Consider the following 288358-nt stretch of genomic DNA (forward strand, 5'->3'; position numbering starts at 1 on the left):
TTACTGTTATTTAACGATAGTTTATTTTCTATGAGCCATGAACTGAGGTCATGTACTGCACTATTTGAAACGGAGTCAGTGTTGCACACAACATCCTTTACTACCAACTAGTGTCATCAGCAAACAGAAATATTTTAGAGTTACCCCTAATACTAGAGGGCATATCATTTATATAAATAAGGAACAGGGTTGGCCCCAACACTGATCCCAGGGGCACCCCCCACTTGACAGTACCCCACTCAGATCCCATATCACAGCCGTTATCAACATTGTGAATAATGACCTTTTGCTGCCTGTTGCTAAAGTAAGAGCTGAACCAATTGTGAGCTACTCCCCATATTCCGTAATGGTCCAACTTCTGGAGCAATATTTTGTGACCAACACAATCAAATGCCTTTACTATCTAGGATATAAGTCCTAGGATTCGTTCTTTGCACCTTTGAAACTGTAAATATTTCTGTTGACCAGTTCGGTAGGTATGATTTCTCTAATGCTGTCTTGTGTTTTAAATTTCTGTCTGTGCGTGTCCATCATTGTAATGCGATAGTACACAGTATCATGAACAACGATTGATCTCATTTTTATTGTGCTATGTTCATCTACATCTACATGACTACTCTGCAATTCACATTTAAGTGCTTGGCAGAGGGTTCATCGAACCACAATCATACTATCTCTCTACTATTCCACTCCCGAACAGCGAGCGGGAAAAACGAACACCTAAACCTTTCTGTTCGAGCTCTGATTTCTCTTATTTTATTTTGATGATCATTCCTACCTATGTAGGTTGGGCTCAACAAAATATTTTCGCATTCTGAAGAGAAAGTTGGTGACTGAAATTTCGTAAAAAGGTCTCGCCGCGACGAAAAACGTCTATGCTGTAATGACTTCCATCCCAACTCGTGTATCATATCTGCCACACTCTCTCCCCTATAACGTGATAATACAAAACGAGCTGCCCTTTTTTGCACCCTTTCGATGTCCTCCGTCAATCCCACCTGGTAAGGATCCCACACCGCGCAGCAATATTCTAACAGAGGACGAACGAGTGTAGTGTAAGCTGTCTTTTTAGTGGACTTGTTGCATCTTCTAAGTGTCCTGCCAATGAAACGCAACCTTTGGCTCGCCTTCCCGACAATATTATCTATGTGGTCCTTCCAACTGAAGTTGTTCGTAATTTTAACACCCAGGTACTTAGTTGAATTGACAGCCTTGAGAATTGTACTATTTATCGAGTAATCGAATTCCAACGGATTTCTTTTGGAACTCATGTGGATCATCTCACACTTTTCGTTATTTAGCGTCAACTGCCACCTGACACACCAATCAGCAATATTTTCTAAATCGCTTTGCAACTGATACTGGTCTTCGGATGAACTTACTAGACGGTAAATTACAGCATCATCTGCGAACAGTCTAAGAGAACTGCTCAGATTGTCGCCCAGGTCTTTTATATAGATCAGGAACAGTAGAGGTCCCAGGACGCTTCCCTGAGGAACACCTGATATCACTTCAGTTTTACTAGATGATTTGCCGTCTATTACTACGAACTGCGACCTTCCTGACAGGAAATCACGAATCCAGTCGCACAACTGAGACGATACCCCATAGCTCCGCAGCTTGATTAGAAGTCGCTTGTGAGGAACGGTGTCAAAAGCTTTCCGGAAATCTAGAAATACGGAATCAACTTGAGATCCCCTGTTTGGTTCGATTATACTGAGCAGTTATTTCTGGGAGGATATCTGTCCATTTGCATGAGCCACGAAGGTTAAAACGCATTCACATTCGATCTTTTACTCTTCTGTTCAGACGCTCCACGATACTTGCCTTGAGGTAGGTGAATGTTGAGTAGTGATGTATTCCATAAGGCTGCATCAGGGTCTTCAAATACCTATTGTAAAACTCTCCACAGTGATCGGTTTGGAGGTTGTCTTGACATCGATTCGTCCCTGTCTGAGGCAAACACTCTAACACATCCGCGACATTTCTACCCATTTTTCTTTTAACACATAATGCTCAGGCAAATTTGGAGTGTGCATCAATAACCATTAAAATACATGTAAATCCATTATTCTCATGTGAATATTCCTTTATATGTACAAGATCAGCCTGCCATAAGTCATCCAAACCTTTAATCAGAACATGCTTACGAGGGTATGTTTTGCATGCTGGTTTGTGCAGTTCTCCAACTACTGTCTCCATATTTATTCAATGATGCCTCTCTCTCTAAGCTCGGAGATTATTGAAACAGCCCCATTCGAATGAGCTGTATTATCTGCAGCAGCTGATGCCATGAGCAGCTGTAGTCGATCTATTAGCTCGTCGGGGTTATCATAATAAATATACTGTGGGATTCGATGGTTCACTGATTTATCCTCAATGTCAGTACCATCGCTGCTGCTGCTGATGTTGTTGTTTTCGCCATCAAGTATTGGATTTATAATGGTTTTATATTTCTTGTATCTCAGGCGTTTTGCGATCTTATGTACATCTGTCAAATGCAGTATTTCATGGTACATTTCCCTATCATTAACTGAATAATGTGTAGGTTTTTTGGTAGGTGTTTGGAAAATAAGATTCATTAAGTCAGGTGTTCTCTCAAACCGCCGATCACCAATCTGTATTGTGTCATCAGTTACATTTACAGGATGCATACCCAAAGCGTATGGTCTGCCCCTGCTAACGCCATGGGCGTGACGAATAATAAATTCGTAAATGGCAACACCACCGTTATCGTGTGGTTTTGTTTCTGCTGAGAGCTGCCTTAGAGATTCAGTAAACGGCTTAAAAGCCTCTCTTAGGCTCTGCTGTCGATCCATATGCCCTGACTTTAGCAACTGTAATTTCTCTCGAACGGCTTTCCGGCCTTGAATGACTTTCTGCTTCGTTGACATCTCGGTGTATACTGATCAGACGTTCCGCAGCGTGAAGCTTTATACATCCGCTCTTCTTCTTCCTCTTATTATGTGCCTGCTCCACCTTCTCAACAACAAGGACCTCTACATCTATTTTCTCCTCAACAGCCTCGACATTTTCAGTTAAGTCCGTTACTTTCTTACCGATTTCATTAACTAACTCATTTAACGCATTCACCATTCTCAAAAGAGTCTGGTAATACGTCTCTAGTTCCCTGCACAAACCTCCAACTTTATGCAAAATAGTCTGAAGATTCGCATCCATGTACAGGCGAATGCTCTGTCTGTGTACGCTCATTCTCAGATGTTGACACCTAGACATGAGCGCGAATTTGTCCATGGTGCAGCGTGAATTGATGTACTCAGCTCACTTACCACGCTATGACTGCTTAGCTGGATGGTAATGTGCTTGCCTCCTATGCACTGGTCCTGGGTTCGATTCCCCGCTGGGTTGCAGATTTTCTGGGTCTTGAGTTGTCCTCATCATCATTTCATCCTCATCATCATCGGCTGTAAGTTGCCCAATGTGGCGCCGACTGCAATAAGACTTGTACTTGGCGGCCTAACTCGCCTGGGACCTCCCGGCCAAAAATGCCAGACAATCATTTTATTACCAGGCTATATATACAGAAACTCTTGAAAGTTTCGCCTGTACCTACCATCATTCAGTTTTCTTGTTTTATCAGTAACGAGAAACCCATACTGTGAATGATTCTAGCAATCAGCACATATCTTTACAAAATCATTGAAGCACATGTCAGTTCCTACATGTGCCTGGTAAATGTCTTTTTAAAAAAAATTCAGATTGTCTTGCTTAAAGGCTATAATTAGGTTTGCATTATCCCTGACCAACCGTTTCGGGATTCTGGAATATGATTGTCTTAGATGAAATACATCAGCACTCGCATGACGACCGAGACAGAAATACTTTCGAATTCGTTCTTGGTTTTCCACAGCAATATCGTCAAATATGAAGACAGTGTTGGGCTTTGCTTTTTCAGGTGGAGGGATGTCACCGCTTTCACCAAATTTCGTGCATTTAACACCATCTACACTGCGCAATATCTCCTGTAATAGCTGATATTTGGGTTGAAACAGTGTTTTTGAGAATACACAAACATGTACAAGTCGGACTCCATCTACATGTGTTAGCAGCGTCATGAGGACGTTAGTCTTCCCACAATTGTATGGATCTACAATAATTGATCATACACTCCTGGAAATGGAAAAAAGAACACATTGACACCGGTGTGTCAGACCCACCATACTTGCTCCGGACACTGCGAGCGGGCTGTACAAGCAATGATCAGAAGCACAGCACAGCGGACACACCAGGAACCGCGGTGTTGGCCGTCGAATGACGCTAGCTGCGCAGCATTTGTCCACCGCCGCCGTCAGTGTCAGCCAGTTTGCCGTGGCATACGGAGCTCCATCGCAGTCTTTAACACTGGTAGCATGCCGCGACAGCGTGGATGTGAACCGTATGTGCAGTTGACGGACTTTGAGCGAGGGCGTATAGTGGGCATGCGGCAGGCCGGGTGGACGTACCGCCGAATTGCTCAACACGTGGGGCGTGAGGTCTCCCCAGTACATCGATGTTGTCGCCAGTGGTCGGTGGAAGGTGCACGTGCCCGTCGACCTGGGACCGGACCGCAGCGACGCACGGATGCACGCCAAGACCGTAGGATCCTACGCAGTGCCGTAGGGGACCGCACCGCCACTTCCCAGCAAATTAGGGACACTGTTGCTCCTGGGGTATCGGCGAGGACCATTTGCAACCGTCTCCATGAAGCTGGGCTACGGTCCCGCACACCGTTAGGCCGTCTTCCGCTCACGCCCCATCATCGTGCAGCCCGCCTCCAGTGGTGTCGCGACAGGCGTGAATGGAGGGACGAATGGAGACGTGTCGTCTTCAGCGTTGAGAGTCGCTTCTGCCTTGGTGCCAATGATGGTCGTATGTGTGTTTGGCGCCGTGCAGGTGAGCGCCACAATCAGGACTGCATACGACCGAGGCACACAGGGCCAACACCCGGCATCATGGTGTGGGGAGCGATCTCCTACACTGGCCGTACACCTCTGGTGATCGTCGAGGGGACACTGAATAGTGCACGGTGCATCCAAACCGTCATCGAACCCATCGTTCTACCATTCCTAGACCGGCAAGGGAACTTGCTGTTCCAACAGGGCAATGCACGTCCGCATGTATCCCGTGCCACCCAACGTGCTGTAGAAGGTGTAAGTCAACTACCCTGGCCAGCAAGATCTCCGGATCTGTCCCCCATTGAGGATATTTGGGACTGGATGAAGCGTCGTCTCACGCGGTCTGCACGTCCAGCACGAACGCTGGTCCAACTGAGGCGCCAGGTGGAAATGGCATGGCAAGCCGTTCCACAGGACTACATCCAGCATCTCTACGATCGTCTCCATGGGAGAATAGCAGCCTGCATTGCTGCGAAAGGTGGATATACACTGTACTAGTGCCGACATTGTGCATGCTCTGTTGCCTGTGTCTATGTGCCTGTGGTTCTGTCAGTGTGATCATGTGATGTATCTGAGCCCAGGAATGTGTCAATAAAGTTTCCCCTTCCTGGTACAATGAATTCACGGTGTTCTTATTTCAATTTCCAGGAGTGTATATTATCAGGGTCGAGAATTCCGTTCTTCTTCTTATGCAGGTCTTCTTTTGCATCTTCACAGGACCAGTCACTGACAACAAAGTCCTTATGATGAGGATGTTTCACTCACCCTGCTCTGATGCTGACTACAGCAGGTACTGACATGTAATTGGTATATATAGAACGATACATTTGTAAGGACGGTAATAGTAAGTGTAGCCATTACAGCTCCACCACTTAATCAACTAGGCTATATCGTCTACCCAGGGAAATCGGCTATATATATTTTACCCATAAAGAGTAAATCCATCATTCATTTCGTCAATGACTGGTGAGGAGATGTTTGGGGCAACTGTCTTCTGCTGCTGCACCATTAGTAGCACTGAAAAATATTGATATTAATAAGTGTAATACTTATGCTGTAATGAGAGAGGGATGAAATAAAACTCAAACACAGTTTGACGTTATATGATGTTGATGAGGTCCCTTACACCGAGGAGCATAGGGGACAATGCAGGAGACCTGCACTGCTGACTAGGCAAGGTCCTAGCGTAGATGGTTTGCCATTGCCTTCCTCCGACCGTAATGGGGATGAATGATGATGATGAAGACGACTCAGTACCCAGTCATCTCGAGGCAAGGAAAATCCCTGACCCCACTGGGAATCGAACCCGGGACCCCATGCATGGGAAGCGATAATGCTACCGCAAGACCATGAGCTGTGGTCTGAGATTATATATACATACATTATTCATTTAAATATCACACATCGGATGTAGTATTTCAAATAAATCATCAGACTCTTTCCTTATCTTCTTCTTTGCGCCTATACATTGTTTCCCAAACAAAGCTTTTTGAAATGCAATAAATTCCACATGTATCTCCCTCAAGCCAATGGATGCCTCACAGCACTCAGGCATTTTCACACACACATTTAATCTGTTTCTCGTTTGGTTCTGCATTCATGTGCAAACAAATTTACAGTTCCAAATCATCAACATTCACACTTCGACACGTAACAAGTTTACATCATCATTGTATGCAAACTCAATGCTCAGCAACCAACGATTCAATCTCTCCAATGCAAGGCATAGTGCTGTATCCAGAGCATATAAGTTCATAACTGAAGTCTGTGGGGATATGAGTTGGCTAACACTCTGTAGTCATCTTCTGATTGACGTATTGCTCTGCACAACATATTTCATCCCAGGCGAACTCAGAAATAGACACTTTAACACCCTTCGATGCACTTTCAGTTTCAATTCTCGCATGCAAGCCCCAGTCATGATTGGCTTCTATACCCACATTTATACGTTTCATTCCACTGGGAGTTAAATGGTATGTAGAACTGAAGAGCATAGGTACACTTGATGTCTTCTTACTCACAGCATTTGCACTCTGTGCCTGCACTGGTACAGGGATCTTCTGCTGCATTGGGTCATATGTTGATGACCAGTAATGTCCTCCATCTTGCTGTTGTTTAGGACCACCACCAGCATTCAATGTGTTGGGAGCAGACTGCATGACCTCATCAACAAAATCCATGAGCAGGACAGACATCATCTCCATGTCCTGCTCCCACAAGTGGGCCTTTGCACTTCAGGATCCCACATGGTCACTACAGGTTCAGACATGCTGAAGGTAGTTGTTGCCACAGGTACAGACATCGGTGCAGGTCTCAACAAGATGGCTGCTGCTGGTTCAGAGGTGGCAGGGGTCAACATGTTGGCACTCGACCCTGCAGGCTTCGATACATTGAGGGCTACTGCTGAACAAAGAGGAGGAAGCATTACATATGGACCAAGATGCAAAAACAATCAATAATAATAGTAATATTAACCACAGACAAAGATGTGATGTGCAATACTCACTTTTCTGCTTCTTCCTGTTCTGTGGGGCTGTGTTGGATTGCGACTGCTGTTGACACTTAATGGTTCTACTTCTTCTTCTTCTTCTTCTTCTTCTGCTGCTGCTGCTGGCTGATAGAGCAAGACTGAAGTCACAGAGCTGCTGAGCATGCCCTACACCCTGCTCCAATGACATTACCAAATACCATCATCCTACTGGTTGAAGTCTGTGACCGGATTCAGGGTTCTTATTGGTTCCCACTCTTTTTTCTCCAGACCGCCATCTTGGATTATATCATAGGAGGGACGACAGTGCCCTCTTGTGGTGGTACTGTGTACTAGGTCAGTTGGTCTCCCGACCTTATGGTGAAAACACTGGATGGAGCTACTGCCTAAGACAGCTCAAATTGTTTAAATAAACACTACATGCAAAATAAAGACTTACATCCATCCTATCCAGCAGCCCAGCACAGGCTGGGTCGTTTTTCCACCAATTTCAGGGATGGTGGTTGGATGACTTAGGTTTGTGTAGGTACGCCAAGTGAACTTTTTCCTTGCCATTTTCTTAGGTAAGTGGAGGCAGCCCAAGTGCTCTTTTTCCTGCCAAAATTTGAACTTCCCACCATTTTCTTGGTGAGGGAGGGGTGGGAAGGGGAGGGGAAGGGGGAAGAGAGGGCATTAGGTTAGTGGAGGTAGCCCAATTGACCTATTTTAGTGCCAAAATTTGAACTTCATGCCACGCTGTCATTGTGATGTTTCCACATCTATCGCCGCCATCTTGGATCTTGAATAAATTCAGCAACAATGCAGAGTGAGTCAGAACAAACTTTGTCCCACTACTAGCAAAGTAAAGCTCCATACTTTTTGTGTGTGTATCTGTTGATGACGCAGCTCTTCTGCCTACCTGTGAGCAGTCTCCTGTACTCCTAGGCAATTCATTATTCTCAACCAGAACTTTCTGTACATTATAATCAGAAAGCTGGTTTTGTTTAATGATCCGTGTGTGAAAATACGGAATGGAGAGTGTACATTCCTGAAAGCAAACAAACTCATTAGACATGCTACTCTGAGTTTGGCTCATTATCGTGTAAGTAAGCACATTTCACACTTAGGACAGAGTTATTATTTCGCAAATAATGCGAGAAGGCTCAAGAGGATACTGTAGGCATAATGGTACTGACAAATAGCTAACAAGCGAATGGTTCAGTTCGACATGTCGAAATGTATCCTAAAATTTTTCACAAAGGAAGAATACAGATGCAACCGTCACAAGAAATAGTAGCTCCACATAGCGCGAAGTCCAAAGTGCACACGCGCGAATTTTAAGCACTTAAATCATACCAAAAGTATGTCAAATCATTAATTTTCAGAACACGTTGCAGTTTACATCCACAGCAAAATTGTTGTATATTTGTTACAAGGGGACTAGTAGAAGAAAGAAAATTAAGGCAGTGTGTGATATTAAATTACAGACGACTTTTATCAATCGGGACTTTATCTTGTTGACAATTCCTGTACTGCAGATCGTACTATAATTTTTGAATAATGTATATTTTACTATCAAAGAAGGAGTTCCTTGTTTATTCCCTGTAGTCGTCACAAAAATGTGAAGTGTCTATTGGATGACTTAAACAAACATTTTCCTTATGCTAGACATACCTGATAAAAGAAAAATGAATTCATTCGATTACCTCACAGCAATTATTAGCTATATCTAGACAGAACTGTGATGAAGTAAGAAATGGCTGTGGCTATTGTTCTGCATATTTTACTGCGTACCAGGCATACTGTATCAAATGCATAAAACACAGTGATACAAATCGATGATGCATAAATGACAGGACCTTAACAATATTGTAGCATTGATAAACCTGAAATGACGAAGAGCTATAGGAAATTATACTGTCTGACAATTTTCTCAAAAATGCTTTACACTCTTGAACATTCTTGTCTATTAAGAGGCTGTATCGCACTATTTATTTCAGGTGTAATCCGAATTATATGAACAGCCTTTTAGTTGTTCTCCTAAAGACAGAGGTGTCATTAGGTCCTGGCCAAGAGCACAACAAAATTATTTTCTGCAATTGGCAAGAAGATATTTTGGGTGTAACACTGAAAATTATTATCCCTCATTATTCTAGATTTTGCTACATCGGTTACATTTTTTCAAGTAAACAATACTTTTTTTAATGTTTGGTCCTAATTTGCCTTGATATTCATGAAGGCAGATATAAAGCTGCAGAAACAATAATTTACTAATATTTATCTGTGATATTGTTGACAGGCTTTATACACAGCATTTTAGGGGATAATAAGACGCTTCATCATCATGTCAGTTATAACAAAGGTTTACATTTCTTTTCCTAAATACTATTACCTATTCATCACATGTCTACACATTTACTTGAGGTAAACTTCGTAATTTTGCTGCTTCATTTTCCACATAATTTCCTAAACCTGTTCAACTAGGTCAAAGAAACCTGGAAATTAGTAATATTCATCTCACTTGCAATTCAGACCACCCAGTCCTGTAAATACGCCTCGATAATGGTGCATTGATTCTCATGAGCAGTTCTAAATCTTTCAAATAGTTTTTCTTTCACATTTTTGCGAGTTTCATTTTGGCGCCTATTTATTACTTCGTTTAGATCTTTCTTCCATTTATACAATTAATGGTCAAATTTTACATTTTTTAGTCTTACGTTTTTTTCCCTCCTTTGTTTAACCAAAACATTTATAGCCTTTCCTTTGTCACCGAAAGTTATTACTGTATATGTTTTGTTTGGAATTGGAATGTATAGTGAAACTCTGGAAACTGCACAAAGACAGATGATATTAGGAAGCGTATACAATGAAATGACAAAAAACATTAATTCAGTCTTATCTCCATTGTTAACACTTAGCAATATCATAAAGGAAACTGCTAATTATTATGGAAAAATGAGTTGCAGCTTCGACCTAGCAATAGCTGTGCATAACTGTGTCACAGAAACTATCAAGAGAAACCGAAATTCGCTTGACAAATTACGATTGTGTTATGCCATGGTATCTGTTTACATGCGTGCCGTCAAACAAGGATACGATCTGCCAAGTTGTGAAAGTGGTGTCTGCCACAGCTGCAGCAGGAATATAATTTTTTCAGCTTCCTGATGAGCTACGAATTTGGCAGTATCCAACGTTTTTTGAAGAAGACTTGCAGTGTGACTTAGCAGCTAAAAATCTGACATTGTATTTCTTTCATCGTGTTCTTCCTGTATAAATAACTTCAGGGCGGGCTTCGACATATCGGATTGGACAATTCCCTTGTAAGATGTGATGCTGGCGAATAGATCCATCACTTATAATATTATTCTGTTGCCTGTAAGAGAGATTACAGTTATTGATTCCTTTGGTATTCTTTCCTGCAGCCAAGGCCACACGCACCTGCTTGTGATAGTTGCTATATTTTCGAATTTTATGAAGTTAAGGCCATTGCGACACACAATGGCCAAAGCTACCACGAAGGTATTCGTCGACAGTATATTAATGTTTGTGGCAAGTTGATAGAGTTGACCTGAGACAATGTATCTCATTTCATCTCAATTATATGGTCAGAAACACTTCAATAGAAAAGAATCATTCTAATTTTTATTCCGAGGTATCATCCCCAACACAGCTCTGCCAAGAGAACTATGTGTGCTTCAAACACAATAATCGTTGGCCAGAACAGATACCTTTTGTTGTGCAAGTGATGAGTCAGTTTTAGCGCTCTCCAACTCAATTTGCGCAATGTGAGCTACTTCTCAAAAGAGAACATCGTCAGAGAGACTGTGAAATTCCCACTATGTCAGAAGCAAGGTTAGAGAGGGACACACTAGTCTTCTCTTGAAATTACGAGGAAGGCAGCTACATACCAAAAGAAGAGGCCAGATCTGAAGCGAAAGCCTATGCTCGTAGTATGGCAGGTGGAGGAGTCACTGCTTAGGAGAGCATACGAGAAGTCGAGCAAAATAAGTAAGGAGAGCAAGGAAGGTGAAGCTCCTGTGCAAAGGTCCATGTCACATGATGCAGACAGCACAGCCTAACGTGGTGGAGCCTGCGAATAAAAACGTGGACAGGAGCCTGGTGATGTTGATGGAACAAGCATTAAACCATTTATCGCCAAGGGAGAAAGAGATGGCACCAGTAGTAAGGTGTTTTAAGTATTGTTGCAGAAGCTGAGACGCAACCAGCACAGACAGTCAATTCATACAGAATAGCTGGCTATGCGATGAGTAATGAGACTTGTAGTGGCTGCTGGAAAGGCAAGGGCCAAGTTCCCATCCTGAGTCCAACTCAGGAGTAACATCAAGGCTAAGAAATGAGCTGAAGCATAACAAATGCAGCCAGGCTAGCAAGAGCATGCAGGAGTGTGCACTCCAGACTGCATGCCTGGACATGGTAGCATCATCAGCTGCTGATGGAAGTGTCACTTCAGTGATGCAGGAGCAGACACCAATGGGCCTCTAAACAAACTGCTCAGTTCCCTGGGAACATAATGCATAGCACAGAACATTGGAGATGTTATAAGGAGGAGGAGCTTGAGACAAGCATTCGTGGACTCATGTATGTTGCTACAGCTGAATCTCAGGTGTAAAAGGACATGTTCAAAAGCTATCAGACACATGTGATTCACTGTCTCAGGAGGAAAGCGTAGACAGTAAGTGAAGGAGTTGTGGACAGTAGACTGTGACTTAATAATATAGTCTGCCTCAACAGAGCTTATTCAATATCGATTATGTAAATTTAGGATTTTCTTAAACAATATCCTTTGTTATTGTGCGTGTAAAATATGTGTTATCTATTTTTTCATTTTATTGAGAATGTGTAGGATATTTTTAAAAATCCTTTATAATATAAAACAATTTTTTTTCTGTGGTCTCTGAATAGTATGGTTTCTTTTTTTGACAGCTGTTTAAATATAAGTACAACTAGTTTTTACAGTTGTGCTTGGTAGTGTAGTGAGTGAGCGGGTGAGAGACTGTGGAAATACTTATCATCAAGATGTAAGTAAAGAAACGACCTACCTGGTCCAAAAATCCACAAACAAAGCCAAATTTAATGAAAAAGAAAGTAGTACTCTAACGATGGAATAACAGGAGGAAAGAAGAAACAAATTTAAGTCTAAGTTTATTATAAAGTGTATAAACATTGCCACATAAAAAGAGAGAAAGAATATCAGTGAAGTGCATTACAGATGAAGTGCATTATAGATGGAATCAAAATTGATGCTAAGACCTGTGTTAGCCAGATATTCCTCTCAAAAAAACACCCATATTCAATTTTATGGTCTCAAATTGAGGATGTCATTCTGGAATCCTCGAACTGAAACCAAATTACCAGAGATGGGTAGTGAGAGGACACACAATGCTTGTTTAATTATCACTGAGCAATGAAAAATGGGGAAATGACAAGATGACGGAAAGAAAGAAAATAGGAATGGCGTAAGCCAACTACTAGAGGCCAGTGAGCTTTGAGTCTCGGAGTATTTGTCGTTGTGAAGTTGTATGGATGGAGAAAAAAATCACTTGAAGGTGAGGGGGCTGACTATTTAAACGGCTGAACGTAACGGACCAGTTCGCTGGCGTCAAGCATCCACTTCCAAAAACATGGGGACTGAGACTGGTCAGCCGAGCGGGATTACCCGAGCGGTCTTGGGCGCTGCAGTCGTGGACTGTGCGGCTGGTCCCAGCGGAGGTTCGAGTCCTCCCTCAGGCATAGGTGTGTGTGTTTGTCCTTAGGATCATTTAGATTAAGTAGTGTGTAAGCTTACGGACTGATGACCTTAGCAGTTAAGTCCCACAAGATTTCACACAAGTTTGAACATTTTTTTTGAGACTGGTCACTTTCACGTAACGAAACTCAGCTCTGTTAGGAATTCGAACGTTCGAGCGCCAATTTCTGTACGTATCATAACAGAATCATTCTCAAAATTCAAACAAGCACCAGAAACTGGGCTGGACATTGGTCAGAGTAGTTCACTTTGTACCACAGTTGGACAAGCACAGAGACGACGTGTAACTTGGCCACTTTCTCAAGGGCCGAGATGAGATATAATAGTGCTTCACTAGTTTAGAATAATAAATAGAGTCTCTATTTGTATTCGGCATCTCCCTCTCACTGCCACTGTATATGTATGACTCTCTCTCATTGCCTCCCTTTTCTCCCAAAAGTTTCCAGTATATCCCATTGCCACCGTCTGTTGCCTCAATTACACTGCTTCCTTTTGTCTTTCTTTCCCATTGCCACTGTCTCCACCGTAACTCGGCAGCTCAAAAGAATCTGTGGTTCCAATTTATGTTTCCCTTATTTTCAAGTGATTAAAATATCGGTCCAAAATGCGCCGTCCCCCAATATCTAACTGTTATAGATCGCCAGTCTGAGAGGCTCCATATTTCCAAGCCTATGTATGCTCTCAATCGCCTCTATTTTTAATTTACAATGACTCCTCTCTCATTTGCTCCGACTGCTTCTATCTCTCTTTATCTCTTTTTCTCTTTCACTGCCACTGTCTCTCACTGACCATCAATGTCTCCCCTCCCTTTGGCTCCCAATGCTGTTGTCTTCTTCCATCTCTCTTTCTTTTTCACTGCCACTTTCTCCCTCCCACCACCAAAGTCTCCTCTCTCTTTCCCACTGGCACTATTTTCTCTCTCATCTACAGTTACAGTCTCTTTCAAACTCTCTTACAGCACAAAAAGCGCGAATTTGGTCGCATGTCAAAATTTTTGGCGAGGAAGGCGGAATGAGGAAGTTGAGTCCCCACTTTTCTGCCAGAGTCTTTTAGAGTCTTTTAAAGTGGACCATATTCAACTTTTTTATGCTCCCACAGGTGGATTTTTCAGCTCGTTTACATAATCTTCGCCATTCATTTCGTCTAAATACAGAATGAGACCCACGTTAAATTTAAAAAAATTTTAAAGCCGCCGCCTGAAGAACAAAAACAAAAGTTTTAAATCGGTGCAGGTACTACAAATGTACGGTATAAACTGAACACACCACAAAATAGATGCTTCCGCTAGTTTAAAGAAGCGCAGGGCTACATCCAAAACAAGTTCACTTTACACTCTTTTACATAAAAATGCACAATATTTTAGGCAACATCTAAAGTGCTCAAAAAATGCGGTGCTCGATTTGCAAGTACAAAGAATTTCGTACTACAAAATAATTTTTTACGAGACGAAACGATATTACAGCTCCTGTGTTATTCACAAGTGCAATGCAGTGTACCCTCGGATATGCGTGCACATCCGAACGAACAGGCACTGCAACGGCCACGGCCGTCATGTAATGCATTCATCGTACTTGTGAACAACACTGGCACTCTTTGTCGTTTTCATCCGCCGACACCGCGCAAGCACTTACTTTCAAATATCGCTCCTGTACGGGAATATACATAATGAATGTACGAGTGCGGTTGCAGACACATGGTTGACGATGTATGAAATTATGGTTCTCACCGTGAATCGCGCTCGGATATCTAATGGTAAGGCAACCGCCCGCGACAACTGGAAGATCCGAGTTCGAATCCCGATCAGGCACAAATTTTTATTGCCACTATTCAGTCATACATCTGATGGTTGCCCGTATTTGCAGCTGCGAATGTATTTCATGTGAATATTTTTTTCAAAAAAAAAAAGTTCGAATGTGTGTGAAATCTTATGGAACTTAACTGCTATGGTCAATAGTCCTTAAGCTTACACACTACTTAACCTAAATTATCCTAAGGACAAAGACACACGCCCATGCCCGAGGGAGGACTCGAACCTCCGCCGCGACCAGCCGCACAGTCCATGACTGGAGCGCCCAAGACTGCTCGGCTAACCCCGCGCGGCAATAATTTTTGTAAGGTGCTTAGGTTGCCAGTTGGCACCATCGAATAATTTCCACGTCAGGACATTGTGTATGCGGGAAATACCCGTTATACAGAGACAGTGCATCATAAAGCTTTATTGGTGAAAAATGGCGAAATTGTACCTAAAAATGTAGTTTGGTGACCTCAGAAACCTTTCGCTTACATCAAAACTCTTGTCATGTTTTTAACAGGTCAGTTAAAATTGCAGCTACGCTTCAGACCGGACGTTGCGCACATAAAAAAGTGCAAAAGTACGGTAAATTTTAATCTCTTAATCTCGGTAACGGATAATGATATCGAAAAATGTTTCGGGGGTCCCGAGAACACCATCTTAAGAGCATATAGCAAAAATTTCGATTATTTGCCATGAATAGAAAATATATAAGTGGCATTCCCACAATTGGTACTTTTGGTACCCAGAAATGATGGGTTTTTGGGTGTATTTTGAAAACTGATACAACTGTTTGGAAAACAAGAAAATTGTGTTTCTAGATGAATGTCTAAAGACGTCAGAGTTAAAATTTGAGCCGTTTCCTCCGGTTAGTAATATTGTTAATTTCGGCCCACGCTGCAAAAACGCCTAAAATGATTTTTGCTGGTTTTTGCACAAGTACGGTAATTCTGAAACTCGCTAACGGCTAATGATATCGAAAAGAGTTTCGAAGTTCCCCGAGAATATCACCTTAAGAACATATGGTAAAATATTTAGACTAGCTGCTATAAATAGAAATTATAGAACTGTTCATCTCCACAGTTGGTAATTTTCGTACCCAAAAATCATGGTTTTTCTGTTTTTTTTTTCAGGAACCACCCACGAAAAAATGGTGCTTTTGTAAGTTGCCTAAAGTCCATCCTAGACCATTTGCAACACAAAACAGCCAATCGATTTGTTTAATTTGTCTGGGCTAGAGGAAGTGCATAATATTTAAATTTTGACCAAGTGCTGTAAGGTAGTTACAGTGTGCCTTTCTTCGGATAGGTATACAAATAGTCGCTAGGCCAATGGCTAGCCAAAACATTTGACCTATTATCCCTGTGATCAGTAGAACCTAATATGTGACGCATTGAAAATCGCATTTTCGAGCGCGGATTTTTGGATCATATTGGCATCAAGCACTGTCGTGCACGGGTCGATCATCCCGCCTAACCTTATTAGGGTGAATGCCAGACGAAGTATGGTGGTGACCTTCAACGTTGCCATGTGTTAATGCATTTGACTTTTCACATTACACTGGAACGATCCGTTGTGCACAGCAGAGACCAAAGATAAGAGATGATGAAATTAAGCGGCAGATCCACAACCAGAAAATCCGTCATCAGATACTTAAGTGTCTTCTTGGACGAAAGGAAAAATTATAGTGCATATATTAAAGAAAGGAGCAAGACAGGCAGGAACAAAATGTACAAAATTATTAGTCTAGCCACTTACGATTAAAAGCTATCAATACAAACAATAAGAACACATGATTACGCTGTCCTATCTCCGACCTTAGGATAGTGCGTGAGTGCCTGGGCGTACAAGCTTCTGCTCAGAACACCAGTTTAGCCGTTAACAGGGTGCAACGTGGAATGCTTCTTCAGCTGTCGGGAGCTAGCGCCGTGTCACTTGAGGTGCTGCAAGTAATACTTGGAACATGTCCGATCGATCTCCAGGTACAGAAAACAGAGGCGATATATTGGCTGAAAAAGGGACAGTACCAATAACTGCTGAACTTAATAGGAATACAGGCTACAAGGAAGCAGAAAATTCGCAATTATATCTTCCACCTGTGGCAGAAACGAGGGGATGAGTTCTGAACAGCGAGGTGCATCTAGGTTTTCCGCCAAATATAAAAGAGAGACAGGGAATGTGACCCCTGAGTTCATCAAAAGGCCTGGTGCACTTCTTGTCTGGTTCTCGGGCATACGGAGCCTAATGGCTTCGAGTTGGTAGAAGACCTACCTCCGAGTGTTCCTGAGGTGAAGAAGGTACACCAGAACATACTATTTGCAGATGTCTGTTGAAGGCCGATGTTGGTAATACTGATCGGTAGCAACTGGATTGGTACAGAAGACTCGATTCAAGGAGATTCTGTGTTGCGTAACAGAATGGCAGATCCTGAACGACATCACCGACATTTGGGTAGTGCATTATGCTATCAATCACCTGCCGTCTTGTGCACTGCAGGATGCTGCAGCAGAACATCGACAAGCAACGCAGTGAAGACAGATGAGGTCAACATTTGTGGCAGAACAGCCAGCACCGCATCCACGGCCACCATTAACAAGCCCAGAGAGAAACACAGCCGTGGGCCGTGTCTCGCTACCCAAGGAACCGGTGTGATGTAGGCCGGCGTGCGGGTCTGCTCTTTACCAGCAACAACTACGCTCTCTCGGAGGAGGGAAATCGTCCGGCGCAATCAGGGAGCCGACGAACAACGGAAGAGGCAGAGGCAATCCAAAGAACTGGCAGAGCATGCTTGCGTACAGGAGAGCGACGGAATGCGTTGTGAAATATGGCTGACAACTACTGACGTTATTAAAATAGTAGCAGACATACATAAAAAAGAGATACGGGCAATATCAAGCGTAGGGCATCAGGTGATATACCTCTGATCCAGCCAAGACAACTCACTTCTTCAATCACATACCAGTATGCAAATAAAGATATGCACTGTAAATATTCGGTTCTGTCACGGGTTTGTTTTTCTGGTAGTGTTAGTTATACGTTGTGATATACAGCACTATAGATAGGTTTATTTACGAAGAGTTGGCCAAAATGTGCCTCATGTATGGGCTCAGTTAATGAAACAGAAGAACGGCATAACGACCATACGTGAACTGTTCCCGCAGTGACGGCAACCACACTGCAGTGCTTTTGTGTATGAGGGTAGTTGCATTATTTCGTATTTTGTGTTGTACTTTTCGGCGATGCCGTATTTAAGGGTTTTTCACTGTGTCATTACTTCCACAGAAACAAACTTAACTGCGGTAATAAACCGAAGTAATCATGTTGTTGTTGTTGTGATCTTCAGTCCTGAGACTGGTTTGATGCAGCTCTCCATGCTACTCTATCCTGTACAAGCTTCTTCATCTCCCAGTACCTACTGCAGCCTACATTCTTCTGAATGTGTTTAGTGTATTCATCTCTTGGTCTCCCTCTACGATTTTTACCCTCCACGCTGCCTTCCAATACTAAATTGGTGATCCCTCGATGTCTCAGAACATGTTCTACCAACCGATCCCTTCTTCTAGTCAAGTTGTGCCACAAGCTCCTCTTCTCTCCAATTCTATTCAATACCTCCTCATTAGTTATGTGATCTACCCATCTAATCTTCAGCATTCGTCTGTAACACCACATTTCGAAAGCTTCTATTCTTTTCGTGTCCAAACTACTTATCGTCCATGTTTCACTTCCATACATGGCTACACTCCATACAAAAACTTTCAGAAACGACTTCCTGGCATTTAAATCTATACTCGATGTTAACAAATTTTTCTTCTTTTGAAATGCTTTCCTTGCCATTGCCAGTCTACATTTTATATCCTCTCTACTTCGACCATCATCAGTTATTTTGCTCCCCAAACAGCAAAACTCCTTTGCTACTTTAAGTGTCCCATTTCCTAGTCTAATGCCCTCAGCATCACCCGACATAATTCGACTACATTCCATTATCATAATTGCATTATTACTCATTAACGACCCACAACTGGTCATAGTTCTAAAATAGTCATAAAATATCACTGAACAATTTACGAAATTTTATTAGTTCACCCTATATATTTTCTGCCAATGTAAATAACAGATCACTTATCAGAAGAAAGCACGTAGTGTTTTTAATGGAAACACTCGTCTTCTTATCAGAATAGTTGAACCGATTAATTGAAGTGTTACTTTAATCTAATCAGCAACTTTATATACAGGCTCTTCACAGAGTCGCCGAAGTCTCTCAGTTGGACTCCATAAATATCTAACTGTAGACACAAACATGTGGAAGATCGTAGTGTGTGCATTAACAGTGGCCTCTTGTTGGATAACTGTGCAGAGCGCTCCACGGATAGTGAATGGCACCGGCGTCGACATCGAGGACTACCCGTGGATGGCGTCGATTCAGTTCGAGTACCAACACAAGTGCGGCGGCATCATCATCAGTGAGACTTGGGTCCTGACCTGTGCAGAGTGCGTACAGAAGTTCGACCCCTCCTACTACTTCGTACGCGTCGGAACGTCCATCCGAGAGAGCGATGGGATCATCTACAACGTCACCAAAACCGCCCACAACAGCCACTACAGCTCCACCTCCATGGACTACGACATCGGAGCAGCGCAGATTCTGGGCACCTTCACCTTCAATGAGAAAATTCAGGTAAATTAATAAATGTTTGTTAGCCATTGCCTTTTCACCAAACTTTGAAAAGCACAGTACATGCACTTTAGAACTTCTAAGTGGTTTACTCCCAAGTACTTGTGTAAACTGCGATGACAAATAGATAGAAAAAGATGACAAAGTTAAATTCAAGGGCTTACAATCTATGTCTATACTAATGACGACACTGTAGAAATGTCGCGCCGCGTGGGATTAGCCGAGCGGTCTCAAGCGCTGCAGTCATGGACTGTGCGACTGGTCCCGGCGGAGGTTCGAGTACTCCCTGGGGCATGGGTGTGTGTGTTGGTCTTGAGGATAATTTAGGTTAAGTAGTGTGTAAGCTTAGGGACTGGTGACCTTAGCAGGTAAGTCCCATAAGATCTCACACACATTTTTAGAAACGTCGCGTCTGTCTGTTTTGTTTCGACACGCTAACTTCCAAAACTACTAGACAGATTTTCGTAGATCTTTCACAGGAAACTTGAGCGCAGCTTGCGGCAACGTATATGATTTATTTCAATAAATCGGATCACGAGAAAAAGCTATCGTGGTTGGAAGTTTGTCTAGACCCCTCGCATCGATTTGTCTGTTTGAACACACTAGTCTCTCAAACTACTAGAGAAATTTTCGAGGTGTGTTCACAGGTACTTGGGTGAAGCATGAGGGAGCACACAGACTTTATTTCAGCACAATCAAGATATCGTAATTTAAAGTTTTATCTCATTTGAAGAATATAACTTGCCATAGGAAAACATATTTACTCTTTCAAAACGGCTTTTACTCTTTGACGTTTGAACTAGATCGTATTTGTGAAAACGCTTTGATTGATTGATGCATGTTATGCAAAAGGATTCAAGATAGTGAATACCATGCTCCTACAATCCTCAATATGTTTAATCCAGTCCATACTAGTATTATTAAACGCCCAAGTAACTCTATTCCTTATATTTTCAAGACTAAACTGTTGAAATGATTTCGATGAAATTTGGTAAGGGGGTAGTTCGAACCATGGGTAAGAAAATAGGCTACTTTATAAAGTAAAGAAAGAAAATCTTCCCCAAAGAGTGTGAAGTAGGGGATTCAACATGTGTGCAACTGTGTTAACATTATTAAATTTGCTGCATAATATCCGTGTTGTATGATGCGTAGTTACTTCAGTAGCACGATGCACAGATGCACGCTCCTGCCCCCTTCACTTAGGCCGGTGTTACACTATCAAATTTCTTTGTCAAAGATTTGATCAAAGATGTGATCAAATATTTCGTCAAATATATTTGACAAAGACGTACCGCTAGAAGGGGTATTACACTGTCATCATATTGTTCGTCAAAGTTCAAGATGGCTGATAACAACAACTTGTTATTAACTGTAGCAGTTGCATGTACCACAATTACACAGTGTGCACATGCAGAAGAGAAGCAGAAGAAAAAAAAGGAAACATCCCTGGGTGAAGCCGTGGGTTTTACGACGACACAATAAAAGCATTCAACAGAACTTGGTACTTATAGTGGAGGATGTCAAGTCATACACCAATCACTTAAGAATTGATGATCATACATTTCTGTATGTGCTCAGTGAAGTGCATCATCATATCACAACGCACAATATTCACTTAAGAACTGCTACATCTGCAGAAGACAGACTCATTGTAACACTGATTCCTTGCTACAGGAGGGGGTTAGGTTAGGTTAGATTCAGTCAGGTCAGGTCTCCAATCTTCTTAATCTATTTTTGTATTCAGGGTGCCTCACGCTGTAAAGCGCCTCATCAGTTTCATACATCTCTATTGATTTTGTAGTTGTCGGCACACACCAATAGTATTTATCGGCAATGTTTATAAAAACACTACAGACGACAGAACGCTACAGCGATGCTAGCGCTCCATGTGGTAAAATATCACATTGCACTGAACAGAAGACAAGCGACTTCTTTGATCAAATCTACAGAGAGGCCCTAAATTTGATCTAATATTGGACGACATTTGACAAAGTTCCCTATTACACCAACAAAAAATCTTTGACAAGGTTTTTTTTGTGGGGGTGGGGGGAGTGGGCATTGGGGAGATGGGTGAGGGCTAAAGTGGGGGCGGGGGGGGGGGGGGGAAGAGGCGAAAGTCACTAGCTATACTCATCGGACCAGGCAGACAGCTGACATTATTGTGTGAACAACAGCTTATTTACTCACCATCACTCATTGTGACAAAAATACTGACATGCAACTGCAGCTGCTCGAAGCTGCTAGTAACATAATAAATTTAGATGGAAAGAGCATATCACAGAAATCCCTTAAGCCCCAAAACAAATCTCTATATTCAGTGATATGTACATCCAGATGACACAAAAAATTAAAAAAGCCGATATACTTTGCTTACTCTCATTCAGTTTTCTGTCAATTGTTGTGAACTCAAGAATGTCTTGCAGAGTTCTTTTCAAGGTGATGTGAATAATAACTGTTGCTTCCCAATATATTTATTCCTTAAAGCAATTTATTGTAATTAATATGTCTCTTTTCCAATCAATGGCTCAATTGATAAAATCAAGTGTCCATTATGGAAACTGCATATTTTCATTAACTTGGTAACGACCATATCATGTAAAGGTTTGAAAACGTTTGAAGAATTCATTAGGAACTAATTCCTTCTAGTGCAGTGACGACTTTTCTAGTAGTACCAAAAGATGTGTATATTATTAATAATATCAAACAGTGTGGGTGTTAGTAAAATCAGATCTCTGCACATCTCCAGTGCAGTAACGTCATTATTGTAAAGAAGTGTTATTTTGTTGATTCACAGCTACAACAGTGTTAAGAACTATCACATGCTCATTAATGTATTATGCATAAACGTGTTCTGTGAACAGTTTTATTACCTCACAAATGGAAATATGTTGCAGTCTTGTTTTTTCTTGTTCCACGCCCGTGTGAACCATTTAACTTGGAATTTGTCGATTTTTTTCACTTTGGATCTACGGAATAAAAAGTATTTCTACTCTAACATGTTTCGTATACAACTTTCATATAGATCCGCAAAACTCTGCGCTGTGATGGAAAGTGGAGAACATAAAAAACATTTACAGATTCATACACATTCATACACACTTTGTGAAACACTTAAGTATATGGCAGAGGGTACCCATTTTGCTATTATTTCCCCTTCAAGTAGAATATAGGGTGTGAGAAGAATTATTTCTTAAATGTCCATGAGTGTGATGTAATTATTCTATTCTTGCCTACACGTCGCAACATGGCCGATATGTAGAGATTTGAAGAATATCTCCATATACTTCACTTGATACTGTTCTTGAAATTTGTAGTTACTTTCACAAGGTGACTTGCTCGATATTCAGGTTCTGTTTCTTTTTCTTTCTTTAAAGATTTCGCTGAGGCTCTCCAGTCAGCCAGCCAATTTGTGAGCACTTGTGCCTTTCTCCTTTGTTTACGTTCAGTATTCCCTGGTAGCCCAATTTGATGCAGGTCTCACACAATTAAGCATTGATCTAAGATTGGATGCAGAAATGATTTGTAAGCAGTCTTATTTGTATACTGACAGCATTGAGCTTAAGTGATCGTTCCGTTCATATTCCTACGAACTGTGACACACAGATATAATCTTTCAGAGGCTCTAGCCTTAGTTTGTTTCAGTCTTTGAAGAATACATGCAGTAATTGTAATAGGCTTGCATGAAGACTTTAAACCGTGGGGCACTGCACTTCCATAGCAAACATCTTACCTTTCACATTCTTTATTTTATCGCCTGCGCCACCAACAAACGCAACGCTACAACTTGACATGGCTGCCTTGCTTTGTTTTCAAACTCCCACAGAGTCTTCCGATCAAGAAAGTATGTACAATGATAAGAGTAAAAGAATTTCTTCGTCAGTTACAGTACTTAGGCTGTGGCCAAGCCAAATTCTCCACTTTATCTACTGCATCTGCTAATTGCACAGAATCTCGCTGATTCCTCAGACCATGTTTCAGGAGAAATAGTAAATATTTTAGGAGATGGCCGGCAGTGTATACTAATTCGAATTAATCATTCCATTTAACATGGGTCCAATTTTTAATGGTAAAAGAATTACAGCTGGTTGGAGAGATATGTATTCATTGCGGTGTTGGCGCACTAGTTGCCATGGGTTTATTTATCGATTGTCATTTTTGTTTATTCTTGAAGTTGCGAAGTTGGCTTGAGTTTAAATAATTGAATTTTTAAACTATTATTCTGATTTGTTAGGCCGTTCTCCTGTATCGTTTAAGCATGCCACATGTACTTACAGTTTCTGAGTATGCCGGTATGGTATTTCGTGTACGTGTTTTGTAACGGCAATACTTGTAGGGAACACGGCTGGCGATTTCCAATTCGCACAGTACCAGATTCAGTTTACTCGTTTTTCCAAAAAACCCGCGGCAGTAATATCACGTCTGTTCGAACAAATAAACAGAGTTTGGATGAAGTAGAACACATAATTGAATTTGTAGAATAAAGTCTTTCAACAAAAACACGTACAGTTCGTGCACTTATCGATGTTCCATGCACAAGAATATGTCGCACATTACGTACGCACAACCGCTGTAATTATTTACAGTGGATTAAAATCCTTCGTGAAGAAGATGAAGGCAGGAGTTTGGAATTTGGCGTTGCCTAATTGGAGATCGCGGAGTAATTCCATTAAGACTGTTTAGTGATGAAGCTATTTTCATACCGTCATACCTATAGAAAGACACATTTTCAAGAAAGCTTCCTTGTATGTGTCCTCGGCTCCACCCCTCACATCCCCAGAAGCTTTGGCCGGAGTGCGTTGTCGAATGTTTTGAGGCATTTGTGTCAGTGCCTGTGGAGCCTATAGTCAACGAAATTTTATCTTTGGCCATGAACATTTAACTAGAAGTGGATAACAATGATATCGATGAGTCTATGGAAGATCACAGACAAGAAATGACCACCAAAGAGCTTGTGGAGTTGCAGTGTGTTTCTTAGCAGGAGTTTTTGTGGAGAGGAGTTCTGCAGAGGGTTAGGTGAAAGAGGTTGAGACGGTAATAGCAAAGCATCAATCTTCTCTTGTAGTGAGAGAAATGCTGAAATCCCAGGAATTACCCCAACAAAGCAAAGGCTAGGAGCGATACAAATTTATTTCACGATAATTCTGTGTCTCTTTTCTGCCTGGTATAGAAGCGTCGGCAGAAAGAAATGTCTATAGATATTTTCCTAGTAAAAAGGAATTAGTTATGTGTCGTGAATAATAAAATACATAATAGGTGTATATATAATTTGAATAAATGTCACGAAAAAGATAAAACTTTTAGTACTTTTCTGCATGGAACGCATTGTCGTATTTTACATTAATTTATAAGTAACAGATTGCTTCGCTTAACGAGTGTTTCGCACTACGAGTAAGATTCTGGACCGATTTATGCTCGCTATATGATGTTCCACTGTGTTCGTGATTGCAATCCTTTACAGCCTTTAAATTGATGTGATTTATCATGTAATCGAAATTTAGAGGATTCCTTTTGGTACTCATGTGGATGACTTCAAACGTTTCATCATTACTAGTCAACTACTATTTTTCTCATCATACAGATATCTTGTCTAAATATTTTTTACGATTTGTTTTAAAGGTTTGATGTCTTTATAAGAAGGTAAATAATAACATCACGTGCAAACAATCTACGAGTTCTACTCAGATTGTCTCCTAAATCGTGCATGTAGATCAGAAACAGCAGCGGGAGTAGAACACCTCCTTGGGGAACACCAGATATTACTTCTGTTTTAGTTGATGACTTTCCATCAGTTACTACGAACTGTGACCTTTCTGATAGGAAATCACGAATGCAGTTGCACAGCTGAGACTATAGTCCATAGGTACCCAATTTGATTAGAAGTCGCTTGCGAGGTATCGTATCAAAAGCCTTGTCAATAGCACTCATTACTTGTGAAAATAAAGATCTAGTTGTGTTTCATAAGAACGATATTTTCTGAATCCGTGTTGGCTGTTTGTCAATAAATCGTTTCTTCAGGATAACTCATAATGTTCGAACACATTATATGTTCCACAATCCTACTGCAAATCAACTTTAATGATATGGGTATGTAATTTAGCAGATTACTCCTATTTTTTTATTGGGTATTGGTGGAGCTTGCGCAACTTTCGAATCTTTAGGTACGGACCTTTCGACAACCGGTTGGTTGTATATGTTTGCTAAATATGGGGCTGTTGAATTAGCATAATGTGAAAGGAACCTGCCTGGTATACAGTCAGGACGGCGGACTTGCCTTTATTTTGTATTTCAAGCTCCTTTTCTATAAATCTTTGATGGGTGTGTTTGGACCTGCGACCAAAGCGTACCAACTAGTGACGCTAACCAGTAAAACACACTGCAGGCACCATAGCTTGTAGCAATATGTTTAATATGACTCGCAGTGCATATTCTGGTGTCGTACTGCAACAATAGAAATCATGTTTTTTTTAAGGTTTAATGTGACTTCTGTTGGTAATTAGGCAGATATTCAACCTAAATTCGATTTCTTGCTTAAACTGCTCCAACCAGTTAGTCGCCACTTCTTCAGCTACGGCACAAATTTTCGTTCTGAGCTCAGCGGGGTAGCAAAAAGATTCTCATTGTTGGTATTTCTCTTTAGTAAAGGACGAGAGTTGTCATGTCTGGCGATGAAGGTGCTCACGCAAATGTTATACGTCTGAGAAGATAAACGAAATGGTTACGAGAGTAGGCAAAGCTCTTTGCGTTAGATGCGCCTTCACGCGAGACTGGCGCAGACGAAACAGAGCAACTATCTCGGAATGCTTATCTAATTTGTAACATTACGATCACAAGAAAAACAATGAATTAGGAGCGTTACGAAACTCGTACGTGAGCACAGATGATGACTTTAAGTCAATTTTACTTCTTAGTCATTTGAAGTAATACATCACGAGTTGTGGAAACTAACAAGTTGAAAGCATGCATACTGTGAGGTGACATTGGTTTCAGAAACGTAAATTCAGATCAGACTAAAACTTATGAAATCAATTCAGATCCAAATTTAGTTGGACTCTGCTTTCAACAACTACATAGCATATTCTGACTAGCACAGATTACCAGTACTGCGAGCAGGAGTTGCTAACTGCACACCACTACCTGCGACAAGCTCTGAGGAAAATCCACAGTACACTGATTCGGCCCGACGAGTTCTGTTCACCCCCGTACTCAGCGCGGAAGCCGTCTGACGTCATTTCATGTGACCAATTGCAAAGCAAATTCCACAGAAGTGTTTGGCGATACCAGTGCTCCAATTATCCGAACCGAATGTGAACAAGCTTCGCAAGCACAGAGAGATCCATAGTTTGAGAGGGTGATATGCATACAGCAAGCAGCTGAGAAAAATTCCTGAGAAGGATGAGTTATAGAGTTGGGGAAACAGTCCTTTTCCTAGCTCCCATCCACCCCGCGTCCGTCGATTGTTTACTGGCCGGCCGAAAAATAATGCCTTACCAGTAGATTTCATTGGCATAGTGATTGGGTTTCATAGTTCGCCTTTCATTAATTCTCCCAGTTTCTTTTATCTTTTATGCATTTCACTGGTGACAAGAAAAATCTGGTGAGAATTGCACTAAAACGTCACATCAATATTGCGAGCGAGAAACAGGCTACCACTGATGGTGTTCCAACTGATTAAAACGAAGCTTGTATGGCGACGAAGAAATACGTTTCAATAGCTACATACATAGTGCCAGTATTAATAAGTTATTGATACTGCAGCTACTGGTACCGTGTGTGTAGAAATGGAGAATTTGACCGATATTATTTCGGTAGTGTCACAGCATTGAAGAGATATTTAATACATTTACATCACTTGAGCCTCTTCAAGTGAGTCACAGTTGCTGTATTGATGTAACTAAATTAATGCTAATGTTTTTATAACAGCTTGTGCTACTCTGTCTGGAGCACTTCACAAAACTCGTTGCCACATACCCGTCGCACTCACGCATTTCAGCCGCAGACAGTATTTGACCTGCGATACTTAACTGCAGCAAGGCAGAAAGTCATAGATATGTCTGTGTGTGCAGTAACAGTCGTCCACTACAAGGCAATCATATTCTACAGTCTGAATTTAAAAGATACATCCCTTGAAATGTTGCGGAACTCTTTCTACACAAAAGACAAAAAAGAAAGAAAAATCCTAACATTAAGAAGGTGTTGAGCAACATAAATGCAAGTTAATAGGCGTGTTTATACATCTAAAAGATGATGTCTGTGTGTTTATTCAAATTTCGCGCCAGCTGCATGAGAGTACACTAGTAGCGCCACAATGAGGATGCAAATCAGGTTTCCTTTAAAGGGCAACGGTTGTGAGCGTTAGTTGCCTTTGAGATTCGACGTGACGAGTTGATGTGAGTCAAGAAAGTCTTCAAGGAGACAAACCTCACTGGGTTTCAACGAGCTCGTGTAATAGGGCTACGAAAAGCTCGATGTTCCTTCTGTGATGTTGCTGAAAGACCTGTCAGGGATGTAGCCACTGTACATGACTGCTGGCACCGGAAGTGTCGCAAGAACATCAGGCTCCGGACGGTCATGGCACTACAGAGAAGGAAGACCGTCGTATTCGGCATAGGTTCTGGCGCATCGTTCTGCATCTGCAGAGCCATTTCAGCAGCAGCTGGCACCATAGTGACACAGCGAACTGATACAAATCGGTTACTTCAAGGACAGCTCCGACCAGACACCTCGTAGCGTGCATTACGCTGACCCCAAACCATTGCCGTTTGCAAACTTCAGTGGTGTCCAACACGAGCTCATTGGAGGGTAGGGTGCAGCTTCGGCCTCGGTGCCAGTGATGACCGAGTGTTGGTTAGAAGAGGGCCAGCTGACGGCCTGCAACCAACCTGTTTGTGTGCTGGACACACTGGACATACACCTGGAGTTATGATCTGTGGTGTGATTTCATGTGACAGCAGAAGCACTCTCGTAGTTATCCCAAGAACTCTGGTTCCAAACTGTACGTCAGTCTGGTGATTCGACCTGTTGTGATACCATGCATTAACAGCATTCCAGGCGCTGTTTTCCAACAGGATAATGCTCTCCCACATACCACTGTTGTAACCTAACATGATCTACACAGTGTCGATATGTTGCCTTGGCCTGCCCGGTCATCAGATCTGTCCCCAGTCGAGCATAAATGGGTCATCATCGGACGACAACTCCAGCGTCACTGAGAAACAGCATTAACCGTCCCTGTACCAAGTGCAACAAGCGTGGAATTGCTTCCCACAAAGTGATGCCCAGCAGCTGTACAACACAATGTATGAATGTCCGCAGCTCGTGCGGTCGCGTTCTCGCTTCCCGGGTCAGGAATTTTAACCTGCCTCGAGATGACTGGGTGTTTGTGTTGTCCTCATCATTTCATCATCATTCATGAAAGTGGCGAGATTGGGCTGGGCGAAGATTGGGAAATTGTATGAGCGCTGGTAACTGCACAGTTGAGCGCTCCACAAACCAAACATCATTGGCACAATGCATGAATGTCTGTGTGCTTGCATTCGGCATTCTGGTGGTTACACGTGTTATTAATGTACCAGTATTTCACATTTGTAATGACTTATTTCACACTGACATCAGCCCATGATCTTGCGATGATAATCACTCAAAGCCGGCTCGGTGGCCGAGCGGTTCTAGGCCCTACAGTCTGGAACCGCGCGACCGCTACGGTCGCAGGTTCGATACCTGCCTCGGGCATGGGTGTGTGTGATGTCCTTAGGTTAGTTACGTTTAAGTAGTTCTAAGTCTAGGGGACTGATGACCTCAAGAGTAAAGTCCCATAGTGCTCAGAGCCATTTGAACCATAATCACTTAAATATATTACCTAGACAAATGTATTCCCAGAATTTCATTACACTACATCAAATATTTTTTGGTGTTCCGATTTGCTACTGTCAGTGTATTTTGAAAGTATTCTTGGTTTCTCACATATTCTGGATACTTTGTAAATTTTGTTTTCTTTCTGAAGATACTCTTTTACATACAGTTGTCCATTGTTTCTATAACGTCCTAATATTACATTTAATTTGGTGACGAAAGTCAAATCTAAGGTCAGTGTCTGGCCATATTTCTGAGGCTTGGACGGCACAGTTACCAACACATTGCCGACCGTAGTGGCCGTGCGGTTCTAGGCGCTAATTAGTTCTAAGTTCTAGGCGACTGACGACCCCAGAAGTTAGTCGCATGGTGCTCAGAGCCATCTGAACCATTTGAACCAACTAACACATTCTCTAGTTAGCTTTGGGCGTAGTCTGTGATGACTCCTCTTTTTGCTTGCTGTGTCTGAGCAGCCCATTCCGCTGACGACTGTGGAGCCTGAGGCCGGCACGCTGGTGACCATAACTGGCTGGGGCACGGTCTGGAACGGCGGGTACCTGGCGGACCAGCTGCAGATGGTGCAGCTCTACATCGTGGACCGGGACAACTGCAGCGCCGCTTACGACGGGCTGGGCAAGGTGAGCGTCCGCAAGATCTGCGCCTGGTGGCCGGGCGGCGGCCGAGACCGCTGTGGCCCCGACTACGGGGGCCCCATGGTGTTGGATGGCGTGCTGGTGGGGGTTATCTCCTCCTGGGGCAACGGCTGTGCCCTTCCCGGCTGGCCCAGCGTCTACGCCAACATCGCCAACTCCGAAATCAGGCAGTGGATCAATGACACCACCGGCGTCTAGAGCCTGCAGCTGCTACGCTTTTTCCAGTTGTGACACGCTATCGTCTTGTTTATACTACTTCAGCTTGAGACGAATGTAAATAATATTACGCAAATTAAACAGTAATAAAAGACTGCAAAGAACATACAAAGTTGGTTTTATAACACCCAGTGAAACGTAAACGGCGTTTGATATCCTTTTTCCCGTTCGCATTATTTATGGAGTTGGAACCAAACTAGGTAACAAAATATATTTTTATTCATAGATGTGAAAAAAGTAATTATTCTATATTATCACAAAGACATCAACAGCCATATAAGCGTACTTTAAATCTTCGGTATGTTTTGTGTTTAACAGTTACTATTATGATATCATAAGGTTCTGACTATAATGCGTTCATCATAAGAATGAACCTAATATAAACATTGCACTATGTACTCTTCCGCGTTTGCTGGAACCTCACGCCGGCTGTGGTGGCCGAGAGGTTCTAGGCGCTACAGTCTGGAACCGCACGGCCTCTACGGTCGCAGGATCGAATCCTGCCTCGGGCATGGATGTAATGTCCTTAGGTTAGTTAGGTTTAAGTGGTTCTAAGTTCTAGGGGACTGATGACCTCAGAAGTTAAGTCCCATAGTGCTCAGAGCCATTTGAACCATTTTTTGGAACCTCACTGGATTTCCGTTTCACGTGGGACTGCAGCCAAGCTGTCTCGAGTATTGCCAAGTTCGATAATAAGGGTAATAAGTTTTGTGTTGTGCGTTACGCGCACATCGACTTCTTTAGCCCACCCGGAATACAACAAATCACAATGGGGGATAACTCGCGACGTTCCTTGCAATTCTGTTGAGAAGCTTCCCAATACTTTTCAATAAACTTTGCACGCCAACAATGACTAACCAAAAACGGATCAGTATAATCGAACTTCTTCGTATGTTTGGCCCACCTTCGCAAACGAACATTAAGTGACATATCAGGCTCATTGCAATTTGTAAACGGCTCAGGATCATATTTAGTTATATAAATCAATGCCGTTTTCATACTCCTACGTGACTGAACATCAAATACACCGACAATAAGACCAAGTATCCATTCCAACTTCGTCTGAATGTCGGACAATAAATATATATTTGACGCTTTAAAATACGCATGTATATGCGTTTTCTCACCTGAAGCGAATTTCTCCTCATACACACAATACTCTAGAACGTCAAGGTCCGTTATCAAAGACTGTCCGAACACGGCTTTACCGCCAACAGACTCGGGACAACAGGTTTACCGGCACATTTAACTTGGACAGCACTCGCCGGTCAGCTAGTACAGCTAGCCTGCAGTGACGTGGCCAGCTGCAGTTCACACGTAAAAAGGGACGAGCAGAGGAGCAATACAGTTTCGAATGTCATTTAGTTTTTAAACAGAATGAAACAATACACTGCAAACCTCGCATAATACGCTCCTTAGACGACTAGACGAAAATCGCTACATGTTGTCGTTTTTAGCTAACATACTATTGTAATTAAAACCAAGAATGATGAAAATTCCTGATTGAATCACAGGGTAATTTTTCTGCATAAGCTGTGTGTAACGTAAGAGAGCAGTGATGTATTACACCGTCTAGTTAAATATCATCGTCTGGTAATCTCTTAGCTCCTTCCTTATCCGAACCCGCGAAATACATTTCAGTTATGGAAGTGTCGCCTGCTACGTTGATAACGAGCCTTATCAACAACGGAATCCACGAAGACAACCGGTCGCAGCATTTTCTCTTCGTCTTCTACGACGAGCCGTTCTATATCCTGCCAGCGTTCTGCAGTGACGTGTGAAAAACCTGCGTGCGTTAGTTCCACTACGTTTGGCAGCTCAACAGTCTTGGCACTTCTCGGGCAAAGTCTTGCAGCTTAGCTCCAGATCAGTTCTGTTGAGTCCTTGTTGTAATGGTTCAGTAGTAAATGTAAAAATGCAGCATTTGTATGATGTGCTCGATGTGCTCGATAGTGTGAAAATGATTGTTTTTCGTGTTTTTAAGATACTTATCTACCTTGTGGTAGAAAACGATGGACATAGTCCAAATAAAGAGGATTTGGTTTTTTAGTTTTGCCTTAAAGATTAAATTGTTATTTTTTAAAAATTGGAACAACTTTTATGAACAGTCTTTTATAAAACATCTATAATGAAGAATTTGTATTTGAAATGGAAACAGGAATTTCACGTCCAATATGTAATTAGAAACAAGAAGATGTGCATTACTTATAAAAATTATGATGAGTTTTATAATTATAGATGTAGGTATTTGAAACTGAACGTGAGAATAAAACAATACTGGGGAGATTTGAACCAACTCACAGATAACAGAGTATGTCATATTTCGCAATGCTACAGACTGCGCTAAACGTTCAGTGCGGGTACTTTCATCGACTGTAATACATACATCTACATCTACATCCATACTCCGCAAGCCACCTGACGGTGTATGACGGAGGGTACTTTCAGTACCTCTATCGGTTCTTCCTTCTATTCCAGTCTCGTATTGTTCGTGGAAAGAAAGATTGTCGCTATGCCTCTGTGTGGGCTCTAATCTCTCTGATTTTATCCTCATGGTCTCTTCGCGAGATATACTGCTTGACTCCTCGGTGAAGGCATGTTCTCGAAACTTTAACAAAAGCCCGTACCGAGCTACAGAGCGTCTCTCCTGCAAAGTCTTCCACTAGAGTATCTATCATCTCCGTAACGCTTTCGCGATTACTAAATGTTCCTGTAACGAAGCGCGCTGCTCTCTGTTGGATCTTCTCTATCTCTTCTATCAACCCTATCCGGTACGGATCCCACACTGGTGAGCAGTATTCAAGCAGTGGACGAACAAATGTACTGTAACCTACTTCCTTTGTTTTCGGATTGCATTTCCTTAGGATTCTTCCAATGAACCTCAGTCTGGCATCTGCTCTACCGACAATCAACTTTATACGATCATTCCATTTTAAATCATCCCCAATGCCTACTCCCAGATAATTTATGGAATTAACTGCTTCCAGTTGATGACCTGCTATATTGCAGCTAAAACAACTTCAAAGACGATTATCTCCGTAAATTTATAGTTAAAATGGTTCAAATGGCTCTGAGCACTACGGGACTTAACATCTTAGGTCACTAGTCCCTAGAATTTAGAAATTCTTAAACCTAACTAACCTAAGGACATCACTCACATCCACGCCCGAGGCAGGATTCGAACCTGAGACCGAAGCGGTAGCCCGGTTCCAGACTGTAGCGCCTAGAACCGCTCGGCCGGCCGTAAGTTCATGGAAAACGTTAAGAATAACCTAATTATGGACATGTTACACTACGGAACAGAAAGCAGCCTAAGCCATTTTCATACTGTGCATTAACAGCGCGGCAATCAGAGCACAACGCTGCAGAGGCTGTGACTGTACACGATTTTTGAAAAAAAAAAGCTACGTAGCTAAAGTGTGATTAAGAAAACGTTGATGGATGTTAATACATTTGAATATATTTAAGTTTCATTTAACTTAGTATCACACACATCAAAAAAGTTTTTCATCACCTCGGTTCCGAGAGTTCCCGAACCTGTGCAGAAAACTGGAGTAGAGATGAACATAAACATTATTTCCGCCCTTTTTATTGCCCATGACAACCACACATTGCATGTTGTACCACCATACAGCGAGACCTTCAGCAGTGGTTGTCCAAATTGCTGTACACACCGGTACCTCTAATACCCAACAGCACGTCCTCTGACATTGATGTATGCCTGTTATCGTCGTTGCATATTATCGGCAAGTTATTCAAGCCACTGTTGGTCCAGTTTGTCCCACTCCTCAACGGTGATTTGGCGTATATCCCTCAGAGTGGTTAGTGGGTCACTTCGTCCGTGAACAGCCCTTTTCACTCTATCCCAGACATGTTCGATAGTGTTCATGTCTGGAAAACATGCTGGCCACTCTAGTCGAGCGATGTCGTTATCCTGAAGGAAGTCATTTACAAGATGTGCACGATGGGGGCGCGATTTGTCGTCCATGAAGACGAATGCCTCGCCAATATGCTGCCGATATGGTTGCACTATTGGTCGGAGTATGGCATTCACGTATCGTACAGCCGTTACGGCGCCTTCCATGACCACCAGCGGCGTACGTCGGCGCCACATAATGCCACCCAAAAACAGCAGGGAACCTCCACCTTGCTACACTCGCTGGACAGTATGTATAAGGTGTTCAGTCTGACCGGGTTGCCTCCAAACACGTCTCCGACGATTGTCTGGTTGAAGGCATATGCGACACTCCTTGGTGAACAGAAAGTGTTGCCGATCCTGAGAGGTCCATTCGGCATGTTGTTGGGCCCATCTGTACCTCGCTACGTGGTGTCGTGGTTGCAAAGATGGACGTAGGGGATGAAGTTGCGCATCATGCAGCCTATTGCGCATAGTTTGAGTCGTAACATGACGTCCTGTGGCTGTACGAAAATCATTATTCAACATGGTGGCGTTGCTGTCAGGGTTTCTCTGAGCCATAATCCGTAGGTAGCGGTCATCCACTGCGGTAGTAGCCCTTGGTCACCCTTAGCGAGGCATGTCATCGACAATTCCTGTCTCTCTCTATTATCTCCTCCATGTCCGAACAACATCGCTTTGGTTCACTCCGAGACGCCTGGATACTTCCCTTTTGAGAGCCCTTCCTGACACAAAGTAACAATGTGGACGCGATCGAATCGCGATATTGACCGTCTAGGCATGGTTGAACTGCAGTCAACACGAGCTGTGCACCTCCTTCCTGGTGGTATAACTGTAACTGATCGGCTGTCGGGAACCCCTCCGTCTAATAGGCCCTACTAATGCTTGGTTGTTTACATCCTTGGGCGGGTTAGTGACATCTCTGAACAGTCGAAGGGACTGTGTCTGTGATAAAATATCCACAATCAAAGTCTATCTTCAGGGGTTCTGGGAACCGGGGTGATACAAAACTTTTCCTGATGTGTGTAACATATCTAATACATAAGCAAGACCTACTTCCAAGAGCGTAACAACACCAGTGTACGTGTGCTATGCCTTCTGACCAATCATCGTGTTTGTGTTTGTTTACATCAGGTTTATTCTTGTGATGAACGGATTATAGTCTGACTGACAATGCACCTACACTACACTACTGCCCTTACCCACTTAAACACCCTGAAGTATGCCAGAAAGCCTCCTGTAGCAACTGGCAATGGTAGCTAAGTACACTGCTATTGCTTTGCTTTCTGTAATAAAGAAATTTTTAAAGTATAACGTCATGTTATTAAACGATTCATATACAGGTATCCTGCGACGCTGCAGTAGCACACTCTGAACCAGAAGGTATTTCAAAACAATGCATTTTTACACTTTATTTATTTGTTTATATACTTTACCTCCAGGGCCGTACTACACTGTAGAAAGAGCTACCGTGAGTCTCATTGCGACCACTCCTGATATAAAGTTTTGAGGCTTAAAGGAAACTGTAGTGTAAAAGATCTTTTTGGTACGTCTGATATGTGCCACTCTGTGGTACAGCTCTGATCTGGTTATTGCTAAGTATGAGGAAATCTGATTTCACTTACATCTGCACGTATTTAAAATGACAAGCAATTAAATAACAATTACAGTGTTATATCCTGCAAAAGTTGTGCAGTGTGGTATTTAACGCTTTTTTAAAAAAATCTTTCACTCCATTTCTGAAGGCGATGGCAGGCTGCAGCAGGGCAGAGCCAATTTCAGCCAGTTGTTATTGTACTCTGTTGGCACTTTTTAGATATGGATTCTGTACTTACTTGGTTCGGATGAAATTTGTGATGCAGGTTGAATGGGGGAAGATATTCATATACTTGTTGCCTATTCACAGCATTTGCCTTATGCCCGAGGAAAAAGATCCCTATAGGAAAAAACCTCAGTTAGGACTGATTACCTTGTGTCACGGCTTTTTGTATCTTATTATTTTCTATAGTCTAATGTATTATAAATAATTCCTATTGTCATGAAATCTTCTCCTTCATTTCATTGTATGTACTGAAGGAGAGATTTCGTCAATCCAGTATGCTCCAATTTGCTGAGTCCGTATCTAGGGAATTGTTCTTTCATTGTGACCTGTGTTTACTTTCTGTTGAGAGTTACATAAAATGAGGCAGTATGGAACTCGTGTGCCACTTCTCCAGATGTTTGCAGTATCCTCCTGCATGTAGACATGATCTTAGTTTGACTGGGTGACATTATTCATGCTTGCATTCTACATCAAAGTATAGGGCGACGAAAATTTTGTAGTTGAACAATGACACTGGTGGGTCCATGCCTCACATCCTATATCTCATAAGTGGTACTAGGTTGTCTAGTCTCTGCTTTTCGTATTTTTTTCTGTTTTGTGCTTTTGTCAGTTAAATAGTTGGTCGAAATAAATTCAATTAGTGAGTGTCGGCGTCAGGACAATGTCAACTGGTTTTTGTTGGGGTACGTCTTATCCTCCACTTGCTTAGCCAATATTCCAGTATTTAAAGCAAATTATCATTTATTCCTCAGTCTGAGTTGCGCATTTTTAATTACGTGACATGTTTGGATCACTCTGGGCGATCTCCAGATCTAAATAATTACGTTAGCAACTCGCCTTGTTCAGAACCTCACATCAGAGTAAGAATAAATAAGAACTGTTATGCCAATACAACTGCTGATTCTCTCGGGACGAACATGTCGGTTGTTGGTTATAGTGACGATTCTACTTTCTGTATAAAGTCCTTGATATGTTAGTTTGTTCTGTCACTAGCTGGGGTGTCACAGCAGTATGCAACATCGTTTGTGCATAAGGCTCTACCTTCATTCCAGCATTCAGGTCTAAAAATGTCAGCTACATAGATTGTGTATAATAGTGGAGATGCGACTGATCCCTGAGATCCATGCATTTGGTGTGGAACATGTCGACAGCTGGTGGCCAGCTCGGACTTCTACTTTCCTTTCAAAGGTGAGGCTTACTATTAAATGCATCACTGCATGTGGGAAGTTGAAACGTAACATTTTAAAGAGTGGCCCAGCATTCCACAGTTTATAAAATGTTCAAGAAGGTTAGTACACGGTTGCATCATCCATGTTGAATGGTTCTGTCGCTTTACTGCTAAACATCAGAACAAGATCTGCTGTCTAGACCTGTACGAGTTGGGATTGAGTCTTGGTTTGTCACGTTTCAGGATCATCCTCATTTTAGCTTGCTTCCATTGCTGAGGGACTGTTATTTTTAAGGCCAAGTTGAATAAAGGTTTCAAGTCCCAATGTTTTTACCATCCTCTTAAGTGGCTCAATATCCCGTTCTAGACGTGAGACAGTTTTAAGGTGATAGTAAAATAGTGTTTAAAACAAACTTTATAGTTTCATTAGTTAATGAATTCGACTTAACTGTTCTTAGTATTTTATAAATATACTATGGTAGACTATTACACTGCTGTATTCACGTGATGCAAAAAAAAAAAAAAATACTTGGCGCAGTAAACAAATCGCTAGAGGATTGACTTGTCTCACCTATTGTCGTCGCTGGGTCGGTTAATCTCTTATCCTGGTGCACCACAGTTTTTCGATGATAGCTCTATTAAGACACGTTGGGGGGTAGTATCTTGTCAACGAGAAATTAAGAAATAAAATTGCAGAAACAAGATTTGTGTTGCTGCTCCCTTGTGTAATCTTCTTGTAGAATGCGCAATGATAAATTTTAGAACACGTAGGTACAGTTTTAAACTTTAATCATGGATTACCCCGTAATGATATGTTTGACTGGTGAATCGCTACCTTCGTCAGCATTCACTTTCAAATCACGTTCACTTTCATCTTCACACTAATTAGATTAACTTTTGTAAATCGGTTCACATTTCAGTACACACAATAAGTTTCTAACCGTCCAAAGCACAGCTGTAACCTACAGTTTCTCCTCAGTCGGGAGCAAACAGGTAGTATTCATGACACTGCCACAGCGGAACAACAAAATACCCCTATTCTCTTGGTGCATCAAGATATCCTTGTTGTACTGATCCCATTGATTTCTGCAATGAATCGTGATACATCCCCTGGCTTGAAAATGTTGTTCCTTGCTTTTCTTTCCCATTCTAAAATCTTCACATCTTGAGACTTCTCTTCATCGTCGAATTTCAGAATGAGACCTCTTCTCGAAATCTTGAAGTTCTATTGCAACAATGCTGATGCAATAGTTTTCTAGAAGGTTCGATGTTCTGCTCGTCTTCACATGGTTATTCTGTGTCCACCACAGCAGTACAATACTGCTATGATCTTCTTAATCTCCTCAGATATCTAGCACAAAGAAAATTTCCAGAATGAGATTTTCACTCTGCAGCGGAGTGTGCGCTGATATGAAACTTCCTGACAGATTAAAACTGTGTGCCCGACAGTGACTAACACTATTTTCACACCTGTCTGTCTATACACATCCAAATCCTGGCCTAGACTCCCTGCACTTCAGTATTTCGAAGTCTCTTCACTACATTCCATCATCCTCTTGTTGTTATGAAGAAAACACCTTCTTCCTATAAAATATAACTGATTTTTCTTAGTAACTGTAAGACAAGCTCTTTCAGTCCATCTTTACACTTCTGGGTTCTGACTTAGACTAAGCATATTCATTTATCCTTCCCTTTCTGCAAAATTTCACAAAGGTAATACTTCCTATTAGACCAAAGAATTTTTATGTTACACTGGAATTAATTACAAACACAGTTACAAATAATACAACAAATTAGTATAATATATTACCTTTCAATTATAAATAAACAAAAGGAATTAAAAATGAATGACTAATTAATATACACTCCTGGAAACTGAAATAAGAACACCGTGAATTCATTGTCCCAGGAAGGGGAAATTTTATTGACACATTCCTGGAGTCAGATACATCACATGATCATACTGACAGAACCACAGGCACATAGACACAGGCAACAGAGCATGCACAATATCGGCACTAGTACAGTGTATATCCACCTTTCGCAGCAATGCACGCTGCTATTCTCCCATGGAGACGATCGTAGAGATGCTGGATGTAGTCCTGTGGAACGGCTTGCCATGCCATTTCCACCTGGCGCCTCAGTTGGACCAGCGTTCGTGCTGGACGTGCAGACCGCGTGAGACGACGCTTCATCCAGTCCCAAACATGCTCAATGGGGGACAGATCCGGAGATCTTGCTGGCCATGGTAGTTGACTTACACCTTCTAGAGCACGTTGGGTGGCACGGGATACATGCGGGCGTGCATTGTCCTGTTGGAACAGCAAGTTCCCTTGCCGGTCTAGGAATGGTAGAACGATGGGTTCGATGACGGTTTGGATGTACTGTGCACTATTCAGTGTCCCCTCGACGATCACCAGAGGTGTACGGCCAGTGTAGGAGATCGCTCCCCACACCATGATGCCGGGTGTTGGCCCTGTGTGCCTCGGTCGTATGCAGTCCTGATTGTGGCGCTCACCTGCACGGCGCCAAACACGCATACGACCATCATTGGCACCAAGGCAGAAGCGACTCTCATCGCTGAAGACGACACGTCTCCATTCGTCCCTCCATTCACGCCTGTCGCGACACCACTGGAGGCGGGCTGCACGATGTTGGGGCGTGAGCGGAAGACGGCCTAAGGGTGTGCGGGACCGTAGCCCAGCTTCATGGAGACGGTTGCGAATGGTCCTCGCCGATACCCCAGGAACAACAGTGTCCCTAATTTGTGGGAAGTGGCGGTGCGGTCCCCTACGGCACTGCGTAGGATCCTACGGTCTTGGCGTGCGTCCGTGCGTCGCTGCGGTCCGGTCCCAGGTCGACGGGCACGTGCACCTTCCGCCGACCACTGACGACAACATCGATGTACTGTGGAGACCTCACGCCCCACGTGAGGAGCAATTCGGCGGTACGTCCACCCGGCCTGCCGCATGCCCACTATACGCCCTCGCTCAAAGTCCATCAACTGCACATACGGTTCACGTCCACGCTGTCGCGGCATGCTACCAGTGTTAAAGACTGCGATGGAGCTTCGTATGCCACGGCAAACTGGCTGACACTGACGGCGGCGGTGCACAAATGCTGCGCAGCTAGCGCCATTCGACGGCCAACACCGCGGTTCCTGGTGTGTCCGCTGTGCCGTGCTTGTGATCATTGCTTGTACAGCCCTCTCGCAGTGTCCGGAGCAAGTATGGTGGGTCTGACACACCGGTGTCAATGTGTTCTTTTTTCCATTTCCAGGAGTGTATCTATCAAACATTTTAGCCAAACAATAAAATGGTGTAACATTGTCTTGTGATAAAGGAAGTGCTGAAAATATGCCCATTACAATAACGTATTTGACAATTAAGAAGCCACACAAAAATATATCTTTTTTATCAGATCTTCTGTATTTCTTGTTGGTGCACATACTGATATCATTAAAACTTGCCACAAAATATTTTACCTGTCTATACACATAATTACTATATAAATATTGTATAATATCTATTTATATAATTTTGCAATTGTGGGATGCTGCTGAGAGTGTTTTTTGTTTTGTTTTCTTATAGAAAATGAGTTAGAAGATGTAAATGATGTGTACTCTTTTCTATAAAGATTTATCTTTCCTACCAAAAATAAAAGTGAAATTTCATATAATTTTCGTATCTGAATGCTTGTACAAAATAAGATACCCAGTAATGATTACCCAAAGGTCTACTTTTTCGTTCTAAGGATTCAAACTGTGTACTGATCATTGAACATTTGGCTTGTAAATACAGTTGAATGATGTTAGAAGTTAACGACTATGCTCAAATTTCATATATGTATATTTAAAAATTTCCTAGGACTTGAGTTTCATAGAGACATACATCTTATGCCTTGTGCTAAAAAATGTATGTTACTGTCTAGCCTATTTAAATAAGATTTTTTTCCTGCACTGCTGTGCATGCTATAGTTCTGTGCATAAGTACAGGTATACATGTCCAGCGTACTTGCAGTAATATTTTGGCGGGTAAATAATAGTGATTTGCTTAATATAATGTATTGCAATGTCTTATTTCAGAATATCACAGTGGATAAGCAATTATCATTTGTCTAATATAGTGTACGATAGTGAGTTATTTTAAAATAACGCAGTATATATGACAATTCCTTTTTGGTTACACCGTTGTAGCACCGGATTTGAGTTTTCTATGCTTTCAGTCCAATATTTGTTCTTTGCGTATCACAACAGCCTACACTGTCTGTGACAATCTACAAATAAAGTCTGAAAGATTGATATGATTATATCTTTCTTCGTTTACAAATAATGTAACATCAACAACGTTGTCGCACATTTACCCAAAATCAGCAGTTTTCCGAAGTACACCTATGTGATCTCAAGGAAAGAAATATAAATTCGTTTAATATTTCTGACTCCTCTGCGAATCCGTTCGGAGTCTTGTCCCCATGTCAATTTGCTGTTCTCTGGTAATGAACAGCATCTGATTTTGGACAGTTCACTAACGCCTTGTAATGTGGAGGAATAATTTATCTGCACTCTGAAACACTAAAACTAGCTCGTAATCTTACTGGTGTGCGATCCTCTCGTTAGGGAGGAGCGAGGGGGAGGGAGAGGAAAGAGCCTCCACCTGGTGTGTGTGTCTGTGAGGAAACTGACTCCAATTTCAATCTCATTCTCTGCTGTGGAAGGCTATCTAATTCGTCCATACTTGCAAGCTGGTTTCAAACTGATTAATAACATACCAAGGGGATGGACAGGAGTTATAACATACAAAGAAGAAGGTTATCATTTAAAAGACCATATATTGGAAATTAGGATGTTACACGTTGTCGACAACAACCTTCACATCGTACTGATACACCACAGAATTATTCACAGCAGAAAATGGAATGCAGAACATTGATAAATACTCAGAGTGAGTCATCACTAAAAAGTTGCTACGAAGGAGGTAGTAACGAAGTGGTGGTCAACGTGCCGTTACACTAGAGGCAAATTCTACTTTCGCGCCGACGATACAGTGAGGTAGTCATTTCGAAATACATCAGAAAGATCACAGGGATAACTGAACACATGGCACGAGAGAGAACGATAATGGTGAAGAGGGAAGGAGGGAGGGGAAGAGAAGGTTGGGATGTCTTCTTACCACATGGCGATACCGACGGTACTTTACAACATCCATCTGGGCAAGGTAGTTGCTCTAGTCGCATTAAATCGACGCATATTACTGTCAAAGTCATTTCGTGTCTCTGTACAATATAATGCATAGCAAAACTACGAGACTCTAGGTAGAAAGTGGCAAAATCTGAATACGAAAGTCTTTGGTACGTTCCATGGGAACCATCTAACTACCACTGTTGCTGTCAGAAGAAAAAGTAGAGTTATGCTTGCCATGATCGGGAATTTCACGAGCTCGGAGTGATTGTTCAGCAGTAAGCCTCCGATATAAAAAACCTGTTCTCCTGTTAATCGCTGTTGAGTACCTACAACCAACCCTTATGTGTGCTGGAGTTAAGGTCTGGGGTGTGATTACATAAGATAGCAGGAGCACTTCGTAGTTATCCCACGCAACATGAATGCAAAATTGTACGTCTGTCTGCTGTTGCCACTCGTGAACAGAATTCCAGGGGTCATTTTCCGACGTTAACCCACATAATGCTCTTGTAATTTTACATGAACTACAGTGTCGACATGTTGCCCTCGCATGCTCCATCACCAGGTCTGTCTCCAATAGAGCACACAACGGACATCATCCGCTAACAATTGCAGCGTCATCCGCAACCAGCATTAACCGTCCCTGTATTGACCGACCAAGCGTAACAGGCACGTCCACCAAACTGACAACCGCCACCTGTATGGCACAATGCATGCACGTTTGGATGCTAGCATTCAATATTCTGGCGGTTACACAGGTTATTAATGTGCCAGCATTTGAAGTTTGCAATGGATTATCTCGCGCCTACATTAATCTTTGATCTTGCAATGTTGATCACTTAAATATGTTACCTAGACAAATGTATTCCAGAAATTTCATTACTCTACAATAATTATTTTTCGGTGCTGAAATATTTTTCCATCAATGTAGAAGGAAAATAACTGGTTTGTTCCTCAGAGGTTTTCCATCCTACCTTGTCGCATACGGACACCAATGCGAACGTTCCTCATATGAAAGCGCCTCTTTGAAGAATGAATGGCCGTTCAAATTTTTGGTGTATTCTGACGATTGTTGCAACTTTGTCGTAAAGTTACTCATATCACAATGATCTTCTCAGAGATCAGTTTACTTAAGAAATCTGGCTATCATTGTCTACTTTCTTTCAAAATATTCCTAGAGGGGTCAATCTGATTATAAATCGAAATAAAATTAAAATTTCTGGTCCACTAGCGCATTAATCTCAAAGACAGAATCATATTCTTTAGAAATATGAATATTATTTTAATTTATTGGGGTTCCTGTTGAAAACTTCCTTTTAATTTTATTTTATTTCAACTAACTGAGTTCGTAACTGGTAAGACTTCACTTAAAATGCCTTGAATGTATTCACCTTTTTAATAAAAAAATATTGACCTGTGAAAGAAAAGTAACACGATCTGACTGCTGTTTGTTTGATATACTCAGAAGTAGGAAAGACTCTAATGGTGCAACGAGTAATTTATGGGGAGCTTGAACATTTATTTAAGTGAATGCAACTTTACGATCAACACACTCTAGTCTGCTGACAGGGTCTGCAGATATATCTGTACCCTTTCTTGTTGAGAGGATACGTGCAATGAGTATTTAAGACCTCACTTTGTAAGACCTAACACCTATTCATAGTGGATTAGTTCACTATGAATAGGTGTTAGGTCATACAATGTGAGGTTTTAAATACTCATTGCACGTATCCTAAACTCGGTCCGAACAGACTTCGGGAGCCCCAGTAGTACTGACCCACTGCCGTGTCATCCTCAGTCGATGGACGTCACAGGATGCGGATATGGAGGGGTATGTGGTCAGCACACCGCTCTCCCAGCCGCTATCAGTTTTCGTGACCGGAGTCGCTACTTCTCAATCAAGTAGCTCTTGAATTGGCCTTACAAGGGCTGAGTGAAACCTACTTACCAACAGCGCTCGGCAGACCTGGACGGTTGTCCATCAGAGTGCCAGCCAAGCCCTGTGATTTGACTGGAACTGGGGTTACCACTGCGGTAAGACCGTTGGCATTGACAATGAACATGAAGTACAATAACCACTCCCCACACAAATAGGACCAACAGAATTTCTCGAAGTCCTCAGCAACATAAAACTACTTTACATTTACTTACCGGCAAAGAATTTAAGAATATTTCTGCTGGTAGTAGCTTATCTGAAAAACGATTCTTCTGAAGGCTGAACTGTCTAGTGAATTGTGCTCGGATGAACAGTTGGTTTAAGAATAAAATACTTGAGCACATGGGAACACTCAGGGGAAACATGTTAATTTTATGAAATAGCTCTGGATCATAACAATTAAAGAAAAGTTTAATATAGCTCGTTATTATTGTTCAACAGACAAGAAGAAAATTGTCGTAGCAAGATTACATTTCTCCCCTAATGGATCGCTTGGACAACAGTTCCACTTACCATTTGAATTTGTACAAAAATTACCGCAGCAATAGTGAATAAGTGGGACTACAACGTAAACCGTAGGCTACACTCTAATATGAATAAATGAAATATCCTTACAGGTACTTGCACCTAGAACATAGCCCCTTGCTGTGAACAACGGAATTTAACGTTAGTTAAAAAGAAATTTGAAAACCCGGGGAACAAAATGTAACGCCAATGCATGGAAATTTGTGGTAAGTTCCTATGGGACCAAACTGCGGAGGTCATCGGTCCCTAGGCTTACACACTACTTAATCTAACTTAAACTAACTTACGCTAAGGGCAACACGTATACCCATGCTCGAGGGAGGACTCGAACCTTCGACGGGGGCAGCCGCGCGAACCGTGGCAAGACGCCCTCTACCACGCGGCTACCCACGCGACGCCAATGCATACGTGTAAGCCATGATCTCTACATAAACTCCTGCAAGTTCTAGTATAAAACAATGGTAATCTAAATGAACATTAAAGTCATCGAGATAGTGTAGGCAGCATCCCTGTAATGCACCTAGTCCCAACACTCCCAGAAACACAAGTGCGTTTTGCCCGCCCGTTTACTTGGTTACGCTGCAGAAGCTCTGCCGCACTATATAGCTGTACTTTCGCTGTGCAGCCAAAGGCTCTGGCATTCGTTACAGACGAAGCCCATGCATAGTTTGTGTCTTTGCATCTCGCCTGCGACTAATGTCATGCGTGAAGATAAATGATTTGAATGGCTCTTCTAATGGACGGATTTATCTGACTTGTTAATTGACTTCGCGAGCCTTCGTGTATAAATCTCGACACCTGGTGATCTAGGTTTTAGCTGAAGCGCCACAGCCTGAATTAACAGTTAAGTCTTTCGCCTGTGGGATGCACTCCTTTCAGAAACAACGTTTGAGAATATTATTCAATTATTTTGCCTGTTGGTACTGAGAAACCCTTACACGTTGAGGTATCACATTTTGTGGTAGAGTGGAAAACTGTGTACTGTGGATGGTACATTGTTAACTGCGTGGGAGTAACCTTGTGACTACCAAATTCTTGCCTGTCACAACCACACAGTTAATGGCAGGCTTCATTTCGCTGTTCTAGTGGTCTCCTATAAAAGTAGTTTGTTTGTAAAGCGATTCCCTTGCTGTTGGGATCATGTTAATAACTCAAAGGTACTTACCCATTGCAGAAAAGGCCAGTGTCAACTCGTGTAAAATTATGCCAGTCTGTTAAAATATCACAAAAAACAAACAGAAGATATCACAAAAACAATCAGAAGACAAATTCACAGAAAATATATACAGTATTACCAACTCATTGACTAAAAATGAAGTCTATACGTTTTCTGCTGAAGAATTTATCTATAACTCCGCAGCTGAAACCCTTAACATTGTTTACCACATTATTCTCAATGGGGAGCATTGCAAGGGCATTAAGTCTTTGCTCCGACACTTGGGCTGTTGCAATGGTCTCTTATAAAGATAGTTTGTTACTGTTGTGGATCATATTAGCAAGGCAAAAGTACTTATCCACCTGGTAGAAGGCTCTCTCAAAAAATTCTCAATATCCATGTGGAAATAACACCCGCAAGAAACCACAGAATCCCATTTCATACTGAAATGGCGAGCCTCAGACGACAGGTGAGGGCGAGGGCGGAAGTGGCGAAGAAGGGCCGTGAACAATTCACACTGAAGTGGCGCTGTCACAGGGACGCAGAACGATCGTGTTGCGAATGGATCAGAGAACGTCGTCTTCATCAGACGAAGTTGGCGATGCACTGGGTCTTCTGCAACTCGTAAATTTTCAGCAGCGGGCAAAATATTGGTTACATTCATCACAGTTGAATGGGAAGAAACGTGGCATATTCGACGTAATGAAAGAACTGAACATGTACCCCAATATTTTCAGGTGGACGTTCCTTCAGCAGGGTTCGAGCAGGCACACTGGGGTACGTGTTTACTACTTATTGGGAGCTCACACGTTAGGTGCGTTATGGATCCGCTTAGGCGGATAGCGTCCAGGGCTGGAAAGAAAGCCAATGTGCACTCGCTATTTTTGCCGGCGGGCCTCATCCGATATCTCAAGGCGGCCTTGTATGCGTCTATTGCGCGTGCAGGGTGGTTCAAATGGCTCTGAGCACTATGCGACTTAGCTTCTGAGGTCACCAGTCGCCTAGAACTTAGAACTAATTAAACCTAACTAACGTAAGGACATCACACACATCCATGCCCAAGGCAGGATTCGAAGCTGCGACCGTAGCGGTCGCTCGGTTCCAGACTGTAGCGCCTAGAACCGCACGGCCACTCCGGCCGGCCGTGCAGGGTACAGTCGTTTACAGGTTGTGACCCAAGTCGGCACCACCGACGTCGTCACGTCGGTTCTGAGGCCATCCACAGTACATACAGGCGGCTGACGAAGGTTGCGGGCCTCGTGTTGGAGGCGACTTCAACGTGTCTAGAGATTCATTGTGGAGGATACAGACAGGCAGTCATGCGAAATACACATGAACACGTTTTCTGGAAGTGCTAGCAGCTCACACGTAATGGAAGTATCTTAGATCTTGTAGCTACAAATAGGCCAGACTTATCAACAATGTCAGTACAGAAACGGGGATTAGCGATCATGTTATAATAGCGACTATGATTACGAAAGTTAATAAACGAGCCAAGAAGGCTACGAGAGTGTTTCTGCTAGTAGGGCAGATAAACAGTTATTAGTATCACACATAGAGAGAGAATTGGCACCACTTAGTTCCAGTAAGATGGACGTAGAGGAATTGTGGGTAAAATTTAAGCCGACTGTAAATCATGATCTGGAGAGTTACACTATGTAATCAAAAGTAACCGGACATGCCCCAGAAACACACGATTCTCATATTAGGTGCAATGTGCTGCCACATAATGCCAGGTACTCCGTATCAGCGAACTCAGTAGTCATTAGACATCGCGAGAGAGCAGAATGGAGCGCTCCGCGGAACTTAGGGAGTTCGAACTTGGACAGGTGATTCGGTGTCACCAGTGTCATACGTCTGTACGCGAGATTTCCGTACTCGTAAACATCCTTAGGTCCACTGTTTCCGATGTGATAGTGAAGTGGGAACGTTAAGGGACACGTACAGCACAAAAGCGTACAGGTCGACCTCGTCTGTTGATGAGGGTCGTGGAGTGTAAGAGGCAGACATCTATCCACACCGTCACACAGGAATTCCAAACTGCATCAGGATCCACTGGAAGTACTATGACAGTTAGGCGGGAGGTAAGAAAACTGGATTTCATGGTCGAGCGGCCGCTCGTAAGCGACACATCACGCCGGTAAATGCCAAACGACGCCTCGCTTGGTGTAAGGAGGGTAAACATTGGATGATTGAACTGTGGAAAAACGTTGTGTGGAGTGACGAATCACGGTGCACAATGTGGCGACCGGGTGGCATGGTGTGCGTATGGCGAATGCCCGGTGAACGTCATCTGCCAGCGTGTGTAGTGCCAACAGTAAAATTCGGAGGCGGTGGTGTTATGGTTTGGTCATTTTTTTCCTGGAGGGGCTTGCACCCCTTGTTGTTTTGCGTGGCACTATCACAGCACAGGCCTACATTAATGTTTTAAGCACCGTCTTGCTTCCCACTGTTGAAGAGGAATTCGGGGATGGCGATTGCATCGTTCAACACGATCTTGCACCTGTTCATAATGCATGGCCTGTGGCGGAGTGGTTGCACGACAATAACATCCCTGTAATGAACTGGCCGGCCTTGGTGGCCGAGCGGTTCTAGGCGCTACACTCTGGAGCCGCGCGAACGCTTCGGTCGCAGGTTCGAATCCTGCCTCGGGCATGGATGTGTGTGATGTCCTTAGGTTAGTTAGGTTTAAGTAGTTCTAAGTTCTAGGGGACTGATGACCTCAGAAGTTAAGTCCCATAGTGCTCAGAGCCATTTGAATCATTTTTTGTAATGATCTGGTCTTCACAGAGTCCTGACCTGAATCATATAGAACATCTTTGTGTGTTTTTGGAACGCCGACTTTGTGCCGGGCCTCACCGACCGACATCGATACCTCTCCTCAGTGCAGCACTCCGTGAAGGATGGGCTGCAATTCCCCAAGTCACCTTTCAGCACCTGATTGAACGTATGTCTGCGAGAGTGGAAGCTGTCATCAAGGCTAAGGGTTTGCCAACGCCATATCAAATTCCAGCGTTATCTATGGAGGGTGCCACGAACTTGTAAGTCAATTTCAGCCAGGTGTCCGTATACTTTTGTTCACATATTGCATGTGCCTAGTAAGTGGATAAATGCTGGAAAAGACCCACCATGGTTTAATAACGAAATTCGGAGGATGTTGAGGAAGCAGAGGCTGTTGCACTCTCGGTTCAAAAGAGAAAGCACAAATCACGACAAGCAAAGGTTAGTAGAGATTCGTGCGTCTTTGAAAAGATCTATACACGAAGCGTACAACAGCTACCACCGTAAAACTTGGCAAAGAACCCGAGAAAATTATGCTCCTGTGTAAAATCGCTAAGCGGGTCTAAGGCTTCCTTTCAGTCCTTCGTTGACCAGTCTGATGTGGCAGTTGAAGATAGCAACACGAAGGTAGAAGTTCTAAATTTCACATTCAAGAAATCGTTCACACAAGAGAATAGTATAAACATACCGTCATTTTACCATCGGACAGACTCCCGTATGGACGACATAGTAATAAGCATCTCAGGCGTGGAGAAACAACTGAAATATTTGAAAGCAAATAAATCACCAGGTATGGATGAAATCCTAATTCGGTTTTACAAAGAGTGCTCTATGGCATTGGCCGCTTACCTAGCATGCATTTATCGTGAATCTCTCACCCATCCCAAAGCCCGAAGTGACTGGAAAAAAGCGCAAGTCACTCCAGGACATAAAAAGGGTAAAAGAACGGACCCACAAAATTACAGAACAATATCCCTAACTTCCGTTTGCTGCAGAATCCTTGAACATATTCTCAGTTCGAATATAATAAACTGTCTTGAGATTGAGTAGCTAATGTCCATGAATCAGCTTGGTTTTAGAAAGCATCGGTCTTGGGTAACTCATCTTGCCCTTTTCTCACATTATGTACTGCGAACTATGGATGAAGGGCAACAGGAAGATTCCACAGTTCTAGATTTTTGAAAAACATTTGACGCTATGCCCCACTGCAGGCTACTAATGAAGGTACGGGCATATGGAATAAGTTCACAGATATGCGAGAGGTTCGAAGACTTCTTAAGTAATAGAACCCAGTATGTTGACCTCGATGGCAAATATTCATCAGGGACAAGGTTATCATCGGGAATGACCCAGGGAAGTGTAATAGAACCGCTGTTGTTCTCTATATACATAAATGATTCGACGGACAGGATGAGCAGCAATCTTCGGTTGTTTGCTGATGATGCTGTAGTGTATGGTAAGGTGCTGAAGTTGGTGTGATGAATGGCAGCTAGCTCTAAATGTGGAAAAATGTAAGTTAATGCGAATGAGTAGGATCAAAAAACCTGTAATGTTCGGTTACAGCATTACTATGCCCTCTTGACGCTTTCTAGTCAGATAAACATCTAGGCGTAACGTTGCAAAGCGATATGAAATCGAACGATCTTGTGAGACCTCTGGCAGGGAATGCGAATGGCTGACCTCGGTTTATTGGGAGAATTTTGGGAAAGAATGGTTCACCTGTAGGGGAGACTGCATATAGGACGCTGGAGCGACCTATTCCTGAGTACTGCTCGAGTGTCTGGGATCCGTAGCAGGTCAGGTTGAAAGAACACATCTGAGCATTTCAGAGGCGGGCTGCTAGATTTTTCACCGGTAGGTTCGAATAGTACGTGTTACGGACGTGCTTAGGGAACTAAACGAGAATCGATAGAGGGAAGGCGACATTCATTTCGAGATACGCTGTCGAGGGAAACGGCATTTGAAGGAGACTGCTCAACGATTCTACTGCGCCAACATACATTGCGCTTAAGGACTACGAAGATAAGATTGGAGAAATTAGGGCTCATACGGAGGCATATAGATAGTCGTTTTTCTCTCTCTCTGTTTGCGAGTGGAACAGGAAAGGAAATGACTAGTAGTAGTGCAGGTATCCTCCGCCACGCACCGTTCGCTGGCTTGCTAAGTATCTATGTAGATGTAGTTTCCAGAATTTTGACAGAATATGTCCAAAGTGTTTCTGTCTTGTGTTAGATAAAGCGAAGGACAGCATTCAGAGAAAAGGAAGAAAACTGGAAGGTCTGAAGACACAAAGGGTTCTAGGCGCTTCAGCCTGGAACCGCGAGACCGCAACGGTCGCAGGTTCGAATCCTGCCTCGGGCATGGATGTGTGTGATGTCCTTTGGTTAGTTAGGTTTAAGTAGTTCTAAGTCGTAGGGGCCTGATAACCTCAGATGTTAAGTCCCATAGTGCTCAGAGCCATTAGAACCTTTTTTTTTTTTTTTTTTTTTTTTGAAGACACAAAGGAATTAATGACATTTGCTGCCAGTGGGCACAGATTTAAATCAGTGGGGAAAGTGCTTACTAAAGCTGCGTCATCCAGCACAGTGGTCTTTGTACTGCACGAACGTGTCTGGAAGAACAGACACCACACATATAATTAAATGTTCATAGATCACTTCATTGTGGTTGCACACCACGCTTAATCTCTTATGGGAACCGGCGAAATGTCGCGAGGATAATGGGCAACGAGCACTACATCAGTAGTGTGTGAATGAACTGAGAATTTGTGGCTGATGGAAGGTGTGCTACAGTTGTCCATGCAGATGCCAAGACCTCTGTGTCTGGATGGCGCAGTGGTCAACGCATCTGGTTCGTAAGCATTTCCGAAAGAACAGACACAACATAAACAATTAAGGCAAGGACGACCATTGACCACATCACTGCGGATGCACACCAAGCTCTAAATCTTACAGGAAACAGCGAAATGCCGTGAGTCATGAGGTTAATTAGCAAGGGGCGCTGTGTCAGTAGTGTGTGGATAAGCTGAGAATTTGCGTCCAATGGGAGACGCGCTAGGGTATTCCACACAGTTGCGATGACCACAATGTCCAGATGGAGCAGTGGTCAGCGCATGTGCCTGGTAAGCACGAGACCTGGGTCCAAATCACGGACTGAAACAAATTTTCAACTTTCCCCATTAATTTAAATTAATGTCCACTGGCAGCTAATGTCATCAACTCTCTTGTGTTTTGATTCATAGTGGCTGCAGGATCAAAACGGTCTATTCTTTTGAACATGTCTGAATGAACAACCACCACATATTTGGAATGTTTCAATCATAATTCCTATTTGTCATAAGTTTTTCATTTGAGCGTAAGTCTAAATATTGCTGATTTTATGAGGGATGTTTGAAATATTACGACACTTTTCCAAAATCAGATGATCAGTGAATATTTCACTGCTTTATATCAGAAATTCCTTGTTACAGAGCATAAACAAGATGTCCTTTCACGCCGACGACTGGATTCAAGTCATTGCCAAAGCCGAGGACAACGTATTCCTACTGCACTAGGAGAAGAATAAGGCATAACATCCGGCAACCGAGGATTTGTCAGAGCAGTGCAAGGAAACCGAGGGGTACTGGAAAAAAACCTGTCGCTAGATAACAGTTAAGTTTTCCCTATCTTGTATGATAAACATCTATCAGTAAGAAGTGCCCTCAAGAAATCCATACTTGACATGTGGCAGTAAATCTCAGCTGAAAAACGGAATTTCCGCGAAGAAGTACCAAGTGAATAGCCGATTTTCATGTCTATCTGGCAAAACCCGTTGATTGAGGAAAGCTCTACACGTTTAGTGTAATTGCAACAGGAATAATATTAAATTTTTCCGTAGCTTCCGCTGCAGTTTGTGCAGATTTGTATTGCAGTAAACATTATGAGTTTTGACCTGTGTTTTTGTTTTTACATTTTCTCAGCATAAGCTTTCTATTTTCGAAAAAAATAACACAGTAAAATGGTGTGTCCCATCAGAATAGCATTGTAACGGAATAGGATGATCATTGATCGTCCAGGAAAATAAAAAATAGTGCTATTTTTCCAAAGATAGAGTAAGTAATCATGTAATGACGATTACAGAACTGTACAAATTGGCATTTTACGTCATATACACTGTCTGCATCAAGAAAGCCCAAATAGGTTTTGATAACGAAGATAAACAAATAGGTTCGCATAAAACAGGTAGAACACAGTATACTTTACTTCATTACTCGCTCTAAAATATGCAATTTGTTCAGAAATATGTAAACGAAAACAGTTATTGAATGTTTCATGAAGGAAACTTTTGTGTAGACAAGAAAAATTGATGTACACTACCGCTCACTAATTTCAGTACACCCAGGTATTTCGGACTTACACACAAATAAAACGTTCTTTCTCACAAAATGTAATTATATTAACTTCCACACATTTAATACAATCACAGTCATTATATTTTACTTTCTTCAAAAGTATCCTCCTTTGGATTTAATTACTGCCTTACAAACTCGAGGCATACAGTCAATCAGTGTTTGAAGGTATCGTGAATCTATACGATTCCACACATCCTTAGCAATATTCCAGAGACGTTCCTTGCTGGATATATTAACTTCCCTGATACGTCTGTCCACATCAGACCATTTGAATGGGATTACAATTGGGACTTTGGTACGACCATACCATATGATTCAGTACTTTCTGTTTTTTCCTTTGATGCAATGTAGTTCGTTTAGTATGGCGAACGATGTTTTGGGTCATTATCCTGTTGTAAGGTGAACCCTTTAACTATTAAGCGCAATCCACTCAGTATTACGTGATACTGACGTACGCGGTGGTACTGCTTATGATCCATATATCCCTCTATTTTCACAATGTCGCGAAATCGATCTCCGTTTAAACATCCCCAAACTGTAACAGAACCTCCACCAAGTTTAACTGCAGGTAGAACACACTGCTGGGCTACTCGTTCCCTAGCAATCGGCGAACAAATATTCTCCTGTGATGTTTAAAGTTTTCCCGGCGTACTGATTGTTCCATAAAAACACGGGAGAACTGCCGGATATCAGTAACTTCCTGCCACGATATTTCGGCGCAGAGTCTTCTGGCCATCTTCAGGTGAGTACCACTGCAGTAGTACTGGCGAGTACGCGCTGAGCTCCGCTATTTATAGCCTTCTGAGGTGACATTGCGCATGCGCTGCTCAGCGTGCACGTTCATAACGGCTCCGTGCGCTGCGCCTCGCGCCCTCCACTGTGAAAGCCTGGCGTATCGGTGTCAGGTCGATTTCCACCTTTATGCAAATAACTACGTCGACTACGAAGTTTCTCTATAACAGGATTCCAAGCAGAGTTCAGCTGATAACCGCTATCTCGATTGATGAGAGTCTCGTTGTCAGACAATCTTATTTCCACAGATTCATTGGTAATGGAGCTCTCCCGTGTTTTTGTTGAACAATTCTCCTTCTGGTTCCAAAACCCTCGGTCGATGTCCAATTACGACGTTTTCTAGCCCATTCAGGTTTCCTCTATGTATTTATGGGCCTTATATGGTGTTTTCTGCAAACCGGCTTCAGTCACACTCTCTTTTTTAGTGTTGCAACAGTCCGCCCCTGGTAGCTGAGTGGTCAGCGCGACGGAATGTCATACCTAACGGCCGGGGTTCGAGTCCCGGCTGGGTCGGAGATTTTCTCCGCTCAGGGACTGGGCGTTCTATTGTCCTTACCATCGTCATTTCATCCCCATCGACACGCAAGTCACAGAAGTGGCGTCAAATCGAAAGACTTGCATTAGGTGAACGGTCTACCCGACGGGAGGCCCTAGCCACACGGCATTTCCACTGTTGCAACAGAAATTATTGTCATATTCATTTCTACCAATTCAGCACGAATCTGGAGCGCTGATTTGAATCTATTTCTCTTATTGGTAATTCTGATATATTTTCCATCACCTTTAGTTGTTTCATGAGGTCTTCCTGGTTGTGGTAAGTCCTTATTGCTACCTGTTGTCTTCTGGCGGTGAAGGGTGTATTGCACTCCCCGTATGGACACACTACACTGTTTCGCAATTTGGCCAACAGATAAAACCGCTTGGCTAAGTGCTACAATTCCAGCACGTTTGTCTATGGATATCTCCACTCGTGGAGCCATACTAGCGATGTACACAGTTTAATGTCACGAAGGAACTGACGTTTAGGAACCACATTTTATGTATCGTAGCAATGCTTGCCGTTAGCTGCGGACGTCATATCACTACAGGGAACAACACAGGTGCACCAAATGCGGCGTCCGGTGCAAATAGGTAAACAAACATATGCGATAGGTACATAAACAGAATGAAATTTTCACTCTGTAGCAGAGTGTGTGTTGATTTGAAACTTCCTGGCAGATTAAAACATTGTGTCGGATCGAGACTCGAACTCGGGACCTTTGCCTTTAACAGGCAAGTGCCCTAACAACTTTTTTTTTTGTGGGGATCGAAAGATCAGGGAGAGGATGTAGTGGGTTTGTCGATGTTGTTTTATTTATTTATTTCTTTTTTTTATAACATTATTAATTTTTTTTAAATTTTCATTTTGTATTGTATTTATAGATTTATTTTTGGTTCATTACAAAGAAAGATCCTACAACTGCTGTAGCCGAGCGTCCGAGTCGTCTTCTCGTCTGTTGGGAGGGGTCCCCCCCCCCCCCAATTCCGTCCATAGAGGATCAATATGCTCCAGGATTCTTCTTCATTTTCAGCGTCTCATACCCGGAACGCCCCAGTGAGCAGGAGGATCCGCAAATAATGAACCTAAATAATCTGTGAAACAAGTTCTGTACTTCAGGTGGCGGCTGGAAGCTGCATGTGTCGTCTTCAATAGGGACCAAAAGTCCAGTGTGCCTTTGGGAGCATCGCAAAATATGTAGTAAAGGGCCATGCCTTTTAGCCAGTTAACGGCGTTCGTCCTGTTTGATGGAAAGTATACTCCGTCGGGGCGCAATATGTCATCAGGGGAGATAGACTCCGGCAATCGCCGCAAGAGTAATGCCAGCATGCACTGCGTCAGTAGCCAGCAATCGCTGGTCACAGCACACATCAGACGGTGTGCATCCGTGTCAGCGACTGAGCATGTCGGACACAAGGGGTCGTCTGTCAGATGTGTGGAATGTAGCCTCTGACGAGTAGCGAACTTCCCATTCACAACCACATACCACAATGAACGCACCGTCGTAGGTAGAAAAGGCGCTTGTACCGCTCGCCACACCGTGTTCCAGAGAACTTCAGGATGTCTGTGGGCGACCGTATTTACTGGTTGCTGATGTTGATAGAGGCGACAATAGTCTTTCGTGCTGTAAGTTCTGACCGTAAGTAGCTGAAGTCAATCAAGAACTCTCTGATGTTTGTGAGTGCCGGTGAAATGTGTCCTACAGAAACCGGGGGGATGCAGAGAGTGTGGTGCCACTTCCGCTATCAGGGTGCCCATCAGAGTGGCGTGGGGAGAGGTCCATGTGCGACGCGTAGTGTTGAGATAAAGCGATCCTGCACGGTTATATACATGAATGAAACCGATACCGCCCGCCCGCTGCGGCAGTGTCAGGGTGGCGTATCGGACTTTAAAAACCAGACCGGCGCTTACGAAATGTCCATATGCTGCTTTAAATCTGTCGGCCATCGTAGCCGTCAAGGGAAGGATATGCGCAAAATAGTTCAGTTTTGAGACAAGATAGGTGTTGACATAACGTGTTCTGAGGAGCATATCCAGGTGACGCAGTTTGTTGTCCTGTAGCAGAGCACGTGTCTGGTGTAGGAGCCGGCGGTACGTGGCCGCCGCCGTGCGGCGGACATTGCTATAGAATTGCATTCCTAAACACTTGAGTACGGGCACCTTGTCAAAGGACACCGCCGCTGTGTGGGAAAGCCCCCCTCTGACATCCACGTATTTTGTCTTCTTCACGTTGATGACGCTCCCAGCGATCGCCCCATACTGGCGTAGCCACAGTAGCGCCATATGCATTTCATCCTCTGATCTGGCCAGGAACACCACGTCGTCGGCGAATGCACCACAACGAAGGGTCACGTCCCACAAGGAGATACCAGTTAATCAATGCCATAGACCATGTAATACTGGTTCAAGTGCTGCTGCAAATAATATACCCGACAGGGAGCACCCTTGTCGCACTGACCGTCCAACAACAATGTGACCAGACTGATAACTGTTGACCATCATGCGGGAGCGCGCTCCGTGGAGCAGTCGAAGGACCACCTGTGCAGACTCCGGAGAGAGAGGCCCATGTGTTGCAAAACTGCGCGTAAGAAGCCGTGGGCGACGCGGTCGAATGCGTGTCAAAATCTAAGCCGAAAAAGCAATTACGTCGCGGTATGCTCCTAACGCCGTATGAATGTTGCTGACATCACCTAAACATGTCTGATCGATGTGGATGGCTTTCCCGATAGCGGTATGGAGCCGCGCGGAGGATACGGGCGAAGATCTTGTAGTCGTTGTTGAGGAGTGTGAGTGGGCGAAAGTCCTGCCACCTACAACCACCGTTCGGTTTCGGTACTGGGATCAAGGTGCCTTCTGTGAATTCTGTGGAGACAGTGAAATCAAGGGGGAACAGGTATTGAAACATTTGGAGCCACTTGTCGCCCATAACGTCGTAAAAAGTGCGGTAGAATTCCAGGGGTAAACCAACTGAGCTACCCAAACACGAGTCGCGAGGCCTCCTCACAATCTTACTTCCGCCAGTACCTCATCTCCTACCTTCCAAACTTCAAAAAAGTTCTACGAATTAGCCGGCACGGTAGCTCAGCGTGTTCGGTCAGAGAGTTAGCTGCCCTTACGACGTCCGTGTTAGACCATATCTACATAGAACTATATGTTATTTATTGGATGTACTGAAATTAATGAGTGGTAGTGTGTACAGCACGTAGCCAACTCTGCCGTTGCACCTGCGATTGTATATCTCTAGTTTTAAAATAAGAACATCGCAATATTAACTTAAAATAGGATTGTAGCTGACTTCATTAAGCACATGTGAACGAAAAATCTGAGCCACAAATCGGCATAGCTAACGCGGCCATAAAGCTGATTTTTATCACTTATTTACTCGAGAGTGGACAGGTTAACTGTACTTCGTACGCAGCAATCTATAAATTAAAGCCCACAAAACATTTACTGGCCAGTAACAACATTCTTCACCGCAAACCTTTCAAAATAAGTCCAACGGTTTACATATTTACGAAGTATCAAAATAACAGTGGGTAATAAGTGAAAATAACAGCAGTTCACAATCAAGCTATGTTGTCTGACTATAAGATGGCGAGAAGTTTGTTTTTACCGAATAGTTTCCTCAAAACTGAATGAGAAAGACTGCATAGCGGAGAACACGAGCTGACCGTAGAACACTGTGAAACGTCCCCTTAGAAAAATTATACAGGATTGTGCTTAAAATGACACACAATATTTTTAGCGCAACGCAGTCTGACTTCCAAAAATCCCTATGAAGGAATGGCCCTGACTAACATTAACCTATACGTTTCACAAATCACTTACCTCACAAAAAACTTCGTTACTCAAGTTACTGCAATACAGCGAGCGCCACTAATGCCAGCTAAATAAAAGATTCAAACAACTGAGGGCACTAACTACTGATAGGCATAGTTAGCAAATGAAAGATTTTGATAGAGAACAAACAATGTATTTACCTTAATAGTCAAAATATATATAGCAGTTCATGACATCCAGTCTTACAAATTTCAAAACTCCGCCATCTCTCTCCCCACATCCACCACTGCTGGCGGCTCAGCTCCAACTGCGCAACGCTACGCGCTGTTAGCATCCAGCTGCCGCTACCCAACACTACAATGGCAGACAACAATGCAAACCAGCCACTGACTGCACACAGCACAGCCAGTGATTTTCCTACAGAGCACTACGTGGCGTTACCAATTAAAAAACCTATTCGGCCTACTTACAACTGTTTTTTAATCTTCTACGTGAAAAGTGAGAGTTTTACTGAGATAGGTGAAGCTTTAAATCAACCCGCGGTTTGACAATACAAATTAACGAAAACAACAGCGCACCAGCTGAAATTCTCCGCCACCCTTGGCTTCGGTTTGCCACTTTCGTCTAGAAATGAACGCGGCGTAGTCCACGCAGCGAAACATACCCGACACGCCAGCTCTGTGTGCATTGCTGCGTTTGTTAAACATGAAGCAGGCTTGACACAGCGCCAGCTCTCTCGCCAGATGTCCGCGCCACGCCACTTCCTCATGAACTGTGCCTGAGACCTGCTACATTCAAATGCATTCGTAAGCTAGAGCTCTCTGTTCTGCCGAATGCGGGAAAATGTCAGAGCTAGGGACAAGTCAACTAGACAAAAAATTTAGTGGCTGAGTCAGATGTTCTGATACATCTTGAAGCGGATATTGTGTTTATGGGCCTTTACGATTACAACAGCACAATACTACTGACACGTCCCCTTTGAACAATTATACACGAATGTGCTTAAACTGACACACAATAGTTTTTAGCGCAACGCAATCTGACTTTCAAAAATCCCTTCAAAAGAATGGCCCTGACTAACAATAACCTATACCCTTCACAAATCACTTACCTCACAAAAATCTTCGTTACTCGAACTACTGCAATACAGCGAGCGCCACTACTGCCAGCTAAATAAAATATTCAAACTACTGAAGGCACTAACTACTGACAGGCATAGTTAGCAAATGAAAGATTTTAATACAGAACAGACAATGTATTTACCTTAATAGTCATAATATATAAATCAGTTCGACACCAATTCTTACAAATTTTACAACTCCGCCATCTCTTTCCCCACGTCCACCACTGCTGGCGGCTCACCTACAACTGAGGAACGCTACGCGCTGTTAGCATCCAGCTGCCGCTGCCCAACACTACAATGGCAGACAACAATGCAGACTAAACACAGACTGCGCACAGCACAGCCAGTGATTTTTTCATACCGAACGCTATGTGGCGTTACCAATAAGAAAACCTAAACAGCCTACTTACATAGCCCCCATGCTCCCCACAAAAAATTTTTACAAATTGTTTTGGGCAGTGGCCAATAATGATTTGATAAAAATTTTCATTATATTACTGTAACAAAGATATCAAATACACACACTTATTGATACAATCTTGGTCAGAAGCTAAAATTTTCTCACAGTCCATAAAGACAGTCCTGATCGTTCATCACAGTAAAACTGCAGTGTTTTTTTCAAAGTCTGAGCAATAAAAGAAATTGCATTTGGAAGTAGTGGATTTCTAAGCTGTCTTGAAGAAGTAGTGTTGTCCTTCCAACGAAAGACAGTGCTGACTCTTGACATGCAGACAGGTAATGGGCCACAGCAGAGTCAGTCGACGTTGAAGACTATCGGTAGGTAGGTCATCACAGAGCAGTCCCACTGTAGTCCTCGTAGAGATTACTATTGGTGGGCCACCAGAGGTGCAGACCCATTGCAGTCCTTGTAGAAATGATGGTATTGGTGGGTCATCAAAGGTGTAGACCCACTGTAGTCCCTGTAGAGATGGCCAGCAGCCATCTGTTTGACTGTGCAGGTGCACAATCACCATTGAAGAGTCTTGCGGATAATATAGCAAGTCCATAACCACCACTTGTGCACTTACAAAAAATGTTTTTGAAATGTTCTTACAACCAGCAATGCTGTTATCCAGTCCCTTACTGAATTATTAACACACGTGCAAACACTATCAGTCCCTACTTCTCACATATTGTCCATATACTATGACCAACAGAAATGTGTGCAGTGAAATATAACTTACAAGTTGCTTAATTTGATGAATTGGTGTCAATTAAAATTTTATAACATAAGAATACAATAACAAAGGTACAAAATACAGCTTTAAAGAACATAACAATACAGAGAACATTTGCAGTAGTACAGGCTTTACAAAAGAATCGAAATAGCAAATACATCAGTGTTACAAAAATTACGACATAACTACATACATAAAAGATCAGAATAACTTTTGAAACATCAACTTCACACATGAGCATTAAAATAGAACAGAATAAATAATTTCTAAACATATTTACAAAGAAAATGACATATTATTAATGCAAATTATATTTGAGGATAACAGTATTCCACATCATAGTGAATGTAGCTAAATATTAGAAAATTCTACAACATAAGTCTTATCAGATGAACATATAAAGACAGGAAGAACATAAATACACAAGGGTACACAAACACATAGTGGGATAACACAAGGAAAGGGCAGGGTTTGTTTTACTGCAGTATTTTGCAAACAAAACTTTCTTTACTTCTCGGAGATCTCCCTTCGTTCTTCATTATTTCCAAAAAGTCCTATCTGTACCTGATTTCTGTACTTTTTTCGTATAACTTCTCAATGCATTTCTTCCAATCCATCGCAAATCATTCACTTATATAGGCTACCCCCTCTTAAGCTAACTTAAATCTACTGAGCTCAGATGCTTAACTAAGGGATGAGGCAATGCAGCAGCACAAAACAATTAACACAAACAGCAATGATAAAAAAAATGCAAGTAAGCATAGCAAGCAGCAATAAATGTAATAACTTATACCTAAACATGACAAACCCACAAGCAGAAAAAATAGTACACTAAAGACAACAATGCAGATAAGGGAAAGTCATAATCACATCTTAATGACTATGTAATTAAAGTGGTGCACCACAACTTATTCTATTAAATAAATTACCAAGTACTTGAAAAGAAAATTATGTATGCAGTTCCTGTTACTAGTCCCTTCTTATTGTTCTTTCCTTTCCAAGTGCTCCTTTTTTTTAAGAATGTGGATCATAAAATTATTATTTAACAGATCTGTTGACAGAAAGTTTTCACATTAGCAAATGCATTTACTTTTATTTTATAAAACCAGTGCTGTAACACAGCTGGAAAACAGATATCAAATGAAACAACCAACTATGAAAGGCAAAGCATAAAAATATCATTCAATAGTCATGTGACATTTCATAAGTTAGTACAAATTCTCTCAACTCTCGTGGAAAGACATTTGTTATAATCAGGTTTCAGATGTAAGTATCTTTCTCAGTAATGAGCGTGTCGTATTTGCGGTGCTTTCTACAAAGGAATGTCAATAGAGAGGATAATGGCCCTTTTTTTTTTACCTGTGCCTCTGAAAGGCTCACACTAATGGCTTTCTTTTGTCAGGTGTTTGTCGCGCAGCTGGGTGCCCATGACGCATTACGTGCAGGTGGTCACTTAACTGTCTTAACGAAATATTTACGACACCAGTTTTCGCTACAGTGGTAGTCTCATGTAAAAAATTTCACAGGTCAAGAATTTGCGTTACACATCTGTAGAAACAAAATTCTATTAATATAACAGTGTCCAAAAATTTTTGGCCGCCTTGTGATACATTCACGCATATACACACATTTCATAACTCTTAAAGTACGATTCTTGGTTTCAAACAACCTTTTTCACAAACCAGAGTCCCTAACCACTGCTCATTATTCCTTACCTTATTCGTCGACACTTCTTCAATATTTCATCATAACAGATACGTAGCATAATCAAATAACTCATATAGCATCAGCTTAAACATACCTCAGCAGCATAATTCACTTAGTCATCGTAATAATAACATCATAATACCTCAGTCAAATTCTCAAAAACGTCATAGCTTTCAGCAATAATTTCAAAACCTAAAAAAAATTCTCTGCTCATGTCAAAAGTGTCATCTACCTCAAACGTACTTTAAAAATCATGATCCCATACCAAATACATCATTAAAAGCTCTCATAGTATCACAATGGTTCTGAAAAAATATGAACATTTCACAAAGTGCAGACAAAATGCAATTTCATAAGTGTGAAGTTATCCAACTGTGTAATTGCGTAAACATGACACTGATGTAGTATAATAAATGTTTGTTTCTCTCAGTTAAACGATCAGATAGCTGTGTAATTTATGTGTTAGATAAATATGGTACCGATGTGTAGAGTTGTATAAGCAAATACCATATTAGCTAGGGCTCCTTGTGCTTGCCAAACACATGATACACAAAGTAAGCGTGTACCCCCCTGAGAATTAATGTAATTATATCCTCAGGTGTTGCAGATTACAGCAATGGAATGAAATGTATCACGGAAAACCTTTGTATCATTGTATTTCAAATATCTTTAAAAATAAATGTTTTAGTACAAAATTAATCACTCAAATACGTGTACTGTAGCGCTAAACTGTGCGCTAGTTATCGTCCTCCAAAAGCTAAGTTCTGCAGAAGTCAATGTACTTACCTCATGATAAACAAAAGTGAAATGCTTTGCGTATAGATATCCTAGTTATTACGCTTATTGCCGTGATGAAGTAAGTACTGTACTGTAACGTATTATTGTGCTACAGAAAAGGCTGTCTCATTGTAGCTATGCCACAAAGTTACTACTAAAATATGTTTTACTTTCCAGAAAAATTCAGAAAATCTGTGCAGATATAAAACAGATACACCGCAAAAGCAACAATGTAAATCGTGTCACATATTAGTAGCGTCGTGATATAATCGTGTAGCTATTATAGAAACCAAATGCTAAGTCATCTTTAATCTCACTGAATGAACTTCAAATAAAGATTGTGTTTTCAAGTAAACCAAAATGTTGCATTAAAATCTCATTAACAGTATATGTTCTAAGTATGTAAGCCTTATAGTCGTTATGTAATCGTGCAACTAACGAGCAAGAATGTACAAATAACAACACTGTGTCGTCTGTTCACTATAACAATGCAGTCGTAATTTCTGTTTAAAAATGTTCCCTAGGTTCTAGACTGTATAGTTAACTTCAAAACATTGTTGCATGTTAACTGTTTCTCAGTGTGACAAAACATACTACAAATGTGAAGTGAAATGTTTTATGGCAAAGACAAACTTAAAAAGCAGATTATCTCTTAATAAACGGTTTTACATGTAAAATGAGGTGTAAACCTTTACTCTTCCTAGTACGCAGACTGTCAATTGAAAAGCAATTATCATGTGGTTACGTCGGTAAGGAACACTGGAATTTTGCTCAAGGTTAGCTTATGTAATTTTTCTCTGAGCCGGCGCACGCGGCTGCCTGCGGTGCGAGTCATTGTCTGTTTCTTTGTTGGCGCGCGTCGTTATTGGGATTAGGAGACCTAACTTCTACAAATTCACCTTGTCGAGAGGGCCCTGCTCTGTTTGATTCCCGCCAGTTCTGCTGCAATTCAGGTCTGTCGTTACGATCATGTCGTGTGTCGTCATGTCGGTAGATTCCGTAGTTTCTTTCTTGTCGGTCACGTGGTGGAGAATTTCTCTCTGAATCGTAACTGCGCGCTGGACCATTGCGTCTTAAGTTATTCCGTCTCCCTTGATAATAATTATTTTGGTTTCCATATTGTCTGTTTCTCTGATTGTCTCTGTGATAGTCATTACCGCGGAGAGGTGATATTTCCCTGTAATAATTACTACTCTGCCAACGGTTGTCATACGGGTAGTGTCTGTTTTGGTCACGATTTGTATTGTGAGAATAGCCTTGTCGTGTCCAGTTATTATTTCTTTCATCGCGGAATTGCGACGGATGTGACCTGTAATTGTTGTGTTCCTGTTTTCGCGTTCCGCGATTGTCAGTGTCAATTTCTAATTCTTGTAAGAGTCCCTGAAAAGCTTCAATGTCGTCTTTGCAACGGCCTGCCAAAATAATATGCCGTAAATGTTCAGGCAATTTGATTAAGCAAATGCGGATGAGTTCTGAGGGGTTGTATGGGTTTGAAAGATACTGATTCTTATGTAACATGTCTTCAAAATATTTGACAAGACTGGAAAATTCAGATTGTTCGAAATGTTTCATCATTATGATGCTATGTTTTACTCGGTCTTGTGTGGCTTGGGACCAATATGCTGAGAGGAAGGCTTGGTAAAATTCTCCTTCACTGTGGCAATCGTGAATGACCGATCGCATTCTTACAGCTGGTTCATTCTCTAAGTAGCCACACATAAATTCTAATCTGTGTTCTAATGACCTGTTGGGAGGAAAACAATGAGAGAATTGATGGAGCCACGCTTGTGGATGAATGTCGTTGCCAGAATTCTTAAATGTTTTGAATTTACGTGCAGTAATGAACAGCTTATAGTCAAAATCATCGTGTCGGCGGGTAGCATATCGGTCATTGTTACGTCGTATCGGCGGTTCCATCTCAAAATTCGGTGCACCTTGCCAATTACTTTCATGATTTCCGAAATGCCCTGTGTTATTATTTTGCGGTTGTTCTGTATTGCTATGTCCCTCTTCCCAAACTGGGGCGCGAGTGTCCTCTGAAATATGTAATTCTTGTATTATTTGAGCCAACTGATCTTGTACTTCCCGCATTTCTCTTTTGTACTGTGTGTTGATTTGATTTTGATTCTGTTTGAATTTCCTAATTTGTTCATACTCTTCAGTGTCAGTGAAGGCTACAGGTTTTGTGTCATTCAGATCATCATCTACCTTCGTAGATAAGTTAGTGAACTGATCTGAAAGTTCGGCTACTTTCTCCGATAGTGAACACATTTCCTCAGTGTGTTTTTCTGAACCAAGTTTCAGAGTGTCCATTTGTGTTGAAATCGAATCTACTGTGACCTTTAAGTTTTCCTGAGTTCTTGCAAGTTGCGTAACCGAATCGGTGGATGCAACTGAGTCAATTTTAGCTTGCAAGGTCTCATGATTTTCATGAACAATTGTTTGCAGTTCTTTTATGGCTGCTTCGTGATTCTGTAATGCATTTTCATGCCGCGAAAAAATAGGTTGGAAATGCTCACAAATTTGTGTTTTTACGTCATTACAGACTTTTTGACGTTTCGATTCGATTTTATGTAATTCAGTAGTTAAATCTTCACGTGTTTGTTCAAGCATATGTTCCACTGTGTCTAACTTTTGAAGCTTTTGCTGTGTTTGTCTCTGATTTTGTTCCATTGTGTCCAACTTTTGCTGTGTTTGTCTCTGATTTTGTTCCACTGTGTCTAATTTTTGAAGCTTTTGTTGTGTTTGTCTCTGATTTTGTTCCATTGTGTCTAACTTTTGATGATTTTGTTCCATTGTGTCTAACTGTTGCTGTGTTTGTCTCTGGTTTTGTTTCATTTGTTGCATTAATTGCAATAGTAATGTATTAGTGTCTGGAATCTGATCATCTATGCTTTTCGGCAGTGCATTTGCACCGGCAACATTCACAGTTTGACAAGCAGAAAATGTCTCTCGGCTTATTTGAGAAAACGGTGAGGACGCAAAACCTGAATGTACAGTATTTGCAAGATTGTGTCCTGTCATATCGGATTCCTGACGCGAGCTGTTGCCGACCAATCGATCGATAATGCTTCCCTGTTCACTAATTGTTTCACTGCCTACGCCATTATTTGCAACCCGCTCCATTTCCCTATGCACAATTACCAAATTACTACTTTGAACATTAGTTAATTCATTACATGGTGGCGCTAACACACTGCTTTCGTCTTCACTGTCATTTCTCAGTTTACTTTGGAGCCTAGTATTACGTTTTTCACACGCCATTATTGTCACAATATTTCACACGACAACACAAAAAAGCACAATTTGAAGAGCAAAAATAAGAGAACACATTAACATAGCACTGAAAATAATATCTAGTTAATTGCAAGCGCAGCTGCGAAATACTTGGAGCAACTCTACATGCATGCCACAACTGTTGTACTGTACAACAATGAAAGACTACAACTACAAAGGAAATTCCCTCTATGATTACGCGATAGCAATAAAAAAAATCTACATTAATTACACAAACTACAAGAAAAAATCAGAAGATTCCAGTGAGGTATCCTCGGCTAAGGGTCCACATATGAAACGTCCCCTTTGAACAATTATACACGAATGTGCTTAAACTGAAACACAATATTTTTGGCGCAACGCAATCTGACTTTCAATAATCCCTACAAAAGAATGGCCCTGACTAACAATAACCTATACCTTTACGATTACAACAGCACAATACTACTGACACGTCCCCTTTGAACAATTATACACGAATGTGCTTAAACTGACACACAATAGTTTTTAGCGCAACGCAATCTGACTTTCAAAAATCCCTTCAAAGGAATGGCCCTGACTAACAATAACCTATACCTTTCACAAATCACTTACCTCACAAAAATCTTCGTTACTCGAACTACTGCAATACAGCGAGCGCCACTACTGCCAGCTAAATAAAATATTCAAACTACTGAAGGCACTAACTACTGACAGGCATAGTTAGCAAATGAAAGATTTTAATACAGAACAGACAATGTATTTACCTTAATAGTCATAATATATAAATCAGTTCGACACCAATTCTTACAAATTTTAAAACTCCGCCATCTCTCTCCCCACGTCCACCACTGCTGGCGGCTCACCTACAACTGAGGAACGCTACGCGCTGTTAGCATCCAGCTGCCGCTGCCCAACACTACAATGGCAGACAACAATGCAGACTAAACACAGACTGCGCACAGCACAGCCAGTGATTTTTTCATACCGAGCGCTATGTGGCGTTACCAATAAGAAAACCTAAACAGCCTACTTACACTACTACAGCCAAAGCAGCGATGTTGTTACACCCCCCTTCACCGACCGACTACTAGAGCAGTAAGCAAACAATGGGGCACCAAGGAGTCGACACAGTTCGCCACTACAAATGCCTGGACTTCTTTTCAAAGTTTTCACACAGTGACCTTGTTTTAAGCGTCACTTGCCTGAAAGTAGCAATGCGTTCTATATTTGTGATCTGGCACTTTATGACTGACTTATCCTGTGTATCTGGTCTTGTCTACTATTAATAACAGTATTGAGTTCTTCGCAAGTACTGTCACTCCGTACGATTTTTTTTTTCTAATAGTGTGGCACTCTCAAATTTGAGCTACAGTTAGATGCAGTGAAATTTCAGCCCACAGCGAGCGTTCACAAATTACTTACACCCTGTTCCCCGTTTCTAGGATGCACTCAACGTCGTGACGCCAATTGAGGAGCTACTCGGCCGAATAGTAGCGGCTTCGGTCAAGAATACCATCATAACGACCGGGAGAGCGGTGTGCTGACCCCACGCCCCTCCCATCCGCATCTTACGCTGCGGATGACACGGCGGTCTGATGGTCCCGGTAGGCCACTCGTGGCCTGAAGACGGAGTGCTGTTCCATGTTACAATACAAAATTTGACTACTACAGTCATATGAACACATATAAAAAATACGATTATAATGGTTATGCTTCCAGTGTCTATAGAGAACTTTCTTTGAATAGTCGCCACCACCATCAGGGAGAACTACACCACGCATTCAGTCTCCTTGGAAGCATGTGACGTCTGAAGGATCATCGCTAATCTCTTCCGCTGTTCCTTCGCTGAAACACTCCTCAACTTCCACTTGTCACCCCTCATCACTCTTTCAATGACCAACATGTAGTCATAAGTCAGCCTGGACATCAGCTGGTCGTAACCCCCCCCCCCCCGCCCCCCATGAACCATGGACCTAGCCGTTGGTGGGGAGTCTTGTGTGCCTCAGCGATACAGATAGCCGTACCGTATGTGCAACCACAACGGAGGGGTATCTGTTGAGAGGCCAGACAAACGCGTGGTTCCTGAAGAGGGGCAGCAGCCTTTTCAGTAGTTGCAGGGGCAACACTCTGTATGATTGACTGATCTGGCCTTGTAACACTAACCAAAACGGCCTTGCTCTGCTGGTACTGCGAACGGTTGAAAGCAAGGGGAAACTACAGCCGTAATTTTTCCCGAGGGCAAGCAGCTTTACTGTATGGTTAATGATAATGGCGTCCTCTTGGGTAAAGTATTCCAGAGGTAAAACAGTCTCCCATTCGCATCTCCGGGTGGGGACTACTCAAGAGGACGTCGTTATCAGGAGAAAGAAAACTGGCGTTCTTCGAATCGGTGCGTGGAATGTCAGATCCCTTAATCGGGCAGGTAGGTTAGCAAATTTAGAAAGGGAAATAGATAGGTTAATGTTAGATATAGTGGGAATTAGTGAAGTTCGGTGGCAGGAGGAACAAGACTTTTGGTCAGGCGAATACAGGGTTATAAATACAAAGTCAAATAGGGGTAATGCAGGAGTGGGTTTAATAATGAATAAAAAAAAAATAGGAATGCGGGTAAGCTACTACAAACAGCATAGTGAAAGCATTGTTGTGGCCAAGATAGACACGAAGACCACGCCTACAACAGTAGTACAAGTTTATATGCCAACTAGCTCTGCAGATGACGAAGAAATTGAAGAAATGTATGATGAAATAAAAGAAATTATTCAGATAGTGAAGGGAGACGAAATTTAATAGTCATGGATGACTGGAATGCGTTAGTTGGAAAAGGGAGAGAAGGAAACGTAGTAGGTGAATATTGATTGGGGCTAAGAAATGAAAGAGCAAGCCGCCTGGTAGAATTTAGCACAGAGCACAACTTAATCATAGCTAACATTTGGTCCAAGAATCATAAAAGAAGGTTATATTCATGGAAGAAACCTGGAGATACTGACAGGTTTTAGACAGATTATATAATAGTAAGACAGAGATTTAGGAACCAGGTTTTAAATTTTAAGACATTTCCAGGGGCAGATGTGGACTCTGACCGCAATCTATTGGTTATGAACTGTAGATTAAAACTGAAGAACCGGCAAAAAGGAGGGAATTTAAGGAGATGGGACCTGGATAAATTGACTGAACCAGAGGTTGTACAGAGTTTCAGGGATAGCATAAGGGAACAAATGGCAGGAATGGGGGAAAGAAATACTGTAGAAAAAGAATGGGTAGCTTTGAGGGATGAAGTAGTGAAGGCAGCAGAGGATCAAGTAGGTAAAAAGAGGAGGTCTAGTAGAAATCCTTGGGTAACAGAAGAAATATTGAATTTAATTGATGAAAGGAGAAAATATAAAAATGCAGTAAATGAAGCAGGCAAAAAGGAATACAAACGTCTCAAAAATGACATCGACAGGAAGTGCAAAATGGCTAAGCAGGGATGGCTAGAGGACAAATGTAAGGATGTAGAGGCTTATCTCACTAGAGGTAAGATAGATACTGCCTACAGGAAAAATAAAGAGACCTTTGGGGAAAAGAGAACCGCTTGTATGAATATCAAGAGCTCAGATGGAAACCCAGTTCTAAGCAAAGAAGGGAAAGCAGAAAGATGGAAGGAGTATATAGAGGGTCTATACAAGGGTGATGTACTTGAGGACAATATTATGGAAATGGAAGAGTATGTAGATGAAGATGAAATGGGAGATATGATACTGCGTGAAGAGTTTGACAGGGCACTGAAAGACCTGAGTATCGACACAAGACCCCGGGAGCAGACAACATTTCATTAGAACTACAGACGGCCTTGGGATAGCCAGTCCTGACAAAACTCTACCATCTGGTGAGCAAGACGTATGAGACAGGCGAAATACCGTCAGACTTCAAGAAGAATATAATGATTCCAATCCCAAAGAAAGCAGGTGTTGACAGATGTGAAAATTACCGAACTATCGGTTTAATAAGTCACAGCTGCAAAATACTAACGCGAATTCTTTACAGACGAATGGAAAAACTAGTAGAAGCTAATCTTGGGGAAGATGAGTTTGGATTTCGTAGAAATATTGGAACACGTGAGGCAATACTGACTCTACTGCTTATCTTAGAAGCTAAATTAAGGAAAGCCAAACCTACGTTTCCAGCATTTGTAGACTTAGAGAAAGCGTTTGACAATGTTGACTGGAATACTCTCTTTCAAATTCGGAAGGTGGCAGGGGTAAAATACAGGGAGCGAAAGGCTATTTACAATTGGTATAGAAACCAAATGGCAGTTATAAGAGTTGAGGGGCATGACAGGGAAAAAGGGAAGCAGTGGTTGGGAAGGGAGTGAGACAGGGTTGTAGCCTCTCCCCGATGTTATTCAATCTATATATTGAGCAATCAGTAAAGGGAACAAAACAAAAATTCGGAGTATGTATTAAAATCCATGGAGAAGAAATAAAAACTTTGAGGTTCGCCGATGACATTGTAATTCTGTCAGGAACAGCAAAGGACTTGGAAGAGCAGTTGAATGGAATGGATAGTGTCTTGAAGGGAGGATATAAGATGAACATCAACAAAAGTAAAACGAGGATAATGGAATGTAGTCGAATTAAGTCGGGTGATGTTGAGGGTATTAGATTAAGAAATGAGACACTTAAAGTAGTAAAGGAGTTTTGCTATTTGGGGAGCAAAATAACTGATGATGATCGAAGTAGAGAGGGTATAAAATGTAGACTGGAAATGGGAAGGAAAGCGTTTCTGAAGAAGCTGAATTTTTTTAACATTGAGTATAGATTTAAGTGTCAGGAAGTAGTTTCTGAAAGTATTTGTATGGAAGTTAAACATGGACGATAAATAGTTTAGACAAGAAGATAATAGAAGCTTGCGAAATGTGGTGTTACAGAAGAATGCTGAAGGTTAGATGGGTAAATCACATAACTAATGAGGAGGTCTTGAATAGGATTGGGGAGAAGAGAAGTTTGTGGCAGAACTTGACCAGAAGGGATCGGTTGGTAGGACATGTTCTGAGGCATCAAGGGATCACCAATTTAGTATTGGAGGGCAGCGTGGAGGGTAAAAATCGTAGAGGGAGACCAAGAGACGAATACACCAAGCAAATTCAGTAGGATGTAGGTTGCAGTAGGTACTAGGAGATGAAGAAGCTTGCGCAGGATAGAGTAGCATGGAGAGCTACATCAAACCAGTCTCAGGAGTGAAGACCACAACAACAACAACATCAGCTGGTTCCCCATTATTTCGATAGAAACGATGCAGACGAACAAGCAATTAGAGCGCAATACTCGTCGATTGTCACTTCTGCTTCGGCTGTTACACAAGCACACTGCAGTAGGGATGTGACCTACACCGGTGCCGTCGAGGAAACTGTTTCACTGCGGTACTTGTCCTGGACCTCAGACGCCCTTGCAAGACCCTTCTGGATATGGAAATTATGATTAAAAGTAGTTACTACGTCTGCGAGCAACAGAAGGTGAAACTTTTAATCACATGGCCACCACAACACTCTATCTCCCAGCGATTGTCCATAGCAACTCGTCCGGAAAAAAATCCTACCGAGGTAGTATTTCGGTGGTCTTCCTCACTCCCACAGCAGCAACTGCCGCCTCGCTCTCACACACCTGTTTGTCTGCCCCGTACTGAGACGCAACCGGTTTGTTGTGACTGTCGTGCATCTCACTGTAGTGAAAGCACACCACACTTCCGTGTCAACCTCCTTACGTTTTCCCAAACTATTGCTATTGATTGTAAAATGTAAACTTTCACGGCCGGAACTGTCATGATTAATAAAATTCTTTTCCGGGCTATTATGCCGTGGTCTGATGGATTTCGCATTGTAACCCAACGTTTCGTCCCCATCTGCGGAGGACATCTTCAAGGGGGTTCGTGGCTTCTGTTAACTTCCGAAACACACACTGTCTCACTACTGACTGCAGCAAATTTTTGTTTTCGCGTGCTCCCGCGCATAGGCGTGACGTCACATGTTTTGAATACGCGAGCGCAATTGGCCGTTGTCGGTTGCCGCCGTCCGCTGTTGCTATCATCCCATGGCGGAAGACTGGTACACATCTTCTTCAGCACCGGCATCCAGATGTCATTCAATTTCACGCCCTCCTCCTTCCTATTAAAATTCCTGGGGTGTTTCATAATCTCTATAGCCACTCTGTAAAGCCTTTCATGATATCCGCTTGTGGCTGCCAGTACTTGAGTTCTATCAAAATAAATGTGGTGGTCTCCTGACTGCAAAGCGTGTTCCGCAACAGCTGATCTATCAATCTCTCCCCTTCTACAATTGCCCTTGTGCTCTTCTAGTCGTTTTTTGACCGTTCTTTTTGTGGTACCCACATATACCTCCCCACAACTACACGGGATCCTGTAAATTCCTGCTTTTTCCAGCGGTTTACGAGCATCCTTAGCCAATCTCAGTGTTCTTGTATCTTCCGGGTAGGTTTGTAAATCACCGCGATATTCCGTTTTTTCAATATTTTCCCTATGCGGTCAGTGACGTCCTTAATAAAAGGCAGGAAAACTTTCGATTTTGCAAGCGCTTGTGCATTGCTATGATTTTCACGCGGCGGTCTTAACGCTCTTTTTATCTCAGCAGCCGAGTAACCATTCCTGAGTAATGCATCAGTGAGGTGTTCCAGTTCCGTATCCAGTAGCCCAGGTTCACAGATGTTCCTCGCTCTATCCGCCAACGTTTTTATTATGCCTCGCTTTTGTTGTGGGTGGTGGTTCGAATCCCGGTGTAGATAACGATCCGTGTGCGTGGGTTTCCGGTAAACTGTATGGCCTAAGCTACCATCCTGTTTCTTGTAAACCAGCACATCCAGAAAATTTAGTCTCCCTTCTGCCTCCTCCTCCATGGTAAACTGAATCTTCGGATTAATACCGTTTAGATGTTTCTGGAAACGGCCTAGTTCCTCTCTGCCATGCCTCCACAACACAAACGTATCATCTACGTAGCGGAACCAGATATTCGGTTTTTTGTTGGCAGTTTCTAGAGCCTGCGCCTCGAATTTTTCCATGAAAAAGTTAGCTATAACCGGGCTTAAGGGGCTCCCCATTGCCACGCCATCAGTCTGTTCGTAGAACTCATCGTTCCATTTGAAATATGTGGTCATAAGGCAATATTTAAATAGTTCTGCAATGTCGGGAGGAAAAATTCTATTCAGCTGTTGCAACACCTCATTGAGAGGAACCATAGCAAATAGCGATGCCACATCGAAACTGACTAACATGTCCTCCGGCTGGACCACTATGCCGCTTAATTTACTGATGACATGTGCAGAATTCTTTATATAGGAGTCCGATCGTCCCACATGCGGCCGTAATAGCGTTGTCAAAAACTTGGCAATAGAATAGGTGGGCGAACCAATGGCACTCACTATAGGTCTCAGAGGAGCAAGTTGTTTATGAACCTTCGGCAAGCCATAGAGTCTTGGTGGCAGCGCAACTGAATTGAACAGACTTTTCTGAACGTTCTGTTCGATAGAGGACTTCTTAATTAACCGCGTAACCGTTCTAAGAACTTTATCAGTCGGGTCTTTACTCAACTTCTTGTAAGTCTGCGGATCTAGTAAGTCATTAATCTTGCTGTGATAGTCAGTAACATTCAAAACCACCGTCGCATTTCCCTTGTCAGCGGGGACAATGATAATACTATCGTCCTCATTTAGGCGTTTTATTGCATTCCTCTCACCCACGGTTAAATTACTTTTTGGAGGCTTTGCGCGAGCTAATACTCTCACAGTTTCTATGCGGATTTCTTCGGCTGTAATCGCGTCCACACTACGAATCCCTGCTTCTACACTGGCGATTATCTCCTCAGTGGGCACAACTCGCGGACTAATGGCAAAATTTCCACCCTTGGCAAGCACAGATCTCTCATCGTCAGATAACAAGTGTTCGGATAAATTGATAACAGTACGGGAAGCGTCTAACTGGCGGATCGTCTTATTAGGATGCAAATTATCAAATTTCTTCCTCTGTCTACTAGACGTTGTCAACATGTGGTTCCTAATCACGCCATGCAACAGTCTGTCAATTCTATCCCTGTCACCACTACACAATTTATTACTGATAGTAATATGGAGAGACATTAACTTACAGTTTGTGCTTGCCAAGTCCCGGCGGGTCTCCTATATCAAGAATTCTGCACATTTCATCAGTAAATTAAGCGGCATAGTGGTCCAGCCGGAGGACATGTTAGTCAGTTTCGATGTGGCATCGCTATTTACTATGGTTCCTCTCAATGAGGTGTTGCAACAGCTGAATAGAATTTTTCCTCCCGACATTGCAGAACTATTTAAATATTGCCTTACGACCACATATTTCAAATGGAACGATGAGTTCTACGAACAGACTGATGGCGTGGCAATGGGGAGCCCCTTAAGCCCGGTTATAGCTAACTTTTTCATGGAAAAATTCGAGGCGCAGGCTCTAGAAACTGCCAACAAAAAACCGAATATCTGGTTCCGCTACGTAGATGATACGTTTGTGTTGTGGAGGCATGTCAGAGAGGAACTAGGCCGTTTTCACAAACATCTAAACGGTATTAATCCGAAGATTCAGTTTACCACGGAGGAGGAGGCAGAAGGGAGACTAAATTTTCTGGATGTGCTAGTTTACAAGAAACAGGATGGTAGCTTAAGCCATACAGTTTACCGGAAACCCACGCACACGGATCGTTATCTACACCGGGATTCGAACCACCACTCACAACAAAAGCGAGGCATAATAAAAACGTTGGCGGATAGAGCGAGGAACATCTGTGAACCTGGGCTACTGGATACGGAACTGGAACACCTCACTGATGCATTACTCAGGAATGGTTACTCGGCTGCTGAGATAAAAAGAGCGTTAAGACCGCCGCGTGAAAATCATAGCAATGCACAAGCGCTTGCAAAATCGAAAGTTTTCCTGCCTTTTATTAAGGACGTCACTGACCGCATAGGGAAAATATTGAAAAAACGGAATATCGCGGTGATTTACAAACCTACCTGGAAGATACAAGAACACCTGAGATTGGCTAAGGATGCTCGTAAACCGCTGGAAAAAGCAGGAATTTACAGGATCCCGTGTAGTTGTGGGGAGGTATATGTGGGTACCACAAAAAGAACGGTCAAAAAACGACTAGAAGAGCACAAGGGCAATTGTAGAAGGGGAGAGATTGATAGATCAGCTGTTGCGGAACACGCTTTGCAGTCAGGAGACTACCACATTTATTTTGATAGAACTTAAGTACTGGCAGCCACAAGCGGATATCATGAAAGGCTTTACAGAGAGGCTATAGAGATTATGAAACACCCCAGGAATTTTAATAGGAAGGAGGAGGGCGTGAAATTGAATGACATCTGGATGCCGGTGCTGAAGAAGATGTGTACCAGTCTTCCGCCATGGGATGATAGCAACAGCGGACGGCGGCAACCGACAACGGCCAATTGCGCTCGCGTATTCAAAACATGTGACGTCACGCCTATGCGCGGGAGCACGCGAAAACAAAAATTTGCTGCAGTCAGTAGTGAGACAGTGTGTGTTTCGGAAGTTAACAGAAGCCACGAACCCCCTTGAAGATGTCCTCCGCAGATGGGGACGAAACGTTGGGTTACAATGCGAAATCCATCAGACCACGGCATAATAGCCCGGAAAAGAATTTTATTAATATTGCTATTGATGTAATTTTTTCCCTAAGTTTATGTGTATTTTTGTCGAGATCTTCTTTCATTTAAAGAGCATGACGATACAACTTCAAAACAGCATTACAAATATGACTGTTTAATTATAAGATACTCATCAGTACATTATCCAACAGATAGCAATGACACCACGTGCTCATTATCGTACTTAAGTGTTTATTTGGACTTAGTACATCCTGCCGCTATCGTACAGTTAAAAATAAATATAGAAGTATTATCATGTAAGTTACCACCTACTGATATGAGCAGCTTTTTTAATTTTTTTAAGATCAGCTACCAGTAATGTACGATAATAGAAAAGTTACTCAGGTCTTTAGAGCCTATTGAAAAGTTCATCACTAAAACTGCAATGAACAATATTAAATTCACTGGTGCAGTCGATGAAACGTAGAACCTCCATGCTTGTGTTTGTTTTTATCAATCTCAAGTCGCCAAACTGCATTTTGTAAGAAAATAATCATTTCTGTCGAGGGAATCATTACTGTCTTACGTATCATTTCTGGAGCAGTCTACAGTTCGTGTTCTTTGCACCCGACTCACTTTCGTAGTTTGGAACCAGAATGACTTGCGTAGCATTTAACCTCTGCTCATCCTGAACACAGTCAAGCGAATACCTTCCGGATTCTTATGGTCGGTTTCAAAACACACAGCCGCATGTACGCAGTAGGTAGTGTTAAATGCCGTATCATTAACTTCGTCGAAAGTAGTTCTTACGACAGCCAATGAAACCGGTTTGCGTCCCTCTCAGTGATGACTTATGTATTATGTAAGCCTTGTTTTGGGCTCTGCAGGATGTTCAGTTCACGTTAATTAAGCTGTGTACACTTTCTATGCCTCTTTATGTACTAAAATTCAGATATTCAGATATTTTGAGAACATGCGAAAAATATCAATTTTAAATAAATATTTGTATTTATACGCAATATAGAACATTGATTTTAAATACATATTGTGTTACAGCAACCAGACCTCAGAACCGCTATTTAGTTTACACAATGTTAATTTCTTTTCACTGTGACATGAGGTCTTTTTCTGAACTTTGATGCCATACTCTTTTGTGCCGTTACGTTTTGTTTTTAAGATACTTCTTGGCCCCTGGAAAAAACGAGTTTTCCTATGTTGATATATGTTTGCGTTTCACTAGGTCTCAACTGACGTCCGGTTTGTGATAACAACATCCCTCCACATTTTATCCACGCTCATCAGGACTGGCCATGCACATGGTACATAGGCATGTCTAAATTATTTTTTATTCTTTTATTTTACTGTTTTATTTTTTATCTTTTTTTTTCTTTCTACGCTATAACTACAGCAAATGCCGGAACTTCTCGGCTTATTTAATGACTTATAATGTGTAGCTCAATTTTTTGTAGAGGAACCAAATATTTTAAACATTTCCTTATATCCGCCCCATTTGTTATATATTCTTACTAATGAACATGTGGATGCTTCCTACCTGCTGAATATGTATGGGAATTGGATAGAAGTTCAAAGCGCCTTCTACCCCCTCCCCCTTGTCACCCGCTATCTGTGTCCGTTATCTTCTCCCTTCCCCCTTTCTGTGTCCACTTCTCGCCACCTCTCTGTCCGTCTCGTCTTGTGCCCTCCGTTTAACCTTTATCCTTGTTTATTGTTACTGCAAACGAAAGCTTAATTGGGAGTGTTCGCTTAAAATGAATGGCTAAATCGATTGAGATGACTGGCAAACGGGGCACGAGACAGACCCCTCCAGCTGCTGAAGCTGTGAAGATTGTGGCTTTAGTGACATATTTCGCATATTTTTTAATCTGAGAACTGGTAGGAATACAGAGCCACAAATACAACTTTCCTGTTTTCTGTTACAAACAAGTGTGAGGAAGAAGACAAACCAACTCATTGTTGTGTATACAATTTGTGTGTAAAATTATATATAAGGAGAAAGAGTACACCGTATATGAGAAAAATGGTTTATCTGATGTTTAGAGAGGTATGCTATCGCAGTTAAAACTGACCATTTTCTTCCTCACAGTTGGTATGATTGAAAATATGCGATCACTTCGTTGTTTAAAAAAGTTAGCCTCTGTCCGTATAAATGTTTATTAGAGTATCGTATAAAACTTTGAAGTAAGTCAGTCAAGAACTTTTCAAGATTTTTCCGCCCGAAAGTTTATTAGAGTATCGTGTAAAAATGTGAAACAAATTGACCATGAACTTTTCGAAATTTTGGTAACAACGTTAGACAACGACTTGTCTTTGTGCAGTACTGATAGTATATAAGAATAGGTAATGCCTTACAACCTTTTGTCAAGAGCTATGTATCTTTCTCTTCCTTTATGAAGAGGCAGGTCAGTGGAATCTATTTTAATTTCAAGTATAGCATTTACTGCTCCCTCCTTCAGCTTATCAGAAAGCATACATTCGGATGTTTTCGATTTATTGAGGAGTTTAGTTTCCTATGCCAACCGTCTACAACATTCGTGGTCCTGTGCCACAGGTTGGGACCATTCCATATTTCATTTGGTATGCTAGGATGTTCCTTATCGATTGGTCATGTTATCTACGAATTTCGTGACCTTTTTTCCGCTGGACATTTCCTCCCTTATTAACATCAACAGTTCACCAACAGTGTTCGGTGAAAGACGTGCTATTGCTGCTGCAGGGAGGAAAACAATCGGACATCTTCTCAATTCCTGTAACGGTCAATTAATCTCAGTTTTTTATTTTCTTCCACAGACATTGGTTGAAGTGAAATTTGCAACTGGAAAGCGCTCTTTCAGCGAAAATTGTTTTCATAGTTTTAAAAATTGTAGCCATTTCAAAGTCTAGCACTGCAGTTTTCGGTGACCATCCAGGCATCTAATCTTTCGATAAAAAGTGTTTCATATTTGTTTTGACTTTTGTCTATGAGCTAAGCAAATAAAACAGGAAATATCTTCATCTCTTCTTCTGTGCTTCCAATGTCAACGTGTATAGTGGACAGCTGTTAAAATTGTTTCGAACAGTCGTCAAATGTCCCATCCGTAAGGACAGTTCCTTTTCCACAAAGGATTTTCTCCCTTCTTCGCAACCGAACACCAAGATCCTTTTGCCAGGATTAGACCCAGCATCAATTTTTTTTAAAAATCTTCGGTTCATTTCAAATGCATTCGCTCAGTTGACTCTCCGAACTAATGCCGGGATTCAGGTTCGTCCCAATATTTTCTCTTCTTGCTTTACCCAATCCAATCTTGGGGTTTGGGATGAAATTTAAACCTTTATCTTTCAAATCTTGAAATTACTCTTTAAAAACCTGAAAACATGGACTGATTTTCCTTCTTGGACTCTTTTCCTTCAGTTACGCATTCGTTTCTTAATCTGCATATCTGCCTCGTCAGATTGTTGTTTAGCCATAATTCAGCCTTTGCCGTTTTTAAACTGACTCAGCACTTACTCTATTCGTAATTCACGCACAACCAGTTTGTACACTCGCCATATTTTTTTGCACATAGTAGCGATAACTATCCTAGAGAATACACGCTTCCGGTTGTTGTTGTAGTTTTTTCCTTTAGTCACAGTATATGAAACTCAAGTAGCATTGGCCTACGAAACTATATACGAAAACAATGGCTGTCAGTGATAGCACTGCGTGACTGACGGCGATAACATATCCGCTGCTGGTGAAATCAGCTATGGGGGAGGCTCTTGTCAGAAAAACCCACGGTGCAAAACTACTTGTGTAAGTAGGCTGTTTAAGTTTTTTTATTGGTAACGCCGCCGCCACGTAGCGCTCTGTATGATAAATCACTGGCTGTGCTGTGCGCAGTCTGTGGCTGGTTTGCATTGTTGTCTGCCATTGTAGTGTCGGGCAGCGGCAGCTGGATGCTAACAGCGCGTAGCGTTGCGCAGTTGGAGGTGAGCCGCCAGCAGTGGTGGACGTGGGTAGAGAGATAGGGGAGTTTTGAAATTTGTAAGACTGGATGTCATGAACTGCTATATATATTTTGACTATTAAGGTAAATACATTGATTGTTCTCTATTAAAATCTTTCATTTGCTAACTATGCCTATCAGTAGTTAGTGCCTTCAGTAGTTTGAATCTTTTAGTTAGCTGGTAGTAGTGGCGCTCGCTGTATTGCAGTAGTTCGAGTAACGAAAATTTTGGTGAGGTAAGTGATTTGTGAAAGGTATAGGTTAATGATAGTCAGGACCATTCTTTTGTAGGGATTATTGAAAGTCAGATTGCGTTGCGCTAAAAACTATTGTGTGTCAGTTTAAGCACAGTAGTGTATAATTGTTCTAACGGGACGTTTCACTTGGTCGGAAGTCCGACGGTACTTTCGGCACTTACAAAAGAGTTGGAAATACCACGAGCGGAAGTCCACGTACACCCTGCGAATGATCGTCTTGTAAACACTGAAGCCAGTCAGCTGCTCGCGTGCTACTGTCGTGAAGTGGTTTGAAGGATAGCGGAACCACAAGCAGGCGACAAGGCACTGTACCCTGTGATGCAGAGCAGATTGGATAGGTTTACGGATGAAGAGTTAAATCCATTTCGTTTATTGGTTCACTGAATGTTATGAAAGAATGGCACATCGACGCTATTTGGACCTGTTCTCGCAGCGTCGGCAAGCACACCAAAGTGTTTTCGCATCTGAAGGTTGTTCCATTACTTCGGCGATAATGAAGGGTTTTACTCTTTGTCGAAGGTACTTTCGCAGAAACAAAGGTAACTGATGCACTAAATCAAATTCATCATAACTGCACTATTAGTCAGTGACTCGCTGCCAGAGACCATAGGTCTCGTATTCCAAAATGCTCATAAAATATCCCTGCTAAATTTTGTCTGTGGAGTTAGGTTCTCACTACAAGGTGTGTGAGGAGAGTAATGACACTGACAACACTGCAAGAGAAATAGAAAAGCTGTGTTGTTCTCCTTGAGCAAACCGATGTGCTCATCCCTTCCAGACCATCAGTCCGAGTTTCAGCTCCGTACAGCCGTCAAGTGACTTTTGAGAGCGCCATCACCAAAGTCGTGTTTTTGTTGTGTGTTACGAAAATCGAACAGCGAAATTTGGAGCAACATTACGCCGTCACGTTTTGTGTTAAACTTGGGGCATTCGCAAGTGTGACCTCCTAAAAGTTGAAACCTATAGGGAACATTCTTTATCAAGAGCACAACTTTTTCACTGGCTCCAATCATTTTTGGAAGGCCAAGATCACACTGAAGATGAACCTCACTGAGCATGGCCTTCAACTTCAAAAACCAACGATAACGTCGAATGTGTGCGTGCTCTTCTGATGTCAGATTGACGTTCCACAATAAGGATGATGGGTGGCCTGATAAACTTACACACTTTCACTGCACATAAAATTTTGACCGAAGATTTGGACTTGCGATACGTTTGTGCCAGCATTCCGAAACCTCTACAGCTGTGCAAAGGAATGGTCGAACAAACGTTTGCGTTGATCTTTCTGAGAGGATTGCCAGTGACCACGAATGGTTCAGCTGTGTGATGACAGGTGATGAATCCTGGATTTTTGGGTACGATCCTGAGACAAAGCGGCAGAATGAGAAGTGACACATTGAGACATTCCCTCGACCGATAAAAGCTCGAATGAGCAAATCGAAGATCAAAACAATGCAGATTTGTTTTTTTGACAATAGAGGTATCGTTCGTAAGGAATTTATTTCCCCAAGACAAACCGTCAACTACCTGTATTACAAAGATGTCCTTGAACGACTTAGGATGAGGGTGAATCGTGTGAGACAGGATAGCGTAGAAAAATGGATGCTGTGTCTCGAGAACGCCCCGTGTCACACAGAACATTTGGCCTCAATAAGCGATTGTTCCACAGTCTCTATATTCACCTGATCCTGGTGATTTTTTTCCTTTTCCCGAAATTGAAAACTGTCTTAAGAGGATGGTGTTTTGGGAATCTAGAGAACATTTAAAAGACTGAGACCGACATATTGAAGGCCCTACCAGCTGAAACTTTTCAGCGCTGCTGCCAAGACTGGGGAACTGCTACTCCGCCCCGACGTACAGCTGCCGAAGGCAACTGCTTTGAAACTGATAATACTGTTGTTTGAAGAAAAAAAAACTTCGGTAGATAAGAGAATCAATCTCATTACGTTTCACACATACCTCGTATGTCCTGCTGCCAATATAAATAACAAATCAAGCATACAGCGGTTTTTAATGGAAGCACCCGTATTCTTATCAGAATAGTTCAACCGATTAAAGTGATATGTTTCTTTAATCTAATCAGCAACTATATATAAAGGCTCTTACGGCGTCGCCAGAGTCTCTCAGCTGAACAACGGAAATAGCTGAACTGTAGACACAAATATGTGGAAGATCGTGGTGTGTGCATTCGCAGTGGTCTCTGTCTGGCCATGTGTGCAGAGCTCACCACGGATAGTGAATGGCACCGGTGTCGACATCGAGGACTACCCGTGGATGGCGTCCATTCAGTTTGAGGACGGACACAAGTGTGGCGGCGTTATTATCAGTGAGACTTGGGTCCTGACCTGTGCAGAGTGCGTACAGAAGTTCGATCCCTCGTACTACTTCGTACGCGTTGGCACATCCATCCGGGATACTGGCGGAATTCTCTACAACGTCACCAAAACCGCCCACAACAGCCACTACAGCTCCACCTCCATGGACTACGATATCGGAGCAGCGCAGATACTGGGCACCTTCACCTTCAATGAGAAAATTCAGGTAAATTAATAAAAGGTTCTTAGCCATTTTTTTTGTGACCAAACGTTGAAACGTAATGCAATTCAGAAGTTGTTATTGGTTTCCTCCCAGTAAACATGGTGTAACGGGTACAGGTGCAAATATTTTTGTATGTAGTACCTTAATACATACACACATTAGTGTGTTCGTCGTTTTTTCTCAGCGTCGAACCATCTTCCCTCAAACATGTACCAAACCTTACTACCTGATGAAACTTTTTGGCTGATTGGAACTGTGTGCCGGACCGAGACTCAAACTCGGAACTTGTGCCTAGAGCAGTTGCCCCCCGAAGGAAAAGGTTTCGAGTTCGAGTCTCAGTCCAGTACACGGTTTTAGTTTGCCAGGAAGTTTCATATCAGCGCACACTCCGGTACAGATTGAAAATTTCATTCCTTACTACTTGATGTTTTCTGCAGGTTCATAACTGCCCCACTAAGTGGACTACACCAGCCAGTACAGACTAACTGTTTTGCATCCACGCGTCCACACTTCAACACCTGACGTGCTGCCCACGGGAAAACAAGCATTAATGGCTTGCTCATGCCACATGTACTTGGAGGCACTACTTAACCTAAAAACATATGACTTGTGATAGCTATAATTGTTAGATTGTAAATGACGTAAATACTGATGTAACGTTGTTCAGTACACCGTTCTCAGTCACCAATAGAAATATTTGCACGCCGTTACACGCTGAATATCTGAAATACTGTGATTACTATGGTTCCATTAATTCATATGAGTTCTTTTCTTTTCTTTTAAGATAAGGGTGCATTCATCAAGTCAACAGAGTCCGAAAACGTGTAATGCGGATTATTTGTGGTGTGAACTCAGGAACGTCTTTCAGAGTACCTTCAAGGAACTGGATCTACTTTCTATTGATTTCCAATTGGGCTGTTGGTCTGAAAAGAAGATAAACTATTGACGATAAATTTATAAATTCCATTAAGGATAATGGAAATTATAAATTTATCGTAAATAGTTTATCTTCTTTTCAGACCAACAGCCCAATTCATGGAATCAATGCCAGGATTAAGATTAATCTCCATAGATATTTAAAGTGATTCAGCTGGTCCAAGGTGTCCATCACTGATGAACACAACATTTACATTAATTTAGCAGCGGTCATAAAAAAAGTTTAGCTACTTATAAAGTTCAGTTGATGAGGAGCATGATTGATTTATTAGTGGCCATCTCCTTGTACTCCATTCACGACTTCCAGCAGAAGCAACCCCATGCATATTTACGGTTATCATACACTGTTAGTGTTACGTAAAGTCGGACTTTGCAGGTCTGCAGTGCTGTGATCAGTGCAAAGTAGAGTTTGAAACTGATTTTCTATTGACGTTCGTAGCTACAACAGTCCAAGAATTATCATAGCAGCTCAGTGTATTATACACTTACATTTCCCGTAACTAGGTTTGTTATTGTCAACGGCTCTGCCGCACTGGTTACGTCGGTTCCTGTCAGATCACCGAAGTTAAGCACTGTCGGGCTTGGCTAGCGCTTGGATGGGTGGCCATGCAGTCTGCGGAGCACTGTTGGCAAGCGGGGTGCATTCAGCCCTAGCGAGGCAAACTGAGGAGCTACTTGATCGAGAAGTAGCGGCTCCAGTCACGAAAACTGACAGTGGCCGGGACAGCGGTGTGCTGACCACAGGCCATCCACATCCAGGGACACCTATCGGCAGAGGATGACATGGGGGTCAGGCACTACCGTTGGACCTTCCGAGGCCTCTTCAGACTGAGTTTAGTTTAGCTTTAGGTTTGTTATTACATTTCAGATGAAAATGTGTTCCAAAGTTCTTTTGCTTGTTCCACATCCACGATAGCCTAGACATATTGGAGCTACACCTGAAGTTATGGTTTGGGATGCTATTTCATATGACAGCAGAAGCACTCTCGTGGCGAAACGTCCCCTTAGAAAAATTATACACGACTGTGCTTAAACTGACACACAATATTTTTAGCGCAACGCAATCTGACTACCAAAAATCCCTACGAAAAAATGGCCCTGATTAACATTAACCTATACCTTTCACAAATCACTTACCTCACCAAAAATCTTCGTTACTCGAACTACTGCAATACAGCGAGCGCCACCACAGCCAGTTAAATAAAAGATTCAAACTACTGAAGGCACTGACTACTGATAGGCATAGTTAGCAAATGAAAGAATTTAATAGAGAACAAACAATGTATTTACCTCACTGAAGTGATATCAGGTGTTCCTCAGGGAAGCGTCCTGGGACCTCTACTGTTCCTGATCTATATAAATGACCTGGGTGACAATCTGAGCAGTTCTCTTAGACTGTTCGCAGATGATGCTGTAATTTACCGTCTAGTAAGGTCATCCGAAGACCAGTATCAGTTGCAAAGCGATTTAGAAAAGATTGCTGTATGGTGTGTCAGGTGGCAGTTGACGCTAAATAACTAAAAGTGTGAGATGATCCACATGAGTTCCAAAAGAAATCCGTTGGAATTCGATTACTCGATAAATACTACAATTCTCAAGGCTGTCAATTCAACTAAGTACCTGGGTGTTAAAATTACGAACAACTTCAGTTGGAAAGACCACATAGATAATATTGTCGGGAAGGCGAGCCAAAGGTTGCGTTTCATTGGCAGGACACTTAGAAGATGCAACAAGGCCACTAAAGAGACAGCTTACACTACACTCGTTCTTCCTATGTTAGAATATTGCTGCGCGGTGTGGGATCCTTACCAGGTGGGATTGATGGAGGACATCGAAAGGTTGAGAAAAGGGCAGCTCGTTTTGTATTATCACGTTATAGGGGAGAGAGTGTGGCAGATATGATACACGAGTTGGGATGCAAGTCATTACAGCATAGACGTTTTTCGTCGCGGCGAGACCTTTTTACGAAATTTCAGTCACCAACTTTCTCTTCCGAATGCGAAAATATTTTGTTGAGCCCAACCTACATAGGTAGGAATGATCATCAAAATAAAATAAGAGAAATCAGAGCTCGAACAGAAAGGTTTAGGTGTTCGTTTTTCCCGCTCGCTGTTCGGGAGTGGAATAGTAGAGAGATAGTATGATTGTGGTTCGATGAACCCTCTGCCAAGCACTTAAATGTGAATTGCAGAGTAGTCATGTAGATGTAGAATATATATAGCATTCATGACACCAATTCTTACAAATTTCAAAACTCCGCCATCTCTCTCCCCACGTCCACCACTGCTGGCGGCTCACCTCCAACTGCGCAACGCTACGCGCTGTTAGCATCCAGCTGCCGCTGCCCAACACGACAAATGCAGACAACAATGCAAACCAGCCACAGACTGCACACGGCACAGCCAGTGATTTTCATACAGAGCGCTACGTGGCGGCGGCGTTACCAATAAAAAAACCTAAACAGCCTACTTACAATGGTTATCTCATATGCCCTGACTGCAAATTTGATATCAATCTGGTGATTCGAGCTGTTATACTGCCATTCATGAACAGTATTCCAGGGGGTGTTTTCCAAAAGGTTAATGGTCGCCCATGCACCACTGTTGTAGCTCGACACGATCTACTGGGTATCGACATGTTGCCTTGGCCTGCTGGATCAAAAATGGTTCAAATGGTTCTGAGCACTATGAGACGTAACTTCTGAGGTCATCAGTCCCATAGAACTTAGAACTACATAAACCTAACTAACCTAAGCACATCACACACATCCATGCCCGAAGCAGGATTCGAACCTGCGACCATAGAGGTTGCGCGGTTCCAGACTGTAGCGCCTAGAACCTCTCAGCCACTGCTGCCGGCCCTGCTCGATCACCACATCTGTCTCCAACCGAGTATCATTGAACATCAACTCCAGCGTCACGAACAAACAGCATTAACCATTCCTATATTGACAGACCAAATACATGGAATTCCATCCCACAAGCCGGCCGGAGTGGTCGAGCGCTTCTAGGCGCTACAGTCTGGAACCGCGCGACCGCTAAGGTCTCAGGTTCGAATCCTGCCTTGGGCATGGATGTGTGTGATGTCCTTAGGTTAGTTAGGTTTAAGGAGTTCTAAGTTCTAGGCGACTGATGACCTCAGAAGTTAAGTCGCATAGTACTCAGAGCCATTTGAACCATCCCACAAGCCGACATCTGGCACCTTCATAGCACAACGCATGAACGTTTGTGTGCTTGCGTTCAACATTGTGGTGGTTATACCGGTTATTAATGTACCAGTATTTCACATTTGTAATGACTTATTTCACGCTTGCATTCCGATGCTAATCACTTAAATGTGTTACACAGACAAATGAACTTCCAAAATTTCATTACTCTACATTAATTATTTTTTGATATTCCGATTCTTTCCGTCAGCGTGTTATGAAAATATTCTGGGTTCGTAACGTATTGTGGATATTTTGTAAATTTTTCTGTTCTTTCTGATGAGACTCTGTTACCTACTACGCTCCATTGTTTCGGTGATGCCCTAGTATTACCTTTGATTTCAAGACGAAAGGCGAATCTAAGGTCAGTGTTTAGCCATCTGAGGCTTGGCGGGTGTAACTACTAGCACATTCTCTCGTTTTCTTTGAGAATTCTCTGTAATAACTCCTCTTTTTGCTTGGCATGTCCGACCAGCCCATTCCATTGACGACAGTGGAGCCTGCGGCCGGCACGCTGGTATCCATAACTGGCTGGGGCACGGTCTATAGCGGCAGCTACCTGGCGGACCAGCTGCAGATGGCGGAGCTCTATATCGTGGACCGGGACGTCTGCAACGACGCTTACGACGGGCTGGGCAAGGTGAGCGTCCGCAAGATCTGCGCCTGGTGGCCGGGCGGCGGCCGAGACCGCTGTGGCCCCGACTACGGGGGCCCCATGGTGTTGGATGGCGTGCTGGTGGGGGTCATCTCCTCCTGGGGCAACGGCTGTGCCCTTCCCGGCTGGCCCAGCGTCTACGCCAACATCGCCAACTCCGAAATCAGGCAGTGGATCAATGACACCACCGGCGTCTAGAGCCTGCAGCAGCTACGCTTTTTCCAGTTGTGACACGCTATCGTCTTGTTTATACTATTTCAGCTTGAGACGAATGTAAATAATATTACGCAAATTATACGGTAATAAAAAGCTGGAAAGAACACACAAAGTTGGTTTTATAACACCCAGTGAAACGTAAACGGCGTTTGATATCCTTTTTCCCGTTCGCATTATTTATGGAGTTGGAACCAAACTAGGTAACAAAATATACGAGGGTCAGTCAAAAAGTAATGCCTCCTATTTTTTTTCTACGTTTAATTGTCAGGAAATTTAAATGCAATTACATAGGTTGAAAACCACAACATTGAGGATCATTTTGTCATTTTTCAATGTAATCTCCGCCCATCTCTACAGTTTTGGTCCATCTTTGAACAAGGGCATGTATCCCAGCACCGTAAAAATCACAGCTCTGCTTCCTAAGCCATTGACGCACGGATGTTTTGATGGCCTCCTCATCTTCAAAATGAATCCCACGATGAGCTTCTTTTAGTGGCCCGAACAGATGGAAGTCTGATGGTGCCAGGTCAGGGCTGTATGGGGGATGAGGCAAAACTTCCCATCCAATTTTGACAATCTCGTCAGAGGTGTGACGACTGGTGTGTGGTCTTGCATTGTCATGCAAAAGAAGAACATCTGCCATTGATTTTGTTGGGCGAACTCGCTGAAGACGTGCTTTAAGTTTTTTGAGGATTGTGACGTATTGAACAGAATTTATTGTGCATCCCTGCTCCAAAAAATCAACCAGAATCACACCCTCTGTATCCCAGAAAACTGTTGCCATAACTTTCCCTGCCGATCGCACAATTTTGAATTTTTTCTTCCTCGGCGAGCTTGTGTGACGCCACTCCATTGACTGCCTCTTTGATTCGGGTTCAAAAAAATGCACCCATGTTTCGTCCCCGGTCACAATTTTTTTCAGAAACTCATCTGCCTCCAAACGGAAGCGCTGCAAGTGTTGGGAGGCTATTGTTTTCCTTGCCTCTTTATTCTGATCGGTTAACATTCTTGGAACCCACCGTGCACAAACTTTTGAGTACCCCAGTTGTTTAATAATCGTGATCACACTGCCTTTACTAAGAGAAATAATGCGACACACTTCATCTGCAGTCACCCGACGGTCACCACGAATGATGTCATCAACTTGCTGAATGTTGTGTGGAGTCACTGCACTCACCGGCCTGCCGCTCCGCTTTTCGTCAGTCAACGGTGTTTGCCCTTCAGCTTCCTTACAACGACGAACCCATCGTCTAACAGTGCTGACATCCACTGTCACAACACCATACACCTTCTTCAGTCTTTCATGAATGTGTATGGGCGTTTCACCTTCTGCATTCAAGAATTCAATCACACAACGCTGTCTCAAACGAACATCGATGTCGGCCATCTTACAAACTTCTGCTGTGCTGCCACCTGTTGACACAGAAAGTTACTACTGCAGTGGATTGCAGAAGAAGGTTTGAGGAATGGCGCCAAATTCAAATTTTTCACTTAACTTAATTTTTTTAAGTAGAAAAAAAATGGGAGGCATTACTTTTTGACCGACCCTCGTATTTTTATTCATAGATGTGAAAAAAAAAACCCCATGAACCATGGACCTTGCCGTTGGTGGGGAGGCTTGCGTGCCTCAGCGATACAGATGGCCGTACCGTAGGTACAACCACAACGGAGGGGTATCTGTTGAGAGGCCAGACAAACGTGTGGTTCCTGAAGAGGGGCAGCAGCCTTTTCAGTAGTTGCAGGGGCAACAGTCTGGATGATTGACTGATCTGGCCTTGCAACATTAACCAAAACGGCCTTGCTGTGCTGGTACTGCGAACGGCTGAAAGCAAGGGGAAACTACAGCCGTAATTTTTCCCGAGGACATGCAGCTTTACTGTATGATTAAATGATGATGGCATCCTCTTGGGTAAAATATTCCGGAGGTAAAATAGTCCCCCATTCGGATCTCCGGGCGGGGACTACTCAGGAGGATGTCGTTATCAGGAGAAAGAAAACTGGCGTTCTACGGATCGGAGCGTGGAATGTCAGATCCCTTAATCGGGCAGGTAGGTTAGAAAATTTAAAAAGGGAAATGGACAGGTTAAAGTTAGATATAGTGGGAATTAGTGAAGTTCGGTGGCAGGAGGAACAAGACTTCTGGTCAGGTGACTACAGGGTTATAAACACAAAATCAAATAGGGGTAATGCAGGAGTAGGTTTAATAATGAATAGGAAAATAGGAATGCAGGTAAGCTACTACAAACAGCATAGTGAACGCATTATTGTGGCCAAGATAGATACGAAGCCCACACCTACTACAGTAGTACAAGTTTATATGCCAACTAGCTCTGCAGAGGATGAAGAAATTGAAGAAATGTACGATGAAATAAAAGAAATTATTCAGATAGTGAAGGGAGACGAAAATTTAATAGTAATGGGTGACTGGAATTCGAGTGTAGGAAAAGGGAGAGAAGGAAACATAGTAGGTGAATATGGATTGGGGCTAAGAAATGAAAGAGGAAGCCGCCTAGTAGAATTTTGCACAGAGCACAACTTAATCATAGCTAACACTTGGTTTAAGAATCATGAAAGAAGGTTGTATACGTGGAAGAACCCTGGAGATACTAAAAGGTATCAGATAGATTATATAATGGTAAGACAGAGATTTAGGAACCAGGTTTTAAGTTGTAAGACATTTCCAGGGGCAGATGTGGACTCTGACCACAATCTATTGGTTATGACCTGTAGATTAAAACTGAAGAAACTGCAAAAATGTGGGAAATTAAGGAGATGGGACCTGGATAAACTGAAAGAACCAGAGGTTGTACAGAGTTTCAGAGAGAGCATAAGGGAACAATTGACAGGAATAGGGGAAAGAAATACAGTAGAAGAAGAATGGGTAGCTCTGAGGGATGTAGTAGTGAAGGCAGCAGAGGATAAAGTAGGTACAAAGACGAGGGCTGCTAGAAATCCTTGGGTAACAGAAGAAATATTGAATTTAATTGATGAAAGGAGAAAATATAAAAATGCAGTAAATGAAGCAGGCAAAAAGGAATACAAACGTCTCAAAAATGAGATCGACAGGAAGTGCAAAATGGCTAAACAGGGATGGCTAGAGGACAAATGTAAGGATGTAGAAGCTTATCTCACTAGGGGTAAGATAGATACTGCCTACAGGAAAATTAAAGAGACCTTTGGAGAGAAGAGAACCACGCGTATGAATATCAAGAGCTCAGATGGCAGCCCAGTTCTAAGCAAAGAAGGGAAGGCAGAAAGGTGAAAGGAGTATATAGAAGGTTTATACAAGGGCGATGTACTTGAGGGCAATATTATGGAAATAGAAGAGGATGTAGATGAAGACGAAATGGGAGATACGATACTGCGTGAAGAGTTTGACAGAGCACTGAAAGACCTGAGTCGAAACAAGGCCCCCGGAGTAGACAACATTCCATTAGAACTACTGACGGCCTTGGGAGAGCCAGTCATGACAAAACTCTACCATCTGGTGAGCAAGATGTATGAGACAGGCGAAATACCCTCAGACTTTAAGAAGAATATAATAATTCCAATCCCAAAGAAAGCAGGTGCTGACAGATGTGAAAATTACCGAACTATCAGTTTAATAAGCCACGGCTGCAAAATACTAACGCGAATTCTTTACAGACGAATGGAAAAACTGGTAGATGCAGACCTCGGGGAGGATCAGTTTGGATTCCGTCGAAATGTTGGAACACGTGAGGCAATACTGACCTTACGACTTATCTTAGAAGAAAGATTAAGAAAAGGCAAACCTACGTTTCTAGCATTTGTAGACTTAGAGAAAGCTTTTGACAATGTTGACTGGAATACTCTTTTTCAAATTCTAAAGGTGGCAGGGGTAAAATACAGGGAGCGAAAGGCTATTTACAATTTGTACAGAAACCAGATGGCAGTCATAAGAGTCGAGGGGCATGAAAGGGAAGCAGTGGTTGGGAAAGGAGTGAGACAGGGTTGTAGCCTCTCCCCGATGTTATTCAATCTGTATATTGAGCAAGCAGTAAAGGAAACAAAAGAAAAATTTGGAGTAGGTATTAAAATTCATGGAGAAGAAGTAAAAACCTTGAGGTTCGCCGATGACATTGTAATTCTGTCAGAGACGGCAAAGGACTTGGAAGAGCAGTTGAACGGAATGGACAGTGTCTTGAAAGGAGGATATAAGATGAACATTAACAAAAACAAAACGAGGATAATGGAATGTAGTCAAATTAAATCGGGTGATGCTGAGGGAATTAGATTAGGAAATGAGACACTTAAAGTAGTAAAGGAGTTTTGCTATTTAGGAAGTAAAATAACTGATGATGGTCGAAGTAGAGAGGATATAAAATGTAGAATGGCAATGGCAAGGAAAGCGTTTCTCAAGAAGAGAAATTTGTTAACATCGAATATAGATTTATGTATCAGGAAGTCGTTTCTGAAAGTATTTGTTTGGAGTGTAGCCATGTATGGAAGTGAAACATGGACGATAACTAGTTTGGACAAGAAGAGAATAGAAGCTTTCGAAATGTGGTGCTACAGAAGAATACTGAAGATAAGGTGGATAGATCACGTAACTAATGAGGAGGTATTGAATAGGATTGGGGAGAAGAGAAGTTTGTGGCACAACTTGACTAGAAGAAGGGATCGGTTGGTAGGACATGTTTTGAGGCATCAAGGGATCACAAATTTAGCATTGGAGGGCAGCGTGGAGGGTAAAAATCGTAGAGGGAGACCGAGAGATGAGTACACTAAGCAGATTCAGAAGGATGTAGGTTGCAGTAGGTACTGGGAGATGAAGCAGCTTGCACAGGATAGAGTAGCATGGAGAGCTGCATCAAACCAGTCTCAGGACTGAAGACAACAACAACAACAACGATGTGAAAAAAGTAATTATTCTATATTATCACAAAGACATCAACAGCCATATAAGCGTACTTTAAATCTTCGGTATGTTTTGTGTTTAACAGTTACTATTATGATATCATAAGGTTCTGACTATAATGCGTTCATCATAAGAATGAACCTAATATAAACATTGCACTATGTACTCTTCCGCGTTTGCTGGAACCTCACGCCGGCTGTGGTGGCCGAGAGGTTCTAGGCGCTACAGTCTGGAACCGCACGGCCTCTACGGTCGCAGGATCGAATCCTGCCTCGGGCATGGATGTAATGTCCTTAGGTTAGTTAGGTTTAAGTGGTTCTAAGTTCTAGGGGACTGATGACCTCAGAAGTTAAGTCCCATAGTGCTCAGAGCCATTTGAACCATTTTTTGGAACCTCACTGGATTTCCGTTTCACGTGGGACTGCAGCCAAGCTGTCTCGAGTATTGCCAAGTTCGATAATAAGGGTAATAAGTTTTGTGTTGTGCGTTACGCGCACATCGACTTCTTTAGCCCACCCGGAATACAACAAATCACAATGGGGGATAACTCGCGACGTTCCTTGCAATTCTGTTGAGAAGCTTCCCAATATTTTTCAATAAACTTTGCACGCCAACAATGACTAACCAAAAACGGATCAGTATAATCGAACTTCTTCGTATGTTTGGCCCACCTACGCAAACGAACATTAATTGACATATCAGGCTCATTGCAATTTGTAAACGGTTCAGGATCATATTTAGTTATATAAATCAATGCCGTTTTCATACTCCTACGTGACTGAACATCAAATACACCGACAATAAGACCAAGTATCCATTCCAACTTCGTTTGAATGTCGGACAATAAATATATATTTGACGCTTTAAAATACGCATGTATATGCGTTTTCTCACCTGAAGCGAATTTCTTCTCATACACACAATACTCTAGAACGACAAGGTCCGTTATCAAAGACTGTCCGAACATGGCTTTACCGCCAACAGACTTGGGACAACAGGTTTACCGGCACATTTAACTTGGACAGCACTCGCCGGTCAGCTGGTACAGCTAGTCTGCAGTGACGTGGCCAGCTGCAGTTCACACGTAAAAAGGGACGAGCAGAGGAGCAATACAGTTTCGAATGTCATTTAATTTTTAAACAGAATGAAACAATACACTGCAAACCTCGCACAATACGCTCCTTAGACGACTAGACGAAAATCGCAACATCTTATCGTTTTTAGCTAACATACTATTGTAATTAAAACCAAGAATGATGAAAATTCCTGATTGAATCACAGGGTAATTTTTCTGCATAAGCTGTGTGTAACGTAAGAGAGCAGTGATGTATTACACCGTCTAGTTAAATATCATCGTCTGGTAATCTCTTAGCTCCTTCCTTATCCGAACCCGAGAAATACATTTCAGTTATGGAAGTGTCGCCTGCTACGTTGATAACGAGCCTTATCAACAACGGAATCCACGAAGACAACCGGTCGCAGCATTTTCTCTTCGTCTTCTACGACGAGCCGTTCTATATCCTGCCAGCGTTCTGCAGTGACGTGTGAAAAACCTGCGTGCGTTAGTTCCAGTACGTTTGGCAGCTGAACAGTCTTGGTACTTCTCGGCCAAAGTCTTGCAGCTTAGCTCCAGATCAGTTCTGTTGGATCCTTGTAATGGTTCAGTAGTAAATGTAAAAATGCAGCATTTGTATGATGTGCTCGATGTGCTCGATAGTGTGAAAATGATTGTTTTTCGTGTTTTTAAGGTACTTATCTACCTTGTGGTAGAAAACGATGGACATAGTCCAAATAAAGAGGATTTGGTTTTTTAGTTTTGCCTTAAAGATTAAATTGTTATTTTTTTTAAAATTTGAACAACTTTTATGAACAGTCTTTTATAAAACATCGATAATGAAGAATTTGTATTTGAAATGGAAACAGGAATTTCACGTCCAATATGTAATTAGAAACAAGAAGATGTGCATTACTTATAAAAATTATGATGAGTTTTATAATTACAGATGTAGGTATTTGAAACTGAACGTGAGAATATAACAATACTGGGGAGATTTGAACCAACTCACAGATAACAGAGTATGTCATATTTCGCAATGCTACAGACTGCGCTAAACGTTCAGTGCGGGTACTTTCATCGACTGTAATACATACATCTACATCTGCATCCATACTCCGCAAGCCACCTGACGGTGTATGACGGAGGGTACTTTCAGTACCTCTATCGGTTCGGTTGTTGTAATGGTTCAGTAGTAAATGTAAAAATGCAGCATTTGTATGATGTGTTCGATGTGCTCGATAGTGTGAAAATGATTGTTTTTCGTGTTTTTAAGATACTTATCTACCTTGTGGTAGAAAACGATGGACATAGTCCAAATAAAGAGGATTTGGTTTTTTAGTTTTGCCTTAAAGATTAAATTGTTATTTTTTTAAAATTTGAACAACTTTTATGAACAGTCTTTTATAAAACATCGATAATGAAGAATTTGTATTTGAAATGGAAACAGGAATTTCACGTCCAATATGTAATTAGAAACAAGAAGATGTGCATTACTTATAAAAATTATGATGAGTTTTATAATTATAGATGTAAGTATTTGAAACTGAACGTGAGAATAAAACAATACTGGGGAGATTTGAACCAACTCACAGATAACAGAGTATGTCATATTTCGCAATGCTACAGACTGCGCTAAACGTTCAGTGCGGGTACTTTCATCGACTGTAATACATACATCTACATCTGCATCCATACTCCGCAAGCCACCTGACGGTGTATGACGGAGGGTACTTTCAGTACCTCTATCGGTTCGGTTGTTGTAATGGTTCAGTAGTAAATGTAAAAATGCAGCATTTGTATGATGTGTTCGATGTGCTCGATAGTGTGAAAATGATTGTTTTTCGTGTTTTTAAGATACTTATCTACCTTGTGGTAGAAAACGATGGACATAGTCCAAATAAAGAGGATTTGGTTTTTTAGTTTTGCCTTAAAGATTAAATTGTTATTTTTTTAAAATTTGAACAACTTTTATGAACAGTCTTTTATAAAACATCGATAATGAAGAATTTGTATTTGAAATGGAAACAGGAATTTCACGTCCAATATGTAATTAGAAACAAGAAGATGTGCATTACTTATAAAAATTATGATGAGTTTTATAATTATAGATGTAAGTATTTGAAACTGAACGTGAGAATAAAACAATACTGGGGAGATTTGAACCAACTCACAGATAACAGAGTATGTCATATTTCGCAATGCTACAGACTGCGCTAAACGTTCAGTGCGGGTACTTTCATCGACTGTAATACATACATCTACATCTGCATCCATACTCCGCAAGCCACCTGACGGTGTATGACGGAGGGTACTTTCAGTACCTCTATCGGTTCTTCCTTCTATTCCAGTCTCGTATTGTTCGTGGAAAGAAAGATTGTCGCTATGCCTCTGTGTGGGCTCTAATCTCTCTGATTTTATCCTCATGGTCTCTTCGCGAGATATACTGCTTGACTCCTCGGTGAAGGCATGTTCTCGAAACTTTAACAAAAGCCCGTACCGAGCTACTGAGCGTCTCTCCTGCAAAGTCTTCCACTAGAGTATCTATCATCTCCGTAACGCTTTCGCGATTACTAAATGTTCCTGTAACGAATCGCGCTGCTCTCTGTTGGATCTTCTCTATCTCTTCTATCAACCCTATCCGGTACGGATCCCACACTGGTGAGCAGTATTCAAGCAGTGGACGAACAAATGTACTGTAACCTACTTCCTTTGTTTTCGGATTGCATTTCCTTAGGATTCTTCCAATGAACCTCAGTCTGGCATCTGCTCTACCGACGATCAACTTTATACGATCATTCCATTTTAAATCATCCCCAATGCCTACTCCCAGATAATTTATGGAATTAACTGCTTCCAGTTGATGACCTGCTATATTGCAGCTAAAACAACTTCAAAGACGATTATCTCCGTAAATTTATAGTTAAAATGGTTCAAATGGCTCTGAGCACTACGGGACTTAACATCTTAGGTCACTAGTCCCTAGAATTTAGAAATTCTTAAACCTAACTAACCTAAGGACATCACACACATCCACGCCCGAGGCAGGATTCGAACCTGAGACCGAAGCGGTCGCCCGGTTCCAGACTGTAGCGCCTAGAACCGCTCGGCCGGCCGTAAGTTTATGGAAAACGTTAAGAATAACCTAATTATGGGCATGTTTCACTACGGAACAGAAAGCAGCCTAAGCCATTTTCATACTGTGCATTAACAGCGTGGCAATCAGAGCACAACGCTGCAGAGGCTGTGACTGTACACGATTTTTGAGAAAAAAAAGCTACGTAGCTAAAGTGTGATTAAGAAAACGTTGATGGATGTTAATACATTTGAATATATTAAAGTTTCATTTAACTTAGTATCACACACATCAAAAAAGTTTTTCATCACCTCGGTTCCGAGAGTTCCCGAACCTGTGCAGAAAACTGGAGTAGAGATGAACATAAACATTATTTCCGCCCTTTTTATTGCCCATGACAACCACACATTGCATGTTGTACCACCATACAGCGAGACCTTCAGCAGTGGTTGTCCAAATTGCTGTACACACCGGTACCTCTAATACCCAACAGCACGTCCTCTGACATTGATGCATGCCTGTTATCGTCGTTGCATATTATCCGCAAGTTATTCAAGCCACTGTTGGTCCAGATTGTCCCATTCCTCAACGGTGATTTGGCGTATATCCCTCAGAGTGGTTGGTGGGTCACTTCGTCCGTGAACAGCCCTTTTCACTCTATCCCAGACATGTTCGATAGGGTTCATGTCTGGAGAACATGCTGGCCACTTAGTCGAGCGATGTCGTTATCCTGAAGGAAGTCATTTACAAGATGTGCACGATGGGGGCGCGATTTGTCGTCCATGAAGACGAATGCCTCGCCAATATGCTGCCGATATGGTTGCACTATTGGTCGGAGTATGGCATTCACGTATCGTACAGCCGTTACGGCGCCTTCCATGACCACCAGCGGCGTACGTCGGCGCCACATAATGCCACCTAAAAACAGCAGGGAACCTCCACCTTGCTACACTCGCTGGACAGTATGTATAAGGTGTTCAGTCTGACCGGGTTGCCTCCAAACACGTTTCCGACGATTGTCTGGTTGAAGGCATATGCGACACTCCTCGGTGAACAGAAAGTGTTGCCGATCCTGAGAGGTCCATTCGGCATGTTGTTGGGCCCATCTGTACCTCGCTACGTGGTGTCGTGGTTGCAAAGATGGACGTAGGGGATGAAGTTGCGCATCATGCAGCCTATTGCGCACAGTTTGAGTCGTAACATGACGTCCTGTGGCTGTACGAAAAGCATTATTCAACATGGTGGCGTTGCTGTCAGGGTTTCTCTGAGCCATAATCCGTAGGTAGCGGTCATCCACTGCAGTAGTAGCCCTTGGTCACCCTTAGCGAGGCATGTCATCGACAATTCCTGTCTCTCTCTATATCTCCTCCATGTCCGAACAACATCGCTTTGGTTCACTCCGAGACGCCTGGATACTTCCCTTTTGAGAGCCCTACCTGACACAAAGTAACAATGTGGACGCGATCGAATCGCGATATTGACCGTCTAGGCATGGTTGAACTGCAGTCAACACGAGCTGTGCACCTCCTTCCTGGTGGTATAACTGTAACTGATCGGCTGTCGGGACCCCCTCCGTCTAATAGGCCCTACTCATGCTTGGTTGTTTACATCCTTGGGCGGGTTTAGTGACATCTCTCAACAGTCGAAGGGACTGTGTCTGTGATAAAATATCCACAATCAAAGTCTATCTTCAGGGGTTCTGGGAGCCGGGGTGATACAAAACTTTTCCTGATGTGTGTAACATATCTAATACATAAGCAAGACCTACTTCCAAGAGCGTAACAACACCAGTGTACGTGTGCTATGCCTTCTGACCAATCATCGTGTTTTTGTTTGTTTACATCAGGTTTATTCTTGTGATGAACGGATTATAGTCTGACTGACAATGCACCTACACTACACTACTGCCCTTACCCACTTAAACACCCTGAAGTATGCCAGAAAGCCTCCTGTAGCAACTGGCAATGATAGCTAAGTCCACTGCTATTGCTTTGCTTTCTGTAATAAAGAAATTTTTAAAGTATAACGTCATGTTATTAAACGATTCATATACAGGTATCCTGCGACGCTGCAGTAGCACACTCTGAACCAGAAGGTATTCCAAAACAATGCATTTTTGCACTTTATTTATTTGTTTATATACTTTACCTCCAGGGCCGTACTACACTGTAGAAAGAGCTACCGTGAGTCTCATTGCGACCACTCCTGATATAAAGTTTTGAGGCTTAAAGGAAACTGTAGTGTAAAAGATCTTTTTTGTACGTCTGATATGTGCCATTCTGTGGTATAGCTCTAATCTGGTTATTGCTAAGTATGAGGAAATCTGATTTCACTTACATCTGCACGTATTTAAAATGACAAGCAATTAAATAACAATTACAGTGTTATATCCTGCAAAAGTTGTGCAGTGTGGTATTTAACGCTTTTTTAAAAAAAATCTTTCACTCCATTTCTGAAGGCGATGGCAGGCTGCAGCAGGGCAGAGCCAATTTCAGCCAGTTGTTATTGTACTCTGTTGGCACTTTTTAGATATGGATTCTGTACTTACTTGGTTCGGATGAAATTTGTGATGCAGGTTGAATGGGGGAAGATATTCATATACTTGTTGCCTATTCACAGCATTTGCCTTATGCCCGAGGAAAAAGATCCCTATAGGAAAAAACCTCAGTTAGGACTGATTACCTTGTGTCACGGCTTTTTGTATCTTATTATTTTCTATAGTCTAATGTATTATAAATAATGCCTATTGTCATGAAATCTTCTCCTTCATTTCATTGTATGTACTGAAGGAGAGATTTCGTCAATCCAGTATGCTCCGATTTGCTGAGTCCGTATCTAGGGAATTATTCTTTCATTGTGACCTGTGTTTACTTTCTGTTGAGAGTTACATAAAATGAGGCAGTATGGAACTCGTGTGCCACTTCTCCAGATGTTTGCAGTATCCTCCTGCATGTAGACATGATCTTAGTTTGACTGGGTGACATTATTCATGCTTGCATTCTACATCAAAGTATAGGGCGACGAAAATTTTGTAGTTGAACAATGACACTGGTGGGTCCGTGCCTCACATCCTATATCTCATAAGTGGTACTAGGTTGTCTAGTCTCTGCTTTTCGTTTTTTTTTTCTGTTTTGTGCTTTTGTCAGTTAAATAGTTGGTCGAAATAAATTCAATTAGTGAGTGTCGGCGTCAGGACAATGTCAACTGGTTTTTGTTGGGGTACGTCTTATCCTCCACTTGCTTAGCCAATATTCCACTATTTAAAGCAAATTATCATTTATTCCTCAGTCTGAGTTGCGCATTTTTAATTAAGTGACATGTCTGGATCACTCTGGGCGATCTCCAGATCTAAATAATTACGTTAGCAACTCGCCTTGTTCAGAACCTCACATCAGAGTAAGAATAAATAAGAACTGTTATGCCAATACAACTGCTGATTCTCTCGGGACGAACATGTCGGTTGTTGGTTATAGTGACGATTCTACTTTCTGTATAAAGTCCTTGATCTGTTAGTTTGTTCTGTCACTAGCTGGGGTGTCACAGCAGTACGCAACATCGTTTGTGCATAAGGCTCTACCTTCATTCCAGCATTCAGGTCTAAAAATGTCAGCTACATAGATTGTGTATAATAGTGGAGATGCGACTGATCCCTGAGATCCATGCATTTGGTGTGGAACATGTCGACAGCTGGTGGCCAGCTCGAACTTCTACTTTCCTTTCAAAGGTGAGGCTTACTATTAAATGCACCACTGCATGTGGGAAGTTGAAACGTAACATTTTAAAGAGTGGCCCAGCATTCCACAGTTTATAAAATGTTCAAGAAGGTTAGTACACGGTTGCATCATCCATGTTGAATGGTTCTGTCGCTTTACTGCTAAACACCAGAACAAGATCTGCTGTCTAGACCTGTACGAGTTGGAATTGAGTCTTGGTTTGTCACGTTTCAGGATCATCCTCATTTTAGCTTGCTTCCATTGCTGAGGGACTGTTATTTTTAAGGCCAAGTTGAATAAAGGTTTCAAGTCCCAATGTTTTTACCATCCTCTTAAGTGGCTCAATATCCCGTTCTAGACGTGAGACAGTTTTAAGGTGATAGTAAAATAATGTTTAAAACAACCTTTATAGTTTCATTAGTTAATGAATTCGACTTAACTGTTCTTAGTATTTTATAAATATACTATGGTAGACTATTACACTGCTGTATTCACGTGATGCAAAAAAAAAAAAAAAAAATACTTGGCGCAGTAAACAAATCGCTAGAGGATTGACTTGTCTCACCTATTGTCGTCACTGGGTCAGTTAATCTCTTATCCTGGTGCACCACAGTTTTTCGATGATAGCTCTATTAAGACACGTTGCGGGTTAGTATCTTGTCAACGAGAAATTAAGAAATAAAATTGCAGAAACAAGATTTGTGTTGCTGCTCCCTTGTGTAATCTTCTTGTAGAATGCGCAATAATAAATTTTAGAACTGAGTAGGATGCGGAGCTGGATTCTGCAGGAATAACACGTAGGTACAGTTTTAAACTTTAATCATGGATTACCCCGTAATGATATGTTTGACTGGTGAATCGCTACCTTCGTCAGCATTCACTTTCAAATCACGTTCACTTTCATCTTCACACTAATTAGATTAACTTTTGTAAATCGGTTCACATTTCAGTACACAAAATAAGTTTCTAACCGTCCAAAGCACAGCTGTAACCTACAGTTTCTCCTCAGTCGGGAGCAAACAGGTAGTATTCATGACACTGCCACAGCGGAACAACAAAATACCCCTATTCTCTTGGTGCATCAAGATATCCTTGTTGTACTGATCCCATTGATTTCTGCAATGAATCGTGATACATCCCCTGGCTTGAAAATGTTGTTACTTGCTTCTCTTTCCCATTCTAAAATCTTCACCTCTTGAGACTTCTCTTCATCGTCGAATTTCAGAATGAGACCTCTTCTCGAAATCTTGAAGTTCTATTGCAACAATGCTGATGCAATAGTTTTCTAGAAGGTTCGATGTTCTGCTCGTCTTCACATGGTTATTCTGTGTCCACCACCCCAGTACAATTTTAAACATTCATGGTGGTGTCTGATTGTACTATATCGTGTCTCCCAACCACTTTCGCGCAATGACGCTCTGAGCGTGTTTTTTAGGGAACTAGTTTGAACCTGGGACCTGTTGCTGGTAAGGAGACGCCAGACCACACATGACATGTAGAATTCAGAAGAGTTCAGTGAGACTAGCGATGATATAACCAAATACTAAATGGTCTCAGCGTCAGCTCCACTGCACTCCCTGTAAAAGAATCTTAATTCTAACTAAATATAGTGGAAAGGGTTCAAGGCTTTCCTATTTTTAGTTAGCTGGTAAAATAACGTCGAAAAAGCAGTTAAGTTTACCATTGGAAATTTATTCTAATCACAAAACATCGTTTATAAATTGCACTATTGATAAAAGGAAATGTTTTAATACAGTATGGTAAAAACCAACAGCGTTCAACAAAAATGTGAAGGAATATTCCCTAAATGGGTTTCCAAGTTCTACAATCGATCGAAGGATGACCTATGCCATATCACATCTATAATCTAGGTTTAAATTAAGTTTCACAAAAGATAAAACTATCAAAATGGTCTACAGTGACCCTCAATTATCTTTAATTACTTATTTAACTTGTCGTAAATTACAGTGGCTGATGTGGCTTCTCAATAACTATAAAATACAAAAATCATCGCGTTTTAGATCTGTTCTTCAAGTGGCAAATGTGAACACCATGAGTTTTAATTAACGATCACCATTAGTTTTACGGAAAAAAGGGGTGTAACAGATGAGACTTCTGCAGTTCTGAGTGAAGCCTTATGCGCTCAAAAATGCGGCATCGCGTGCGTTCATTACCTTGTCGGTGTCTAAGCAGCGTCAGGGCGGCAGCGGCCGGCGCAGCAGCCATCCAGCCCGCCGTCTCGGAACTCACACCCTCTTCTCCTTACTACAATTTACCGAAGTTAGTTTAAAAAAGCTATCTGGCTGTGTTTTCATCTGACCAATCAGGGTCTCAATGTTAACCTTAAGCTCCACCTACAAAATTCTGTCTATCCAATGGGAAACGTTATACTTTTCGTCGTTGGGCAATGTTTTTAAAGTTTGCAACGTAACAGAGACGCTAAAAAGTCTCACGCTAAAACCTGCAGCTAGTGTGGTCCTTTTAGCGTTATCGTAAGATCTATACTGCTCTTCTGGAGGGCTCTATCTTTTAACATGGGCTGGGGAGTGATCCTAATGTAACAGACACGCGAAAAAGTCTGACGCTAAAACGTGCGGGTTGTATAGTTGTACAGGTAGGCTCGTGGCGTGGGTGCCCAGCCCCTACCTTATCTAGCTTAACACGGTTCTACTCTCGGCTTCTGTCCTCGTTTCTCCCCTCGGAACTGCGTCTGCCTCACGGTGGGAAGGTACGACATGCATTTAGGCATTCTTGTGTTAGTCTGTGGTATTCCATTTTCTCACTCGTTACTCGTATTACTTTGGTTAATTTAATGTCACGATTTATTCGGAGCTATGTGACATACTACTGGATTTGCTTATCATGTCAGGGTTTTCATGTAAGGTGTTGGATTTGCCTGACACCTTACACAATACTGCTATGATCTTCTTAATCTCCTCAGATATCTAGCACAAAGAAAATTTCCAGAATGAGATTTTCACTCTGCAGCGGAGTGTGCGCTGATATGAAACTTCCTGACAGATTAAAACTGTGTGCCCGACAGTGACTAACACTATTTTCACACCTGTCTGTCTATACACATCCAAATCCTGGCCTAGACTCCCTGCACTTCAGTATTTCGAAGTCTCTTCACTACATTCCATCATCCTCTTGTTGTTATGAAGAAAACACCTTCTTCCTATAAAATATAACTGATTTTTCTTAGTAACTGTAAGACAAGCTCTTTCAGTCCATCTTTACACTTCTGGGTTCTGACTTAGACTAAACATATTCATTTATCCTTCCCTTTCTGCAAAATTTCACAAAGGTAATATTTCCTGTTAGACCAAAGAATTTTTATGTTACACTGGAATTAATTAAAAACACAGTTACAAATAATAAAACAAATTAGTATAATATATTACCTTTCAATTATAAATAAACAAAAGGAATTAAAAATGAATGACTAATTAATATACACTCCTGGAAATTGAAATAAGAACACCGTGAATTCATTGTCCCAGGAAGGGGAAACTTTATTGACACATTCCTGGGGTCAGATACATCACATTATCACACTGACAGAACCACAGGCACATAGACACAGGCAACAGAGCATGCACAATGTCGGCACTAGTACAGTGTATATCCACCTTTCGCAGCAATGCAGGCTGCTATTCTCCCATGGAGACGATCGTAGAGATGCTGGATGTAGTCCTGTGGAACGGCTTGCCATGTCATTTCCACCTGGCGCCTCAGTTGGACCAGCGTTCGTGCTGGACGTGCAGACCGCCTGAGACGTCGCTTCATCCAGTCCCAAACATGCTCATTGGGGTCAGAACCGGAGATCTTGCTGGCCAGGGTAGTTGACTTACACCTTCTAGAGCACGTTGGGTGGCACGGGATACATGCGGTCGTGCATTGTCCTGTTGGAACAGCAAGTTCCCTTGCCGGTCTAGGAATGGTAGAACGATGGGTTCGATGACGGTTTGGATGTACTGTGCACTATTCAGTGTCCCCTCGACGGTCACCAGAGGTGTACGGCTAGTGTAGGAGATCGCTCCCCACACCATGATGCCGGGTGTTGGCCCTGTGTACCTCGGTCGTATGCAGTCCTGATTGTGGCGCTCACCTGCACGGCGCCAAACACGCATACGACCATCATTGGCACCAAGGCAGAAGCGACTCTCATCGCCGAAGACGACACGTCTCCATTCGTCCCTCCATTCACGCCAGTCGCGACACCACTGGAGGCGGGCTGCACGATGTTGGGGCGTGAGCGGAAGACGGCCTAACGGTGTGCGGGACCGTAGCCCAGCCTCATGGAGACGGTTGCAAATGGTCCTCGCCGATACCCCAGGAGCAACAGTGTCCCTAATTTGCTGGGAAGTGGCGGTGTGGTCCCCTACGGCACTGCGTAGGATCCTACGGTCTTGGCGTGCATCCGTGCGTCGCTGCGGTCCGGTCCCAGGTCGACGGGCACGTGCACCTTCCGCCGACCACTGGCGACAACATCGATGTACTGTGGAGACCTCACGCCCCACGTGTTGAGCAATTCGGCGGTACGTCCACCTGGCCTCCCGCATGCCCACTGTACGCCCTCGCTCAAAGTCCGTCAACTGCACATACGGTTCACGTCCACGCTGTCGCGGCATGCTACCAGTGTTAAAGACTGCGATGGAGCTCCGTATGCCACGGCAAACTGGCTGACACTGACGGCGGCGGTGCACAAATGCTGCGCAGCTAGCGCCATTCGACGGCCAACACCGCGGTTCCTGGTGTGACCGCTGTGTTGTGCGTGTGATCATTGCTTTTACAGCCCTCTCGCAGTGTCCGGAGCAAGTATGGTGGGTCTGACACACCGGTGTCAATGTGTTCTTTTTTCCATTTCCAGGAGTGTATCTATCAAACATTTTAGCCAAACAATAAAATGGTGTAACATTGTCTTGTGATAAAGGAAGTGCTGAAAATATGCCCATTACAATAACGTATTTGACAATTAAGAAGCCACACAAAAATATATCTTTTTTATCAGATCTTCTGTATTTCTTGTTGGTGCACATACTGATGTCATTAAAACTTGCCACAAAATATTTTACCTGTCTATACACATAATTACTATATAAATATTGTATAATATCTATTTATATAATTTTGCAATTGTGGGATGCTGCTGAGAGTGTTTTTTGTTTTGTTTTGTTATAGAAAATGAGTTAGAAGATGTAAATGATGTGTACTCTTTTCTATAAAGATTTATCTTTCCTACCAAAAATAAAAGTGAAATTTCATATAATTTTCGTATCTGAATGCTTGTACAAAATAAGATACCCAGTAATGATTACCCAAAGGTCTACTTTTTCGTTCTAAGGATTCAAACTGTGTACTGATCATTGAACATTTGGCTTGTAAATACAGTTGAATGATGTTAGAAGTTAACGACAATGCTCAAATTTCATATATGTATATTTAAAAATTTCCTAGGACTTGAGTTTCATAGAGACATACATCTTATGCCTTGTGCTAAAAAATTTATGATACTGTCTAGCCTATTTAAATAAGATTTTTTTCCTGCACTGCTGTGCATGCTATAGTTCTGTGCATAAGTACAGGTATACATGTCCAGCGTACTTGCAGTAATATTTTGGCGGGTAAATAATAGTGATTTGCTTAATATAATGTATTGCAATGTCTTATTTCAGAATATCACAGTGGATAAGCAATTATCATTTGTCTAATATAGTGTACGATAGTTAGTTATTTTAAAATAACGCAGTATATATGACAATTCCTTTTTGGTTACACCGTTGTAGCACCGGATTCACAATCATATATTTTGTTCCGTTTTGGAGACAATGAGTTTTCTATGCTTTCAGTCCAATATTTGTTCTTTGCCTATCACAACAGCCTACACTGTCTGTGACAATCTACAAATAAAGTCTGAAAGATTGCTATGATTATATATTTCTTCGTTTACAAATAATGTAACATCAACAACGTTGTCGCACATTTACCCAAAATCAGCAGTTTTCGGAAGTACACCTATGTGATCTCAAGGAAAGAAATATAAATTCGTTTAATATTTCTGACTCCCCTGCGAATCCGTCCGGAGTCTTGTCCCCATGTCAATTTGCTGTTCTCTGGTAATGAACAGCATCTGATTTTGGACAGTTCACTAACGCCTTGTAATGTGGAGGAATAATTTATCTGCACTCTGAAACACTAAAACTAGCTTGTAATCTTACTGGTGTACGATCCTCTCGTTAGGGAGGAGCGAGGGGGAGGGAGAGGAAAGAGCCTCCACCTGGTGTGTGTGTCTGTGAGGAAACTGACTCCAATTTCAATCTCATTCTTTGCTGTGGAAGGCTATCTAATTCGTCCTTACTTGCAGGCTGGTTTCAAACTGATTAATAACAACCCAAGGGGATGGACAGGAGTTATAACATACAAAGAAGAAGGTTATAATTTAAAAGACCATATATTGGAAATTAGGATGTTACACGTTGTCGACAACAACCTTCACATCGTACTGATACACCACAGAATTATTCACAGCAGAAAATGGAATGCAGAACACTGATAAATACTCAGAGTGAGTCATCACTAAAAAGTTGCTACGAAGGAGGTAGTAACGAAGTGGTGGACAACGTGCCGTTACACTAGAGGCAAATTCTACTTTCGCGCCGACGATACAGTGAGGTAGTCATTTCGAAATACATCAGAAAGATCACAGGGATAACTGAACACATGACACGAGAGAGAACGATAATGGTGAAGAGGGAAGGAGGGAGGGGAAGAGGTGGTTGGGATGTCTTCTTACCACATGGCGATACCGACGGTACTTTACAACATCCATCTGGGCAAGGTAGTTGCTCTAGTCGCATTAAATCGACGCATATTACTGTCAAAGTCATTTCGTGTCTCTGTACAATATAATGCATAGCAAAACTACGAGACTCTAGGTAGAAAGTGGCAAAATCTGAATACGAAAGTCTTTGGTACGTTCCATGGGAACCATCTAACTACCACTGTTGCTGTCAGAAGAAAAAGTAGAGTTATGCTTGCCATGATCGGGAATTTCACGAGCTCGGAGTGATTGTTCAGCAGTAAGCCTCCGATATAAAAAACCTGTTCTCCTGTTAATCGCTGTTGAGTACCTACAACCAACCCTTATGTGTGCTGGAGTTAAGGTCTGGGGTGTGATTACATAAGATAGCAGGAGCACTTCGTAGTTATCCCACGCAACATGAATGCAAAATTGTACGTCTGTCTGCTGTTGCCACTCGTGAACAGAATTCCAGGGGTCATTTTCCGACGTTAACCCACATAATGCTCTTGTAATTTTACATGAACTACAGTGTCGACATGTTGCCCTCGCATGCTCCATCACCAGGTCTGTCTCCAATAGAGCACACAACGGACATCATCCGCTAACAATTGCAGCGTCATCCGCAACCAGCATTAACCGTCCCTGTATTGACCGACCAAGCGTAACAGGCACGTCCACCAAACTGACAACCGCCACCTGTATGGCACAATGCATGCACGTTTGGATGCTAGCATTCAACATTCTGGCGGTTACACAGGTTATTAATGTGCCAGCATTTGAAGTTTGCAATGGATTATCTCGCGCCTACATTAATCTCTGATCTTGCAATGTTGATCACTTAAATATGTTACCTAGACAAATGTATTCCAGAAATTTCATTACTCTACAATAATTATTTTTCGGTGCTGAAATATTTTTCCATCAATGTAGAAGGAAGATAACTGGTTTGTTCCTCAGAGGTTTTCCATCCTACCTTGTCGCATACGGACACCAATGCGAACGTTCCTCATATGAAAGCGCCTCTTTGAAGAATGAATGGCCGTTCAAATTTTTGGTGTATTCTGACGATTGTTGCAACTTTGTCGTAAAGTTACTCATATCACAATGATCTTCTCAGAGATCAGTTTACTTAAGAAATCTGGCTATCATTGTCTACTTTCTTTCAATATATTCCTAGAGGGGTCAATCTGATTATAAATCGAAATAAAATTAAAATTTCTGGTCCACTAGCGCATTAATCTCAAAGACAGAATCATATTCTTTAGAAATATGAATATTATTTTAATTTATTGGGGTTCCTGTTGAAAACTTCCTTTTAATTTTATTTTATTTCAACTAACTGAGTTCGTAACTGCTAAGACTTCACTTAAAATGCCTTGAATGTATTCACCTTTTTAATAAAAAAATATTGACCTGTGAAAGAAAAGTAACACGATCTGACTGCTGTTTGTTTGATATACTCAGAAGTAGGAAAGACTCTAATGGTGCAACGAGTAATTTATGGGGAGCTTGAACATTTATTTAAGTGAATGCAACTTTACGATCAACACACTCTAGTCTGCTGACAGGGTCTGCAGATATATCTGTACCCTTTCTTGTTGAGAGGATACGTGCAATGAGTATTTAAGACCTCACTTTGTAAGACCTAACACCTATTCATAGTGGATTAGTTCACTATGAATAGGTGTTAGGTCATACAATGTGAGGTTTTAAATACTCATTGCACGTATCCTAAACTCGGTCCGAACAGACTTCGGGAGCCCCAGTAGTACTGACCCACTGCCGTGTCATCCTCAGTCGATGGACGTCACAGGATGCGGATATGGAGGGGTATGTGGTCAGCACACCGCTCTCCCAGCCGTTATCAGTTTTCGTGACCGGAGTCGCTACTTCTCAATCAAGTAGCTCTTGAATTGGCCTTACAAGGGCTGAGTGAAAGCTACTTACCAACAGCGCTCGGCAGACCTGGACGGTTGTCCATCAGAGTGCCAGCCAAGCCCTGTGATTTGACTGGAACTGGGGTTACCACTGCGGTAAGACCGTTGGCATTGACAATGAACATGAAGTACAATAACCACTCCCCACACAAATAGGACCAACAGAATTTCTCGAAGTCCTCAGCAACATAAAACTACTTTACATTTACTTACCGGCAAAGAATTTAAGAATATTTCTGCTGGTAGTAGCTTATCTGAAAAACGATTCTTCTGAAGGCTGAACTGTCTAGTGAATTGTGCTCGGATGAACAGTTGGTTTAAGAATAAAATACTTGAGCACATGGGAACACTCAGGGGAAACATGTTAATTTTATGAAATAGCTCTGGATCATAACAATTAAAGAAAAGAAACAACGGAATTTAACGTTAGTTAAAAAGAAATTTGAAAACCCGGGGAACAAAATGTAACGTCAATGCATGGAAATTTGTGGTAAGTTCCTATGGGACCAAACTGCTGAGGTCATCGGTCCCTAGGCTTACACACTACTTAATCTAACTTAAACTAACTTACGCTAAGGGCAACACGTATACCCATGCTCGAGGGAGGACTCGAACCTTCGACGGGGGCAGCCGCGCGAACCGTGGCAAGACGCCCTCTACCACGCGGCTACCCACGCGACGCCAATGCATACGTGTAAGCCATGATCTCTACATAAACTCCTGCAAGTTCTAGTATAAAACAATGGTAATCTAAATGAACATTAAAGTCATCGAGATAGTGTAGGCAGCATCCCTGTAATGCACCTAGTCCCAACACTCCCAGAAACACAAGTGCGTTTTGCCCGCCCGTTTACTTGGTTACGCTGCAGAAGCTCTGCCGCGCTATATAGCTGTACTTTCGCTGTGCAGCCAAAGGCTCTGGCATTCGTTACAGACGAAGCCCATGCATAGTTTGTGTCTTTGCATCTCGCCTACGACTAATGTCATGCGTGAAGATAAATGATTTGAATGGCTCTTCTAATGGACGGATTTATCTGACTTGTTAATTGACTTCGCGAGCCTTCGTGTATAAATCTCGACACCTGGTGATCTAGGTTTTAGCTGAAGCGCCACAGCCTGAATTAACAGTTAAGTCTTTCGCCTGTGGGATGCACTCCTTTCAGAAACAACGTTTGAGAATATTATTCAATTATTTTGCCTGTTGGTACTGAGAAACCCTTACACGTTGAGGTATCACATTTTGTGGTAGAGTGGAAAACTGTGTACTATGGATGGTACATTGTTAACTGCGTGGGAGTAACCTTGTGACTACCAAATTCTTGCCTGTCACAACCACACAGTTAATGGCAGGCTTCATTTCGCTGTTCTAGTGGTCTCCTATAAAAGTAGTTTGTTTGTAAAGCGATTCCCTTGCTGTTGTGGATCATGTTAATAACTCAAAGGTACTTACCCATTGCAGAAAAGGCCAGTGTCAACTCGTGTAAAATTATGCCAGTCTGTTAAAATATCACAAAAAACAAACAGAAGATATCACAAAAACAATCAGAAGACAAATTCACAGAAAATATATACAGTATTACCAACTCATTGACTAAAAATGAAGTCTATACGTTTTCTGCTGAAGAATTTATCTATAACTCCGCAGCTGAAACCCTTAACATTGTTTACCACATTATTCTCAATGGGGAGCATTGCAAGGGCATTAAGTCTTTGCTCCGACACTTGGGCTGTTGCAATGGTCTCTTATAAAGATAGTTTGTTACTGTTGTGGATCATATTAGCAAGGCAAAAGTACTTATCCACCTGGTAGAAGGCTCTCTCAAAAAATTCTCAATATCCATGTGGAAATAACACCCGCAAGAAACCACAGAATCCCATTTCATACTGAAATGGCGAGCCTCAGACGACAGGTGAGGGCGAGGGCGGAAGTGGCGAAGAAGGGCCGTGAACAATTCACACTGAAGGGGCGCTGTCACAGGGACGCAGAACGATCGTGTTGCGAATGGATCAGAGAACGTCGTCTTCATCAGACGAAGTTGGCGATGCACTGGGTCTTCTGCAACTCGTAAATTTTCAGCAGCGGGCAAAATATTGGTTACATTCATCACAGTTGAATGGGAAGAAACGTGGCATATTCGACGTAATGAAAGAACTGAACATGTACCCCAATATTTTCAGGTGGACGTTCCTTCAGCAGGGTTCGAGCAGGCACACTGGGGTACGTGTTTACTACTTATTGGGAGCTCACACGTTAGGTGCGTTATGGATCCGCTTAGGCGGATAGCGTCCAGGGCTGGAAAGAAAGCCAATGTGCACTCGCTATTTTTGCCGGCGGGCCTCATCCGATATCTCAAGGCGGCCTTGTATGCGTCTATTGCGCGTGCAGGGTGGTTCAAATGGCTCTGAGCACTATGCGACTTAGCTTCTGAGGTCACCAGTCGCCTAGAACTTAGAACTAATTAAACCTAACTAACGTAAGGACATCACACACATCCATGCCCAAGGCAGGATTCGAAGCTGCGACCGTAGCGGTCGCTCGGTTCCAGACTGTAGCGCCTAGAACCGCACGGCCACTCCGGCCGGCCGTGCAGGGTACAGTCGTTTACAGGTTGTGACCCAAGTCGGCACCACCGACGTCGTCACGTCGGTTGTGAGGCCATCCACAGTACATACAGGCGGCTGACGAAGGTTGCGGGCCTCGTGTTGGAGGCGACTTCAACGTGTCTAGAGATTCATTGTGGAGGATACAGACAGGCAGTCATGCGAAATACACATGAACACGTTTTCTGGAAGTGCTAGCAGCTCACACGTAATGGAAGTATCTTAGATCTTGTAGCTACAAATAGGCCAGACTTATCAACAATGTCAGTACAGAAACGGGGATTAGCGATCATGTTATAATAGCGACTATGATTACGAAAGTTAATAAACGAGCCAAGAAGGCTACGAGAGTGTTTCTGCTAGTAGGGCAGATAAACAGTTATTAGTATCACACATAGAGAGAGAATTGGCACCACTTAGTTCCAGTAAGATGGACGTAGAGGAATTGTGGGTAAAATTTAAGCCGACTGTAAATCATGATCTGGAGAGTTACACTATGTAATCAAAAGTAACCGGACATGCCCCAGAAACACACGATTCTCATATTAGGTGCACTGTGCTGCCACATACTGCCAGGTACTCCGTATCAGCGAACTCAGTAGTCATTAGACATCGCGAGAGAGCAGAATGGAGCGCTCCGCGGAACTTAGGGAGTTCGAACTTGGACAGGTGATTCGGTGTCACCAGTGTCATACGTCTGTACGCGAGATTTCCGTACTCGTAAACATCCTTAGGTCCACTGTTTCCGATGTGATAGTGAAGTGGGAACGTTAAGGGACACGTACAGCACAAAAGCGTACAGGTCGACCTCGTCTGTTGATGAGGGTCGTGGAGTGTAAGAGGCAGACATCTATCCACACCGTCACACAGGAATTCCAAACTGCATCAGGATCCACTGGAAGTACTATGACAGTTAGGCGGGAGGTAAGAAAACTGGATTTCATGGTCGAGCGGCCGCTCGTAAGCGACACATCACGCCGGTAAATGACAAACGACGCCTCGCTTGGTGTAAGGAGGGTAAACATTGGATGATTGAACTGTGGAAAAACGTTGTGTGGAGTGACGAATCACGGTGCACAATGTGGCGACCGGGTGGCATGGTGTGCGTATGGCGAATGCCCGGTGAACGTCATCTGCCAGCGTGTGTAGTGCCAACAGTAAAATTCGGAGGCGATGGTGTTATGGTTTGGTCATTTTTTTCCTGGAGGGGCTTGCACCCCTTGTTGTTTTGCGTGGCACTATCACAGCACAGGCCTACATTAATGTTTTAAGCACCGTCTTGCTTCCCACTGTTGAAGAGGAATTCGGGGATGGCGATTGCATCGTTCAATACGATCTTGCACCTGTTCATAATGCATGGCCTGTGGCGGAGTGGTTGCACGACAATAACATCCCTGTAATGAACTGGCCGGACTTGGTGGCCGAGCGGTTCTAGGCGCTACACTCTGGAGCCGCGCGAACGCTTCGGTCGCAGGTTCGAATCCTGCCTCGGGCATGGATGTGTGTGATGTCCTTAGGTTAGTGAGGTTTAAGTAGTTGTAAGTTCTAGGGGACTGATGACCTCAGAAGTTAAGTCCCATAGTGGTCAGAGCCATTTGAATCATTTTTTGTAATGATCTGGTCTTCACAGAGTCCTGACCTGAATCATATAGAACATCTTTGTGTGTTTTTGGAACGCCGACTTTGTGCCGGGCCTCACCGACCGACATCGATACCTCTCCTCAGTGCAGCACTCCGTGAAGGATGGGCTGCAATTCCCCAAGTCACCTTTCAGCACCTGATTGAACGTATGTCTGCGAGAGTGGAAGCTGTCATCAAGGCTAAGGGTTTGCCAACGCCATATCAAATTCCAGCGTTATCTATGGAGGGTGCCACGAACTTGTAAGTCAATTTCAGCCAGGTGTCCGTATACTTTTGTTCACATATTGCATGTGCCTAGTAAGTGGATAAATGCTGGAAAAGACCCACCATGGTTTAATAACGAAATTCGGAGGATGTTGAGGAAGCAGAGGCTGTTGCACTCTCGGTTCAAAAGAGAAAGCACAAATCACGACAAGCAAAGGTTAGTAGAGATTCGTGCGTCTTTGAAAAGATCTATACACGAAGCGTACAACAGCTACCACCGTAAAACTTGGCGAAGAACCCGAGAAAATTATGCTCCTGTGTAAAATCGCTAAGCGGGTCTAAGGCTTCCTTTCAGTCCTTCGTTGACCAGTCTGATGTGGCAGTTGAAGATAGCAACACGAAGGTAGAAGTTCTAAATTTCACATTCAAGAAATCGTTCACACAAGAGAATAGTATAAACATACCGTCATTTTACCATCGGACAGACTCCCGTATGGACGACATAGTAATAAGCATCTCAGGCGTGGAGAAACAACTGAAATATTTGAAAGCAAATAAATCACCAGGTATGGATGAAATCCTAATTCGGTTTTACAAAGAGTGCTCTATGGCATTGGCCGCTTACCTAGCATGCATTTATCGTGAATCTCTCACCCATCACAAAGCCCGAAGTGACTGGAAAAAAGCGCAAGTCACTCCAGGACATAAAAAGGGTAAAAGAACGGACCCACAAAATTACAGAACAATATCCCTAACTTCCGTTTGCTGCAGAATCCTTGAACATATTCTCAGTTCGAATATAATAAACTGTCTTGAGATTGAGTAGCTAATGTCCATGAATCAGCTTGGTTTTAGAAAGCATCGGTCTTGGGTAACTCATCTTGCCCTTTTCTCACATTATGTACTGCGAACTATGGATGAAGGGCAACAGGAAGATTCCACAGTTCTAGATTTTTGAAAAACATTTGACGCTATGCCCCACTGCAGGCTACTAATGAAGGTACGGGCATATGGAATAAGTTCACAGATATGCGAGAGGTTCGAAGACTTCTTAAGTAATAGAACCCAGTATGTTGACCTCGATGGCAAATATTCATCAGGGACAAGGTTATCATCGGGAATGACCCAGGGAAGTGTAATAGAACCGCTGTTGTTCTCTATATACATAAATGATTCGACGGACAGGATGAGCAGCAATCTTCGGTTGTTTGCTGATGATGCTGTAGTGTATGGTAAGGTGCTGAAGTTGGTGTGATGAATGGCAGCTAGCTCTAAATGTGGAAAAATGTAAGTTAATGCGAATGAGTAGGATGAAAAAACCTGTAATGTTCGGTTACAGTATTACTATGCCCTCTTGACGCTTTCTAGTCACATAAACATCTGGGCGTAACGTTGCAAAGCGATATGAAATCGAACGATCTTGTGAGACCTATGGCAGGGAATGCGAATGGCTGACCTCGGTTTATCGGGAGAATTTTGGGAAAGAATGGTTCACCTATAGGGGAGACTGCATATAGGACGCTGGAGCGACCTATTCCTGAGTACTGCTCGAGTGTCTGGGATCCGTACCAGGTCAGGTTGAAAGAACACATCTGAGCAATTCAGAGGCGGGCTGCTAGATTTTTCACCGGTAGGTTCGAATAGTACGTGTTACGGACGTGCTTCGCGAACTAAACGAGAATCGATAGAGGGAAGGCGACATTCATTTCGAGATACGCTGTCGAGGGAAACGGCATTTGAAGGAGACTGCTCAACGATTCTACTGCGCCAACATACATTGCGCTTAAGGACTACGAAGATAAGATTGGAGAAATTAGGGCTCATACGGAGGCATATAGATAGTCTTTCTCTCTCTCTGTTTGCGAGTGGAACAGGAAAGGAAATGACTAGTAGTAGTGCAGGTATCCTCCGCCACGCACCGTTCGCTGGCTTGCTAAGTATCTATGTAGATGTAGTTTCCAGAATTTTGACAGAATATGTCCAAAGTGTTTCTGTCTTGTGTTAGATAAAGCGAAGGACAGCATTCAGAGAAAAGGAAGAAAACTGGAAGGTCTGAAGACACAAAGGGTTCTAGGCGCTTCAGCCTGGAACCGCGAGACCGCAACGGTCGCAGGTTCGAATCCTGCCTCGGGCATGGATGTGTGTGATGTCCTTTGGTTAGTTAGGTTTAAGTAGTTCTAAGTCGTAGGGGCCTGTTAACCTCAGATGTTAAGTCCTAAAGTGCTCAGAGCCATTAGAACCTTTTTTTTTTTTTTTTTTTTTTTGAAGACACAAAGGAATTAATGACATTTGCTGCCAGTGGGCACAGATTTAAATCAGTGGGGAAAGTGCTTACTAAAGCTGCGTCATCCAGCACAGTGGTCTTTGTACTGCACGAACGTGTCTGGAAGAACAGACACCACACATATAATTAAATGTCCATAGATCACTTCATTGTGGTTGCACACCACGCTTAATCTCTTATGGGAACCGGCGAAATATCGCGAGGATAATGGGCAACGAGCACTACATCTGTAGTGTGTGAATGAACTGAGAATTTGTGGCTGACGGAAGGTGTGCTACAGTTGTCCATGCAGATGCAAAGACCTCTGTGTCTGGATGGCGCAGTGGTCAACGCATCTGGTTCGTAAGCATTTCCGAAAGAACAGACACAACATAAACAATTAAGGCAAGGACGACCATTGACCACATCACTGCGGATGCACACCAAGCTCTAAATCTTACAGGAAACAGCGAAATGCCGTGAGTCATGAGGTTAATTAGCAAGGGGCTCTGTGTCAGTAGTGTGTGGATAAGCTGAGAATTTGCGTCCAATGGGAGACGCGCTAGGGTATTCCACACAGTTGCGATGACCACAATGTCCAGATGGAGCAGTGGTCAGCGCATGTGCCTGGTAAGCACGAGACCTGGGTCCAAATCACGGACTGAAACAAATTTTCAACTTTCCCCATTAATTTAAATTAATGTCCACTGGCAGCTAATGTCATCAACTCTCTTGTGTTTTGATTCATAGTGGCTGCAGGATCAAAACGGTCTATTCTTTTGAACATGTCTGAATGAACAACCACCACATATTTGGAATGTTTCAATCATAATTCCTATTTGTCATGTTTTTCATTTGAGCGTAAGTCTAAATATTGCTGATTTTATGAGGGATGTTTGAAATATTACGACACTTTTCCAAAATCAGATGATCAGTGAATATTTCACTGCTTTATATCAGAAATTCCTTGTTACAGAGCATAAACAAGATGTCCTTTCACGCCGACGACTGGAATCAAGTCATTGCCAAAGCCGAGGACAACGTATTCCTACTGCACTAGGAGAAGAATAAGGCATAACATCCGGCAACCGAGGATTTGTCAGAGCAGTGCAAGGAAACCGAGGGGTACTGGAAAAAACCTGTCGCTAGATAACAGTTAAGTTTTCCCTATCTTGTATGATAAACATCTGTCAGTAAGAAGTGCCCTGAAGAAATCCATACTTGACATGTGGCAGTAAATCTCAGCTGAAAAACGGAATTTCCGCGAAGAAGTACCAAGTGAATAGCCCATTTTCATGTCTATCTGGCAAAACCCGTTGATTGAGGAAAGCTCTACACGTTTAGTGTAATTGCAACAGGAATAATATTAAATTTTTCCGTAGCTTCCGCTGCAGCTGGTGCAGATTTGTATTGCAGTAAACATTATGAGTTTTGACCTGTGTTTTTGTTTTTACATAAGCTTTCTATTTTCGAAAAAAATAACACAGAAAAATGGTGTGTTCCATCAGCATAGCATTGTAACAGAATAGGATGATCATTGATCGTCCAGGAAAATAAAAAATAGTGCTATTTTTCCAAAGATAGAGTAAGTAATCATGTAATGACGATTACAGAACTGTACAAATTGGCATTTTACGTCATATACACTGTCTGCATCAAGAAAGCCCAAATAGGTTTTGATAACGAAGATAAACAAATAGGTTCGCATAAAACAGGTAGAACACAGTATACTTTACTTCATTACTTGCTCTAAAATATCCAATTTGTTCAGAAATATGTAAACGAAAACAGTTATTGAATGTTTCATGAAGGAAACTTTTGTGTAGACAAGAAAAATTGATGTACACTACCGCTCACTAATTTCAGTACACCCAGGTATTTCGGACTTACACACAAATAAAACGTTCTTTCTCACAAAATGTAATTATATTAACTTCCACATATTTAATACAATCACAGTCATTATATTTTACTTACGTCAAAAGTATCCTCCTTTGGATTTAATTACTGCCTTACAAACTCGAGGCATACAGTCAATCAGTGTTTGAAGGTATCGTGAATCTATACGATTCCACATATCCTTAGCAATATTCCAGAGATGTTCCTTGCTGGATATATTAACTTCCCTGATACGTCTGTCCACATCAGACCATTTGAATGGGATTACAATTGGGACTTTGGTACGACCATACCATATGATTCAGTACTTTCTGTTTTTTCCTTTGATGCAAAGTAGTTAGTTTAGTATGGCGAACGATGTTTTGGGTCATTATCCTGTTGTAAGGTGAACCCTTTAACTATTAAGCGCAATCCACTCAGTATTACATGATACTGACGTACGCGGTGGTACTGCTTATGATCCATATATCCCTCTATTTTCACAATGTCGCGAAATCGATCTCCGTTTAAACATCCCCAAACTGTAACAGAACCTCCATCAAGTTTAACTGTAGGTAGAACACACTGCTGGGCTACTCTTTCCCTACCAATCGGCGAACAAATATTCTCCTGTGATGTTTAAAGTTTTCCCGGCGTACTGATTGTTCCATAAAAACACGGGAGAACTGCCGGATATCAGTAACTTCCTGCCACGATATTTCGGCGCAGAGTCTTCTGGCCATCTTCAGGTGAGTGCCACTGTAGTAGTACTGGTGAGTACGCGCTGAGCTCCGCTATTTAAAGCCTTCTGAGGTGACACTGCGCATGCGCGTGCGCGTTCATAACGGCTCCGTGCGCTGCGCCTCGCGCCCTCCACTGTGAAAGCCTGGCGTATCGGTGTCAGGTCGATTTCCATCTTTATGCAAATAACTACGTCGACTACGAAGTTTCTCTATAACAGGATTCCAAGCAGAGTTCAGCTGATAACCGCTATCTCGATTGATGAGAGTCTCGTTGTCAGACAATCTTATTTCCACAGATTCATTGGTAATGGAGCTCTCCCATGTTTTTATTGAACAATTCTCCTTCTGGTTCCAAAAACCAATTACGACGTTTTCTAGCCCATTCAGGTTTCCTCTATGTATTTATGGGCCTTATATGGTGTTTTCTGCAAACCGGCTTCAGTCACACTCTCTTTTTTAGTGTTGCAACAGTCCGCCCCTGGTAGCTGAGTGGTCAGCGCGACGGAATGTCATACCTAACGGCCGGGGTTCGAGTCCCGGCTGGGTCGGAGATTTTCTCCGCTCAGGGATTGGGCGTTCTGTTGTCCTTACCATCGTCATTGCATCCCCATCGACACGCAAGTCACAGAAGTGGCGTCAAATCGAAAGACTTGCATTAGGTTAACGGTCTACCCGACGGGAGGCCCTAGCAAACATGGCATTTCCACTGTTGCAACAGATATTATTGTCATCTTCATTTCTACCAATTCAGCACGAATCTGGAGCGCTGATTTGAATCTATTTCTCTTATTGGTAATTCTGATATATTTTCCATCACTTTTAGTTGTTTCATGAGGTCGTCCTGGTTGTGGTAAGTCCTTATTGCTACCTGTTGTCTTCTGGCCGTGAAGGGTGTATTGCACTTCCCGTATGGACACACTACACGTTTCGCAATTTGGCCAACAGATAAACCTGCTTGGCTAAGTGCTACAATTCCAGCACGTTTGTCTATGGATATCTCCACTCGTGGAGCCATACTAGCGATGTACACAGTTTAATGTCACGAAGGAACTGACGTGCAGGAACCACATTTTATGTATCGTAGCAATGCTTGACGTTAGCTGTGGACGTCATATCACTACAGGGAACAACACAGGTGCACCAAATGCGGCGTCCGGTGCAAATACACTCCTGGAAATGGAAAAAAGAACACATTGACACCGGTGTGTCAGACCCACCATACTTGCTCCGGACACTGCGAGAGGGCTGTACAAGCAATGATCACAAGCACGGCACAGCGGACACACCAGGAACCGCGGTGTTGGCCGTCGAATGGCGCTAGCTGCGCAGCATTTGTGCACCGCCGCCGTCAGTGTCAGCCAGTTTGCCGTGGCATACGGAGCTCCATTGCAGTCTTTAACACTGGTAGCATGCCGCGACAGTGTGGACGTGAACCGTATGTGCAGTTGACGGACTTTGAGCGAGGGCGTATAGTGGGCATGCGGGAGGCCGGGTGGACGTACCGCCGAATTGTTCAACATGTGGGGCGTGAGGTCTCCACAGTACATCGATGTTGTCGCCAGTGGTCGGCGAAAGGTGCACGTCCCGTCGACCTGGGACCGGACCGCAGCGACGCACGGATGCACGCCAAGACCGTAGGATCCTACGCAGTGCCGTAGGGGACCGCACCGCCACTTCCAAGCAAATTAGGGACACTGTTGCTCCTGGGGTATCGGCGAGGACCATTTGCAACCGTCTCCATGAAGCTGGGCTACGGTCCCGCACACCGTTATGCCGTCTTCCGCTCACGCCCCAACATCGTGCAGCCCGCCTCCAGTGGTGTCGCGACAGGCGTGAATGGAGGGACGAATGGAGACGTGTCGTCTTCAGCGATGAGAGTCGCTTCTGCCTTGGTGCCAATGATGGTCGTATGCGTGTTTGGCGCCGTGCAGGTGAGCGCCACAATCAGGACTGAATACGACCGAGGCACACAGGGCCAACACCCGGCATCATGGTGTGGGGAGCGATCTCCTACACTGGCCGTACACCTCTGGTGATCGTCGAGGGGACACTGAATAGTGCACGGTACATCCAAACCGTCATCGAACCCATCGTTCTACCATTCCTAGACCGGCAAGGGAACTTGCTGTTCCAAAAGGACAATGCACGTCCGCATGTATCCCGTGCCACCCAACGTGCTCTAGAAGGTGTAAGTCAACTACCCTGGCCAGCAAGATCTCCGGATCTGTCCCCCATTGAGCATGTTTGGGACTGGATGAAGCGTCGTCTCACGCGGTCTGCACGTCCAGCACGAACGCTGGTCCAACTGAGGCGCCAGGTGGAAATGGCATGGCAAGCCGTTCCACAGGACTACATCCAGCATCTGTACGATCGTCTCCATGGGAGAATAGCAGCCTGCATTGCTGCGAAAGGTGGATATACACTGTACTAGTGCCGACATTGTGCATGCTCTGTTGCCTGTGTCTATGTGCCTGTGGTTCTGTCAGTGTGATCATGTGATGTATCTGACCCCAGGAATGTGTCAATAAAGTTCCCCCTTCCTGGGACAATGAATTCACGGTGTTCTTATTTCAATTTCCAGGAGTGTAGGTAAACAAACATATGCGACAGGTACATAAACAGAATGAAATTTTCACTCTGTAGCAGAGTGTGTGTTGATTTGAAACTTCCTGGCAGATTAAAACATTGTGTCGGATTGAGACGCGAACTCGGGACCTTTGCCTTTAACAGGCAAGTGCCCTAACAACTTTTTTTTTTGTGGGGATCAAAGGATCAGGGAGAGGATGTAGTGGGTTTGTCGATGTTGTTTTATTTATTTATTTCTTTTTTTTAGAACATTATTATTTTTTTAAAATTTTCATTTTGTGTTGTATTTATCGATTTATTTTTGGTTCATTACAAAGAAAGATCCTACAACTGCTGTAGCCGAGCGTCTGAGTCGTCTTCTCGTCTGTTGGGAGGGCCCCCCCCCCCCTATTCCGTCCATAGAGGATCAATATGCTCCAGGATTCTTCTTCATTTTCAGCGTCTCATACCCGGAACGCCCCAGTGAGCAGGAGGATCCGCAAATAATGAACCTAAATAATTTGCGAAACAAGTTCTGTACTTCAGGTGGCGGCTGGAAGCTGCATGTGTCGTCATCAATAGGGACCAAAAGTCCAGTGTGCCTTTGGGAGCATCGCAAAATATGTAGTAAAGGGCCATGCCTTTTAGCCAGTTAACGGCGTTCGTCCTGTTTGATGGAAAGTATACTCCGCCGGGGCGCAATATGTCATCAGGGGAGATAAACTCCGGCAATTGCCGCAAGAGTAATGCCAGCATGCACTGCGTCAGTAGCCAGCAATCGCTGGTCACAGCACACATCAGACGGTGTGCATCCGTGTCAGCGACTGAGCATGTCGGACACAAGGGGTCGTCTGTCAGATGTATGGAATGTTGCCTCTGACGAGTAGCGAACTTCCCATTCACAACCACATACCACAATGAACGCACCGTCGTAGGTAGAAAAGGCGCTTGTACCGCTCGCCACACCGTGTTCCAGAGAACTTCAGGATGTCTGTGGGCGACCGTATTTACTGGTTGCTGATGTTGATAGAGGCGACAATAGTCTTTCGTGCTGTAAGTTCTGACCGTAAGTAGCTGAAGTCAATCAAGAAACCTCTGATGTTTGTGAGTGCCGGTGAAATGTGTCCTACAGAAACCGGGGGGATGCAGAGAGTGTGGTGCCACTTCCGCTATCAGGGTGCCCATCAGAGTGGCATGGGGAGAGGTCCATGTGCGACGCGTAGTGTTGAGATAAAGCGATCCTGCATGGTTATATACATGAATTAAACCGATACCACCCGGCCGCTGCGGCAGTGTCAGGGTGGCGTATCGGACTTTAAATACCTGACCGGCGCTTACGAAATGTCCATATGCTGCTTTAAATCTGTCGGCCATCGTAGCCGTCAAGGGAAGGATATGCGCAAAATAGTTCAGTTTTGAGACAAGATAGGTGTTGACATAACGTGTTCTGAGGAGCATTTCCAGGTGACGCAGTTTGTTGTCCTGTAGCAGAGCACGTGTCTGGTGTAGGAGCCGGCGGTACGTGGCCGCCGCTGTGCGGCGGACATTGCTATAGAATTGCACTCCTAAACACTTGAGTACGGGCACCTTGTCAAAGGGCACCGCCGCTGTGTTGGAAAGCCCCCCTCTGACATCCACGTATTTTGTCTTCTTCACGTTGATGACGCTCCCAGCGATCGCCCCATACTGGCGTAGCCACAGTAGCGCCATATGCATTTCATCCTCTGATCTGGCCAGGAACACCACGTCGTCGACGAATGCACCACAACGAAGGGTCACGTCCCACAAGGAGATACCAGTTAATCAATGCCATAGACCATGTAATACTGGTTCAAGTGCTGCTGCAAATAATATACCCGACAGGGAGCACCCTTGTCGCACTGACCGTCCAACAACAATGTGACCAGACTGATAACTGTTGACCATCATGCGGGAGCGCGCTCCGTGGAGCAGTCGAAGGACCACCTGTGCAGACTCCGGAGAGAGGCCCATGTGTTGCAAAACTGCGCGTAAGAAGCCGTGGGCGACGCGGTTGAATGCGTGTCAAAATCTAAGCCGAAAAAGCAATTACGTCGCGGTATGCTCCTAACGCCGTATGAATGTTGCTGACATCACCTAAACATGTCTGATCGATGTGGATGGGTTTCCCGATAGCGGTATGGAGCCGCGCGGAGGATACGGGCGAAGATCTTGTAGTCGTTGTTGAGGAGTGTGAGTGGGCGAAAGTCCTGCCACCTACAACCACCATTCGGTTTCGGTACTGGGATCAAGGTGCCTTCTGTGAATTCTGTGGGGACAGTGAAATCAGTGCGGAACAGGTATTGAAACATTTGGAGCCACTTGTCGCCCATAACGTCGTAAAAAGTGTGGTAGAATTCCAGGGGTAAACCAACTCAGCTACCCAAACACGAGTCGCGAGGCCTCCTCACAATCTTACTTCCGCCAGTACCTCATCTCCTACCTTCCAAACTTCAAAAAAGTTCTACGAATTAGCCAGCACGGTAGCTCAGCGTGTTCAGTCAGAGAGTTAGCTGCCCTTACGACGTCCGTGTTAGACCATATCTACATAGAACTAGATGTTATTTATTGGATGTACTGAAATTAATGAGTGGTAGTGTGTACAGCACGTAGCCAACTCTGCCGTTGCACCTGCGATTGTATATCTCTAGTTTTAAAATAAGAACATTGCAATATTAACTTAAAATAGGATTGTAGCTGACTTCATTAAGCACATGTGAACGAAAAATCTGAGCCACAAATCGGCATAGCTAACGCGGCCATAAAGCTGATTTTTATCACTTATTTACTCGAGAGTGGACAGGTTAACTGTACTTCGTACGCAGCAATCTATAAATTAAAGCCCACAAAACATTTACTGGCCAGCAACAACATTCTTCACCGCAAACCTTTCAAAATAAGTCCAACGGCTTACATATTTACGAAGTATCAAAATAACAGTGGGTAATAAGTGAAAATAACAGCAGTTCACAATCAAGCTATGTTGTCTGACTATAAGATGGCGAAAAGTTTGTTTTTACCGAATAGTTTCCTCAAAACTGAATGAGAAAGACTGCATAGCGGAGAACACGAGCTGACCGTAGAACACTGTGAAACGTCCCCTTAGAAAAATTATACAGGATTGTGCTTAAAATGACACACAATATTTTTAGCGCAACGCAATCTGACTTCCAAAAATCCCTATGAAAGAATGGCCCTGACTAACATTAACCTATACCTTTCACAAATCACTTACCTCACAAAAATCTTCGTTACTCAAGTTACTGCAATACAGCGAGCGCCACTAATGCCAGCTAAATAAAAGATTCAAACAACTGAGGGCACTAACTACTGATAGGCATAGTTAGCAAATGAAAGATTTTGATAGAGAACAAACAATGTATTTACCTTAATAGTCAAAATATATATAGCAGTTCATGACATCCAGTCTTACAAATTTCAAAACTCCTCCATCTCTCTCCCCACATCCACCACTGCTGGCGGCTCACCTCCAACTGCGCAACGCTATGCGCTGATAGCATCCAGCTGCTGCTACCCAACACTACAATGGCAGACAACAATGCAAACCAACCACTGACTGCACACAGCACAGCCAGTGATTTTCCTACAGAGCGCTATGTGGCGTTACCAATTAAAAAACCTATTCGGCCTACTTACAACTGTTTTTTAATCTTCTACGTGAAAAGTGAGAGTTTTGCTGAGATAGGTGAAGCTTTAAATCAGCCCGCGGTTTGACAATACAAATTAACGAAAACAACAGCGCACCAGCTGAAATTCTCCGCCACCCTTGGCTTCGGTTCGCCACTGGCGTCTAGAAATGAACGCGGCGCAGTCCACGCAGCGAAACATCCCCGACACGCCAGCTCTGTGTGCATTGCTGCGTTTGTTAAACATGAAGCAGGCTTGAAACAGCGCCAGCTCTCTCGCCAGATGTCCGCGCCACGCCACTTCCTCATGAACTGTGCCTGAGACCTGCTACATTCAAATGCGTTCGTAAGCTAGAGCTCTCTGTTCTGCCGAATGCGGGAAAATGTCAGAGCTAGGGACAAGTCAACTAGACAAAAAATTCAGTGGCTGAGTCAGATGTTCTGATACATCTTGAAGCGGATATTGTGTTTATGGGCCTTTACGATTACAACAGCACAATACTACTGAAACGTCCCCTTTGAACAATTATACACGAATGTGCTTAAACTGACACACAATAGTTTTTAGCACAACGCAATCTGACTTTCAAAAATCCCTTCAAAAGAATGGCCCTGACTAACAATAACCTATACCTTTCACAAATCACTTACCTCACAAAAATCTTCGTTACTCGAACTACTGCAATACAGCGAGCGCCACTACTGCCAGCTAAATAAAAGATTCAAACTACTGAAGGCACTAACTACTGACAGGCATAGTTAGCAAATGAAAGATTTTAATACAGAACAGACAATGTATTTACCTTAATAGTCAGTTCGTGACACCAATTCTTACAAATTTTAAAACTCCGCCATCTCTCTCCCCACGTCCACCACTGCTGGCGGCTCACCTACTACTGAGGAACGCTACGCGCTGTTAGCATCCAGCTGCCGCTGCCCAACATTACAATGGCAGACAACAATGCAGACTAAACACAGACTGCACAGGGCACAGCCAGTGATTTTTTCATACCGAGCGCTATGTGGCGTTACCAATAAGAAAACCTAAACAGCCTACTTACATAGCCCACATGCTCCCCACAAAAAAATTTTACAAATTGTTTTGGGCAGTGGCCAATAATGATTTGATAAAATTTTTCATTATATTACTGTAACAAAGATATCAAATACACACACTTATTGATACAATCTTGGTCAGAAGCTAAAATTTTCTCACAGTCCATAAAGACAGTCCTGATCGTTCATCACAGTAAAATTGCAGTGTTTTTTTCAAAGTCTGAGCAATAAAAGAAATTGCGCTTGGAAGTAGTGGATTTCTAAGCAGTCTTGAAGAAGTAGTGTTGTCCTTCCAACGAAAGACAGTGCTGACTCTTGACATGCAGACAGGTAATGGGCCACAGCAGAGTCAGTCGACGTTGAAGACTATCGGTAGGTAGGTCATCACAGAGCAGACCCACTGTAGTCCTCGTAGAGATTAGTATTGGTGGGCCACCAGAGGTGCAGACCCATTGCAGTCCTTGTAGAAATGATGGTATTGGTGGGTCATCAAAGGTGTAGACCCACTGTAGTCCCTGTAGAGGTGGCCAGCAGCCATCTGTTTGACTGTGCAGGTGCACAATCACCATTGAAGAGTCTTGCGGATAATATAGCAAGTCCATAACCACCACTTGTGCACTCACAAAAAATGTGTTTGAAATGTTCTTACAACCAGCAATGCTGTTATCCAGTCCCTTACTGAATTATTAACACACATGCAAACACTATCAGTCCCTACTTCTCACATATTGTCCATATACTATGACCAACAGAAATGTGTGCAGTGAAATGTAACTTACAAGTTGCTTAATTTGATGAACTGGTGTCAATTACAATTTTATAACATAACAATACAATAACAAAGGTACAAAATACAGCTTTAAAGAACATAACAATACAGAGAACATTTGCAGTAGTACAGGCTTTACAAAAGAATCGAAATAGCAAATACATCAGTGTTACAAAAATTACGACATAACTACATACATAAAAGATCAGAATAACTTTTGAAACATCAACTTCACACATTAGCATTAAAACAGAACAGAATAAATAATTTCTAAACATATTTACAAAGAAAACGACATATTATTAATGCAAATTATATTTGAGGATAACAGTATTCCTCATCATAGTGAATGTAGCTGAATATTAGAAAATTCTACAACATAAGTCTTATCAGATGAACATATAAAGACAGGAAGAACATAAATACACAAGGGTACACAAACACATAGTGGGATAACACAAGGAAAGGGCAGGGTTTGTTTTACTGCAGTATTTTGCAAACAAAACTTTCTTTACTTCTCGGAGATCTCCCTTTGTTCTTCATTATTTCCAAAAAGTCCTATCTGTACCTGATTTCTGTACTTTTTTCGTATAACTTCTCAATGCATTTCTTCCAATCCACCGCAAATCATTCTCTTATATAGGCTACCCCTCTTAAGCTAACTTAAATCTACTGAGCTCAGATGCTTAACTAAGGGATGAGGCAATGCAGCAGCACAAAACAATTAACACAAACAGCAATGATAAAAAAAATGCAAGTAAGCATAGCAAGCAGCAATAAATGTAATAACTTATACCTAAACATGACAAACCCACAAGCAGATAAAATAGTACACTAAAGACAACAATGCAGATAAGGGAAAGTTATAATCACATCTTAATGACTATGTAATTAAAGTGGTGAACCACAACTTATTCTATTAAATAAATTACCAAGTACTTGAAAAGAAAATTATGTCTGCAGTTCCTGTTACTAGTCCCTTCTTATTGTTCTTTCCTTTCCAAGTGCTCCTTTTTTTTTTAAGAATGTGGATCATAAAATTATTATTTAACAGATCTGTTGACAGAAAGTTTTCACATTAGCAAATGCATTTACTTTTATTTTATAAAACCAATGCTGTAACACAGCTGGAAAACAGATATCAAATGAAACAAGCAACTATGAAAGGCAAAGCATAAAAATATCATTCAATAGTCATGTGACATTTCATAAGTTAGTACAAATTCTCTCAACTCTCGTGGAAAGACGTTTGATATAATCAGGTTTCAGATGTAAGTATCTTTCTCAGTAATGAGCGTGTCGTATTTGTGGTGCTTTCTACAAAGGAATGTCAATAGAGAGGATAATGGACCTTTTTTTTTACCTGTGCCTCTGAAAGGCACACACTAATGGCTTTCTTTTGTCAGGTGGTTGTCGCGCAGCTAAGTGCCCACGACGCATTACGTGCAGGTGGTCACTTAACTGTCTTAACGAAATATTTACGACACCAGTTTCCACTACAGTGGCAGTCTCATGTAAAAAATTTCACAGGTCATGAATTTGCGTTACACATCTGTAGAAACAAAATTCTATTAATATAACAGTGTCCAAAAATTTTTGGCGGCCTTGTGATACATTCACGCGTATACACACTTTTCATAACTCTTAAAGTACGATTCTTGGTTTCCAACAACCTTTTTCACAAACCAGAGTCCCTAACCACTGCTCATTATTCCTTACCTTATTCGTCGACACTTCTTCAATATTTCATCATAACAGATACGTAGCATAATCAAATAACTCATATAGCATCAGCTTAAACATACATCAGCAGCATAATTCACTTAGTCATCGTAATAATAACATCATAACACCTTAGTCAAATTCTCAAAAACGTCATAGATTTCAGCAATAATTTCAAAACCTAAAAAAAATTCTCTGCTCATGTCAAAAGTGTCATCTACCTCAAACGTACTTTAAAAATCATGATCCCATAACAAATACATCATTAAAAGCTCTCATAGTATCACAATGGTTCTGAAAAAATATGAACATTTCACAAAGTGCAGACAAAATGCAATTTCATAAGTGTGAAGTTATCCAACTGTGTAATTGCGTAAACATGACACTGATGTAGTATAATAAATGTTTGTTTCTCTCAGTTAAATGATCAGATAGCTGTATAATTTATGTGTTAGATAAATATGGTACCGATGTGTAGAGTTGTATAAGCAAATACCATATTAGCTAGGGCTCCTTGTGCTTGCCAAACACATGATACACAAAGTAAGCGTGTACCCCCCTGAGGATTAATGTAATTATATCCTCAGGTGTTGCAGATTACAGCAATGGAATGAAATGTATCACGGAAAACCTTTGTATCATTGTATTTCAAATATCTTTAAAAATAAATGTTTTAATACAAAATTAATCACTCAAATACGTGTACTGTAGCGCTAAACTGTGCGCTAGTTATCGTCCTCCGAAAGCTAAGTTCTGCAGAAGTCAATGTACTTACCTCATGATAAACAAAAGTGAAATGCTTTGCGTATAGATATCCTAGTTATTACGCTTATTGCCGTGATGAAGTAAGTACTGTACTGTAACGTATTGTTGTGCTACAGAAAAGGCTGTCTCATTGTAGCTATGCCACAAAGTTACTACTAAAATATGTTTTACTTTCCAGAAAAATTCAGAAAAACTGTGCAGATATAAAACAGATACACCGCAAAAGCAACAATGTAAATCGTGTCACATATTAGTAGCGTCGTGATATAATCGTGTAGCTATTATAGAAACCAAATGCTAAGTCATCTTTAATCTCACCGAATGAACTTCAAATAAAGGATGTGTTTTCAAGTAAACCAAAATGTTGCATTAAAATCTCATTAACAGTATATGTTCTAAGTATGTAAGCCTTATAGTCGTTATGTAATCGTGCAACTAACAAGCAAGAATGTACAAATAACAACACTGTGTCGTCTGTTCACTATAACAATGCATTCGTAATTTCTGTTTAAAAATGTTCCCTAGGTTCTAGACTGTATAGTTAACTTCAAAACATTGTTGCATGTTAACTGTTTCTCAGTGTGACAAAACATACTACAAATGTGAAGTGAAATGTTTTATGGCAAAGACAAACTTAAAAAGCAGATTATCTCTTAATAAACGGTTTTACATGTAAAATGAGGTGTAAACCTTTACTCTTCCTAGTACGCAGACTGTCAACTGAAAAGCAATTATCATATGGTTACGTCGGTAAGGAACACTGGAATTTTGCTCAAGGTTAGCTTATGTTATATTTCTCTGAGCCAGCCGGCGCACGCGGCTGCCTGCGGTGCGAGTCATTGTCTGTTTCTTTGTTGGCGCGCGTCGTTATTGGGATTAGGAGACCTAACTTCTACAAATTCACCTTGTCGAGAGGGCCCTGCTCTGTTTGATTCCCGCCAGTTCTGCTGCAATTCAGGTCTGTCGTTACGATCATATCGTGTGTCGTCATGTCGGTAGATTCCGTAGTTTCTTTCTTGTCGGTCACGTGGTGGAGAATTTCTCCCTGAATCGTAACTGCGCGCTGGACCATTGCGTCTTAAGTTATTCCGTCTCCCTTGATAATAATTATTTTGGTTTCCATATTGTCTGTTTCTCTGATTGTCTCTGTGATAGTCATTACCGCGGAGAGGTGATCTTTCCCTGTAATAATTACTACTCTGCCAACGGTTGTCATACGGGTGGTGTCTGTTTTGGTCACGATTTGTATTGTGAGAATAGCCTTGTCGTGTGCAGTTATTATTTCTTTCATCGCGGAATTGCGACGGATGTGACCTGTAATTGTTGTGTTCCTGTTTTCGCGTTCCGCGATTGTCAGTGTCAATTTCTAATTCTTGTAAGAGTCCCTGAAAAGCTTCAATGTCGTCTTTGCAACGGCCTGCCAAAATAATATGCCGTACATGTTCAGGCAATTTGATTAAGCAAATGCGGATGAGTTCTGAGGGGTTGTATGGGTTTGAAAGATACTGATTCTTATGTAACATGTCTTCAAAATATTTGACAAGACTGGAAAATTCAGATTGTTCGAAATGTTTCATCATTATGATGCTATGTTTTACTCGGTCTTGTGTGGCTTGGGACCAATATGCTGAGAGGAAGGCGTGGTAAAATTCTCCTTCACTGTGGCAATCGTGAATGACCGATCGCATTCTTACAGCTGGTTCATTCTCTAAGTAGCCACACATAAATTCTAATCTGTGTTCTAATGACCAGTTGGGAGGAAAACAATGAGAGAATTGATGGAGCCACGCTTGTGGATGAATGTCGTTGCCAGAATTCTTAAATGTTTTGAATTTACGTGTAGTAATGAACAGCTTATAGTCAAAATCATCGTGTCGGCGGGTAGCATATCAGTCATTGTTACGTCGTTTCGGCGGTTCCATCTCAAAATTCGGTGCACCTTGCCAATTACTTTCATGATTTCCGAAATGCCCTGTGTTATTATTTTGTGGTTGTTCTGTATTGCTATGTCCCTCTTCCCATACTGGGGCGCGAGTGTCATCTGAAATATGTAATTCTTGTATTACCTGTGTCAGCTGATCTTGTACTTCCCGGATTTCTCTTTGGTGTTGCGTATTAATTTGATTCTGATTTTGTTTGAATTTCCTAATTTGTTCGAACTCTTCTGTGTCATTAAAGACTACCGGTTTTGTGTCATTCAGATTATCATCTACCTTCATAGATAAATTATTTAGCTGATCAGAAAGTTCAACTACTTTTTCTGATAATGAATTAATGTCCTCCATGTGTCTTTCTGAACCAATTTTCAGAGTATCTACTGTGTCCTTTAAGTTCTCTTGAGTTTTTGCAAGTTGTGTGACCGAATCGGTAGATGCAACTGAGTCAATTTTAGCTTGCAAGGTCTCATGATTTTCATGAACAATAGTTTGCAGTTATTTTATGGCTGCTTCGTGATTCTGTAATGCATTTTCATGCCGCGAAAAAATAGGTTGGAAATGCTCACAAATTTGTGTTTTTACGTCATTATAGACTTTTTGACATTTCGATTCGATTTTATGTAATTCAGTAGTTAAATCTTCAGGTGTTTGTTCAAGCATATGTTCCACTGTGTCTAAGTTTTGAAGCTTTTGCTGTGTTTGTCTCTGATTTTGTTCCATTGTGTCCAACTTTTGCTGTGTTTGTCTCTGATTTTGTTCCACTGTGTCTAATTTTTGAAGCTTTTGTTGTGTTTGTCTCTGATTTTGTTCCATTGTGTCTAACTTTTGAAGATTTTGTTCCATTGTGTCTAACTGTTGCTGTGTTTGTCTCTGGTTTTGTTTCATTTGTTGCATTAATTGCAATAATAATGTATTAGTGTCTGGAATCTGATCATCTATGCTTTTCGGCAGTGCGTTTGCACCGGCAAAATTCACAGTTTGACAAGCAGAAAATGTGTGTCGGCTTATTTGAGAAAACGGTGAGGACGCAAAACCTGAATGTACAGTATTTGCAAGATTGTGTCCTGTCATATCGGATTCCTGACGCGAGCTGTTGCCGACCAATCGATCGATAATGCTTCCCTGTTCACTAATTGTTTCACTGCCTACACCATTATTTGCAACCCGCTCCATTTCCCTATGCACAATTACCAAATTACTACTTTGAACATTAGTTAATTCATTACATGGTGGCGCTAACACACTGCTTTCGTCTTCACTGTCATTTCTCAGTTTACTTTGGAGCCTAGTATTACGTTTTTCACACGCCATTATTGTCACAATATTTCACACGACAACACAAAAAAGCACAATTTGAAGAGCAAAAATAAGAGAACACATTAACATAGCACTGAAAATAATATCTAGTTAATTGCAAGCGCAGCTGCGAAATACTTGGAGCAACTCTACATGCATGCCACAACTGTTGTACTGTACAACAATGAAAGACTACAACTACAAAGGAAATCCCCTCTATGATTACGCGCTAGCAATAAAAAATCTACATTAATTACACAAACTACAAGAAAAAATCAGAAGATTCCAGTGAGGTATCCTCGGCTAAGGGTCGACATATGATACGTCCCCTTTGAACAATTATACACGAATGTGCTTAAACTGACACACAATAGTTTTTAGCGCAACGCAATCTGACTTTAAAAAATCCCTTCAAAAGAATGGCCCTGACTATCAATAACCTATACCTTTCACAAATCACTTACCTCACAAAAATCTTCGTTACTCGAACTACTGCAATACAGCGAGCGCCACTACTGCCAGCTAAATAAAATATTCAAACTACTGAAGGCACTAACTACTGACAGGCATAGTTAGCAAATGAAAGATTTTAATACAGAACAGACTATTTATTTACCTTAATAGTCATAATATATAAATTAGTTCGTGACACCAATTCTTACAAATTTTAAAACTCCGCCATCTCTCTCCCCACGTCCACCACTGCTGGCGGCTCACCTACAACTGAGGAACGCTACGCGCTGTTAGCATCCAGCTGCCGCTGCTCAACACTACAATGGCAGACAACAATGCAGACTAAACACAGACTGCACACGGCACAGCCAGTGATTTTTTCATACCGAGCGCTATGTGGCGTTACCAATAAGAAAACCTAAACAGCCTACTTACACTACTACAGCCAAAACAGCGATGTTGTTACACCCCCCTTCACCGACCGACTACTAGAGCAGTAAGCAAACAATGGGGCACCAAGGAGTCGACACAGTCCGCCACTACAAATGCCTGGACTTCTTTGCAAAGTTTTCACACAGTGACCTTGTTTTAAGCGTCACTTGCCTGAAAGTAGCAATGCGTTCTATATTTGTGATCTGGCACTTTATGACTGACTTATCCTGTGTATCTGGTCTTGACTACTATTAATGACAGTATTGAGTTCTTCGCAAGTACTTTCACTCCGTACGATTTTTTTTTTCTAATAGTGTGGCACTCTCAAATTTGAGCTATAGTTAGATGCAGTGAAATTTCAGCCCGCAGCGAGCGTTCACAAATTACTTACACCCTGTTCCCCGTTTCTAGGGTGCACTCAACCTCGTGACGCCAATTGAGGAGCTACTCGGCCGAATAGTAGCGGCTTCGGTCAAGAATACCATCATAACGACCGGGAGAGCGGTGTGCTGACCCCACGCCCCTCCCATCCGCATCTTCCGCTGAGGATGACACGGCGGTCTGATGGTCCCGGTAAGCCACTCGTGGCCTGAAGACGGAGTGCTGTTCCATGTTACAATACAAAATTTGACTACTACAGTCATATGAACACATATAAAAAATACGATTATAATGGTTATGCTTCCAGTGTCTGTAGAGAACTTTCTTTGAATAGTCGCCACCACCATCAGGGAGAACTACACCACGCATTCAGTTTCCTTGAAAGCATGTGACGTCTGAAGGATCATCGCTAATCTCTTCCGCTGTTCCTTCGCTGAAACACTCCTCAACTTCCACTTGTCACCCCTCATCACTCTTTCAATGACCAACATGTAGTCATAAGTCAGCCTGGACATCAGCTGGTCGTAACCCCCCCCCCCCCCCCCGCCCCCCATGAACCATGGACCTAGCCGTTGGTGGGGAGTCTTGTGTGCCTCAGCAATACAGATAGCCGTACTGTATGTGCAACCACAACGGAGGGGTATCTGTTGAGAGGCCAGACAAACGCGTGGTTCCTGAAGAGGGGCAGCAGCCTTTTCAGTAGTTGCAGGGGCAACACTCTGTATGATTGACTGATCTGGCCTTGTAACACTAACCACTACAGCCGTAATTTTTCCCGAGGGCAAGCAGCTTTACTGTATGGTTAATGATAATGGCGTCCTCTTGGGTAAAGTATTCCAGAGGTAAAATAGTCTCCCATTTGCATCTCCGGGTGGGGACTACTCAAGAGGACGTCGTTATCAGGAGATAGAAAACTGGCGTTCTTCGAATCGGTGCGTGGAATGTCAGATCCCTTAATCGGGCAGGTAGGTTAGCAAATTTAGAAAGGGAAATAGATAGGTTAAAGTTAGATATGGTGGGAATTAGTGAAGTTCGGTGGCAGGAGGAACAAGACTTTTGGTCAGGCGAATACAGGGTTATAAATACAAAGTCAAATAGGGGTAATGCAGGAGTGGGTTTAATAATGAATAAAAAAATAGGAATGAGGGTAAGCTACTACAAACAGCATAGTGAAAGCATTGTTGTGGCCAAGATAGACATGAAGCCCACGCCTACAACAGTAGTACAAGTTTATATGCCAACTAGCTCTGCAGATGACGAAGAAATTGAAGAAATGTATGACGAAATAAAAGAAATTATTCAGATAGTGAAGGGAGACGAAATTTAATAGTCATGGATGACTGGAATGCGTTAGTTGGAAAAGGGAGAGAAGGAAACGTAGTAGGTGAATATTGATTGGGGCTAAGAAATGAAAGAGCAAGACGCCTGGTAGAATTTAGCACAGAGCACAACTTAATCATAGCTAACATTTGGTCCAAGAATCATAAAAGAAGGTTACATTCATGGAAGAAACCTGGAGATACTGACAGGTTTTAGACAGATTATATAATGGTAAGACAGAGATTTAGGAACCAGGTTTTAAATTTTAAGACATTTCCAGGGGCAGATGTGGACTCTGACCACAATCTATTGGTTATGAACTGTAGATTAAAACTGAAGAAACTACAAAAAGGTGCTAATTTAAGGAGATGGGACCTGGATAAACTGACTAAACAAGAGGTTGTACAGAGTTTCAGGGAGAGCATAAGGGAACAATTGACAGCAATGGGGGAAAGAAATACAGTAGAAGAAGAATGGGTAGCTTTGAGGGATGAAGTAGTGAAGGCAGCAGACGATAATGTAGACAAAAAGACGAGGGCTAATAGAAGTCCTTGGGTAACAGAAGAAATATTGAATTTAATTGATATAATTGATATAAAAATGCAGTAAATGAAGCAGGCAAAAAGGAATACAAACGTCTCAAAAATGAGATCGACAGGAAGTGCAAAATGGCTAAGCAGGGATGGTTAGAAGACAAATGTAAGGATGTAGAGGCTTATCTCACGAGGGGTAAGATAGATACTGCCTACAGGAAAATTAAAGAGACCTTTGGAGATAAGAGAACCACTTGTATGAACATCAAGAGCTCAGATGGAAACCCAGTTCTAAGAAAAGAAGGGAAAAGAGAAAGGTGGAAGGAGTATATAGAGGGTCTATACAAGGGGCGATTTACTTGAGGACATTATTATGGAACTGGAAGAGAATGTAGATGAAGATGAAATGGGAGATATGATACTGCGTGAAGAGTTTGATAAAGCACTGAAAGTCCTGAGTCGAAACAAGGCCCCGGAGTAGACAACATTCCATTGGTACTACTGACGGCCTTGGGAGAGCCAGTCCTGTCAAAACCATCTGGTGAGCAAGATGTATGAAACAGGCGAAATACCCTCAGACTTCAAGAAGAATATAATAATTCCAATCCCAAAGAAAGCAGGTGTTGACAGATGTGAAAATTACCGAACAATCACTTTAATAAGCCACAGCTGCAAAATACTAACACGAATTCTTTACAGACGAATGGAAAAACTGGTAGATGCGGACCTCGGGGAGGATCAGTTTGGATTCCGTAGAAATACTGGAACACGTGAGGCAATACTGACCTTACGACTTATCTTAGAAGAAAGATTAAGGAAAGGCAAACCTACATTCCTAGCATTTGTAGACTTAGAGAAAGATTTTGACAATGTTGACGGGAATACTCTCTTTCAAATTCTAAAGGTGGCAGGGGTAAAATACAGGGAGCGAAAGGCTATTTACAATTTGTACAGAAACCAGATGGCAGTTTTAAGAGTCGAGGGGCATGAAAGGGAAGCAGTGGTTCGGAAGGGAGTGAGACAGGGTTATAGTCTCTCCCCGATGTTATTCAATCTGTATATTGAGCAAGCAGTAAAGGAAACAAAAGAAAAATTCGGAGTAGGTTTAAAATGCATGGAGAAGAAGCAAAAACTTTGAGGTTCGCCGATGACATTGTAAATCTGTCAGAGACAGCAAAGGACCTGGAAGAGCAGTTGAACGGAATGGACAGTGTCTTGAAAGGAGGATATAAGATGAACATCAACAAAAGCAAAATGGGGATAATGGAATGTAGTCAAATTAAATCGGGTGATGCTGAAGGAATTAGATTAGGAAATGAGACACTTAAAGTAGTAAAGGAGTTTTGCTATTTGCGGAGCAAAATAACTGATGATGGTCGAAGTAGAGAGGATATAAAATGTAGACTGGCAATGGCAAGGAAAGCGTTTCTGAAGAAGAGAAATTTGTTAACATCGAGTATAGATTTAAGTGTCAGGAATCATTTCTGAAAGTATTTGTATGGAAGTTAAACATGGACTATAAATAGTTTAGACAAGAAGAGAATAGAAGCTTGTGAAATGTGGTGTTACAGAAGAATGCTGAAGGTTAGATGGGTAAATCACATAACTAATGAGGAGGTCTTGAATAGGATTGGGGAGAAGAGAAGTTTGTGGCAGAACTTGACTAGAAGGGATCGGTTGGTAGGACATGTTCTGAGGCATCAAGGGATCACCAATTTAGTATTGGAGGGCAGCGTAGAGGGTAAAAATCGTAGAGGGAGACCAAGAGACGAATACACCAAGCAGATTCAGTAGGATGTAGGTTGCAGTAGGTGCTAGGATATGAAGAAGCTTGCGCAGGATAGAGTAGCATGGAGAGCTACATCAAACCAGTCTCAGGAGTGAAGACCACAACAACAACAACATCAGCTGGTTCCCCATTATTTCGATAGAAACGATGCAGACGAACAAGCAATTAGAGCGCAATACTCGTCGATTGTCACTTCTGCTTCGGCTGTTACACAAGCACACTGCAGTAGGGATGTGACCTACACCGGTGCCGCCGAGGAAACTGTTTCACTGCGGTACTTGTCCTGGACCTCAGACGCCCTTGCAAGACCCTTCTGGATATGGAAATTATGATTAAAAGTAGTTACTACGTCTGCGAGCAACAGAAGGTGAAACTTTTAATCACATGGCCACCACAACACTCTATCTCCCAGCGATTATCCATAGCAACTCGTCCGGAAAAAAATCCTACCGAGGTAGTATTTCGTTGGTCTTCCTCACTCCCACAGCAGCAACTGCCGCCTCGCTCTCACACACCTGTTTGTCTGCTCCGTACTGAGACGCAACCGGTTTGTTGTGACTGTCGTGCATCTCACTGTAGTGAAAGCACACCACACTTCCGTTTCAACCTCCTTACGTTTTCCCAAACTATTGCTATTGATTGTAAAATGTAAACTTTCACTGCCGGAACTGTCATGATTAATAAAATTCTTTTCCGAGCTATTATGCCGTGGTCTGATGGATTTCGCATTGCAACCCAACGTTTCGTCCCCATCTGCGGAGGACATCTTCAAGGGGGTTCGTGGCTTCTGTTAACTTCCGAAACACACACTGTCTCACTACTGACTGCAGTAAATTTTTGTTTTCGCGTGCTCCCGCGGATAGGCGTGACGTCACATGTTTTGAATACGCGAGTGCAATTGGCCGTTGTCGGTTGCCGCCGTCCGCTGTTGCTATCATCCCATGGCGGAAGACTGGTACACATCTTCTTCAGCACCGGCATCCAGATGTCATTCAATTTCACCCCCTCCTCCTTCCTATTAATATTCCTGGGGTGTTTCATAATCTCTATAGCCTCTCTGTAAAGCCTTTCATGATATCCGCTTGTGGCTGCCAGTACTTGAGTTCTATCAAAATAAATGTGGTGGTCTCCTGACTGCAAAGCGTGTTCCGCAACAGCTGATCTATCAATCTCTCCCCTTCTACAATTGCCCTTGTGCTCTTCTAGTCGTTTTTTGACCGTTCTTTTTGTGGTACCCACATATACCTCCCCACAACTACACGGGATCCTGTAAATTCCTTCTTTTTCCAGCGGTTTACGAGCAACCTTAGCCAATCTCAGGTGTTCTTGTATCTTCCGGGTAGGTTTGTAAATCACCGCGATATTCCGTTTTTTCAATATTTTCCCTATGCGGTCAGTGACGTCCTTAATAAAAGGCAGGAAAACTTTCGATTTTGCAAGCGCTTGTGCATTGCTATGATTTTCACGCGGCGGTCTTAACGCTCTTTTTATCTCAGCAGCCGAGTAACCATTCCTGAGTAATGCATCAGTGAGGTGTTTCAGTTCCGTATCCAGTAGCCCAGGTTCACAGATGTTCCTCGCTCTATCCGCCAACGTTTTTATTATGCCTCGCTTTTGTTGTGGGTGGTGGTTCGAATCCCGGTGTAGATAACGATCCGTGTGCGTGGGTTTCCGGTAAACTGTATGGCCTAAGCTACCATCCTGTTTCTTGTAAACTAGCACATCCAGAAAATTTAGTCTCCCTTCTGCCTCCTCCTCCATGGTAAACTGAATCTTCGGATTAATACCGTTTAGATGTTTGTGAAAACGGCCTAGTTCCTCTCTGCCATGCCTCCACAACACAAACGTATCATCTACGTAGCGGAACCAGATATTCGGTTTTTTGTTGGCAGTTTCTAGAGCCTGCGCCTCGAATTTTTCCATGAAAAAGTTAGCTATAACCGGGCTTAAGGGGCTCCCCATTGCCACGCCATCAGTCTGTTCGTAGAACTCATCGTTCCATTTGAAATATGTGGTCGTAAGGCAATATTTAAATAGTTCTGCAATGTCGGGAGGAAAAATTCTATTCAGCTGTTGCAACACCTCATGTAGAGGAACCACATAGTAAATGCGAAATCCATCAGACCACGGCATAATAGCCCGGAAAAGAATTTTATTAATATTGCTATTGATGTAATTTTCCCCTAAGTTTATGTGTATTTTTGTCGAGATCTTCTTTCATTTAAAGAGCATGACGATACAACTTCAAAACAGCATTACAAATATGACTGTTTAATTATAAGATACTCATCAGTACATTATCCAACAGATAGCAATGACAACACGTGTTCATTATCGTACTTAAGTGTTTATTTGGACTTAGTACATCCTGCCGCTATCGTACAGTTAAAAATAAATATAGAAGTATTATCATGTAAGTTACCACCTACTGATATGAGCAGCTTTTGTAATTTTTTTAAGATCAGCTACCAGTAATATACGATAATAGAAAAGTTACTCAGGTCTTTAGAGCCTATTGAAAAGTTCATCACTAAAACTGCAATGAACAATATTAAATTCACTGCTGCAGTCGATGAAACGTAGAACCTCCATGCTTGTGTTTGTTTTTATCAATCTCAAGTCGCCAAACTGCATTGTGTAAGAAAATAATCATTTCTGTCGAGGGAATCATTACTGTCTTACGTATCATTTCTGGAGCAGTCTACAGTTCGTGTTCTTTGCACCCGACTCACTTTCGTAGTTTGGAACCAGAATGACTTGCGTAGCATTTAACCTCTGCTCATCCTGAACACAGTCAAGCGAATACCTTCCGGATTCTTATGGTCGGTTTCAAAACACACAGTCGCATGTACGCAGTAGGTAGTGTTAAGTGCCGTATCATTAACTTCGTCGAAAGTAGTTCTTACGACAGCCAATGAAACCGGTTTGCGTCCCTCTCAGTGATGACTTATGTATTATGTAAGCCTTGTTTTGGGCTCTGCAGGATGTTCAGTTCACGTTAATTAAGCTGTGTACACTTTCTATGCCTCTTTATGTACTAAATATTCAGATATTCAGATATTTTGAGAACATGCGAAAAATATCAATTTTAAATAAATATTTGTATTTATACGCAATATAGAACATTGATTTTAAATACATATTGTGTTACAGCAACCAGACGTCAGAACCGCTATTTAGTTTACACAATGTTAATTTCTTTTCACTGTGACATGAGGTCTTTTTCTGAACTTTGATGCCATACTCTTTTGTGCCGTTACGTTTTGTTTTTAAGATACTTCTTAGCCCCTGGAAAAAACGAGTTTTCCTATGTTGATATATGTTTGCGTTTCACTAGGTCTCAACTGACGTCCGGTTTGTGATAACAACATCCCTCCACATTTTATCCACGCTCATCAGGACTGACCACGCACATGGTACATAGGCATGTCTAAAATATTTTTTATTCTTTTATTTTACTGTTTTATTTTTTATCTTTTTTTTCTTTCTACGCTATAACTGCAGCAAATGCCGGAACTTCTCGGCTTATTTAATGACTTATAATGTGTAGCTCAATTTTTTGTAGAGGAACCAAATATTGTTATATATTGTTATATATTCTTACTAATGAACATGGGGATGCTTCCTACCTGCTGAATGTGTATGGGAATTGGATAGAAGTTCAAAGCGCCTTCTACCCCCTCCCCCTTTTCACCCGCTATCTGTGTCCGTTATCTTCTCCCTTCCCCCTCTCTATGTCCACTTCTCGCCACCTCTCTGTCCGTCTCGTCTTGTGCCCTCCGTTTAACCTTTATCCTTGTTTATTGTTACTGCAAACGAAACATTAATTGGGAGTGTTCGCTTAAAATGAATGGCTAAATCGATTGAGATGACTGGCAAACGGGGCACGAGACAGACCCCTCCAGCTGCTGAAGCTGTGAAGATTGTGGCTTTAGTGACATATTTCGCATATTTTTTAATCTGAGAACTGGTAGGAATACAGAGCCACAAATACAACTTTCCTGTTTTCTGTTACAACCAAGTGTGAGGAAGAAGACAAACCAACTCATTGTTGTGTATACAATTTGTGTGTAAAATTATATATAAGGAGAAAGAGTACACCGTATATGAGAAAAATGGTTTATCTGAGGGTTAGAAAGGTATGCTATCGCAGTTAAAACTGACCATTTTCTTCCTCACAGTTGGTATGATTGAAAATATGCGATCACTTCGTTGTTTAAAAAAGTTAGCCTCTGTCCGTATAAATGTTTATTAGAGTATCGTATAAAACTTTGAAGTAAGTCAGTCAAGAACTTTTCAAGATTTTTCCGCCCGAAAGTTTATTAGAGTATCGTGTAAAAATGTGAAACAAATTGACCATGAACTTTTCGAAATTTTGGAAACAACGTTAAACAACGACTTGTCTTTGTGCAGTACTGATAGTATATAAGAATAGGTAATGCCTTACAACCTTTTGTCAAGATCTATGTATCTTTCTCTTCCTTTATGAAGAGGCAGGTCAGTGGAATCTATTTTAATTTCAAGTATAGCATTTACTGCTCCCTCCTTCAGCTTATCAGAAAGCATACATTCGGATGTTTTCGATTTATTGAGGAGTTTAGTTTCCTATGCCAACCGTCTACAACATTCGTGGTCCTGTGCCACAGATTTGGACCATTCCATATTTCATTTGGTATGCTAGGATGTTCCTTATCGATTGGTCATGTTATCTACGAATTTCGTGACCTTTTTTCCGCTGGACATTTCCTCCATTATTAACATCAACACTTCACCAACAGTCTTCGGTGAAAGACGTGCTATTGCTGCTGCAGGGAGAAAAACAATCGGACATCTTCTCAATTCCTGTAACGGTCAATTAAACTCAGTTTTTTTATTTTCTTCCACAGACATTGGTTGAAGTGAAATTTGCAACTGGAAAGCGCTCTTTCAGCGAAAATTGTTTTCATAGTTTTAAAAATTGTAGCCATTTCAAAGTCTAGCACTGCAGTTTTCGGTGACCATCCAGGCATCTAATCTTTCGATAAAAAGTGTTTCATATTTGTTTTGACTTTTGTCTATGAGCTAAGCAAATAAAACAGGAAATATCTTCATATCTTCTTCTGTGCTTCCAATGTCAACGTGTATAGTGGACAGCTGTTAAAATTGTTTCGAACAGTCGTCAAATGTCCCATCCGTAAGGACAGTTCCTTTTCCACAAAGGATTTTCTCCCTTCTTCGCAACCGAACACCAAGATCCTTTTGCCAGGATTAGACCCAGCATCAATTTTTTAAAAAAATCTTCGGTTCATTTCAAATGCATTCGCTCAGTTGACTCTCCGAACTAATGCCGGGATTCAGGTTCGTCCCAATATTTTCTCTTCTTGCTTTACCCTATCCAATCTTGGGGTTTGGGATGAAATTTAAACCTTTATCTTTCAAATCTTGAAATTACTCTTTAAAAACCTGAAAACATGGACTGATTTTCCTTCTTGGACTCTTTTCCTTCAGTTATGCATTCGTTTCTTAATCTGCATATCTGCCTCGTCAGATTGTTGTTTAGCCATAATTCAGCTTTTGCCGTTTTTAAACTGACTCAGCACTTACTCTATTCGTAATTCACGCACAACCAGTTTGTACACTCGCCATATTTTTTTTGCACATAGTAGCGATAACCATCCTAGAGAATACACGCTTCCGGTTGTTGTTGTAGTTTTTTCCTTTAGTCACAGTATATGAAACTCAAGTAGCGTTGGCCTAAGAAACTATATACGAAAACAATGGCTGTCAGTGATAGCACTGCGTGACTGACGGCGATAACACATCCGCTGCTGGTGAAATCAGCTATGGGGGAGGCTCTTGTCAGAAAAACCCACGGTGCAAAACTACTTGTGTAAGTAGGCTGTTTAAGTTTTTTTATTGGTAACGCCACCGCCACGTAGCGCTCTGTATGATAAATCACTGGCTGTGCTGTGCGCAGTCTGTGGCTGGTTTGCATTTTGTCTGCCATTGTAGTGTCGGGCAGCGGCAGCTGGATGCTAACAGCGCGTAGCGTTGCGCAGTTGGAGGTGAGCCGCCAGCAGTGGTGGACGTGGGGAGAGAGATGGCGAAGTTTTGAAATTTGTAAGACTGGATGTCATGAACTGCTATATATATTTTGACTATTAAGGTAAATACATTGTTTGTTCTCTATTAAAATCTTTCATTTGCTAACTATGCCTATCAGTAGTTAGTGCCTTCAGTAGTTTGAATCTTTTAGTTAGCTGGCAGTAGTGGCGCTCGCTGTATTGCAGTAGTTCGAGTAACGAATATTTTTGGTGAGGTAAGTGATTTGTGAAAGGTATAGGTTAATGATAGTCAGGACCATTCTTTTGTAGGGATTATTGAAAGTCAGATTGCGTTGCGCTAAAAACTATTGTGCGTCAGTTTAAGCACAGTCGTGTATAATTGTTGTAAGGGGACGTTTCACTTGGTCGGAAGTCCGACGGTACTTTCGGCACTTACAAAAGAGTTGGAAATACCACGAGCGGAAGTCCACGTAGACCCTGCGAATGAGCGTCTTGTAAACACTGAAGCCAGTCAGCTGCTCGCGTGCTACTGTCGTGAAGTGGTTTGAAGGATAGCGGAACCACAAGCAGGCGACAAGGCACTGTACCCTGTGATGCAGAGCAGATTGGATAGGTTTACGGATGAAGAGTTAAAAATCCATTTCGTTTATTGGTTCACTGAATGTTATGAAAGAATGGCACATCGACGCTATTTGGACCTGTTCTCGCAGCGTCGGCAAGCACACCAAAGTATTTTCGCATCTGAAGGTTGTTCCATTACTTCGGCGATAATGAAGGGTTTTACTCTTTGTCGAAGGTACTTTCGCAGAAACAAAGGTAACTGATGCACTAAATCAAATTCATCATAACTGCGCTATTAGTCAGTGACTCGCTGCCAGAGACCATAGGTCTCGTATTCCAAAATGCTCATAAAATATCCCTGCTAAATTTTGTCTGTGGAGTTAGGTTCTCACTACAAGGTGTGTGAGGAGAGTAATGACACTGACAACACTGCAAGAGAAATAGAAAAGCTGTGTTGTTCTCCTTGAGCAAACCGATGTGCTCATCCCTTCCAGACCATCAGTCCGAGTTTCAGCTCCGTACAGCCGTCAAGTGACTTTTGAGAGCGCCATCACCAAAGTCGTGTTTTTGTTGTGTATTACGAAAATCGAAGAGCGAAATTTGGAGCAACATTACGCCGTCACGTTTTGTGTTAAACTTGGGGCATTCGCAAGTGTGACCTCCTAAAAGTTGAAACCTATGGGGAACATTCTTTATCAAGAGCACAACTTTTTCACTGGCTCCAATCATTTATGGAAGGCCAAGATCACACTGAAGATGAAAATCGCTGAGCATGACCTTCAACTTCAAAAACCAACGATAACGTCGAATGTGTGCGTGCTCTTCTGATGTCAGATTGACGTTCCACAATAAGGATGATGGGTGGCCTGATAAACTTACACACTTTCACTGCACATCAAATTTTGACCGAAGATTTGGACATGCGAAACGTTTGTGCCAGCATTCCGAAACCTCTACAGCTGTGCAAAGGAACGGTCGAACAAACGTTTGCGTTGATCTTTCTGAGAGGATTGCCAGTGACCACGAATGGTTCAGCTGTGTGATGACAGGTGATGAATCCTGGATTTTTGGGTACGATCCTGAGACAAAGCGGCAGAATGAGAAGTGACACATTGAGACATTCCCTCGACCGATAAAAGCTCGAATGAGCAAATCGAAGATCAAAACAATGCAGATTTGTTTTTTTGACAATAGAGGTATCGTTCGTAAGGAATTTGTTTCCCCAGGACAAACCGTCAACCACCTGTATTACAAAGATGTCCTTGAACGACTTAGGATGAGGGTGAATCGTGTGAGACAGGATAGCGTAGAAAAATGGATGCTGTGTCTCGAGAACGCCCCATGTCACACAGAACATTTGGCCTCAATAAGCGATTGTTCCACAGTCTCTATATTCACCTGGTCCTGGTGATTTTTTTCCTTTTCCCGAAATTGAAAACTGTCTTAAGAGGATGGTGTTTTGGGAATCTAGAGAACATTTAAAAGACTGAGACCGACATATTGAAGGCCCTACCAGCTGAAACTTTTTAGCGCTGCTGCCAAGACTGGGGAACTGCTACTCCGCCCCGACGTACAGCTGCCGAAGGCAACTACTTTGAAATTGATAATACTGTTGTTTGAAGAAAAAAAAACTTCGGTAGATAAGAGAATCAATCTCATTACGTTTCACACATACCTCGTATGTCCTGCTGCCAATATAAATAACAAATCAAGCATACAGCGGTTTTTAATGGAAGCACCCGTATTCTTATCAGAATAGTTCAACCGATTAAAGTGATATGTTTCTTTAATCTAATCAGCAACTATATATAAAGGCTCTTACGGCGTCGCCAGAGTCTCTCAGCTGAACAGCGGAAATAGCTGAACTGTAGACACAAATATGTGGAAGATCGTGGTGTGTGCATTCGCAGTGGTCTCTGTCTGGCCATGTGTGCAGAGCTCACCACGGATAGTGAATGGCACCGGTGTCGACATCGAGGACTACCCGTGGATGGCGTCCATTCAGTTTGAGGACGGACACAAGTGTGGCGGCGTTATTATCAGTGAGACTTGGGTCCTGACCTGTGCAGAGTGCGTACAGAAGTTCGATCCCTCGTACTACTTCGTACGCGTTGGCACATCCATCCGGGATACTGGCGGAATTCTCTACAACGTCACCAAAACCGCCCACAACAGCCACTACAGCTCCACCTCCATGGACTACGACATCGGAGCAGCGCAGGTACTGGGCACCTTCACCTTCAATGAGAAAATTCAGGTAAATTAATAAAAGGTTCTTAGCCATTTTTTTTGGTGACCAAACGTTGAAACGTAATGCAATTCAGAAGTTGTTATTGGTTTCCTCCCAGTAAACATGGTGTAACGGGTACAGGTGCAAATATTTTTGTATGTAGTACCTTAATACATACACACATTAGTGTGTTCGTCGTTTTTTCTCAGCATCGAACCATCTTCCCTCAAACATGTACCAAACCTTACTACCTGGTGAAACTTTTTGGCTGATTGGAACTGTGTGCCGGACCGAGACTCAAACTCGGGACTTTTGCCTAAAGCAGTTGCCCCCCGAAGGAAAAGGTTTCGAGTTCGAGTCTCAGTCCAGTACATAGTTTTAGTTTGCCAGGAAGTTTCATATCAGCGCACACTCCGCTACAGAGTGAAAATTTCATTCCTTACTACTTGATGTTTTCTGCAGGTTCATAACTGCCCCACTAAGTGGACTACACCAGCCAGTACAGACTAACTGTTTTGCATCCACGCGTCCCTACTTCAACACCTGACGTGCTGCCCACGGGAAAACAAGCATTAATGGCTTGTTCATGCCACATGTACTTGGAGGCACTACTTAACCTAAAAACATATGACTTGTGATAGCTATAATTGTTAGTTTGTAAATGACGTAAATACTGATGTAACGTTGTTCAGTACACCGTTCTCAGTCACCAATAGAAATATTTGCACGCCGTTACACGCTGAATATCTGAAATACTGTGATTACTATGGTTCTATTAATTCATAGGAGTTCTTTTCTTTTCGTTTAAGATAAGGGTGCATTCATCATGTCAACAGAGTCCGAAAACGTGTAATGCGGATTATATGTGGTGTGAACTCAGGAACGTCTTTCAGAGTACTTTCAAGGAACTGGATCTACTTTCTATTGATTTCCAATTGGGCTGTTGGTCTGAAAAGAAGATAAACTATTGACGATAAATTTATAAATTCCATTAAGGATAATGGAATTTATAAATTTATCGTAAATAGTTTATCTTCTTTTCAGACCAACAGCCCAATTCATGGAATCAATGCCAGGATTAAGATTAATCTCCATAGATATTTAAAGTGATTCAGCTGGTCCAAGGTGTCCATCACTGATGAACACAACATTTACATTAATTTAGCAGCGGTCATAAAAAAGTTTAGCTACTTATAAAGTTCAGTTGATGAGGAGCATGATTGATTTATTAGTGGCCATCTCCTTGTACTCCATTCACGACTTCCAGCAGAAGCAACCGCATGCATATTTACGGTTATCATACACTGTTAGTGTTACGTAAAGTCGGACTTTGCAGGTCTGCAGTGCTGTGATCAGTGCAAAGTAGAGTTTGAAACTGATTTTCTATTGACGTTCGTAGCTACAACAGTCCAAGAATTATCATAGCAGCTCAGTGTATTATACACTTACATTTCCCTTAACTAGGTTTGTTATTGTCAACGGCTCTGCCGCACTGGTTACGTCGGTTCCTGTCAGATCACCGAAGTTAAGCACTGTCGGGCTTGGCTAGCGCTTGGATGGGTGGCCATGCAGTCTGCGGAGCACTGTTGGCAAGCGGGGTGCATTCAGCCCTAGCGAGGCAAACTGAGGAGCTACTTGATCGAGAAGTAGCGGCTCCAGTCACGAAAACTGACAGTGGCCGGGACAGCGGTGTGCTGACCACAGGCCATCCACATCCAGTGACTCCTATCGGCAGAGGATGACATGGGGATCAGGCATTACCGTTGGACCTTCCGAGGCCTCTTCAGACTGAGTTTAGTTTAGCTTTAGGATTGTTATTACATTTCAGATGAAAATGTGTTCCAAAGTTCTTTTGCTTGTTCCACATCCACGATAGCCTAGACATATTGGAGCTACACTTGAAGTTATGGTTTGGGATGCTATTTCATATGACAGCAGAAGCACTCTCGTGGTGAAACGTCCCCTTAGAAAAATTATACACGACTGCGCTTAAACTGACACACAATATTTTTAGCGCAACGCAATCTGACTACCAAAAATCCCTACGAAAGAATGGCCCTGATTAACATTAACCTATACCTTTCACAAATCACTTACCTCACCAAAAATCTTCGTTACTCGAACTACTGCAATACAGCGAGCGCCACCACTGCCAGCTAAATAAAAGATTCAAACTACTGAAGGCACTGACTACTGATAGGCATAGTTAGCAAATAAAAGATTTTAATAGAGAACAAACAATGTATTTACCTCACTGAAGTGATATCAGGTGTTCCCCAGGGAAGCGTCCTGGGACCTCTACTGTTCCTGATCTATATAAATGACCTGGGTGACAATCTGAGCAGTTCTCTTAGACTGTTCGCAGATGATGCTGTAATTTACCGTCTAGTAAGGTCATCCGAAGACCAGTATCAGTTGCAAAGCGATTTAGAAAAGATTGCTGTATGGTGTGTCAGGTGGCAGTTGACGCTAAATAACGAAAAGTGTGAGATGATCCACATGAGTTCCAAAAGAAATCCGTTGGAATTCGATTACTCGATAAATAGTACAATTCTCAAGGCTGTCAATTCAACTAAGTACCTGGGTGTTAAAATTACGAACAACTTCAGTTGGAAGGACCACATAGATAATATTGTCGGGAAGGCGAGCCAAAGGTTGCGTTTCATTGGCAGGACACTTAGAAGATGCAACAAGGCCACTAAAGAGACAGCTTACACTACACTCGTTCGTCCTCTGTTAGAATATTGCTGCGCGGTGTGGGATCCTTACCAGGTGGGAATGACGGAGGACATCGAAAGGGTGCAAAAAAGGGCAGCTCGTTTTGTATTATCACGTTATAGGGGAGAGAGTGTGGCAGATATGATACACGAGTTGGGATGGAAGTCATTACAGCATAGACGTTTTTCGTCGCGGCGAGACCTTCTTACGAAATTTCAGTCACCAACTTTCTATTCCGAATGCGAAAATATTTTGTTGAGCCCAACCTACATAGGTAGGAATGATCATCAAAATAAAATAAGAGAAATCAGAGCTCGAACAGAAAGGTTTAGGTGTTCGTTTTTCCCGCTCGCTGTTCGGGAGTGGAATAGTAGAGAGATAGTATGATTGTGGTTCGATGAACCCTCTGCCAAGCACTTAAATGAGAATTGCAGAGTAGTCATGTAGATGTAGAATATATATAGCATTCATGACACCAATTCTTACAAATTTCAAAACTCCGCCATCTCTCTCCCCACGTCCACCACTGCTGGCGGCTCACCTCCAACTGCGCAACGCTACGCGCTGTTAGCATCCAGCTGCCGCTGCCCAACACAACAATGGCAGACAACAATGCAAACCAGCCACAGACTGCACACGGCACAGCCAGTGATTTTCATACAGAGCGCTACGTGGCGGCGGCGTTACCAATAAAAAAACTTAAACAGCCTACTTACAATGGTTATCTCATATGCCCTGACTGCAAATTTGATATCAATCTGGTGATTCGAGCTGTTATACTGCCATTCATTAACAGTATTCCAGGGGGTGTTTTCCAAAAGGTTAATGCTCGCCCATGCACCACTGCTGTAGCTCGACACGATCTACTGGGTGTCGACATGTTGCCTTGGCCTGCTGGATCAAAAATGGTTCAAATGGTTCTGAGCACTATGAGACATAACTTCTGAGGTCATCAGTCCCATAGAACTTAGAACTACTTAAACCTAACTAACCTAAGGACATCACACACATCCATGCCCGAAGCAGGATTTGAACCTGCGACCATAGAGGTTGCGCGGTTCCAGACTGTAGCGCCTAGAACCTCTCAGCCACTGCTGCCGGCCCTGCTCGATCACCACATCTGTCTCCAATCGAGTATCATTGAACATCAACTCCAGCGTCACGAACAAACAGCATTAACCATACCTATATTGACAGACCAAATACATGGAATTCCATCCCACAAGCCGGCCGGAGTGGTCGAGCGGTTCTAGGCGCTACAGTCTGGAACCGCGCGATCGCTAAGGTCTCAGGTTCGAATCCTGCCTCGGGCATGGATGTGTGTGATGTCCTTAGGTTAGTTAGGTTTAAGGAGTTCTAAGTTCTAGGCGACTGATGACCTCAGAAGTTAAGTTGCATAGTGCTCAGAGCCATTTGAACCATCCCACAAGCCGACATCTGGCACCTTCATAGCACAACGCATGAACGTTTGTGTGCTTGCGTTCAACATTGTGGTGGTTATACCGGTTATTAATGTACCAGTATTTCACATTTGTAATGACTTATTTCACGCTTGCATTCCGATGCTAATCACTTAAATGTGTTACACAGACAAATGAACTTCCAAAATTTCATTACTCTACATTAATTATTTTTTGATATTCCGATTCTTTCCGTCAGCGTGTTATGAAAATATTCTGGGTTCGTAACGTATTGTGGATATTTTGTAAATTTTTCTGTTCTTTCTGATGAGACTCTGTTACCTACTACGCTCCATTGTTTCGGTGATGCCCTAGTATTACCTTTGATTTCAAGACGAAAGGCGAATCTAAGGTCAGTGTTTAGCCATCTGAGGCTTGGCGGGTGTAACTACTAGCACATTCTCTAGTTATCTTTGGGCGTAGTCTGTGATGACTCCTCTTTTTGCTTGCTGTGTCTGAGCAGCCCATTCCGCTGACGACTGTGGAGCCTGAGGCCGGCACGCTGGTGACCATAATTGGCTGGGGCACGGTCTGGAACGGCGGGTACCTGGCGGACCAGCTGCAGATGGTGCAGCTCTACATCGTGGACCGTGACAACTGCAGCGCCGCTTACGACGGGCTGGGCAAGGTGAGCGTCCGCAAGATCTGCGCCTGGTGGCCGGGCGGCGGCCGAGACCGCTGTGGCCCCGACTACGGGGGCCCCATGGTGTTGGATGGTGTGCTGGTGGGGGTTATCTCCTCCTGGGGCAACGGCTGTGCCCTTCCCGGCTGGCCCAGCGTCTACGCCAACATCGCCAACTCCGAAATCAGGCAGTGGATCAATGACACCACCGGCGTCTAGAGCCTGCAGCTGCTACGCATTTTCCAGTTGTGACATTCTATCGTCTTGTTTATACTACTTCAGCTTGAGACGAATGTAAATAATATTACGCAAATTAAACAGTAATAAAAGACTGGAAAGAACATACAAAGAATTCGCTTTAAAACATCCAGTGAAACGTAAAATGGCGTTTGATATCGTTTTCCACGTTCACATTATTTATGGTGTTTGCGGGCTTTCAAATAATGTAATGATTAAAGGATGAGGTGGCCCCTCAACTACGTACCCTCCTACTCAACGTTGCTATATTAAAAGTTTTCGCTGGTTTCGTTATCTATGGGCTGGGATACGTAGTTGCCGCATTACAGGCCAAATACTGCTGAGTCTACAGTATACGATAAGAATACACAAATGAATCGAATGGTCGCAGGTATCTATCACACGGCAAAATTTATAAATGAAAGCTTGCAATTAAATAAAATCTGCCGGTACTATCTTAACGACTTTAAATGATGAGTGCGATAGTAGAAGTAGTTTTGTAAGGTGTCAGGCAAAATCCAACACCTTCCATGAAAACCCTGACATGATACGCAAATCCAGTAGTATGTCACATAGCTCCGAATAAATCGTGACATTAAATTAACCAAAGGAATACGAGTAACGAGTGAGCAAATGGAATACCACAGACTAACACAAGAATGCCTAAATGCATGTCATACCTTCCCACCGTGAGACAGACGCAGTTTCGAGGGGAGAAACGAGAACAGAAGCCGAGAGCAGAACCGTGTTAAGCTAGAAGGCCCTACGGTAAGGGACGGACTGGACACCCACGTCGCCAGCTAACCACTAGGACAACGGCAGCTGCAAGTTTTAGCGTGAGACTTTTTCGCGTCTCTGTTACGTCAAGGACCACCCCCCCCAGCCCATGTTAAAAGATAGAGCCCTCCAGAAGAACAGTATAGATCTTACGATAACACTAAAAGGAACCACAGCAGCTGTTAGTTTTAGCATAAGACTTTTTCGCGTCTCTGTTACGTTGCAAACTTTAAAAACATTGCCCCACCACGAAAAGTATAACGTTTCTCATTGGATAGATAGAATTTTTGTAGGCGGAGCTTAGGTTAACATTGAGACCCTGAATGGCCAGACAGTTTTTTTTTTTAAACCAACTTCGGTAAATAGTAGTAAGGAGAAGTTAGGAGAGTTACTTCGGAGGCGGCGAGGTGAGCGGAGCTGTGCTGCACGCCGCCCCCTGACGAACACCGACAAGGTAATGAACGCACGCGATGCCGCATAACAGCGCATAAAGCTTCACTCAGAACTGCAGAAGTCTCATCTGTTACACCCTCTTTTTGCGTAATACTAGTTTCGATCGTAAATCAAAGCTCGTGGTGTTCACATTTGCCACTTGAAGTAAAAATCTGAAACGCGATGATTTTTCTGTTATATAGTTATTGAGAAGCCACATCAGCCACTGTAATTTACGACAACTTAGATAAGTAATTAAAAATAATTGAGGGTCACTGTAGACCATTTTGATAGTTTGCTCTTTTGTGAAACTTAATTTACACCTAGATTACAGATGTGATATGGCATAAGTCATCCTTCGACCCATTGTAGAACTTGGAAACCCATTCAGGGAATATTCGTTCACATTTTTGTTGAACGCAGTTTGTTTGTACCATCCTGTATTAAAACACTTCGTTTTATAAATAGTGCAATTTATAAACAATGTTTTGTGAGTAGAATAAAATTTCCAATGGTAAACTGCTTTTTCGACGTTATTTTACCATCTAACTAAAAATAGGAAAGCCTTGAACCCCTTCCACTAAATTTAGTTAGTATTAAGATTCTTTTACAGGGAGTGCAGTGGAGCTGACGCTGAAATCATTAAGTATTTGGTTATATCATCGCTAGTCTCACTGAACTCTTCTGAATTCTACATGTCATGTGTGGTCTGGCGTCTCCTTACTAGCCACAGGCCCCAGGTTCAAACTAGTCAATTGCCTAAAAAACACGCTCAGAGCGTCGTTGCGTGAAAGTGGTAGGGAGACACGATATAGAACAAACAGACACCACCCAGAATGTCAGACTTTTAAGAATGCAGTATATTTATGCAAAACACTTATTGGTGTCGATGGTCCAGCAATTAAATAAAATATAAGTTGAATAACAGGGAAACAATAGATTCCTACTGCACGTAATTAGTTATGAACAGCAACAAAGCTTGCGAGATATTCACTTCTAAGCGCACACTACGTCTTCACTGCAGAAGCCACGGAAATCTCACAAGTGCACAAGTCGGCACCCCAAAGTATTTCTACCTGTCGCGACCACGCGCAAACTGCTCCACACTCTCCAGTCTCTCTCGCGACCGTGCGTCCGTGTCCAGCACTCTCCGTGTCCTCTGCCGTACCGTCCTGGACTCCCTCGTGTCCTCTCCGCAAACGATGCTCCTCCCCAACCTCCATACGTCTCTCTTAGTAACGAGCGCTGTGATTGGTTAGAGCGCTCCCTCCATGTCTCCATGCCAACGTACACTCACAAACGTATTGAAACATATTCGAAATACTGGAGTTACATTTAAATAACTTTAAATTAAATAAATATTCCTACGGCTGGACAATAAACACGCTCTAAGACACATTTTTAGATACATAAACAAATTAAATAAACATATATTAAAGGAATAGAACAAAAGGTAGGCCTGTAGCCTAATGTCTCTGTGCTTTCTAAAACACATTAAATATGTAACTAATTTCTTCATGACTAGTATATGTTGGATATAAACAAAGACATAGATGAATAAATATACTTACAAGCATGCTGCTACCGTTCTTTCGTGTCACTGTGGAGTATTGATGGCCTGACGCGATCGGTAGTAATCGAACACTTTGACCTCCAATAACTCATGTACTATTTAGGTTACATGCCTGTAATTCATACCAATTTAGGTTTACACTAATAGCTTTCTAAAGTCACGCTGGATGGAGCGTTTATATTTTGGAAATTCGCTGCTGGGTGTTACTTGTTTAATTTGTCAGATACTAAACTTTAAACTAATAAATATACTGAAAATCTGATTACACCACCAGAATCGTCGTGCAAATAATAGTAATGTACATGTTTCTTTTTGAGGTATCATGATTCATCTGGCTACTTTTAATTTCTATACGAACTGTGAAAATGTCTGCCGTTAAGGTTTCACAAAGTCCGCCATCTTTGGCGCTCCAGACATAGACATCTCCATCATCGATGCAAAGCAGCGTCCTCGTCACAGCGGGATTCCCAGCCACGCGGCTGGACCATGCGCTGGGGCTACCCCCCTCGTCCGGCTAACGTTAGGCACTACGTGTTTGCTAACGAGCTCGGCGCTACCGTGTGGCCCGAGCGGTAGCCGCCAACTCTGATCTTCGAATATTTCCAGGGCGCCGCAGCTCACTCGTTACCTCACATGTTCCTGTCTGGAACCAAACTAGGTACCAAAATATATATTTTTTCATAGATGTGAACAATCAATAATTCTATATTATCATAAAGAGATCAATTACCATATAAGCATACATTAAAACAGGCTGTATGTTTTCATATTAGTTTTACCTTTGTTATGTGATACCGTACTGACCAACGTCTGTTTGAGTGTGTGCGCTACACTAACGTTCTCATACGGTTCAGCATCTCTGATGTACATTAGAATACGGCCTGCACAAGTGATAGTGACAACTTATCCCAGTGTTATCGCCTCACTGTCTATAATAAACAAATGATTACAGTATTACGTGCTGTTACAGGTTGTTCACATGTAGATATTCTGCAAAGCTGCAGTGGCGCCCTACCAACTGAAAGGTATCTCAATATGACGCACATTTTGCCTGCCCCAGTCTCACGACAATGATGCAATACTAAATTGATGCTTCTGAAGAATTTTCTCGCTATTAACTTCCCTCCTATCTTGATACAGGCCGGCCGATGTAAGGCACTGGCATACTACATAAATTTTAAAAATATAAGTATACGTAAATGTACCAGACTGGACTGAGTATTTATAACCATTGGAAAGATCGGTGTTTGCTCTTGAAAGTATCGTTGTAAGTATATTTATTACGTCTTATACGGAGTGAAGCTAAGAGAATGTGAACCAGTATGAACTATTAGTGTGATCTGACCAACCAGTATACAGCATGGTATTCTGGATGAGATCGCCTGCCGGAGTGGCCAAGCGGTTCTAGGCGCTACGGTCTGGAACCGAGCGACCGCTACGATCGCATGTTGGAATCCTGCCTCGGGCATGGATGTGTGTTATGTCCATAGGTTAGTTAGGTTTACGTAGATCTATGCTCTAGGGGACTGATGACCTCAGAAGTTAGAGTCCCATAGTGCTCAGAGCTATTTGAACCATTTTTGACGAGATCAATAACAAGCACTGCCTGTTAAAATGCTGGCTATGTATGAAAGTGTACCGTTTTCAAGATTGAAGTTACTGAAGTATTTATACACAAACCTGTCTGAACTGCGTAAAATCACTTATCTATAAAGTTTTAAAGCTCAAAAGGACACTGTAATGTATAAGATCTGTTTTGCTACTCCTCATGCGTGCCATGATATGATTTAACTTTAATCTTGCTATTGCTAAATAAATAGGAATCTGATTTTATTTACACACGCATGAAATTAAAATGACAAACAATTCAGTAATTACTATGTTCTGTGCCATACAAGTTGTACAGTCTGGCATTTAACATTTTTTGAAAATCTTTCAGACCATCTTTCAAGGAGATGGATGGAGATGGTGGAATATGGTAGGGTGGAGCCCATTCCAGCCAGTTGTGATGCTGTGTTGGCACTTTTTATTTCTGAATTCGGTTGTTACTTGGACTCGATGTAATTTGTGATGCAGGTTGGCTAATGGTTCAAATGGCTCTGAGCACTATGGGACTTAACTTCTAAGGTCATCAGTCCCCTAGAACTTAGAACTACGTAAACCTAACTAACCTAAGGACATCACACATATCCATGCCCGAGACAGGATTCGAACTTGCGATCGCAGCGGTCGCGCGGTTCCAGACTGTAGCGCCTAGAACCGCTCGGCCACTCTGGCCGGCTTGATGCAGGTTGTATGTAGGACGATGGTCATATACTTGTTGCTTACTCGGAGCATTCGATTACATATATCCAGTTAAGCTGATGAGTCTATATCTAGCGCATTATTATTTAAGTCTGTCCTGTATTTTCGTTGTACTGAGAGTTTCATGTAATGAGGCGGTAAAAGACTCGTATGCTAGGTGTCCACGTCTGCAAAAATGATCTTAATTCGAATGGGTGACATTAACCATGCTTGCATTCCATACGCAAGTATAGGAATAACGAAAAATTTTTGCCAGTGGTGGGTCTACGACATGCATTCTAAATTTCATAAGTCTATTCTCTACCTTTCTTATTCTTTCTCTTGCGTTTTCTTGCCAGTTTAATAGTTCGTCTTAGTGGATTTCAAGGTATTTATACGCTCCTGGAAAATGAAATAAGAACACCGTGAATTCATTGTCCCAGGAAGGGGAAACTTTATTGACACATTCCTGGGGTCAGATACATCACATGATCACACTGACAGAACCACAGGCACATAGACACAGGCAACAGAGCATGCACAATGTCGGCACTAGTACAGTGTATATCCACCTTTCGCAGCAATGCAGGCTGCTATTCTCCCATGGAGACGATCGTAGAGATGCTGGATGTAGTCCTGTGGAACGGCTTGCCATGCCATTTCCACCTGGCGCCTCAGTTGGACCAGCGTTCGTGCTGGACGTGCAAACCGCGTGAGACGACGCTTCATCCAGTCCCAAACATACTCAATGGGGGACAGATCCGGAGATCTTGCTGGCCAGGGTAGTTGACTTACACCTTCTAGAGCACGTTGGGTGGCACGGGATACATGCGGACGTGCATTGTCCTGTTGGAACAGCAAGTTCCCTTGCCGGTCTAGGAATGGTAGAACGATGGGTTCGATGACGGTTTGGATGCACCGTGCACTATTCAGTGTCCCCTCGACGATCACCAGAGGTGTACGGCCAGTGTAGGAGATCGCTCCCCACACCATGATGCCGGGTGTTGGCCCTGTGTGCCTCGGTCGTATGCAGTCCTGATTGTGGCGCTCACCTGCACGGCGCCAAACACGCATACGACCATCATTGGCACCAAGGCAGAAGCGACTGTCATCGCTGAAGACGACACGTCTCCATTCGTCCCTCCATTCACGCCTGTCGCGACACCACTGGAGGCGGGCTGCACGATGTTGGGGCGTGAGCGGAAGACGGCCTAACGGTGTGCGGGACCGTAGCCCAGCTTCATGGAGACGGTTGCAAATGGTCCTCGCCGATACCCCAGGAGCAACAGTGTCCCTAATTTGCTTGGAAGTGGCGGTGCGGTCCCCTACGGCACTGCGTAGGATCCTACGGTCTTGGCGTGCATCCGTGCGTCGCTGCGGTCCGGTCCCAGGTCGACGGGCACGTGCACCTTCCGCCGACCACTGGCGACAACATCGATGTACCGTGGAGACCTCACGCCCCACGTGTTGAGCAATTCGGCGGTACGTCCACCCGGCCTCCCGCATGACCACTATACGCCCTCGCTCAAAGTCCGTCAACTGCACATACGGTTCACGTCCACGCTGTCGCGGCGTGCTACCAGTGTTAAAGACTGCGATGGAGCTCCGTATGTCACGGCAAACTGGCTGACACTGACACAGCAAAACTGTCGTATCCTCGCGCCACATAATGGTCAGAAGCGGGCAGAAGAAGAAGGCAGACACAGAGAAGAATCGGCTCCGCAACCCTGCAGGAACGCGGAACGGAAGCGTGAAGTACGTCATACACCTGTCCCCCCTCTGCGTATTCAGTGCAGTAGAGGGTCGTTACGGAGATGTATGACATCATGGCCAACTGCTGCAAGCAAGGAGTAGGCGCAGAGTCCCTCGACTCAGACGCCATCGTCCAGCTGCAGGCAGCGAGCGTGGCCGACCACCGCGCACTGAAAAGCGCTGCGGCCGCCCACGTTGTTGATCCACCCACCGTGGAGAAGACGACCGCGCCGAAACAGCGCGAAAAGCAATCCAAGGTCCTGATCAGGCTGATGAGAAGACGGTCCAAGAGGGGCAATCACGTGCCGGATTCCAGGCTGCAACTACTAAGCTGCACAACCGGACGAATAAGAAGAGGCTACCGCTGTACATCTACATCGTCGTGTTGAGAAATGCGAAGGATGACAGCGACATCTTCGGGTTAAGAAAGCTCTTAGGCTTTCCTGTGACCGCCGAAGCATGGACCCTAAACCACAGTGCTTCAGGTGCCAAGCTGAGTGGTATGTGGCTAAATACTGCCGCAACTCGCCGCGTTGCGTAAAGTACGACACCTGCGCCTGTGACAGACGACAAGAAGAGGCGCCAGCTTGTGCTCGCTGCCTCGGGGCACACGTGGCAAACTGGCTTGGCTGCCCGGCTTTCGCCAGCGACGGCTGCGCTGGAGACAAGGCGCAAACCGAGAAGACACGATGACGGCGGCGCTTGCGGCGAAGATGCAACCTCCCATTGTCTGCAGGCGGCCGGAATACCGCGCCACTGACAGTGGTGCGGGGGACCGACTGCTGGCGGTTGTACAGCAGGCGCCACAAGTGCAGGAGATGCGCGACATACTGGCGGCCGCGACGGAGGAAGCGATTGCGTCCTTCAAAGTCGCCATGGACGCAGATAGTGCAGCTTTCAAGGCCACCGTGAGTGCAGAGACGGAAGAGCCATGCAGCCAACTGTTGCAATTGCGCTCGCAGATGGCGCACGACATCTGTGCGGACGCCGCAGGTGAAGAGAAGACGCCTGTCGCAGCTCCCCTACTGGAGCAGCCGGCGGAAGGACACACTGGACACACCGAAGAAGAAGACGGACTGCTCCGCAACAACGCCGAAGTCCATCGGTATCGAGTTGCTCTGCTCCTACGAGTGGGCTACCAGAGCGATCAGGACGCTCAAGGGCTTCGGTTACGTCGTCCGCTTCACAGGGAAGACTTAACCGCGGCCTTCATTGAGCCTGTCAGCGCAGCCAACGAGTGTTGAGTGGTACCGCTACGCGACCTCACATCTCCGAGCGCTTGGCTTCAACGCTCGCCCACCAGACACCGATGGGCGACCTGGGCCTTCCCCCGCGCCAAGTCACCACTGACGTAGCGCGACAGGAGCTCTCACAGCCCAAACAGCAGCACACCGTGCTACAGCACCGTCGCGGACTGGTCTCTTATGATGAACATATGGCATGAAATGGTATCCGCTTGCATGATACCCGGTTCTAACCTAACCCGTCCATGCATGACCTGTCGCAGGCAGCAAGACATCCGCCACTGCTCTTACTACCTGACCAAACTATCGCAGATGTTTTTTTCCTTGGCTCTTGCCTTGGCACTTTTTTCCCTCTGCCCTTCAAATCGCTACCCTTCGTTCGACTTTCGACCCAATTTATCTTCAGATGACCGCGTATAATTGGTTAACCTTAACCACACGTGCGCAAACATCGCAGTACCCACATCCTGCGACACCTCACTTTAGTGAACACCAACCCTTATGCAGAGATGGAAGCTCCACCTCTTTAAAAAAAAATGGACTTGTGCTTTCGTGTGACAAATGGGTTTCGCTATAATTGCACAATTCTGCTGGGAAGTTCAGACGTAAAATTTTAAAGCGTAGCCAAACATGGCGTATCTTTTCAAACGCGCGTTAAGGTACTGCAGTTTCATCTGCCATGTTATAAAGCTTGTATCGCTTTACCGGTTTACCTCAAAACAGAGACGGCTGTGCTCTAGTCGCTCTCGAATATGGCTTCTTCTTATGGGACGATACTGTTGTCCTCTGCGAGTTATTGTAGTCTGTAGTTAATAATTATTTCGAATAGGTAATAGATCTATATGAGTTGGGATTGTTCTTTGGTTCTTCACGTTTCAGAATGACCCTGATTTAGCCCTAATGTTTACACCAGCCTCTTAAGTTGTACGACATGTTATATATCACATTTCTTCCCCAATATGTGTTTTGTTATTTTAGATTTGTTCAAAAGAGTAAAAATTTTATCGAAGAAATAATGCTTCACATTGCTGATAAGAAAAGAAAACATGTAATCACAAAATCGCCAGGAAGGCAGTGGTTTTCTTAGTCTTTTCTTATGGCATAAAGTGATTCGTACTCGTAGGCATTTGCCTTCACTGTCATGCAAGATTTAGCTTCAGTCCCAGCAGCCGTCGTTGGGAAACAGCGAGCTTGGAGACGCGATGCAAAAATTAGTTTTGCATGATAACAGTAATCACAATTGGACTTAGAAATGTAGGCTGCAAGTTCCACTTACAAATAATGAAATGGGAAGGCGATGACACACGTATGGCGTGCAATCGTCGCGTCACTGAACTGCAACTAATTTACAGGCCAAGACTTATACAAAACCAAATTCGTTGGTACGGTACGCAGGGTTTCGTATTACGCTACCACAATAAAGAGGACATGATTTCAAACAGCATTATTATTTAATACAAAATATGTTACGGTAATGATACAACCTTGTCTCACAGATGCTCGAAGATAGAGAAGAATGGAACGAACATCAGCTCTGTTAGTTTAAGAAAGAAATGATCGAAAATGTCTTTCGCAGATAATTGAGATACAAAGATCGAACTGATTCTCTGAGACGTAATCTTATCTCTAACATCCAGATATCAAGTGCAGTCAGGGTGACTGGTTGAAATAAATTTTTTTTTGTTAAAAGTCCCCTTGAATGGCGAGCAGGAATGTCGCGACACAATAAACCGCAGTCGCGATAGGCCACAATCTGACGTTTATCAAAGTGGGAAACGTGATGGTACGTATTTCTCCTCCTTACAAGAGGCATCACAACAACGTTTCACCAGGCAACGCCGGTCAACTGCTGTTTGTGCATGAGAAAGCGGTTGGAAACTTTCGCATGTCAGCACGTAGGTGTCGCCACCGGCGCCAACCTTGTGTGAATGCTCTGAAAAGCTAATCACTTGCATATCACAGCATCTTCTTCCAGTCGGTTAAATTTCGCGTCTGTAGCACGTCATCTTCATGGTGTAACAATTTTAATGGCCAGTTGTGTAGAAGCAGTAAGCAAGCACTGGGACACCACGGAATTGGCACACTTCGCTGCCACAAATACCTGAAGTTATTTGGGAAAGTTTTCACACAGTGGACTCATTTTAAGCGTCACTTACCTGAAAGTTGCACGTCACTTCGTACCTGTGACCTGATAACCTATGCCTAATTTATCCTGTAGCATTTGGCCTTCATACATGACAAGACTACTGTTAGCGACTGTATCCCTTTCTTCGTAATTACTTTCACTCTATAAGATTTTTCCCCTAACAGTTTGATGCAATCAGATTTCAACTACAAGTACTGTAGATGCAGCAGTGAAATACCATCTTGCAGCAACCATTGTCTGACCGAACAGTCTAAACAACGGCGAGGTTGCTGGCGCCGCCCTTCGAATTGCTACCGATATGTCGTGTGATGTCGCTCTGGTTTGAGGCCACGAAGATCTTTGCTCGATGTTGTTGATGGGGGACGCCGCGTGCTGGGGCGAGAACGATGGTCTGAGAGGTCCGCCGGGGACTCAGGCGAGTACTTGCATGGCCATGGAGTCCAGCAAATGGTTGCTGGGCATATTTGTGGACGGATTTGAATCCGTGGCTGACTTCGAGTGTTGTCTTCAAGTGCAGCCTGGCCAGGCAGCTCTAGGACGTGGCACGCCGATAGAGAGTTGAAGCCAGTTTCGCTGTGCTGAATTCTGGGCCCCCTTTGGAACCAGCAAGCTTCAGCTTCGATTCGTGAACTTCACTTAAGTTTTGAATTTTGAGATCTTAACTGTTATTTCCTTATTGAAGGCGTGCCTGTTTTCAGTTTGATTCTACTTAACTGAAGAGTTTATTAAAGAAGACCTATTTCGTAATTTTACTGAAGCTGGTATTACAAAAGGTCTGCCTATTTTATAATTGGTAATTTTACTCAACAGAAACTGTTATTACAAAAGGCCTGCTTCTTTTCTACTTGATAATTTTACTTACTGAAGCTGTTATTAAAGAAGGCCTGCCTGTTTTTATTTGATAATTTTGATTCTACTTGTTTTCCATTTGGTAATTTTGCTTAACTGAAGCTGTTATCATTGGAGGTCTGTCTATTTTCTATTTGGTAATTTTATTTAAATGAAGCTGTTATTATTGAATACCTGCCTGTTCTGTTTTAATTAAATGAAGTGCTATTTCATTATTTGGGTTAATTGAAAATCAAGGCCTACCTGATTTTATTGTCCTGTTATTCAGATCTGACGTCTTACTCAATCTGTGTAACTGCAATTGTGATTGCAAAAGGCCTGCCTGTTTCAGAGGTATTTATGTCAATAAGGCAGTGACAGGAAATGACGTATGATGGTATACGGGTCGTAACTTTTCGCCTAACATCCCTTTATCCATAATTGTAGGTTTCAACTGGTAGCAGAGTGTGGTTGCGTTCTGTTGGCTGAGAGGTTTTTAGAATTGTCTACCCTTTCTCTTGTCATTTTTCATTTCCTGTGATCATTTCCTTAGTGCATAAGAATCCTTTACTGCCTGTGGAGCATTGTATTAATTTATTCCGCTGTTTGCAGGGAGCTAGCTTGCTATGGATCCAAGGGGCTGCCCCGGAATCGCGCATCTAAAGAAGGGGCATTTGCAAAATGGCTCTGAGCACTATGCGACTTAACTTCTGAGGTCATTAGTCGCCTAGAACTTAGAACTAATTAAACCTAACTAACCTAAGGACATCACACACACATCCATGCCCGAGGCAGGATTCGAACCTGCGACCGGATCGGTCGCTCGGCTCCAGACTGCAGCGCCTAGAACCGCACGGCCACTACGGCCGGCGGGCACTTGCAGTATGAACGTAGAATATGGGAGCTTAGCATCTAGGGTAATTTTCCAGAGCTGGATGACAGGTTTCGCGTGGCGTTAGGCACCGCACTTTGCGTTTCGGTGAGCACCATTGGGGAGGCAGGTGTTTCTCTCTCAATAATATTTCCACGGAATTGGATGAGGTGCAGCAGTACCTGTCCCTTCTGCAGGGCAGTCAACCTATTGTTAGGCTGATTTGTAAAATAAGGCCCTCCTAGCACATCTAGGGAATCATATGAAGGACATTACCTCCTTGCAACTTACCCAGCCTGGGGCAGTTGAGTGATCGAGCGAGGGAATTGCAGGTCCACGCAGAGTCCTTAAGGTTGGAAAGCAACGAGCGGGAGTAAGTGCAGCAGCTACCCCCACAAATCAGTTCTTTGATCAGTCGTCCAGTACTCAATGTATAGGTAGCCCTTCGGCTAATCGTTTCGCTAGACTACCCAACCCAATTATGTGCCTATTCAGTGGTATTTCAGAGCTTTCACTTGATACTTTGGGCCGTTTCCAGCACTTTTTGTGGGTGTTGGTTCGATTTGAATTTCATGCACACGCCTTGAAGACGCTTCACCATGTGATATTAACATTGCTTTACAAGCTATCGGCTTACTACAGAGTTCTTTATGCTATGCAATAAGTGAGGCCTAGATGTGCGAAGGTATTTTAGCAAAATGTTCAAATCGGAATCAGCTTCCGTGGCCTGTGCAATTTTCCTACAGTTCAGCGGGAAAGATTGAAGCAATTCAGAACAAGGTGCATCAGAGACGTCAAAGTCTGTATCAGCGCCAATAGGAAGGCGTGTAACTGCGTCCGCAATACCATGTTTAGCTGTCGCATGATTCACAATCTCGTACTGGTATTGAGTCAACAAAAAAGACCAGCGTTGCAATTTTTGGGCATTTTTACAAGAGCCGGCTTCGTCAGATGAAACAAGGACTGCAATGGCTTGTGATCCGTTACTAAGTAGAATTTTCTGCTATACAAATACTGGTGGAATGTGGTGCCACCCTACACAATAGCCAATGCCTCGTTCTCTATTCGTGAATAGTTACACTGAGCTTTGGACAACACTTTTGACGCTTTAGCAATAGGCCTGTCTTTAAGACCAATTCTGTGCGAAAGCACTGCACCGATTCCGCAGGAGGAAGTGTCAACTTGCAACACAACTGATTTAACAGCATCAAAGTGAAACAAGCAGCGATCACTGAGAAATGCATTTTTAAGTTTTTGAAAGGCTTCTTGGCACTCAGTTGCCCAAACAAAGGGGACATTCTTGCGAAGCAGGCAATGCAATGGAGTTGCGATTAGTGCAGCATTCGGCATGAACCGAATACACGACTGGCCATTAAAATTGCTACACCAAAAAGAAATCCACATGATAAACGTGTAGTCATTGGACAAATACCGGGTGATCAAAAAGTCAGTATAAATTTGAAAACTGAATAAATCACGGAATAATGTAGATAGAGAGGTACAAATTGACACACTTGCTTGGAATGACATGGGGTTTTCTTAGAACCAAAAAAATACAAACCTTCAAAAAATATCCGACAGATGGCGCTATACCTGATCAGAATAGCAATAAGTAGCATAAGAAAGAAAGACAAAGCTAAGATAATGTTCTTTACAGGAAATGCTCAACATGTCCACCTTCATTCCTCAACAATAGCTGTAGTCGAGGAATAACATTGTGAACAGCACTGTAAAGCATATCCGGAGTTATGGTGAGGCATTGGCGTCGGATGTCGTCTTTCAGCATCCCTAGAGATGTCAGCCGATCACGATACACTTGCGACTTCAGGTAATCCCAAAGCCAATAATCGCACGGACTGGGGTCTGGGGACCTGGGAGGCCAAGCATGACGAAAGTGGCGGCTGAGCACACGATCATCACCAAACGACTCGTGCAAGAGATCTTTCACGCGTCTAGCAATATGGGGTGTTTTTTTTTGTTCTAATAAAACCCCTTGTCATTCCAAGCATTTGTGTAAATTTTTACCTCTCTATCTACATTATTCCGTGGTTTATTAAGTTTTCAAATTTATACAGACTTTTTGATGACCCAGTATATTATAGTAGAACTGACATGTGATTACATTTTCACACAATTTGGGTGCATAGATCCTGAGAAATCAGTACCCAGAACAACCACCTCTGGGCGCAATAACGGCCTTGATACGCCTGCGCATTGAGTCAAACAGAACTTGGATGGCGTGTACAGGTACAGCTGCCCATGCAGCTTCAACACGATACCACAATTCATCAAGAGTAGTGACTGGCGTATTGTGACGAGCCAGTTGCTCGGCCACCATTGACCAGACGTTTGCAATTGGTGAGAGATCTGGAGAATGTGCTGGCCAGGGCAGCAGTCGAACATTTTCTGTATCCAGAAAGGCTCGTACAGGACCTGCAAAATGCGGTCGTGCATTATCCTGTTGAAATGTAGGGTTTCGCAGGGATCGAATGAAGGGTAGAGCCACGGGTAGTAACACCTCTGAAATGTAACGTTCACTGTTCAAAGTGCCGTCAGTGCGAACAAGAGGTGACCGAAACGTGTAACCAATGGCACCCCATACCATCACGCCGGGTGATACGCCAGTATGACGATGACGAATACACGCTTGCAGTGTGCGTTTACCGCTACCGCGATGTCGCCAAACATAGATGCGACCATCATGATGCCATAAACAGAACCTGGATTCATCCGAAAAAATGAAGTTTTGCCATTCGAGCACCCAGGTTCGACGTTGACTACACCATCGCAGGCGCTCCTGTCTGTGATGCAGCGTCAAGGGTAACCGCAGCCACGGTCTCCGAGCTGATAGTCCATGCTGCTGCAAGTGTCGTCGAACTGTTCGTCCACATGGTTGTTGTCTTGCAAACGTCCCCATCTGTTGACTCAGGGATCGAGACGTGGCTGCACGATCCGTTACAACCATGCGGATAAGATGCCTGTCATGTCGACTGCCAGTGATACGAGGTCGATGGGATCCAGCACGGCGTTCCGTATTACCCTCCGGAACCCACCGATTCCATATTCTGCTAACAGTCATTGGATCTCGACGAACGCGAACAGCAATGTCGCTATACGATAAACCGCAATCGCGATAGGTTACAATCCGACCTTTATCAAAGTCGGAAACGTGATGGTACGCAATTCTCCTCCTTACACGAGGCATCACAGCAACGATTCACCAGGCAACGCCGGTCAACTGCTGTTTGTGTATGAGAAATCGGTTGGAAACTTTCGTCATGTCAGCACGTTGTAGGTGTTGCCAGCGGCGCCAACCTTGTGTGAATGCTATGAAAAGCTAATCGTTTGCATATAACAGCATCTTCATCCTGTCGGTTAAATTTCGCGTCTGTAGCACGTCATCTTCTTGGTGTAGTAATCTTAATGGCCAGTATTGTATAATAGCTCATTTACCCTAAAACTAACTGCAAGGTTTTGGCATTGTGAGGAATATTTTTAGCATGGTGCAGAAGAGTCAGCAACTGTAAAATGTAATTATATTAAATTTCAGCCTCCAGTTGCATAAGCAAAGAAACTTTACCTAGGTTTCGGCTATAATAATGTAGTCTTCTACAGAAATGTCACAATATACAATTAATATTAAAACATGTCAGATATTGGCCTTATCATACTTAAAATGTTAGTACTACAGTACATAGTCATAAGACTGCGTCACTTCTACCAATGTTTTGCCGACAGGCCACACCAACGGGAAAGACAGGTGGGCCGCGGGCGCTGAGTCGTGACTGCGCACCGCGGGCAGCGACGCAGCGAGCTCAGCTGGTAGTCGCGAGCATGTGCGTGCGAAGTAATACTGATTTAAAACCAGAAAACGTTAACTGAGATTATTATGAAAAATAGTTCGGACTATTAATGGCATTAAAACCATAAGTCACTGAAATTACCATTCCATAAAAGGCAAAAGACATATAACATGTGTGCTGTACTTAGGTAAGAGAAAATGTTCATTAATAACATTATTTGTTACAACAGCTAAAAACTTTCATTGGCAAATATACCATAATAACTGAAGGTACAGTTCTATGAGAGGCAAATGGCATTATACAGCGTAAAGGAACCTTTTAATAAGAAAAGGCCATAAGTTAAGGTTAACAGTGCCTGAAATATGTGGAACTTAGCTAAGAATTAAGGCCTGTAAATAGTAATAAGGACAGTTGGCTCATACAGCTTAGCGGTTATATATACAATATGTGTTCAGCAATTAATACATAAGAAAACCAGTAGGCTATATGTCATAGTCAACTACTGCATAGGTAGAAGATCATATAAAGTAATGGATTTATCGGATAATAGGTGCGTGCAACGCCACAAAGCATTATGAAGGCAGTATATCCAGTGGAGTTATAAGCAAACTTTATGTGTCTGCATATTTAATACAATAATTTATGTCCAATGCTGTTTCACAATTAGTTACATATCAAATGGAGTATTTATATTTAAGAGCTTCACAGTGGTGAAGAGCGTGCGCTATTGGTTAGACCCCAGACGATTGGAAAACCGTGTTCTGGTCAGAAGAGTCTCGATTTCAATTGGTAAAAGCTGATGAGAGGGTTCGCGTGTGGCGCAGACCTCAGGAAACCTCGGACCCACGTTGTCAACAAGACACTCTGCTAGCTGATGGTGTCTCAATAATGGTATGGGCTATGTTTACGTGGAATAGACTGAGCCCTCTGGTCCAACTGAACAGATCATTGACGGGAGATAGTTATGTTCGACTACTTGGAAACCATTTGTAGCCTTTCATCGACATCATGTTCCCAAACAACAATGGCATTTTTACGGGTGACAATGCGCCATGTCACAGGGCGACAATTGTTCGCGATTGGTTTGAAGAACATTATGGGTAATTAGAGAGAATGATTTCGGCACCCAGACCGCCCGACATGCATCCCATCGAACATTTATGGGACATAATCGAGTGGTCATTTCGTGTGCAAACTACTGCACCTGCAACACTTTCGCTATTATGCATGACTATACAGGCAGCATGGCCCAGTATTTCTGCAGGGGACTACCAACGACTTGTTGAGTCCTTTCCACGACGAGCTGCTGCACTACGCTGGGCGAAAGGAGCTCCGGCGCGATGCTACAAGGTATCCCATGACTTTTGTCATTTCACTGTATAAGGGTCGAGCAAAAGTTTTCCGTTTGAGTGCGTTGCCGCAGCGTATTTGTAACGTAGCGCAATTCCGATGCGGATATATAAGCAACAACGTGGCAAGGAGTTAGTGCGTCAATCGTATCTTTCCGACGTGTGTGCGATAAATACGGAAGCGTGAACTATGACGACGTTATTACCAAATGCTGCGTCGAAATGGGACCGTCGTGATGTTATTCTTTTCTTGGCTGCCGAAGGACAGACGTCGGTAGACATACGTTGGGTAATCAATGTGTATGAGGCAGCATGCACGTCGGAAAACACCGTTGAGGAATGAGCGCAATAAAAGGTTGTTCCTACTTCATGATAACGCACATCCCCATGTCAGAAATCTTGTGACGCAGAAGTTACGCCAATACATGTGGGAACACTCAAGCACTCGCCCTATAAAACTGGTCTCTTCCCATTCGATTATCCTGCCTTCCGTCCTCTAAAAAAGGCAGTGAAGGGTCGACGGTTCCTGTCGGACGAGGACGTGCAACAGGCAGTTACGGACTTCTTCACGCTGCAGGACACAATGTTTTACCAAACGAGTGTCTTCAAATTGGTGCGTCTGTGGGATGATTGTCTCAATACTCACAGCGATTTGGTCTGATTAGCATACCTATTCTGGACTGCACGCCTTTCAAGCAAAAACTATTTGTTCGCCCCTTAATATATTAACGATTCATAATATGCAACACCTCTTTTTTAGACGACTTTTGCTATTTGGAGAGCAAAATAACTGATGATGGTCGAAGTAGATAAGATATAAAATGTAGACTGGCGATGGCAAGGAAAGCATTTATGAAGAAGAGAAATGTGTTAACATCGAGTATAGATTTAAGTGTCAGGAATCCTTTTCCGAAAGTATCTGTAAGGAGGGAAGCCATGTATGGAAGTGAAACACGGGTGATAAATAGTTTAGACAAGAAGAGAACAGAAGCTTTTGAAATGTGATGCTACAGAAGAATGCTGAAGATTAGACTGGTAGATAACGTAACTAACGAGGAGGTACTGAACGGAATTGAAGAGAAGAGGGATTTGTTCGCCAACTTGACTAGATGAATCGGTTGATAGGACACATTCTGAGGCGTCAAGGGATCACCAATTTAGTATTGGAGGGAAGCGTGGAGGGTAAAATTCGTAGGACACCAAGAGATGAAAACACTGAGCAGATTGAGAAAAATGTAGGTTCCAGTAGTTACTCGTAGATGAAGAGGTTTTGAAACGTCCCCTTAGAAAAATTATACACGATTGTGCTTAAACTGACACACAATATTTTTTGCGCAACGCAATCTGACTTTCAAAAATCCTTACAAAAGAATGGCCCTGACTAACATTAACCTATACGTTTCACATATCACTTACTTCACAAAAATGTTGGTTACTCGAACTACTGCAATACAGCGAGCACCACTACTGCCAGCTAAATAAAAGATTCAAACTACGGAAGGCACTAACTACTGATAGGTATAGTTAGCAAATGAAAGATTTTAATACAGAACAAACAATGTATTTACCTTAATAGTCATACTATATATAGCAGTTCATGACATCCAGTCTTACAAATTTCAAAACTCCGCCATCTCTCTCCCCACGTCCACCACTGCTGGCGGCTCACCTCCAACTGCGCCGCCGCGCACATTGTGGAGGGTTGAACCCTCTGCTGTGATCGAAGTTCTAGCGCCCTTAAGGCGCTTCTCCTTCTGGCATGAAGTTTGTTGGGAGATGGGATGTCGTGATGCGTTGGTATTTTTTTTTTTTTTTTTTTTTTTTTTTTTTTTTTTTTTTTTTTTTTTTTTTTAGAAGACAGGACAGAGAAAGGGACAGTAGAAGAGTGGCGGAAAGGAACGGCCTGTTGACTAGCCGGGAATATTATATTAAATTATAGAATAAAGGATAGAAGGAGGAATAGTTAGAGTGAGTGAAATCGAAAGGCCATTATCCTGGCCGCCTCTTCTTCGTAGCGGCGTCTTGATATTGGTGGCAGATTATCTTGAAGGTATGGTTTTGGGGGGGGGGGGGGAAGAGAAAGTAGTCAGAGAGTGACAGCTTGAGAAGTGGAAAGAGGAAGAGCCTGTCGTGATTAGGCCAACATTGGGGGGCAGAGTGGGTGGAAGGGGGGAGTGGTGTGCTTGTGAGGGTGAATGACATGACATGTTGGTGGATGATCGATGATGTGAGGGGGAGTAGTTGACATGAGATGAGGTGGCTTATGCATGCGAATTCATGGGGGGCGGAAAAGAAGGTCAGGCCATCGAGTGGTGGCTAGACGGTGAACACGGGTACCCAGTGAGAGGATTAAGGGATTAGGAGAGTGACGTGTTTGTTGGTAAAAGGAATTGGCTGCAGATAGGATGCGGGTGCGAAGGAGCGGCACGTCGGCCAGGTTGTGGAGCTATTGGGTTGGGAAGTCGAAAGGGAGGTGGAGGACACGCCGGAGAGCCCGATTCTGGACGGTTTGGAGTCGGCAGAGGTGGGTGGGGGCAGCATTGCCCCACACCACCGCCGCATATTCAAGGATGGGACGAACAAGGGAGGTGTACAATCTAACAGCAAGGTGTGTGGGGAGTGAAGAGGTTGGATTGAAGAGAGGGTAGAGCAGGCAGAGCCGCCCCATTGCCTTACGACGCACGTCATCGATGTGGGGGCGCCAGGTGAGGCGCTGGTCCAGGGTAACACCCAAGTACTTCGCAGTACGAGTCCAGGGGACTGGGGTACCAAGGACCGTCACCTGAGGGAGCCGAATGGGAATATGGCGTCGGCAGATGATAAGGGCTTGGGTCTTGGAGGGATTAAATGCCAGACGCCAGGTCCTAGCCCAATCGGTTAGGGAATCTGTAGCCCCCTGGAGCCGCTGCTGTAGACCTGCCGCACTCCGAGAACGAGAGAAGAGTGCAGTATCACCTGCGTAGAGAGCTAAATGTACCCTCGGCGCAGAGGGCAGATCGGCTGTGAAGAGGGAGTAGAGTAGCGGTCCAAGTACGCTGCCTTGTGGTACTCCTGCCCTAATGCGTCGTCGTGTAGATTTCCCATCAGGGATCCTAACGTGGAAGGTGCGACCTTCCAGGTATGTGGCTATTAGCCTTACGTGAGACACTGGACAGCCAAGGGAAAATAATTTGTAGAGCAGCCCTTCGTGCCAGACCGAGTCAAACGCTCTGGACACGTCGAGGAGTATGGCCCTGAAGTACTCCCTACGTTCTATGGCGTCCAGTGCCTCTTCTACAAGGCGCAGGAGTTGGTGAGTGGTTGCGTGTCCCTGCCTGAAGCCAAACTGCTCATCAGAGAGGACTCGTTCTTGGGCAATATGGATGAGCAGTCGTTTAAGGTACAGCCTCTCGAACACCTTGGAAATGGCGGGCAAGAGGCTGATGGGGCGGTAGCTGGCAGGGGAACGAAGATCCTTCCCAGCCTTGGGGATGGTGACCCCCTCAGCATGTTTCCAGGCAGTGGGATATTGCCTGGTTGTGAGGATGTTGTTGAAGGTGGCCGTCAGGATGGGAATAGAAGCTGGGGGTAGCTGCTTGAGGAGGGCATTCGTCAGCTTATCGGGGCCGCCAGCTTTCTTGGATTTGAGGTACCGCAATTGCAGTTCAACCTCTTCTTCATTGATGGGGGTGATTTCATCCTCAGGGTCCTGAACGGCAAGGAATTGTGGGAGGCATGCCGTTACCAGGCGGATGTGGTCGGGGTCAATGGGGTCATTGACCAGGGTGAAGTTGCGTGCGAAGACATCAGCCAAGGCATTTGCCTTGGCGTCTGGTTCGGACACAAAATCATTGCCGACCTGGAGGGGGGGAATCCTTTGCTCTCGTCTCAGAAGGCTTTTTGTGAGCCACCAAGCGGACGGGTCACTCAGGTCAATGGCAGAGATTTTGTTCTCCCATGCTTGATTGCGGTGGTCTTGCACCACAGCCTTGATTTGGCGCTGTAGTCTATTGATGAGGCGCTTGGTTGCCGGATTCCGAGTGAGCTGCCATTCTCGGATTTTCTCGGTTTTTCTCTGTGATGAGAGCAAGGATGTTGGGGCGGAGCGGACGCAGATGGTCTGGGGGCCGGAGTGGATGGTGAGGGGTCGCTGCTGCTGCAGCATCTAGGGCTATGGTGGTGAGGTGAATGAGGGTGCGATCTGCGTCAGTTTGATCGGCAGCAGGGATTGTGGGTAGGGTTGCTTCGACCCGTCGCTGGTAGGACTGCCAGTCAATACCGCGGATGTTCAGGCCTTCACTCAGCGCGGTCGGGACTCCAATGAGATCGATGGAGTAGATGACCGGCCGGTGGTCAGAGGCTAGTGCGATGCGGGTGGCTGCAGTGATGGGGTGGGGTAGACCTTTCACCAATGCGATGCCTAAGACATCTGGGGGACGTCCTCCAGTGGGGTATATGGTGGGGTCATGCGGGCCGATGGTGCAGGCGTGGTGCCGCTCAGCGACCCGGAGAAGTCGACGGCTGCTTCGACCCGTCGCTGGTAGGACTGCCAGTCAATACCGCGGATGTTCAGGCCTTCACTCGGCGCGGTCGGGACTCCAACAAGATCGATGGAGTAGATGACCGGCCGGTGGTCAGAGGCTAGTGCGATGCGGGTGGCTGCAGTGATGGGGTGGGGTAGACCTTTCACCAATGCGATGCCTAAGACATCTGGGGGACGTCCTCCAGTGGGGTATATGGTGGGGTCATGCGGGCCGATGGTGCAGGCGTGGTGCCGCTCAGCGACCCGGAGAAGTCGACGGCCAGAAGTGTTTGTTAGTCTACTATTCCAGGCAGCATGTTTGGCATTGAAGTCATTGCCAACGAAGACATCGTTGCCGAGCGACAGCAATGCCTCGTAGTCTGGTGTTTCAAGAAGGCCTCGAGGTGGTCTATAAAGAGCCACGAACGTGATGGGACCCCTCACCGTGTGGACAACAACGCCAGTGGCTTCCACGGTGTTAAGTTGGGGGAGGGGAATGGGGTGGTGACGGAGGGAGTTACGTACGTACACGGCCGTGCCGCCATAGGTGGTGGACCTGTCTGTCCTGTAGCAGGAGTAGTTTGCTACACGGACAAAAACACCAGGTTTGAGGTGTGTCTCAGCAACAAGGCAGATATCAACCCCCTCATCTAAGAGGAATTGTCGGAACTCGCCCTGTTGTTTGGGGAGGCCGTTGGCGTTCCAGATCATGGCTGTCAGTCCGTGATGTCTAACAGCCATGACTGGTTGGAACGGGATTGGTGGTGGTGATGGGGGACATGGATTGGGAGAGGGCAGTGGCAAGTTGGTGCGGGATGGTTTGAAGGAAGGAGTGGAAAGTGGTGGAGATTGCCAAGGTCAGTGCCTCAACAACATTGTTGATGAGGTCGCTGAAGTGGGTGGGAAGAGAGGGTGGGGTTGGGATAAAGTGCTGCTGGGATTGTACCGGGGTGGGGAGGGGGGCAGCCGTGCTTGACACCTGCTCGTTGGATGGGGATGGAACAGTGGAGCGTGACACCTGCTGTGGGGAGGGGGGAGCAGTGCTTAACGCCTGCTGGGTGGGGAGGTGTGGGAAGGCTGCTGGGAGGGGTGGGATGTGGACAGAGAGGATGGGGGGTGGATAGGAGCCCAGAGGGGCGGGATGGGAGCGAGACGCACGTTGGGAGTAAGCCTGCGGCGCCGATCCCACCAGGGCACCAGAATAACTGGTGCCCCCGCGGGTCGCTGCCGATGGCCTTGCAGCTCTGGTTTGATTGGCCCTGAATAATTTAATTTTTGGGCAGCCCATGTAGCTGCCCGTGTGATTCCAGCCACAGCGGGCACAGGTGGGGGGGGGGGGCGTCTCGGGGTTTAGAGCACTCCGAGGAGGCGTGTCCGCCGACACACTTCACGCAACGCACCTCACAGGTGCAGTCACCCGTGAAGTGCGCCAGTCCCTGGCACCGATAGCACACCAGGGTCATCCTCCTGGAGCGCGGTTTCTCGATCGTCACGCTGGCGTGATCGAGGAGCGAGAGGGTTAGGAGGTGGCGGTTCTCCAGCGTGTCAGGGGCGGAGACGAAGAAGAGTGGAGTGGGGCGACGGGTTCGAGGGGAGATGATGCGTGACATGACTGTGGGGGTGATGTTTAATGATGCGAGTGCCTTCCTCAGGTCATCGTCAGAGTACTCCATGGGAAGCCCTCTGACGACGACCCGGAGGCGGTGGGTCCTTATGGGGGGGGGGGGGGGTGGAGAAACATATTTTTAGCTTGCTCAGTATAATGAGCGTGTTGGCAAGGTCGGAGGGAGACTGGACAGACAGTCGATAATTGTCGTTTCCTGACCACTCTATACGGAAGGGGTAGTCCGTGTGCGTGGTCAGGATGTCTGCGAGCTCTTTGTAGGGCCCTTTGTGTTGGATATAGATGGGTGGTGGAGCAGGGGGGTGGCTGAGGGTGGGGGGAGGAGGATTTGGGGGGGTGTCTGCGGTGCCATCAATAGCAGCAAAAGTATTGCTGGCGGGCACATCTGTTAGCGACGTGGTGAACTGACGGCGGGGTGCCGTTTTGCGCGGCACCTGGAAGCCTTCCGCGTCAGTAATGGCCTTCTTCTTCTTGGTCAGCCCGCGTTCGGCAGGCTGAGTGGCCTCGGAGTCGGACGAGGCTAACTGCCGCTTCCGACGCTCAGCGACCGGGCGCCGATGGTCGTCGTCGAACTCCATCACGCTCCCGTCATCGCTCTCGTCGGCTACGGCAGTCATATTGGGGAAGAGGAGGGCCTGCAGCCGAGCACTGTCGACCTGCCGGCCTCCCTCCTCTGCGGCATCACGGAGGGCGATCAGTTTCTCTTGCAGCCCCTCCTGTATGTCTGCGTCAGACATCAGCGACGACGCGACATCTTCTGGTGCCTGAAGCTGTTGTGGGACGCATACAGCGTCCTCTATGTCCGGCATGTCGAGTGGTGATCTGGTGGGGGGGGGGGGGGGGGGAGGGGGGGAGCGGGATCTAGTACGCGGCGCACGCGGGCTTGTCCCACGTGAAGGGGGCCCTGGTGCGCAATTTCCCTATTCCTGGCCCTAGGTGCAGTTTCATTGATGGCTGCATCAATGAAACTGCAACCGAGAGTGGCAGGGGAGGGGCAGACGATCGTGGATGTGATGGTTGTGGTGGTGATAGTGGTGGTGCCGATGGTAGTTATCGGCAATGTGACGTCACCGGCTGCGGCAGTCTTGGTCCGTTTTGAAGTCCCTGCTGTGTCCGTGGTCGTTGTAAGTGGGGGGCCGGATGGGGCCGCCGACGAAGCAAGCTCCGCCGGACGGCGATCCGCCACACCCGTCGCATACTCTTCACCCGCGGCATCCCAGCTCGGAATGTCCAACTGAGCAATGCTACGCGCTGTTCACATCCAGCTGCCCAACACTACAATGGCGAGTATTACAACAATGCCAACCAGCCACAGACTGCACACGGCACAGTCAGTGATTTTCATACAGAGCGCTACGTGGCGGCGGCGTTACCAATAAAAAAAACCTAAACAGTCTACTTACAGTTTGCACAGGATAGAGTAACATGGAGAGCCACATCAAACCAGTCTTTGGACTGAAGAACAAAAGAACAACAATATGCACCCTTAAACTGACTGGTTCCACCCACATTATTTCAATAGAAATCCTGCTAATGATTTTATCAACTGACCAAGTGACTATCAATAATCGTTATTTATCACCAGTGCATCGGCTGTTATAGAAGCGCAATGCAGTAGGAATGGGTCGTAGACCTACACCAGTTCCTTCGAGAAAACGGTTTCATTACGGCACTCGTTTTAGACGTAGACATTCTTGCAAGACCCTTCTTGTGATTAGAAGTATGTACTACGTCTGTAGGCAACAGAAGCTAAATCCGTTAACCATGTGGTCACCGAAGCACCGCAGCCTTCTGCATACCAGCGATTCCACATCGCAGCTCATCTGGTGAATATCCTACCAAGATGGGTATTTCGGTAGTCTTCTTCACTCACGCAGCAGCAACTGCTGCCTTTCTCTCAAACATCCACTTGTCTGCTCCGTGCTGATGGTGGAAGTGGTGGTTGCGACATTGTTATGCATCCCACTGTGGTGATAGTAGACTACACTTCCGGGTCAATCGCTTCATGTTATCCTAAGTTGTTATTTATGTAATTTTCCGTTCAAGGTTTTTTTTTTTTTTTTTTTTCAAACGAGATCTGCTTTCAGTTAAATTGGGAGATGATCACGATTCAGTTTCAAAATAGCATCAAAATATGGCTTTCATCAGATACTCGACAGTTAACATTTCGTTTTTGAACCTTATCTACCAGACAGCATTCAAAAGTAGTGATAATCTGTGATCGTTATCAAACTTAAGTGTTTACTTCGACACAGTGTTTTCTGTCAATAACGTAAAACCCACAATGAAATCCAAATTTATGTTATCACTTACAGATAGGTGAAGCCTTTTTATTATTTTTAAACGGCAACTGACAGTAATACACAACGCCGGAAAAGTTATTCTGATCTTCGGAGCTTACTGGAACAAACAGAATACACTGCTGCAGCCGATGAAGCGCTGAATGTGTATGCCTGTATTTGTTTTTAGCGGTCACAATTCGACGAACTGCTTTGTCTGAGAAAGTATTCATTTCTATAGAGGGAGTCTATGCTTGTCTCATGTCTTTGTAATCGACTCATTTCCTTTGATTGGTCGAAAGCAGGGCGTTAGAAATGGAGCGCAAGCTCTTTGGAAAAGGATGAGGAAGTCGGCCGAAAATGACAGTCGCAGGACTGCTTGAAATGATTTAAGGAAAGCATGTAAAACGTGACTGAAGACAAGGTTGGTATCGTCTCAACAGGTGTAGCGTCCAGCTTCGTATGTTCTTTTCCACTTCACACAGTCGCATATATTAGGTGGTACGAGTGTAATATCATGAACTTCAAACAAACCTTCACCATCCGCACAGGCCTTGAAGACCCAAGAGTACTGCCCGACGGGCTAAGGTGCCACCTGATGCTGGTACGGAGGGTCATGTGATCAGCACAGCGCTGTCCCGGCCGTTGTCAGTTTACGTGACCGGAGCCGCTACTGCTCAATCAAGTAGCTCCTGAATTGGCCCAACAAGGGCTATGTGCACCTTACCTGCCAGCAGCGCTCGACAGACTGGACGGTGTGACGCGTATAGCTAGCAAAGGCCGGTGATCTGACGGGAACCGGTGTTACCACTGCGGCAAGGCCGTTGGCTCAAGTATTAGCTTCGCTGAAAATAATTCTTACGACAGCCAATGAATCCGGTTTGCACCGCTCTTAAGGACGTTTCATATACTCTAAAAGGCTGGTTTTGGGCTTTGTCACCTGTAGAGTTAACGTTATTTCATGTTTTTGACGCCACCTAATGTGCTTAACATTTAAATATCAGACATTTTGAGAAAGCACAAAAAATATCAATTTCTTAAGTAAATATCTGTCTTAATTTGCAATGGAGTAAATTGATTTATTGTTGTATTTTGACAGATACTTTAAATACGTATTTTGTTACACCAAACAGATCTCAGAAGAGGTATTCAGTTTGTACAATTGTAAGAGGTCCATAATTAAAGAATTTGTTGCTAGCGCACTAGAGCTGATGTAATTTCGATGTATTGCTCACGCACTGCCTGCGATATGTAAGCTAGAAGAGAATCAGAAACCAAAGAGCAGTATTGACTGCAGTAAGAACTGTGTGTTAGTAGGAGTAAGTTGTTGCTAGCGAGCAGTCTGGTCTGGTGTATCGTGTTGGCTGGGCCGGTCGTGTGCAGCGATGGCGGAGCCTGAGCGTTGTAGGATAAGGTAAAAGCAGCCTCGCGCATATATAGTATTGTTACATCAAGTCCCATGTAAATGTTTTTAAATAAAATCTGTTAATAATAATCTTTCTGATAAAAAAGTAACTTTTGACATTTATCTCAATTTAAAGAATTCACTAATTTCTCCAATCTTTGGCAATCCCGATTATTGAAAAGAAAAGTCAGTTCTTTCCTTTTTTATAAGACAAATCTATCGGCCAGCATTCCACTTAGCTGCGCCAGGAAAATTTCTTATAGGAGGAGATATATACGCGTTATCCGGCGATCTAATTAAGGTAAGATTTTTCAGTTTATTCAGAATGATGTATGAGGGCCATGACTCAGCATTGCTGACGTCCAAAATTTACCAGGTTACATTGACTGTCAATTATTGAAAGGTTATAGGTTTGTCATATTGTATTATATTTTCACTGTTGGGTAGTTACGCTAAATGAGAGTATTATTCATATTAATTTATTTTGTGGGGAGGTTACACAATATTAATTTCTTTCACTGTGTGACATAAAGTCTCCTTCTGAATAGGGATACCATTCTCTCTTGCTCCGTAGCCTCCTTTTTTTTCCTAAGATTCTTTTCAGTCCCTGTACAAAATGTGTTTTACACGTTTATATATGTTTGTGTTTCACAAAGTTTCTGCGAAAAGGAGTCTTATTACTCTTATTTTCTCATGAAATTTGTACTGACTGTCAGTAAGCATGGCGTGATTCACGAGGAGTCGGATAAACACTGACGAACTTAAACATTAAGACCACTGCCTACCACGAGACGTAAAAAGAAAAAAAAAGGATGTGTGGGGGCTTCACAGCAAAACTTCTGCAACTTAGCCGAAACAACCTTGGCAACTATGTTATAAAATAACTAAAATATACTCAGAATTAAACAACTAGAAATTATGAAAACAGTATCACTGCAGTGTGAAAATATAGAAAACATAGGTCTTTGCTGAATGTAGACCCATTGCTACATTGACAGAAATTATGTATTTATGAGAGAGAGAGAGAGAGAGTTGTGAAGAAATAAACGGTTACTTATTCGGTAGTGTTACAGCATATTACGAACACGCTATAGTCCAAAATTACTGGAAACAAACAGAAATTGCAGTTTTTATTAGAAGACGTGCTGAGGGTACGATAAATAACTTTCTTCAAGCAGATGTTGCCATCTACTGGGGACATGTGGAAAACAAGTGATCACTGCCTGAAGTAGGAGATGTGTGAGAGAAGTAACGAAATTGACAACACTGCTGTGTTGTTCTACTTGTGTAGACCTGGGTGTTCATCCCTTCCAGATGCTCAATCCGAGTTCCAGCTCTGTACAGCCATCACGTGATGAGCGACATCAGTGTAGTTGTGCTTGTGTTGTGTGTTCCGAAAATCGAACAGCGGAATTTAGAGTAACGTTATGACATCAGTTTTTGTGTTAAACTTAGGAAATCCACTAGTGTGACCTCTGAAAAGTTAAAACAGGCCTTTGCGGAACATTCCTTATCAAGAGCACAAGCTTTTCGCTGGCAAAAACTATTTTGGAAAGCCGAGGACGCGTTGAAGATTTACGTAGCTCAGGAAGACCTTCAACTTTCAAAAACCAACGAAAACGTCGAACATGTGTGTACTCTTGTGAGACCAGACCCACATTTAACAATAAGGATGATGTGTAACCTGTTAAACTCTTTTACCGTACTTAAAATTTCAGTCGAAGTTTTGAACATGCGAAAGATTTGTGCCAAAATTGTGTCGAATAAACTCACAACTGAGCAGGAGGACAATCAACGAAACGTGTGAGTTGGTTTTCTTCAAAGAATTGCCAGTGACCACGAATGGGTCAGTCCTGTGATCACAGTTGATGAATCCTGGATTTCTGAGTACGATCCTGAAACAAAGTGGCAAAGAGAGGAGACAGCTCCCTGACAGAAAAAAGCTCGACTGAGCAAATCAAAGATCAAAACAATACTGATTTCCTTTTTTGACAATAGGGCTATTGAGCATACAGAATTTGTTCCTCCAGGACAAATTGTCAACCACATATCAAATGAATTCGCAATTGCGAATAAGGGCACTCATCAGCTGTAGGATCGAATGACGACAATGAAAATTTGTGCCGCACCGCAACTCGAACACGAATTTCCCGCTTATCGCGAGCGCTGCCTTACGATTCGCCTATCCGTACACGACTCGCGGCCACACCCAAACTTACATATGTCGTCAACCGTATGTCTACGACCTGTGCTAGTACGTCCTTTATGTATATTCCCTTACAGGTCAGACGTTGTACTAGAAAGTCGCTTGCCCAGAATCGGCAGATAAATATGACACTGCAGTGCCTATGTTCTTCTGTTTACGATGCAAAGTTTCTCTGAAGAGGCATGCAAGTCCAAAAAAGAAGGACAAATTTAATAAGGCCGGAAATTGCAGACACGTGGATGCTGCATCATGACAACGCCCAATGCCACGTGATTACTTCTATCACGGATTTTTTGACCTCAAAAGAACTTCTGTTGTTCCACAGCCTTCATATTCACCTGATCTGAGTCCTTGTTAAGTTTTTCTTTTCATAAAATTGAAAAAGGTCTTAAAAAGTCACCGTTTTGGGACTCTGGGGAAGATGCAAAAGAATGTGACCGACTTGTTAAAGACCCTATCAGTTGAAGCCTTTTAGCACTGCTTACAGGACAGGGAGCAACGCCTTAGACGGTGTACAGCTGCCTAAAGGAACTATTTTGAAGGGGACAATATTGATGTTCTAAAGAAAATAAAAACTTTGGTAGATAAAAAAATCAGGCTCGTTGCTTTTCTCACACGTTTCGTACATGGTACACAATCAGGCACAACAAATTTAGTTTATTCTATGATCTTGAAAACAAATCTTAGGTATAGCATAAATAAAGAAAATATGTTATGTGGACATGCGTCCGGAAAAGCTTACTTTCCAAGTTAGAGCTCATTTTATTACTTCTCTTCAAATCACATTAATAATGGAATGGAAACACACAGCAACAGAACGTACCAGCGTGACTTCAAGCACTTTGTTACAGGAAACGTTCAAAATGTCCTCCGTTAGCGAGGATAGATGCATCCACCCTCCGTCGCATGGAATCCTTGATGCGCTGATGCAGCCCTGGAGAATGGTGTATTGTATCACAGCCGTCCACAATACGAGCACAAAGAATCTCTACATTTGGTACCAGGGTTGCGTAGACAAGAGCTTTCAAATGCCCCCATAAATGAAAGTGAAGAGGATTGAGGTCAGGAGAGCGTGGATGCCATAGAATTGGTCCGCCTCTACCAATCCATCGGTCACCGAATCTGTTATTGAGAAGCGTACGAACACTTCGACTGAAATGTGCAGGAGCTCTATCGTGCATGAACCACATGTTGTGCTGTACTTACCTTCCTTCAATTGGGCCAACTGGCGGGGAACCGAGGAAGTACAGTACATACTGACTAAACTAAATGAGCTCTAACATAGAAATTAAGCGTTTCCGGACACATGTCCACATAACATCTTTTCTTTATTTGTGTGTGAGAAAATTTCCTGAACGTTTGGCCGTACCTTTTTGTAACACCTTGTATAATACATAGTGACTGAGAATGTCAACTGGAGCAGACACGAAAGGGGAATAATTCTAGTAAGATGCTTGCGGGGCAAAACCAAAAATCCGACACAAGCGACTCAAAAAATGGCAGATTGTTACGCCTTGGCACCAGCGAACGAGCATCTCGGAAATCACGAAGGCGTTCGCCTCTTCGCATGCTACCGTCGTCAGCAGCCTCAAGGTCGATGGAACCACGAGTATGCGACAAGGCGTTGGACGTCCTTGCCTCAGCAGAGAACGTGGTCGTCGGATAGTTGCCCGCTCTGAGAGCAGAACAGGCGGCGACCTAAGGCAGAAATGATTCAAATGCGAGGTGCATTCAAGTTCTAAGGCCTCCGATTTTTTTCTAATTATCTACTCACCCGAAATCGATGAAACTGGCGTTACTTCTCGACGTAATCGCCCTGCACACGTACACATTTTTCACAACGCTGACGCCATGACTCCATGGCAGCGGCGAAGGCTTCTTTAGGAGTCTGTTTTGACCACTGGAAAATCGCTGAGGCAATAGCAGCACGGCTGGTGAATGTGCGGCCACGGAGAGTGTATTTCATTGTTGGAAAAAGGCAAAAGTCACTAGGAGCCAGGTCAGGTGAGTAGGGAGCACGAGGAATAACTTCAAAGTTGTTATCACGAAGAAACTGTTGCGTAACGTTAGCTCGATGTGCGGGTGCGTTGTCTTGGTGAAACAGCACACACGCAGCCCTTCCCGGACGTTTTTGTTGCAGTGCAGGAAGGAATTCGTTCTTCAAAACATTTTCGTAGGATGCACCTGTTACCGTAGTGCCCTTTGGAACGCAATGGGTAAGGATTACGCCTTCGCTGTCCCAAAACATAGACACCATCATTTTTTCAGCACTGGCGGTTACCCGAAATTTTTTTGGCGGCGGTGAATCTGTGTGCTTCCATTGAGCTGACTGGCGCTTTGTTTCTGGATTGAAAAATGGCTTCCACGTCTCATCCATTGTCACATACTCGGTGGTTACAATCATAGCTCAGCTATTCACAGAGGTCCAGTGTGGGCTATAATTATCGTATGGCAGTGAACTTGGTAAATATTCCAATGCGTTTATGCGGTACCGATTTATGCTGGAAAAAATTAGTTTAGAGTTTGGCTACTAAGTGTAAATCTGGCACTGTGAATGCAAGAAAGATGTATAGAAATGTTTCCATTTGTACACTACCGCTCATTGATTTCAATACACCCAATAAATGACATCTAGTTCTCTGTAGATAAGGTCTAACAGCGTGGGTACGGTTGAGGAAGCAAAGGAATAGTACAACAGTTGTACATATGTCATGATCTTTGTTTGTGGTAATCGAGATACGATAGTATCCAACAAACAATGTTGTGTACATAAACGTTATGTACCTGGAACTTCCTGGCAGATTAAAACTCTATGCCGAACCGAGACTCGAACTCGGGACCTTTGCCATTCGCGGGCAAGTGCTACTACTGACTGTATTCTATTCAAAGAAAAACGGACCGAGAATAAAGGCGCTTGTCAATCCACACCACGCAGTCACACATGGCGAGTACAGTGGCTCTTCCTGCACAACAAGCGGTTTAACAGTACCCCAGTTTCGGCAGTTCTGTGTTTGCTGATCCCTATAGCGTAAAATGTGCCTCGTCACTCCACAGAATATTGCCTGCCCACATGTCATCAACTTTGATCTGTGCCAGAAACCAGAAAGCAAATCCAGAACGTTGTTACAGATCATGAAATTTCAGTGCTCTACCGTCTGGATCTTGTTCAGGTACTATGAGGTGCGACATTGAAGTAATGAGACTGATTTTCTTTGCAAGATGTGGCAACCCTGCAGGCTTGCGCAGGCACAATATCTTTGACCATGGTCTATAAGCTGCTTCTAGTTCAAGTGGCACATCGAAGCAACTGCTCAGTCGTGAGCTGTGCTGTAATAAATTAACATGTGTTTGTGTCTCTAGTCACGGAAATGGAACCGCATGATATTGCGCAACGGTGCGCCATTTCTTTTTGCATTAAATTGGGTGAAAACGCGACAACTTACGGCAAGCTTCAGAAGGCTTTTGGAGAGGAGGTTATGTCAAGAGCTCTGGTTTTTCGTTGGCATAAAATGTTTAATGAAGGCAGAATGAACGTTGAAGATGAAGACTGCAGTAGACGACCATCAACCTCACGGTCGGATGTCAGCTTAGCCAGGGTGCGTGAAATCGTACGATCTGATCGAAGATTATCCGTGAAAATGACTGCAGAAGAACTGAACATCAATCGAGAAACAGATCGTCTAATGATAACTAAAGATCTTGGTATGAGAAAGATTTGTGCAAAAACGGTCCCCAAAAATCTCACACCACAACACCGAGAAACACGGAAAAATGTGGCAGCCGATCTGTTAGAGCAAACGGAAATCAATACAGAATTGTTGAACCGTGTTATCACTGTTGATGAACGTTGGTCTTTTCAGTGCGATCCAGAAACAAACGACCAAAGTTCGCAATGGTGCTCAAAGGGATCACCCAGACCAAAAAAAGCTCGCATGTCAAAGTCAAAAGTGAAATGCATGCTTGTGTGCTTCTTTGATTCCAAGGGAATTGTTCACAAAGAGTGGGTGCCTCCTGGACAAACAGTTAACCAATATTACTACAAAGAAATTTTAGAAAGACATCATCAAAGAGTGCTTCGCGTCCGTGCCAATATTGCTGATAATTGGATTCTGCATCACGATATTGCGCCATCCCATACTGCTCTGTCAGTACAGTAATTTTTAACCTCAAAACAAATTTCAGTACTACTACAGCCACGTTATTCACCAGGTATCGCTCTGTGGAACGTTTTTCTATTTCCAAGAGTCAAAACGGCGGTCAAGGAACACTATTTTCAAACACAATATGTCCAAAAAACTGTGACGAGGGTCTTGGAGAATATTACAGAAGATGAGTTCCAGAAATGTTACCATCAATGGCAGAAGCGCTGGAAAAAGTGTGTGCAGTCGGAAGGGAACCACTTTGAGGGAGACAACACTAAACTTGACTAAAACGGCAAGGAACATTTTTTTTCGTATCAGTCTCATTACTTTATTGTCGCACCTCGTAGTATAAAATAGGCTGCAAAACTTTCTGTGCTGTTGACTATGGGATAGACAATACTCGTGGCAGTGCACGAGCACTACCTGTGTCACGTGCACGGTGGCCAGTTAGAGCAAGAATAACCTATTCAGTACGTTCCGCCGCGGTGGGGCGTTTTTCTCTTCCAGGTGCCACAAGAAGCTCACTCGTGATTTCGAATTTTATCATCATCTTCTTTAAACCATTTAATGATATCGGATCTCTCCTCAGACCTTTCTGTCGTCGATACTCTCAATGCAGCACTGTAATTGCCACCGCTCACATAAATCAGTTTCACTAACAGCACACGGTCTCCCTTCTCGATGGCCTTACGGTTCACTCACGTTATTGCTTGTCAAACGACGACGCAGATGTTCATATCGTCATATAAACAGTGTACTGCATCGCATTTTCATCTGGTGGCTACAACTGCAACTAATTTGTTTACTAGCTTAAATGGGTTTCACTTTAACATTATTACGACCACCTGCCTCCCTTAATCCTTGATGACTTCACCAGCGGCGATGTATCGTCTACCAGGATAACTGTTCGTGTCACAAGGCGACAATCGTACTACAGTGGGTTGCGGTGTATGATAGTGAACTCGCGTTGACATCCTAGCCACAAAATTCGCCTGATATGAACCTGGTGCAACACATCTGGATCACTATCTGGCGCCAGATCCGCCATCAAAAACCATCGGCCCGTAATTTACGGGAATTGCGGGACCTGTATGAAGACATCTGGTGCCACACACCTCTCGAAGCTTAGCAAGGACTTGGCACATTCATCATATGCAGCCCCGCTGCTCTATCGCGTTCCTAATATGGACCAACACGCTCTTAAGAAGGTCATAATGATTCGGCTCATCGGTGTACGATAAGAAGTGGTGGTACGCACCGCCTGTAACGCCGGAAATGCACATCTTCCTATTTCCATCTATTGTACTAGAATTTTTTTTATTTTGTTACCTGAATACATGATATTTCTGTACCTTCATATATTGTAATTGTTTTACTATTTGTATATATATTTATGCATTTATGTCGATGTATACTTGGTTTGTGTTGTAAATATTATTTGTATTTTTACGCTGGGTCTTATCTAGGGAAAACTATGCTATTAACGATTACATCGATAGGTTGTGTGGAGAACCAAAGTGTTTAGGATCTTTGGTAGTGTTAACTCTGCCGCGTGGAGCGCCGTCAAAGCAGAGGGACTCTGGCTGGAGTAGTGCAGTGGAGCAGGTGTGTTGTGTGACGCTCCCACGAGTTGCCGCGCTTTCGGGGTTTGGCAGCATGTAATTGCGCTCGACTTGCTATGATAGTTTCTGACACGCTGTCGCGGACGGGAAGCATTAGCTGGCGCATATCAAGAGCCCGTTTCGCCTGGTGACCGTGTCGAGAAGAAGGCGCGCCAACATCCAGCTTCTGCAACAGCGACGGCCGACAACGAGCGACTGTCTCCACCTCCTCGATCGACGGCTTCAAACGTTCAATCAACCAACAAGGAAGACTGGAAGCACGTAAAGTTTTAGAACTGTTTGGCAGACTTTAGCTTTTCAAACTGTTCCATTTTCATAACTAAAATTACAGCAACTTAGCATGAACATTTGTTGCTCATTGTCCCAATTGCATTACCAAGCAGGGTCCCTTCCTTCTCCGGAATGAACCCGAGTGTCGTTGAAATTCAAACGCCAACATTAAAGTAATATCATTCGATTTCACTGCCTTCATTTCAAAGTTCAGTTAAGGTATTCATAGCTGGCTACAATATTTAGATTATACAAGCACAAATTAAGAGTGGGAGTTTTGTTACCATATTTTAGCTTACCTGTCACTGCGGCTCAGCTTGGTACGTACTAAATTTTACTATTGTTAATTGTTCAGAATCATTTAATTCCAGTTCAAAGTTAAATCTCTTATTTCTAAATTGCGTAGATTCAAGTAGCTTTTGAAATGATTGTTGAGGTAGCCCAAGACTAACCGTATTTGACAATTTCGATGTGCTTCAGGAACAAAGCTCACTATTAATTTCAGTCACTAAATTAACTTTCAATTTTCCGGTTTCATTAGTTCTTTTGCTAAATGAAGTCAGAGTGTAGCGAAATTTATTACTTCTGGCAAACTTTCAGTTTTCACACTACACCTGTCAAACTTCAGTTGCCACACTTCTAGTGCTAATTATGTGTGTAAAAACCTTTCTTTTTCAGTTACTATAGTAATTGTCCATAGGACTGGCGACCGTAATTTCCCCCAAATCTCAAATATCTCATTACAGCTAGTTAATTGTTAACGTAACGGCCGCACATTTACTTCCTTTATTAACTTCACCCCTTTTCAAAATTAATTCCCACCAGTTTCATTTGCTTTTTTCCTTTCATTAAGATGTAACCCTTTCCTCCCTCTTTACCGACAGATTAACTTCGGTGACGATTGCTTTTCCCAAATTTCCATTAAGTACACGCGGTTTAATTTTTCACTGTCATTAAGATCGATAAGTGAGGGGGAGGTTACACGCCCTGAAAGTATTTCTCCCAAATGATATTCTTCATGAAGCCTATTAATTGGTGTTGCACAAATAGACTAGCGTGAACACCAAATACGGAGGTGGTTTGGTATGTCTGGTGAAAAATTAGAAAACAAGTTTGTTTCATAAACAGCTCACCTTACTTCTGGACATAATCTCCTTTGAGGGACATACACTAAGGTGACCAAAGTCATGGGATAGTGATATCCACATATACAGACGGCGATAGAATCTCGTGCTTAAGGTATAAAAGGGCAGTGCATTGGCGAAGCTGGCATTTGTACTCTGGTGACTCATGTGCAAAGGTTTCCGACGTGATTATGGTTACAATTAACGGACTTTGAACAGGAAATGGTCGTTGGAACTAGACGCACGGCACATTGTTGTTGTGGTCATCAGTCCTGAGACTGGTTTGATGCAGCTCTCCATGCTACCGTATCCTGTGCAAGCTTCTTCATCTCCCAGTACCTACTGCAGCCTACATCCTTCTGAATCTGCTTAGTGTATTCATCTCTTGGTCTCCCTCTACGATTTTTACCCTCCACGCTGCCCTCCAGTACCAAATTAGTGATCCTACCAACCGATCCCTTCTTCTAGTCAAGTTGTGCCACAAACTCCTCTTCTCCCCAATTCTATTCAATACCTCCTCATTAGTTATGTGATCTACCCATCTAATCTTCAGCATTCTTCTGTAGCACCACAATTCGAAAGCTTCTATTCTCTTCTTGTCTAAACTATTTATCGTCCATGTTTCATTTCCATATATGGCTACACTGCATACAAATACTTTCAGAAACGATTTCCTCACACTTAAATCAATACTCGATGTTAACAAATTTCTCTTCTTCAGAAACGCTTTCCTCGCCATTGCATGGCACATTACATTTCGGAAATCGTTAAGGAATTCAGTACTGCGAGGTCCACAGTGTCGATAGTGTGCCAAGAATACCAAATTTCAGGTATTACCTATCACAACGGACAACACAGTATCGACAACCTTCCCTTAACGGGCGAGAGCAGCGGCGTTAAGGTAGAGTCGTCAGTGCCAACAGAAAAGCAACACTGCATGAAAAAAACCGCATAAATCAATGTGGGACGTACGATGAACGTATCCGTTAAGATAACGTGGCGAAATTTGGCGTTAATGCGCTATGGCAGCGAAAGCTTTTTCTAACATGACGTCGCCTGCAGTGCCTCTTCTGGGCTCGTGACCATATCGGTTGGAAAACCGTGGCCTGGTCAGATGAGCCTCGATTTCAGTTGGTGAGAACTGATGGTAGGGTTCGAGTGTGGCGCAGATCCCACCAAGCCATGGATCCATGTTGTGAACAAGGCACTGTGCAAACAGTTGGTGGCTCCGTAATGGTATGGTCTGTGTATACGTGGAATGGACTGGGTACTCTGATCAACTGAACCCACATCATTGACTGGAAATGGTTATGTCTGGCTACTTGGAGACCATTTTCAGCCATTTATGTTCTCAAACAACGCTGTGCCATGTCACTGGGGTCACAACCGTTCGTGATTCGTTGGAAGAACACACTGGGCAATTAGAGAGAATGATTTGGCCATCTAGGTTGCTCGACATGCATCCCATCTAACGTTTATGGGACACAACCGAGAGGTCATTTCGTCCGCAAAGCCCTGCACTGGCAACACTTTCGCAATTGTGGACGGCTATACAGACAGCATGGCTCAATATTTCTGCAGGGAACTTCCTACGACGTGTTGAGTCCATGCCACATTGAGCTGCTGCATTACAATATTAGGAGGAGTCCCATGATTTTTGTCACCTCATTGTATACGTGTTCCAGCGATCCTCCAGCTTTTTCATCTAATCGGAAAAATAGATTCTGTCACACTCCGCACAATACCCGTTAACTGCAACTATCGTTTCCTCATTTGAGTGAAATTTCTTCCCAGAAAGTCAAAGTTTCAAGTCAGGGAACAAGAAGATGTCACTTGGTGTTAAGTATAGTAAATAGGGTTAGTTCAAATGTGTGTGAAATCTTATGGGACTTAACTGCCAAGGTCATCAGTCACTAAGCTTACACACTACTTAACTTAAATTATCCTAAGGACGAACACACACACCTACGCCCGAGGCAGGACTCGAACCTCTACCAGGACCAGCCGCACAGTCCATGACTGCAGGGCCTAAGACCGCTCGGCTGATCCCGCGCGGCTAAATAGGGTTAGTGAGGAATAAATTCAGAGCCTAGTTCATGCACCATCAGCATTGTTATCTCTGTTGTGTCGGATGGTGTACGTATTATCCTGGTGAAAGAGCACTTTTTCTGTGGCAACTTTGGTCTTTCTTCAGCCAAATCAAGTTTCAAACAATGCAAGAATGACACGTAATAGGGTCCAATTATGATTCTGCCTTTTCCCAAGTAATCTTGAGGATTATTCGTTGATAATCCCAAAAGACAGTGACCGTCATCTTAACGGCTGACAAAATGGTCTTTAAAGTTAAAGCAATTACAGCCCTTCTAAGCATTCATGGTGGTGTCTGTTTGTACTATATCGTGTCTCCCTACCACTTTGCGCAACGACGCTCTGAGCGTGTTTTTTAGGGAATTAACTGATTTGAACCTGGGACCTGTTGCTGGTAAGGAGACGCCAGACCACACATGACATGTAGAATTGAGAAGAGTTCAGTGAGACTATCGATGATATAACCAAATACTTAATGATCTCAGCGTCAGCTCCACTGCACTCCCTGTAAAAGAATCTTAATACTAACTAAATTTAGTGGAAAGGGTTCAAGGCTTTCCTATTTTTAGTTAGCTGGTAAAATAACGTCGAAAAAGCAGTTAAGTTACCATTGGAAATTTATTCTAATCACAAAACATCGTTTATAAATTGCACTATTGATAAAAGGAAATGTTTTAATACAGGATGGTAAAAACCAACTGCGTTCAACAAAAATGTGAACGAATATTCCCTAAATGGGTTTCCAAGTTCTAAAATCGATTGAAGGATGACCTATGCCATATCACATCTATAATCTAGGTTTAATTTAAGTTTCACAAAAGAGAAAACTATAAAAATGGTCTACAGTGACCCTCAATTATCTTTAATAACTTATCTAAGTTGTCGTAAATTACAGTGGCTGATGTGGCTTCTCAATAACTATATAAAAGAAAAATCATCGCGTTTCAGATCTTTACTTCAAGTGGCAAATGTGAACACCATGAGTTTTTAATTAACGATCGACACTAGTATTACGCAAAAAGGGGGTGTAACAGATGAGTCTTCTGCAGTTCTGAGTGAAGCCTTATGCGCTCAAAAATGCGGCATCGCGTGCGTTCATTACCTTGTCGGTGTTTAGGCAGCGTCAGGGCGACAGCGGCCGGCGCACCAGCCGTCCAGCTCGCCGTCTCGGAACTAACTCTACTCTTAACTTCTCCTTACTACAATTTACCGAAGTTAGTTTAAAAAAACTATCTGGCTATGTTTTCATCTGACCAATCAGGGTCTCAATGTTAACCTTAAGCTCCGCCTACAAAAATTCTGTCTATCCAATGAGAAACGTTATACTTTTCGTGGTGGGGCAATGTTTTTTAACGTTTACAACGTAACAGAGACGCTAAAAAGTCTCACGCTAAAACCTGCAGCTAGTGTGGTCCTTTTAGCGTTATCGCAAGATCTATACTGCTCTTCTGGAGGGCTCTATCTTTTAACATGGGCTGGGGAGTGATCCTAATGTAACAGACACGCGAAAACGCTCACGCTAAAACTTGCGGGTGGTAGTGGCCCTTTTTGTATTATCGTAAGATCTATACTGTTTCTCTGGAGGGCTCTAGCTTTTAACATGGGCTGGGGGTTGTCCTTGACATACCTGAGACGCGAAAAAGCCTCACGCGAAAAAGCCTCACGCTAAAACGTGCGGGTTGTATAGTTGTACAGGTAGGCTCGTGGCGTGGGTGCCCAGCCCCTCCCTTATCTAGCTTAACACGGTTCTGCTCTCGGCTTCTGTCCTCGTTTCTCCCCTCGGAACTGCGTCTGCCTCACGGTGGGAAGGTACGACATGCATTTAGGCATTCTTGTGTTAGTCTGTGGTATTCCATTTGCTCACTCGTTTCTCGTATTACTTTGGTTAATTTAATGTCACGATTTATTCGGAGCTATGTGACATACTACTGGATTTGCTTATCATGTCAGGGTTTTCATGTAAGGTGTTGGATTTGCCTGACACCTTACGTATCACCACCCTTCGACTTAATTTTTGCATTGAATTTAGGCAATGATTGAATCGTTGTCCAAGTCAGTCAAAAATTTTCTAATTTATCTAAATTTTGTTGCATATTGTTCAGCCACGATATTCTGTTCGATGCTACTTTGTATTACTAATTTATATTTTTATATTCTTCCACATTATAGTTAAAAATGACAAGAGAAGAATATTTTTATTCTATTATTAATTATTAATTATTTTCTTTTTTATTTAAGTGTGATGTTTGTTTTTTAAGAAGTTTGTTATCGAAAGTGAGGAGTCTTTCACATCGATTTTCTTAGAAATATTGTTTTTATAAATGTAGTAATTAAGTAAAATCTATTCCTAACACATTTTCTAAATATCATGTACAAGTAAAATGTTTTTGTTTCTTGACACGCATTTCAACATTGTTACAATAACAAATAAGAATTATTTCCAAGAATTGCTTTGACAAAGAAATATACATACACAAGTATCGAGATATTATCGTAACAAATGTTAAAAAAAATGCTTTGACAAAGAAATATACATACACACGTATTGAGGTATTATCCTAGTAAATGGTACAAATGTTAAAGAAAGGGAAAACATCCAACAAGATATATTTTTATTCTTTGTTTTTATAAGGAGAAAATAAGTATAATATAGTTATTCTTTTATTTTTATGAGGATAAAATAAGTGGTATATAGTTTCTTTATATACTGTCCATTTCAGAACTAATGACTTGTTTTTATCGACAGTCTATTTTTTACTTAAGTCCATAGTCAATGACTGTTATTTTGTAGTTTATTAGCTGTCTGGTGTGCTTTACTTATTTAGTTTTTCACACGTTTCTTTTGCACAATTCCTACATCACATAATTTGATTTCACAGGTTCACACAATCCTGTGACTGTTTAAGCAAGAGGTTGGCGAATGTTTTTGCACGAAGGTGATGGATTTGAGCGAGATGGATGTGGGCAAGTATTTCATGTACAGCTTCGTTCGTCGTTCCTTGTTGGCTTTGCAAGTGTGTTGCTGTTGTGGAGGTCCCATAATGGAATGGAGCTTTGAGTACAGAATCTCGTGGTTTACTGGCTTTTTATGCGTGAAAGTCATCGTTATATGTCGCTGAATGCGGTCGTTTTTCGTTGTAATACTTCGCAGACGACTAGTTTACAATAGGATAGGGATTTGGAAAGGTATGTCGTCTATTCTTCACCCATCTTCTTTCTTGGTCTCAATCTTGCGAATCTTCAACTTCTGTTCTTCCCGCTTTTTCTCTTCTTCCTGGTTCTTCTCTGGGCAGCATATGGAAACATTTATTGATAACTAGTCGCTTTGAAGCTCTCCTCCTAGTAACAGGTTGATAAATTGTTTGGGCGCGTCATTTTTACTTTGTGGAAGTTCTTCTTCAGTTTCATGCATCAGCGTGCTGTTTAATAGCAGTAGTGTGACTTTTACGCACATTTTTTGCCAGTGGTGGCTTGCCCAAGCGGTCTTCTCGTCCGGCCGTTTTTTGCTCGCTCTGCTGAGTCGGGGGCGCCCTGGGGTTTACGAGCGGTGAAAATCCGGTGTCCTGGCGTCCCGTGGCGCCTCTGCAGGGCTGTCACTGTGCGGCTTCCTGTTCCATCCCAGCAAGGTTCTACCTAGCGGGCACATTTATTGCCCACTTTCGCTACAAGGGCCGTCTGTTAGTTTCGCCTTTCCCTTCTCTCGACGCTCCTGCTATGTAGGAATCGAGTCTTGCTGATTACGTCCTTTTATTTCTAGATACATCTCGCATTGCAACTTGTGGGTCGTTGCATCTCTTCCTTGCTGGAGTTTTTACAATGGTTCTTACAAAAAGTTTTACTTATAATCATCTAACATATATCTACTATCTACTTGTTTTGCGCCTACTTAAAAAGCTTTACAAATTTCGGCGCCCTTTCCATGTTACAATTCTAAGATATTTGGAGTCTTAACGTCTACTCAAGAATCCTCAAATTCGTTTTTTTTATTTTTGTGTAGTGTCGTGGTGAATAGCATTTTAGTATTTCATGCTGTTAGACTACCTACGCTTTATCCCTTCACCTTAAGCTATGGTACTATTGGTGTTATTATTGAAACTACTTTCTTTTTCCCACCTTCCTCTCTCTTCATTCTTCTTTCACCTGACGATCTTATCTGCAACATAATCTTGAAATATTGTGCTGATTATTTACCAATAATAAAATTAATCTTCAAACTTGTACTGAAAGTGTGTAATACTGCCAGTCTTAGGTAAAAATACTTCTGCTTTATCTCGTAAAATACCTTCTAATTCTCTTTTACTGTGTTCTGAAATACCTTGAACTTCTTGCAATTTTTCGTCGATTTCTTTATAGACTTCTAACATGAGTTGAGGCGATTCCTCCTTTTGCGCATACCATTCTAATTCTTCATCCTCTTTATCTCGCATCAGTCTTAATTGTTTGTTTATAACTGGTACTTCTTCTAATTTTAGCTTTTGCTCAAAGAGTAGTGTGATATTCCCGAATGTTACGCTACCTTTCCCCATATCTTTTATCGCTCGTCTCTCATTTAAAAAATCTGCACCTATAATGAAATCTACAGTTAGTTTAGGTATAATCACGAAGTTGGCTTCGATCTTTTGACCTTGGCACGAAAGAGTTAACCTTGTTTGTCTCGTAACTTCCGCAGCATTGTTTCTAATAGGACCTCTTACTTCAATCTTACGTGTTTTCAGAACTGGCAATTCCTCATTGGCATTACACTGCATGAATAAATTTTCTGAGATCGCAGTCAGTTCACTTCCGCTATCAATTACAATATTGACAGGGATATTCTTTACCATGGCCTTCACAATTGGTTGAATTTGAAAGGGTTGGTTCTGTTCTTCTTCCTCTTGCATCAACGAATCCTCCACTGAATCATACATGAGTCTTTTTAGGAATTTCCTTTGTAAATTCGAACTTTCTGTAGGATAATCTTCGACTGCTACTTCTCTCTCTTTTATTTCCTCTTCTCTATTTCTTCCTTCATTTACGCTTTCTTCTGCATCCTCTACTTTTTCCTCATCCTCGTCTATCTTCTCCTTTTTCGTCGCTACTTCCACATAATCGCATCTAAATGCACTAATTATCGCTTCATAACTTCCTTCATATATACGTTGGGTTGTGTGCCCACTCGTAACTTATTTTCAACTTCTGTCGACTGCGCATTATCCTCATTGAATTCGCTTTCTCTGGTTTCCAACTCAAATAGCTCTGCAATACTCATTACTTCATCCTTTCTTCCTACATTCGTTGTGCATGCCTCTGGTAATTCATCTTTCTCGTCAGTATTCTCCCAATTAATTTCGTCCCAACACGATATTGTTATTTTCTCTTCTTCGTTTTCATCTGGTCCCAGCGGATTTGTTTCTTCCTTCTTCTCTTCTCGTGATAAGATTTTTATTTCTCAGTTCAAGGTGCTGCAGTTTTCCTGGGTCGGTGCGTCATTCTCTTTGGCATGGGCGCTTAGCTGTCAACTCGAACGTTTATCGGGTTTTGGTGGTCTTACCTCAACCTCTTCTATCTGTATTCGCTTTTCTTGTTCAGCTTGTTGATAGTGGTTTCTTTGTTGATAATTTGTCGGTCTATTGGTTCTCCAGTACCTGTTCCGGTTGTCGTTATTCCCTCTGTAATAGTTGTTGCCGTTCCTGGGTGAATTATAGTTATTGCCATATTCTCTTCTATATCCATAACCGGTTTTTTGTTGAAATCTATTGTCGTTTCTTGGTGCGAAGTTATCACGTGGTTCGTAATTATTGTTTCTTCGTACTGTGTCTTGTGGATTCCACTGCTGTTTGCTTTCGTTTTCACGTGCGCTTCGTCTTCTTCTTGCGTCATCTTCCGAAAATATGAACTCTAGTTCCCTTAGAATACCTTTAAATGCTTCGACGTCATTGCCTCCGCGACCTACTAATGATTGCTGGTATTTCAATGGTAGCTTCATCGCGCATAATTTAATCAACTCTCCGTCACTGTATGGTATATCTAAGAATTGATTTTTGTGTGCCATTGCTTCGAAAAATTTCACGGGACTCTTCTCTCCTGAATGTTCAAAATATTGGTTCTGTAATAATCCGTACTTCACTCTGTTCTGTGTTTCGCTGGATCAATATCGTGAGAGAAACTTCTCTCTGAAATCTTCGTACGATCGGCATGTCGCTGCAACATTTTGCATGATTTCTGCGACTGTTCCTGACACGTGTGCACATATAAAGTCTAATTTGTGTGCTCGCGTCCAGTGTTCTGGTAATCCTACTCGGAATTGATCAATAAAAGTTCGTGGATGTAATGAGTTTCCTTCTCGAAAGTGTTGAAATTTTCTGACTGTGAGGAAATGATCGTTGTCGTACTTCGTCATAGTTCCATATAAAATTCGCGATTCTTCGCCACTTTTGTTTCTGATCATTTCTCCCGTCGTTCTTTCCGGTTGTGGTAGATCCATTGGATATTGTCCACTGTAACTTTCGCGTACCCGCGGTGTAGGCTGTCTGATTTTACGTATGCTACTTTCCGCTTGTGATTGGAATCGCAAATGCATAATGTCTTTCTTAATTACCTGTTTTTCCGGTGCTGTTACAGATACGGATGTGGTTGCAGACTCAGTGCTTGTTCGATCTTGTTCACTACGCTCTTCAATGGTTTGTAACAACTCTGTTCGCAATTCCTGAAATTGTCGCTTCGTTTGCGCTTCTATTTTGACTATGCGGTTATCATATCTTTTCAGCGCTGCTTTTGTGATACGTTTGTGTAACACACCGTTTTCAACAGTTTCACGCGCTGTACCTGCTGCTTGTCTAGTAATTACGTTTATCTGTTTCTTTAGTTTCTTGACTTCTCCCTGGGTGTTGTTACGTAATGTTTTGATCTCGTCCTCAGTGTCATTACGCAATGTTTGTACGTCCGCTTGTACCTTGTCAGTGTCTGTTCTCAATTGATTGTGACCTATTATTAAGTTTCCTATCACTTCTCGAGATTCTTTTGCCTCGTCTTCAATATAACTTAGGTGTAACTGAATTTTTTTGTTTTGTTCTTTAATCTCACGCATTTGTCTCGTGGTTTCTGCATTCTGAATTTGAATTTGGTTCGCTATTTCTTTATTCTGCCTTGTCATGGTTTCCGTAATTTGTTGTAATAATTCTGCCAGATTGATGGGTCCTATTGCGTTTTGTTCCGACGTCCTACGCTCTGAGTTTTCGCCCAAGTGTTGGTTCGCAACCGATTGCATTGAATTGTGCTGTGACACGTTTCTGCTCGCATTCCTTGTACTCTGTGCTGAGGGAGCTCTGATTACTTGTACTATGGATTCTACGTATTCAAAACGCAAGCTAGAATCCTCATCGACTGTCTCTCTACTTTCCTGCTCTGTCGTATGCTGGCCTAGGTTTTCTGTGCCTTGGCGTACATTATCCTCGTTATGGTGCGTTATCTGTCCTATTTCTCGCGATACTGCATCGTCTGTTGTACTGTCCTCTATTCTCTTTCCATTTTCATGCTGGGTCCCAACCTCAATTCGGTCAAGGTCTCGATTTGCCATTGCTAATCTTTCCGAATCCCTTATTTTCTGTTTTAAAAGCAGTTCACGCGCCCTACTTCGTGACAACATGCACTCATACGATCTCACACGTTTTTCATAAACTTTTTGTTCACACGACTTGACACTACTAAGACTGACAATCCATTCACTTACTTGTTGGGTCAGAACTAACTTGTCAACGATGTATCCGCCACCTGTGCGCTTGCACTGGAGAGAAAACTTAATTCTAACAAATTTTCAATATTCATAACTTAATTATGCTATTGTCACTGATAGAATTCTCACTTTTTCTTGAATGCTTTTACTATCTATCGCTGCAGCTACTGTTTTCGACTATGTATAGCGTTAGAGGAAAAAAAAATTTTTTTACAAACAATTTTTCAACTATATATTTTTCTGACCTAGTCAGGCATGTGGTCGACCTTCAATCATGGTATTTTACCATCCTGGCAGGGTCGCCATTTTCTAAACATTCATGGTGGTGTCTGTTTGTACTATATCGTGTCTCCCTACCACTTTCGCACAACGACGCTCTGAGCGTGTTTTTTAGGAAATTAACTGATTGCTGGTAAGGAGACGCCAGACCACACATGACATGTAGAATTCAGAAGTGTTCAGTGAGACTAGCGGGGACATAACCAAATACTAAATGATCTCAGCGTCAGCTCCACTGCACTCCCTGTAAAAGAATCTTAATACTAACTAAATTTAGTGGAAAGGGTTCAAGGCTTTCCTATTTTTAGTTAGCTGGTAAAATAACGTCGAAAAAGCAGTTACGTTTACCATTGGAAATTTTATTCTACTCACAAAACATTGTTTATAAATTGCACTATTGATAAAAGGAAGTGTTTTAATACAGGATGGTAAAAACCAACTGCGTTCAACAAAAATGTGAACGAATATTCCCTGAATGGGTTTCCAAGTTCTACAATGTATCGAAGGATGACCTATGCCATATCACATCTATAATCTAGGTTTAATTTAAGTTTCACAAAAGAACAAACTATCAAAATGGTCTACAGTGACCCTCAATTATCTTTAATTACTTATCTAACTTGTCGTAAATTACAGTGGCTGATGTGGCTTCTCAATAACTATATAAAAGAAAAATCATCGCGTTTCAGATCTTTACTTCAAGTGGCAAATGTGAACACCATGAGTTTTTAATTAACGATCGACACTAGTATTACGCAAAAAGGGGGTGTAACAGATGAGTCTTCTGCAGTTCTGAGTGAAGCCTTATGCGCTCAAAAATGCGGCATCGCGTGCGTTCATTACCTTGTCGGTGTTTAGGCAGCGTCAGGGCGACAGCGGCCGGCGCACCAGCCGTCCAGCTCGCCGTCTCGGAACTAACTCTACTCTTAACTTCTCCTTACTACAATTTACCGAAGTTAGTTTAAAAAACTATCTGGCTATGTTTTCATCTGACCAATCAGGGTCTCAATGTTAACCTTAAGCTCCGCCTACAAAAATTCTGTCTATCCAATGAGAAACGTTATACTTTTCGTGGTGGGGCAATGTTTTTTGAAGTTTGCAACGTAACAGAGACGCTAAAAAGTCTCACGCTAAAACCTGGAGCTAGTGTGGTCCTTTTAGCGTTATCGCAAGATCTATACTGCTCTTCTGGAGGGCTCTATCTTTTAACATGGGCTGGGGAGTGATCCTAATGTAACAGACACGCGAAAACGCTCACGCTAAAACTTGCGGGTGGTAGTGGCCCTTTTGGTATTATCGTAAGATCTATACTGTTTTTCTGGAGGGCTCTAGCTTTTAACATGGGCTGGGGGTTGTCCTTGACATACCTGAGACGCGAAAAAGCCTCACGCTAAAACGTGCAGGTTGTATAGTTGTACAGGTAGGCTCGTGGCGTGGGTGCCCAGCCCCTCCCTTATCTAGCTTAACACAGTTCTGCTCTCGGCTTCTGTCCTCGTTTCTCCCCTCGGAACTGCGTCTGCCTCACGGTGGGAAGGTACGACATGCATTTAGGCATTCTTGTGTTAGTCTGTGGTATTCCATTTGCTCACTCGTTACTCGTATTACTTTGGTTAATTTAATGTCACGATTTATTCGGAGCTATGTGACATAGTACTGGATTTGCTTATCATGTCAGGGTTTTCATGTAAGGTGTTGGATTTGCCTGACACCTTACACCTTCGGTCACAAAATTTAAGCTTTTTCACCAGGTTTCGACACTTCTTTTAGTGTCTTCATCAGAAGTTACGTATTCAAATTGGCATGTCACGTATAAGATAAATATCAAGCGTGGAAGGCTTTAGTCACAAAAATTTAAAAAAGAATATATGGACGGCGATCCACTATGGGCTGCTCATACACACACACACACACACACACACATATATATATATATATATATATATATATATATATATATATATATATATGTGACAAGCCTTTCTCGCTTCATATTTATCTTATACGTGACATGCCAATTTGAATATGTAGCTGCTGATGAAGACACTAAAAGAAGTGTCGAAACCTGGTCAGAAGGCTTAAATTATGTGTTCGCTGACTATGCAGCCATGTTTAAAACTTTAAAAAGGTCTTTGCCGTCTTCGGTGCACTTTCACGTACCTTTTTCCATTGTTTTGATTGCTGTTTCGACTATAGTGCGTAACGGTCGATCTCGGTTTCACCAACAGTCACAGATCTGCGCAAGAAGTGTTGTGGATTGCGATTAAACATCCATACAATGCGTTGAAATGTTGTGTCAAATGTGCTTTTGGTCGACTTGGGCAATGGACTTAACATCTGAGGTCATCAGTCCCCTAGAACTTAGAACTACTTAAATGTAACTAACCTAAGGACATCACACACATCCATGCCCGAGGCAGGATTCAAACCTGCGACCGCAGTGGTCCAGACTGAAGCGCCTAGAACCACTCGGCTCGCTGTAAATTGTTGAAATTATTTATACGATCCTTGAAATAATCAAGCTTATCAATCACGAAGGCGCTACAAAAACAGTGCATGCTTTCTTGGGAATTTACCAGTCTTATGAAACCACCCTCATATCTATAAAAATAAACAATGATTGTCGCACATTGAGTGCCGCTCTTTCCCCTGCGATATCTCAGAGAGACTGAAAGGAAATCCCATAGCGTGAGAATGTTCGTTGTTTATCTAATCTGGCGTGAAGTGTGCGGGTTTCTATTGCTGCTCATTGCGGCTGAGGACAGGAGACAGACTGCAGCAGTATGGCGAGGCGTGTGCTGCCGATGTTGCTGCTGCTGTGTCTGATCGCAGCGTCGAGCGCGCTGCCGCACGGCGCGCGGATCGTCAACGGCAGCGACGCCAGCATCGAGGACTACCCGTGGATGGCCGTCATCCAGTACCGCAGCGACATCAAGTGCTCCGGCACCATCATCAGCGACACCTGGGTGCTCACCAACGCCGCCTGCGTGCAGAAGTTCGAGCCCACAGACTACTGGGTGCGGGTCGGCACAGCGGATCGTACCAACGGCGGCCTTCTGTACAACGTCACGCGGAACGAATACAACCACAAGTTCAGCTCCAAAAAGAGGGACTATGACGTGGGCGCCGTTCAGATTGACGGCACCTTTACCTTCACCGACAGTGTGCAGGTACGGTGGCAGTGTCATTCGTATCCATTCTGAGACGTGCAAGTGGTCATTCAAAACCTTTGTGGTAGAAGTTGCTTAAGCATCATTATTTAAGTCTGCAAAGTTCACAGATTACAGACTCGAGTCCAAACTACAGAAGACATTTTTGTAACTGTAATTTTTCTATAAAAGAATCAATACTTTCAGAGTATGTTGATACAATACCTCCACATTTGAAACATCCCCTTAGGAAAATTTATATTTTAATGTATTGGAAAATCTCTACGTTATTTGATTTTCAAACAGCTGAACAGAACTGAACGTGCTCAGACATTTCGCTCTTTACTTATTCTGATCAACACTAAACGCACACAATATTTTTAGCGCAACGCAATGTGACTTTCAATCATCTCTACAAAAGAATGGCCCTGACTAACAATAACCTATACCTTTCATGAATCACTTACTCACAAAAATCTTCGTTACTCGAACTACTGCAATACAGCGAGCGCCAATACTGCCAGCTAAATAAAAAATTCTAACTACTGAAGGCACTAGCTACTGATAGGCATAGTTAGCAAATGAAAAATTTTGATAGAGAACAAACAATGTATTTACCGTAATAATGTTCAAAAGTCATCATATATATGTCTATCAATTCATGACATCCATCTTTACAAATTTCTTTTTTCTGGCGGACACACGTCCAGATCGTCCGTTCTCAAAACTCTGGCATCTCTCTCTCCACATCCACCATTGCTGGCGGCTCACCTCCAACTGCACAACGCCACGTGCTTTTCACGTCCAACTGCCCAACGCTAGCGAATATTCCAACAATGAGTCCAACCACTGCACACAGCACAGTCAGTGATTTTCATACAGAGCGCTACGTGGCGTTATCAACATAAAAACCTAAACAGTCTACTTACACATTTAGCAATAAACGCAACCGTCCTCTTATAGAAATACCCATACAGAAAGACAGGTAAGTTGCACATGTAACACCAATACGCACGAAAAGTTGTATAAGTAATCCGCTGAATTATAGACCTATCACTAACGACGATATGCAGTAGTATCTTGGAACATGCACTCTTCCCCGAATTTTTGAATCATCTCGAAGAAAAAGGTTTATTGACAAATAGCGAACACGGATACAGAAAATACAGAGCCATTTGAACCATTTGAACAGAAAATATCGTTCTTGTGAAGCACAACTAGCTCTTCATTCTCGCGAAGTAATAAGTGCTATCGACAAGGGACGTCAAATTGATTCCATATTTTTAGATTTCCAGAAAGCTGTTCCTCACCCGCGACTTCTAATTACATTGAGTGCCTACGGGGTATCGCCTCAGCTCTGTGACTGGATCTGTGATATCCTGTCAGAAACGTCACAGTTCGTTATAAGTGACGAAAAGTAGTCGAGTAATACAGAAGTAATATCTGCCGTTCACCAAGAAAGTGCTATGCTCATTATGTAAATAAACGATTTATGAAACAATCTGAGCAGTCCTGTTACATTGTTTGCAGCTAATTCTGTCATTTACCGTCATGTAAAGTCATCAGATGATCCAAACGAACTGTAAAATGTTTTAGACAAGATATCCGTATGGTGTAAGAACTGGCAATTGATTCTAAATCATGAAAAGTGTGAAGTCATCCACAAGAACACTAAAAAGAATCTCCGAAATTTGAGTTACGCGATAAATCACACAAATCTAAAGGCTGGAAAGTCAACAAAATACTTAGGGATTACAATTAAAAATAACTTAAATTGGAATGATCATATAAATAATGTTATAGGGACAGAAAACCGAAGACTGCGATCTATTGGCAGGAAACTTAGAAAATGGATCAGGCCTAATAAAGAGACTACTTACACAACGCTTCTTTCTCTCTAATGCAGTACTGCTCTGCGGTATGGGCTCTGCATCAGATAGGACTAACGGACATTGAAAATGTTTAAAGACGGGCAAACCATTATTGCGAAATAGGGGAGAGAGTGCTACAGGTATGATACACGAATTGGGGTGGTAGTCATTAAAACAAAGGCGTTTTTCGCTGCGGCAAGACCATCTCATGAAATTTCAATCATAAACTTTCCCTTCAGAGCGCGAAAATTCTTTTTCGCGACCATCTACGCAGAATGAAATGGTCATGATAACAAAATAAGAGAAATCAGAGCTCGCATGGAAAACTTTGAGTATTCGTTTTCCCTGAGCGCTGTTCCCGAGAGTGGAATGGTAGAGAAGTAGCTTAAAGATGGTTCGATGAACCCTTTGCCAGGTACTTCATTGTGAATTGCAAAGTAGTCATGTAGATGTAAATGTAGATTTAGCATCGAGACGAAATGCTGTGGCCAATGCTGAGGATGTTTGCTACTGACCAAATAATTGGGTAGTCTTCCCTTGGGTTTAAGTTTAGATTACTATATTTCTTCTTTTTCATTGAAGGAGTACGTCATCTGCCTGTTCTGCCCACAGAGGAAGTTGTTATAAACGTTTCCTTGGTCTTTTGCTGTCTATTTTATTATTCTGTCTTACGATAAAACTTTATTTGTTGTTGGTGAACAACGCAACCAGTCACAAATACTTTTAACATGTTTTATTTTAATGTCATAACCAGTTCCTGTATACCATGCCCATCGAAAGATTACTAGTATTTTCAGTTACATAGATGTTTTGACCAGTAGCATGTCGTCTGCTCCTACACTGCACAAGTACATTTGAATACTTAGTGTAGCTTTATAGGTTGTTTCATTAGTTAAAACACGCTAATGTGGTTACATTTGTTTATATGTAATGTGAAATAATTATACTCACTTATGTAAGTTCCCGTAGATGGCGATTTGTTTTGTTGTGGTCTATATGGTTGTCCATGTCAATGTACGTGTTGTTGAATTGCAAAGAGCACACATACCGTAAATAAATTACTGTAGCGCACTTTGTAATATTCTTAATGTCAGTGTTAGGTGTCAGACATGTGCTATAGATTTATGTTACTGTTTGGAATGTAAGGATTATTAAGCGAAGATAGAAAGATATCATTCATTTCCTACTGCCCAAGGATGTAAACAGAGGAAAGGTGATGTGTGGGATGTGCAAATTAAAATACGTTAATAACAGAATAACATTTACACTCTAAAAGTAAACTTATTATTAAAAGGCAATACGACAAATTGTTTTTGGTACGTCATCTTTTTTTGTTGCTCTAATCTTAGAGTGCAAACATTTTTTTTCTGTTATTAACATGTTGCATTTTGTACATTTGTATCTTTGCTTAATGATGATCTTTGGTTTGTAGCCGGCCGCGGTGGTCTAGCGGTTCTAGGCGCGCAGTCAGGAACCGCGCGACTGCTACGGTCGCAGGTTCGAATCCTGCCTCGGGCATGGATGTGTGTGATGTCCTTAGGTTAGTTAGGTTTAAGTAGTTCTAAGTTCTAGGGGACTGATGACCACAGAAGTTAAGTCCCATAGTGCTCAGAGCCATTTGAACTTTTTTTTTGCTTTGTAAACAAAAAAAAAAACGTGTATAACATATGTCTGATGCTCAAAACTGACATTAAGAATATTATTAAATGTGCCACTGTAATCTATTTGCAATACGTCTGCTGCTTGTAATAGGGTGTTCGACTGTTTTCTGTAAATTGTCTTAAATGATTAATTATGTCATTTTATACCCCTAACATCTTTCTCTCCTCTTGAGTTTCGGTATTCTTCTGTAGATACGGCAATGAAATTCAGTTAATTTGAAAGCCCGCTGCAACGCTCCATTCGAGTCATGTGATGCCTGTGACGTCACTTACTAGCTCATTGCTTCTACTGTCATAACGGTAATAAAATTAACGTTTCGGAAAATGGGTTACAAATGCTGTGTAATACCATACTGTACAAGCACATCTATAAAAACTCCTGAAAAGTTGTTTTTGAGAATTCCAGAGAATGAGAAGACATATAAAATGTGGTTGTACCCTACCGCCAAATTACCACCATGTCGACGCACAAGTTCACCAAATTAATTAAAAATGTGTTGCACTGTGAAGTTAACATCAACTAACCTTTGAGATACGCTCTCCCACTGTTACAAAGTAGAATAGTGTCATTCGACAAAACTAAACTCTTAGTGAAAATTGTCGTTGTACCCAACTACACTTGTTAGGGAGCTCTGTTATTAGAGCTGTAGGCCGTCGAATTTTATGGGTCGATGTCCATAGATCGCTGGTACGAATCTAACACGAAATAATATTTTAACTTATTTGTAAAACGACTCGACTGTCATCTCATATGAGAACCAAATCACAAGCACAAAATTTTACCACACCGATCAGAAACGAAATATAATTGTGTTTTCCTCGTTGTTCACACACTTAACGCCCAAGAAGATATTTTCTAATTAATGTGACCAACATTTTTTACGAGATACAACGTTTTTATCTTCGTTCTGTCCGGGTAGGATCCTTATTGTTTAAACTTTTGCAGTTTCATCATGTTACATGAAGATGAAGTAAGTCTGTTTTAAACGTCTACGTTAGTTGACACTCACAAACGTCACAGCCCTTAAGGTTTGTGCCACCTGCCTGTTGTACGAGCTTTATATATCTCCGTATAACCTCATCGTCCTACACCTCGTTGTACTGTGGCCGTACGGTTATACCTTCACTACTAGCCACGCTTTTCAAAGAAGTGAATTGTTTGTTCGGAAAGTAAATGCATTTATCCTCCTTATCCATTTCTCAGACTAAGACTAATGTGAAACTATATATACTACATCCCACAATCGAAACAACTGCTACAATCAGTTGTTGTTAACGCTTTTTTCGTATTTCGTGCAAAACTTTTAAAATATGACCTCTTTCTTCGCAGTCGAATGCGTTATACAGTATGTTGGCCAGCGGAACACTTGTTAGATATAAGTTTTCTCCTAAGTTTCTTCTCCAGAGGAAATCGGCACTTATTTTTGCCAATAAGCTTTGCCAAGTATAAAGTTATTGTGCTTTAGGTCGTAGCTTATGGCTGATAATCGACAATTTAGTTACAATATAAGGACAAATTTGCAAAAGTTCTACAATTCTCTAGTTTTGAGCGAGCTTATTGATGTTGCAGAATGTCCGTCGTTGCGCATATTGCCGCTCTAAATGATTGGAGAATAAACGCATCAACTTTTGCAAGGCTTCCGCTATCGGCGTTTACAAAATTCCTTTCCATTGTCATTTAAAAGTTATAATTGCATTTTTCATCACTAAATAGCTAAACTGTTTGCAGAAAAAGTCCGTAATAACCTCGTAACTTCGGCTAACGCTTCTGTAACGCACATATAGATTCGTCTTATTCCTAGCCTGTGACGTCACCAGAGCATCAGCCAATAACAGAGCGTTTTCGATCACGTGACCAGATCTTCATATTTAATGCTTTTTAAGCTTTAATTACATAGAAGTAACAGATATTTTGTGAGAACATTTGACTGTAAATGCCATTTAAATGTTATAATCAATCAGAATAACAACAATCCGAACCATATTTTTAACATAGGAAAATAGCCTAACATCGACATCGAAAACCACATGAGCACAGCGAAACAAATCGCCATCCCTTGGAACTTACGTAAGCGTATACAACTATTTCACATTATACCTAAATGAATACAAGCATATTAGACTGTTTTTATTAATGAAACAATTTATAAAATGGCACTAAATATTCAGATATTCTTGTGCAGTGAAGGAGCAGACGACATGATCAAAACACTTATGTAACTGTAAATATTAGCTCCTGAAGATTGGCATGGTAGCCCGAAGCTGGCTATGGCAGAAAATAAAATATTTAAAAAGTACTTGTGGTTTGTGCCTTATTCACCAATTACCGTAAATGGTCAAGGAGTTCAGAAGATCCAGCATCGATAAAACAACATTTATTTGATGTTTCTCCATATAATGTCATCTGTTGCGAGAGCCATCTTTCTTTAGTTTTGTTCATTCTGTCGCTTATTTAAAAAATAGGTCATAATTAAATCTAGCCAATCTAATGCAACCTTTCTGTGCGAGCCTTCACTTCACATGATAAATAACAGTGAAATAAATTTCTCCCACCCAAGCATTCTAATTACTTATTTTTGTGTCGTGGATCATCATGATTTAGAACCATCGGGAGTGGCACTGCTTTAGGTGAGATAAATGTTTACTGAAGGCAGTGAATGTGTTAAGTTGCCAAATCTTGCTGCAAGCGACTTACAAAACTGAACAGAATAAACCAAGTGCAAGGTAAGCAAGGGAGATGGCTTATTATCGGATATGGTATGGTTTGCTCACAGAGCAAATAGTGCAAAAATTATATTTCAGTTATAATGACGGTAAGCAGTAATATGGATGTCTTAGCATTGTGTGTTCGTATTAAGTACCTGGTTTGCTACAGTTGAGTTATCACATGTAGTAAACAGCTAAATTCAGTAAAAAGCCTATCAACATTATATAACGGAAATACAAGGTACATAAAGTCTGATCCGAAGAAAAACCGCAACTGAGCATCATACTGACAGGAGTGAGAAATCTGCTTTAGTTTGTAAATGATATTTTAGTAGAACGACTAGCTTCGGAGAGTATTGCTCCGTCATCGGGTGCTACACATCACACAAATTGTCGAGTGATGGGTGTGTAAAGTGTGGGACAGTTAAAGCCATAGCACATTTGACGTAACAGGTGCGCCGCAGCTACTAGAGAAACACCCGTTTTGCCAGTACACAGCTTCCTGTGTGGGGAAGTGAGAACAGGCATACTTGTTATCATGGTTCCTATCGACCATGTCTGACCACCGCAAGGGAGGAACGCCCTTATTGTGTACCAAGCACACTGTAATCTCCCCATACCTTGCATCTGCCACTCGAGAACAAGTAACGAGCACCATGGAACGTGCTTTGTCATCCTGCACCATTTGTCGGAGGCTAGCTGCAGCGAGAGTAGCGATTACAGGGCTATGCACGGACTGCTGTTAACATCAAAACCCAAATGCTGCCTTTAGAGTGGTGCCGTGACAGGGAAGCACAGACTGATGATGGCGTCGCATTGTGTTCAGTGATGAATCGCAGCTCTGCATTGCTATGGATGACCGTCGTTGGTGAGTACGGCGGTGACCTAAGGAAATGTCTAATTCTTCCAATGTTTTGGAGATGCATTTCTGGCGTCATGGTATGAGAAGCCATTGGGCACGACATCAGGTCGTGGATGGTAGTGCATGAGGAAACACTGACGACACAGTGGCACATCACTGACATCCTGTGTCCTCATGCGACAGTAGTGTGGGGGCTATTTTTCAACAGGGCAATGCTTGCCCCCAAGTAAAATGTGTTTCTATGAACTGTTTGATCTCCAGATCTGTCCCCGATAAAACATATGTGGGACCAGATAAGAAGTCAGCGCAATCCCTGTGCCAGTACCTAGAAAATAAAGGAGCCAGCTTGCCTCAGGAAAGGATACAACGACTTTTCTGATAGTATCTAGTCCAGAGGATCTGCAACGTCACACTGATAAGTTGTTTGTAAATGTAACTCAGTTCTGTAATCAGTGAAATATCAATACATATTCTCTTTACCCTCTCAACCCGCTAAGTTTCATTTCGTTTCCTCCTTCCTTTCTGGATGCTTCATTTTTTATTTTGTTTTGTTTTATTTATTTATTTATGTCAGCCAGCGTATGTTGAAATTTTACTTTGTTTATCGGTATCGTTCTTGATGACAGATTCTTTTTAAGTGTGGATGAAACAATTCTGTTACATATGAAGATAGTAACTGTTCTCGAAAGAGCAGATACCACTGATGACCGTGCAGCTTCTCTAGAATAAATGATAATTAATTGAAACCCTCATCAGTCGGCAGGTGTTGTTGACATACCTTGATGGGGACAGCTGAAAAAGTGTGCCCCGACCGGGACTCGCACCCGCGATCTCCTGCTTATATGGATGGGCAAAGTATCTATTAGGAACATTCCGTATGTAGATTGTGGACAGTTGGGAATGTGGGTCTCACGGCATGCGTGCAAGGGATAAGTCCCTACAGTCGCCCTATTCGTCTGTGACCTCGGTGGGTCAGATGGATAGAGCGTCCTCGGTGGGTCAGATGGATAGAGCGTCTGTCATGTAAGCAGAAGATCGTTAGTATAGATAAGGAACAGCAAAGGGCCTATAACACTACCTTGGGGAACGCCAGAAATCACTTCTGTTTTACTCGATGACTTTCCGTCAATTACTACGAACTGTGACCTCTTTAACAGGAAATCACAAATCCAGCCACATAACTGAGACGATATTCCATAAGCACGCAATTTGACTACGAGCCGCTTGTGTGGTACAGTGTCAAAAGCCTTCCGGAAATCCAGAAATACGAAATAGATCTGAAATCCTTTGTCAATAGCACTCAACACTTCATGTGAATAAAGACCTAGTTGTGTTTCACAGGAACGATGTTTTCTAAACCCATGTTGACTGTGTGTCAGACCGTTTTCTTCAGGGGCTCCATAGCTATCATTATGTAGATTGTAGACTAATCTAAAAACCCTTGTGTGCTCTAGACACTCAGCTACCTGTGTAGGAGCCTCTGGTATCTAGTGCATTCTTTAGACATTTATGAGCACCCTACAGTTCCCAACCCTTTACGGTAAATCTAGGTAGGATGTTTGAAGATGAGGGAATCATACTGAAAACTGAATGGATTGTATGGAATAACCCCTTTGCAAGTATTAGAACAACATGTTAAAATGTTACCAACTTTTAAGCACTTTGAAAACGAGTCGTTACCGAGCAATGTATTTTTGTTTTGCCTTCTTGGTCAGTGCGACGAAAGTCTGTTATTAACAATGAAGAGTGCTTGCATGTACGTTTTCTTCGTTTATGTTCTGAATACGTGAGTTCAATAGCAAAACATCAAATGAAAATGTGATTTTCATCTGTGATCGCAGCCCATTACTCTGTCGACGGAGGCGCCACCTGACGGTGCCCTGGTGACGGCGATGGGCTGGGGCACGCTTTGGAACGGTGGCTACCCTGCAGAGGTGTTGCAGGCGGTGGACCTGTACGTGGTCAACTGGGACGAGTGCAGCGAAGTAGACGTCTACAGCGGCAAGCTGACGGAGCGCCAGTTCTGCGCCGGCTGGTCTGGCGGCGGGAAGGGCACCTGCGGTAGGGACAAGGGCGGTCCAGCGGTGCTCAACGGCGTCCAGGTGGGCATCACCTCCTGGAGCAACGGCTGCGCCATGCCCGGCTACCCCAGCATCTTCACCAGCATCGTGCAGGTGCGCGACTGGATCACGGAGACCACTGGCGTCTAGACTATGACATGAAAGAATCAGCAAAGTCAAACTGAAGTTTTTGTAACTAAACTATGATGAATAAAATATATGGTCATATCGGCAGTCTGTGTACACGTTCTTGTCCTGCTACCAAGAAAAAATATGATCTTTTCAGCATGAAAAACTAGAAACATTTTTCTTAATAGGGAATACCAGCGTGTCTCTACGAGTAAGCACCATACTACAAATACAAAGGTTTGCAATTCGATATTCAGTCGGTACTATGATTTATTTTCTGTCAGTTATCCTATCTTTCTTCACTGGCAATGATTTTTACTGTGAAAAATGGTTCCGTGTTCACATAGGACAGGGCAAACGATACCTGCATTCTAACTGGCTCGAGATTTCCTGATGCATTGCAGAACTCGACATGGTTTTCAGCGCGGCTCGAAAAATCACTTGATATTTGACTCCGGTGGTGGGACTGCAAACAGTACATCAGAAACTTGGAACTAGTGTCAAGAACAAGATATAGCTGTGCTTAAAATTTTACAATTTTGTGAAATACAGGAGCAAATTACGTTATATCCTAAAGCTGCACAAACTCCTGTTGTATTTGAACGTATTTGAAGTGACAGTTCTCACACAGTGTGTATGGAAACATTGACATTTATCGTAATTTTAAAGTAAAGCTGACGGTCAAAGAAAGAAATGCCCTCAAAAAAAATATTTTTTGACTCTGACCACAATGCAGTATTTTATTTGGTCATTAGAGAATACCAAGTGATTGTAATGAACATTCCAATCCCTGCAAGTATTAGAAAAACATGTTAAAATGTTACCAGCTTTTAAGCAGTTTGAAAACAAGTCTTTAACGTTCAGATGAAACAAAGAAGGAAATTAACCAACAAGTGAATCCATCGTAAACGAGATAAATATTATTAAACTAAATGTAGTGGTGGCACAACCCATCGTATAGAGAGTATCAACACACATCACTGTATCTGCTAGACTAGTGAAAGCTCCAGAGTTAAACTAAATCGTGATTGCTATCTTTTATTTATTTGTTAGCTGCTGTTTTTACATACGACTTGCACCTTATAAGATACTGCAGCCTGTGTTTCACAATTCCTTTTAGTATTAAAACCCATAGTACGAGGGTGGTTTGAAAAGTTCTCGTAACGGAATAGAAAAAAAGTATTTACATCATTGAGACTTTTTTTTTATTTTTCAATGTGGTCTCCTTGTAGATTTATGCACTTAATCCAACGATCCCCCCCATGAACCATGGACCTTGCCGTTGGTGGGGAGGCTTGCGTGCCTGAGCGATACAGATGGCCGTACTGTAGCTGCAACCACAACGGAGGGGTATCTATTGAGAGGCCAGACAAACGTGTGGTTCCTGAAGAGGGGCAGCAGCCTTTTCAGTAGTTGCAGGGGCAACAGTCTGGGTGATTGACTGATATGGCCTTGTAACATTAACCAAAACGGCCTTGCTGTGCTGGTACTGCGAACGGCTGAAAGCAACGGGAAACTACAGCCGTAATTTTTTCCGAGGGCAAGCAGCTTTGCTGTATGGTTAATGATAATGGCGTCCTCTTGGGTAAAGTATTCCGGAGGTAAAATAGTCTCCCATTCGCATCTCCGGGTGGGGACTACTCAAGAGGACGTCGTTATCAGGAGAAAGAAAACTGGCGTTCTTCGAATCGGTGCGTGGAATGTCAGATCCCTTAATCGGGCAGGTAGGTTAGAAAATTTAGAAAGGGTTGATGAAATGTATTCAGGTAGTGAAGGGAGACGAAAATTTAATACTCACGGGTGACTGGAATTCGGTAGTAGGAAAAGGGAGAGAATGAAACGTAGTAGGTGAATATGGACTGGGGCAAAGAAATGAAAGAGGAAAGCGCCTGGTAGAATTTTGCACAGAGCACAACTTAATCATAGCTACCACTTGGTTCAAGAATCATAAAAGAAGGTTGTATACATGGAAGAATCCTGGAGATACTAAAAGGTATCAGATAGATTATATAATGGTAAGACAGAGATTTAGGAACCAGGTCTTAAATTGTAAGACATTTCCAGGGGCAGATGTGGACTCTGACCACAATCTATTGGTTATGAACTGTAGATTAAAACTGAAGAAACTACAAAAAGGTGCTAATTTAAGGAGATGGGACCTGGATAAACTGACTAAACAAGAGGTTGTACAGAGTTTCAGGGAGAGCATAAGGGAACAATTGACAGGAATGGGGGAAAGAAATACAGTAGAAGAAGAATGGGTAGCTTTGAGGGATGAAGTAGTGAAGGCAGCAGACGATAAAGTAGGCAAAAAGACGAGGGCTAATAGAAATCCTTGGGTAACAGAAGAAATACTGAATTTAATTGATATAAAAGTGCAGTAAATGAAGCAGGCAAAAAGGAATACAAACGTCTCAAAAATGAGATCGACAGGAAGTGCAAAATGGCTAAGCAGGGATGGCTAGAAGACAAATGTAAGGATGTAGAAGCTTATCTCACTAGGGGTAAGATAGATACTGCCTACAGGAAAATTAAAGAGACCTTTGGAGAGAAGAGACCCACTTGTATGAATATCAAGAGCTCAGATGGAAACCCTGTTCTAAGCAAAGAAGGGAAGGCAGAAAGGTGGAAGGAGTATATAGAGGGTTTATACAAGGGCGATGTACTTGAGGACAATATTATGGGAATGGAAGAGGATGTAGATGAAGATGAAATGGGAGAAAAGATACTGCGTGAAGAGTTTGACAGAGCACTGAAAGACCTGAGTCGAAACAAGGCCCCGGGAGTAGACAACATTCCTTTAGAACTACTGACAGCCTTGGGAGAGCCAGTCATGACAAAACTCTACCATCTGGTGAGCAAAATGTATGAGACAGGCGAAATACCCTCAGACTTCAAGAAGAAAATAATAATTCCAATCCCAAAGAAAGCAGGTGTTGACGGATGTGAAAATTACCGAACTATCAGTCTAATAAGTCACAGCTGCAAAATACTAACGCGAATTCTTTACAAACGAATGGAAAAACTTGTAGAAGCGGACCTCGGGGAAGATCAGTTTGGATTCCGTAGAAACGTTGGAACACGTGAGGCAATACTAACCTTACGACTTATCTTAGAAGAAAGATTAAGAAAAGGCAAACCTACGTTTCTAGCATTTGTAGACTTAGAAAAAGATTTTGACATTGTTAACTGAAATACTCTTTCAAATTCTAAAGGTGGCAGGGGTAAAATACAGGGAGCGGAAGGCTATTTACAATTTGTACAGAAACCAGATGGCAGTTATAAGAGTCGAGGGCCATGAAAGGGAAGCAGTTCAATAATGGCTCTTAGCACTATGGGACTTAACATCTATGGTCATCAGTCCCCTAGAACTTAGAACTACTTAAACCTTACTAACCTAAGGACAACACACAACACCCAGCCATCACGAGGCAGAGAAAATCCCTGACCCCGCCGGGAATCGAACCCGGGAACCCGGACGCGGGAAGCGAGAATGCTACCGCACGACCACGAGATGCGGGCAGGGAAGCAGTGGTTGGGAAGGGAGTGAGACAGGGTTGTAGCCTCTCCCCGATGTTATTCAATCTGTATATTGAGCAAGCAGTAAAGAAAACAAAAGAAAAATTGGGAGTAGGCATTAAAATTCATGGAGAAGAAATAAAAACTTTGAGGTTCGCCAATGACATTGTAATTCTGTCAGAGACAGCAAAGGACTTGGAAGAGCAGCTGAACGGAATGGAGGATATAAGATGAACATCAACAAAAGCAAACGAGGATAATGGAATGTAGTTGAATTAAGTCGGGTGATGCTCAGGGAATTACATTAGGAAATGAGACACTTAAAATAGTAAAGGAGTTTTGCTATTTGGGGAGCAAAATAACTGGTGATGGTCGAAGTAGAGAGGATATAAAATGTAGAGTGGCAATGGCAAGGAAAGCGTTTCTGAAGAAGAGAAATTTGTTAACATCGAGTATAGATTTAAGTGCCAGGAAGTCGTTTCTGAAAGTATTTGTATGGAGTGTAGCCATGTATACGGTATACGGGATACGTCGGATGTCAACAACTACCGCCCAATCTCTATTCTGACAGCTCTATCAAAAATTTTTGAGAAAGTAATGTATTCAAGAGTAGCCTCCCATTTTTGTAAAAATAAAGTACTAACAAAATGTCAGTTTGGTTTTCAGAAAGGCTTTTCAACAGAAACTGCTATATATGCTTTCACTGATCAAATATTAAATGCTCTGAATAACCGGACATCACCAATTGGTATTTTTTGTGATCTCTCAAAGGCCTTTGATTGTGTAAATCATGGAATTCTTTTAGATAAGCTAAATCATTATGGTTTGAGTGGGGCAGTGCACAAATGGTTTAATTCATACTTAACTGGAAGAATGCAGAAAGTTGAAATAAGTGGTTTGTGTAATGTTAAAACAACAGCTGATTCCTCAAACTGGGGTGCTATCAAGCACGGGGTCCCACAGGGTTCGGTCTTAGGTCCTTTACTGTTCTTGATATACATTAATGACTTACCATTCCACATTGATGAAGATGCAAAGTTAGTTCTTTTTGCTGATGATACAAGTATAGTAATAACATCCAAAAACCAAGAACTAAGTGATGTAATTGTAAATGATGTTTTTCACAAAATTATTAAGTGGTTCTCAGCAAACGGACTCTCTTTAAATTTTGATAAAACACAGTATATACAGTTCCGTACAGTAAATGGCACAACTCCAGTAATAAATATAGACTTTGAACAGAAGTCTGTAGCTAAGGTAGAATTTTCAAAATTTTTAGGTGTGTCCATTGATGAGAGGTTAAACTGGAAGCAACACATTGATGGTCTGCTGAAACGTCTGAGTTCAGCTACGTATGCTATTAGGGTTATTGCAAATTTTGGTGATAAGAATCTCAGTAAATTAGCTTACTATGCCTACTTTCATTCACTGCTTTCGTATGGCATCATATTCTGGGGTAATTCATCGTTGAGTAGAAAAGTATTCATTGCACAAAAACGTGTAATCAGAATAATTGCTGGAGCCCACCCACGGTCATCCTGCAGACATCTATTTAAGGATCTAGGGATCCTCACAGTAACCTCACAGTATATATATTCCCTTATGAAATTTGTTGATAATAATCCAACCCAATTCAAAAGTAATAGCAGTGTGCATACCTATAACACCAGGAGAAAGGATGATCTTCACTATGCAGGGTTAAATCGGACTTTGGCACAGAAAGGGGTAAATTATGCTGCCACAAAAGTCTTTGGGCACCTGCCAAACAGCATCAAAAGCCTGACAGATAGCCAACTAACATTTAAAAATAAATTAAAAGAATTTCTAGATGACAACTCCTTCTACTCATTGGCTGAATTTTTAGATATAAACTAAGTAAAAAAAAACTTAATCATTAGTGTCATGCAATATTTTGTGTAATGTAATTTCTTGTACAGACATCATTTATTAACCTGACACGTTCCACATCATTACGAAGTGTCGTATTCATGATCTATGGAACAAGTATTAATCTAATCTAATCTAATCTAATCTATGGAAGTGAAACATGGACGATAAACAGTTTGGACAAGAAGAGAATAGAAGCTTTCGAAATGTGGTGCCACAGAAGAATGCTGAAGATTAGATGGGTAGATCACATAACTAATGAGGAAGTATTGAATAGAATTGGGGAGAAGAGGAGATTGTGGCACAACTTGACCAGAAGAAGGGACCGGTTGGTAGGACATGTTCTGAGGCATCAATGGATCACAAATTTAGCGTTGGAGGGCTGTGTGGAGGGTAAAAATCGTAGAGGGAGACCAAGGCACAGGCACATAGACACAGGCAACAGAGCATGCACAATGTCGGCACTAGTACAGTGTATATCTACCTTTCGCAGCAATGCAGGCTGCTATTCTCCCATGGAGACTATCGTAGAGATGCTGGATGTAGTCCTGTGGAACGGCTTGCCATGCCATTTCCACCTGGCGCCTCAGTTGGACCAGCGTTCGTGCTGGACGTGCAGACCGCGTGAGACGACGCTTCATCCAGTCCCAAACATGCTCAATGGGGGACAGATCCGGAGATCTTGCTGGCCAGGGTAGTTGACTTACACCTTCTAGAGCACGTTGGGTGGCACGGGATACATGCGGACGTGCATTGTCCTGTTGGAACAGCAAGTTCCCTTGCCGGTCTAGGAATGGTAGAACGATGGGTTCGATGACGGTTTGGATGTACCGTGAACTATTCAGTGTCCCCTCGACGATCACCAGAGGTGTACGGCCAGTGTAGGAGATCGCTCCCCACACCATGATGCCGGGTGTTGGCCCTGTGTGCCTCGGTCGTATGCAGTCCTGATTGTGGCGCTCACCTGCACGGCGCCAAACACGCATGCGACCATCATTGGCACCAAGGCAGAAGCGACTCTCATCGCTGAAGACGACACGTCTCCATTCGTCCCTCCATTCACGCCAGTCGCGACACCACTGGAGGCGGGCTGCACGATGTTGGGGCGTGAGCGGAAGACGGCCTAACGGTGGTCAGGACCGTAGCCCAGCTTCATGGAGACGGTTGCGAATGGTCCTCGCCGATACCCCAGGAGCAACAGTGTCCCTAATTTGCTGGAAGTGGCGGTGCGGTCCCCTACGACACTGCGTAGGATCCTACGGTCTTGACGTGCATCCGTGCGTCGCTGCGGTCTGTTCCAAGGTCGACGGGCACTTGCACCTTCCGCCGACCACTGGCGACAACATCGATGTACTGTGGAGACCTCACGCCCCACGTGTTGAGCAATTCGGCGGTACGTCCACCTGGCCTCCCGCATGCCCACTCTACGCCCTCGCTCAAAGTCCGTCAACTGCACATACGGTTCACGTCCACGCTGTCGCGGCATGCTACCAGTGTTAAAGACTGCGATGGAGCTCCGTATGCCACGACAAACTGGCTGACACTGACGGCGGCGGTGCACAAATGCTGCGCAGCTAGTGCCATTCGACGGCCAACACCGCGATTCCTGGTGTGTCCGCTGTGCCGTGCGTGTGATCATTGCTTGTACAGCCCTCTCGCAGTGTCCGGAGCAAGTATGGTGGGTCTGACACACCGGTGTCAATGTGTTCTTTTTTCCATTTCCAGGAGTGTATTTTTCATTTCTAATTCTTCAGTTAAAATGTGATATACCCTTTCAGATGACATCTGGAAATCGCGAGCAATTTCACGCACTTTCAATCGGCAATCCTCCATGAACATTTTTTGCACTTTTGCAGTGATTTCTGGAGTAATGTCGCATCTTGCCCGACCACTGCGCGAATCATCATCTAACCTCTCCCAACGAAATTTAAATTCATTTGTCTACTTCGCAACAGTTGAATATAAAGGAGCAGAGTCCTATTGTGTATTCTGGAAATCGGCATGAAAGTCCTTTGCTTTCATACCTTTCTGTACAAAGTACTTAATCACTGCTCGAATCTCGATTTTTTCCATCTTCGCAAATCACTAGGTGAAATCAACTCTCTTCCAAGAGCACTGACGTGGCACGTGTTTACAGGCAATAGTCCAATGAATATCACGTGAACAACTCGTTGAGCTAGTGATGACCTCTCGTGGTGATTCTGAGAACTTTTCAAACCACTCTCGTACATTAATAAAGCTCAGAAATGCCGTGTAGATAGAACCAAAAGGCTAGGTTGGCTGCTAGATTTATCGAGCTGTCACGTAATCTGGTTGAGCCGTTCGATTTGTATTCGGGCACAGTAATGGGTCATGTACTATATATAACTGATTGGGTGAGTCAGTTCAGATCCTTCCCCTCTTTTCCCTCTCATCTGTCCGGGTCTCCCCCCACCCACCCCCCACTCCCCACCCCCCTCCTCACCCATAAGCATTCGTGTCGACTCTACCGTGCAGTGTTTGCGTTAGTGTTCAGTTTTGTGAGTGTTGTGTGTGTGTATACATTAGCATAACATTTTTACACTGTATGAAAAATAATAAAGCATCATGAAACATGTGAAATATCTATGCAGACAAGAAATACACGCAGTTAAAACTATAATCGACGATGTGACCATATAATTGCTGTTGTCTGTATAGGTGAAATAATAAGGAAGATTTTTTCCTCCCTCACCAGGGGCGCCGACTTATAAAAATTATTATACTGGGGGTGTTGCCCCGGAAAATTTTCTAAATTTTAGATGAAAAATAGTGAGTTTTAAAGTTTTTTAATCAGTTTAGAGACATATGGTCAACATAAGAACTCCGAAAACTGGACTCTCGATAACTCGACACTCCGAAAAACTCGACAAGCCTGACAAACTTTTTGGCTTTGAAAAAGAAACAAAACATAAACACGCACGGTATTTTCGTAAAAAACTAATTTAATTTACAGTAATAATCATGCTTATGGACTATTACAGAGCAGTGAATATATAGATCTGAAAAGACTGAAATTGTATTTAAATAAATCCTAAAGTGTCATTAAAAGAATAAAACATAAAATATTGCTGTCGCACTTAGACGAGGGCATTGAATTTTTTCATTGACGTCCTCTGCTGGGTTCACTGCATGGCAGCAAAGAAGTAAAAAGAAATAAGTCATGAATTGTAACAATGACACATGGTAGTCTGCACATTTTGTCCTCTGCAGAAAATGTTTCAAAAAGCTCTAGAAGTTCTTCAAATTTTTCCAATATTCTCAAGATACTAGAAGCTCACGTAGTCCATCGAGTCGGCAAAGGGGTCTACCCAGCTTCGTTGTTGGTGGTCTCACAGCTTCTGGAAAGTCTCATCCTTTTGTCGGTTTCCCTTACAATGTTCAGTAAGTCCTTGGCTAAAGCCATAATATCACTCATAGACGTAAGATGGCGGAGACTGTCTACAACTGCCAAGTCTAAACTGTGCGCAGTGCAGTCCACGTAACGTGCTTTTGGTTGTATAACCAAAACTGACTTTTTAGTGCTTTGAACTTACCACTCAGATAGTCAGTTATCCATTGACAAATTGAGACGAGCATAAACGTCTTTTAAAATACTAAACAGAGTTTGTGATTCAGTGTTGGGTAGTGTCTCGTATAACCCAATAAAGTCTTCGTTGATGATAAAGCAATCATCGAGGGTACAAAATGACACTTGCTCATGAATCGAAGAATCGCTTGTTTCGTCAACCATAATAGAAAAATTTTCAGTTTTCTTGATTGAAGCCAATACATTTCTCAACACAGACTTTCCTAGTAGATCAATGATCTCGTTTTGAATATCGTTGGACGTCTACTTATACCTCGAAAGCCCTAGTCAACCTTTAAACTCAGGGATGTTATTCTTTCGGAGTTCCAACAATTGAAAAAAATTGAGTTTACATCTTCATGCCCTCTAAATGTTAGCGCTTGTTGGCAGAGAAATTTCACGGTAGTAAAAATTGTCTCTCGAGCTAAACGGCCTTTCTTCATATCTTCATCTAACTGTTCATTCAGTTGGGAGGCCACACTTCGGTTAGTGATAGAATTTAGTTTCATAACACCTTCTTTATGCGTAGACGTATTTTCATGAAGACGGAATTTTTCCGAAGACTTGTTTCAGTTAGAAAACCCTACAGAAGTTAATGCATCTTCTTTTTTTGAAGAAAATTGTAATAGATTTTTAGCATCTGCCTCTTTGCAGGTTTTGCAAAAAACTTTTTCAGTAGATGCTTCATATTTGATCAACCACGACTTCTGAAATGAACCTCCCTTACCGGATTGTCCAGGTTTCGGCTGTGAACGGTTCTCGCCTGAAGACGACAAAGCAATTGACGACACAATAATTGTTGGAGGTTGACTTGCAGTGTCAGAAAATTCCAAGTGCGCCTTTTTCGTAACAAATTTATCCATTTGCAAACTTAATTCACAATACACTAAGAGACTAAAGCAATCGAATGAAATATAGTCATATAATATAGTCCACTAGATACTAAAGTCTGAGCACTAAACACGACGAGGGCATTGAATTTTTTCATTGACGTCCTCTGCTGGGTTCACTGCATGGCAGCAAAGAAGTAAAAAGAAATAAGTCATGAATTGTAACAATGACACATGGTAGTCTGCACATTTTGTCCTCTGCAGAAAATGTTTCAAAAAGCTCTAGAAGTTCTTCAAATTTTTCCAATATTCTCAAGATACTAGAAGCTCACGTAGTCCATCGAGTCGGCAAAGGGGTCTACCCAGCTTCGTTGTTGGTGGTCTCACAGCTTCTGGAAAGTCTCATCCTTTTGTCGGTTTCCCTTACAATGTTCAGTAAGTCCTTGGCTAAAGCCATAATATCACTCATAGACGTAAGATGGCGGAGACTGTCTACAACTGCCAAGTCTAAACTGTGCGCAGTGCAGTCCACGTAACGTGCTTTTGGTTGTATAACCAAAACTGACTTTTTAGTGCTTTGAACTTACCACTCAGATAGTCAGTTATCCATTGACAAATTGAGACGAGCATAAACGTCTTTTAAAATACTAAACAGAGTTTGTGATTCAGTGTTGGGTAGTGTCTCGTATAACCCAATAAAGTCTTCGTTGATGATAAAGCAATCATCGAGGGTACAAAATGACACTTGCTCATGAATCGAAGAATCGCTTGTTTCGTCAACCATAATAGAAAAATTTTCAGTTTTCTTGATTGAAGCCAATACATTTCTCAACACAGACTTTCCTAGTAGATCAATGATCTCGTTTTGAATATCGTTGGACGTCTACTTATACCTCGAAAGCCCTAGTCAACCTTTAAACTCAGGGATGTTATTCTTTCGGAGTTCCAACAATTGAAAAAAATTGAGTTTACATCTTCATGCCCTCTAAATGTTAGCGCTTGTTGGCAGAGAAATTTCACGGTAGTAAAAATTGTCTCTCGAGCTAAACGGCCTTTCTTCATATCTTCATCTAACTGTTCATTCAGTTGGGAGGCCACACTTCGGTTAGTGATAGAATTTAGTTTCATAACACCTTCTTTATGCGTAGACGTATTTTCATGAAGACGGAATTTTTCCGAAGACTTGTTTCAGTTAGAAAACCCTACAGAAGTTAATGCATCTTCTTTTTTTGAAGAAAATTGTAATAGATTTTTAGCATCTGCCTCTTTGCAGGTTTTGCAAAAAACTTTTTCAGTAGATGCTTCATATTTGATCAACCACGACTTCTGAAATGAACCTCCCTTACCGGATTGTCCAGGTTTCGGCTGTGAACGGTTCTCGCCTGAAGACGACAAAGCAATTGACGACACAATAATTGTTGGAGGTTGACTTGCAGTGTCAGAAAATTCCAAGTGCGCCTTTTTCGTAACAAATTTATCCATTTGCAAACTTAATTCACAATACACTAAGAGACTAAAGCAATCGAATGAAATATAGTCATATAATATAGTCCACTAGATACTAAAGTCTGAGCACTAAACACGTCTGCAGCATGCACTGAACGAATCTGTCTGCACTGAATGACTGCAACATCAGGGTGGGCTTTATATAGTCGCGGCGTCGTAATGTCTCGAAACGTGAAGCCAACGCGAGGCGGAGGGTTCCAGGCGCTTCTGCTCCAGTCCTTTTGATGTCGCCGGGGTCGCAGCGATGGCCCGCCGGGCCAGGCTTCGCCCGAAGGTTCGCGCACCGGGACAAATTCTAAGTATGCCCGCAGCACCGTAACACTATCATGATTCGCACCACTCGTTTTCAGTTAACCTGCTTACTACCGTAAGAAGTATTTTTTTAACTCATTACTGAATGTATTTTTTTAAACAGTCTGCCCCTGGTAGCTGAGTGGTCGAGTGCCGCCGGCAGTGCTGCGAGGCGGTCACGCGCCGTTTGCGTTTACATCGGCCGCTGTAAGTGCCGTTTTCCTTGTAGACCACCATGGCGCACAACTATGGGAAGAAGACATTACGTTTCAACTTTTGTTCAGACTTCGCCCAACCCAAGCCCCTGGAGGTAGAACGATTTATTCGTGATGAGATTAAAATACCACCAACGGATCTAATTTGCATCCACTTGTCCATATTTAGCAGTACCGTCTACGTCAAAATGATCAGCGATGCGACGTGCGACAAGGTGCTTTAAGACGCAAAACGTGAACTATTCTTCTGTCATTCCGACGGAAACGTCGGACCCTTTACCCGTCGACCACGCAGGTCTCGGCACACGAACGATAAGGATCTTCGAGAGCCGGCCGTGATGGCCGAGCGGTTCTAGAAGCTTCAGTCTGGAACCGCGCGACCGCTACGGTCGCAGGATCGAATCCTGCCTCGGGCATGGATGTGTGTGATGTCATTAGGTTAGCTAGGTTTAATGAGTTCTAAGTTCTAGGGGACTGATGACCTCAGATGTTAAGTCCCATAGTGCTAAGAGCCAAAAGGATCTTCGAACTGCCGTTCGACCTACCTGTAGACGTCGTCATCGCGGCGCTCCGTCCGTATGGCAACGTTCTGGAACAGGTTGCCGAACGATGGGTACAATTTCAAACCTATCCAGACAGGTCCGCATCGAGTTGCAGAAACACGTGCCTTCCTATCTACCTATCGGAGGCTGCCGTGCCATTATAATGTACGACGGCCAACCTCGGATGTTCCGGTTGCGAGAAAGAAGGTCATTACGGTCTGAACGCATTCAATGATGTGTCGCGCAGCTCCCGTTGTCGGAAGCGTCGTCAAACCCATGATGACCGCCCTACCGGTCACTTACGCAGCGGCTCTCGCCTCGTCTACAGTTTCGTCCTGTCCGTCGCCCGGTCCCTCCGATCGGCACATCTTACCGTCCCATTCACCAAAGAACAGTGCAGACGTCCTGCCTGACAACCTTGCCGCCGAACAGGCTCCCACATCGGACACTGAGAAGACCAGTACGTCTTCACAACATCACTTTGACAATTTCATTGTACCCACAGACGCCTTCGGACCAGATCGACGCTCCTCCTTGCCGTCGTACGACACTGAGGCGCAAACGCCGCCGCCGTTCACCCAAGGGCTCTCAAAGCGTCGCCACTCAAGACGACACCCAACCACACGATATTTCGACGCAGAGGTCGGCGAACAGCTTTCACGATGGAAAAGACGTTTCGCAGGACAGGACCACCATGAAGGTCGCCACGCACATTGAAACGATGAGGTTGAGACGCCTGTCTCCCCGCCGACAACTCCAGATCTCTCTCATCACGATGCACTTCCCATGGGCATTGGACAGACCTTTTTTTTAGACAACATAGTTGTGTGCAGATAACAGCGATTGATTTATTTATAATCAATTATTCAAGATGACATTCACAATCGGATTATCATGCGATTGTGACTGTCATTTTGAATAACTGGTTGGACAGACCTACGGCACTGGAGCATGGGCCGACGACGTTGAGGAAAGTACGCTCCATCCTCCGGATGAGTTGCCTCCGCCGGACGAGGCTGCCTGTTAATATCACAGGCGAGGCACTGCAGCATATGGGACGGGACTTCCTGTCCGTGCCCTCCTGATACTTCCCTCGGTGATGGTAGATGCGCATCCACCACCACTGAAACAAACGTACCGGTTCGCCATACTGAACATCAACATGATCGGCTCTGCTCCCAAGCTGCAGCTCCTATGTGACATGTTTCGTGCCTCTGACGTCGACGTCGCCCTTCTTCAAGAAGTATGCGTTGGCACACTACCACCAGTCTACGGCTACGACTCATACACGTCCACATGTGATCAATCAGGGCGTGGAATGGCTTTCTACATACGCGAAGGAATCCCACTCACGGACACGACAGTCCTTCCCTCTGGAAGGGGCATGGCTGTTACCATCTTCGACACGAGTGTCATCAATATCTACGCTCCGTCTGGCTCCTCGAACCGTCGACAGCGGTCCACTTTTTTCGGACATGACGTGGCGCCCCTGTTTTCTGGATGCTATGATCGCCTTATCATGGGAGACGATTTCAACTACGTCCTCCATCCGCAGGACCAAATGTCTGGTTATTCGCCATGCCCGGCGCTGCTCACCTTATTCGAAGATTTTCATCTAATGGACGTTTGGGAGAAATACCCCCGGTTTTACCCATGATGCAGCACATTCTGCGAGCAGACTGGACCGGTTCTGTGTCTCTGCCCAGCTTGGCAACAAAGTCTCCCAAGCGGAACGATGGCCCTTTGCAATTTTGGACCATTGCGCCGTCATTTGCTCCCTGGCTTTGCCACCTCAGTCAGTATGGCGCAGCGGAGGTCATTGGAAGCTAAATACCTCCCTCCTTAATGATCCAAACTGCCGACAATATATTGCCACTACATGGGTGTCTTGCGAAAGACGCCTTCCGCAGTACACATCCAGATTCCATTGGTGGCTCAAACGTGCCAAACCTGCGATCAGAAAGGTCTTGATGAAATGTGGCAAGGAAGCAGCAGCATGGCATAGAGACACCACAAATTTTCACTACGCCGTCCTCCGTGAGCTCGAAGCTCTCCCTCCATCACCTGAAATCCATAGAAAACGAAAGCATACTAAAGCTCGCCTCTTCTCTCTCCAACTTGCACGACTGTATGGTGTCGTGTTGCGTTCCCGACGACAGGACCTACTTCCTGACGAAACGCCATCCACAATCCATACCACATCCGACCATCGTCGTCGACGTCGACTTTTCGTCTCCATCATCACGACCTCCGACGATGTTCACCACACAACACTGGCAGCAGTGCTGTCTGCCTTTGCTGAACATTATCGCCAATTTTATGATGACGAACCGATGGCAACGCCAATTCCTGATGATCTCCGTCCTTCCCCTGATCGGACCCTCACCGTAGCGGAGTGAACGTCCATGATGTCTGCAATCACCGCAGAAGAGGTGGTAGACGCGATCAACAAGGGGGCCAAGAACAAATCACCAGGACCGCATGGTCTCCCCTTGGAGTTTTACCGGGCGTTCACTACGTTAATGCTTCCTCGCTGGACGGAAATGATTCAGGAACTCTTTACTCCGCCTTTCCCAATGCCACCTGAATTCGTCACCGGCTTTCTTCTACCTGTGCCTAAGCCGAAGGAAGGGTTTCATGTCTCTGCATATCGCCTCCTTACATTGATGAATGCAGACTATAAAATCTGTGCACGCCTCTTAGCAGCGCGCATACGCACCGTCTTACCTGAGGTCCTTTTACCGGAGCAGACTGCACGTTGTTGTGGGGCCACCTTAAAAACAGCCCTAGGAGAATACCGTGACCTCATCGCGCTGGCGGCAGTTTGCTGCCTTCGTGCAGCACTGGTATCCATCGATTTCACGAGTGCCTTTCATCGCGTTCGACACCCATTCCTCCTCATGGTGGCGGCACTATGGGGTTTCCATTACTCTTTGTCGATGCCATTTGCTGGTTGCTACTGCCCGTGGTCTCGATGGTACAAGTCAATGGGAGGCTTGTAAGACCGATTCCTATACGCTGCTCTGTGCCTCAAGGATGTCCTATGTCTACTTTACTATACGCCATTGCACGTGAGCCCCTCATCACTGGTCCTATCTCTAGACTGCAGGGTGTTACTTTACCTGACTGCACATTTCACTGTAGGGCTTATGCGGACGACCTCCTCTTTCTCACCTGCTCCTCCAAGGAACTCATTGAGGCCAGCCAATGGATCCACCAGTATGGACGTATTTCGGGTAGCATTTCTAATGTTCGCAAATCGACTATGATGCACATTGGGCGCGGCCTCCTGGCTATGGTGCCGATCCCACACCTAGTCAGTATCACCCTTTATTACTTCGGTATCGAATTTACGAGCTCCACACACCGCACAGTGGCACTCGCTTTCCGGTGGCTCTTGCCGTCAATTCAGCACCATGTCCGCCGTCAAGTGCACCGTAACTTAAAACAACTCCAACGTCTGTCCTATGTCAACATGTATGTCGCCCCTAAACTGGTACACGTCGCCCAGATCCTCCCAATGCCGTTACTCCTTGGCCCCCGCATCCAATCAGCCTTTGGATATTTCGTGTCAGCAGGGGCAGTTTTCAAAGTCCGCTACAACACTCTAACACTGCCTCCTGCAAAAGGTGGCTTCAGATTCGTCAACGTGGGGGCACGATTTTGTGCACTCTTTGTCCATACCACGTTGCGGCACTGGCGGGGGCCAGTCCCGTCCTTAACATGCAGTCTCTTAGAACCCTCCGACCAGCTTCTTTCGATCCACCGATCAATGTGGCACCTACTTCTCCTTTATTGTACCACGTTGTCAATTGTTTCATAGAACTCGGCTACGTTCGGGCCGATCTTCCAGTCACCTGTCCTCTCCATACAAAAGATTATAATTGTTTGTTTATGCTGTCGAATCCTTGCGACCCCATGGTGCTACAGCACCCTGACATTAACTGGCGAACGGTTTGGAGGTGTGTGCATGCACCCTTTTTACCGTCGTCTGTCTGCACTCTAGTATGTTTTAGTCTATGGCAAATTCCCGACTAATAGTCGACTTTATCGTGTAGGACTGGCCACCTCCCCACTCTGCCCTGACTGTCAGCTCGAAGACATCGACGAGCACCGTCTTACGTGCCCCCTGAAACAAAACGTTTGGCTCCTTATCCAACGAATCGTGGGCTTTTACCTCCGTCCTCGCCAACGACGGTAATCCCAGATTTCTTGTTGTTGCCCCAGACATCTCACTACCCTCTTGTTAAGCATCATACACTCACCTGGTTTTGACGACAGGCTTTAGAATACTTCTTTCAGGGTGGTCCGCATACAGTCCTTGATTTCTGGTGAAAAGTTGTGACCGCGCATAGCACCCTCACCCGGAAGCCATCTTACCGACAAACTTTTTCCGGTTATCTCCGCAGCATCTTCCTTGACCCGACTGAAAGTTGGGGTGTGCCTTGCCTACCCGTCACATGATGCAACACCCTCATCTACGTTCTCATGCATCGACAAAAAAAGAGGAAGAAGACAGAATATGTTATGCTGTATGTAATGTTTTTCTAATATTTTTGTTTAACTAACAAGCATTTGTATACGTTTAAATGGTACCTTGAAGAACTGTTGATATATATATATATATATATATATATATATATATATATATATATATATATATATATATATATATATATATATGTGTGTGTGTGTGTGTGTGTGTGTACGTGTATGTGTGTGTACTGTTAGTTTGTTCAATAAAGATTATTGCATAAAAAAACAACAAAAAACATGGAAGACGACAGAACATGTTATATTTTGTTGCATTTAAAAAAAAAAGCTGTCAGCGTGACGGAATGTCATACCTAACGGCCCGGGTTCGATTCCCGGCTGGGTCGGAGATTTTCTCCGTTCAGGGACTGGGTGTTGTGTTGTCCTAATCATCATCATTTCATCCCCATCGACACGCAAGTCGCCGAAGTGGCGTCAACTCGAAAGACTTGCACCAGGCGAACGGTCTACCCGCTGGGAGGCCCTAGCCCCACGGCATTTCCATCGTCACAAAGCATAATATAACTAATTATTTTCTGAAATTGTTGGGGCACGGTGGGGCTCCGCCCCCCCCCCCCCCCCCCAGCAAAGGAATTTTTGTGGGGGCTCGGTCCCCCTCAGGCCCCATGGAATCGGCGCCTGTGTTCCTCACACTGACAGGTAAAAAAGGTTTAGTGTTTAACACCCCAGTGACACATCGAGGTCATCATAAATGGTCTTTCTGGAGTAACAAACTGACACCCTCTGCTCGTTGTGAAACAGGAGGAAAAGGTATAATAGAAAACAAAACGCTTTCACTGTTATACTGCTGTGAAACTACTGTTATTACATTCATAATAACAGTGGAGGTCGTTGAGGCATTCCATTGGTGGTGAAAAAAAACTTAGTTTGGTAGCAACGAACGTATTACAGATTTTGTCGATTATTCACATATTTCACGAGATATAATATAAACAAAACATGTAAAGAAACAAAAATAAACACTTATTACAACAGCACCCTTCTTATGCAGCGTAGGAGATTGATATATTCCTATAGAACATGATAGCAAGTGTTTGTATAAGAGAGACAGAGAGGGAGACAGAAGTTGCTTCAGCTATCTTTTTCCCATGTCTGCGTGAGATATAAAACGTAACAGTAACTACGAAAATCTCTCTCGCACACGCAAATGCACATACGCATACACATATCAGCAGCACAGTTCTGCACTTCTCACAGGGTATGTTCGGTCACTTTAACGTAGCAGTCGTTAGCAGTGGGTGTTTCGATGTATAGTAGTTTAAGATATTGGTGGAGATGCCTGAACTACCACGTAACAACGCCACCAACCTCAGCTAACAATTGCGCTCTAGCCGTTACCAAATGATTCATGTACTCCGCTTTGCTTTGAGTTGTGCTTGCCGGTTGTTTCCTTTTCTTGTTTTGAAATGAGTGCAGAGAGCAATCTTGCTCTGTCCCAAAGTTCGAATATGACTCTCACAACACCATATGGAATCAGCGATCCATATGTACATTATTACATCGGTCCTACCTTCCCAGGAGCACAGAGCACGGGCGTAGGCTGCCAGCCCTGTGAGAGAGGCGTGGCTTGTCTCCCCACTCCGCTCTTCTCCCCTTGACAGCCATAATTCCTCGTTTGTTTTACGTTCGCAGCCGACACCAGAAAAGTGTCCGGCTACAATATGAGTGCCAGTAAGAGAAATAATAGAACATGTATAAATTATTCGAACTTGTAAGCTGGATTTTGCGAAGCAAATTTAATCAAATTATCAAAAAGACATCTTCAAAATAATTAGTAGGAACGATATTGTAAATCGATTCGTCGGAGCTTCTTGTTGGCAATAAATCTGTCATCTCAGATTGAAATGCTCAAATATACAAACGAATGACTTTTCATAGGATAGCATCCCTAAGGCACTCATTCTTCTTTCACGGTTTTTCACAGTGTAAGTAGGCTGTTTAGGTTTTCTTATTGGTAACGCCGCTTAGCGCTCGGTATGAAAAATCACTGGCTGTGCTGTGCGCAGTGTGTGTTTAGTTTGCATCGTTGTCTGCCATTGTAGTGTTGACCAGAGGCAGCTGGATGCTTACAGCGCGTAGCGTTGCGCAGTTGGAGGTGAGCCGCCAGCAGTGGTGGACGTGGGGAGAGAGATGGCGGAGTTTTGAAATTTGTAAGAATTTGTGTCATGAACTGATATATATTCTGACTATTAAGGTAAATACATTGTTTGTACTCTATTAAAATCTTTCATTTGCTAACTATGCCTATCAGTAGTTAGTGCCTTCCGTAGTTTGAATCTTTTATTTAGCTGGCAGTAGTGGTGCTCACTGTATTGCAGTAGTTCGAGTAACGAAGATTTTTTGTGAGGTAAGTGATCTGTGAAAGGTATAGGTTAATGTTAGTCAGGGCCATTCTTTTGTAGGGATTATTGAAAGTCAGATTGTGTTGCGCTAAAAACTATTGTGTGTCAGTTTAAGCACAGTCGTGTAAAATCTTTCTAAGGGGACGTTTCATATGTCGACCCTTAGCCAAGGATACCTCACTGGAATCTTCTGACCTTTTTTCTTGTAGTTTGTGCAATTAATGTAGATTTTGTTTATTGCTAGCGCGTAATTGTAGAGAGAATCTCCTTTGTAGTTGTAGTCTTTCATTGTTGCACAGTACAACAGTTGTGGCATGCATGTAGAGTTGCACCAAGTATTTCGCAGCTGCGCTTGCAATTAATTACATATTATTTTCTATGTTAATGTATTCTCTTAATTTTGCTCTTCAAATTGTTTTTTTTTTTCTTTCTGTGTTGTCGTGTGAAATATTGTTACAATAATGGCGTGTGAAAAACGTAATACTAGGCTCCAAAGTAAACTGAGAAATGACAGTGAAGACGAAAGCAGTGTGTTAGCGCCACCGAGTAATGAATTAACTAATGTTCAAAGTAGTAATTTGGTAATTGTACATAGGGAAATGGAGCGGGCTGCAAACAATGGTGTAGACAGTGAAATAAGTAGTGAACAGGGAACAATTATCGATCGATCCGTCGGCAACAGCTCGCCTCAGGATTCCGAAATGACAGGACACATTCTTGCAAATACTGTAGATTCAGGTTTTGCGTCCTCACCGCTTTCTCAAATGAGTCAAGACACATTTTCTGTTTTTCAAACTGCGAATATTGCCGGTTCAAATGCATTGCCGAATAGCACTAAGGAACATGTTTCAGACACCAGTGCATTGTTATTACAATTAATGCAACAAATGGGACAAAAACTTCAAAAGTTAGACACAATGGAACAAAATCAGAGACAAACACAGCAAAAGCTTCTAAAGTTAGACACAATGGAACAAAATCTTCAAAAGTTAGACGCAATGGAGCAAAAGCTCTAAAAGTTAGACTCAGTGGAACATACGCTTGAACAAACACGTGAAGATTTAACTACTGAATTACATAAAATCGAATCGAAATGTCAAAAAGTCTGTAATGACGTAAAAACACAAATTTGTGAGCATTTCCAACCTATTTTTTCGCGGCATGAAAATGCATTACAGAATCGCGAAGCAGCCATAAAAGAACTGCAAACTATTGTTCATGAAAATCATGAGACCTTGCAAGCTAAAATTGACTCAGTTGCATCTACCGATTCGGTTACGCAACTTGCAAAAACTCAAGCGAACTTAAAGGACACAGTAGATACTCTGCAAAATTGGTTCAGAAAGACACATGGAGGACATTAATTCATTATCAGAAAAAGTAGTTGAACTTTCGGATCAGCTAAATAATTTATCTACGAAGGTAGATGATAATCTGAATGACACAAAACCGGTAGTCTTTAATGACACAGAAGAGTTCGAACAAATTAGGAAATTCAAACAAAATCAGAATCTAATTAATACGCAACACCAAAGAGAAATCCGGGAAGTACAAGATCAGCTGACACAGGTAATACAAGAATTACGTATTTCAGAGGACACTCGCACTCCAATACGGGAAGAGGGACATAAAAATACGGAACTGCCACAAAATAACAACACAGGGCACTTTGGAGATTATGAATGAAATTGGCAAAGTACACCGAATTTTGAGATGGAACCGCCGAAACGACGTAACAATGACCGACATGCAACCCGCCGACACGATGATTTTGACTATAAGCTGTTCATTACTACACGTAAATTCAAAACATTTAAGAATTCTGGCAACGACATTCATCCACAAGCGTGGCTCCATCAATTCTCTCATTGTTTTCCTCCCAACTGGTCATTAGAACACAGATTAGATTTTATGTGTGGCTACTTGGATAATGAACCAGCTGTAAGAATGCGATCGGTCATTCACGATTGTCACAGTGAAGGATAATTTTATCATGCTTTCCTCTCAGCATATTGGTCTCAAGCTACACAAGACCGAGTAAAACATATCATAATGATGATGAAACACTTTGAGCAAACTGAATTTTCCAGTCTTGTCAAATATTTTGAAGACATGTTGCATAAGAACCAATATTTTTCAAACCCATATAGCCCTTCAGAACTCATCCGCATTTGCATAATGAAATTGCCTGAACATTTAAGGAATATTATTTTGGCAGGGCGTTGCAAAGACGACACTGAAGCTTTTCAGCGACTCTTACAAGAACTGGAAATTGACACTGACAATCGCGGAACGCAAAAACAGAAGCACAACAATTACAGGTCATATCCGTCGCAATTCCGCGATGAAAGAAATAACAACTGGACACGACAAGGCTATTCTCACAACACAAATCGTGACCAAAACAGACACCAACCGTATGACAACCACTGGCAGAGTAATAGTTACAGAGAAAGATCGTATTTCCGTAGTAATGAACATGAGAAAAACAATCATAGAAACAGACAATATGGCAACCAGAACTATTATTATCACGGGAGACAGAATAACTTCAGACGCAAGGGTCCACCGCGCAGTGATAATTCAGGGAGAAATTCTCCACCACGTGACCGACAAACAAGAAATTACAGGAACTACCGACATGACGACAGACGATATAATCATAATGACAGACCGGAATTCCATCAGAACTGGCGAGCTTCAAACAGGGCACGGCCTTCTCGCCAAGGTGAATTTGTAGAAGTTAGGTCTCCTAATCCCAATAACGGCGCGCGCCAACAAAGAGACAGACAATGACTCGCACCGCAGGCAGCCACGTGCGCCGGCTGGCTTAGCGAAAAATAACATAGACGCTAACCTTGAGAAAAGTTCCTGTATTCTTTACCGACGTACACCGGATGATAATTGCGTTCAAGTTAAAACTTTGAGTACTACAAAGAGTAATGGTTTACACCACATTTCACATATAAAACCGTTTATTGAAAGATAATCTGCTTTTTAACTTTGTCTTTGCCATAAAACATTTCACTTCACATTTCTAGTATGCGTTGTCAGACTAAGAAATTGTTAACATGCAACAATGTTTGAAGTTTACTATCCAGTCTAGAACCTACGGAACATATTTAGACAGTCTTTACGAGAGCATTGTTATAGTGAACAGACATCACAGTGTTATTGAATGTGTACATTCTTGCTTGTTAGTTGCACGATTACGTAACGACTATAAGGCTCACATACTCACATACTTAGAACATTTACCAGTATTGCTAATGAGATTTTAATGCAACATTTTGGTTTACTTGAAAATACATTCTGGATATAAAGTACTTTCTGTGAGATACCTGATGACTCGGTGGTTAGTTTATGTGACAGCTACACGATTTTATCACGACCCTACTAATGAGTGACAATTTACAATGTTGCTTTTGCAGTGTATCTGTTTTATATCTGCACAGTTTTTCTGAATTTTTCTGGAAAGTAAAACATGTTTTAGTAGTAACGTTTGCGGTATAGCTACAATGAGACAGCCTTTTCTGTAGCACAACAATACGTACAGTACAGTACTTACTTCATCACGGCAATAAGCGTAATAACTAAGATATCTATACGCAAAGCATTTCAATTTCGTTTATCATGAGGTAAGTACGTTGACTTCTGCAGAACTTAGCTTTCGGAGGACAATAACTACGACACTTCCACAGAGATTGTCTTACAGCAGGACGCACATTTAGCGCTACAGGACACGCATTAAACTATTTATTTTTCAACATATTTGAATTACAAAGAATGTTTTCCGTGATACATTTCATTCCATTGCTGTAATCTGTAACACCTGAAGATATAATTACATTAATCCTCAGGGGGGTACACGCTTACTTTGTGTACCATGTGTTTGGTAAGCACAAGGAGCCCTAGCTAATATGGTATTTGCTTATACAACTCTACACATCGGTACCATATTTCTCTAAAACATAAATTACACAGCTATCTGGTCATTTAACTGAGAGAGACAAACATTTATTTTACTTCATCAGTGACAGATGTTTACGTAATTACACCGTTGGATAACGTCACACTTATGAAATTGTATTTGTCTGTACTTTGTGAACTGTTCATATTTTTTCGGAACCATTGTTATGCTACGAGAGCTTTGAATGATGTATTTGGTATGGGATCATGATTTTTAAAGTACGTTTGAGGTAGATGACACTTTTGACATGAGCAGAGAATTTTTTTTAGGTTTTGAAATTATTGGAGGAAGCTACGACGATTTTGAGAATTTGACTGAGGTGTTATGATGTTATTGTTACGACGACGATGTGAATTATGCTGTTGCGGTATGTTTATGATCAATAAGCTGATGCTATATGAGTTATTTGGTTATGCTATGTATCTGTTATGATGAAATATTGAAGAAGTGTCGACGAATATATATATGTGTGTAATAAGGTAAGAAATAATGAGTAGTGGTTAGGGACTCTGATTTGTGAAAAAGGATGTTGGAAACCGAGAATCGTACTTTAAGAGTTATGAAATGAGTGTATATGCGTGAATGTATCACTATGCTGGCGAAAATTTTTTGGACACAATTATGTTTAAATGATTTTATTTCTACAGATTTGGAACGCAAATTCTTGACCTGTGAATTTTTTTTTTTATATGAGACTGCCACTGTAGCGGAAACTGGTGTCGTAAATATTTCGATAAGACAGCACCAGCATGTAATGCGTCGTGGGCACCCAGCTACGCGACAACCACCTGACAAAAGAAAGCCAGTAGTGTGTGCCTGTCAGAGGCACAGGTGAAAAAAAAAAGAGGCCATTATCCTCGCTATTGAAATTCCTTTGTAGAAAGCATCTCAAAAACGACACGCTCATTACTTGGAAAGATACTTTCTTACATCTGCACACCTGATAATGACAAGCGTCTTTCTACGAGAATTGAGAGAATTTCTACTAACTTACGAAATGCCACATCACTATTGAATGATATTTTTATGCTTTTTACATAAATGCTTATTTCATTTGATATCTGTTTTCCAGCTGTGTTGCAGCATTGGTTTTATAAAATAAAAGTAAATGCATTTGCTAATGTGAAAACTTTCTGTCAACAGATCTGTTAAATAATAATTTTATGACCCACATTCTTCAAAAAAAAGGAGCACTTGGAAAGGAAAGAACAATAAGAAGGGACTAGTAACAGGAACTGCATACATAATTTTCTTTTCAAGTACTTGGTAATTTATTTCATAGAATAAGTTGTGGTCCACCACTTTAATTGCATAGACATTAAGATGTGAATAGACATTGTCCTTATCTGCATTGTTGTCTTTAGTGTAACATTTTTTCTGCTTGAGATTTGTCATGTTTAGGTATAAGTTATAGCATTTGCTGTGGCTGTTTGCCATTCATAGTGCTACTGAATGTCACTTTGTATTATTAGGTTAAGCCAATTTTATTACTGATTTATTTTTCTTGTTTGCTGCGCATTGCCTTATATTAGTTGTAATATTGCTGCCTTTTTTTGCCAATTTCCATTTTTTAACATTGCTGTTTGTGTAAATTGTTTTGTGCTGCTGCATTGCCTCATCCCTTAGTTAAGCATCTGAGCTCTGTAGATTTAAGTTAGCTTAAGAGGGGGTAGCCTATACAAGAGAATGATTTGCAATATATTGGAAGAAATGCATTGAGAAGTTATACGAAAAAAGTACAGAAATCAGGTATAGATAGGACTTTTTGGAAATAATGAAGAATGAAGGGAGATCTCCGACAAGTAAAGAAAGTTTTGTTTGCAAAATACTGCAGTAAAATGAACCCTGTCCTCTCCTTTTGTGTTATCCCACTATGTGTTTGTGTATTTATGTTCTTCCTGTCTTTAAATGTTTATCTGATAAGACTTATGTTGCAGAATTTTTCTAATACTAAACTACATTCACTATGATGAGGAATACTGTTATCCTCAAATATAATTTGCATTAATAACATGCTATTTACTTTGTAAAGATGTTTACACATTATTTATTCTGTTTTGTTCTAATGCTCATGAGTGAAGTTGAAGTTTCAAAAGTTATTCTGATCTTTTATGTACGTACTTATGTCATAATTTTTGTAACACTGATGTATTTGCTATTTCGATTCTATTGTAAAGCCTGTACTACTGCAAATGATATCTGTAGTCTTATGTTCTTTATAGATGTATTTTGTACCTTTGTTATTGTATTCTTATGTTATAAAATTTGTAATTGTCACCAGTTCATCAAATTAAGTAACTTGTAAATTACATTTCACTGCACACGTTTCTGTTGGTCATAGTATATGGACAATATGTGAGAAGTAGGGACTGATAGTGTTTGCACATGTGTTAATAACTCAGTAAGGGACTGGATAACAGCATTGCTGGTTCTAAGGACATTTCAAAAACAATTTTTCTGAGTGCACAAGTGGTGGTTATGGACTTGTTATATTATCCGCAAGACTCTTCAATGGTGATTGTGCACCTGCACAGTCAAACAGATGGCTGCTGGCCATCTCTACAAGGACTACAGTGGGTCTACACCTTTGATGACCCACCAATACCATTATTTCTACAAGGACTGCAATGGGTCTGCACCTCTGGCGGCCCAACTATACCATAATCTCTACCAGGACTACAGTGGGTCTGCTCTGTGATGACCTACCTACCGATGGTCTTCAACGTCGACTGACTCTGTTGTGGCCCATTACCTGTCTGCATGTCAAGAGTCAGCACTGTCTTTCATTGGAAGGACAACACTACTTCTTCAAGACTGCATGGAAATCCACTACTTCTGTGTGCATTCTCTTTTATTGCTCAGTCTTTGAGAAAAACACTACTATTTTACTGTGATGAATGATCAGGACTGTCTATATGGACTGTGAGAAAATTTTAGCTTTTGACCAACATTGTATCAATAAGTGTGTGCATTTGATATCTTTGTTATAGTAATTATGAAAAATTTCATCAAATCATTATTGGCCACTGCCCAAAACAATTTGTAAAAATTTTTGTGGGGAGCATGGGGGCTATGTAAGTAGGCTGTTTAGGTTTTCTTATTGGTAACGCCGCTTAGCGCTCGGTATGAAAAATCACTGGCTGTGCTGTGCGCAGTGTGTGTTTAGTTTGTATTGTTGTCTGCCATTGTAGTGTTGAGCAGAGGCAGCTGGATGCTTACAGCGCGTAGCGTTGCGCAGTTGGAGGTGAGCCGCCAGCAGTGGTGGACGTGGGGAGAGAGATGGCGGAGTTTTGAAATTTGTGAGAATTGGTGTCATGAACTGATATATATTCTGACTATTAAGGTAAATACATTGTTTGTACACTATTAAAATCTTTCATTTGCTAACTATGCCTATCAGTAGTTAGTGCCTTCCGTAGTTTGAATCTTTTATTTAGCTGGCAGTAGTGGTGCTCGCTGTATTGCAGTAGTTCGAGTAACGAAGATTTTTTGTGAGGTAAGTGATCTGTGAAAGGTATAGGTTAATGTTAGTCAGGGCCATTCTTTTGTAGGGATTATTGAAAGTCAGATTGTGTTGCGCTAAAAACTATTGTGTGTCAGTTTAAGCACAGTCGTGTAAAATTTTTCTAAGGGGACGTTTCATAATGTTCAAATATACACACGAATGACTTTTCATAGGATAGCATCCCTAAGGCACTCATTCTTCTTTCACGGTTTTTCACAGGAACGTTTTAATTCTCTTGAGCATTGAAAAGCACGGCTCAGCTTCTGATATCGAGGTATGCGTCGTGATTAGCGGTTTCAAAACTTCAACAGTCTCGTCGTCAATTGTGTCGCGAAGATTATCCTCAAGAATCAGGAAAGAAATGCAAGTGCTCTCAACTCAGGCCTATCATAGAAGACTTGAAGCTCACCCTTCAACCTTCTTTTTTCGAGAAATGTTTGTATCTTTAATTTCAAGGTATTTGTCAGGAAAATCTGTGGTGTATTTGTCAAACTGATAACATCGAGTAAATTGGCTGCAATGAGGTGTCCAGTGAACTGAAAACGTAATTTTACTTCAGGAAGGACGACATCAAACACTTCCAAAGAATTTCTTTTTTTATGCCTATCAAGCATCCGTGGCGTCTTGGCAGGCATCGTTTCATCATTTTCGAAACTAATCTCGTTAAGGATGGAGTCAATGACATCACTGATGTTTTGCAATACCACTTCAATGTTCTGGTTGTCTTGCATTGCTGTGGTCGGTTTGGTTATCTTCTTCTGAATCTGATTAAAAAGTACGTCTGCATGAAGCATTATCTTATAGATAAATTGTAGGCAGAAAATGACTTCGTTACCTTGCAGTCTTTGTTTGTATGAACCACCTTTTTCAATAGTAGGAGATAGTGTTATGCTCTCGCTTGTTTCAGTGACTCCCATAACAGTAATAAGATTTTTCCCTGTTTTCAAAAACATTTTTTACTTCTAGTGAATGGTAAATCTATCTAGTCACACAAACGGGACAATCAATTTTGAATAATGCTATGCAACACTTTTGATCTCTTTGGCGAGTTATAAAAAAAAAGAATTTGTGAAAGGTGTGTAAAAAAGATGTGGGCTTTGCGATTAACATAAGGTTGAACTGATGCGCATAACAATGGATGTAGTTTGCATTTGGGTATTTGTCTTCAAATTCTGAATCCCGTTCGACTTGCGACTCACAATGTTTGCACCATCGTAACTCTCAGCTATTAGTTAAGCTCGATCATATCCAATTAATGGATCAATTTCTTTCAGAATACTCTCAGCTATAGAATGATCATGCTGACTTTCTAGATTAATGAAGTTCATATATCTTTCAACAGGTTTCCCTTCGACAAAATAACGCCAAACAATAACCAATTGCAATTCGCAAGACACGTCTGTGCTTTCATCCGCGATTATTGCAACATAATCGTCAGGTTTCATTTCTTTGCTAACTTCATGATGCATTGCAGTAGTTTTCTCTGAACATAATTAGAAATGCGTTTGAACACTGATGCTTGAATGAGATGAAGTTGTGAAGCTATTTATCCAGTTCCGCGCGGAACTGAATTAGCTCGCGAAAAACCACCTTATTTTGAGAGGCATCAGATTCATCGTGGCCTCTGAAAGCCTCTTCCAAAGCACCAAAGAACCGAATACAGTTTATAATTAAATTTAATATATATGTTTTCTTTTCTCCACGCTTGTTGTGGCTGTCAATTGTTCGTCAATATTGCGAGTCTAATTTTTGTTGAATGTTGGTTATGTTTAGAAATGAAAGAGTAAGCACAATATTCATGTGACATTTTGACATTTAATGAACTTTCATTTTAGACCATATAAGCCTAATAACAGTTATTCCGGTCTTACACCAATTAACATCTCCCCTCAAATAACACACAAGGAAAATAAAACCACCGTTGTTTTCTTCACAACCACAAATCCGTTTCTTCTTCTCGTAAATTTCTGGATTGAACTTAAGGCATCGATGTTTTGTTTGCTGCTACAGATTCAGATTCGGGAGTAGCCTACCTAGTGTTTTTTATCTGTGAGTCCTGTCGCAAAATGCACTTTTTCATAACTCCTTTACGTTGTTCATGTTTGCTATTTTCGCAGTCAACTGAATTTTCTCTTACAGATAACACTGTGCAGACAGCTATATATGGACAATTACCTGACCCCGCAATAACTACAACGTGTTTGAACAGAACTAATACACGAACGTAACAGAAATACTACACCTTCGTTTGGAAAACAGATGCTCAACCACTGGTGAATACGTCAGTTTTTTGTTCTCTGGCAATAGCCCTGCTCTTGCGAAATATATCAATATTAAAATAATACACTACTGGCCATTAAAATTGCTACACCAAGAAGAAATGCAGATGATAAATGGGTATTCATTGGACAAATATATTATACTAGAACAGACATGTCATTACATTTTCACGCAATTTGAGTGCATAATTCCTGAGAAATCAGTACCCAGAACAACCACCTCTGGCCGTAATAACGGCCTTGGTACGCCTGGGCATTGAGTCAAACAGAGCTTGGATGGCGTGTACAGGTACAGCAGCCCATGCGGCTTCAACACAATACCACAGTTCATCAAGTGTAGTGACTGGCGTATTGTGACAAGCCAGTTGCTCGGCCACCATTGACCACACGTTGCCCATTGGTGAGAGGTCTGGAGAATGTGCTGGCCAGGGAAGAAATGTAGGGTTTCGCAGGGATCGAATGAAGGGTAGAGGCACGGATCGTAACACATCTGAAACGTAACGTCCACTGTTCAAAGTGCAGTCAATGCGAACAAGAGGTGACCGAGACGTGTAACCAATGGCACCCCATACCATCACGCCAGGTGATACGCCAGTACGGCGATGACGAATACACGCTTCCAATGTGCGTTCACCGCGATGTCGCCAAACACAGATGCGCCCATTATGATGCTGTAAACAGAACCTGGATTCATCCGAAAAAATGAAATTTTGCCATTCGTGCACCCAGGTTCGTCGTTGAGTACACCATCGCAGGCGTTCCTGTCTGTGATGCAGCATTAGGGTAACTGCAGCCATGGCCTCCGAGCTGATAGTCCATGCTGCTGCAAACGTCGTCGAATTGTTCGTGCAGATGGTTATTGGCTTGCAAAGGTCCCCATCTGTTGACTGGGGGATCGAGACGTGGCTGCACGATCCGTTACAGCCATGCGGATAAGATGCCTGTCATCTCGACTGCTAGTGATACGAGGCCGTTGGGATCCAGCACGGCGTTCCGTATTACCCTCCTGAAACCACCGATTCCATATTCCACTAACAGTCATTGGATCTCGACTAACGCGAGCAGCAATGTCGCGATACGATAAACCGCAGTCACGATAGGCTACAATCCGACCTTTATCAAAGTCGGAAACGTGATGGTACGCATTTCTCCTCCTTACAGGAGGCATCACAACAACGTTTCACCAGGCATCGCCGGTCAACTGCTGTTTGTGTATGAGAAATCGGTTGGAAACTTTCCTCATGTTAGCACGTTGTAGGTGTCGCCACCGGCGCCAATCTTGTGCGAATGCTCTGAAAAGCTAACCATTTGCATATCACAGCATCGTCTTCCTGTCAGTTAAATTTCGCGTCTGTAGCACGCCATCTTCGTGGTGTAGCAATTTTAATGGCCCGTAGTGTAGCTCTTAGTTTGAAAATCTAAGGGATAATTATACTCAAATTACATACAGCTATTTATAACGGTATTTAAGAGCATTATTTCTCACTTCGATTTAATTAAGCATTAATTAGCGTTTAGGAATGCAATACCAGTAACTTGCATAAAGATTGTTGTAAAACTGTATTACAAGAAATCTGCCTCCCGCTGTATTCTAACATGATCGCTAGCTGACAGATCGTGCTTCGACAGGTCCTGCACTTTGCTGCTCTCTGGCGGAAAGAACGTGAAGCTTTGTTCCAGACTAGCTGTGGCAGTACGTCCGTCAGAAGAAGCGTTTAGGAACCAATGCCTTTCACCCAGCCCTTATGAGGACAGACAGTGCCAATCTCAGTTCGCTTCAAGCTTCAGAAAAATACGACGAGAGCCAGCGCGGCGGGACGCGCATCGTCAAATCAGAAAATCGTACTCCGAAACAATGTTTTATGCGCAGTTCGCATAGATTTCTCTTTCTTCCTTTTTTTTATACAGTTGGTGCAATGGCACAACGGTACTACCTCAGAAACCACCACTGCGTAATAATGACAAATGCCGTTTTTAATGTGATCCTGCTGATGTTTGAGGCTATGCGACATTTTTATCAGGGAGACAAGGCTAAATAGCCACTTTCATTGTGATGTTTAATCTGATAAAACTTCCAGTTCACCGAAAATTCGGCTTATGTGTCTAAGTTTCTTAAGTGAAGCAGAACTGCTTTTAATCCATTTACCACATGAAAAGAAGCTACAAAATCGTCAGTGTATGAAAAGAAACTTTGAATTGCATTTTATTTATGTACAAACTATTTCGTGAATTTATTTAGATCGATAAGCAACGTCAAATAACTGTGCATTATCCCAGAAACATCCACTGAATTAAAAAAATATATATATAAAACACACCCGGAAATAAAATATTATTTTCGTAACAACAGAAGTAGTTTAATTTATAAAACGAGTATTTATATACTTGCTGCGTAGAAAAAAACCACACCATAGAAAAAACCACGCCAGCAAACCAGTCACATATAGTTTGGATATTTACAACAAAAGTCTATTTTCGGTTTTTGTGAAAGGTTCCTTCGATTTGGAGTATGTACACTAATATAATGACATCTACGTTGTAGAAACAGTTGAAAACACTTGAGAATTGACCTTAATACCACAATCTGGTCGTGCTTCCACATAAAGAAATTCAATGCAGCTAGTGCTGTATGCTAATTAAGGTGCAACGAACAGTTGCGGACACATATTCTTGTGGCAGTACGGACAAAACCATAACTGAATAGCCGCCGTAATAATAATATGATGTATAACATTCATAACAATTCAGTATTATAGATAGTTTTTACAGTTCTTCAAAAAAATGGCTCTGAGCACTATGGGACATAACTTCTGAGGTCACCAGTCCCCTAGAACTTAGAACTAATTAAACCTAACTAACCTAAGGACATCACACACACCCATGTCCAAGGCAGGATTCTAACCTGCGACCGTAGAGGTCGCGCAGTTCCAGACTGTAGCGCCTAGAACCGCTCGGCCGGCTACAGTTCTTCAAACGAAGTTTTAAGGTTCTGAAAAAGATTCAGAGCATGAAAAGAAAACATTAACACCATCCTAAGTCCTACAGAGAAACTACCTTGTCGAGAATCTCGGAACTGGATGTTCAACATTCAGCGTTAGAGAACCACTTATAGCTACTCTAGCAACACTGTAATTGCGCAAAAAACCTCCCCGTAGCCGTAGTCATCAGAGTCATCAGGTAAATTTCCTTGAATGTCCAGTAAGAAACAGTGATGACATTAACACTCATTACTCCAGAAAACTACGATCCTCCCGCCGGATCATAGCACCCAGCTCGCATAATACACAGATACGAATAATTTACATCTTTATGTATACCCCAGTATAATGCAAATGGGTCTTCCACAGTTAGACGTACAGTGCGCTATATTCGAGTACATCATTTGTCGTTTGTGACATGGTACAGCGAGTTCCCAGTATCTACATGAAGTAGTACGTGTTGTGAGGACGATGAAAATTGGGCTTGATCACAAAATCTCTGGTAATTGCTAATTTTTTGCTGACAATAAAAAACTGTTTGGACTGACACATAAAGAACTTAGGGACACAGGTGTCATATACTAAAAATGGTGCATATTTATCCCTTAATGATAGGCAGTGTATATAATATTGTGAACAAGTCTGATGAAAATGTAAGGATTTTTGTCCATTTCGTTAAATTTAATGAATATTTACTAAACAGTGGGGAAACAATTCGGAAAAGCAGTTGATAAAATCACCAGTTTTATACTGGTACGTTTCTGTCTTTGGAGAAAGGAGATGTAGCTGTATGAATGTCAGGAGCTCAGATGGAGAACCAGTGCTAAGCACAGAAGGGAAAGCTGAAATATGGAAGGAGTATGTAGAGGATCTATACAAGGGACATAAAATTGAATTCAATATTGTACAAAGGAAAGTGAACGTAGATGAAGATGAGATGGGAGATATGGTACTGTGAGAAGAATTTGACAGAGCTCTAAAAGATGTAAGTCGAAGAAGGGCCCAGGACTAGACGATATTCCGTCACAGCTACTGATAGCCTTGGGAGGGCAAGCCATGACAAAACTCTTCCATCTGGCGTGTAAGATGGATGAGACAGGCAAAATATCCTTAGTCTTCAAAAAGAATCAAGTAATTCCAATTCCAAAGAAAACAGTTACTGACAGGTGTTAAATGATTATTAGTTTTACTTATTGATTTTTGTTTATTTTTAAATATTACAGTCCTTTACAGCAGCGTGTAACATCTGCTTGTCAACTTGTCTTTCCAGCATCACTGTTAAAATAGTCAGAGCGTATAGCTGCTGATACTCTGGTTTAATTTCTTTCCCACACGATCGAGCATCTCTGACTGCATTCTCTTGCGACACGCCTTGACGCCACGGACCGTGTATAATTTCTTGAATGAAATTTTCACAATCTATAAGTCCTCGTGAACAATAGAATTCGCTGGATGAACGTTCCAGTTGGTCGCAGTCTTTCAGATAATTGTGAAGGACCGCAGTTGCTGTAATAATTAATTTCGCTGTTTCCACATCAGTTATAACACGACGGTATATTCGCCATTTCGTTGCCAAAATGCCGAACGTATTTTCAATTATCCTGCATGCCTGACACAGGCGATAATTAATTATAATTAATAATAAAAATAATTAAGTTGCCTCACAAGGCGACACTGCGTCCTTAGATCGACCTGTATATTTCTACATGATGTTAGGTGTCAGAGGAAAAGCTTCGTTTGCAACAGTACATGAGGCACGACGTAACACAGATGTCGGAGGTAGGTTTAATATTTGCTTCATGAGGCGATTTCCAAATTGTGTAGCCATGAATGCCCCCAATCACTGTCTCTTCCTGCAATCCCAATGTTCAACCAGGTAAACTTTCTATTGACATCAGATGGCACCATAACACTACGCTTTGGGTCCCTCTATAATTGAAGTATTCTGACCCCGACTTTGCGGAACACTGCATTACATGTTTGCCGTCCATAGCTCTTATACAGTTTCGGAAGTGCCTCTGCATCCGAAAATCGTAAGCAATGCTTAACCAATCGTCTTGTTTTCGCGAGAAACTTAGGCTGGAGGACATCCCATAGTTTTTGGAAGGTCTTGTAACCTCCCCACAAAATAAAATAATATGAATAATATTCTCATTTAGTGTACCCTCAAAACAGAAAAATTCCTAAACCTCTCAACAGTAAAAAACATAATTATGTCGTTCGATTCAGTATAACCTACCAACAGGAAAATTGCGTAACGTGACTAATCTCTCAATAAAAAAAAGTGGGTCACTTATAACCTTTCAATAATTGACAGTCAATTTAACCTGGTAAATTTTGGACGTCAGCAATGCTGCGTCATGGCCCTGATACATCATTCTGAATAAACTGAAAAATCTTACCTTAATAAGATCGCCGGATAACGCGTATATATCTGCTCCTATAAGAAATTTTCCTGGCGCAGTTAAGTGCAATGCTGGCCGATAGATTTGTCTTATATAAAAGGAAAGAACTGATTTTTCTTTTCAATAATCGGGATTGCCAAAGATTGGAGAAATTAGTGAATTCTTTAAATTGAGATAAATGTCAAAAGTTACTTTTTATCAGAAAGATTATTATTAACAGATTTTTTTTAAAACATTTACATGGGACTTGATGTAACAATACTATTTATTTATTTATTTTTATTTTATTTATTTATTTATTTAACCTGGCAAGATTAGGGCCATCAGGCCCTCTCTTACATCTAACCAGGCATTCTACTTATTTTACAGTCATATGTTTCAGTAGGCATGTTAAACTACATCTAATACAAAAAGTGAGATAAACAATTAGAAAGGTACACCTCGAAAAATACATTATTGAAGAGAAAGATTTAAGATAGGAGTGCTGGCAGCAGGGAGTATGAGGGAGACTCATGGTGAAGCGAGGAGAAGAATAGAGAGACATGATGAAACATAATTAAGGAAAATATAAAGGAAAAGGAGACTGCGTGTCTAATAGAGATAGATGAAGAGGAAGGCATCTCAGGAGCAAGATAGGAGACACTAGCTTTGCTATTTGACAGATGAGAGGATTTGCCTTGCACATTAATTTTGTGGAGAATTTTATGCGGATGATAGTAGGAAATGCTTCAACTTCTTCTTAAAAGCAACAGGAGATTGAATTTTCCTCAAGGTAAGGGGCAGTTTGTTCCAGAGGCGGACAGCGGCAACTGAGAAGGAGTTTGCAAAAGTTTTTGTTTTGTGAGTGGGCACAGTTAGGATACCAGATAAGAGTGACCTCGTGTTTCGATTATGATGGTATGACAGGATTTTAATCTCTGAAGCTAGGTACTGGGGTGCTTGCGCGATGAGGAGTCGGTGAAGTAGACATAGAGTGTGGTAGTCACGCAGTTTGTCCGGCCGCAGCCACCCTAGCTCGGAGTATGAAGCACTAACATGATCATATCGGCGAATGTTGCAGGTGTAACGCACACAGGCATTCATGGTTAGCTCTAGCCGTCTTTTGTTTTCACTACTCATGCCTTGTTGAATCACATCACAATAGTGGAGGTTCGGTAGAACGAGTGCTTGCACGAGCTGGCGTTTCAAGTCCTGTGGGAATAAGTTCCGAAACTTTTTGAGAGCATAGAGACAAGCAGACGTTTTTCGGCACACTGCGACTGTATTCTCCGCCCAGTTGAGATGCTCGTCCAAAGTTACACCCAAGTTCTTCACTGTTTTCTGATATGGTATTGGAGTACCTTCGAGCAGAATAGGAGGTAGCCGTTCGCGGAAATCTGAACTTATTAATTTCTGATGGGCTATTAAGATTACTTGCGTCTTTTTTGCATTTAATTTAAGCCCCAGGTTTTTCGCCCATGTCACTACTGAAGACAGATCATCATTCATCAGAGCGATTGCAGTGTTTACGTCTTCAGGTCTGACGCTGAGATAGAGCTGGAGGTCGTCGGCATAGAAATGATGTTTACAGGAGGACAAAACCGACGAAATATCGTTGACATATAAAGAAAACAAAAGTGGTCCTAAGACTGATCCTTGTGGCACTCCCGAAGAAACATGTTTCCAGGAAGATTTTTCATTTGCGCAGACAACACATTGCTGTCTGTCTTTTAAGTAGCTTTCAAACCATCTCATTGCACTATCAGAGAAATTAAGCTGTTGCATTTTTCTGAGTAATATGTCAAAGTTAACAGTGTCAAAAGCTTTGCTGAAGTCCAGTAGCGTCAATATTGTTGCCTTTCGATTGTCGATGGCATATTTCAGGTCATCAGTTACTTTAATTAGAGCAGTGTTTGTGCTGTGATGTTTACGGAAACCGGATTGAAATTTGTCATATAGACTGAATTCATGCAAGTGTTCAGTGATTTGGTCATGAACAATATATTCCAGTGCTTTGGAAACAGCAGGCAGTATGCTAATTGGTCGGTAATCACTAGGCAGTTGCGGGTTTTCGACCTTAGGGATGGGTCGAATTATGCTTCTTTTCCATGCAGTGGGGTATATTCCGTTCACGAGGGAAAAATTAAATATGTCAGTTAAGACAGGTACTAAGATATCGGCAACATTCTTAATCATGGTTATACCGATACTGTCGTTGCCTATTGCATCAGAAGAGATTCTCATTATTGCTTTTCTTGCCGTATTTGTTGTTACATGTTTTAGATGAAAGGTATCGTTGTTAGTTATCCTGTTTGGGGATTCTTGTGGACGGAAATCATCAGCCGTGCTGGTATTCAGAGGTGCAGAGAAGAATTCATTTAATTCGTTAGCTGACACATGAAAAGTAGTTTCCGATTTTGCCTTTCCGACCCCCAAGCTACGGAGATTCTTCCATAGAGTCGTGGGTGTCAAATCGCTGCATACGAGGGAGCGAGCGTGCCTGATTTTGGCATTGCGAATGCATTGTTTCACTCTGTTCCGTAGCTTTCTATATTCTTCAAAACGTTCGGGTTTCGGATCTGCCTTGAAACGCCTGTGGGCAGCATCCCTATTAGTCATCATTTGACGTAATTCAGCTGTCAGCCATGGAGCAGGAGATTTTCTTACACGGACTGTGCGCACAGGTGCATGTTTGTCATAGAGGGCAGTGAGTTTATCACCAAGTTCATTAATTTTGCCGTCGATTGTAGGTTCTCTGATTATTTGATGCCATGAGATTTCTGAGCAATCGGCTGTTAGAGCGTCAAGGTCAATACGTTTCATTTTCCTACAAGTTATGTAACGCGATTTGATCCTTGGGGGCTGCACAGAGTAGGCCAGGAATATTACATCATGTGCTGAGAGGCCAGGGGCCGATGATTGACCAACATCTCTTACTTTGTCAGTCTGTTTCGTTGCGATCACGTCTATAAGAGTATGACTGTGCGCCGTATGGTGTGTAGGTTGTAATGGAAGAATGTTCATGCTATTGCAACTAAACAATCTTCTTAGGTTTATTGCGGAGGGAGTGTCTCTTAGCAGGTCTATGTTCAAGTCACCCATTACGATGACATGTTCGTATTGACACTGAAGTGAATGTAATTCCGACTGGAAGGAACTCATTGAGCTTATTTTTGGCGGCTTGTACACGACGCCAGTCAAGAATTTCCGACTTTGTATATTTATTTCAATGAACATGAATTCAGCCTCTTTTTCTTCAGCAGGATTTGACGTACATAAGACTTTCGCTTTGAGATCTGTTCGTATATATGCGCCGACCCCGCCACCTCGCTTTTTTGATCTGTCTGCCCTAAGAAATGTGTACCCTGGGAGATGAATAGATGCAGAGGATATGTGTGGTTTCAACCACGTTTCGGATAAGAGGATTACGTGGTAGTTTAGTTGGTGGAAGAGGAGGCTAAGTTCTTCGTAATGCGCAGGTAAAGACTGAATGTTGCAGTGAGCTGCTAAAAGCTCGGACGCGTTCCGCTGAGCAGCCTGGAGTAGGGTGGCAGACTGGTTTGTCCCTTTGTTAGGCACTACCTGCCGCGAGGGGCACTGACCGGTGTTTCCGCCAAGTGACATATTCCAGGGGTGTCCGAGATTTTGCGCGCCCTGTTTGTGACTCCGCGAGAGCCGAAAGAAAAGCGACTGCAAGAGATTTCCTGAGGTTGCGGGAGTATAGAAAATGGATTAGTGGTATTCGGTGCAGGGAGAATATGACCAAAATGGTGACAGCTGTGTGTCACTGAGTATCCTATGTCGTAAGAGGAAAAGTGTAATTAGAGTATTTGAAACAGCTTAGGGTGGAAATAAGGGAAAGAGGAGTGATTTAAGAGGCCGATGCTGCCAGCAGAGAGAAGAAAGCTTAATATTTAATAGAGTATCGTAGGAAGCTAGAATTAAATTGAAATTTCCTAAAGTGATACTGATAGTAATTTTTGTTATGCACAATTTAAACCGAAGAGATGGTTGACTAATGAACTAAAGGAGAGACAAATAATTGCAATAGAACTATTACAGAATGGAAGAGAATAAACTGAGAAAATGAAAAAAGTATTAGCAGTAACTAAAACTAAGCAATGGCTACAGCTAAAGACACAAAAATAGTAAAAAGTTAATACAGTTACAAAAACAATTAGTTGAAGGTACAAATAATTGAAAAGTTAATAAGTTACAAAAACAATTAGTTGAAGGTACAAATAATTAAAAAAAGTTAATACAATTACAAGACTATATCTGAGTATAGGACTGTTAAAATTTGAAAATGGTGTTAAGTTTGACTTTTGGCTCGAGTAGGTTCACTTAATACTATTTAGTTCTGTCATGTTTGTGACTGTCTTCTTTCCAGCTGCAGTCTTAATGATTACTCTGCCATCCTGAGTCCACACATTCTGAAGACCGAAATGGGATATGGCACTATTTAAAATCTTTAGCCGCTCGTGTGTCAGATCTTCCCTTATTGTAATCCCTGTCCTTGCTAACTTCTTCTTCTGGGTAAAGATCTCAGCCCTTTTTCGGTACGACACAAATTTAATAATTATTGGACGAGGTTTGGTAGCACCTGGTAGTTTTCGTCCCACCCGGTGGCTCCTGTCAATGTCTGCCTTGGTCACTTCGACGCCTAATTTTTCACGCGCAACCTGTATAAGCAGGTTGTCCGTGTCTTCTTCTTTATTTTCTGCTACTCCAAACAGTCGTAGACTATTTCGCCTTTGGTACTGTTCTAGCTCGTCTGTGGCGGCAGATAGTTTCACTTCCAACTCTCGTGCCTTTTTCTCGTATTCAGACACAGACTTTTTTAGTGCTGTAATTTCGGCAGTATTGGCCTCAACAGTTTCACGCATTTTGGCCAATACTGCTGCCGTTACAGTATCTGATATGGTGCCTGCTATCAGATCGAGATTGTTTTTATCGCGAAGCGCAGCGTTTACCTCAGAGCGAACCAACTCCGCTATACCGGGAGCCGCGGCCGCACCTTCCGCCAGGAGCAGGCCCGCCGCACCTGCTGCTTCCCCGCTGCTGGACGCGCTGCTGTTGATTCTTCTGTTTACCATTTTCTCGCAGATATTGGCGGAGCACAGAAAAAAATAGCACTACTGCACAGAACACTGTTGTTTACACGATTTCCACTTGTACTAGACAACACCACCTGCGAGAACACCTTCGAATTCGACTAAATTTCGCGAGCCGAACTTAACACGTGTTACACTGCAGCCGCCATGAGCAATACTACATATGCGCGAGGCTGCTTTTACCTTATCTTACAATGCTCAGGCTCCGCCATCGCTGCACACGACCGGCCTTGCCAACACGATACACCAGACATGACTGCTCGCTAGTGACAACTTACTCCTACTGCTACACAAGTTCCTACTGCAGTCAATACTGCTCTTTGGTCTCAGACTCTCTTCTAGCTTACATATCGCAGGCAGCGCGTGAGCGATACATCGAAATTACATCAGCTCGAGTGCGCTAGCAACAAATTCTTTAATTATGCACCTCTTACATAACCCTCCACTGGGGGGCAAAAATTTGGCAGCGATGATGAGTCAATTGGACTTGCCATGAGCAACAATTTTTCTATAATCTATTTAGTTACTGTGCTACAGTCACATAGTATATACATCATTGATAAGTGCAGAACATATTAAGAAAGTAAATAGAGTGCACATGCACTGAGTACAAAACATATTCAGAAATGACAAAGTATATTCACAATGAGTACAAAATATATTAACAAATGACATAAAGTGCACACGTACTGCATAAGTGTTTAGCATTTTTACACGAACTGATCACATTAACAAATGAAATAAAGTGCACACGTACTGCATAAGTGTTTAGCATTTTTACATGAATTGATCACATTAACAAATGAAATAAAGTGCATATGCACTGTATAAGTCTATCGTTTTACAAAAGTTTAAACGCACTGTATAAGTCTTTACCATTTTATAAAAACTAGGAAAGGAATGGGAAGGATTGAACCATGGTTGTAGCACAGTAGGTTGCACGTAGCTGCACTGAAAGTCCATATCTTTCTACAGAAGCACAACACCAAGTGAGACAATCTGAAGTTCTCTTCCCTGAAGTATTTATCAGTGTAGCCAAGACACTGAAATGTTGTATTAACATTCAGTGTTATCATTTTGGTAGTACATTAGGTACACCAAACAGTAGGACCATAATCACATCTCCATCGTTCAAGGTGGTGGACAGCTTGATATGTCAACACCATATTCTTGTAGAATCCATACTCTTACAGCAACGTAGAATTAGTGCAAAAACCAATATAGTGCTCCATGATCATGAGGATGGACAGGACAAACGGATATTGCAGTAATTGCTGGTAATTAGGTCAGAAGGTGAAGGACATTAACTCTTATGCTAGTCATCATAGAATTACACTAGTGTATCAACCGATATAACAATTATTGGCACTCATTGGCTAGTTACTAAAGATGTAGTAAGTACTGAGTATTACAAAACACTATTCATAACTCATCTGATTGAATCAGTGGCATTCATTGGCCAGTTACTAAACATGTATAAGTATGGAGTATTACAAAACACTATTCATAACTCATCTGATTGAATCAGTGGCATTCATTGGCCAGTTACTAAACATGTAGCAAGTATAGAGTATTACAAAACACTATTCATAACTCATCTGATTGAATCAGTGGCATTCATTGGCCAGTTACAAAGTATACATATAGTGTTACAAAACATTATTCAGTGTTATTCACAAGTCATCATTTAAAACAGGAGCTATTGAGTGTAGCATCAAGTCACTGGTGTTTATATACAATATCATGTAAGTGACATAAGACATATTTAAACTGTAAGACATTGGTTCTATTACTCAAAGTCAGTATTTCAATAATACCTAGACATAATGGAATCAATACACAGAAAATTTGCGTTATCTTTAGGACTAACAATATATCTTAAACTGGCAGCATTATTTAGTTGTATACTGGTAATAGTTGGGACTCGTAATAATTTTTTTCTTTCTTTTTTAACAATGCATTGCATTGGGATCGATAATTAATTGCTGGGGCATGAAAATATTCGCTTTTGACTCATTGCTGGAAATAAGGATTATTAACGTCATTCGTCATGAGTCAGCTGTAGCAAGGTTATGAAACAACTACAGTATATGTGATTACATTCATAAACGATAGACACAACTGGGTGAAAGAAATGCAAGTACTAGAACAGATTTAATAACTAACTACTTATAGTATATTATGTCATGAAAAGCTTCTCCTGGAAAAAATACAAAATGGATTATTGAGCTGAAAGAAGAAATGTATATTATGCTGAAAAATAGTGAACTTCGAATTAACAGGTAATGAAACGTGTACTTAATATGTATGTACTCTAGCTGTCTTTTCCAAAACATTCAGTCATTATACTATGCGACATAAGACATACTGTCAAAAGGTACTGCAACAAACACTTAAATAACTACATAGCATTTCTTAACTAACAGTAAATATATAAACTTCATCATTACCATCATCTGCAAAGAAAAACTTCATTATTCATATTAGCATATTCTTCATATAACTATTCATCATCATTTATTATCATCTTCAAAAAATAGACACTTCATTATGCATATTCATATTACCATTTACTTCATACAGCTATTCATAGTATAGAGTTTCTTACTTCTAGCATACATCATTACTAAAATTAACATCTGTAGTTCTGTCTGACAGTCTGCATCAATCGCCTTGTATTCTGAAAGAAAAATAATTAGTCAAGACTGCTATCATACGATGTGTACAGTATATTCTGGTTAATGCTTGTTAATTCTGATCCATTTACTCTTCATGACAAGATATTGCATTTTCTTTCCTTCATTCTGATGGTAAAATTTCCATTTCATAGTAAACCACTGTGGTTGTTTAATTTATTTCTTTTTCACGGTACTGCTTTCTGAAAAATGATGAATATGGATTAATATCTTGCATTTAATTCATATACTCATTAAATAAAAACTTGTTTCTAGTAATATAATTACGCATACAGCATAGCATGACAGAAAAACATTAGGTCAAAAACAGACAGTTTTCAAGTGCAAAAAATGTACACACAGTCTCATAATGTAGTAGCAAAACATGTAAAATAGTCAAGATGTTGAGATATCATAATGCAAAATGTCAATGTCAACTGGTGTTTGTTACATTTTAAACATTTCATAGTGCATACAGACAAAAATTCTACTTTCGATAGGAAAACAATCATACATACACAAAATCGAAAATGTGCACGGTCTGATATATAACGACAAGAAAAGCGACCTGCTAACCTTACCTAGCCTGGCACTTGCCAGGAAAAAAGATGATAATCATCAGTAAGTGTTCATATCAATAATCGAAAAAGGCATTAAAATGTGATAAATCATAAAGTATGTTCACTCAGTAAAGGGTTTAATACTGGAGACATGGTGATTGCCTTTGCTTTTTCTGGTTCTCAAAGTTTCAACATGTACTACATTGGGATGAGGAATGCTGCGAATTCTGTATGGACCTGCGTATAGAAGTTCAAATTTACTGGATCTACTCTTTCCTCTGTTGGATAAATGGTGTGTGCGTACTAATATCTTCTGTCCAATGTGAAAGTCACGGCGTGTACAAACCTGTTTTTGTTGTTTTCTCCAGCGCTCTGCGGCACGTTTGATGTTGTTGAGCGCAATCTCAATTATTTCATGGTGGCGTAGTCGACGAGATGTAGGAAAGGACACTAATTCTTTAATTTTGTTAGGTGGTTCAACATTTTTCAATATAACAGTCGGAGATAGCATAGTGGATTCATTTGGTATGGAGTTAATTACATCCTGGAATGAGAGTATGTGTGTATCCCAATCAATATGTCTTTTATGGCAGTACATTCTACACAGTTTACCAATTTCTTTCATCAGTCGTTCACAAGGGTTCGAAGAAGCGTGATACTTGGATATATAGATCGGAGAAATGTTTCTAGCTCGTAACATACGTGTCCATATCGCAGATCGAAATTGTTGTCCATTGTCGAAAATTACTTTCAATACATGCCCTACATGAAATAAAAAATGTTTTACAAATGCATTCGAAATAGATTTAGCAGTAGCTTTGCGCAACGGAGTGAAGGTAACAAATTTCGAAGTTCAACAGCGACAAAGATGTAACAAAAACCTCTATTAGTTCTGGGAATTGGACCAAAAATGTCTACAGCGGCCATGTGTCTCAATTTAGCAGGTACAATGGGATGTAACGGAGGAATATGTGAAGTCGTGTCTGATTTAGCTTTCTGGCAGATTTTACATGACGCTAAAACTCGTCGAATACGTTTCTCCATGTTGGTAAAATAACAGTTCTGTCTCAGTATAAGAAAACATTTTCTGGCTCCATAATGTGCGTAACTTAAATGAGTATACCAAATTAATTTGTTAACAAGTTCGTCAGGAATGCATAATAACCAGTTGTTGCCGTCAGGGTGAGAGCGGCGGAACAGAATGTTATTGCGTACCGTGTAATGGTTTCTAATGGTAACGTTATTCTTATCTTGCCAAAGGTGTTTAATTTCTTTCCATACGTTGTCTTTACTCTGCTCTTGTGCTATGTCTCGTAATGACGATGAAATGAAATTTTCAAATGCGACATGTTGAATATACATGACGCTAGAAATTGCTTGGCAGAAGTTGGTTGCGATGTCTTGCTGATTGTTACAGAGAGAACGGGATAGTGTGTCTGCTACAATATTTTGTGTACCGGGAATGTGAACAACAGTAAAATTAAATCCCTGTAAATAAAGTTTCCATCTGCTTAATCTGTCATGTGTAAATTTAGTGGAAAGTAAAAACTGGATAGCTCTGTGGTCTATGTAAACGGTAGTATGTCTTCCATAAAGAAAATGCCTAAATCGGGTAAATGTCCATACAACACATAATGTTTCAAGTTCTGTAACAGAATAATTGCGTTCAGCAGGTGACAGAATGCGACTTGCAAAGGTGATGTTTTTAATTACTGTATTACCGTCTTCTTCAATTTTCTGGAAAATGTGTACGCCTAAAGCTGTGTTAGAACTGTCGGTGGCAATGGAAAAATTTCTAGTGAGATCTGGGTGTGATAAAAGTGCTGCGTTCAACAAAACTTGTTTCAGATTGACAAATTCAGACTGCGCTTGGCTATCCCATGACCAAATAGTGTTTTTACCCGTCAGTTGGCATAATCTAGGGGTGTCTAAATCAGAGTAATGAATAAATTTACGGAAAAACTTAATTAATCCCAGAAAGCTGCGTAATTGTTTCTTTGTCGTTGGAACAGTACTGTCATGTAAAGCTTGAAGTTTTTACGGGTAAGGCGCTATGCCTTCTGCTGAAATTACATGACCAAGAAATTTTATGGAAGTTTTGCCAAAGTGTGATTTGCTAAGATTAACTCTCAGTCCTCGTGCACGAAAAGTTTGCAACAGTTGTTCCAGAATCAAATTGTGTTCAGAGCAGTTAGCTTCTGCAATAAGAATGTCGTCTACATACGTTGTGATTCTGTCTTAAGTTCTGTCGGAAGTATAGTATTCAAACCGCGAATAAACGCTGCTGAAGAAATTGTTAAACCGAACGGTAATTTACAAAATTGATAACAGTCACCAAAACACAGAAAAGCTGTGTACTTTCTGCAGTTCGGATGGAGCTGCATTTGCCAAATTCCCGATTTCAAATCTAATGTGGAATAAACAGCAGTACCATGAAATTTCTGTAGAAGTTCTTCTAGTGTTTAAGGCGATCTGTTTCATTAAAAATAATGTCGTTGATGTGACGTGAATCAAGTACGAGGCGAAGTGAGCCATCCTTTTTCTTAACAATATGGAGCGGGTTTATGTACGGACTAACTGCTGGTTCAATAATACCTTGGTCAAGCATAGCTTGCAATTCTTTCTTAACCTGTTCTCTGTGAATATACGGAATGGGATAATGTGTGGCTTTTTTCGTGCTGTTTAACTTGAAATCCATACATGAAACCGGACATAGTACCCGGGATGTTGTCAAAAACTGGAGCTTCCTGTAAAAGAATTTTGCGTAGTTGCGTACGTTCGTCGTCTGTATTTGCACTGTTCTGTTTAACCTTATCCGAAATCATTTGTACAACGTCATAGTCGGCTTCGTCTGGTGTATTGTAGTGGTGAACATACGTATCTGTGAACAATGTGGAATGACAGTTTATGTTACGTGATGCAGAAATGACCTCTGTCCGATTAATTGTTTGTTCTTCTGCAGATAACGAGTGCTGAAATTCTAATGCCAGTTGTACATTTTCATCCTTTAACATTAAATAGGAATTTTGAAAGTCAATAACTGCGTCGTGTTGTACCAAAAAATTCGTACCTAAAATAACGTCTGTTGTCAATAAGGGTACAATCCAAAAATGTGAGTGGAACGTATGACCTGCAATACAAAATGATAAGTGTGTCTGTAATTTTACATCTACTCCTTTACCAGATACTGCTCCTTTTACTTTAGTTTTGCCTAATGGTAACGTAGGATAAGCATTCTCTTCGTTATATTCGTTGAAATTTTCCTCATTTATAACTGATATAGGTGATCGAGAGTCGATTACTGCTGAAAATTTGGATGATCCAATCTTTACTTCAATGACAGGGTGGGAAATGGTTTTTTGAATAACTGGTTTTTCCTGCAAAAGAGTGTCTCGGATGTCGTCAAAAGTAATAACATTCTCTTGAATAACATTCTGCGTGTTGGAAGATGCAACCTGTACTGAATCTAGTCAAATTATTTCTGACGTGCTGTTATTTACGGGAGGATGCTGTGGCATTTCAACTATTTGTACTGTTCTGTTATTTCTTCCTGACGTATTAGGTTCGGGATGATACCGACTTTCTGGTTCATTCATGATAATCTGTTGTTGCGGATGATTCTGCTGCTGGTTAAGACCTACTGTTATTAAATGTACGCTGAAAATTGTGCTCATTACTTTTACGTCTGTCATAATAATCATTGCTATACGGCGCGGTGCGATAGGAATTGAAATGATGGGTTTTCTGTACGTAGCGATTTCTTTGTTGCTGTACATTACTATTTGGTGGAGCCGACGCTATATGTGTAGGCGGCGAAACATTAAAGCTTGGTTGACCTTGCAGACTACATTGTTGGTTTGGTATGCTAACCGGCTGCTTTTGATGCTGTTGCGGAGAAACCCCTCTATTGTAGCCAAAATGTGTCTGCGATTGCTGATAATTTTGACTATACTGATGATTAAAATTTTGTTTGTTATTAAAATTACGCTGGTAGTTATTGTCGCTTCGGGAGTGTCTAAAGAAAACTGTCACTTTCGGTAAAACTTGTCATATCTCTTTACTCATTCATAACCCTAGATAGGTCGATAGTTGAAGAGCTGTTTTGATAGATATAAAGGATAGTAAAAGAGAAGGTAGCAGTGCAGAAAACTAAAGATGAAATAGCACTACTACGGCTCGGGGCCCTGTGCACACTACGGCACATATTCATCGAAGTGTAATGAATCCCCTGAGGTCTCTTACGCGCTGCAAATAATTTTTAGTTTCTGCATTACAGGCAATGCCGGTGAAAATTCAAAAGCAAATTGTTGTATACAGGCCAATTCTAGTTTCTGCATTAAAGGCCAAGCTGGTGGAAAAGCAAAGCTAAATTGTTGTATCCAATCCAAAGGGTGAATCTCTTTCTGTCATTTTTAAATACCTCAAATTTCCTAACGGACAGAAAGCGCTTGTAATCAAAATTTTCGTCTCTGAATGTCTGAACAGATTCAGGATTGTATGATAATCTGTTTGTCTGTGACTGTTCGGAATCTAAGTCACGTACTCTCTGTAAATTACCTAAATTGTACTTGCTGTGTGAGTGTGAGAAATGTTCGGAGAGTGGCGTATGCTGTGTCGTGTTACAGGCTGAGACATTTTTCATCTCCGTCACTTATTGCTGTAAAGATGACACTTTTCTACGCAATGTATTATTGGACGAACCTATCTCACTGATTGTCTGCTGTAAATTTTGGAATTCGGGTGTTTGATTGAAAGAAATTGGTGACGTATCGTCTGATTTGGTGTCATTGTTATTTTCGATAACGTCAATACGACTGGCCAATTCATCAAATTTTTCAGTGAATGCTTTAACCTGATCATCATTTTTAGTGTCACAAGCATTAATTTATTTTTGGATTTTACGGGTAGTTTTGTTCAATTTCTTAACGTCTGCTTTAATGGCATCGGGATCCTGTATTAATTCTAATTGTTCAAGTCTGTTGGTCACTGTCTGAAAGTCTACTGTGTGTGTGTCTGTTTTTGTTTTAAGATCGGAGATTTCATCATGCAATTCGGTGTTCAATTGTTTAATAGTATTCGTCTGATTCTGTAGCAATGTTATTGTCTACGTATGTTTTTGCTTTCGTAAATAATTTACGCTTATATTCCTGTCTCTGTGCAGTAATTATTTCCATGACTTGTGTCTTTACTTTGTTCTGTTCCTGTATGAATTTACGGTAACGCGTTTCACTGTTTTGTAGGGGGTGATTAAAAAGTTCGTCAATTTGGCTGTTTTGTTGTTCAAATTTCTTGTCTACTTTCGCATCCAGTGTGCGTGAAAGTTCTGATGACATTAATTTAAACTCGTCGCGTAACTGTGTTGCGTTTTCAGAACATTGTTTAGAGACTGCACTAATTTCATCTCTAAGTAATTTAGTTGTGCTTACTTAATTCTTGTGCAACGGCTCTAATTTCTTCACTACTATTCCTAGCACAAGCCTTAATTTCGTCACGTAATTGTTCTTTAGTATCATGACATTGCTGCAATCTGTTCATTAATCTGTTTAAAGTTCTCCTTAATTTCTTTGATCGACCTGTCGTGTTTTTCATTCGACTATTTGAAACTTTCATTAAGTTGTTTGAAATTGTTGTCTTGTTTTTCATTAAGTTGTTTGTTCGATTCATTAAGTCGTTTGAAATTGACGTCTTGATTTTCATTGAATTGTAGCAATAATGCTACAATTTGATCCAAGCCAAAATTACCGACTCTATTCTCTGTACTGTGTGATGGTGTATCTGCATTTGTCACGTTTTGTGAAACCATTTGGTCATTGTCTGATTCACGAGAAGGTTTGCTAACTGGATGTGCACTGAGGGTCACTACCTCCGAATCAAATAAATCTGACGTATTTTGACTACATTGTTCATCTTCGTGAGAAAAATTTATCTGTTCACTGTGTAAATTTTGCAGATCAGGTGTGTTAAACTGGGCAGCGTTCATTGTAACGGAACGTGCCACGTCATCAATTGTCGTTATTAACAGAGGACACAATTGAATTTTTTTGCTCATCACTAGCATTAAAATCATTACTAGTGATCGGCACGCACTGATTATCTGTAATTAGAGGATTATCACTATTACACTGACTGTCGCTAGTATGATCGGTCAAATTATTCGAGTCAGCTTTTTCACTCATTGCACATCGCGATGAACTGTTAGTGGTTTTTCGCGGCATTTTCACAGATCAAAGCTAAGCACAAAATCAAAAAAGGACAAAGGAAAATGGAACAAATACAATTACAACAAAGAGCAATAAATTGCCGATGATCTGTGAAAGAAAAAGTGACAAATTAATAAATGCGTTGCGCCAGATGCAAACTACTTTTAATATTAGGTAAATAAGAGCAGATACATAGCTGACAACTTCTCAGAAATTCACAAAAATACGATCCTGGCCGGTTGTCGACAAGTGCATCCTCCCCACAAAATAAAATAATATGAATAATATTCTCATTTAGTGTACCCTCAAAATAGAAAAATTCCTAAACCTCTCAACAGTAAAAAATATAATTATATCGTTCACATTCTGTACAACCTACCAACAGGAAAATTGTGTAACGTATCAATAATAAAATGTGACTAATCTCTCAATAAAAAAATGTGGGTCACTTATAACCTTTCAATAATTGACAGTCAATTTAATCTGGTAAATTTTGGACGTCAGCAATGCTGCGTCATGGCCCTGATACATCATTCTGAATAAACTGAAAAAACTTACCTTAATTAGATCGCCGGATAACGCGTATATATCTGCTCCTGGCGCAGCTAAGTGCAATGCTGGCCGATAGATTTGTCTTATATAAAAGGAAAGTACTGATTTTTCTTTTCAATAATCGGGATGGCCAAGGATTAGAGAAATTAGTGAATTCTTTAAATTGAGATGAATGTCAAAAGTTACTTTTTATGAGAAAGATTATTATTAACAGATTTTTTTAAAACATTTACATGGGACTTGATGTAAGTTGTTCTTCTGCAGTGATTCGTTTACTAGATTTTGTCGTCTGTTTCATGAGGTGGGAAGAAAGCATTAATAATAACTTATCGAATCTATTAAGACAAGACAAAGCAAATAATGAAAGAATATTAGCAAATTAAGAAAATTACTAAAGAGCTTTAAAAAAACTGGCAATCTTCGCCTATTTTCATCTTTCACACAATGCAATATAATTTATGTCTTTTAAAAATGGGGTGCTTGCCTCTTTTGCTGTTCTGCACTTATCACTAAATGTTTGATAATATTGTTGCCCCTTGTGTCTTTATTATTTCACACTACAGTTTAATTGTTGAATTATGAATACCAAATGCAACATATACTTATCTCTGCGGTGTCATTCGGAAATATATGCAGAACTTCTGTGTGTCCTTTTCCCTCATATCCCGTACAAGTGTGTGAAACTCTCCTCTTAACTTCGACTACGGATGGGTCTGCCTAGAATTTGCAACGGAACTTGTCACTGTGGTATGCTTCCAGTGCTTTGCAGAGAATGTAGGTGCACCTCATTATGTGCTCCGTCCTTCTTGTATTTTACGTGGCAAGAGCAGATGCAAGTTCAGTCACCAGCTACTGTAAATGAGAGACGTTTGGCACGAGCGACAGTTTTGTTGTGCACACCATACTGCATGTTATGGTACTCTGTCACATCAAACCACTCGTGACGTTTCCTTTTTGCCCCTCTATCGAATAATTTGCACTGTCGTATTTGTAGCAGACTTAATCACTCCATTTTCGGACTGCATGGATACATTAAAAAGTACTGCACCTGAACATTGTGAGTCACCGTTTCGAGCCATATTGACGAATGAACCTGCCCCCAAGGTGAATGTTGGAAAGTCGTTCAGTGGGTCCTCAGCCTCATCTCAGCGGCTGTTTGTCATTTCCCCGTGCCGCCGCGTCACCGCAGAAAACGCTTCGCTTGCCGCTGCTGTCGCTGTGGTGTTGTGTTGTGTTGTGGGAATCCACCTTAAGGTCGAGCTTCCCGCTCACGCAGTTAAGCCTAACAATGCGAGTTGTGCATCAAAGGCTCGGCAGCCGCCCACTTGTCGGCAGGGCAGTCATTCAACTTACCTCCGTGAAGCTTAGTTTTCAAAAAACGAACTGCTTGAAAAATAAATATTCTAACGAGTTGTCCGTCCGCTCATTTCGAAGACGTAATGAAGACTGCATGCAGTCTAAACGAATCAAATATGGACGAGATATAAAAAAAAGGTTAATTTTTTGTACATAAGTTATTTTTGCAATTAGAATGAATAAAAATAGAGATTCAAGACCGAACCTGTAGTTTTCTTATAATCTTAACATGTGTAGGTTGAGAATGTGAGAACGAAGTCTTTCGCGACGGCACTGATTTGTAAAACATTCTCGGTGGAGATTATCAGAAATGTAGGGGCTGATTTGCTTTTTGTCATTTTGAAAATTCGAGATTAATGGCCTTAGAATAAAGTATACGTGGCCATTTGTCTAACGTAATGTAATTTTTTAGTCATAGACCTGGCTGATCTTGGATAAATGAACTACGGAATCAACAAAGTACACCACTGATCCCGGACTCGTTTTTGATAGTGACTCAGAATGGTCAAATTATTATTATCTGTTTTCTCTCACCTTATTGTCCACTTCCTGCACCAAACTTACCATTAACGACCGAAGGACGCCCACTCCACTATTCATCATGCACATTTATGCGGCCATCTTTAAATGGCTGGCTCTGAGCACTATGGGACTTAACTTTTGAGGTCATCAGTCCCCTAGAACTTATAACTACTTAAACTTAACTAACCTAAGGACATCACACACATCCATGCCCAAGGCAGGGTTTGAACCTGCGACGTAGCGGTCGCGCGGTTCCAGACTGTAGCGCCTAGAACCGCTCGGCCACCTCGGCCGGCCCATCTTTAAATGTTTTCACCCACTTTCTTACCATTCCATCACTCATAATGTCTTCTCCGTAAACTGCACAGATCTCACGATGAATATCGATCGCTTTTAAGCCTTTAGCACTAAGAAATCTTATAACAGCCCGTATTTCACAGTCGGCGGGACCCTCGATTATCGAAGGCATCTTAAATACTCAGTACACAAAGTAAACAAGGAAGAATCAGACTGTAATAGCGTCACTGCGTAGATTAAGTTACAGGTTTTCATGTAAAAATAAAATTATTGAGATACCTTAGCACATCTTTTTTTTCAAAACTTAAAAAACACGCCTCGTACAAATTTATGTAATTACTTTTAAGTGTCAGGAAGTCATTTCTGAAAGTATTTGTATGGAGTGTAGCCATGTTTGGAAGTGAAACATGGACGATAAATAGTTTGGACAAGAAGAGAATAGAAGCTTTCGAAATGTGGTGCTACAGAAGAATGCTGAAGATTAAATCAGTAGATCACATAACTAATGAGGAAGTATTGAATAGGATTGGGGAGAAGAGAAGTTTGTGGCACAATTTGACCAGAAGAAGGGATAGGTTGGTAGGACATGTTCTGAGGCATCAAGGGATCACCAATTTAGTATTGGAGGGCAGCGTGGAGGGTAAAAATCGTAGAGGGAGACCAAGAGATGAATACAGTAAGCAGATTCAGAAGGATGTAGGCTGCAGTAGGTACTGGGTGATGAAGAAGCTTGCACAGGATAGAGTAGCTTGGAGAGCTGCATCAAACCAGTCAGGACTGAAAACCACAACAACAACAACAACAACAACAACAACAACAACAACAACAACAAGATCAGTACATATGCGGCCCGAGGTGCCGCCACCCAACGCCAGTATTGGCTCTTGTGCAAAAAAGTTTGGAGACCACTAGTTCAACTAATCGCACCTACAAGTTACAGCTTCAAACTTATCAAACACGATATTTAGTTGCTGTTGTGGCTTGGTCCCTGTTAATTTTCACCTAATGTGTCAAATAGTCTACTATTGCACAATGTAGTGTAGTCGTTTACATATCTACCTCCGAAGCCGCTAATAGGAAACCTGTAAATGTGCGCGAATAAAGAGTACTTTCACATCTAGGGGCTGAACATACCAACTAAAAGAATCATACGACTCTGTCAAAATGTATCGAGAGCTCCACAAAATGTCAGTTTGAATGGATTGTAGCATCGTACGAGAATATTATGTTTTACTCAAGGCGGACTCCTCCAAAAATGGATATAGTACCGTCGCGTTTCAAATTTCGTTATTTGCCGGCAGAGCAGAAATAATGCTAAAACGGCTTACAGGAAGTATGGTGCGAAAAAATCGGCCTCCAGCAAATCAAGTAAGTTAGCACCACAGCAGGATAAATTAAGACATCTTGAAATAGTGTCTTATGATAAGTCTAGGAAACAAGCAGACAGGCACCTGGAAGCAGCACTTTAAAAAAATATATACATGACTTACAAGGAGAGTCCCCAGCGGTATGATCGATTTTTTGAAACTATATGTACGGTTATGTAGGTTAACATCCTAGATATCTCACACTGCAGTAATTCACCCTGGTGAACCCTCGTTTGCTAGTAACTGACGAAAGAAATTTCGGAATTTTGTGTGACAGTCAGTAGCGTTAAAAGGTTTCGCCAGGTAGTGTGGTTGCTTGGTGTAATGCATAGGACAGTAGCTTCACATACGAGAGAGTATACATTCGAATTTTACCATGTGCAGTAATTTTTTTTTAATTTTTTAAATCTTCGTAGAAATGACTTTGATTATCATTCTTTTTCTCACATGTAAGTGCATCGTACCATAATAAATGGTTCTGCCAGTATGTCCCCAAAAAGCGCAGAGTACCACGGCGCCACCTTGCTGGGCATATCAGATAAGCACACAAACACTGCTCTGTGATCTTTAGTCTCCTCGAAGTGCCGGAGATTCTACATCTCTCAAAATGCGACCGTTACACAGATGGTATCGGTGACTGCAGCCTTTGAAGTGATATCTATGCCAGTCGTGAGATCTGAACAAGGAAAGCCAGACAGATATTTTTAGATCCCTGTATTTTAAATGCTGGTCAATTATCTTTACGCGCTCTACAGGCCGCTCGTTTAATTGATAACTACAGTACTCAAGTAGAACGCAGCTCAATTGGTCTCTGCAAGGTTCTGCACACCACGAAACTGAAATGACGAATCGACGTTGGCAGTTACTTGTGGCTTCTACAGAAAATCTTATTCAGAGCAATGAATAAAATTACTGTAACGTAATGTGGAGAATTCTATGAACTATTACAGTATGAATGCTACTCATTCTAATGAGGAAGCTTAGCTGGGTTCTCGCCAAAGTCTACGGAAGAGAGTGCAAAAGAGATTACGAGTTCTTTATCATATGAGAAGAAACGCAAACGTAGTCTTCTTACGGAGACAAATAATCTGCAAAAAAGAAGAGTGTAAAATTTCCTCCCGTAAGACATGACAATTTTGGATCAATGATTTGTATAATCTGTTTTCGAGTATTGTGGCATCTTGTGATCAGACTTCAGAGTGCTTCTCCAGTTCGTGCCTAAACTTTATAATCTGTAAGGAAGTTTCATAGTCACAGTTTTGCTATTGTCCGACAGATCTTATGGTATTTACTGTCCAGTTTTATGATCCGATCCGACATTTTATGACCATTATCAGATCTCGTAGTTCAAAATGGTTCAAATGGCTCTGAGCACTATGGGACTTAACATCTGAGGCCGTCAGTCCCCTAGAACTGAGAACTACTTAAATCTAGCTAACCTAAGGACATCACACACAGCCATGCCCGAGGCAGGATTCGAACCTGCAGCTGTAGCGGTGGCGCGGTTCCAGACTGAAGCGTCTAGAACCGCTCGGCCACTCCGGACGGCGATCTCGTAGTTGATTCTGTACGATTTAACCAGAATTAAGCCCAAGTCCAAAAACCAGTTCGTCAAAGAAGTCCAGCACAAAGCACTGAAATATTGTTCATAAGGAAACGAGCTGAATCCTTGGAGAGAGAGAGAGAGAGAGTGCTGCTATTTATACAAAAATGGAGTGCTTCAGAATAAACAGACGTAAAGAATTTCGAGAATCTTCCAGAAATGATGCATATACATAATAAATAATTGCTGGTAGTCGGGTTTGAACTGGCGACCCACAGACCGCCAATAGCGATCTAACCGCTACGCTGCACTGCATGCTCCCTCTCCTGAAGAAACTGCGACCACCTCTTTCAAAACTGAGGCGTTGAGGCCAGAAACGGAATTTGTCGTCATTTTTGGGGTATATGAGTAAGTACTGTAGTTGCTATTTTCACACGATTCCGAATATGTTGGTTCTAAAATGGGACTTCAAAAATCAAATGGCTCTGAGCACTATTAAACTTAACATCTATGGTCATCAGTCCTCTAGAACTTAGAACTACTTAAACCTAACTAACCTAAGGACATCACACAACACCCAGTCATCACGAGGCAAAAATGGGACTTGTTCAGTTTTTTTCCCCGTCACAACCAGTGTTGAAATTACGTTTCGTGCAGAAAGAGGACTGTATTGCACGAAAGAACGTGAGGCATGAGGGCAGCACTGTATCGGTTTGCAGTAATCAGCCATGAGATTTCAAAATGGCTTCGGTGATGGAACCGTCACACGAGCCCGAAGACAATTTACATGACTTTAGAAGGAAGAAAAGACATCCCGAATTGTGGAAGAGGAATATGATTAAACATAAGGTCAAGGGGTTTGCAGCATACCAACTGGAAATGAAACATTGTTTCTAGGAGGGAAACAGGTGTAGTTTGAAAGTAAATAGTCATACAACGTCCATTGTTTGAATCCTCTGTACATAATGTAATATTATGTAGCAGAGGCAAGTTTTGTAGAAACATTGTACTAAAACGTGAATATAAATCCCTTTCATGGACGCAGAGTTTCAATTTATGTTTTAGTTCTAATCGGTAAAAAATATGTTATTCGCCGAGTATATAGGTTAATAATACGCTAATATCTGTTTACAGATGCCGGCGTAAATTTTTGGGAAGTTCTCATTTGCTGAGAAGGAATTATCGTTCACAGAATTCAACAATATGTCCAACGGATATGGACAGGATGGGTACTTGAGTGCTCACATACTTCCCTTCATTCCAAAAGGAGACCACGCCCAAATTCCATTACCAATCGCAAGCTATTATTATAAGGTAACTGGCATGACAACTGTAATATTATTTCATTAACCATTTCGTTCCCGAATTATGTACATCTTTGATCCACATTTCGCAAAATCTTTAAAGAAAATAGTTAAGGCATATATTTAACAGGGGTACAGTATTGATATTATGTAGATTTTTGTTTTATGATACTAATTCACTTGTATCTGCAGGTTAAAGTTGGCTTCAAGGAAACTATGGTATGCAAGAAAGCTTTTATTGCGCTCCATGGCATAACAAAACGCCGAGTGGAGAGACTGTGCTGCTTAAGTCAAGGAGGAGTGACTTCTTCACATGATGGTCGTGGTAGACACCAAAACAATTATTCTGTTTCAGAAAAAACCAATGTCATGATAGCGAAATTCATTGAGTCGTTTCCAATAAGGGTAGCACATTATGGGCGTTGTGGTAGGAAGAAGAGATACTTCTCAAGTTTTTTATGTGTGAAAACCATATGGGAAATGTTTCTTGAACCAGAAATGTACAAATTTATAAGTCTCACAGGAACGCTAATGACCCAGGGTCGGTCAAACCAAAGGTACGATATCGTTATTTTTATGATTGTTTCAAGAACCATTACAACTATGGCTTTGGTCGTCCCCGAGTGGATGTCTGTGGTGAATGTGATAGGCTTACATGTACAATTGATGGAGAGAACAACCCTGCTACCTAGACTACAGCGCAAAATGAGTTGAAACACTATAAGCTTCTGGCACGTCAGTTCTATGATAACATGGCACGTTGTGAAAAACTTGTACAAGGAGAAGAGGTGGGGAAATCAGAAATGATCACATTACATTTCATGCAGAACGTGCCTTTTACACACATACCAGTAACTGATATGTTTTATTTGCGGCAGCCTGGGTATTTATATTTGATATTCGTAGATTTTCTGCTAACAAAGCTTTTATTTATATGTTCGATGAAGTAACCGCTAAGAAGGGTCCTAATACAGTGGATTGTCTCCTTATGGATTTCATAACTAAACGTGTGGCCTCTAGTGTGAAAACGTTGTATGCAGTTTCAAAACAAATGGTTCAAATAACTCTGAGCACTATGGGACTCAACTGCTGTGGTCATTATTCCCATAGAACTTAGAACTACTTAAACCTAACTAACCTAAGGACATCACACACATCCATGCCCGAGGCAGGATTCTAACCTGCGACCGTAGCACTCGCACGGTTCCGGACTGCGCGCCTAGAACCGCGAGACCACCGCGGCCGGCTATGCATTTTCAGATGCCTGTACAGGACAGAATAGGAATCGCACAATGGTTCAATTTTGGTACACTTTAGTTTATAGTGGTAGATTTTCCAACGTGTTCTACATGTTTCCAACCAGGGGGTACTCCTGAATTCCCTGTGATAATGACTTTATAAGTCTGGAATTACGGAAAAGGAAACAGGACACAGTGTGTACTCCCCACCAATGGTTCACAGTACTACAGAAAGCTAGGAAACGCATGCATATTGAACTATGCACAGTGGACGCATTTCTTGACTATAAGAAACATCTAGATTCATGTTTTAAGAAGTCTGCAACTGTGAAAGGAGAACAATGGGCTGTTACACGTTATGAACCATTTCAGTACACTGACCAGTCAAAATGCGTCTGTTTCACCCAGTAGCAGTGGAACGGTGAAATATGATTTTCGTCATTGCCGGCCGGTGTGGCCATGCGGTTCTAGGCGCTTCAGTCTGGAACCGCGTGACCGCTACTGCCACAGGTTCGAATCCTGCCTCGGGCATCGATGTGTGTGATGTCCTTAGGTTATTTAGGTTTAAGTAGTTCTAAGTTCTAGGGGACTGATGACCACAGATGTTAAGTCCCATAGTGCTCACAGCCATTTGATTTTCGTCATTTCCATAATGTGCCGAGAGCATACATGGACGTCATTCCACTGAAACCTGAGAAACTTGTACGCATGATTGACGTTATCCATTTGCAGTTTCGTAAGTATTTTGATAGTCTTCTAAATGCGACATTAATAAACTGACTAGTGGAGAGGACGCCAATGAATCTGGAAATGAAGTTTGGGATAGTGAGCAAGAGTGACAAATTTATGAACATATATCTCTGTCCATATAAAAAGGGTTGTTTCATAAGTAAAACATGTGGAATTAACTATCCCTTGTTACATGTGTATGACCGTGTTGAAATGAGTAAAAATAATATTTTGCTTGTAGATATGGTATTTTGTTTCGTTATGCAATATTTCAGGACAATGACTGTTGTTTAACTCAAAAAGGGGATGTGTCAGTCATTTTCTATTACCATTTTCTATTAGTTGCCTTCATCCTATGATTACAGATTGTTGGTATAACATTGCATTCTTCCTCACGAGTCTGTGGGACTAACTATAAGGCTTGGGAATAACGCTACTCAGAATTATACATTTTTTTCAATATGTCTCAGAACATCAGTTGAGTATCATATCCTCTTTTTGATCTCAACTCCTCAATTGTGTAGCATCCTGAATCTAGATTTTGTCAATGGCCCTCTGTACGGCAGCACTTGCGGGTCCTCTCGTTCTGGTTGTGTTGTCTCGTCCTCTTCACTGTGATGAGCATTGAAGGCAGCTCCTCCCACCGATGCTTAGCGATCGTCTCGTAGATCTTCAGTTCCCTTAACGAGAAGCTCTTATTGTTGATGTGCGCCTCAGGACGCAGTAAGGCTTCATAGAGAGGACATGGACGAAGTCTCTACGCTTTTGTCGTTTTGATAAAGGGTCATAATCCTCGATGTCGTAAATGACGTCGGATAAGTGTTGAAGGATACGATGTCGTCCACAGATGTAAAAAGTCCATACCAAGTCCCGTGGGCTATATTCTCTGGCCAGTGCTTTGCGCTGTGGTATTTTGGTGGGCGATGGTTCAAATCCGCGGCCGGCTATCCAGATTAAGACCAATTCATGGTTCCAGGTTCTCGATCTTTCTCCTGGGAGTCCAAGGTCTGTATGCGACACACCTGTCTTGCTTCGTCGATCCTGGTGATGAGATGTTTCATGTAGTCATGTCGTATCTGTAGTTTCTTGCCAGCGGATCAGGATGGGATATAGACGCTAATTCCAGTAATTAGGTGGCTCGTCCGACTCGAAGTCCTGGTGGTGGAAAACAAGATGGAAATTCTTTGCAGATAAGGGAACTGTGATGAAATACCTGAGATGGTTCAAAAATGGTTCAAATGGCTCTGAGAATTATGGGACAACTGCTGTGGTCATCAGTCCCCTAGAACTTAGAGGTACTTAAACCTTACTAACGTAAGGACATCACACACATCCATGCCCGAGGAAGGATTCGAAACTGCGACCGTAGCAGTCGCGCGGTTCCGGAAAGAGCGCCTTAACCGCTAGACCACCGCGCCCGGCAAATACCTGAGATGAAACACGATGTAGGATAAGACCACTGTCCAGCCCTAAGAGGCACCGACCTTGAAGGTAAGTTGTGCAATCCTGCATGTACCCTGTGCAGCTAAGTGCCACGAGAAACTAAGCCCTGTCCCGAGGGCAGAGTAACTCAGGCCCAGCATCTGAGGCATCTGTCGAAGGAGTCTCTAGCAACACCAGCGACCCTGCTCATATAGGCTCGTCTGATGCAATCACGCGCGTCTCCCCTGTCCTGTCGTCCTTCCAGAACATTCATGTCGTAGCTGGTCAATTAGCTCCAGCGTCCCTTGCCACAAAAACGCAACCTTTCCTGCTTCCCAGCGCCCCGGCTGACGTTAGGTTGCTTCCCTACATGTTCATCTTATGCAATCTTATGAATTTTTTCTCACATCCGCGACCCATTCGCGACAGTCATCCCAAATACAGTCCAGTTAAAATGGAAACAGTGTATCCATTGCCGTTTTGGCTTCGCAGTGGTGGGGCAGAAATAACGGTGTCAAGCCTATTTTCTTCCTTTGCTGTGTTGTATGCATATGTCACGATGGACAGTATTGTATCCCAGTCACTCTGTATGACATCAACATACATCGAGAACATATCAGCCAACATCTTGTCAAAGTATTCAATGAGACCATTCGTTGGTTGTTGGTAGGAAGTTATCCTATAGGTGATGTCTCGACGTGAAACCCTGACGCTAACTCGATTGGAAAACTTCTTCAGGAACATGTATAATCACGATGGATTCCTCGCGCTTCGAAATCCCTTCTTCAGTGAACCTTGCTACTTCCGAAGCTTCACTAGTCGGCACCGCCTTAGTGACAGCGCAGCAAGTGAGATAGGCCGTGCCGACTATCATCTATCAATTCCCATTTGTTAGATTCGGGAACCTCCCAAAGAGATTGGCTCCAATTCAGTGGAACAGGGCTGCTGTGTGCGGGGATTGGTACCAGACATTACGGAGGTAGCTGCGGCACCAGCCTCCATTATTGAGACTCCTTAAAGCGGTTGACACGGTGCCTAATGCGTCGGCAGAGACCTGCCCAGTGATACCTGAGTCTGATTCTGGCTGGAGTTTTCACGAATCCAATGTTACCAGACATTGGAAAGCCGTGGAAAAACTTCAGGATATTTGGCTGTAGGTGATCTGGGATGATGAGCAACCATATCCACCCCATCAGATCATAGTTCCTCTGTTTCAACGTTCCGTTTATTAACTGGAATTCTTCTTTAGTCGTTTCCTCATTCATTAAAGCTTCTTTGATTTTCAACCGTGCTAGATCCTCCCTCTGTTGAGAAGCAATGTCATTTAATGCAGCGATGACTGGCACTTTAACCATGGTGTTGTGTTCCACCACAGAATTCTCTGAAAAGCAATCAGCATCCTTGTGTTTGTGTCCATTTTTGTAAGAGTGTGACATGGTATTCCTGAAGCCTGAATGCAAATCACGCTAGCTGACTCAACTGATGCTTCAGACCAGTCAGGCTAGCTAGCATAGAGAACGGTGGTCTGTCACAGTGGTGAATGGTTTGCCGAATAAATATGGCTGGAACCTGTTGGCGGCTCAAACTACTGCAGTGCAGTCGTTGTCGATTGTAGAGTAGTTCCTCTTGGAGTTGCGTAGTATTCTCTGGAAGCACAAGCTATCATCGTCTCAGCACCTATCCCATAACCGCTAGTGCTGGTGTGAACTTCAGTCTCGACATTATTGTCATACAACAGTAGCAATAGAGATGATGATAGGGGTTCCTTAAGGACAAGGAAAGATATTTCTTACACCTTGATCCAGGAAAAATTTTACGACACTGTGCAATATTTCTTACGAGGGATATGCGTCGGTACAGAAGTTCTTTGCGAATCGTTGTTAGTACCACTACATTCAGAGAAAATTTGTCACATCACGAATATGCTGAATAGTAGGAAAACATGCACCAATTTTCTCTGGATTGGAACAGACTCCATCGGTATTCTCTAGGTTTCCTAAGGCTTTTATTTCTTGGGCGGCGAAGCGCAACTTTTCGGATTCAGGCGGAGGTTTACAGGGGGCATAGAAATTGTTCAAATGTTTTCGAAAAAGTTTTCCAGGTGCGAGTAGGACTCGCGTACTGAGGATTCAGTGCAAACTTAATTATGTATACAGACAGTTCTTCCGTTCCGGGAATTGAGGATATAGACGATTTTTACCTGTTGTAGACACTGATAATGGCAAGATGTCGGTCCTACAGATTCCAAGACTTTCGAGAATGTTTTAATTTCAAGTTTGAAGTCGGTTAACAAATGACAAAAGAAGTATTCTGAATTTTTCTGATTTATTTCCTTTGCGTGTAACGTAAAACCATTCTTCTAGCGAAATTTCATGACTGTTCAAGGGAAATTACCCTACAGGTTTTAATGAGTGAGTTTTCGAGTACCAAGATCTGTGACATACATCACTATCTTTGATTGTATTGAGTTAGGAGCTTAACATTTGTACACAACTAAACAATTATAGATCTCGGTATGTGACATAAATTTAAACTTGATACGTCCTTCCATTCGTTAGAAATGGAATCTTAACAAAAGAACGATCAGAGAGTATGATAACAATGCCCAAAATTTTTTTCGTATGATACAACTACAAATTTAAAAATTTCCCATTTTTCTTTTGGTTTTAGTATGAAATCTTTCTTCTTTCCAATTTTCATGATTCTAGGTGGACGGGAAGTACCCTATAGGTTTTGATGAGTGTGTTAGCGAATGTGAAAATATGACACATAAAAGGCCTTATCTTTTGATTGGAGTGACTTAGATGCTTCACTATTTTACATTGCCATGCGACTGTAGGCATGGATATGTGACGTATGTGATGTAAATTTCAACTTCGTGTGTGTATCCGTTCCTGAGTTAAATGATTTTGAAGTCTCCGACGAACAGACAGACAACAAAGTAACCCCTGTAAGAGATCCGTTTTTTTTTTACGACATTGTCATCCAGCTAGCAAAGGTATATCCTGCACTTAAGATGTCGAAGCAAGTTGTCCATCAGCCACTCGAATGTGGCTGGAGTCTTACGTATTCCAAACGGCCTCCGTCAGTAGGTATGTAGGCAGTATTTACCCAGTTAGCCTCGTCAGCCTTGATTTGCCAGTAGCCTGTCTCGTTATCCATGGTTAAGAAATGCTTTGCTCCTCTCAAGTAGTCCAGAACGTCGTCAAGGGACGGCTGTGATAGACATTCTTTTTCGTGATTTTGGTCTCTCGTTGGCAGTCGGCTCAGAAACGCTATGTGCCATCCTGCGTCGTCTCAAAGACCATAGGAGGGAACCAAGGACTGTCTGAAGGTTCAGTGATATCCTCCTGCAGATTCTTCTCCACTTTCTTCCACATCGGATAAGACTAGCCGAAGTTGTACCACGATCATGCCAGATTTTATTGGCAGTTCGATAGTAGCTTCCTTCCCTGTGTCGTTTATAGTGGTAGTCAAGCACAATTGTTCATCGATGGCATTAAGCTGCCCCTCCTGGACTTGCTCTGCTCTCATTAAGCACATGCCCTTATGGACAAGTTGGGTTGTTCATGATTATTGAAGTGCTGTCGTACTAAAGGGGCTAAGTAACAAATTTATAGGTTATTCGGAATAAACTTTATACATTTGAAGTGAACGTAAATACACACTGACTCCACATTAACACTTGCTCCTTAACTTCAGAAAAGGAAGTTATCACTTGGCATTATAAAAAATAACAAATAAACGCTAACTTTTCTAAATAAATTAGCACTGAAATGCTAAACCGGCTAAGTACACCAAACAAGTTGTGTGATTATTCTATCTTTAGCAATCATTTTACTGTTAAGTCCCGACACAGTTCACTGTAAAACAGCATGTTCACACCAGGTAAGTATTACATCTTATTTCTGAGCTCTCTTTTCTTTTCTGAGGACAATCCTTTTGGACCAGGGCCTCACTGAACATGATAGTTTTGAAGTCTTCACTTAGTCACCCTTTTAACAACTCTCTTATTTCCCATCCATCCATTTCACCAAATGTCTATTTTTATCTGAATTGTCTCTGGCATGGTGATTTTAATCCATGTGGCAGAACTTATATTTACCTTAATTGTATGGTATCAGATGTTTACTAGAAGGCCACAGAATAACTGCCTCTCATTTTAACAACTTTAAATGACTGTTTATTGCGAGCTGTTGCTGTGGCGTTCATTACATCATCGGAACAAAATGCTTCTCCATCCCTGCTCTTTTTTCAAAAACCGACCTCTTTACCAATTTCTCTGTTGCTTTCCTTTGCTGAATTTTCCATATGCCTTCATTACTCATTGTACCGCTAACGAAGACACTCTAGAGACAGGTTACAAAACGGCAGGAGCATAGCACGAATAAATCATAGGAGCTACCTCTCATGGCATCTATGCCCTTCATAGCACCTACATCAGCCGTCGTTGGAGGTAGCCCTTCTCGTATATAAAAGCGCTGTTCACACATCACCTAAAGGAGTGGAAAATACAATTCATCCAAAACTAGCACATATTCCCTTTAGCATGATAACCCTTCAATTAGTGACCAAAAATTCTCTCTGACCATGTTAACGATCATCGTTGGCATGTAGATTTCTTCCGTGAGCCAGAGTAGCTTCTTGTAGTCGACATGAGCTTCACATTTATGACAGGATGTACTGTATCTGAGTATGGATGACTGATTTTGGTCGTAAGTGGAGTTTGATTTGAGTGCACAGTAGCGCGGACTCTAGACGAGTGCGCCTCTAAAGGAAAGCAGTTATATGTACAGGGATGTTAAGGAAGAGGCAAAGATAATTCTGCTGGCATCATTTCATCCAACACCCCTACACGACTAACAAGGCAGTTTGTGTTGCCAGAAATGATTCCACACCATATATAACATTTAGATTGTAAGATTTATATTTTTAATTGTTTGTTTTTTCAATTAATTGCTTATTAATCACAATGTTTTCCCATAATGCATAAACTAATACAACTATATCATTTTTTGTTGTGTAATATTCTACGATAAACACTCATCAGCCGGAACATTATGACCACCTACCTAACAGCAGGTATGTTCACCTTTGCCATGGGTTGCGTCGTGGAATGGAAGCAGTGAGGCCTTGGTAATTCACTGTAGGGAGTTGGCACTACACCTGCACACACACACAAGTCACCTAATTCCCGTAAATTCTTGGGAGGAGTGCGACGAGCTCTGACGTCACGTTCAATCACATGCCAGATGTGTTCGTTCGGGTTCAGATCTAGCGAGTTGGTGGGCCAGCACATCAACTGGAACTCGCCACTGTGTTCCTCGAACCATTCCATCACATTCCTGCCCCTGTGACATGGCGCATTATCTTGCTGAAAAATGCCACTACCGTCGGAAACATGATCGTCATGAAGGGGTGTGCGTGGTCTGCAACCAGTGTATGATACTCCTTGGATGCCATGGTGCCTTGCACGAGCTCCGCTGGACCATGGATGCCCATGTGAAATTTCCCTGCAGCATAATGTAGCCGCCGCCAGCTTGTCTCTGTGCCGCAGTACAGGGGTCAAGGAGATTTTCCCCAGGAAGAAGACGGATTCACACTATCCCATCGGCATGATGGAGAAGGTTTCGGGATTCATTAGACCATGCAACACTGTCATGTGTCCGTTTCAGCCGTAGTTGCCGATGTCGTGGTGTAATATTGGCACGTTCATGGATCGTCGCCTGCGGTGGCCCATTGTTAGGAGTATTCGGTTCTCTGTGTGTTCAGACACACTTGTACTCTGCCCAGCATTAAGATCTGATGTTAGTTCCGCCACAGTTCGCCGCCTGCCCGGTTTTACCAGTCTGCCCATCCTACGACGCCCGACATCAGTATTGAGGGATGGCCGCCCAACCCCACAACGTCTGGACGTGATTTCAACTTGGTTTTGCTACGTGTTGTAGACACTCATCACATCACTCGTCGAATACTGATAAATGGTGCAGTTTCCCAAATGATAGTGCCAAGCCTCCGGGCCATCCCAACCTGCCCTCGGTTTAACTCGCAAGGTGAAGGCCTCAGAGACGCCCAACCGATTCGGTTCAGATTTGGCACGTCGCTTGAGTACAACCTAAAACGAAGGAATCTAAGATATTTTGGGTCAACACCCCCACGTTTTTGAGAAAATCACCCCTAAAGGTTACGACGAGCGATCGACTCAAAATTGGCGGGATCGATAGATAATTGCAAATAGAGCATTTTTCATTATCAGGAGAGGGGTCCGAAAACGCATACTTTTCCAGAAATCGAGGTAAGAAACTTTTACAACTGCCGCTTCTGTAACCACATGGTTAACGCCTGTCGGCGACAGCGCCGATGGCGCAGCGGCCAAGGTAACTGGCTGGGAATCGGAAAACCCGGGTTTGAATCCTGAAGAAACTTAGCGAATGTTATTGTTTTCGTTTGCATTTTTCCATATTTCAATTGATAGGGATAGGAGGGGTTAATAAGGTAAGTAAATCAATAAAGGATGATAATAATAAGGGAGGCAAACTAATTTCCCAAACGCCGTTACTCAAGTATCACACTTTTAAGCCTTGTCGAATGAAAACAACTCCGAGTAAAAGTGCTGCGACTTCCTCACGAGGCATCACAGATAGCCAACCGTGCGACGCTTGTTTACAGCGAAGCACGGGATAGAATACACGCGCGGAGAGTTATATTGTCCCGGTTACCTCTTCGTCATATCATAGAGAAGAAAGAGTATCTGTCGAAAGATTGCCTTCATTAGATGCCCTTGGTCCCGTGAGTATATTTGTTTGGAATGTTTATATGTCAAGTACCATCCACCTAGTTGTTCGAAGAAATGTGAGGACACGTAACAGTGACTGGAAGAGCCACTGTAAAGTGACCTGGAGTAACGTTTTAGTTGTTTACTATCCCAAGAGGTTTGAGAAATTTATTTGCCCACCTTATTATTATCAGTCCTTGTTGATTTAATTACCTTATTAACCGTCCTATTACTATCAATTGAGAAATGGAAAAATACAAACCAAAAGAATAACATCCACTACGTTTCTTACAGATTCGCAGCCAGTTACCTTGGCCGTTGCGCTATCGGTGCTGTCGGCGAAAAGCGTTGTTCATGTGGGTACAGAAGCAGCAGTTGTAAAAGTTTCTTACCTCGATTTCTGGAAAAGTATGAATTTTCGGACCCCCATACCTGATGATGAAAAATGCTCTATTTACAGTTATCTATCGAACCCTCCAATTTTGAGTCGATCGCTCGTCATAACCTTTAGGGGTGATTTTCTCAAACACGCGGGAGTGTTGACCCAAAAATCTTAGATTCCTTCGTTTTAGGTTGTACACAAGCGCCCTGCCAAATCTGAACCGAATCGGTTGGCCGTGTCTGAGGCCTTCCCCTTTCTACACATGGACAGCACTCTAACTGATACTACGTGACCCACATGTGTGTGTCTGACTAGCAGTCACTCCTCGACAGGTGATGCTGGTATCGCCTGGACGGGTTTATATCGATAGTAGGTCGTCGGTCAAAATGTTCTGGCTGATTACTGTATATTGTAAAATATTACACCGATGTTGTGTGTATTTTCATTTGTAATGGTGTCATATTTATTTGCACTGTAATAATTGACGGTAGAGAATCATGAATTTGCAGTTTATAATGTTAATATGACGTAATATAAAATATAATACAATTTTATTTAGATTTTTGGCACGAATCTGATGGTCCCTTCAGATTTTTTACAAAATTGATATGGAAAAAATTGTAGAGAAAGCTGGTAATTGCAAGTGTCATAGATGCATGGGTTTTCCGTGGAATGGAGAGCAGAGGCCGTAAAAGTGCGGCGATCATCTTGCTCTGTGATCCAGCCGCATGTTTTTCAGTGATAGAAATTTTTCGTGTCGTTAGTCGTGACACTTCGAAACATTTCATCACCGCAGTGGGGGCTTCAGGTTTTTCTGGTTTATGTTTTATTTCTGCTGGTTACTCAGCAGAACTTATATTCATGTGAAGTTGATTCGGACTCTAAATTATTTGAATTTAGTCTGAATTTAAATCATTTCACCGAGTGACATTATTTTTCTTCGCTAATCACCACTTTGGTGATTAGATTTCTGTCTGAGTTAGTGTGGCGTTTAGCTTTGACATTTAGCTGTGAACACTACCTGTGTTTTTCAGCCATCTTATTTATTTTATTTTTATATACTGTGTTTGATAACCACTGTATTGGAAGCTCGAGTTAATTTTGGTGCACTTAATTATTATGTAGCACCTTATCACCAGCCTATGAAATAATTGTAAGATTTTTGAAAATGAACTTTATTTTTTAAATTTAACCAATTGCAGTTGGGATTGGGTGTTACTACGAACGCCTAACATTAATTTACTTACCTGATTAATATATCAGAGGCAAGATGATTATTTTATTTTTGTTTAAAAAGCGACCAGTACTTAGGGAATCAATCACACCCATAGGAGGCAATGAGAAGTCGTTCCCAGTCCAGTACTTTGTCACAAGACTGAAGAGTGGGGCTCGTCTCCTTGATGACGGCAAGATAACAATGTCTTCAACAGTAAACAGTGACTCAGAGCAATATTTGTTATGAAGCCTTGATGAAACTGCTTCGTCAATCTGGAACTCTGGTGCTTCACATTCTAAGTCGGCTTGTGATTCTTGCAAGAAGTCCCACCTGAGAATAAAACCACGAGTACATTATGTTAAAACTGTTATGCAATAATTTTTTCTGAAAACAGTCATGTAACCATGTACATTCATAATGAAACACCCATTTGATAGGAACATTTAATCGACATCAAAGAATATGATAAGCCACAGTATTAGTGATTGTTGGCAACTGTTTAACATAACCTAACTCTTCAATTACTCTTAATTCAGATTTGCTTATGGGACGATATTGAGAGCATTCTAGCGGTGTAGGAGAACACGGGCTTCCAGGGGAATACAAGCAGGTCATCTCATTCCAAGCCATTTTGTGGAAGGACACAGAAGTAGCTCACGGGCCAGACAGGTCTTTGTATTTGCTGCAGTGCAGTTTTTCCGTAAAGCGCCAGATGCCACAGACAGCCATCTCGAAAATGGAATGGGGGCCTGCAGTTCTGGGCCTTTGAAATTGAGATGCCAGTGGGCATATTGACTTAACAAAAACTAAAGGTTTACTCCATTTGAGAATCACAGAGATTGGCTCACGTAAGTAAACAAGAGTTTAGATAGAAAAGTTGGACTGTGCCGACTGGGCCTCATTGGTCAGTGGTTAACTGAAGACAGGACAGTCCAGGGTAGGGGACTAGCATGTTCTAAGGTACAATTTGACCGGTCGGCAGCTGGGAGGTCTGAAGCCCAGCCAATCTGAATACAGTAAGAGATGCGAAACTCTATACTGCTAGGTTTCCTGGTAGAAAACATTCGATCAAAAATGACTTCATTTTCTTCTTCAGACATTCATTAGACAATTTTACGTTGAAACTATGAACCATACTTATGATATTTTGTTTCTTTTTGCAATTTAGTAGTTAGTTTTTCCTTTCAGGCGTAATGTTCGAGATGTATGCAGAAATTATGTATTTGTTTTTCAATGTAGAGATAAGTTTTCTTTCCAGAATGCAGAGAATTTAGCTATAGTATGACTGATTTCTTTTAATTTTTAATTAATTAATTAATAATAATTTCAATGAGGTCTCACAATGACCATGGGTCAATGATTCAGATAAATCTGGTCTATGGCAAGATATTTTTTGCTTATGTCAAATTTGACAATGTAAATGTATGTATGTATGCTGAAGTCATGCTGTTCGTAAGGGCTAACCCGTTCTCAGCTAAAAATCCGCTTATACTTTGTTTGAATCTTTTGTAATGAACATTTTCTTTGTAATTGTATTACTGTTGTAACATATCTCTGTATGTAAATTTTGTCATGCCAATTTTTATTCGTGAAGTTACCAACTAAGCGAATGCTGAGCAGTTACATCAACAAGTGTTTAAGGTGCATCTGAAAGATGACGAGCATACGTTGAGACGGCATCACCAGTAGGTTTAGTGTATAGCGCATCAATGGTTATTGATAAGAATGAAGAACATCTTACAATTTCCGAATATTTAGAATTCAGGACAGAGAATTAGGAAGGACTTTAGATTGGAGCCGGCCGGGGTGACCGAGCGGTTCTAGGCGCTACAGTCTGGAACCGCGCGAACGCTACGGTCGCAGGTTCGAATCCTGCCTCGGGCATGGATATGTGTGATGTCCTTGGGTTAGTAGGTTCAAGTAGCTCTAAGTTCTAGGGGACTGATGACCTTAGAAGTTAAGTCCCATAGTGCTCAGAGCCATATGAACCATTTTTTAGATAAGATTTTACTTCAGCTCAGCACAGATCAAATACCTTTTTCATGGAACTTACACTGACTTATTTTCGTGTAAACTCTATGCCGAAAAAATAATACCCACTAGGATACGATGAAATGGGAACAGAATTCAGATCAGTTGCCCAGAGATGACAAATAGAAGAGAATACTGGATGTTAGTAACCCAACGCTTCGACTGTGCGCCTCAAGACACAGAAGATTGTTTTGTTTCTTTTGTGAAAAGTGTTTAAATTCATTAAAAAAAATTCATATTGTAAATACTCTATTATCCATTGTTATTCAATTCAATTTTTTGCAAATGAGAAATACGAGGATGGTCAATCCACCCCGAAGTTTTCCTTGGTTTCCCTTTGTGGGGTGTGACCGAATGGCTAGATTGCAAGTTTGATACATCCCAAGGTGAGTGGCAGAATCTTTGAGTGATGACAAACGACAAACGAATGAGCTAAATGAGCTGTGCATATAAGCTGCATTTCAATAATTTTCAAGCAGCACAGATTTGTTAGCATGGTATTATACATCATTATAGTATATGTGTCCCAATGTGTAATTTAGGTTCAATTTCCAATTGATACTATATGGACTAATAAGAAAATGTTAATACAGATATTTCTATATAGTGGACATTAATAGTATACAGCGTCATGAACAATCATCGACATAGTGTTATGTGAACGCTCGTGTTTGTTTTTGCTCAAAAACGTTCGTCCACAAGAGGGGCATATATGATGATGTATCATGCAATACGAGAAAAAGCAGCGTGACGGTGCTAGAGAGAGAGAGAGAGAGAGAGAGAGAGAGAGAGAGAGAGAGAGAGAGAGAGAGAGAGAAGATATTCTTTATTACTCTGTGGCGGTTAGCGCTCAGATGATAATTCTTAGTGTAAGAAGTCTTTGTTCCTCTTAAGGAGTAATTCATTAGCATTTTTCATTCTTGTGAAGTAGAAATCGAAGCCATTGCGAAAGTTTGAAGGAAATTGTATTATATATTTGCATATAAGTCAGTGAACAGATAATTCATGTTACGAGAAGAATTTCATTGACACAAAAGTTAATAAAAGATTGTTCATTTCAAGAAGGTACGTGTTTATTCCACAACTGACGTATACTTCAGTTATGATCTATTAATGAACACCAGCTCGAGAACTTTCCGACGGGAGCGTTCAGTTCTAATTAAATAATTTAATGCTTTCTTCAGAAAAGGAGTAATTTCACGGATCATTTAAATCCACCAACGTTGGACATTTCTAAGAACTGAAAAGCAAATCTGATTGCTATGCAACAGAGCCCAGACGAATATTTCTCCGTAGCCTTGATTAACACTTTCAGCTTCAATGCAGCGTCTGCAGCAGCTGGAGCAGATCGCTACAACGGAAGCGTGTATTGTGAAAGCAGTTTCACACATCGACCTGTATCAAACCAACGGTGTAGGTATTCCACGCAACAGAGCACACACAGTCACTCATACAAATAAAGGCAATCACAAGGTGGTGTGGGAAACATATAATAGAGAGAGACACTCACTCAATATAAGTGCTCATCAGAGAGATTTTGTAAGGACAAATACCAACTTGCACAAATTAAAAGTTTTGTTCTCAAGTGGAGCAATCAATACATTATATTCCAGTGTCAGCTGCAGGAATGTAACGGAAGTAAATCACAACTGGAATTATATCCACACTTATCTCTTTTGAGCCATGACAGTAGTTGCCTTTACAAAATTAATTAATCTCTTATGAAGAATTTTCAATCAAAACAAATAACAATTTTGTCAATTCCAAGCTGAGATCTAAGATGTTATCTTAGAGGCAGATGAGATATTGGCAGACGTACGTATATGGGGGTGCTTTAATGTATATTTACTGCGAAAGCAAAAAACGTATGCATAGCAACTGTGACACCTAAAATATTTGGGATCACACTCGGCAATATAATGTCAGAATAGGTTAAATCTACAGTTTTGTAGAATGACACAGACAATCATTTCTACTAACATGAGAATTATAACGCGGAGGATGTCATCTGTTGCTCTCTCTCCCTCCAATCCACGCCTCCACTTTCGACATCATAGTCGCATTTGTTTGTACGTTTAATAACTTCATTAATGCAGTCACATAAAAGTTTTTCATTATTACCTGGTTCAATATTTTCGCTGGGGCGAATCCTGATGCTGCTTCAATGGTTCTGACGATGGTCAGTGGGGGACAACACCAGCTAACAGTGTAAAACTTTTATGTAATTGCATCAATGAAAATACTAAATGTACCAACAGGTGAGTCAGTCGCTTTCTCTGGACACATTGCTATATTTTGCAAATAGTAGTGTTTGTTTTTTGTTCGTCCGAAGTGCATGTACAGTGAGTATTAAGAAATACGAAGCCATAAGGACCTATTGTTTAGAGAAATTTTACTTGGCCATGTATCTAAATACGTTGCTTCTGTTAATCTTCACTTAACCTGGAAAGCAACAGTCAGGTCGACTTCACGCAGCCACATTCACGTCGGCAGGTCGTAGCTTAAGGTGTCATTTCTAGCAGTTGTCTGGTAGAGCAAGATATATTGTGTGGCTACATCGAAGTTAGTATTATACACAGATTGATTTTTTTCCCTGGAGATTTCTGTGACAGGCCAGGAGAAGCTACTGCTGCAGGCCATCTACACTCCTGGAAATAGAAAAAAGAACACATTGACACCGGTGTGTCAGACCCACCATACTTGCTCCGGACACTGCGAGAGGGCTGTACAAGCAATGATCACACGCACGGCACAGCGGACACACCAGGAACCGCGGTGTTGGCCGTCGAATGGCGCTAGCTGCGCAGCATTTGTGCACCGCCGCCGTCAGTGTCAGCCAGTTTGCCGTGGCATACGGAGCTCCATCGCAGTCTTTAACACTGGTAGCATGCCGCGACAGCGTGGACGTGAACCGTATGTGCAGTTGACGGACTTTGAGCGAGGGCGTATAGTGGGCATGCGGGAGGCCTGGTGGACGTACCGCCGATTTGCTCAACAGTTGGGGCGTGAGGTCTCGACAGTACATCGATGTTGTCGCCAGTGGTTGGCGGAAGGTGCACGTGCCCGTCGACCTGGGACCGGACCGCAGCGACACACGGATGCACGTCAAGACCGTAGGATCCTACGCAGTGCCGTAGGGGACCGCACCGCCACTTCCCAGCAAATTAGGGACACTGTTGCTCCTGGGGTATCGGCGAGGACCATTCGCAACCGTCTCCATGAAGCTGGGCTACGGTCCCGCACACCGTTAGGCCGTCTTCCGCTCACGCCCCAACATCGTGCAGCCCGCCTCCAGTGGTGTCGCGACAGGCGTGAATGGAGGGACGAATGGAGACGTGTCGTCTTCAGCGATGAGAGTCGCTTCTGCCTTGGTGCCAATGATGGTCGTATACGTGTTTGGCGCCGTGCAGGTGAGCGCCACAATCAGGACTGCATACGACCGAGGCACACAGGGCCAACACCCGGCACCATGGTGTGGGGAGCGATCTCCTACACTGGCCGTACACCTCTGGTGATCGTCGAGGGGACACTGAATAGTGCACGGTACATCCAAACCGTCATCGAACCCATCGTTCTACCATTCCTAGACCGGCAAGGGAACTTGCTGTTCCAACAGGACAATGCACATCCGCATGTATCCTGTGCCACCCATCGTGCTCTAGAAGGTGTAAGTCAACTACCCTGGCCAGCAAGATCTCCGGATCTGTCCCCCATTGAGCATGTTTGGGACTGGATGAAGCGTCGTCTCACGCGGTCTGCACGTCCAGCACGAAAGCTGGTCCAACTGAGGCGCCAGGTGGAAATAGCATGGCAAGCCATTCCACAGGACTACATCCAGCATCTCTACGATCGTCTCCATGGGAGAATAGCAGCCTGCATTGCTGCGAAAGGTGGATATACACTGTACTAGTGCCGACATTGTGCATGCACTGTTGCCTGTGTCTATGTGCCTGTGGTTCTGTCAGTGTGATCATGTGATGTATCTGACCCCAGGAATGTGTCAATAAAGTTTCCCCTTCCTGGGACAATGAATTCACGGTGTTCTTATTTCAATTTCCAGGAGTGTACCTCAATGCAAGCATGATATCGGCAAACTAGACTCCGACGCACCCTGACAAACTTGTACGCGAGTTAGTTGTAAATAAGTTGGAAAACATTAATGCTAGGCAAATCAGTAGACAACATTACTTCCATATCTCCTTAAACTAGCTTCTCCAACGCCAGGTTCCCTAACTCAATTTGTTACATTTTTTGCTCGCTGTTACGGAAATACCCTGCATGTGCAAACAAAAAATGTCGTGTAATTTTTCAGGACACCCACTGAAGATACCTCGTAACTAAGGCGAAACGCGTCTGGACGCACAAGACAAACAAAAAATTTAATGTGCAGCACGCAAAAGGCATTTTTCTTTTGAACAATTACAGTTTATATCCAGCTGCTGTGAAAATGGTTAACACGAGAAACTGGTTAAATCTTTATTCGATAACAACAAATTTGTCTTCTTCAGTTTTCTTGCAACTGCCAGTCTACATTTTATGTCCTCTCTACTTCGGCATTCATCAGTTACTTTGCTGCTCAAATAACAAAACCCATCCACTACTTTAAGAGTTTCAGCGAATTTAATTCGATTACATTCCATTACTGTTGTTTTGCTTTTGTTTATATTCATCTTATCTCCTCCTTTTAAGGCACTGTCCCTTCCGTTCAACTGCTCTTCCAAGTCCTTTGCTGTCAACGTCATCAGCAAACCTCAAAGTTTTTATTTCTTCTCCCTGAACTTTAATTCTTACTCCAAATATTTCTTTTCTTTCCTTTACCACATGCTCAGTATACAGACTGAACAACGTAGAGGACAGGATACAACCCTGGTTGTAAATAGTCTTTCGCTGCTTGTACTTTGCCGCTGCTACCTTCAGAATTTAAAGGAGAGTATTCCAGCCAACATTCTCAAAAGCTTTCTCTAAGACTAAAAATTCAGTAAAAGTAGGTTTTGCTTTTCAAATGGTTCAAATGGCTCTGAGCACTATGGGACTTAACAGCTGAGGTAGATTTGCCTTTCCTTAATGTATCTCCTAAGGATAGTCGTAGGGTCAGTATTGCCTCGCGTTGTTCCTACGTTTCTCTAAATCCAAATTGATCGTCCCAGAGATCAGCTTTTACTAGTTTTTGCATTCTTCTGTAAGGAATTCGTGTTAGTATTTTGTAACCATGACTTATTAAACTGATAGTCCGGTAATACTCACACCTGTCAGCACATGCTTCTTTGGAAGTGGAAGCATTACAGTCTTCTTGAAGTCCGAGGGTATTTCGCCTGTCCTACACATCTTAAGCTATCTCACACATCTTAAGCAGGAATGCTTAGAGGACAAAGGCAAGAATTTAGAAGCATGTATCACTAGGAGAAAGATAGATAATGCCTACAGGAAAATTAAATAGGCCTTCGGGGAAAAGAGAAGCTGTGTGAATATGAAGAGCTAAGATGGAAAACCAGTCCTAAGCAAAGGAAAAGCTGAATGGAGGAAGGAGTATATAGAGGGTCTATACAACGGAGGAAGTACTTGAGGGCAATAATAAAGAAATGGGAGAGGAAGTAGGTGAAGATGAGATGGGAGATATAATATTGCGTAAAGAATTTGACAGAGCACTGTAAGACGTTAAGGCCAGTGGACTGAACGACATTGTCAGATATACAGACAGCCTCGGGAAAGCCAGCCTAGACAAAACTTTTTCATTTGGTGAGCAAGATGTATGAGACAGGCTAAACACTCTAAAACTTCAAGAAGAATGTAATAACTCCAGTTCCAAGGAAAGCAGGTGCTGACGGGTGTAAATATTACCGAACTATAAGTTTAATAAGTCATGGGTGCAAAATAGTAATACAAAATTCCTTACAAAAGAATGAAAAACTGGTAGAAGCCGACCTCGGAAAATATCAGTTTGGATTCCGTAGAAATGTGGGAAGACATGAGGCAACACTGACCCTATGGCTTGACTTAGAAGATAGGTTAAGGAAAGGCAAACCCTCGCTTCTAGCATTTGAAGCCTTAGAGAAAGCTTTTGACAATGCTGACTGGAGTACTCTCTTTCAGATTCTGAATGTGGCAGGGTAAACTACAGGGGGCGAAAGCCTATTTACAATTTGTACAGAAACGAGATGGCTGTTATAAGACTTGAGGGGTATGAAAAGGAAGCAGTGGTTGAGAAGGGAGTGAGACAAGGCTGCAGCCTATCCCTGATGTTATTGAATCTGTGATTTTGAGCAAGCAGTAAAGGAAACCAAAGAAATATTTGGGGGTAGGAATTAAAGTCCAGGGAGAAGACATAAAAACTTTGAGGTTTGCTGGGGACATTGTAATTCTGTCAGAGACAGAGCAGTTTAACGGAATGGACAGTGTCTTGAAAGGGAGATACAAGATGAACATCAATGGAAGCAAAACAAAAATAACGGAATGTCACCGAATTAAAACAGGTCATGCTGAGGGAATTAGATTAGGAAACGAGACACATAAAATAGGTGCTTTGTGATATGTGGGCCGTAAATAACTGATGAGGTTGAAATAGAGATGATGCCTCTTGTGCAGAAGACAAATTTGTTAAAATCGAATACAGATTTAAGTGTATGTAAATCTTTTTCTGATAGTATTAGTATGGAGTATAGCTATGTATGGAAGTGAACCATAGACGACAAACTGTTTAGACAAGAAGAGAATAGAAGCTTTTGAAATGGAGTGCTACAGAAAAACGCTGAAGGCTAGGTCACATAATTAATGAGGATGTAGTGAATGGAATTGGGGAGAAAAGAAATTTGTGGCACAGCTTGACTAGCAGAAGGTATCGATTGGTCTTGCACATTCTGAGAGATCAGGGGATCACCAATTGGATACTGGAGGGAAATGTGTGTGTGTCGGGAAAAATCGTCGAGGGAGACCGAGAGATGAATACAGTAAAGCAAATTCGGAAGGGTGTAGGTTGTAGTAGTTATTCGGAGATGATGAGGCTTGCACACGATAGAACAGCATGGAGAACTGCATCAGTCCAGTCTTTGGACTGAAGATCACAACAACATCTTACTTCTTACACACCAGATGTAAGAATTTGATGATGGCTGGCTCTCCCAAAGCTATTAGTAGTTGTGATGGAATGTCGTATACTCGAGGGCCTTGTTTAAACTTGGTTCTTTCAGAGCTCTGTCAAATTCTTGTAGTTCTGATGGAATCTCGTCTACTCGCGGGGCCTTCTTTCGACTTAGGTCTTTCAGAGCTCTGTCATCTTCCATATTATCCTCAGTACGTCCACTTCCATTTGTACAACAGCGCCTTCAGGTTCATCTCTTTCGACCTTTCAGTATTCCCTTCTGTGCTTAGGACTGGTTTTCCAGCTGAGCGCTTGATATTCATACATCTGCTTCTCGTTTCTCCAAAACTCTGCTCAGTTTTCCTGTAGGCAGTGTCGATCTTTCTCCTAGTGAAATTTGCTTCTAAATCCTTACGTTCTGCGTCAAGCCATTCCTGCTTAGCCATTTTGTACTTCCTGTCAATATCGTGTTTTAGACGTTTGTTTTCCCTTTCGTCTGCTTCATTTGCTGCATTTTTATGTTTTGTCCTTTCATGACTTAAATTCAGTGTACCCTCTGATACCCAAGAATTTTTTTGTACTAGCCCTTGTCTTTTTACCTATCTGATCCTCTGCTGCCTTCATTACGTCATCTCAGCGAGCTACCCATTCGTCTTCTACTGTATTCCTTTAGCCTGTTCTAGTCTCTCTAGCTCCCTTTGAATCTCTCAATATCCTCTGGTTCTTTCAACTCATCCAGACTCCATCTTCTTAATTTCCTACCTTATCTGCAATTTCTTCAGTTTTAATCTACAGTCCATAAACAATTGGTTGTGGTCTGAGTCCACATCTTCCCCTGAAAATGTCTTAAAAGTTAAAATCTGGTTCCTAAATCTCTGTACAACAATTATATAATCAATCTGAAACCTTCCGATGTCTCCATGTATTTTCCAAGTATGCAGCCTTCTCTTATGATTTTTAAACCATGTGTTAGCGACGATTAAATAGTGCTCCGTGCAAAATTCCTCTTTCATTCCTTTTCCCCATTTCATAATTACCTACAATTTTTCCTTTCCTTCTTTTCCCTATTAAAGAATTCCAGTCCTTAATCACAATTAAGTCTTCACCGTCTTTAACTATCTGAATAATTTCTTTTATCTCATCATACATTTCTTCAATATCTTCATCTGCAGAGCTAGTTGGCATATAAACTTACGCTACTGTGGTGGGCGTTGGCTTTGTGTCTGTTTTGGCTGCGATAATGAGTTCACTATGCTGCTCACTGTGGCTTACCCGCATTCCTATTTTCTTACTCAGTGTTAAACCTACTCCTACATTATTGATTTTGCATTTACAACCCTGTAGTCACCTGAGATTGTGATGTACATCAACCAATGCGGTTTGATCAAAAGATTACGAAACGCAAACTGGATTTTTTATAGGCAAAATATTCCCAGCGTTATCGATGTAAGTTTATTGATGTTTTAATTAATCAATATTAATCAAAACTTCGTCATTTCAGTCAAACTAGTTACCAGAATCGTGATATTTTGACTTCCTGCTTCGACTAAAATATCTCACTTGCTTCAAACAGCTTTTTTAAAAAATATCAAAATTGAGATAAAGCTTGGTTAATCAGTTCATGGAAGCCGGCTACAAAAAAAATTATGTCACTGCGCATAAGACGTTCATCTGACTTACAAAACATGTTAGCAGCAGTGGGTATAGTTTATCAAAACCAGAAACCAAACACGAAACACTGAACCACATTAAGAAAAGTAAGTAAAATTAATGTT

At 42.3% G+C, this 288358-nt stretch overlaps 3 protein-coding genes across 4 annotated transcripts; all 3 read left to right on the forward strand.

Moving 5' to 3' along the window:
- Nucleotides 1-19194: 19194 nt before the first annotated feature.
- On the forward strand, nucleotides 19195-152823 carry LOC126356118 (trypsin-2-like). 2 transcript variants are annotated; one of them, XM_050006819.1, is made up of 2 exons: nucleotides 19195-19596; nucleotides 150698-152823. In XM_050006819.1, the coding sequence occupies exons 1-2, from the start codon at nucleotides 19219-19221 to the stop codon at nucleotides 151073-151075; spliced, it is 756 nt and encodes a 251-aa protein (XP_049862776.1). In that variant the 5' UTR covers nucleotides 19195-19218; the 3' UTR covers nucleotides 151076-152823. The 2 variants fall into 2 exon arrangements, with proteins under 2 accessions (XP_049862776.1, XP_049862775.1); XM_050006818.1 differs by lacking the exon at nucleotides 150698-152823 and adding an exon at nucleotides 29916-30402.
- On the forward strand, nucleotides 82333-87848 carry LOC126356117 (trypsin-2-like). The gene is made up of 2 exons (XM_050006817.1): nucleotides 82333-82735; nucleotides 87349-87848. The coding sequence occupies exons 1-2, from the start codon at nucleotides 82358-82360 to the stop codon at nucleotides 87724-87726; spliced, it is 756 nt and encodes a 251-aa protein (XP_049862774.1). The 5' UTR covers nucleotides 82333-82357; the 3' UTR covers nucleotides 87727-87848.
- A 47352-nt stretch (nucleotides 152824-200175) lies between the features above and the next one.
- On the forward strand, nucleotides 200176-209940 carry LOC126356119 (trypsin-2-like). Its single transcript, XM_050006820.1, has 2 exons — nucleotides 200176-200569; nucleotides 209490-209940. Exons 1-2 carry the CDS (start codon nucleotides 200183-200185, stop codon nucleotides 209856-209858), a joined length of 756 nt encoding a protein of 251 aa, XP_049862777.1. The 5' UTR covers nucleotides 200176-200182; the 3' UTR covers nucleotides 209859-209940.
- Nucleotides 209941-288358: the final 78418 nt, after the last annotated feature.

Source organism: Schistocerca gregaria, chromosome 3, assembly GCF_023897955.1.
Source record: "Schistocerca gregaria isolate iqSchGreg1 chromosome 3, iqSchGreg1.2, whole genome shotgun sequence".
NCBI lineage: Eukaryota > Metazoa > Arthropoda > Insecta > Orthoptera > Acrididae > Schistocerca > Schistocerca gregaria.

What these genes read in the sequence shown, in the direction of transcription:
- LOC126356118 (XM_050006819.1), top strand. Translation starts at nt 19,219, where the DNA reads ATGTGGAAGATCGTAGTGTGTGCATTAACAGTGGCCTCTTGTTGGATA. An exon ending in CCTTCAATGAGAAAATTCAG is followed by an intron (nt 19,597 to 150,697) that starts GTAAATTAATAA and finishes GTGTCTGAGCAG; the next exon opens with CCCATTCCGCTGACGACTGT.
- LOC126356117 (XM_050006817.1), top strand. Translation starts at nt 82,358, where the DNA reads ATGTGGAAGATCGTGGTGTGTGCATTCGCAGTGGTCTCTGTCTGGCCA. An exon ending in CCTTCAATGAGAAAATTCAG is followed by an intron (nt 82,736 to 87,348) that starts GTAAATTAATAA and finishes ATGTCCGACCAG; the next exon opens with CCCATTCCATTGACGACAGT.
- LOC126356119 (XM_050006820.1), top strand. Translation starts at nt 200,183, where the DNA reads ATGGCGAGGCGTGTGCTGCCGATGTTGCTGCTGCTGTGTCTGATCGCA. An exon ending in CCTTCACCGACAGTGTGCAG is followed by an intron (nt 200,570 to 209,489) that starts GTACGGTGGCAG and finishes CTGTGATCGCAG; the next exon opens with CCCATTACTCTGTCGACGGA.